The 288,358-nt window shown below is 40.4% G+C and overlaps 3 protein-coding genes across 7 annotated transcripts; 1 reads left to right on the top strand and 2 right to left on the bottom strand.

Annotated features, from left to right (window-relative positions):
* Positions 1–45,571: 45,571 nt before the first annotated feature.
* Positions 45,572–83,987, top strand: TMEM164 (transmembrane protein 164). Of its 2 annotated transcripts, XM_009955348.2 has the most exons (6): positions 45,572–46,036; positions 61,648–61,697; positions 63,403–63,469; positions 73,391–73,469; positions 83,289–83,389; positions 83,781–83,987. In XM_009955348.2, the coding sequence occupies exons 1-6, from the start codon at positions 45,572–45,574 to the stop codon at positions 83,985–83,987; spliced, it is 969 nt and encodes a 322-aa protein (XP_009953650.1). The 2 variants fall into 2 exon arrangements, with proteins under 2 accessions (XP_009953650.1, XP_086326451.1); XM_086470325.1 differs by lacking the exons at positions 61,648–61,697; positions 63,403–63,469 and having other exon boundaries at positions 45,668–46,036.
* A 10,983-nt stretch (positions 83,988–94,970) lies between these two features.
* On the bottom strand, positions 94,971–198,268 carry AMMECR1 (AMMECR nuclear protein 1). 2 transcript variants are annotated; one of them, XM_086469896.1, is made up of 7 exons: positions 198,097–198,268; positions 171,344–171,875; positions 135,261–135,371; positions 109,395–109,509; positions 101,012–101,102; positions 99,274–99,370; positions 94,971–95,616 (listed from the first exon to the last, which is right to left on the bottom strand). In XM_086469896.1, exons 1-7 carry the CDS (start codon positions 198,266–198,268, stop codon positions 95,502–95,504), a joined length of 1,233 nt encoding a protein of 410 aa, XP_086326022.1. In that variant the 3' UTR covers positions 94,971–95,501. The 2 variants fall into 2 exon arrangements, with proteins under 2 accessions (XP_086326022.1, XP_086326023.1); XM_086469897.1 differs by lacking the exons at positions 135,261–135,371; positions 198,097–198,268 and having other exon boundaries at positions 171,344–171,765.
* Positions 198,269–244,516: 46,248 nt separating this feature from the next.
* On the bottom strand, positions 244,517–282,978 carry CHRDL1 (chordin like 1). Of its 3 annotated transcripts, XM_009961285.2 has the most exons (12): positions 282,888–282,978; positions 280,837–280,949; positions 276,770–276,863; positions 258,630–258,772; positions 257,587–257,680; positions 253,710–253,777; positions 252,553–252,727; positions 249,045–249,249; positions 248,393–248,397; positions 247,141–247,305; positions 245,910–245,999; positions 244,517–244,647 (listed from the first exon to the last, which is right to left on the bottom strand). In XM_009961285.2, the coding sequence occupies exons 1-12, from the start codon at positions 282,976–282,978 to the stop codon at positions 244,517–244,519; spliced, it is 1,374 nt and encodes a 457-aa protein (XP_009959587.2). The 3 variants fall into 3 exon arrangements, with proteins under 3 accessions (XP_009959587.2, XP_086326341.1, XP_009959588.2); XM_086470215.1 differs by lacking the exon at positions 248,393–248,397 and having other exon boundaries at positions 249,055–249,249; XM_009961286.2 differs by lacking the exon at positions 248,393–248,397 and having other exon boundaries at positions 249,055–249,249; positions 258,630–258,775.
* Positions 282,979–288,358: the final 5,380 nt, after the last annotated feature.

Genomic DNA, 288,358 nt, shown 5'->3' on the forward strand with positions numbered 1-288,358 from the left:
GGATGAATCTTTTCCATACTTTTCCATCCACAAATATTTACTTTTCAGACTTTTCCCCACTATCTCTGTTTGAATAGTTCAGGGCTGGTGAGGTGAAGTCTGTCCTTCGCATCATAATATTATGCTTAAGCTACTTGAGTAATGCTGCAATTGCGTAATTATGAGAAAGGGCAACAGTTGTTTTCCCCCTAAATATTTGTACTACAGAGAAAAGATACACTAGGTTTCTTTACTGCTTTTCAGAATATTATATCAATTTCTATCCAGATTACAACGTATCTTGATACAGAGACCTCAAAAGTCTACATGCTGTAATCTAAAAACTATATAATATCCCCAAACTGCTGTGTTAACTTTGCCCCAGCAACTGAATTTTTAATCCATTCCTTTTCAACCCTGAATGTCGGACTCTTGGAAAGGGATGACACAGATTTGCTTTTCTACCTCCAACAACTACTTCAACATCTACATTTCAGAACACCAGCTACGGAAAACAGAATCCAATTTGACCAATTTAATCCAATTTAAAATAAAGCACCATTTGGCAAGATTTTTGTCTGCATGTCAGAAATCTTTCCTCATTGAGGAGAACTGGGCCTGAATAAAGACTGAAGATGAGTGGGAGAAAAACCAAAGCATCACAGCAAACCCCAGTGGCTCGCCCACTGGTCTGTAACTGGCTTGCGCTGGCACGTAAAAGATACAGGTTCTTATCTTCACCTGGCTGGCACGCGAACGCGGCAGGCAGCCCATCAGAACGCTGCATGCAGCGGGCAACAGAAAGGGCCGAGGTGCCCTACCAGCAGGGCGGTACCTGGGACACCCAGGGCCACGGGTGACATTGTCTCGTTACTGCAGAGCCCAGCCTGTCACGGGCAGAATCTGATAAACGGAACGGGTGAGCGTAGGGGAACCTCCAGGGCTCCGTCAAGAATTAAAGGACTGAGGGCACCACCTCAGAATGTACCTTTGTTAACTGATGGGGGAGGCTACAGTTAACGTTTCAGGTTAAACGAGACAACTCTAACCGTGTAACAGAAATCTATTAATAGGTTGTCAGGTTTTTTTCATTAAGAATTCCAACATCTGCAGCCGTGGTGTAGCCAATATCAACAGCATTTGATGTAATGTAAGATTAAGAGATCGGCAGATACTTAAAATAACATGATTACCATGTTACCTTTTTTAATTAAAACTACAGAATAAAATTACTATTAAGTGATAGTATAATGTACTAAACTAAGCTCAGACTTGTTCAGAAAAAAGAGTATTCTGCATATTTCTTTTTATAAGAAGTGAGTGCTACATTCTTTTCAAAACCTATATGCTTATTCTACTCTGGTTAACCTTATCGTCATCAACTGCTCAGCAAACAGTCAAACCTCAGGAGAAGAGATAATCATTTTACTTCCCTAAGCTCTAGTTCTCTAAAATGAAGGTTTACGGGTTTATATCACAAATCTTGCATGATATTTTAATTCCAGTTAATTCAGTGCCCCAAGAGCAGCCGTTGAGCTTGTATTTAAAACCAAAGCCAGCCATAGCACTGAGACTACCGTGAGAAGACCTCGGCGCACACCCACAACCCGACCCAATGCTACGTATCAAAATGAGCCCTATGGAGAACTCTCGCTGCTCTTCACTTTCCAACAAAAAACGTATGACCAGACACAACAGCTTGGCTAAAAAGGAGAGTTGTTGGACTAATGCAAACAACTTAGTATCATGAGCCAGTACTGCTTTTTTCAGCAGCAGTCCTACGGGTAAACACCTACTCACTAATAATCAAGAGCTGACTAATTTAGAAAGGGAGGAGAGGAATGGGCTCTCATTTACTTAAATTCTTTAGCCAATGGTCTGGACTGACCAGTATTATAAAAATACCTTAACTTTCCCATTCGATTTAATGTCCTGTATGTTAATTTTATAAATTATATTTAAGCTATTTAGCGGCTTGGATAACACTGAACAGCCACAACATTTCCAGAGTATTTTCTGTGTACATGTTACTACAACAAAGAACTGAAGAACATATTTTCACATACTGATTTGCTTACTACTTTCTAATTGAATCTATATTGACTAATGGTATCTCTTAACATATACTTACTGCAGTTATTTTTCCACTGCTATTTTCTACTCTTTCCTATTGCATCTGGGCAACAGTGAATTGAACTGAAGTCTCTGGGGTAAGAGCTGTCCCTTTTTTTACCATACCTAAAACGATGGGGCCCTGCTCCTCCTGTCATCTCAGCACCGATGAGATGCGAATAACACAATGAATTGCAACAGTTCTGTCATGGTTTCAACAGGTATTTCACAATATCCAATTCACAATTTATTACTAATTATCAATACTAAGTCCTTAAAATTGAACTATGTTTCCGAATGGACTGTAAGACCATGTGTGAAAAGAGGACTGCGTTTGAAAAACTACACCCTACTGATGTCAGCTAATAATCCTTTCTACATGCATGAAATGTGTGGTTTTGTATGTGAGGTGATGATCTTCAAGCTGTCTAAGCAACAAAACTCAGTTCAGTGTTGAACACTAACTTAAGAACTTTTACAGTTCTAACATGCTAAAAAAAAACCTCATCAGAAAGTTCAAGATACTGCCTGAAGTGTTGAAGATGAAGAAATGATAGAGAGATCTTCATGGGAAAGAATGTTTGTTTTGTCCTAAAACTGGCACCCTGTTCAAATCCCTTTTAACATTTCAATTTTAGGTGCATGTATAAACACACTTTGTACACTTGCAGCCAGTTATGCTAATGTTCATGGTAGCAAAAGTTATGGGTTGCATTTCTTTCATTTTGAAATTTCAGATTCGTTTGAAATACTTCAACAGGTGGTTATAAAACCAGGTAACAGCTAATTTGCACCCATCTGTGGTAATTTGAAATATTTCTATCTTGACAAAAAGTCAGTTGTAATTCTTAATAGAATTTCCACCATCAGCTGGAAAAACTTACTAAGTCCCAAAAAGGCAAACTTGGCTTTTTCCTTTGAACACATTCATATAAAAACTGACACACACACACAGAGCTATACTTACTTACAAGGTGTCTGACAGCAATGACTGTGGTTTTTTCAGTGTCGATTAGATCTATATTAAAACAGAAAAAAAAGAAAGTCTTAAAAGTTGGGAATTTTCTTGCCTTGCAGAAAGGAGGAATCTTTAGAACTTCTGCCTCAATGCTCCCGAAGAAGAGTAGCTTATGAATTTAGGTGACACACGCTACCCACACAAGAGGAGAGCAATGCTGTTACTGGAGAAGACTAAGCTTGCAAACTACAGCGTACAGATAAAGACAAGGCTACCCGAAAGGAGTTCAGTTTTTAACGGGACCCTTGTGGTTTATATCCTTCTGTTTTAGGGCAGAAGCACAAGACCTTTATCACTCTTGATGGATGAGCATCAGTAGACGCCTTAACTCCGGCCTATCCACCTATCTGTAGCATACGCTGCCCAAAAGGAACACGAGGAGGTGGGTTCGGAGGCAAGAGGAGAGTTTACAGAGCCAAAGCGCGGTTGCGTAGGCAGGGAGGCTTCGCTGGTCCCTCCACCAGTGGAAAAAAAAGATGCCTATGTGTAACTGTACAGATATGGCTTCAAAACGTCTCCTGCACAACCCTTCTCTTGGACTACTTACTTTTATAAATAGAAAGCTTTTAACTGATGTCTAACCTAGTTATCTTTATTAGCCTTCCCCACACGTCTAAGATTTCAATCAAGGCACCAGTTTTTATGGACTGAAACAGCGTTAAACGTCCCTTATGAAATTCTCCTACAAATATTGGCTCTTGAAATCTGAAGTAAAGAAGAGCCGCAGTAATGTTTTTTAGTGTTGCTGGCACTTGCATGTGGCTGTGCAAGATTCTGATCCATAACAGGACCATCCCAAACTCGTGCCAAATAAATTTTATCCTATTTTAAATATAATGCATAACAGACTGATATACTGAACTAGCAAAAGCACCTCCATACCAATTCCCTTTTTGGTTAGAAGCCAAACTTAGCTATTCAAATTACACCTTGTGCCTCAATCTTTTATTTAAGTTTAATTAGCCTTTAAGAGAAAGGATGAGATGCAATGGTCACATCGATACACCATCAAGGACACCTGCAAGGCACACCAACTACATCGTGCTCAAGTATTAACAGGTCTGTGCCCAGTAAACCTCCTCGTTCCTCACAAATAAAAGAGAATGTAGCACTCATGTGAAAAAAAATTCACGGTTTCAAAATAAATCTGTCATGTAATACCGGACTATTTAGAATATGTAGTATTTTATATTGACTTACAAAGTTCATTATTTCTCTTACTTGTGCAATGTAACAAGCCTATTCAGACGCTTATCTGTCTATTTTGGAAACAGCAGAGCTTCCAGTTCTTGATGTAGGAGATGCACGTTCCCAGCTGCAGCAATCGGTGTGCGTCAGGCATGACTACAGCCGAAGGAAAAACCAAACCAGACGTGGTTTCTCTCCTAGATACCTGTGTTATCGGTATCTCCCAAGGATCTCCCTCGGGTGAATAAGCTTCGAGTAATTTTGAAATGGCAACTCTCTACACTAGAGTTCATTTATCACTGGCAATGATGCGTTACAGCGTTCGTATTAGAAGCCTCACTCATGAGGCAGCAGTCTCCTTATTATATGCTGGTGTTTACAACAATTCTGTAGTCCAAGTTGACTATAAAAAACAAATAACCAATGCAAATGCTCATACAAGCACTGACACCGTATTTCACGGACTACCACAGAGGGAAGAGATGTTCTTTGAGTATAACCTGACTCTGATGTCCTCAATTAAAAGCTTCAGAGGCAGATAATATGCAACCCTCTATTCTTGTCCTGCAGGCAGGGCCACAGAACAAAGTCTGAAATCAGAGCACACAGGTTCTAGAACAGAAAAGACACTCCTGTCTTTGTCATTTTTCATGAATTTAACTGAAAACCTAAGAAACAACTAGCAACTTTTTTTTTTTTTAATAGAGAAAAGTAGCTTTTAAATAGTCACAAAAGCTTATGGGACTAAGTAAGAGCAAAAGCGTGTGTGGGGAATGGGGAGAAGGGTTTATGCCTCTGGAAGCAGCTATTCACAGAGGAGGAAATGCCCTAATCTTCTCTGCATTTAACTGTTCATCAGAACAGATCAAATATCCAGCATCTGCACGCACCGCTAGAATTTCTAAGTGGAACTCAAAACCTAAAGAAGCACCTGTAGCTAGAAATTTTATCCTATGCTCTTTAATTTTAATAAAGCAGGCAATTATTATCTTCACCAGGAAAGGCTTTAATTAGCCCAAAACACTCTAAAGGATTCATATTGAAAGTGTACGAATAACAGGTGTTTATTGTCCTTCCTCTTGCATTAAAAAGCTTTTCTATGTAATAGCATGTTTATTCTTTTCCTACCTACTTCTTTTTCCATCTACTTCAAACATTAATTGCAACTTTTAAAACATTTTTCCACTGTGTTAGGAAAGTCTTCTCGTAAGAAAGATGACAGTAGACCCGAAAAGGGCAGTACTCTAGCTTGTGAAGAAAACCTGGAATCTGCACCGCAAGAAGTTGTTTCATGTAAAACCACCAGGAAGTGCTGGTTCCCCTGCAACCGAGCTCTGTCAGCCTCAAATGGAGACTCAGTGCTGGCTTTAGCATATGCCCTCAGGCTTGGCTCCTTTCAGGAAGTTCTGAAATCTTCCAAAACAATCCGGTATGAGTAAGTAACAACCATTTCCGGAATTTCTCTAGCATTCAGGCATTTCCAAACATTTTGGAAATCACAGCAAGCATTCCTAATTTGTAAGCAGCCAAGTGGTTCTACTGTGAGGAAAAAAAAAGGTGAGTTGACCTGAGTAAGTGCATTAGGTGATTAGTTACAGTCGGGTTTTGGAAGGGAATTTAATCAATATCTAGGAGTCCTGAATTTGTTCCAGTACTTGAACTGAAAGAGCCTCAGATTTCAAAAAGAAATTACAGAAAGACAGAATTATCACATTGCAGGGAGATGCAGCAGGCTTAAATACAATCAACAAAGGAGTGCATGCTACCTGGCTCTCTACAAATTTTGATTTTCCAAAGTTCTACCTGTCACACACAAGAATGAGAGAACATTTCTACAGATGAGAAGACAGTGATTAAATAGCTGTAAGAGTTAAAAGAATCTTGTGGCTAATTACAAATCTTTGGGGTTAGAAAGAGTGAAAGAAAAAAAGCTAAGGGAAATGATTCAGGTTTTGCATCATGTCAGTGTTTTTATGAAAACAAACTCTGCCAATATTAATGCAAGTTACTCATGGTAGAAAAAAAAAAGTACACGAAGTCCACTTTTTGTTCCTTTCTCCCAGGCAGATTTCTACATATTTTCCTCTTACATAATTCTGTACGCCAAAGGGCAATGCAAACTCCAGAGGTAAGTTACTCAAACGCCAGCCCGTTTCAGAAGTACTTCTGTGCCCTACCAAGGCAATAGTAGCTCAAAGCCTCAGAGTTTTCGAGAGCTCTTACTACACAGTGTAAATACTAGTACCTATGTCCCAACAAATGAGGGGAAAGTCAGATCCTGATACACGTTGAGGGTCCCTGTTTAAATACATGCATTCTGTTTGAAATAGCAGAACCACAAGCAGTATTCAGAAATCTTGTTCCTTTTACTGCTGCTGAAAAAGCAGTTAATACAATGTTTTACTTAGCTACTAAACAAAGATCAGATTTAATTTTGGTTTCAACATTATTGTGGTCCTTTGTATTCACTGCTTCTGTTTTACTACTGCAGAACATACATGCACTTAATGTCAATCAGAAACAAAAATAAATCAATTTGTAAGTGTCAAGTGTCATACATCTATTGCTGCAACGACTACTGTAATGGCAACCAGAGCAGCCACCCTCACCCAGTACTTCTCAATTATCTAACAGACTGGTGTGAAACTCTCTCTCCTGATCTCCTAATCTCGTAACATAAGGGCAAGCAAATATTTGGTGACAGGGCTGTTTGTGTGCCCCCAAGGCAGGAAACATAAAAGGCCAAGGCAAGATTCCACAACTGAAAACTGACCACTGAGAACATGCTGGATTGGGAAAGTAAATACTTTCCTACCTAAACCTACCTGTTACTTTCACCTCATTAAATTCTATCCCGACTCTGCATGGTAAATACCTGAGGCTCATCCACTCCAACGCTCCCCCTCTCAATCCGTACTGGTTACGCCGTGATCTGATCAACAGCCCAGGGCACAAGGTTTCCAGTCAACCCAATTTATGCTCAGCATTGTGAATGCTGGCAGTTGCTATCACTAATAGCAAACTTGGCTGTTTCAACACATTTTTGTGGTAAAGGAAATAAGTGAGAGGCGTCCTCTTGTTTCATTGGCATTTTAGTTAATGAACATGGTAAGGACTGGTGGCTTGGACAGTATTTCAGAAAAGGATGGAAAAGGAGAAAATCTGAAAAACACTGGTATTGCCTCAAAAATCCTCCAACATCTACAAAATATACTTGGACTAAAGGGCACAAAAATTAAAGAGGAAAATGCATATGCTATACTAATAAAGAAGTAATTGCTTCAGCCTGATCCCCTCAACATATACCCTAATTTCATCAGGCATTATGGCAAATGTTACCCTCGCTCCGATGTTTCAACAGCAGAGATACGCGATTGTACTGGTTCCACCCCAAGTTTTTCAAACAAGCACATGAAAAGGCAAGCAGCGTGATCAAGGACAAGTTTTAGAGCATATGTGGCCGTGGAAGTTCTCCAGCAAAAGCTACGTAAACGGTCCAGTAAGAACTGATAATCTCTTTCTTCCCGTGTGTAGTACAAAATGGACAGAGCGACTAGTTCTGTGTTTAGCTACCCAGCCATTTGGCAGTGGATAGGTTGTGACTTGCATGGCTCTGATGATCCACCTAGTGAGGTTTATATTATCATCTTTTAATTTTCTGCTTCCTTCTCAGGAGCAAACTGCTTTGCAAAAATACAAAAGTAGTGGCCTCTCCTAAGACTGTGGAATTACACAGTCTAGAAGATCTAACCTGTTTGAGATCTACAAATATAAAACCCTGTTTGCCAGATCTTGCGTAAGGTTCTTCTCGCCTGCAAACACTGTCCTTGAGAAATGTGATACCCCAAGTCAAATAATCCCCTAATACATATAATTTATACTAAAACCAGTTTCATACATTACAAAAAAAGGTTTGTCACTTGCTCCCCCACAGGGAAATCACGCCTCCTTTGAGTACAGACTTCCTAAGTTCAAGCTTTTTGAAAACATTCGCTGATTTAGGCAGCTTCAGATAAAAATTCAAAGCCCGTTATTGCACCTATTTTCGGAGCATACCACAATGGAAGCTCTTTGCCTTCACCTGTACTGTATCAGTTCGAAAGCACAGACTGGAGATCAATTCCCCTCTTTATCTTTGTTTTATTTTTAAGCATGAAAATGAAGCAGGTAAAATAAAATACTGAACATCCAGACTATTCTGTATAGGTCTGTATCATGGACTGTTTGTGCAGCCTCTAGCAGAACATGTAACTACAAAGAAGCATTTAAATTTCATTTTTATGACCAGATTATGTTTAACATTTTCATTTTTAAGAGTGATTCTAACTTGAAAATGTGATTGAAGATACTGATGACAGGCCAAAAAAAGCCAGTTCAGCTAGAAAAGAGAGAAGTAAACCAATGCAAAAGCACAAGTGAGACACTTCATTTTTTCTGTGTGAAATACAGGCATCTGAAAACTGGCATGCCCTTCTGGGGTGGTCTACATTGAGCACTTTTACTTTGCTTTGAAAAGGACTAGTAACACTCAAACAAGTTACTCCTTTCGGGTAACTTCTTAAACTATGCCACCATTTCGTCTCCCTCAGTAGTGGATGGATAGTCCAGATTTTGTGTCTGCCTCCTAACTGGCCCACAGCTGACGCACGGCGGGAGTTGACTCGAAGCTGGGCTTCCTAACAGGAGCTGTTTTCATTAAGAACTCAGTTCTCCCTGTGCTTCCAGGGCACGATAAAAGTAAATAACTGACGTACAGCGTTCTACAGTCTTCAGCGTCAGATGGAACGTTCCTGTTTCTGTAGCGTTACTGAATGTGTGACGGGGGTACTGCAGACACACAAGTTACATTCGTGCTTTCTAACTAATGCCTCGCTTCTAATTGCTGTGCCTCCCTGGGTCTATTGAGCACTCATTTTTATCTGTTTTCAACTTACTGTCAGTATTAGGAACGCACGCATGGGCAACAGGTTGTTTAAGAATTGGGGTGCTCATCTCCCCTCTTGTGTTATTATCTTATGCTTATGATAATCATTTCAAAAACATCCTTTCACAACAGAGGAAATTAGGACACTTTGTTTTGCAAGTAAAGATAAGGAGCAGTTTTTAAAAATGTACCCAGAGACGATGTATTTATGCTTCTGCCTGTTAGATACAACCGCTTCACCGATACGGTGAAGTCAAGGTATAGGCATTGGACAAATGCTAATGATGTTTTCCTCAACAAGGCAAAAAATTCATTAATGACATTACCCCAGCTGCATAGATTCAATATTAACACTTACTTCCTGGCTTCAAATCTGCTCTGTTACCAAACATCTGTACAGCATGACCTAGGAGGAATTGTACGTACTCTGGTGATGACGCATTAGAAATACTTAAAAACTAAAATGGTATTTCCCAATATAAAATCAAATTGTAACATGAATCCACTACTACGTAAGAACAAAAGTTAGGAGAAAGTACACACCGAATCATTCTTTTTTAAATAGGACTCTCAGCTAATAGATTAGTCCGACCAAAGCTTAGCAGCAGGACCACAGGAGAGCCAGTCATTAAAAGCCACTTCCTTTATTTATAAATTTCCTGAATTGCTCTGTAATGACCTTTCTGTGAAAGGAGCAACTCAAACAGTAAAACGTTAAAGAGCAAGAAGACAAGTCCAGTCCGGCAGCCAAACACGCGATGTAATGACAGAGATCACCATAATCCCTCTTAATGCTCTACTGAGAAAGCCCAGGAACATCAGCCTCCTGCATTCCACTGAAATCCAGACACAACAACGGACTGAACAGCTTCTCCCTGTTAATGCAGTGACCCTGGCAGATTGCGAACTCCTTTTGAAATGTCTTGCCAGCAGCGGCTGCTGTGTAATTTAACAGACTAAAGTTCGACAGAGAATCCTGTATTCCTTCAGAAAACCTGCCACCAATTTTATACTTATCTTTGTTGCTTTTCAAAAACTCAACCACCTCTCATCAGTGGCACTAGGTTGCTTTCGTCTCACACATTGGTCATAATTTAGGTAGTGAAATTAATTACATACCTAAAAAAGGGGGGTGGGGTGGGGGAGAAGTAAACGCTCCTCCTTGTGTACTGTATTAGCAGTCTTTGGCCTACCAAGAAGTGTAGTGGGGGCTGGGGAGGGATTTTTCTAAAGTTCTTATGTTTTTTTTCAAAATTCTGTGGGGACAGTCAAAAACCGGAGCACCACAGTTGGGAAATACACTTTCCCTTTTCTCTTAGGAGCTGACATCCAAATGCAAATTTCTCCCTTTTTTGTGACTAAGCAAAAAGAATTAGGCTTTCTTTTCCGCAATTTGAAGAAATTCTCTCCTTGCAGATGTTCTGATACACAGATGGCTGGGTGTGCACTTAAAAAAGACAAGTTTAAGAAAACTGTTCCCACCCATGGTCACTTGAGATAGTAACCCTTGAGATTTCCAGCATGAGTCATCCTGTTTTTCATTTTCATTGTGTAACTGTTTAGCTGCAGAGGGAAATGGTCGATAAAAATTAGAAGCATATTTTAGTCTTTTGCACAATCACAGCATTTTCCAGTGAAGAAGTGATGATGTCTTTTGTATGTTTAAGGAACTGAATTTTATTGTGGTCTTAATGCAAGATTTTAGCAGTCTATTGCTTGGTTCATGGTGAATCTATCCTATCACTTTCTAGACAAACATACATAGATTTTTCTAGATATCTACCATCTCTAGATCCGTGCCTGGAATTCCCAGATAAAGATCTACCTCAGACAGGACTTCATAGTGCAACTTGTTACTCTAAACTTTTTGAGTGAACTTGCTACTTTCATGTGCTTTATGATAAAACTGAGATATCTTTAGGGTGCATTTCTTTTAATAACATTATTTGGCAACTCAAGTATTACTTTTTATAAGGAAGATCTGGAGGTATAGACTGGGGATGAGTAGTACCTGGATAATAAAATTTAATGCAGCGTATACCAGAGAAGTTGGGGATTTTACCCATCAGCAAGGGAGGCAATACCGGTGATGGCATTTTCTACCAGGGAAGGCAATCTTACTGACTTCTATGTCATAACAGTTCCTTGATTGTTATCTGCACTTGAAGAGGAAGTGAGATGACCAAGCAAACTCAAGTATGTTTTCTCCAACAAGGCAAAGTGCAGATTCAAGTTTTTAGCTTTGCAGCTCTAAACGCCAATTGGTTCAAACTTCCGAGCAGTGTCACGCCACCAAAACAGGAAGACAATGCAAAAGGAGTCCGAACATAAACGTTCATACTACGACAGGAGAACAGGTAGAAACCAGCACAATTCTTAGAGAAAAGTTTAAAAAATGCAGACTAGAAAGACCTCTGAGACAGTTTTAAACAGCCAGCTCTGGCCAAGGAGGTGCTTAACTGTATCATCACACGATTGCGCCTGTGCTAGTATGTCCTGCCCCTCAGCAACACGCGGGAGCACAGGACAGCGGTGCACTAGCACAGCCCCAGAGCTTCCTGACGGGATTTGTTCAAGCCCTGCCAGCACAGAAGACATTAAAGAAAGTGTGCGTGACTATTTGCAGGCAACCACTCAGCTGAAACTCAAGTGGCTTGATGGCGTGACTTGATATTTAGGTAATCAGATCACCTTTAATATCAATAAAGCAGGAGTCACAGTAGCAGCTGCAGAAGAAACAAACTGTACAGCACTAAACTAAACAGACAGTAAAAAGTCTAAAGTGGATTTAGACTTAAACTTGGAAGGAAGCACGAAGAGGAAGCTGACGCTGTTGACCATTCTTTCAACTTATTTTTAGGAACTTTTCTGCTCTGAAAAAGGGACAGAAAAATCCGTAGTATGGCACTATATCACAAAACAGCAATTTATGGTTAGTAATCAAAAAGAATTTAATTTGTTAACAAATGCAGTGATGCTCAAAAAGCCGGCATTGTCAAAAAAAGTTTCCATTTTCAACTTAAAAGTACACAGTCCCCAGTCCAAGTCTATCAGTATTTGGACTGGTCATTAGAGCGACGGTAGGACAAAGTTCCCTGGTGGAAGGTTTTACTAAGGGTTATTTAAGTGCCTGCTCCCTAGTTATTGTCAATCTTACTGCTCACTAGCACACAAAAAAACCCCAAGTCCATCTTTACCTTTAATGCAAGTGCCATTCGAACATTTCTAGCTAAGTAGGCTGATAAAGTCACGAAAAATCTAACAAAGAAAAACATTAAATAGTGAAACAGGCACCTCTTAGGTTATGAGCATATCTAAACTGATCATTCAGTCCAGCATTGCCCTGGTAATAGGAGCTTTGTCAGCCATTTCTTGTCAATACCACTTGTACCATTGCAAAATACAACCCGCTACTTGAAAACATGGAACAGGCTACTCATGTACTTTACTTTAGGTCAGGGGAGACCACTAGAAATTCCTTACATGATCATTCTCAATTTTCATCTAAATTCTATGTTCTGAGTGCCTTTAGATGTTTGAATGATGTAACACGCTGCCAAACACTGTGCCTGACAAAAAAGTTTTAAAATTTACTCTTGGTTAAAATCAGCATTACGACATTAGACTGCTTTTAATAGCCTCAACTGTAACATTTCAGTAACCCAGTAATCAAAGCTTACTTTTCTTAAACATAAATCTACATAATGCTATCCAAGCTATGGAAATATTTTTTCATTTTCACTTTTTTAAGGCAAACTAAAAGGTAATATGAAACTGTTTTGTCTGTCTGAGGAACACAGATGAATTACCTTAGAGAAACAGCCAACAGAAACCTTATCCACTATTTGCATCCCATGTCTGGGCACAGACCACAACTCAGAAAGTAGAAAAAACAAGTGTTGAAACAGTTGTTGTGGTCTTAAGTCTCATACTTTAGTATAAAGTAGTATTAGCATACACACAAACTATGTTTGTATCTTATTTTTCATGCATATATTCCAGCAATTATGATCTAACTGCACGTTCAGCTAACACAGAGAAGGTCTCCCCAAGGGCCTGCTCCTCCTTCCATCAACCCTTCTACCTCTGCTTGCTCATCTCTCTCCTCCCACTGCAGTTCAGACTGATTTGGTCCAGGTTAAAGAAGGATTATTTTCCAAACAATAATAACTTTTAAAGTGGGTGCAGGTTATACCTGAATAACTGCAGTATTTTTACACTGGGGAGTAGGGGGTGAAGGACTACAAGACTGGTGACCACCTGATCTTTTTCATTAGGTAACGTGATCTGGAAAGAGTCTTACGCTTATTTCTGACCGTTCTGTGTATGTGATCATCATTCATCAAACCGTCTTTGAGCATTCAAATAACCTGAACTCAGCTCAAGGGCTAGAACAAGTTTTTATCTTCAGTTACGTTAGACTAAAATTGCCAGACTGTTCAGCGTGCTCTCTTTTTCAGTCGAGTTTGATGGAACTGTCCTGTACACTGCACAGGTATTGTTATTTAAAGCCATGCAAGAAAAATACGCCTGACAGACCAAGCTTCAATGAAATACTTAAATACCTCTACAGCTTCTCTCATGAGAACTGGAACAGCAAGGGTAACGTATACTCCATGAACAAGCCCGACTGAGTATTGAAAATCCCAGGATGGCAAAAAGTAGCACTCTCATCCAAACAGAACAGAGTCTGTGGTTTTCTAAGGCATAATCTTGCCCTGACCCCTCTTCCAACTCCCACTCTCTCACCCTGCTGTTTACTGAAGAACAGCACGCTTAGTTTCACCTTCCAGTTGTTCCTCTTCCCTGTGGTAATACATTTCATAATGAAAGCACTTTTGACCAAGTTGTTCAGAGGAGCTCATGAAAATGCAAAACTATTTGCATGCTTATGAAATAAACAGAGAATCCATTTTCATAATGAAAATTAACCACATCTCTCTAACAAAGGCACAAACCCAAGGCTATTTTAAATTCAGTATTAAATTATACTGTGTAAACACAGTATGAATCAGGTGTACATACAGCTGGCTTCATGGAAAGGAATGTGCAGAATGACAAACCGATGGGACAGACAGAAACTACTCCAGCCTCACTTCCTACTTCTGCATCCGGTGCGAAAGGACCACAGGCATCACAAACCAGGATCTCTTGCTGCTTTTTCATTTTTCCTTGCTATTGCTGTATCACTTCGCTGTTACGTGACATTACCACCAGCTGCAGATTTACTCTCCCAACTCTCCCATGTAGCATTCAAAGCTATGGATAATATTATTGTAAACTACACCTTACCTATACAGTATTATTCTTTTAGTATGTATGTTTTCATTGTGCAAAAAAAAAAACCCTAAAACAAAAATGTGCCATACTAAGAAGAGAGGTTAGAGAGGTTAGTACTTAAAGCAAATTTTAAGATACAACACAACTTGAGCAAATTACTGTATTGAATTGACATAAACGTGACCTTGGTGTAATGGAGACTCTAACAGGGAAGTGAAAACAGAGCCGCACGCCTGCTGGTTCTCTGTCGGAGTCTTCAAGTTTAGTTTCATGGCATCCAAATCTGGACTGTGGTGATTACACTTTGTTCCCTTGGGCTGCAGATTTTGCAAGCAACCCACTACCCATAACCTTCAAGTCGAGCCGGCTGTCTGACGTAGCTCCCTGTTCAGCCACACAAGCGCCGGAGCAAGGGAGGAAGCGGTAACCTCGGTTCAGGCCAGCTGACACGGAATTACTTGCACCTTTACACTGCAGCTTTGCAAGAACTTTAAACAAGCATAAGAGGGAGCTACTGCTGAAAGAAGTCGCCTCCACCCATCTTTTGCTGTCCCAGTCCGTCCCCTCCCTTTTGCCAGGAGCCCAAGTGAGTGAGCGCTGGCTGCAGCTTTTGCGAGCTTAGTGTCTTCATGGAAGTGCGGCATTAGGAATAAAAAGCAACCAGAAACTGTGGTATGATAACTAATCTGTTTTATCTTTACTGAAAGCCAAAAACCCCCTCCAAACCCTGTTCCCGAACACTGACATGTCTTATTAAAATTTTATTACAGATTAAGTTGATAGATTGCAAAATACTTTAATATGCATAATTTGTTATTTATTGAAGGTCAGGAGTCAGTACAGGAAACAGCAGCTGACCGCTGAGTTGACAGTTTAAGCTGTGAAACAAGTGCCCTCGTTCATGAATTTTTGGGGGTTTGCTACAAGCCAACACTCAGCGCGCCGCAATAGGCAATTTCCACTCGGCAAACTTAACCAGCATATTTGAAGTAGTGACATTTCATGGGCTGCTCAACTCCTCTAGCTTCCAAGACAAAACATTTGATGAGAATGACTCACTGTGTATTCTACTTATCACGTGCTTTAGGTAAATGGAACATAATAAGATCTTTTCAAAAATAATTGCATGTATAACTACTAGAGAGAAAGCACCAAGGTACCTGACAGATTGCTTAGGCACAATGAAGTGTTTCAGTAAATCTGACCAGTTACATCAATTTGCTATTTTTTTTTTCAGCATACTTGCATTCTCTTAGCAAGTATCACAATACAGGCTCCTTGTAGTCTTACCACAAGCTCCACTCAACCCTACAAACTCCACAGGACACGGATGGCAGCGCTCACTTAAAGGTGGAAAGACTCATTCCGCTCTATGTGCCACCTGCCGTAAATCCGTGCAGCACTGTGAGCTGCAACGCTGGGTGAAGTTAGATCCCATGTTTTGTGGTGCCTGCTCATCGGCAGCCTAACTGGACAGGCAGTGAGTGCTCTCCGTATTTCACTGGAAAACCCAGCAGTGCGGAGCACTAGATGAATACTCATTATTTGCAGTCTAACGTTGCTCCAAACACAACTTTTTTAGTCGACTTTTTGGTTCAAGTTGTACAGGTGGTGCCTAGTGCAGAGAAACACTCATAATAAAATTTACAAAGTAGTAATTTACTTAAAGGACAAATCAGACTTGTAGCTGACGTACAAATCATCTTGGAGATCAGATGAGCAATCATTACATGAACACAAAAAGAAACTATTTTTATTTTGGGAAAGTTCTTATTTTAGCAAATACTGTTGCATATGAAGCTTGCTATTGACCCAAGTAAGCTGGATGTGGAGTGAGCAGCTCAGTTGCTCGGTTTCCAGATGCACAGCACACCTTCAGCTTGCTCTTTAAGAGCGAGAGGTTGATTTATTTCAGGCTCATCAGTACACATTATCCTCAACCAAGGAGCGTAGTTCATACGTTATAGCAGCGTGGCTAATATAAAAACACCCAAGGGCAGGAATCAACCCGTGTGTCCAGTTGATGCTGTGGAGGGTAGAGGCGTTCTTGAATGAAGAGCGGGGGCTCCCCAGTGCCTAGGCAGGCTCTTGTTGGGAGCTGCCTCCAGCCCCTCCAGCCATAGGCTGTCTGTAGCTGGGGGCCTCTGGGTCCCCCAGCGAGAAATGGGCAAGTTGGAAAATACTCACAGGAAAAGCTGTCGATGTATCAGCACAGCAGCGTTTGTGCCTGTAAAAACATTTGTGCAACCGAGGGACAGCCAGGAAAGCTCACTTGCACTAGCAGACTGCTAAGAAACCCTGTCTCCTGTGTTAAGTCTGTTCTCGCTGTCATACGTAACAAAGATTTTCTGGCAGCCATGAAGAAGAGCCTTAGGGCACACACGTGCTCTGCAGAAACCATTTATTTGTTTTGTATTTCTCTTCCAAGAATCTGAATTGGGAAATACAAAAAAAACCCCACGCTTATAACAACTGCCGACACCGAACGGAATCTCTGTGCAGTATTGCATACTTAATATTACCATTTATCCCGTTTCTCTCTAGGCTAATGTTTTTCTACTCCTATAAGCAGGATTTGTGCAAACAAGGCTCTTAAAAAGGCTTAAGAGGCAGTTACCAAGGAGGACAGTTACTCAATTATTTTATGGGCTACTCTCCATTCCTGACAACGGAGCTGAGTAGATGGGGCATAAGGGATGCAACAGTTAACAAAGGGTCTGGTGGGCAGAGGCATGGCTAAAAATACAACTGTTTGGGAATGGGAGGAAGTATGTTAAGAAATAACCAGCAGCTCTTGCATGCTTGACATTCGAGTTGCGTTGTTTAGGGGTCAAAAATTTCAGCACGGAAATGGTGTTTTGGAGCGCTCAGTCCCGGGTAACCCCAACCCCAGTAGCCCAGAGATGTTGAACTGCACATCATGTTGGCCATGCTTATACTACAACAAAAGCACAATGGGGTAAACAAAATGTGTCATTAATGGCTATTTTAAAAATAAATTATACATTTATTATAAATTCAAATAATTTTAAAAATAAACCCTCTGAACACAAGCATTTCTGTAACTGTCTTGGTATTACTCACAATCTTATTTTCCATAGTAAGGAGAGTTAAAACAGAATACCACTTCAGAGTTATTAAAACAGTAATTTAAAAGTCTCTTTAATTAGCACAGATTTTAAGAGTACAAGTACCGGAATGTAATGTGCTATTTTAAGCCTGTCCTTGTCATGTCAACTAGTTTCTAATTTCACAAGCTTTCAAGCATACCTAGGTATTTTTTAACAGATACATTACATATGTTACATACATAACAGAATACATTAATATTCTAACTGCCACTATACACCTATGCTATAAAACATTCCCGATTATCAGTGTATGGAAATATGGGCATTTTCCCTGCACACTAACAAAAGTGATGAGCAAAGATCATGAGGTGAGCTGCAGCATCATCACAGAGTTCAAAGTAAACCAGATGTGCATACAGGTATTCTGCTCTGGGTCTTGACACTTAACACCTGCTATTGACAGACCAATGAATTTATAATGAGAATTTAAAAAGAAATAGAAATCTGTTGCCTAATAGGCAAGTTACAAGTATGCTTTTAGAAAAAGATGCTCAACTAAAGAAGCAGTAACATACTCTAGGGAAATCAATAGTTACACCAATATACAGTGAAAGAAATTTTAGTTCATTAGCTTTGTCCTCACTGAGCAACAGTGGTATTCAAGTATAACAGTTTAAGAGTCTTGGATTTAAAGTGATAACCAAGGATCCACCCTGGATCACTTTAAATCCGAGACTCTTAAATCTGTGGTAATTGGTGGATCACTTTATCTCTACCTTGGAGATAAAGATATCTCACCTTGAAGCCCAGCAGACTCCCAGCTGCACAATATCCATCAATTTGGCATTAACTGTACTACAAAAAACATGGAAAATGTAAATAAGGGGCGGGGAGGGGAATTTTCTCAATATCTAGGATTCCTTACAAAACACTTTACTGAGGTGAAAAGTATTCTTTGAATTCAATGGAGAGTCCAAGTGCTTAGCTCTATCTGAAGCAAAGAAAGGGTGAAACAATTCCTCACATCCTTCACATTACACAGCTATTAATCCAAAAGCAAAGCAAATAAAATGCTGACTTGATGCGGCAGCATTAGCTCCAACCTCACTGCCATCATCAGAAACTCACATACACAAACTTTAAAAGTCACCCATTATACAAAGGGACATTCTGGCAACGTGTTGCCTGAAGGAAAACACTTCCCACCCCTTCCAGCCCCCTGCCCACAATCGCCTTCCCTTACTTGTTCTGCTCCTCCATTTCCCAAGACTGCCTGTGCTATTTATTTCCTTACTGAAAAATGGTTCAACGTGCCCTCTGAGTTTTCTACTATATTTGGGATCATCTTAAAATGTAAAATTACTCTCCAGCCAATTGTACCAACATGCCCCACACACATCCCCCCCTCCTGTCTAACCTCTGCAGGAGCTCAAGTTCAAGCCAGCACCGAGTGTAGTCCTGACTCAAGAGCTACTACGAGCTGTAGGAGCACAGGTCAAAAGCAGCGCAGCAGCCTGAATAGTAGGAAGGCTTCCTATCTAGGGCAAGAACAACAGCACAAGGAATTTCCACCCCCACCACTCATTCCTGACCTCTGTGTCATGCACTTGGTCAGGTAAATAATGTTATGCACATCTGGCACACAATTAAAGCCATATCTTGATTACAATTTCACTTCATAAGGAGCTTTGGGTAGCAGCTGATAGCCCTAAGAAAAAGTGGGGCAGGGAGAGCAGATCTGCTGTAGTTTACTTAAGTTCAGTCCAATTATTTTTGTTGATCTCGGCCGAGCAGCTCAATGCAGTTCAGCACAGGAACCCAGTGCAGAAAAGAAAACTGAAACCACATCTCCCAAACAATTCTGGCAACCGGCCCAAAGTCTTCCTCTTTGCAAGCACAAGCCTTATTCCATACAGTGCCTTTTAGTTCATGTCCGTATAAAACAAGGGAAAACTTCTCGCAGCTCCAGCATACCCAGGATCCAGGCAAGGCTCTCCCCGCCCACCCCTCGGACCACAAACAGCAACCCGTGAGAAAGGGCCTTGGTGCTGCAGGCTTGGTGTCCACCATAGATCATTACAGAAACCCATCACACCCAGCACGTGTTTTACTTTCAGTGCGATACAAGTTACTCTGTGAGCAAGTGGCCGTGGAAGAAATACCCAGGGCTGCATTCAGCTTTCGGTTTTATGTGCCTGTCTACAGGAGCTCAACACTTTGAGGAAAAGAGTTACTAAGAGTGTCAGCAGATTATGGACACTCCCAATTTCCCTGCCTCACATCCAACCAAAACCAAATAATCAACAGCAAAGTATTAATAATTCCTATCCTCTGTAAAGCACAGCTCTACTAGCAGAGAAACGCTTTCTTAAGCTTTCCCTTGGGCCCTTCCATACAGCTAGCCTATTCCACTAAGCACCTTTCCAAACGGAAAAAAGAGCAATCCCAGTTACAGGGAGAAGAGGAGGTAACTGAAATGTAGATGAACACCAAAGCAGTCACTCTCTAGCTGCAATAGAACGCGGGAAAATTAAACAGCGTGGTCAATTTTGAGATGCGCCTTCCACAAAAGGGTGGAAGACATTGCACCATCTAAATAACGACCCAATATATGAACAAATGGAACAAAAGTGTACATTCTGTTTCTCAGGAAATTGCTTCCCTCCTTCCATAAAACTTCCCTCTCTCCTGAGAAAATAAGTGTCCCGAAGCACAGTGACCACATGCTTAGTTGCGTACACAATGAAAACTCCCCTTAATAATTAACTCCAACTCTTTTTTAGCTTAAGTAATTCTTTATTCAGAGCAGTTTTCTTATAAGCAAGCCCTTATTCATTTGTCATGTTAACTACCTAACTAGTTATTAATCATTAACTTTAATAGATTTTGCATGTTTACCTGGCTCAGGCTACTGTTTAGTATTTCACTGGGGTATCAATTTCATTTAAAACAGGGTAATAGGCTGCATCTGCTTTACTAGATAAATATCTTAACCTCATTCGCAATATATTTGTACGTAATGCCTTGCCTTAGCGATTTGTTCAAGAGTGGTTTCTCTAGTTTTATAAAAGGGCTGAAGCATGATCCTCATGTTAGAAGGAAGCGTCATCCACTGAACACTGGTAATTTATCATGCTGAAAATTTATAGCTGCTGATAAATGTTATCAACCAGCAGACAATGGACAATACTGTCACCTGCTTGTACAGTACGTGTTACAGATAGCATTAAAGGTGATGCATGAGTAAAGTTTGCATGAGATGCAAATACCCAAATAATTAACACCTCATGAACCTTACCACAGTGGGGTTCTTGGGGGGAAGGTGTCTTGTCTGTTTGCAGTTTATACAATGCTGTAGTTTAAGACAACAAAAACGGGAACTGGCAAATACAAAGGAATGAAAGATAAGTTAAAAATACATTAAATTTTTCCTAAAATAACTTTTATGTGGAAATATTTAAGGCTTCTGTAGAACTGTATTAAAACACAAATTTTGTACCCATGCATGAAGAGCAGAAGAAAAGAAAATGAAACCAAGCAATCTTTCTGAAACTGTGGAAGATTGCTAATTCTGTCTCTTGTTTGGGAAAAAAGACTGGTTTGGGGATTTATTTGTTTAAAATGTAAGATTTTCACATCTTAGGAAAAAAAAAATCCATTAATCATTGCATTAGTCTGAATGACAAATCCCAAAGATTCAAAAAGTAGAACTTAATTAAAAGGAAAAAAAAAAAATCCCATGTTTCTAATCCCTATTTGTAGCTTTATTTGATAATTTTTGCACTTCAAATTGTCAAGGCCATAAATCCAAGTTTGTCTATAACAGTAAATGACAAAGCTTGTCATATCCGTATTTTCATCTTGGACTGCTGTGGCACGAAAAGAGCAACCAAGAACAGGTATTATCTTCAACCTGACAGCTTTTACAACCACCAGGACTACAGCAGTCCATTACTTCACAGGAGACAAACCTTAATTTACACCAGATCTCTCTGTAACCTCCATCCACTTCTTACAAGGGCATGTAGTGAGAGGACAAGGGGTAATGGTTTCAAACTGAAAGAGGGGAGATTTAGGTTAGAGATGAGGAAGAAATCCTTCCCTGGGAGGGTGGTGAGGCACTGGCACAGGTTGCCCAGAGCAGCTGTGGCTGCCCCCTCCCTGGCAGTGGTCAAGGCCAGGCTGGATGGGGCTTGGAGCAACCGGCTCTAGTGGGAAGTGTCCCTGCCCATGGCAGGGGGTTGGAACTAGATAATCTTTAATGTCTCTTCCAGCCATTCTAGCTATAGCTATTGAGCATCCCCATTGAAAAAAAAAAAAAAAAAGAAACAATTATCTTAGAAAAAATGGGTTATAGTATATAATAGTTCAAAAGTTGCTATAATTGTGTCATTAAAGCATTAGGTACAACAGCAGCACCAGGTAAGTGGGGGTCTGTACAGCCCACTGCGCTTGGCCTGTTAATGTCCGCACTCCCGGGGCGGGGGCCACGCTGTGTACCTACACTTGCTTTGCAAATAAGCTCCAAAAAGCCACAGAGATTTTAGAACACCACAAAGCGAAACTTATCTTCAAAGAACAGGACGACGCAACTATTCCACCAGTTTCTTGCTTTACTTTAACAGGTGCTCTTATGACATAGAACAATCAGCCCTGTGCGTACCGTTGAGCAATGAATCACACTTCCCTGGGTTCCTGCGTGTGCTACATCAGCATCAGACCATATCCTGAGCCCAACCTCCTTTTCTGCATCGAGAAGGAGGGGGCGGGGGGCTCCGAGGGAGGAGATAGCTCTGTTGATGGATCGGGCAGGCCAGCGAAACCCGGCGGGCTCCCAGGAAAGCAGGGACGGGCGCTCAGGGATGCTGCTCCTCGGGGATGCTGCTCCCGCACGGGCAGGGAGCGGAGAGAGCAGCCTCCTCCGGGATGAGGCAGCCGGGCAAGGGACGGGCAAGCGAGCTGCCGGCCGAGAGCAACAGCCCTTGGGCAGCGCCGCCTCCTCCCGCTCTTCCCCATCCTTTTCTCAGCCCCTTTTCTGAGGAAAGGATGGGAAACAACGGGAGGAGGCGGCCCTGCCCCCGACTCCGCACCTCCAGGCAGCTTTTCCAGCGCTCGCCACCTGCTCCCGGGCAGGGGCCGGGTCCGGCTCCTACCACAGGCCCTGCCGCGCTTCCCCTCCCGGCACCGGGGGGCCGAGCCCGGCCGCATCCTCCCGGCCCAGGCTCCCCCGCCCCGCCCGGGAGCCATGGCCGCAACTCTCGGGAGGCTGGAAGGGACATGACCCCACGTAACCCCCCCCCGCTCCTTCCCTCAGCTGACCCGGCTGCCTCCGCTCGGGCGGGCACCGGCCTCGGTCCCACCCCCGGCGGGGGCGGAGGAGGGTCCGGAGCGGAGCCGCCAGCCCCGCTCCCCGACCCGTGCGCAGGGCGACCCTCCAGCCCCTCACCGCCTCCCAGGTGCTGCCGAGGGGCAACGAGGGGACCTGCCCCGTCCGTCCGTCCGTCCGTCCGTCCGTCCCTCCCCTCCCGCCACCGCTCTCCCCGCGCCGTTACGTTACTCACCTCGCCGGGCCGCTTCGTTCCCGGCACTGCCGGCGGAGAAGGGGGCCGGCGGCTGTACCGGCTGCTAAAATGGCTGAGAGCACGGGGGGGGGGGGGGGGGGGGGGGAGGGCCGGCGCCGGGGGAGCGGGGCGGGGAGCAGCGAGCCCCCGCGCTGCCGGCTGCGCCGTCCAATCGTGACGCGCCGCCGCGGAGGAAGGGGCAGGGGCAGGGGCGGGGGCGGGCCCGGAGCGAGGCCGCCGCCGGTCGGGGGGTCCCCGGGTGTGAGGCGGGCCCGGGCCGGCGGCGTCCTCGCCGGTGCCCCCTGGGCCGCGAGGCTCAGCCGGGCCGGGCCGGGCCGGGCCGGGCCCACCCGTTCTGGAGGCGTCTCCTCTCGCCGCGGGGTTCGCAGCCTGATGGCGGACGGGGGGGGGGGGGGGGGGATGCCCCGGGAAACCGGGCTGCGAACGGGTTGTAGGCAGAGCCCTGTTCCCCCGCCGCCCGGTACTGCCGCGCTGGTGGTTCTGCTCGTTTTCCAGGGAGGTTTCCAAGAGCTGTGGGGCAGCCAGAGCTGCGGGCGCACGGCAAAACCCCCTTCCAGCCCCAGCCTCCCCGCTCTTGTTACCTGGAAGCACTAAGTCCGGGTCTTCCGGGCCGGAGGAGCCAGCACAGAGGTTTGTCCCCCAGTCCTGCCTCCTGACAAGCTGGAGCCCACCGAGCTGAGTCGGAGGCCCCTATGGTCTTGACTATGAACGCAAGAAACGCGTTGCAGCAGCAGCAGCAGCAGCACTGACGAGAGCAACTGGGATTACTCACAGCGCGGTTCAAAAAGCCAGAGGCCACAAATATCCTTATGATTCACGCAAAAGTTTGCCAGGTGGCTTTGCATGTTTTGGAGTCTTCTTCAGAAGAGAACTAGCACAAAATAACTAGCTTTTGACAAGACACATAGCCACTTCTCAACAACGTGTGAAGGAAGAGGAAACATTTCATGCTTCATCTATGCTGAGCAGAAGTCCAGCACAATCCTCCCCCACCCCATATGGAGTGGGACAGAGGGTGAAAAAAGCAACATTACAAAACAAGCCACAGCTATATTTGGTAACAGGAGTTGGCTCCTACAAAGACAACACCTTGCAGGAGGCTAACATTTTCTGGCAACAAGCACTTACGCAATGTGGATGTTCTATTTAATAGCTCTCAGAGAAGCAAAAAGCGCATCGCTTCCTTGGATGGAGGCTGGACCGAATCACGGTGGGTTTTGCTTTGCTCGGGCTATATGAATTTTAGGGCAGCCCGTTATCACTCTCTTTGTTCTAATTTGTTTCAAACCCCATTGCTTTGCTTAATGTCAAATCATCAGTGATGAGAGGGCGTGGATTGTGCAAGATGCCCAAAGGCATCATGCAGACTAAATATTTTTTTGATCTAACCTCCCTGGATGTAGGAAAGGTTAGGCAAACAAACTTGCTACAAATTTTTTTTTTCCAACTAAAACACTGACACATTAGCCTATTTCCTAAGTCTTTCTCATAAACAGAGAATATATTTGTAATTTGTTCCAACTATTCTATACTTCCTTTAGTCTTAAGTCCCAGAATTAACTGAGCTTGGATTTACAGACTGGGGTTTCAAAAGAAAACACAACAAAACCAACATCGTGGTAAGTCATAGACATTTGGTGCCACAACGGATTATTGATCTCTCCAAAGAAGTGCATTTCAAGGAGGAATTTCCAGTAAGGGGGAACTGAGGGATGGCCTATTGAATGAAGGGCAGGGCTGTAAGAGAAGGGGCCTACTTCCAAGTGCATGAACCGTTTTGTTCTTTGATGCTTTTTGTTCAAGCTAGTGCCATTCCCTTCCTACTCTTATACATGAAACCAGATTGGAAAATTACCTGCAAATCTGTTTATAACAGTTGCCAGAAAATAACTGATTTCTATATTTTACATAAAGAATAAAATTTATCTTTCTCATATCTGGTATCTGCAGCCAACATACTGGGCCTTTTGGGGAAGGAGCAGGGGGAAAGTAGAGACAAAGTTTGATAGGCCTTCTGAGCGATCATCTAACGTGACTTCCCATTCTGACTCATTATGTAGAAAAATGTACAGCAACATGCAAGCATTAAACATATACTTGCATTACGTAATTACATCTTTGTTTTAAGCCATGTTCCATGCACGGAACAGAAACATGTACCTGCTTGCAGACATAACATTTGTATTCTGCAAAACATCACGTTCATTACCTGCTCAGATTGGAGCGCAGTTTAGAGCTCCTTTCTTTTCCAGAGGTAACGCCTGATAGCGACCTTCTGCCTGCTTAGGCAGCAAGAGAGACAACTTGCGGTAGTACTGCCCAGACACCTATTATGCCCTGCAACACTTAAATACCAGTAGCATTTCAGAAACTCTTGATATATTCAATTAATTCATCAGACATAGGGGGCTGCACGGCACACCAATACGCACAGCCCAGCAGGACTCAAGGTGCCATCGCCACCACAGCACACATACGTGTGGGTCTGTGCTTGGATTTTGGTCCTTTCATCCAGGCGGGCGCCTAGCGATTTCATGACCTTGGGTCACACCAGCACCCCACAGACAGCACCACGGAGATGGGCAGGTTTGCACACTACAGAAAGTGAAAGCACCGCGCAGTTGCAATGCCGTCTTACTGAACAGTTTGTGACAAAAGTGGAAAGCCCCACCAGGAGCAGAGCTTTAGATGCTGAACGGGATGCTGTATGGATGTGTAACTCCTGGCTGAAGAATATACATTTTAAGGAAGGAACGCAGTATTGACAGAGCTATTTCTGATCTATACCACAATAAATCAGAATAAATCACAGTTAGCAATAGCCACAACAGGCCAGGCTTACTCTAAAGAGCCTGTTAGATTAGGATAGAGTATGGCTAAAAATACGGGTAAATAATTGTCATCTTCCAGTCTATTCCACACTCTTCTCATCAGGATCTCAAGGCTTATAATTTCCTTTACGGGAACCGTAACATTTTGAACACTATGGTGCCCTAATTTAGTATGAAACCATTCCGGGAATTCATTAGAGCAAAGACTAAAATTCAGTGAGGACCTTGTCCTCAATTGTTTTTCTGTCTACATATGCCATGGCAGAACTTTGTCTTGACAGAAACAGCAAGGCCAACCTCCTAACTGATACTTTTTTCTAAATTAAATGTTCTTATTTAGAGCCTACGTAGCAAAAAAATTTACCTGTTCACCTTAACTTTGTTCCAATTTGTCACCTGAGCTCAATTTTTATAAAAGTATGATACCCGATTAAAAAAAATAGCGCAAGCCCTAATCGAGTACGTCTGTGGGCTGGCTGCCACTTCAAGTGTATTTCTGAGGAACATGTAACAGGCAAGTACAAACAATATCCTCTGTTGTACTCCTGTACAAATCCTTCTCGCAAGGAGCAGTTTCATGTGCACGTATTCCTCCAAATTTTTAATGCAAGAAGAAGTAATGTTGGTAAGATTGGAATGACTCAACTTATTTCTTATCTGTTTGTAGTCATTGCTGTAAGTTTTGGGGGCAAATATACATCATTAGATTTGCATGAAGGAGAGACATAATCTTGTGCCCAAAACATGTTTGGTGCATGAAGGAATACTTACTCATTTTAGAATAGCTGGCTGCCTAGGTAACACCTTAACTGTTACACAAAGATTAAATCGTGTGCTGCTTTGTTTATCGATGTTTCATTTCTTGAAGCAAAAAACATAAATCAACTCATAGCCCTTAACACTGACAGAATGTGAGCTCTTTTCTATACTTATTCATGTAAAATCACAACTCGGAGAAATTTCTGAAAATTATTTGGTGATAAATTGGCAATCTGCTTACGCAAGTCTTACAAAGTCTTGTTATTGTGAACTCCTTCGTGTGATTTTTTTTAAACAAAGCGTAAATGACTTTTGGAACATCTGTTTCTATGATTACGTATCCCTGTGAGAATCCGTACAAACTGATCCTGCTTTCATCAGATATACTTTCTTTTTGTTTCAGAGAACACTGTGCCCAGAAAGTAAAATTATGGAGTCACAACACCGAACTCCAGCCGAAGGACAGAAGTATTATATATGCTTTAAAGCAAGTAGGTAGCCTTCCAGTCTTAAAATATTCTACCCATCCTGTCTAAATTACAGCAAGCTGCCAGTCTGCCCTGACATGCTCCAGCAGTTCTGCTTCAGCTTGTTCCTGAACTTGTAAGGGAGCCCTTACAAGACAGCCTTGCAGCTTCCATCCTTTCTGTCATGATTTACAGGATGGAGTACCTATAAGACTCTCATTTACCCAGCTTGTCAAAATGTCAGGATTTTGCTGGAAATCAAATTATATTATTTTCGTTCTGTCTTTGCAGCAAAACTTTCAGTCGTATCTTGTTTTTTTCTAGCACAACCTCTTTCTTCAGAGGCTGATTGATCACTGCATTGTTTCCCATCAGTCCAACAGAATCACCTCTATAGCACTGTGGACCATTGAAAAAAGACCACAAATTCCAGAAGAGCCTTTTAAAATGTCGGACAGTTTGCAGTAGTGGTACAGACCCCCTCAGCAATTTCACATACTACACTGAACAGTGTAATAAACGTGTTTTTTTTTTTTTTCTGGTTCACCTTTTTGGACTCTTTAGAAATCACCCACAAAACATTCTCTACATATACTTTCATCTGTCCCATCCACATATGTCTATACAGGCTCTTGCTTACATGGACAGATGCCAGAGTAACAAGTTCATACTTTCTTAGTAGCGTTTTTCAGTCACAAGTCAACATTTCCTTTGTAGAGTATCCTCATTGTCAAAATCTTTGGGTGTAAATTGATCTGTTCCCATTTGTGAACATTTGTGGTACACAAAATGTCTATCAGTGAAAAAAACAGAAGTGACATACAAAGATGAGAAGTACACCTTAACCCAGTGTCTTTCAAAAAGATACGTGAATTCTTACCTTAAAAATTAATTAATTCCCATGAGATTTGACTTGGCGCTCAGATCTGTAACGCAGAAGCACTTACAATGAAGAGTCCAGGTGAACTTCAGTCTTTAACACTGTGGTAAAGTTAGCAAAACTGTGACTGTTTTCAATGCATGCACTTGTGACCTTGACTTCCCTTTTGCCATTAAAACAGAAGAGAATTCTCCTTACACAAGCAGTTTGTCATATCAGTAGCTGCTACCTACTTGCACATGTTGCCCCACAGGTTGACAAGAAACATCAAATATGCAAGAAATATTAATACAATATGCTGCATTTATACCATACTTCCAATGACTATGCTTACATTTCTGTCAGTAGTTCTATTACAAGTTGATTCCTGGAGTCAAGTGTTTAATTTATTCACATGACATGAGATATGCAGGTTGTTTGAAAAAATAATTGTTACTGCTGTAGTTGTTATAGAAGAAGCAAATGCTTGTGAATGAAACCCAGTTCTGAATATTCTCAGACCCTGGAGCTGGGGTGGGAACGGATGCAGTGTGAGGTGTTCTCTGCTCCTGCTGGTCTTGTACTCAGAATACAAAACTGCCTGAAAGTAGACACCATCACAGTATCTGTAATGCTATCTGGCTCCCCAGGCCAGCTCAGATACCAGTATTACGCACAGCTGACAAATACCACGGTAACAGTTTCTTTTTGTCCAGATGAATAGTATTAGTTACAGACCTGTTTTCTTACTGGACAATGACAGTTAAGAAAGATGATGCTGGGGGAGTTTCGGCTTCAGCCCGTGTTGCCTAGATAATTTAGGTTCTTCATTAATATACATTAGAAGCATGTTCAAATAAAAGACTTGTAGCGGTTTCAGGAAATTAGAAGGTAGTGCAAAAATAGGCAGGGTAACAAAAAGTACATTATATTCACTAGACATTGCCTGAGCAATTCCATCTCTTACCAAGGTTTAGAACATCATTTTCATTACTTCTTCCAACTATATCACTGGGCCTAAAAAGAGATGTTACTCTTCACAAACTTCACCTTGCTTATCTCCTGATTATCAAGGCTATAAACAGCACTACGGCTATTTTTCCTTTAAGTGTTATTGATCACTATTTACAGTAACACTCTCCAGAAGAAAAGTCAAGAGTAGCGTTAAGTCTTAGTTTAGGACAATGGAGACCAGCAGTGGTAGCACCTTCCCTCTCTTCGCAGTTTAAATATCAGTTTGTTCTGCTGGCATAGGTTGTTCAGCAAGCTCTGAAAATCCCAAGTGCAGACCACGTGGCAGAGGACTATGTGCTAGTTCTCAGAATTTAAAGGGTTGCTTAAAACAAAGCAGACACATTTCTAACATGTGTTTTCACACTGGATTTATGCATGTTATGGCAAGCTCTGAACTCCCAAATACCAGCTACATCTCTCTTGGGCTGGTGGAGTAAATTCATTCCTTCCTCTGAGCAAATTTCTCATCTTAAATAGTAAATTCTATAATTTGGAGACTTACAAAACACATAATAGAACGTAATTTCACTCTTTCCCCTTTTTATCTCTGCTGTCTATCAAGGATTGTTTTATATCTGAACTCACTCCCTTAAAACGTCATTTACTCTGACTATTTCTTTTTCTTTATGAATCCAGCTTGCAGTCTGCTTCCATTGAACTTAACTGCAAACTTCCAGCACCATCACAGCAAATGTGCTTTGTGCCCACGTTCATTCACCAAAGCAGACCTGCTGGCTGGGAGGAGAGGGCAGGCCATCCCCTCCGACATCCCACAAGCTTTGCAACGCTTTTTGTGCAGTTGGAGGGCAAACAGTTGATTTTAAATGTCACAGAAATGTTAAAACACCTTAAGCAGAAAGCTTGTCAAGACAATTACTCAGGAAAGACGACGATTCAGTAGTCAGCTCCAGACCAGGGCTCTTCCTGTACAGGACAGAAGATGTTGCATTGTCCAATGACAGAAGAAATTACTTGTTTATACTGATGCAATTCCAGCATCCCTGGGTTGGTTGGTTTGTTTTTCAATGAACTCCAGAAAAAGCAAGCATTAGCTAGAGATCATGGCTAAAAAGGGAACAAGAAGAGCAAGTCCAGCAATATCTTTTTAGAGTAGAAACTTTCAAATATAAATAAAGGAACAGAACAGGTGTTTTAGGCTCCCGTCCTGTGAAAGCACCACTGGAAACAGGTCTGAGTCCACAGCCACACACAGCACATCCATACTGACAGGACTTGCATTTGGGCTCCTATCATTGAGTAACGGTGAATGTCAAATCACCAGAGTCTATTTTTGGATACGGTAATGGCAAGTATTTTAGCAAACAGCACCTGGAGCATCTGTAAGACACAGGCACAGTTTTTAGGTAGTGGGTATGCAGTTGGATAGACTTTGCAACCTGCATTTCATTTATCTTTCCACAGTATAAACCAATCTCTATTCACCTGGAATGCTGGCGTCACGTTTGACTCCTAAGAAACTTTCACAGTTCATTCTTTGGGACACAGAACCTTTGTGTTGGATTGACTGGCTTATGTTCAAAATTGCCTGTTAATCTAGCCAAGTGGGGGGTTATTCCCTAAAATTAAATCATGTAATTCATATTCCCCTGGAAAGCAGTATCAAAGAAATGAAAGAGCAGATTCCTGATTCAACTTCCTCTCATCACAGACTGCAGATCTAGATGGCTTTCAGATTTCGATCCCTGCTGTGTTACCCAGTAAGGGGGAGAAAAGGAATGGGGGCAGCAGCAACACCATGCTCTAAGGAACTGTGAGTGTAGTGATTGGCAGCAGTAACCTCCAAGTTCTGCCACTAAAATAAACTGCTTATTCTTTCAATTCAGGGGTACTGGTAGCTCAAAGATGGTGTGAAAATTAAGCAGCTAATGTTAATAATACCATTTAAAGATGCATAAAGTGGTTATTTCAACACGGACTGGGGAGAAGACGCGCTTTTGTGAATTTCTCACACAACTGATGAGGAACCCTTTCTCCTAAGACACTCAGGAAGACAAGTATTCAAATACCATCACACCAAATATGATGTAGAAACAAACCAGCAAAAACAATGAGATAAATTGGATTGCCAAAATCCTCACGTTGTATTTTACTTCTAATATTTTGAAGGGTAAATTTGAAATATTTTTGATGACTGACAGTGGAGTGACATTGCTGACATGGCTGAACACTAACAGAACTGCAGTAGCTATCTATTCTGTTTCCAATTAATTTTTATCATTTGGTTTGATTTTAGTTATGTGCCGTTCTAGTACCAGTGTGAATGATACTAGCATAAACTATGCCACTGAGTTTTGCTCTTCTCTTGTTCAGGCTATCCACAGTAGTACTGATGGCAGCCAAACGTTTAACTATATGTTTTCACCACAGTGCCTGCAATACCTTGTAATTCCAGGTACCATCTTTTATTGAAACGCTTCTTGGTATTAGCCCATGAATTGCAGAGAATGTAGAAATATTGAAACATCTCTGACTTTTGAACCACAATTAGGAAGTCTGAAATTTCAACTTGAGCATTTGACACAATGCTGCTGAAGAGCAGAGAATTAAAAGCTACATCCTTATTCAATGTTGCACGGACGTTCACTTCCTTTCTCAGAAATGGCTGACCGCGGGAGAGAAAGCCTATAGACTGAAATATTGCTATGCAAAATAAACAACTACCGCTATGAACAGCAGAGCGAATGAAGCCTACCTGTTTTTTAAATAGATTTGAATCCCTAGCTCTTTTTCTTCCATGGATTCCTTGTTTAGTAAGGGCTGACCTCTCATTGCACAACTTGTGCTGTTAATATAAAAGATCATTCAACGTTATTCACCATGATAAACCAGGTTACCATATGACTCTGCACATGCAAATCCTTTATATCTGCAATTTTGACCCAATATCAAATTATTTTCAAAAAAGCAAATCGATCTTAAGTTTAAAAACCCTCTCAGGCCTTTAACTAGCTGTCACATGTAGCTGTTCACACTGTTGTGCAGAAATTACCTGATGAACTTCAGCCCACACGCAGGGTTAGAAACAACAAAAAGCTTACAAGGTGGGATACCTTTTCCTCAGAGAGCTTTTATAGTGAAGTTGTGGGTCAGTCCTAGTTACCTTGTGAAAGGAGCTTTGTCCAATGCCTCAGCAGGAATTTCAGATGAAAAAAAAACTAAAGCACCAGTCTCCTTGTTCAAATTTACTCGCAAAATTGATTTTTAATCAATTCTACTGTTTCTTCTGTTTAGTAATATCAAATGTTAAACACTTTTATACTCCTCTCCGATATGCTACAACAGCACTTGAAGTGCACAGAGTACTTGCAGTATAGGGGAAGCACCACAAACAGAAATGACACTCTTAATTTCTAAACATCTCCTTTTACTTCTGCTACTCATTTAATGGTAAACCTATCACTTAATTTCTGAGACTTCTATACAATTTTCTCTTTTTTATGTAGTAAAACCAGCAAATGCTACCTCACTGCAATTCTTATTACTTGACACCCCATGCACAAAATTTAGGACCTTTCAGAATTCATCTTGCAAACAGACATAATTAAACCTGGGGAAGTTACTACACAAAGCAAAGGAGCAAGGACAGATATTTCTACAGAAACAAGACTCTGTGAGAACTGGATCAGGCACTTAATGAGCTTCTATTGACTTCAGCACCATAGGGCTCTGTCCTTACTAGGAGGCCAGCAACTTAGACTGAAATATTATCAAATATTATCAAATTAATCTCTAGTATGACCTCACTGACTTCTGTGGTGCTACCCTGGGCACAAGTCTGACCCACATGCTATAGAAAGTGTCAGCGCAAATGTGAGGGAGTTCATGGAAAAATGGTAGAGCATTTGTGATGAACAGGAAGCCTCAACAGTTTTAAACCAACCACCCGAGATTTAACTTTAGACTAGTTATTTTTCTATGGTGTAACTTAATGGCAATTCCTCTTAATACCGGATTAAAAAGTTGAAAATAAGCAATCAATACCACAGGAGGTCTACAGTAATAATACCAATTAAGCCTAATAATCTCATAAGTCTGTGGCTCTAAGACATTCCCTTGGGTGTTAGGTGATACTTCAGCCAAATACTGAAATGTGCGATTCAGGCAAGTAAACAAATAAATAGTTTTAGCAGAGCAAGATTAAAATGCCTGCCATTAACCAAAAATAATCGGAAATAAATGCTGTCAAGTTTTTATCTAATGATCAATGTACTCCCAGAAGGATTCCTGCTTTTTTCCCCACAGGCTAAGTGAGGAAAATGAATAAGGATGTGTAATATTCAATGGTAACATCAAATTTTTTAGGCCCGTCTGGAGACAGAATGGGTGAAATGCTGGAGCTGATGAGCGGACTTTCTGGGAATTCTCCTTCAAGATATTTCAAAGCAAACTACCCCGTTTGCAAGGAAGATGTGAGCCCTTTCCCTTACACACATGCCTCTTAAGGATCAGAGGAGAGAGAACTGGGAAGAAGCACCTGGGAATTAAATTTCAGAATCTGATTGAAAATTTTAAAATCCTCCATTCTACAAGGTTTAGACTACGACACTCTAGTCCTTACAGTTTAGCCAAAATATTTCAGATTATTCAGGCCATTCAGCATCCAAAAATACATTGTGGAATACATTCCCCCTCAGAAACCCCCAAACAAATCTGACTTTGTAGTACGGCAGTGACCAATGGCACATGTAATTTCCATTTCTTTGCTAAAAATCATCTGCTTCGAAGACAGGAAAGGACACTGTTTAATAGCTGTAACCACTACGAGACTGGCAGCCTGACTTTTTTGCTCAGAGGTGCAAACCAGGCTAAAATGAAGCAGGACCTGCGCTGCCACCTGCTGTGCATTTTTTCTGCAAGAGTGCACATACCGAGATGTCAAGCATTGCTCTTAATAAGCTCTATACTGAATGTACACCTTGCATTTACAGATGCAGTACCATGAAACACAGGGCATGTACTCCCTTCTTAAACCTTTTCCCCACTTATCTCCTGAGATACTATGTATATAGCACTGCCTAACCCGGAGTCTGTTTTCGGAGTCTTCTTCCAATGAAGGTTTCAAAAGCTCAAACAGGGCTACATGTTTCGGGTGGCTGATTGAAGTCACAGTGCAATTTTTGCTTCACGTTTTAATGGGAGCCAGAGCAGACCTGCCAGCTAGCAAAACGGCCCAACAAAAGATATTAAAGAATTCTGGGAAGACGTTAAGATCTCAACACAGAGATCAGTGCTTTGGTATCGACTTTGCACTGTTGTTAGAATTTACTCTGTATCAGAAGAATGCTTTGAACTTGATCTCGCACCACTCAATTTGTTTGCCTCTGTCAGGGTTTTTTTGGGAACAAAGTCAGATTCTGAGGTATAACAAAATAGTTCTCAGAGTACAAAGAATTATTTTGATAATACCAATTAGCAGGCACTGATTATGCTGCACTTTCTTCCGTATTAATATCACCTCCCTGTCAAGTAATAGCACGTAGTGTTCTCTATTCACAAGATACCCATAAAAATACCTTCACAGGTAAAAATACTGATTATATAGATGCCAAGTACATTTTAAATATACCTTGTTTCGTTTACATAATTTGAATATGCTTCATGGCATTACAGAAATAGGAGAGGACATGGATTATGGTGAAGGTTTTAAAGAATCTCTTAAGGAGAAAGCTGTACCTTATTCTACTTGTGTGACTGAACGTCTAGAGTTTTCTTTGCTTATCTAGCTGACATTTGTGCTCTTTGGATTTTATAAGCAGCAGCAAATGGATCTAAAAAACATGAATAACTTGAAATGTTTCAAGCTGGGATATAATTATTTTTGTTACTTCTTTCCCCCTTTATTGGATAAAGTTTTCAATTACATGCTTCTGGAGTCTGGCCACTCCTTTCAGCTATGCACCCAGACTGCAGTTTCTGATTATCCCTTTTTCTCTGTTTCTAGAAAGGCTTTAATGAAATAATTTGGGTTCCTCTTATCACTGTTAGTCAGAGTTTCTAAATGGAAAAATCTGTTACTGAGTCCAACATGATCACCCGGACTGAGTACCATAGCCCTGATCCCCTGTCCAGGCAGGAAAAGATTGTGTCAAGGCTGAAGTTGTGGAAAAAGTCCTCCCAGCGATCAGCCAGAGGAGAAAACAAAAAGCAACTAGCTCTGAAGCATGATGTATTCCATCAGCCAAGCTGTTAAAATGCTCACATGTTCACAAGCCATGAATCCTGATAAATTTAGAGAGCTCTGCCGTAAATATTTCTAAGAGTTATGAAAGAGACTAAAAAGGGCTGAGCTATCTGGAAATCACAGACCTGAAAAACTCTTTTGCCTCCCCTGTTCTACTGAAAACTGTTAGCAAGCATCCACTGATGTGGTATGAATAAAGGAGCCATCGTCTACAGGACTCATCTGAATACTGAGATGCGAACATAAGCAGAGATATTAAATCTGTGTAAAAGATATGAATTTTTTTGTTTCCTTCACTGTGCATTACATTGACCTACGCAAAAAACCCTCTTATATTTACACATCAACTCCTTTCCAAAAAATGCAATCCTCACACATTTCAAGAAAACTTAATTTATTTGTCACTCAATTTCAGTCCAGTGACTGCTGCAGATTAGTGCTGGTTCCTTCCTACCCCATCTCATTAGAGAACTGCGAAACCTTTTTCCCTCTTTCAGCTCTAACAGGGGAGAACACAATTGCTGCCTTCCTTTCAGCAAACACTGACAACCTTTTTCCAGCCTGTGTTCTATCATGTATGAAGTATTAAAAAATGCTTGATGTGCCTAGGCCCCTGCCAAGCCCTCAGTGACCAAATGCCCTGTCATCACGCCTTCTGCAGAAACAGGCACGTATTTGCAGGCATCTTGGTATTTAAAGCAAAATTCCCCTATAGAAGAGTATCATGCATCATGCAGGTGTGTCCTGTCATTAGAACAGAACAAGACCAGTTCTTACTGTTTAATTTCTGATGCGTAGAAAAGTAGTGATGGCAACATGCTCACAAGATAACAAAAATTGTGCAGCTACTGACAAAGAAAGGGTGGGGTTTTTTAATTGTATTAGTCCATAGAGCATTATAATGAGAATTTAAGAGGGTGAACAACCACTAGAGGGCTCATTATTCCATATAGTCTTTTTAACAACATGGTTAAATAAACCTTTCAATACCGAAGAACTTAAACGTGGCTTCTGTCTTACGTGAGGCTCCTACACTTTATGAAAAGCATAAACTTGAATAGAAAAGATTTTTCCTCAAGAACTTATTAATACAAACTCTAAAGACATGCCTCACCATGGTTTTCACCACGGGCTGCAGGGGAATCTCTGCTCCGGTGCCTGAAGCACCTCCTCCTCCTCCTTCTTCACTGACCTTGGTGTTGGCAGAGCTGTTTCTCTCACATATTCTCTCTCCTCTCTCCCAGCTGCTGTTGTGCAGCAGTTTTTTCCCCCCTTCTTAAATACGTTCTCACAGAGGCGCTGCCACCGTCGCGGACGGGCTCAGCCTTGGCCAGCGGTGGGTCCGTCTTGCAGCCAGCTGGCATTGGCTCTGTCGGACATGGGGGAAGTTTCTAGCAGCTTCTCACAGAAGCCACCCCTGCAGCCCCCCTGCTACCAGAACCTTGCCATGCAAACCCAATACACAGCTATAAAAGCAGCCTTTTGCAATTTTACAGCATCTGTTTTCATGGATTATATTAAATAGAAATGTTAAAATGTGCGACTGATACCTGTGTATGCTAATAAATGACAGGAGGATCTAACAGAACCCAAGTCTGGCTCAAAAATCTTTGTGAAAAATGTACACTGCCTGATATATCACTGTAAAAGCTGAGGTATATCATTCCCTAAATATCATAAGACATAAAATTACACAGCAATAACACAATAGTATGACATAATAAACCAAATCACATACTACTCTGTGATAGAATAGAATAGTACAAATTTCGTACAACTTAATTAACCAGAGATTACATCATGTAATAGTTCTCCTTCCAACTTTTTGTTTTGTTTCTCATACTGGAATTACATTTTTTTGACATTAAATATGATTTTTTTTCATATAAAATCAGTTCCCTGATTTTGAATACCAGATGTCACTGTGGTATTAATAATAAAGGCCACAGAGAAGTTTAGGGAAGACACAAGTGTTCAGAAGGTCTCGGGCTGAGATTCGTAAGTAGTGGTAAAGTGTCTCATAATCAGACATTAGATTTCAGTTTTTAAGACTGAATTCGGTCTTAATTAAAAGGGTTTTCAGTAAGTCTTCATGGATGTCAATGTGCCAAACAAATTATAGCAAAATAGAGCAGAAATAGAAAGCACAGATTAATCTCCCTGCGTATCTGTGTAGATTTATAGAGTCACATACCTCCTACGTATACCAGTCATAGCTAAAATTAACTCTAACAAACATAAACCAAGCTAACAATTCTTGTAAAACTAATATGGCAATCAAATTCACTACTGATTTCATTCACTTACTTCACTTATTTTTCTGAGACATCAGCCTGAAAAGTACCTTGTAGTCTACCTATAGATATTGCAGAGTCCACCTTCCATTTGGGTCTGGTTCACTGAAAGACTAGCTCAGCATTGTCAGGAAATTTATTGAATTGTGGATATAAGCATCTATAAGTGCTCATTATAATAGTATAATATTTTGACTTGGAAGGCAACAGTTCTCAAGTTAGTTTAAGAGGACATAAATAACATCTGGATGGAAACTTTAATTTTCTTAAGAACACATTATATGTTTTAGAGCAGATCCATTTTTTTCACACTCACCTTAGCAAAAATATTTTTTCCCAAGCTCCAAACAACTTCAGAGAATGCCTTTACTCATTTAACATATGAACCCTCAAAGAAACATATCACCATTTCTCAGATCATCCTCAACCTGTGTTACAGTTACTGACAGTACTGTTTGACCTTTTAAATTCAACATGGGCAGAGTAATTAACTGTTAACTATGATTTTCTTTATCCCAAAGCAAACCTCGTACATTCACAATATTTCTCTATTTCTCCCTGCTTTTACATCTAACTGTTTTTGTGTCTGTTAATACTGCAGCTTTTTATGCAAGGGAAAAAATAAGTCAAATACTGCAAACATGACAGAAATGTGATTCAACGAAAAGCTTGTTCACACAGTTGTCATCTAACAAGTTTCTGTTGGTGCCTTATATAATTATTTTCAGTCCATCAGATTAAAAGACATGAAAATGTGATCTGCTTTTTAAGCTTCTATTTTGAATGTTTCTAGCCGACATTTACTTTTTTTCAGTATTGTCTAGCATATGTTCCAGCTAAATTAGCTGACAGGGAGAGATACAATAAATGCAACTGCCTTTCATCTTTCTCTCAACAAAATTCTTTGAGAGGAAATCAGCAATTACACTACCACAAGCCTTTCTTTAAATTCATAAAAAATACATGTGAGCAACTGACTAAACAGCAGGAAGTCAGAATAACTGATGGAATAATCTCTATGAACCTAGATTTGCAGCAAGGAAAAAACCCACAAAACAAACAGCAAAACAACGACCAAAAAAGCCACCCTGTACTGAGAGGCTTACCAGGTTGAATTTTTCCAGGTGGTTGCCTTACAGGCCCTTCTGGTTGCAAATGTGGTTTTCAAAATGTGAACTGGAGATAATTCAGCATGAAAAAGCATAGTGTCTATAAGCATCTCCATTTTTTTGGGGGGGGTGGCAAATATTTAGTCTAGGGATTAATGACAATATAACCACTAGCTCTTGATTATTTCACTGGCTGATACCAGCAAGCAAGAAGACGCAACCTTACTGATTTGCTGGGAGGTTTCTTCTGCCCTAGGAGGGGGAGTGCTGATTTTTTAACCAAAATTTGAGAACAGACATTTTGTATTAGATCTAGAAGTGTATTGTATGCTAACAACGTTGATATATACCCAGCTATAGCTTAATTATGAGAAGTGTAGTAAGTTGTAGAGTGCTTGACCGCCACCTCATTATCGCACTCTACTTCCCACGTTCATGCCCAATAAAACAAAGCAAGTAATCGGCATTTACCATAGTCAGTATAGCACTGCTTGCAGTCCCACTGCTCTCACAAATGATCCTGGGTTTGATTACTTTTGAAAGGTGGATAAAAGGAGAAGAATTTTCTTAAGACTATAAAAATATTTCAGGACTTAGTAGAACTCAGCCCTGGATATCACAACCATCCTAACAACAAAAAAAAAACAAATTGAAAATAAGAGGAGAGAGGCAGCATGTCCCTGTATACACTTCTGAAGATTTAGTCAGGGTAGGAGAGCAATTTTCCTAATTTGTGAAGGGAAAGTACATTTGATTTAATTCCTGGGCTACCAGGAATGCAGCAAGAACACCAGGTGAAAAGTGGAAGGAGGTAGAATGTTAGTAGAAAGCCAAAGAGACTTCTGGTTTCTATTTTGTACAGAAACAAGCCTCCTGGTTTACAAGTCAAAGCAGCAAAAAATGTTGTTGCTTTCTGTGCACATGACTTGAATATAATTCACGGCTGCAGTCTGCAAGTGCTGCCCAGTGGCTATTCGAAGTGTCATTCTGACTGCTCAAAGCACACTTCAGATGGCAATACTGCGCCCAGTAGTGTTCTTCAGACAAGAAATGACACAAGGAGTCTCAACCCAGCTTCCATTCTAAACTTTTGAGAGTGATAAATTCGTTGCTGACTGAATCCACTTATATCTCCAAAGCTCATCAGATCAAAGATCCTGTGTGTTCTTTTATTAAAAAAACCTTGTAAATAAACAGCAGTACTTTAAGTGGCCACCTAATCCCAACTCTTCACAAAACTTGTCCCCATTGCTGCTTTTCCATTCAATCCAGGTGCCCTCTTTCCTTCCCGTCTTAGGTAGGCAATTCTCATTTCCTCCCTAGTTCCACGTCTGTATGAGTAGGAATTCAGGCAGCGCTCACTTCTCACTACCTAGACCAAGCACGTAAAACTACAGTAATGCTGACTTGCAAGCTGAGGTCTCCAACGCAGGGTCAACCTTGCAGGGTAGTGTCATTCATGGCTGACCAAGAAATGACTAATAACAGTGGGAGAAGAGGACATGCAAGAGAGGATAAAATGGAAGAGGTTACAGATATAACAACATGGGAAGGTTTTTGGGTTCAGTCCTGACTGCCGCAGACTATATGAAATTAGACAAGACACAATTGCTTTATGCTTCAGGTTTCCTTCAAGAAACAGGAATAAACCCCCTTTTCCCTACGCTTCCAAGAGACGCATTAGCTCCAAACCAAAAGACTGGTGTCAGAGGGCAGCGTGGGGAATCTGCTCAGAGACCTGACAATTATGCCTAGCTCCAACCAGTAATAGGATGACAGTTCCTCTCAGTTTATTTATCATTATTTTTTAACTCTACATTAGTACCCACAATATAGTGGATTTTTTTCCTAAAGCTGTGGTCATCTGCTTTTGCATAATACATTATGAATTATAAATAAAGGATTAATAATTCATCCTGACACTTCAAACAATCTAGTTTTGCATCAGCTAGATGACTCTAATAAAGTCCTAATGACTGGAATTTGTTTTACTACTTTTTGCATAGAAATTACAGCTTCACTGTTAAAGTAACTCTGCTGATGTCTTCAGCTATACCTGTGACTATTGTTATTTGCCAGAAACATTTCAAGACTTCGAGAATTTGTTGCTCATTTTGTTTGTGGGGTTTTTTCTTTTTTCTTGTTTAAACAGCTCCTATGCAACAAGAACACACAGTTTTTAGTAAATCTATAGGTGTAACTACGTACTGATGTGTAGAATCACATTTCTAAAGTATGGCAACACAGCCTGACAGTTGAGGAAAGGTCTCAATTTATGTAATTAAGTTCAAAGGATTTGAGGATAGGCTTAAGCTAAGGAGGTGCTTAAATGCTTTTTTGAATAAGAATTAAGGTCTTTTAGTCCCTCTGCTTTGAAGTTCAACTTCTGACACTTATTGATGATGTCTACCACATACAAGACTTCAGGCCTTGCCTTTACTTCCAGGCATACCTAAATGGAATTTTTAAGTGATGCATTAGGGAGAGACAAGAGGCAGACTTCCATTTTACAGAGGGAGCAACGTTACATCAGCTGACTTTGAATTCCATACGTGGTCAGGGAGCAGCGGGAGTGGGGCTGCTCCACCAAGGCAGGCAACCCAGGAGCCAAGGGCAACCACGCACAGATGGGGCAGCAACCTTGCCGACAAGGCTGCAATCCCACGGCATCAAGCCAGGCGAGCAGAGCAGGGCTGGGGACGGAGCCAGCTTCTGTGGAGAGTCCAGTGATCATTAGAGAAATGGAGAGGTGACAAGTCAGATCCAAGACCAGTTGGGGAAGCCCAGTCAACAAGTCAGGAACAGCAGAGTTGAGGACAGAGGTCTGCCTGCTGTACAGCTTGGGGGAGGACTGGGATCCAGGCCAGAGCCAACATGGAGCTCTTGGGCAGATGATCTGTGAGTAGGGGCTCCACACAAGGCTGCTCTGGGTGGTTAAGGACTACTGGTACACTCGGCCCTGGCATTTCTTCATGGATTAACATTAGATTTCACCATTTTTATATTTCAAGAAGCAACAGACTGAAAAATAAATCTCATGTTAGACACAAGAACAAGCCTCAGGCTCTTACGCAAACATTTTAGTTACAGGGATTTATTGCTTTTAGAGAACCATTTCTATTGACATAGGAGATATATATGTTTACAATGGATCTTAGTAAGAGCCTAAATTACTTAGTGAAAGGATGAGAAGAAATGGTTAACAACAGAAAAGAGCAATGGCTTACCATTCACTCAATAATGCTAGATTGTTATTCATAGATTTCAGAGTGCTTTTCAAAGAAGCTGAAGAAACTGAAACAGAGAGAATGAAGGAACTGTGCCTAAGCCACCCAGCAGATCAAGATCAGAGAACCAGATCTTTTGGATTTATAACGGATCACAATCTGAACATCATGTTGCAATGAAATATCAATCATACCAGGATATCCAGTTTTATACCCATTATGTTCCTTCTTTCTAATGAGTGGAAAATCACAGAAAAACAAGAAATCAGCAGGTCACCTCATCCATCACCATGACCCACCGTAGAATTAAACAGATCAGCAAAGTGCTCCAGGTTACAACTACCTCTGGAATTATACTTTTAATGTTAATGGTTTTCCTCATACAGTGAACCACATAGCCCCACAAAGGCTTATGCTGGCATAAGACAGTGTGAGAGAAAATGAGTAGCATGCAAAAGAGGAAAGGCAGTGATGGGTTATATCAGGTGGCTTATACCAGTATAATGTGCTGAACTATGATCCAACTCGATCTTACTATCTCCTTTATTTTTTTTTTAAAGCATGTTTCTGAATGGTCAAGACTATTTTAAAATTTAATTTTGTCCCCCATAGCTGTGCATCACCTGCAAAATTAGCAAGTATGTTCTCTGTTCCATTATTTATGTTGTTAAAAAGACCCAGACCGAAGACAGGCTCTAGGAACCCAGCAATATATTCTTTCCTTTTGACAGTGAACTATGGCTTGTTATCCAGTCAGTTTTGTATCGACCTTCTAATATGTTTATCCAGACCGTATTTCTCTAACTTTTTAATAAAAATGTCACGTAAGTGTCAAAAACCTAATTGAACTGACAACAGGCTCTGTCCTATCCACAAGGCCTGCTCCTTACTGGAGGAGAAAATCAAGTTATCTGGCATGATTTATTTTTGACAGATCTATGTTGACTGTTATCATTCCCTGGTTATCATCTAGGTGCTAATAATAGTTTGTGAGATTGTTTGTCCCGGGATTTTTCCAGGGATTTAAGTTAATTACACTGGTCAAGCTGTATTTCTCTGGCTCTGTCCCCACTTTGATAACAGCAATTTACAGTTGCCTCTTCTGTTTTTTCAGCATCTCATTCACCATCTTAATTCAGTCAGCTCTTTTGATCACATTCACTACACTCAAACAACTTGAAAACATTTGTTTTAATCTGAGTGCTCCTAACCTGCTCTTTACCTAATCTGGGCTGAGATAATTTTCTTCTCAGCATCACCAGCCCTTGCAGGTGATCTTTTTTGGAAGTCTGATACAACAAAGGCATCAATCACTTTAGCTTTCTTTATAATTTGTTGACAGATTTTCTTCTCTGTTGAGTAGGGGATTATTTTTTTCCCTCTGTCTTCCTCTTAGTATAAATATAGTTACAGAGCAGGTTTTATCTGATAGCTCTTAATAGTTCAATTGTTTTGCAACATACCTTTTTTAGTCTTTCTTTCTTATTCTTGGTAATCTGACCTGCCTTCCTTTTCTTCATGTGCTGAAGGTCAATAGAGACCTCATGATGTGGTCAAGCTAACCTTACTATTATCTTTATTCTACTCATAATTGCGATAAATGCACCTGTGTGCATCTGGTTTCTGCAAATTCACTTTCTGTAGCAAGTTTGTGCATAATTACATTGACAATAGATGTTTTAATGAATCAGCAATGAATGAGAAAACATAATTTTGTAGAACTCTTAACAAATTCAAATTGTGGAAAGGAGCCCTTGAAGAGCTCGAAAAAGCCTGCTGGGTCCCCCTTCTTTCCCAAAAAAGGAGTAATTTCTTTCACAGCAGAATGGCACGTACATAACTGCCTCCAGCTTTACAGACCAGGTGTTGCTGTCTCTCTGTCTATGTGGAAATCACTTTGACTCAGCCAGTAATCTGCCTGGTCTTTTCAAACTTATTTGTGGAATTGAGCTTTTATTTTCAATAAAGCAGGATCAACAGTTCAGCCAGCGACAGTGCTGTTGTAATGCTGTCCTGCAGAGAAGGGCAGCCCTGTAACGGTCAGGGTACGTGAAATAAAATGTGATAAAACGTGTAGTGCAGGCCAACTCTCGGGGTATGTTTGTTCACGGTTCTCCTCGACCACAGCCCCTTAACCCACTGCCCTACCTAGACCTCCACCTACCTTCGCCTTTCAGGTGGAAGCCGAGTTACACATTCGCAGTACAACCGCTTCACAAAGCCACAGGCGAGCTGTCTCCAGGAGCCAAACCTGGCCTCCACCGCGCAGGGCTCCCCCCTGCCCACACGGAGGTCAACCGCTTGCGCTCTCCGCGGATGGCACCGGGGCACAGCTGGCTGCCCGCGCTTACCCCGCCTTCAGACGGGGGCTGAGCCGGAGCCTCTCTCCGGTTTGGCCTTTCATGGTGCGCTGCGAAGGCGCAGGCCACTGCCGTTTCTTGGCCGGTTTCTAATCCCTGCTCCAAGGGCACTTGAGAAACTCGTTTACCAAGTTCACGCCGCTCGTGGAATCGGGTCGCCAAAGGGCACGGCGATTATGGGCGTGCACTCCAGGCACGCCAGCCCCGCGGGCCGCAGCCCCAGCCCCAGCCGCACGGAGAGCAAGGCTACCGCCGGCCCTGCACTTCCTCTCCGCCGGTAGCACCGAGGGGAGCCGGGCGGGTGGGGACGCCAGGACGAACGGCGGGCGGCTGCGTGAGGCTGGCTGAGAGGAGGAGGAGGAGGAGGCGGCGGCGGCAGGGGAGCAGCCGGGCGAGAGCAGAGGCAACAGGCAGGAGGAAGCCGAGCACGGGGAGAGGCGAGCGCAGCCCCGCCGAAGAAGCCGCAGCCGCGGAGGCGAAGGGAGGCGGTGGGGAACCAAGGCAGCCGCGGGAGGCGGGAGCAGCCGGGGCGGAGGGAGGAGCGGGCGGCCGAGCGCAGCCAATTCGGCGGGCTCGTCCATTTTTCGGTGCGAGTCGGGCACGTCGGTGCGGGGATGCTACGGCGCTGGGCAGGGACGGCGAAAGCCGGGGAGCGGCCCGCCCGCTCGGGCTCCTGCTCGTACTCTCAGCCGTGCCGGCGCCGCCGCTGAGGGGAACCCTGCTTCCTCCTTCCCCTCCCTCGCCGAGGCCGGCGCCATGGCTGGGGGCGCTGGGCCTGCCTCCTGCCAGCCGCGCCGCGCTCCCTAACGGAGCGGGTACCTGCCCCCGCCGACGGAGGTACCGGGCCCGTCGCCGTGCGGCGGGAAGGGCTGGGCGCGCGGGCTGCGGCGCGAGGGGCGGCCGTTGGGGCGCGCGGGCTGCGGGCGCGCAGGTAAAGGCGGGCTGTGGGTAGGGGGCGGTGGCCCGGCGGAGCGGGGGAGAGGCGGCCGCGGGGGTGAGGGGGTGTCAGGGCGTAGCGCTGTCCTGAGGGGAAGGGCAGCCCTGCAGCGCTCCGGGAGGGGAGAACGAGGAGCGTGGACGGGGAAGAGGAGGGATCCTGCGGTTTGGGGGGGCTTTCGCCGATGCTCACGGGCTGCATTCCCTGTGGCCCCTCCCTTCTTGCAGGCTGCTGCTTGCGGGTCTCGTCCTGGCATCGAAAGGAAAAGGCAAAAATTAGCCTTGCCCCGAGCGGAGTGGCTTGCTTCTCCTGAAGCTGGGGAAGGAAAGGGACTACAGAGGGGCCGTCCTTGCATTTCATGTTTCGTCAGCCCGACAGCATTTTGGCTTTGATTCCGTCTTGCTCTGAGCTGTTCCTGGACAGTGACGGGGAGGAGAAGGGGCACCGTCCCACCATGTCTCGTTACAGCCTCCATAATCTCCTGGACTGGATGTATGGCGGCGTGGACCCCAGTTTCGCTGGCAATGGGGGGCCAGAATGCGCGGCCTTTCTCTCTGGGCAGCAGCGCTTTCTGGAGAGTTTGGTCTTCCTCAGTGTGGGCGTCGTGGAGATCCTCCTGTCCCTGTGGAAGCTCAGGCAGCTGCATTCCAGGGAGCTGGAGGGACATCTGCTGCAGCAGCCCCAGGCTAAGCAGGAGAGCTTGGGCAAGAACGTGCTGCTGGTGGTGCTCTGTCTCGTCTTTGGGCTGGAGGTGGGGTTCAAGTTTGCCACCAGGACTGTCATTTACCTCCTGAATCCCTGTCACGTCGTCACTATGATGCAGGTAAGGCTTGGGTACAGGCACCAGGAAGTTTGTTTTAGTTTTGTACTTGCAAAGCAGTGGTTTTTCCCATCGTAGGTTTGTGGACCAAAGGCGCGTACCAAAAGAACAAATGCCAAGAATTGGTATAAACTTTTAAAAACTGCTTAGTTTTTAATCAGGTGAGTTGAAATCTGTGAAAAAAAACCAATTCAAATGAAAAGGTGAAATTGTAGCTATGACTAGTGTCCAAATCTCTGACTGAAAATGCAGCAAATTAATGCTATCTCACTACTTTTTTCACCTGATCCATGTTGTGAGAATAGAAAATGCTGTTTCCATTGACAGCAGTGGTAAAATTTGCACCAAATTTAATGGAAACAAAATTATTGCTAAAGCAGCTATGTAATTTACAGGCAACTTTTTCAAGCGAGTGACTTTTAGGGGTGTGAATTTATTTTGTGAGGGTGTTGAAGAACCCAGTTATTTTGTGCAGAGAACATTGGTTTATCTTTCAAATTTTAGAAGCTGAATAGTAAGGAAACAAGGGTGACCTGTGTCTCATGCATGGGGTGAACAAACCAATCTGGCTTAATACCTGTGGATAAATTCTGTGCTTTAATGACTTGTGGCTTGGTTGTGGATGCATAATAACGTGCTATTTGTGTATCTTCCAAAATGATGGAAACATTCATAAACAGTTACTGAACTGTGATATCTAAAGCTTACAGGCTGTATTTGTCAGTAGTCCTGTGCATGTTCTTAACTGTCAGTTTTACTGAGCTTGGTAAGGAGTGTGGGAGATGTCAACAATTATTATTATTTTTATTAATTTTGCTAATACTGTACCCTCAACACTGGACAACTTAGAAAATTTAAGCCCAAGAATTAATAGAAGAATGTCAGAAAGGTTTTCATAGACAGATGTTGTCATGGCAGCTTTTAAGACCAGTAGCAGATGAAACACAGACCAGTGCCATTTGTAGTGCCCCTTTGCAGAATGCCCAGGGATCGGGGCTGAGTCAGGTCAAGTCAGTTGTTAATTTTTCACTCCTGGAGAGCATTTCCTAACAGTAATGGAAACACCTTTTCTGGTTGTATCAGAGGTTTGAGGGAGATAAGGACTACTTCAAGAGCGGGGAAAAAAAGCTCTTACAGCAATATTCAAGACCTTTACAGCAATTAACTTACAGTTCCAGAACTTAATTAGTAGGTTGTGTGAATTCCTAAGCAATGTTGCAATGTTAGCTCAGAATTTTACACCATAGGACACTTGCTTCCCTTGAAGTGGTAACAGTTGCTGTGCAATTAGTCAGTATTGGTAATGAAGGGGAAAGTGGAAGGTATGCAAAAGCTGTAGAAATAATTAAAATAAAATAATATAGCCACATTCCGTTTCTTGGCAATACTCAATGTTTACTGGGAAATTTTCATATTAATTCTCTGTGAAGAAGGTGAGGGTATGTTACCATTATGATTTGGAAGTTTAGTTATCTTGATATGGTATTATAATACGGCATTATGATCAGTTTTTGGCAAAAGCTAATGCTTATACATAAGCGGGGGAGCTAGTATTGTTTGCCTCATTCATTAATACTCTCCCCCAGGAAGTCAGAGGCTTAACCTCTGTAGTCAGTCACTTAGTCTCTTTTTGACCAATTGTGAAGCCTTTTTAATAATGCTATGCTAATTGCTCATTGGAAGTGGTGTTCCAGCATTTGTGAAATTGAGAAGATGGGTATGTGAGAAAATTCCGAAGTCATGCCTCTTCATCCTCGAACAGGTATATTAGAAATAGACCTGGGCTTAATGTAGAGAATGAAAATAGCTGTGACCCCAACAGCTTTCAGCAGAGAAAACAGGTTAGGTACAAAGATAGCCGATGACCTCCATCGGCAGGAAAGTAGTACATAGTAGTTGGAGTCTTGCAAGCATTGTTTTTCTGGCCTGAATTTGCTGAGGGCAACAGGTTGTCAAGATGAAATATAGGAAAATATAATTTATCCTTCGCTTTTGTTCTTACAGTAGTTTGTACATAGTCCTGCTGCTATGCCTAAATGTCAGGATGAACAAAGTAGCAGGTGAAGAGATGAAACATGCTACAACAATCAAGATTGCTTCAGAGGGATGCCAACAGTAGCTGTTGGTAAAGATCTCTTCTTTCACTCAATTTTTGTTCTCCTTTTCTTCAGCTGAGACTGTTTCACCTCAGAACAGCAAAGGCTCTGGGCTCTGAGCCAAAAATATTTGCAACTGGAAATTATCCTTCAGATTTTCTCTGCATAAAAGCAAAGGTCCAGCTTTTGAAAGACCTAAGATTGAAATGAAATAATAAAATAAAATGGGAATTACATCTGTGGTGCATTTGGGCAGACAAAACTGTGTAATGTCATGGATACTGAGCTCTACAAATGAGTCTGTTTTGATCAGGTGTCTGATTTGTGCCTCTCACGCCAACCTGTGTTCAAACCAGATCTTTTCCATAAGTGGAAAGAACTAATTTAGATGTGTCACCACAAGGATGAAGTGTCGATCAAATGAACGTAGTTAAATGAACTGAACTAAACAGTTCTCATGGTTAATCAGATTCAGAGAATTGTTGCCATCCTGCCACCTAGTTGAATTACCTAGAAGCAGTACTACTCATTTCCAGCCCTAGACTTAGTTTTGGCTTCTTGCATAGCTTTTGGAGGAAGAAGGGCGATATTTTTGCTTCACTAGTGACAAAAGTGCAGCGTCATTGAGAGATAAATACTTCCATTTTTTAAAATGTATATATGTATTTTTATTATTTTTATTTATTTTTTTTTAAACCAGAGGTGAATGGAAAAACTTCTGTGGTTTCTTTGACAGCTGTCCGATGGGGATGGTTTTGTCTAGTACAATATTCAGTTAGTGTATTGTGCGGGGCGGGGAGGTCTATGACAGAGTTCATACTAAGCTCTTTCTTTACACAAAGAGTGGTCTTATTGAAAATGGTTTGAATACCTCTATTAAAACCAAAACAAAACACTCTCTTCTTAGCACTGAGGGTATGATTGCACCAATGATACTGCTGTAAACCTGGTATAAAAGGGTCCCCTAAAAGGGAAACATTAAGTCCACTAGTGTGTTGCAAACCTGTTCTCCTTTGTATGGCAGGAAAAAATTCAGCATATGTTTAGGGGACCAAGTGTTACATTTTCAAGACATTAATTCTTTTGAGTATTTTAGGACCCATAATTATGGTATTGAAATTGAAGATGTGAGGGAAACCTTTTCAGTTCCTGATTCAGCAGTGTAAGAGGGAGGATTCACCTGATAGCCAGTTACAGCACTGTTCATGTCTTTAAAAGTTTTGTAAAGGAGACTTTTAGCAGCACCCAGGGCATGGTCGTTGAGAAGCGTATACATGGTGTTGTCTCCCTGTGTATGAGCATCAGAATACTTATGAGGTGAAAGGAAAATTTCTTGCCTTGCAATGTCAAAACCAATTATATCAGAACCATTTTGTTTATCTGTTCTATATTCTTTAAAGTGTGACTAATCTAATCTTCAAATGATAGGTACAGCAAGTCCTTCTCTTGAACTGTTGTAAATTGTCAGGTTCCTTGATTTTAATACGCCAATGCCTTCTTCCAGAGTGGTGATTTAATACCAATCTGTAAAATGAGTTTTGGGATTTTTTTGGTTTGTTTTGGGAAGAGTTTTGCTAGTGTTCTTCCTACAGAATCATTTTTCAGTGCTAAATCCTCAGCTGGTAGGTTGTCATAATTCTGTTCCAATTCTACACCGAATTATTGCACTTAAGACAGTTAAGGACTGACATTTGTCTGGAATAAAGAAAATGTTTTTGTAGGAAGCACCTGTATTGCTGGATGATTACTTCAAACAGTGATCATTTTAGGCGAAGGGAAGTAAACTAAAGGGGACGTGATAGGTGGAAAAAAGGCACAGGAAAGAAGTACGGGGAGTCCAAGTTTTCATCCAGTCATAGTGATCTGATGTTTGCATAACTAAAAACAAAAGTGCATCTGCGGTTCAGTAAATACTAAATCCTGTGTTCATTATTTTCAATTTTAGCATCTTTAGGGAGCTGGATCCTTTCTGTCCTCTGCAAAAGAGGCCACTGTGTTTTTGGAAACAATGGGCTGTTTTCAGAACTTTCGTAATAAACATAGCATGACTGAATTCTGCATCATCTGGGAATATGTCCCAACATATAACTAATTAATTATCTTCCTCTCTCTCACCTCCTCCTTCCTTTTTTTTTTTCTTTTTTTGTTTAAAAAAAACCCTTGGAAAAATCTGATTATGTGGTCAAATGTGGTTTTCGAAGTGTGAATCTGGATTTAATTTGTGTATAGTGCTCCTAGGTGCTTTGTAATATTTGGAAGAATCCAGTTAAATTGTGTGTGGTTTTCTATATTCTGTCTTTTCAAAACCTTGAATTAAAATTAAAGGGATATTCATACACTGTTATTTGGGAGTGAGTATAAAGAACCTTTGATTACAGAAATTCAGTGAATTTTTATAGAAATGACACTGAATAATATTATTGAATTAGATGAGCAACAGCCTGCAAGTAAAAGTTTAATGAGTTATGCAGCTTTTAAAGGGTAGCAGTATTCTAAATTGAAGATGGCTTTCAGTAGTTTCATTCACTAATGTATTAAGATTGTTGGGCAAGATGTAGAGCAGCGAAGGCAAAATTTCCTCTGAGTATATATACATTTTTCAAAATGTAAGTCTCTAAATATAAGCTGACAAATCTCCCTTTTTGTATGTGTGCATATTTCACACAAAATTTTTATTTATAGCTCTTACATTCAAAAACCTGGTATTGCTACCTGCAGAACTTGTAATTTTTAAAGCTCCTGAGAAGACAGGACTTGGGAGACACAATAAAACTGAAGTTTAGTACAATTTGATATGTGAAGGATTGTAAAAAAGTATTTGAGAAAAGCAAGACTATGTATTTGGAGTATAGCACGATTTGTTCCCAATCAGTACATTTAGGAGGTGCGTGAGACTGTTGTAGCAAGGTCAACAACCCTTTCAGCGCTCTGAAATGCAATCTGGTAGACATAAAATTCATCACTTAAACTTTGTGCGTAATCACAGGTCATAAACATACCAGATTATGAAGTATGCAGCTCGATTTTTAGATCCGCGTAATACATACGTCCGTCTTTTTACAACTGCAAATTAACTTGTGATAATTCCTCTTAAAGTTGATTGCTAGAGAGGAAATTCATCATAGTGTGTGGTGAAGAAGGGCAGAGGAAGAACAATTAAAGCACCGAAAGCGCCAGTATTTCTTGGTGGCAAACATTATTTCTTGCAAAAGAGTGCACTTTACTGCTAGAAAGATGATAGCAGCTCAGGGGGCGTAGATATGAAGTGACAGGTCATGGGACAGATCATCCGTTCCTTTGTACTGGGTCTGGGATGCTCCAGAACTGCTAATTTGGCTTTCAAAAAAACCTGTGGCTTGTAGTATAGTTTAATCCGCCCTTAGTTCCAATAACTGTCCTTTTTTTCTTAATTGTTACAATCTATTTTTAAGCAATGATTTTGTCATGTTTAAAAAACACTGTCAACTGAAGTTTAGAGGCTTTAACTGACACCGTAATTAATGAAATAATTATTTATTGAGCTGAGGAAAAGCTTTTCTGTGTTGATTTTAGCACTGTATATAGTTTGTTTCACCACTGTGCTTATTTTTAGTAAATCCCAGCGTATAGAAGAGGACTTGAGAAATACTAGTATGAGGCAAGGCAAGGATTCTTATTCAGAAATAGTAGTGATTTTAATTTAGTATAAAAAGAATAGTGAATGTGTGAATCATATTTTTCTTTGTTTGAAGAGATTACAGTTCAGCCACCTTAATTTAGACAAGATTTGGCCGGTACATGCTTTATCTTGAGCTGAAAATCTGCATGCTTTAGTCAAGGCGATGGGGGTCACGGTGATACGTCATCCTACCAATGAATGTTCTAGTTGAGGAACTGGAGTTTAAAGCTCTAGGTTAAGCCTTTGTTTCGAAGTTGCTAGAATTTGGAAATACCTGCTGTGCTTGAGGGCAGAACGCATACTTTGGTATGGTTCTCTCCTTCATTCTGTGTATTAGGAGAAAATAATATAAAAAGTGGGGAATTGACCAGAAATAATCTTACTCTAAAAAGGAGTAGGAATTGCACTATTGGAAGTTCTAGATGAAAAAGTTTAGCTTTCTCTTGCCCTAGATATTTGCACTGAGGCTTATTATCTAAAGGCCATTAAATGAATAATTAGGTAATCAGATACTGGTTTGTTTTGATGAGGTCATCATAGATTTAAAACAAATATCTATCAAAGTGTAACATGTCGTTTGAGCAACACGTTCTTGAGAGACAGGCCTTTTTTTCCTTTTTTCCTTTTCTGTTTTGTTTGTTTGTTTGTTTGTTTTCTTTTTTGAGGATGGAGCTATTAATAATTGTTTCAGTGTAGTAGCCAGTGTTGTAATGTATCGCTGTTGGCTGTAATGTATTTTTAGGATGGCTTGTTTAACCTATTTAGCAGTTTTGCACGCCTTTCCACATAGGTTGCTAGCAGCTTAACTGATGTTTCGGGAAGAGCTGCCTGAGGCCTTTAGGAGCTTCAGTGGCGTGGTGGACTAAATCAAATAGCAGCAATAACCGTATTGGACACCTTATGAATTCCGGGGATTGGATGGCTTTCATCTAATGATTTCCAGTCTAAAAAACCCTTCTTTATTGTCGCCCTTGCACTGCTGTAAATATTTACACTCCTTGTCACACGTGATGAATTTTACTGCAGTGGTTGTTCATCAACCACGTTCACTGTAGCAATGTGAACTGCGTTGATGTTCACCGCAAACGAGCTCTGTACCATGAATGTGAAACCTGTGGAGAGTGTAATGGGACTTGTGTTTCTCGTGACACTTCCTCGGGGCTTTAGATAGATGTGGTAGGGGTTTACATTTATTTAGGTTGCCAAGTAACTGGTGTCAAGTGAATTTAATTGTTTATATTTTAATACTTTCAAGTTGGTGAAACACTAACTTAAATTACCAGGAATATGATGTTATATGGATTGTGTTGCTGTTTCTGTTTCTTTGGCAAAAATTACCTGTAATAATAAAGCTATTAGATATTTATTATTCTGCTGTTTTTAAAGATTACAAGTTTCTGTTGTAAAATCCTCCAAACTGAGGAACTGTGACAAGTAAAAGGTATTGGTGACTGGAGGCAGAGTAGAGCAGGACTTTTCTATGATGGTTTTGCAGGAAACTGATCTGAAACGTCAGGCTTGGGGGAAAAAGTAAAAGTGAATCTATATGAATATGCACATGAGAATCTTATTTTGAACTCATGCAAGCTTCCACAGTGTCATTAACAGATGTAAATGCAAGTTAATCTAAATTCAGTGCAAATTAGATTTTCTTAAGGAATTGGACTTTGGAATTTTTTTTTTTTTTTTTAATTCAGCCTTTTTTGTTCTTTTATCCCTAGATAAGTTTTTGATTGTCAAGATTTGCTAAAGTGTTAAACTAGGAATGGGCAATGAAGTAAGTGCTAGTGATGGGCTGGGGCAGATAGTGATTAGAGAAAAAGGAAGACAAATAACCTCAGTGGCACTTTTTCTCTGAAATACAAATTCCTAAGATGTGATCACTAAAGCTACGGTGCACATAGGAAGGCCTGGGTCTTACATTAATGATTAATCCTAAAATATGAGAATTCTAGAAATCTTTCACCTAAGACCATAAAAGGGAAAAAGGTGAGTACAGGTTTGTTGAGTAAACAGACTAAGGCTGTAGAAGGGGGGACTAGTCTAGAATGTCCCAGCGAACATACATGGTTTACAAGACATTCGATTGTAGAGGATGGAAATCATTCAATTTGCCACACGCTTCTTTCATCTCTGGGTAGAACTGGGAAACTGGAAGGTTGGAAGGAGGGACGGGCAGCTTCTTATGTTCCCAGAGTCTGGTTTATGTAACACAGATACTACTTTTACTGTAGTATTACTTAATGCTCTGCCATCAATGTTGCTTTGAATCATGAGTATTCTTAACGCTAGATTAACAATTCCACAAGACACTTAATTAATCCCTGAACCTGTCTGACAGCTGCAGTGAGGCAGCTGTGATTTTTATGCTAAAATATGAAATACATTCAACTTGCTGCTATTTAGCAGTGAGAATGTAACATCTTTTGATCTCTGTTCTCTTTTCAGATTTGGCAGTCTGAACTTGTCAAACCGCAGTGATGATTTTTAAAGAATTTTTTTTAAATTACCTTTTAGAAGGCAAATGGATGGCTTTGAAGTGATATGACTGTTGTGTACTGAATTAATAGTTTATACAAAACCAGTTGACATCTAACATACCTAGATGCTGGATCAAAGCTGTATGATGGAGTTGTTAAACCATTACTTTCTGATAAATGATAGGGTGATTCTTTTGAGCTTACTTAAGAAATTGATTTTAGAGTTAATTAACAAAATCTTCTACATCTTTTAAATTATCCAGCTGCTTGAATGTTCCTTAACTTAGTTTTACCATTTATGGAGGAAAGTAGATGATTTTCACATGTACAGTAAAATACACAACCTTATGCTGTATCTTAGCCTTTTAACATACCTCTTAATCTCTTCTGCTCTGGAGGGTATTTCAATAAACCTAAGAAAGGGTGAAAATTTTATTTCAGTGCAGATTGACCAAAGCCTGTTTGTGTCTCTTTCTCTTTCTTTCGTTATTTTTAATTCATTCCAGTTCTGTGTGAATCCAGTTTCCATGAATTTTTTACATTGCTCTGAATATTGCAAATAGAAATTAAAATCTAACCTCTTGAAGTTTTCATTTTGAAATAGTATAATAAAACAATCGATTTATGATCTGGTTAAGTGCTCATGACAGGAATGTTTGAAAAGAAAGATATGTTTCCAGTCTGCTGCAATGAGATACTAAATCAAACAGGCGGCTCAGGGACAGGGAAGCTGCTGTTTTGAAAGGTAAATGAAATCTGTGCTGCATATGTGAGATGCCGTGGTTTTACTTGTAGCGTGCTTGGCTATCTTCTGCCACAAACAACTCCACTTAGACATCTGTAAGTGTTCCCGTTGATCCTGTACGTGTTACTTCATGAGATATTTCATCTGGAATGTTTAGAGTTGCGTGACTTGTTCTACCCCCCACCCCCCGCTACCTTTTGAATTGTCTTCTTTTGTCTTTTTAGTGTGTTTCTGATCAAACAAGATGATCTCTGTGTTACGCATGTTTCTGTCTCAGCAGGACTAAGACTGATAGAAGAAAAAGCCTTTCATGACAAGTTTTGACTGCGCACTCTGCCTCAGTGTATTAACTGAATAATAGCGTTATTAAAATACTTCTGAAGGGAGCTCTTTGGTGTAATATTGTGTAGAGGTTTGGAATGTTTTGGAATCAAACAAACCTGGAGATCCAGCCAAGTCATAGGACCCCCCCAAAAAAACCACCAGTGAGCTCTCCCTATTTAGAGTGCTCATGGAGTGAGGCAACAACATTCAATGAACAGAACAGTAACCCAGGCTTAGATGTTGGAAGAGGTGTTTTACTTCAGTTCAGAGACAGTATTGCTGTTACACCCTTCAGTCGCATCCTTTTGGAACAACAGATTGTGCGTATCTTTTGAGAATAGCTCTTGAGATTTTTACTAGTCTTGATTTTTTAAATATTGATTACTAAAACTAGTGGTGGAATGTGGCATGCTCACATGTCAGGGAAACTAGGAAATAATGGACAAATGAGAAAATTTGCAGCTGACAGAAATTGTTTTATGGCAATGGTCTCAAAACTTTTGGAACCTATAACTTAACATAGAGATACACATCCTTGCCAGTGTCTGAGAATTTTCCTAGACACAACTCTAGCATGTACCACGGCCTCTCATTTTAGGTATTTAACAAACTGTTTTTAGGATGTCTATTTTAGGCGAGTCATGGCTCATAATGACAGGCTGGGTAAAATGCTTGCAGGCGTTCTAGTATAGTAGATTTTAGCTACTGTAGGTTGTAGCTCACTAATGTATTAGGGGCTGTATGTTGACGTTTGAGTTTCTCAATATCTGAGTATGTTTGGGTTCTAATAAGGCAGATTTTGTAAAATCTGCTCACCTCATGACCCTGTTTTTTTTTTTTCCCCAGCTCCAAAAAGTAATCTGTAACAAATGTACTGTAGAGGCACTGCTGGATTAAAACCCCACAATTACACAACAACAAAAACATTTTCCTTTCTTACCATGTTCAATCTAGCAATACAGTTAAATGGAAAATAGGAAACCAGGTATGTTTGAAAGTTCATGTTCTTTACTTTTTTCCAGCCCTTTATACTGATGCCCATTCCTGAAGTCTAGATGTGCAAACAGTAAAAGAGGTTATTTGAATAAAATTATTGCCATATGAACTTAAAAAAAATTAAATAATGGAAACCTAGTATCTCCAAGTTAAGGTGGTAATTGCAGCACATATAATGCTTGAAGTGTGAGAAGTGAAAATACTATTAGGGGTTAACACAGTGCATAGAGATTAGGAAATTGGATTGTTTTAAAGGCAGGTCAGATTAAACTTAACATAGTTCTTTTTGGTTTCGTGATGTTGAAGTCTTTTGTGGATTTTGGGGAGTTTGTTTCAATATTTGATTTTTTTTCCACAATTCTGAAATTTGGGTACCTATTCCTGTCGTATTTTGGCTTTAGGAAAACAGATGTGATCAATAAAAAACCCTAACTTGCTGCAAAATAGCAGCTTATTTTGGTTGATATTTAGCCTTTTCTCCATGCATGAGTTTGACTTTCATCTACAGACACTATTGCAATGTCATGGAGTAATTTTTTTGGTAAATTCTGACTTCTAAAAATGAATTTATGAAAAATGATCTATTTTTTCCCAGCTACCTAGTTCCTTTTTAACAGTAACATTTCCCTTGTTTGACTATGCTTTCTCTTAGTGATTAAAAAGGGAGTGAGCTTAACAAGGATTTTTGGAGGGCCAATGTAACTCTTTGTGTTATCTACCTATTGTTATCTATCAAAGAAATTTTCGAAGAAGTTTTTAAATGGAGTTATGAAGCAGGCTTAATTATATACCTTAGTAGTAATTCAGGAAAAAATTCACTATATCATAGAATCATAGAATGGTTTGGGTTGGAAGGGATCTTAAAGACACCTCGCCACCCTCACAGTGAAGAACTCATGTGATGTTACCTTCTTGTTGTCTTCAGAATAGTCCTTTTACGTACAGGCTCTTCTGCCTGCTACCCTGACACAATCAGATTTAAGGATCTCTAAAGTTTACTGAACTCAAAAGGCATTTCTTGAGAACTCCATCAAATACTGAATGACAGGGTCGTGCATGTTTCTTTTAGAAAATTTTAAAAAACGTATTACTACAGGCAGAAAAATACCATCTTTCTGCCTTCCAGTCTGTCCCAGACCTGTAGATACCATTTGGAGCTTTCTCCTTAGTGCATGGTTAGAAGAACAGCTCCTTAGTGCATGGTTAGAAGAACAGAATGTGGAAGAGACTGATTTGCAGCCCAGTGCTGGGTTAGTTCAGAGCAACCATGAGTTCAGTCTCTGTAAGATCTTCTCTCAGTGAAGGAATAGTTAAGCAGTGCAGTCCTGTACATTGCAGTCTCCAAATTATAACAGCCCTGCTGATCCATCACGTGTTGTGGTGTGACCTTTGTGTTTGGGCTTATGCAGGGGAGTGCTGGCCATGCAGTTCTTCATGCCAGAAATACTTCCCGTGGGGATGGGCAATGATATTTATGGTCTTGCAGAGCAATTATCAAGTATATTGACAGAATTTCTGGCTTCTTCTTTCATCTGGGTCCTCCAGGTGAAGTGAAGTTCAGTTTGCAGATTGACCGGTGTTATGAGTTTCTTTGCAGTTTATTGCCTGAGAACAGTTGTACAATCTTCTGGTCTGTGCTGGTGAAAAAGACTTGGATGTCCTGACTCACAATATTGTCCCCACCTAGGACTTGTTACCTGTACATTCCTCAAGGCCACTCATGATTTTGTACCTTCGCTTTCTCTCACTGTCATTAGCCTATAGCCTTTTACAGACTGAGGAGTCTTAATGTGTTAAATGTGTTAAACCAATCCATGTATGGAAGATATTCTATACTTGCTCGTTTTTCTTGACTGCTGTAACCCTTTTCTAAATCTTTTTTTGTTTTTTGAGAGAGAGAGGAGGGTTAAAGGGGAAAGGAATGATCAGGACTGTGCCCAGAATTCAGCCTATCAGACAATGTGTATTTTATGGTTTATTTTTCCCTCCTGAAATAGTTACTTTTGTACATTTTGGATTTCTGGGAATTCTTTTGTCCTCCTTTTCATTTGTAATGTGTGAAGATGGAACAGGTAACAGGTAACAGATCCGACAGAATAAGGAGGGACATTGAAGTTGTTTTTTAGTGTTTGTTCTAAATTGAAAGTTTGGCTATTCTGCCTTGAACAAGGAGAAGCCTGCTTTAGTGTGTTTGAAAATACGTGCTGCCCCTGTTTACACTAGAACTCTGCGATGTGCCAGCGAAGAGGGGCTAACATCTGTGCTAGCCTGCATAAAACCTTGAGTTCCGTCAGGAAGACGGACGCTGGGAACTCTTCACAGCCATGCCGCTAATTTAATATGACATTGTTTGGTTAAGAAAACATAGCTGTTTCCTCCTGCAAGGCAAAGGGTTTTATTTCCAGTGTGACAGTGAAATGTAATATGATTATGGGATAAGTATGTGAAGGCTCGTGTTGGAGCTTGTGAGCTTGTCTGCTGTGAACCAGGTATTTTAAGACTCCTAACTACACTGAGCTGAATGATGTCACTTTTTATAATGTTTGAATCTACTCAGTGATGCAGTTCTTTGAAAATCTGATACAAGGGCGTCTTGTAAAATATCTCTTTTAAGAAGCTGACGAGGTTTATTTATCATGGAAAGTATATACATATTTAGAGAGAAGGTGCTTGATATTAAACTGCTAAAGCTGAAACATTTGAAGATCTCTTCCATTATCCTAAAGTTTTAACATAAACATTCTAGTTATGATTTCTCTGCTGTCATAAACAATGGAAGTCAGGCTTATTTTCTGAAAGATCCCTCATAACAGAGGGACTTGCGTGCTTAAAAGTATTAAATATTTGTTTTTTCCTCATCAGTTCCTGAAACTGTGTTTCATGCAGTAGAGCTGACGTAAAAATAAGCGGTTGTGGATCTTTTTCTCTTCTTTGCCTGTCTCCATGGTAGTGTTTTGAATTGTTATGTCCATCTCAGTCTTTGTTACAATGCCATCCTTTTCGATATTAGCTATTTTTTTTATCCTCAGCGGTGAGAATCATGCAGTATACAGACTTGTATTGTGGTTTTTCCTCTGCCATGTGGTAGTTGGAGCACTCTGCAGTGTGTCAGGAAAAGAAATGCCTGGTGTGTTTAAGACTTATTTCTGGTTTGATTATTTCGTGCACACAGAGAAAGAGGTCAATCTGGTTTTTATTAAGATGTAGGAAATACTAATAATAAAAATAACTGTATTGGAAGAGCAGATTTTCTTCCATGAAGGAATGAACTATGCTTCAAAAGTAATATGTATCTTTTGTTAGATTTCTGAATTTAAGGAAATCATAAAATAATCTGAATTTAAAACTCTGGATGAACTAGTGGGACTCTCAATATCGTATCTCCTTTTGCTAACATATAACATGGAGTGTTTAAAAATTTTGATGAATGTGTGCAAGTACCATGGAAAAAAATAGTTATTATAAGAGAGCTGTAGAAGATATTTGTGTTCTCCAAAGAAGGGAAAATGTAGTCCACAATTAAAGGAAGTTTAGGTAGTAAAAACAATGTTTATTGCAAAAATATGCGATGATGGAAGAGTGAAGCCTAAGTGTTAGACACTTTTTGCAGAAGCCATATGGGTCTTATGTGCAAGGTGATATATAGACCTCTCATAAGATTTTTCTGGCATATACTTTTTTCATGTTTTTTTTTTTCTTAGTACAAAAAAGCATCCATTGGTGGGTTGTTATCATGCATCTGTTATGTTCTCTTCCTCTTTAACCTGCCCTGATGAGCTGAAATTCCTTGATTTTTAAATACAAGACTTCAGAGAAACTCAAATTGGATGTTAACAGTATTCACTAAGAAAATATCTTGAGGTACATTCAGTTACATTAATTTGCTGCCTCTTTCTTGCTGTGCCTTTGTTAGAATTCTGTATGACTTGGGAGAAACAGTTTGTCTGTGTGTGTGCATATTCTAAACCGTTACTGAGACTGATTTGAATTCAACATACAAGTAAGTGGATTAGAGAAATAAATGGCTGTGTATTAAGAACTTGCTCTAGAAATAAAATATTTGGAATTTGTACATTTATTTGTATGGTAACGGCAGCAAGTCCCCTTTATACACAAAGGCTCAGCAGTATAATCCAGGCTTTAACATTTCTACTGTTCCTGCTGCAAGTACATGATCTGGTAGTAATTAATTTGAATATACATCAGAGCCCTCTTCCCAGCCCTGCAGCACTTCAAAGAAACATGTTTGGCCAATTGTCTAATCTGACTTGTCCACAAAGCAGAGAGATTCTCGGAATGTTCTCACTTGAAGTGATTTAATGATAATTTGTTTTGTAGGTCGGCAGTGAAATAATCTTATTGTGAATTTATTTTAGCAACAGCAGTAAAACAGTGATCCATTTTTTTCTGAAATACTTACTGGACAGTAGGCCAAAGTGTCTGCTTCGTAGCAGTAGACAATATAAAAAATGGGATTTTTATCACTGAACACTTACGTAGTAATCTCTTCATATCTGACGTAAGACTTGCTGATATGAAGTTTTTAAGTTGCTGTGAGAGGTTTTGGACAGCAGTATCTAAAATTATGGTTATCCTTGAAATTTAGATTGGGCATTGTTGTAAATCAAGAATATTATGTAAAAATTTAAATCAGGTCCTATTTATGGTAGGAGTATGGCCTGTGAAGCAAAACAAACATGATGCTCCAATTGTATTCAGTTACTTTTGGTCTTGTGCAACAGCTAGCTAATAATTGGTGAAATTTTTACTATACTTGAAAAATACTTTATTGAGTGTGGCAGTGGACATATTTAGATGACTACTAAGCTTATGCATAGAGCAGATACTGTTTTAGACTTATTTTGGGAAGTATTAAGAGGCTTTCTTAGACAGCCATCTCGCATGAGATCTTCGAGAGCTGGGTCCTGCACTGCTGAATTGAAGGTAAGTATTATCATTGTAAATGCCTGGCCTTTAAGGGAGCTGCTGTAGTATCATGATTGGTAATACAGTAATCTGTTTTATGAGAGACCTTTTATAATGACAATATCAAACAGGCTAGAATTTGACTTGTTCCTTAGGCACTGGCAGAAGCTGAACCATCGATCCTGCTCATACTGCTTAAATCCTTTTATATGTAGGTAATGTGAGAACTTTTAATTTGTTGAAGATTTTTAGTCTTTTCTAGCTCTGCTGTAAAACAGTTCTTCTGGTTAGAAATTATTTGTGATATACACAACTGGGAAAGAAAGGTACAGAAAATGGAGTCTAAAAGGGATCATATCATTAATTTGAATTTGTTTCTAACATTTCAGATTTTTCTTCTTGCCTGTCCTCCATGTCGGATTGCAATGATTCTCTTCAGGTAATGCCTCTTCCTTACTATATTTCTGTCTACTTGCATAATGTATTTTAGAAGTTAATCACAGCTTAAGTCATAAAATACTAAGGTATATATCCAGTTGCAAAGGCGTACTGGTTGGATTGAAAAATGACACCTTGAAAAGGGTCAGAGCTTAAATAGTGGGTGTTGAACCACCTTGGTTCTTTTGTACTGGTGGTTTTGGCCTCGCTTAGCAACACGAACTAGCTCAGTAACAGATGAGAATGCAGGCATCTTTCTACAGATTAACATATGGGCTTGTGTAATTTATGTCATGGGCCTTGTACCTTTTTATTATCCTCACTAAAAATTAGTAACTAGGCTTCATTGAAGGCCATCCATACAGTATGGCTCTCATTTTAAAATGGTGAATATAAGTTAAATAGTGAAAGCAAATTCTTGCTGACTTGGTTATTTCTCAAATCTATGCAATCTTTTCTAAAATATTGCATATTGTTACTAACTTTAGGAACCACAAGAGTTTCTAATGTGCAGGAAGCTCTAATGGACTAGTGCAGTAGAGTCTAGTAAGCAGCTAAGGGCTGTAGCCTGTTGTATGGTGGGGAGGGTCATGGGATTTCCCTCCCAGGCAGAATGGTAATCACGGGTGGCTGTAGTTGCCACTGTGACAGTTAACTCAGCTCTTTCGTGTCTTAGTCTAGGTGGCGACTGGAAAAATGATGCTGGGGGCATGCCTCATGAATTATTTTGGAACTGCTACTGTCTGTCTGCATCTTTTTCCTGCTCTTCCTTATTTGGGCAGGGAGTAGGCTGAATACAGAGATACTGCCTTAGCGTCTCCATCTCGGAGAGTGTGAAAAGTATGTCTGGTGTCCAGGAAATCCTGGATTTACTGTGCATTTGCAAAAGACCGGTTGCAGTGCAGAGGCCACAGTATTTTTTTTGTTCTTCAGAATGAGCCTTTCTGTTTTCTAACATCCTGACAGCATATACATTACTTTTGAAAACCTGCTTTGGAATTGTAATACCTATTTCCCCCTCAAGTTACTTTTAGATTCATAAGTTTGTGACAGGCAGTGGTTGTAGGCAGTTATTCTTTGCTTTGTGTCTTATGTAAAATAGACTGAAACAGTACTGATACTATTTTTGTGTTCTTGTGATGCAATGGAGGTTCAGAAAAGGATGGCTGAAAGCTATACAAAATATAGTATTATAATACTACTTTCCTGCCTTATTCTTTTCTTAGGGCTTGCTGTTGCATTTTGACAAACATAATTCTTCTTTTATTTAGGGAACTTCTTCCAAATTCCTGAAGCTTTACTTTGAAGCTGTGTGTTTATAATAGAGTTAGACAGGAGTAAAAACCTGTATCAAACATGCTATTTTAGGCTCTGAAAGACAACTGAACAGGAAATTTCCAGCTGTTTATCAGCTTGCATCGTGAACAGGGTTATCACAGACTTTCTAGGAATCCAAAGCTCATTCTAGAAAGCAGTCCTACTTTAGGAAATTATTAAAATGTGTATTTTAAAACAGGCTTTTGTCCTGGTTGTTGCATTTAACAGTATCTAGTTTTTGCATTTAGCAGTGGCTTTATTTGAATTCAAGCCAAAAGAATTTTCTTAAATCTCTTACTACCTTTTATTGACGAGATACTACATAAAATATGTGAAAACATTGCATTTTATTTCTATCTGTGAAAATAATATCACATCTCTTTCCTAAGGTTGCAGATGCACATGCTGAATGGGGCCCTCTTGGCATTGCTGTTTCCTGTGGTTAATACACGCCTGGTGAGTGTACTGTACTTTTCCTCCTCCTTTTTCATTTATTTCTAAAACATTTTCTTTGGGAAGATGTTAGACTTCTGCTTTGTTTGGCCTTTTAAAGTTCATTTTACCAGGCTGCAGATTCCTGGTACAGGTTGCTACAATGGAGCCAAAATACCAGTCGTGGATTTTTTTGCATTTATAACTCCATGCGGAAAGGTAACACTGCTGTATTCCAAGTGTCAGTTCCATCCTAGCCTTTAAATGGAGGGAAACTTAATGCCTTTGAAAGAGGCTTTCATAGGTTAGTGTTGTAGCCGGTGATCAAAATGTAGTTTCAGGCTTTTCAGACTGTATGTGAATGTAAGATTCCTCTGGCATGGAAAATGCCAAATGTTGGTGGCTATCACCCCCTCTCCCCCAAGTTAGACACAGCAAGTTTTTATTTTCCATCTGAGTTTTCAAATCTGCTGTAAAACTCCTGTCTTCTGGATGAAAAGATTAGCCTGTTGGTGTCCCTAGTAAGATTTTAAACCTATCGAGAGAGTTAATGGTAAGAAAAGTTATCCTGAGTCTGAGCCATATGATGTATTTCTAAGGTTTATTTTCAAGAGCTGTTATGCATGTGTATGTAGGGGGTGTGTGTACATGTATACACCTGCATGCCTACATGCTTGTTCACTTTCTGTCATTTGACTAATTTGCAAAAATCTCTTATTGCAGTTATTTAAATATCTGTAAGATAAGAGTTTACTTAGATTTGTCTGCTTATGTGTTTATAGTGTCAGGATAAAATACTCGTATCTATAGCCACATAGCATGTGAATTAGTGATATTACCCAAATTGTTGTGGACTTCATACTCCATTACAAATCTTGTTGATGGCTGTTCGTTTGCAAATCTTGACTGTCTTAATAAGATGAAGTATAAAAATCTGCATCTGTATTGAACTTTATGGATGATATGCTGTTTTGATTGGCCACACTGGTAGCTAGGAGACCTGAAAACTGACGGTTTTATTGTTGGCTTGTAAATGGTTTCTTTTTCCCCCTCTTTAAAATTTTGCGACTGAGACACAGTTACTAGAGGGAGGATAATACATCTGTAGGCTAGTACATGTTAAAATTCATCTTCCATAAAGCATGACACACACATGCACAGGAGGTTGGATCCTGTTTTTCAGATTTCAGTGGATTTAGTAGTATGATAACCCTAGAGTCCTTTCAAGATTGATGTTGCCCTTCCTAATCTGGTAACTACATATCTTCTTTTCTATACTGTAACAGCTTATGTGCAGCTTGCAATTATGTTTCAATAAAACTCGATACTGCTGAAGGGGCATCAAATGAATAAAGCAAATGTTTTTTCCTGATAAAGGAGAATGGTCTTTATTTTGTATTTCAAACTATCCAGTTTTTAAGTAAATATAAATTTTAGCATAACAAAATGATTCTTCTGGGTAACCTTTTAAGGATAAAATGTTGAAATATTTAATAAACCATTAGCTTGTATTTTCTCTGCCATTATCCTAGATCTCATTCATAGTAGGGCAGTGGTGATTAAACAGGAAAAATACAGACTAATAAAATTCTGTCCTTAATTAGGGATAGAGGAGCCAAAGGATAATGTCCAAGAGCAAATATTTTTGGAATAAATACAACTTAGGATATTTTTGGCCTAACAGCAGCTTGCGGGGCTGTTCTCTTTTCAGTGTTTCTTCTGGCAGAAGATAATGTGGGTGATGTTTTATGGCACTGTTGCTTTGACCCAGATTCTCTTGTGGTAGACACACATTCTGCTCTGCAACTGTCATTGTAGTTGTTTACACTGACATTGTCCTGAAAGCAATAAATGGCTCTTCAAACTTAGTAGGAAGTTCAAAAAAATTGCACTAATTTTGTCCATGTTGTCTGCTCTGGTTCGTAGTATCTATGTGAAAACCTTTTGATTCAGTCAAGAATGGTCATCTCTATGCCTCAGCTTTTTAGTTTCAGTTTTATGATATTTTACGACGTATATTTTAGTGTGTACATGTTTCATACAAAAAATTTGTCAACTTGGTTATGTGTGCAAATAGTTGTAATATATAGTGTGTGGCACCAAAAGTATGAAAAATTTGGCATCTAACTTGGCTGTTAATTTAGAAGCGAGGAGGGAAGGAGATGTCTGGGGCAGAGAGTTCTGAGGTCAGTGGGAACCGGAAAGCAGGAGACTGTTGCCTCCTATCACTTTGAGAGACTGTACCAAAGTGATGTATTGCCGTAAGCACCGAAATGCCTTGCTGTTACCTTTCAGATGTAAAATGTCTTTTATCCTTAGGAGTTATTTGATATACAGCTGGATGTTGCCTTGTAGGTAGTTTTCGTTGTCTTCAGCTGACATTCTCCTGGATGTCTCTCTTCCTGTGGATTGCCTATAAGTTGCCTTACAGGCAGCGGATGATGACTGTTGAGCTGTAGTCTCTTTTTGGAGAAGCCTGCTAATTTAGCGAGTTTAGCAGTAAGCATGTACATGCTAGCTAGCAAATTGTGTGTCGTTATGGGGATGAAAGCAGTGAGATGCAAGAGAAAATATTAGATGTACAGTTTTATTTGTACATATCAGTAACCTGAAAGCAGCAAGAGGCAGAAGATACAGAATGAAAGATAATGATTACTTCACCTCAGTCGCTCTAAAACTGTTCTTAAATATTAGTCTGTTGCCAGTGGAAATGGAGAGTTGAGATATTCATTGAAACTACAGTAGAAAGTTTCTACCTTCTATTGTTTTAACCTTTCAGTGACACTGTACTCTTGTTGGACTGTAACGGGCACCTGGGATAGTGTTCCAAAAAAAAAAAATATAGCCTGAAAGGTGAGGTCAGTCTATTCTGTTCTTTCCAAGAGAATATTTTCCTACCTTGGCATGATGTTGAGGCGCCAACAATTAACAGTCTAGAGCAACAGATGCACCCACTTGTATTTATTTGGCAACTAAATATTCCGGTTATTTGCTACATTATTTACGATGTGCTGATGGAGTTAAATTTTGTGCATTGAAAAAGTTATTGGATAAAGATAAAACAGTTTGTTTCTTATTCAGTTAATGGTTTTGTGAGTTCTTATTACCCTTTCAGAATAAAGGGTATTTTAATTTTCTCTCATAATTTCTTTCCTTTCTCATGATGCAAGTCATTCTTGGTCAGCATTAAGAATTCACATGGAAAACAGGGTAATCTTTTATGACCCTTAAGTAGATAGAGAAGATGATGCTAAGGGAATCAGATTGTTAGGTTCCCAAGTGGGAGCCTAGAAAGGTATAAGAAGATATACAGGTGTAGACAGATTTCTTTTTACTCTGTATTTATGTTGTATGGAATATAGTGTAGGTCCTGATAACTTAGCTATGCTAGTAAATTCATTTCACTGCCACAAAGACTCCAAATGTGCAGAGAGTAACTGTTTTTGTTTGAACTTTCATATTGCATTAATCAAATTTTAAAGGAAACTCTTTCCACTGGTTTGAAAGTGGTTTTTTTTTTTTTGCAAGCTGGTGTCCTGAAAATGTTAATATAGATAAAGTAAAAAACCAGGACATGTCCAGAGGTGTTTGGCTTGCTGTCCCTGCTCACACAGCTGAGATGGTGCAGTTTTAATGTTTCCAGAAGCTGCTATATTCTATTATTAGAACTGTTTGGCTTGAGAGGTACGCATTCTAAATCTGTTTTAGGAACAGACTCATACTCTGAGCAGTACTTACAGTGCGCTCTGTGTAGTGCCTCTGATCGTTGCCTACTGTACTTCTGTTGACTGCTAAGGTAATAGTTCACTCTGCTAACGAAGTTTGCCTGAAAGGCCTGTGCCCACACAGCAAAACGGAATAGGTTATGGTAGCACGTTATGTATTGTCTAGACTGGCTTAATCTTACTGGCACAAGGGAAAATAACAGAACAGTTGCACATTGAGGGCTGTTGAGAGATTGTGCTTTGGTTGTTGTTGGATGCTAAAGCCAAGGTTTCTGCATCTTTCAGCGGTTATCTATGCTGTGTGCTTTAAAATGGTATGGGTGTGTAAGTGGAGTCTACAATCACACTTTTCTTTGGTAATGTCAACCTGCCTTCTGCTGGTAGTGATAAGTAGTCCTAATATTAACTATTTCTGAAATTGGTATTGTTTACCTCATGCAATTCCTGTTTTTAGACTTGACCTTACAAGTAACTGATTGTGTTCATTGTGTCATTAATGTGAGCTGGTTTGTATAATTAGATTAAGTGACCAGAAGACAGTGGTGTCTTTTTATGAAACACAATAAACATCAAATGAAGTGCTAGTCAAATACTCGAAACACTGATAAAAGTCAAAAGAAATGCATTCAGTCAAGAGTGCACTGAACAATGCTTTTTCCTGATTTTCTCGGTGAGCATCATCCTCTGTCGTGACAGGCCAAGTGTCGTGGTTTAACAACAGCCCACAGCTCAGCCCCGCGCAGCTGCTCGCTCAGTCCCCCGCAGTGGGATGGGGGAGAGAATCAGAAGGGTAAAAGTGAGAAAACTCGTGGGATGAGACAGAGACAGTTTAATAGGTGAAGCAAAAGCCGCGCACAAGCAAAGCCAAACAAGGGATTCATTCACCACTTCCCATCGGCAGGCGGGTGTTCAGCCATCCCTGGGACAGCAGGGCTCTGTCACACGTAACGGTGACTTGGGAAGACAAACGACATCACTTTGAATGTCCCTCCCCTTCCTTCTTCCCCCAGCTTTATAGGCTGAGCATGACGTCATACAGTATGGGATATCTCTTTGCTCAGTTGGGGTCAGCTGTCCTGTGTGTGTGTGTGTGTGTCCCCAACTTATTGTGCACCCCCAGGCCACTCGCTGGTGGGGTGAAGTGAGGAGCAGAAAAGGCCTTGGCTCCGTGTGAGCCCTGCCCAGCAATAACGAAAACATCCCTGGGTTATCAGCGCTGTTTCCGGCACAAATCCAAACCATAGCCCCACGGCAGCTACTGTGAAGGAAATGAACTGTAATCCAGCCAAAATCAGCGCACCAAGGACAAAATTCTCTTGAAACATGTCAGGATTTGGGTATGTCATGAGTTGGAATCCTGAACCCTTGCCCTGGAGTTCATATATTAGCGAAAATACAGTTGTTGTGTTTCTTGTTTTGTTGTTTCTGGTCCTCTCCACCCTTGTAGCAGGATATTATTTCTAGTCCTGTGTTCTATGGTGTCCTTGCCCTACAGACTGTCAGCACAAGAGATGCTCTTTATATAAACTGATGCGTTACATATGGCTCATGCATGCTAATAACACTCTTTTTGGTAGCAGGTGTGGATTCTGATTCTTTCCCTCTGTATATGTGTCCCACCCTAGCAGGATTAATTGAAAATGGGAACTAGATAAGATTCATCAATAGAACTGATGAGTTAATGGTACTTGAAGGGAATTATAATTCCCTGCACTGACTGGATTGCATGGAACGGCTGGCAGGGTGGATACTGGTGCCTGAGCTGTAGGTCTGCCTGAATAGTGTAACAATAACTTGAACATGGGTCAGCTTCATGGCTTGTTGATAGTTTGGGTGTATGCTGGAGAAATGAGTCCTGGGAAGACTGGAAATAGTCTGATTTCCAAATGCCACTTGTGTCTGGGTTTTGTGTTGTTTTCTTTAAAGTCTTTGTGTTCGTTTTTAGTCCATTCTTCCCAGCTTCCCTGGCAGCTCTTTCTGTCAAATAAGTAATTGGCTATCACAATCCTAAATATGCTGAGAAGTAACCAGTGCGTTACATGGACCCAGTAGCTGTTTGCCCCATGGTTTTTATATTGTATAGTTCTATATATAGGTTCCTCCACTCTGTTGTTTAATCTGTTCTGTCATCTGCTTTGCAGGTAAAAAGAAAAACCTATGTTTCTGCTTTATTTCTTTGATTCCTGATAATGTTTAGGAAACTGGTTAATGATTGTGTCTAAGAAGGTGGCTGGTACAGAATGACTTTTGATGTTTACTAGACTTTGTGCTAGATGTGCTACAGAAAAGACCATACTCTGGGAGTTGAATTCCTTCTATTCCTTTTTCTGTCATATTCTGCAGTCTTTGTAGAGGATGATGGAGGGAGAGCTCTTGCACACGACAGTGCTTGAGCTGTTGTTGCAAATATAAGGCCAAGGTATAAATAATTAATGAGAGGGAGGAGTACTGCTTTCAGAAAACGGAGCAAAGTGGTAACCTCCTAGCCCACTGAAAACCAACTGCGTGCCTAAGTGCCTTTAAACTAATTTAAACTAATGTTGTGTGCAATGTTCTTTTGGGTGAAACTCTCATCTGAATATCTGACTTTTGGGCTCACCTCTAGTACTGTCTTGAAGAGATTTTTCTACAGCTTAGTGCAGCCCGTGGAAAGACCTAGTTGCTTCCTTGGGGCAGTAGCTGGTTTGTTAGACATCGAGTACGTGCTCAGAGGACTGCTGTTGATGGCTGTGACTCTTCATGCTCAGAGGTGCAAGGGTGAGCTCTAACCCTTTTTATTTTTTTCTCCTCTTCCCCCTTCCCACAGTCTCACAAGCAGTGTAAGCAGCTGCTGGGGGTTTAGCTAGTAGAACTGTACATAACTCACCTGTTCCTGGGGTAGAGGTCTGCTGCCTGCTCACTATTCTTGGTACTTTCCAGAAGGCCTTCAGCCTGTGTCCAGGGAATGTGGTACTTCTGAATCAGCATCATACCAGGCTAATGTTGGGGCTAGAGAATCACGTGTGGCTGCTTTGAGCCAAACTCTTCCTGGAGGAACAAAACGCCATTTATTTTCTAACAAAAATGCCATTAAAAATGTAAAATGTGAGTAGTCTGAATAGTCATTTCCAGAGCACTCTGTTAGCATGTTTTGATCTTCTGTGTCAGAGGAATTGTGTATGTCAGTATTCGTTTGGTGTGGTTTGAAACCAATGTTAAAACCTGTGAATGGATGAAGCAGATTTTCTTTGCCAGAAGTAAGAATCTTTAAAGGAGAAAAAACTTACTTCCTTGAGTAACAGAGTAGCCTGTCCTCTGTATTCATTTACGCTGCTAAGGGAGCCTAGAATATGTGAGTAGAAGAAATAGGTAGTTTGTCCTTTTGTCTTGTACCATTAGTTGTTTTAAGATTCTGAGTAAGGGAAAGAAGATGAAATGCAGGAAGACTGATGCTGGCAGCTGGTAAAGGAGACGGGCGTTTCGTACCAAAACCCCAGCAAATAAATTGATAATTAATATCCAGAGTTCAGATGAGTCTATCTTGGTAACAAAAATCCAGTGATTCTCAATCTCTCTGGGGACAGGTGCGCTTGGAGAAATGTACCATGAACATCACTGATTTGTTACTCGGGAAATGTTCTTTAGAGTGGCTGTAGGTTTCCACAGTGGCATCTGACAGGAGAGGACGAGCCTCTTGGAGCCTGTGAAGAGGGTCCACTTTGGAGATTGTTGGAGTCTGGGTTTAAATACATGTGGCCTTCATGCGTGCCTATGGTCAGATATTATTGGAGGGACCAAACTCAGTGTTTTGACTGACTTTGTTCTGTAAGAGTTGCTTTGATTTTTTTAAATTATTATTTTTTTTAGTTTCTCAAACTTTACCTCTTGCTGACTTGTTTTCACAAAGAGGTTCTTTAAATGCTAGATTGATGGGTGATCCCTTCTACCTTGCCTTCATTTGCAGTTTCTCTTTGCATATAAAAGGTACCTACGTGCTATCTGTGAGTGTTTTATTGATAAAAAAAATTTATAGACAAGACCTTTAGAGCTAGGTGAGTCAGTTGCTCAGTACAACTTTATAGTTAATCTTTTGTGTTTGTTCTTTTTCTGTTTGTTGTAGCTGGGCTGTACAACTTGAGTGCTTGGTTGTACAGAAATTCTGCTTTTGCAGCTCTATACCAGGAAATGCACTTGCGCAATTAGCCAGGCTTCAGAATAAAGCAACCTTTTACAGTGGTAAAAAAGATGTTTTGTTTTATGCAAAAGAATATTGTCCATGCTGTTGCAGCAAAACAACTGATACTCTGTTCTCAGAAGTGTCCTGAGCGTAGTGTTTGTGTAACTGACCCTCACAGCTCGGCGAGTGTAGAAGCCCTTATGAAACCACAGATACTAAACAGAGAATGCTCCTTGGCAGGAGTGAGTGCCTCACGTTGTGTTGTTCATATCAGGAGCTGCTCTTTCTGAAGTGTGCCTGTTCCAACTGGGAGAGGTACAACTTTTTCTCCAGTTAGGGAAACTGCTTTAGCCTCTTTTCAACTAATTTTTGATTCCCTTGCTTTGCCCTCTGTGTATTTTTTCAAAAAAGGACAGCAGAAAAGGTTCAGGTTCAGGAAACCTCACAACTTCTGTGAAGTTCCTTGCTTTTGCATACTGTTACCTTGCTTGGTTTTATGTTTCAATACAGAACAAAATACTTGGACTAAAATAACCAACAGATTGTATGGAATATTTTTTTAGCTTAGTTTCCCAAGAGTTGGTCAAACATGTGGAGGTTGCCATCAGATAGTGTTCAGCTGGGGGATGCCAGGACTAGCAGAATCCAGCTGTTGTTTTTAGCATCTTTTACATTCAAAATAGGATATAAGAATCGTTGTTGAATTGAAAAGATCACTGTATTAATTACCAGCTGTTTATTGACTGCTATTTAGGAAGAAAACCAAACTCTGTTTCAACGTCTCTTTACTTCTGTTGATCTAGAAATTTTTGTAATGTTTCTGTTTCAACACTGCGACTTCAGTGTCTCGGAACAATAATAGACAATAATGTTTTTCTTCCCAACAGACAAGCCACGAGGTGGGACTTGGATCTGGATACACTTTAGCCTGTAGAATGATAGAATGAGTCTGCATTTGAACCAAAGCTAATGGCTTTGCGTTATTCCTGTGAGATTTCATACTTGTGTATGAAATCTAGTTTTTACTTCTGAAAAATAATGGAAAAGTATGTCTTTTCAGCTTTGTAAGTGAGCTACAGAAAGAAGTTGAATTCTGAATTTTGGATTTGAATCTTTTCTACTACTGTTCCGTTTTAAATGTGTTGCTTTAGTTTAACAGATAGATATAGGCAAAGGCATTTTCAGAGGGGAATAACTTTCAAATACGGTGCGTCACCTTTTCTAGCAGATAAAGAGCTAGATTTAGCTGGGTCTGTGTTAAGGGGCTCAAATTAAACTCAGAGTTGTGGTTCAAGTTATTTTTAGCACAGTATTATTTTGGCACAATCTGCCTGACTTCTCCTCTAAGAAGTAACATGAATTCAACAACTAAACACACAAATGACTAATTGTAGTTTCCCAGAAGTTGTCAGCAGGTGAGAAATACCTGATTTACTACTAACTGGTAACTTGTTTATATACATCCTTCTGCGGCTTCTCTTTAAAGCCAATAAAATATTGGTTATTTTATATTTTATTTTCTATTTGGTGAACCTTAGCCATTTCACACAGGCATGCAGGTTGCTATAAATCAGGTCTTTTGATTTTTGCACAGGCCTCCTTAGTAATTACTGTTATATATTTATTTGTATTCTTTTGTATAGAAAAGACCTCATTTACAGAGTTCTGTCACTCAGAAGGTAGCAATTATCTTTTCTTTTGAAATAGGCTACTGTCATATGGGGTGTGTATAGTTTTCTGGTTTGATTACTTTTGCATTGTTATTGGTAATTTATGCTAAGAAAGGGAAAAGAGCAATCTTATGTTATTCCTTCATTGTGCTTCTGGATAATTTTGGGAATTGTCTACTCGAAGTGCTGCATGCATCTGTGGCAAAGGGAACGGAATGGGTAGAGTTAGCTGCGCTTTCAAAGCACTAAGCATTGATGTCATCTCTTTGTTAATCTACATAGGTGATAAAATAACTGAACTGAAGGTATTGTCATGGGTCACAAGGAGAATAGTTACTTGTAACTCAGTTGTTAGTGATTAAAAACATTTACAAATATTTTCCTTATTCCACAGCTTCCATTTGAAATGGAAATTTATTACATCCAGCATGTGATGCTTTATGTTGTGCCCATCTATCTGCTGCAGAAAGGAGGTAGGTTGGCAATTTGCTGTACAGTATTGAATTGGTCCCATGCAATGGAAAAGCTGTGCTTAATGGTTACCACAGGTTTTACTCTTACTCTCTTTTTTTTTTTTTTTACCCATTTTCTCTGTGTTGTTACTTAATAGTTTCTGGTGTTATGTTAGATTTGTAACCTGGGTAACAAAGACTTGTGTCAGGCACTGAAATGGGAATAAAAAAATGGTCTTTTGCCCAAAGGGATATCGAGAATGTATTGGCATAATGTGCACTGTCATCCTGAGTAGCATCTCTCCCATCTTGCAACATTCTAAGTTGTTGTTGGGGTGTATTTTTAAGACTTTTGTCTTCTTGGATGTCTCTTGAGAAGTACTGCAACTTAGAACGAGCTGAAAAAAGAATTGTTTTATCCCCACATAAATATTGGTCAGCTAGTTAGATAAATTCCCCAAATTCTGAAGCTCTAATGAAATGTGATGACACGCATTAGTGAAATTACTAGCTTGCTTATTATCTCTTCTAACAAGATGACTATCTTGCATTCACTCATGAGTAAGTTCAGTAAACCTGAGAATCCCGAACTGTTCTGCTGGCCAGCGATTGTTCCAGTTGCTGCTTCTGGGAAGGGAATGCAGTACGTATTCACCTGGTGTGATGCTCTGCCCCCCTCTAGCGTTGACATGCCTCCAGCTGCATTTTCTAGCAGAGCTACAGTGTTTCACCCGGGAAATAAAAGATGATAATTTGTGGTCCAGATGTTCAGTAGCCTTTAAGGAAAATGCCGAGGATGTGCTGTGAAGCAATGGGATACAATTTAGCAGGTGCTCAGAACAAGCAGAGCCAGCTTCTTCCATTCTGGTGAATTTTTTGTGTTTTATACCGTCAGCCACTTGTAATCCTTCACACTTATTTCACTGTAGGTTTGTAACCTTTTTGTCTTTGGCTGCTGATTGACACAGAATAAAAATGTTCCAAAGGAGAAAGTGAAGTATGATACTTCAAAGGATCACTCTGTTTCTTTCTCTTACTGGAGAAATGTGCCAGCCACACTTAATTTTAATCCATCTTTGATATCTTAAAATTCTGGCAAATAGTGCTAAATAGTTGTAGAAGTCACAAACTCCTAATCATTGCAGAAGGGGGGCGGGAAATGGGGGGAGAAGGTGTAAGCAGCCATGTGGTACGCTGTAGGCAATGGCAAACCAAGCTCTTGTGACATCACCAAATCGCTTCTTTTGATGGCCTTGAAGTTCCCATATCACATCATTTTAAGACATGTATTTATTTTGTTTTGAAGTTTGGCCTTGCATGTCACTTGATGTGTTCCTTTGATTTTTTTTTGGTTTTGGCTTTTTTTTTGGTGTCTGTTTGGTTTGTTTGTTTGTCTTGGTTTGTGTTTTCTTTTGTTTATTTGACCTAAAGGTTCTCTGGGTTCTTCAGCACCTGTTTTCTGGGGCTGGTAGGACTAGCTCTGCAGTTTGAAGGGCTCTGTATTGTACCGTTGTCACCTAGGGCAGTTTTCTAAATTTTTGCCCTTTATTAATTTACAGATATTTGCTGCCATCTAATGTTGACATGATAGCAGTGACATTTCCGAAAGAACTTGGTTGGCCAGATGTATCGACTGAGACTGCTCTGGGCTGTGTAACTAATAACTGTTCAAGTTCTTAGGCAGTTGGCTGCCGATCACCTGACTGATGGCAATACCTCGTTAGCAAAACACCCATGGACTTCTGTAGCAGTTATGGCTAGTGCCACAGGAGACCTAATGTATGATTTTTGGTGGAAAAATTACTCAGCCTAAAAATATTTGTTAATATTTTGTTGTTTCGCTAGCACCTTTTTTTAAAGTACTTTCTGAGCAGATCACACCCTTTATCCTGACTACATCTTTCAAAAATTGCCTTTTCATCACTGATGATCAGCATGTAGCTTTGTTTCTGTATTTTAAATAGAAATTTCCATCAGTGAATCTATGGCCTATGATTAGGAGAAGGGTAGTCAAATTGGAAAAATGAGGAGTGGATTGTATATGGAAAAATAGACTGCTTCAGTTTTATTGGGAATCTGCCAGTTTTACTGATGGCCTTAATAGGATCTCAGTTGTAATATTAACATTTCTCGAAGGAAGGTTGAGCAGAAGGTCTGAAACAGAGTTGATCTGAGGCTCATTCTGTACAGAACTGCATGTCCAAGTTTGTTGACCTGCTAATCGAGTATCGCACCAGTCATACACACACGTTCAGTTACCTGTTGACATGTTTCCTTTTTGAAAGGAAACTGAGTGACAGTAAGTGAGGGCTGTAATAATTTATTTTCTTTCTCTCCTTGCTGTTCATTACAGTGGTGAAGACAGGTCATGTTGCACTGGCAGCATCACCTTCATGTTGTTGTCTTCCTCCAGGGCTCTACCATGCTTAAGATCAAATTGATGAGAGATGTTCAGAACTCAGGCTTCAGTGTTGTACAGTGAACTCACTGAAGCTCAAGGGTGTATTCCCTCTTGGGGATTAACACCTCTTTCTCTCCTCCTTTTCCCTCTCCCTCCCCTCTGTACCAAGTGAATATAAATTTCCACACTTCCCTTTCTAACGTATTTTCTTCCCAGGTGCACCTATGCATGCATACATGCACGTGCATGCCAGGCTGGACAAAATAAATGCTTGTGCACTGTGGCTCAGATCTTTCTGGAATGCAGTAAGAGGCTCTCATGCAAGATAGGTGTAGTGCAGGTAAAACAGGCCAGCATAGAAGGCTGCTAACTCAAGGCAGTTCTTACCTGAAGTATATCTGCAGTTGGGAACTTTTTTTCTGACTGAATCTCACCGTGTATCCCCTGTGAACCCTGCCAAAAATTGTAGTGTGCATCTGGGCAGGATGCAGCGTTCCCGAAATAGCCGTGTAGGCTAAACCAGAGCTGGAGGTCACTGTTCTCTCTTGCCCTTTGGAGGGGAAACCCTGGCTTCCCCATCAAAAAAAAAAGTATGAATGATTTTGTACCTTTGGTTTACTGTTGCATCGTCTGAGTGCTAGGGTTGGCAAAAGGGAGGTGCAGTGAATAAATGGTCAAGGTGAAAGGAAGATGACCGGAATCACAGCAGCGCAGATTTAGAACATGGATCCAACCCCTTCATTGAAAACCTCCTCAAACCACTTTCATCTACAACTAAGCTGGTCTTCTAAAGCATATGAGTATGCTCAGGTAATTGCACTTTATGCTGCTGGGATACAGATTGCTGGTAGAAGGCTTAGGGAGATGGCAGCTGAGGAAGTGCAGCATCTCCAACTGCCACAACTATTGCAACAATGCAACAGAGACCTTCAGTGGTGTTCAGGACAACTTAGTTTTTCTAACTGTGTACTCCGAACATAAGAAAAAAACATCTAGTTTGTACTGCATCAGCCCTAGAGGCTTGCAGTTCTTGACTGGGTCCTTAAGCTAGTTTGGTCAGATTTTTGCTTGGATTTGACAGGATTAGATATGCACCTTGTTTCAGAGCCTCAAATCATATTGAAATTTAATCAGAGTGGAATTGTTATTTCCAGAGTGCTGTGTGCAAACAATGTAAATCCACAACAGTTTGAAATAAGGGTTAATTTATAGAAGCTCCCTAGCAGAGTTGTTCAGGAGATAATCTTTCTTGTGTTTTGAGATTCCCAGCATTATTTAGTTGACCTAGTAACTTCAGGAAGTAGAAAAGGATGCTGATGTTGAGGTTTTTTTAGGATTTTATCACTTTAAGGAGCATTCTGGCGTATAAACAGCTGTACCTGAAGTTCCAGGATATCATGTGGGCTTCTTCAGAGGCCTTTATCTGACTGTCACTGAATGGCTGGGTGGTGCTGGCACTCCAGCCTGCAGGGGGAGATAGTCTCCAGCATCCACTCTGTCAAAATGTCTGGACAGATTCTAAATTCACAATTCAAATGCAAGTTGTCCACACTGTGGAGAGAGTAAATTGATTTGGTGGTATTTTTTTTTGGGGGGGGGGGATCTTGTCTTGGAGCCAAAACTGACAGTAACAGCCTAACAAATTCTGGACAGTCCTGTGGTCTGGCCACATATATTTTAAGAACTGATTCATTGTTGTACAGCTGTGCACAAGTGGACAGACATGTACACCCTAAATAATTAAGTAGGTGAGTTGTTTGCTGGGAGTAGAATTTTCGGCTTATAAGGCAAGTGCTGTATCTTTATAAGCAATAAAGAAACTGGCTCTCTGACTCAAGTGGTAAAGCCCTTTTTTAATCTCAGTGTCTTCAAAAGCAGCATCGGAAGAGGTGAAGTTCTATGGGATTGTCAGAAAGCCGGTAGAAGTTGATGTTTGTTTTTGGTTTTTTCATTTTTCCCTTCTCATGGAGCATGCCTCTGTCGCACTTAAGATGGACAAAAGCAGCTTTCTTAAGGACCCTGCAGTGTTTCTTACCTAATGAGATGCTGGGCCAAGTTGTAAGATGTAGAACAAAGGTACCAAGTACAGGTGAAACGATAATTTTTCCTGTGGCTGTGACTTAGGAAAGCACAATTAAAGCAATTGAGGACCTAAACTTGTGCTTTCCATTGGCTGTTAGGACTTGCTGGCAAGAGTGAGGGTTTACCATATTTAAAGACAGTAGTAGCTGTTGTACCCTTTGTCAGCCATTTCCCCACTTCGTGACACTCACTTGTATTTAAATATGTCTTTCCTTAGCTTTTAAATGGAGTTTTATTATATACCTTGGTAGTAATCCAGGAAAAAAAAATCATATATATTCAAATATAATTAAGTAGTCATAAATCTAATTTATCTCTATTATCTCCATCCTCATTGAAATACTTGGTTATGTGCGGTGCAGCTCTTTTGCTGAAACTCTTAATCACTTGGAGACCTGTCAACTCTTGTGTGTTATTCTCCTACTCTCCCGCTGGCAGCTTCCATGTTCCTATTCCAGCTTTTCTCTACCTCCTGAATCCCAGGTATGGGAGGGAAATGCCTGGTTCACTGTCCCACTGTGCTTGCACTGTGGCACCTCCCGCAGCAGGGTGGCTGTGGCACTGTTCAGCTGGAGGTGTGTGCTGTTGCTCTGGCTGCAGGCTCATGCTGCAGCCTCTCTTGTAGCTTGACCGTTTCAGGATAAGGTGTTTGATGATTTAAGAGAGCTGGAGAGGAAGAGGAGGGGACACGTCTGTGTCGTGTGACCTTCTGAGCTTTATGCACTGGGCAGTTAAGTTCCTTTGAAACTATGGTGGCCTATTATGAAACACTTAACACTAAATAAGGCTTTCTCTGAGTGGGCCCAAGGTCTGTTAAAGACTTCTCTCTCTCTAGGAGATAGAGATGTTTAGAAAGGTATGTACCAGTGTATGGAAGAACTACTACTATGAGAAGGAAGAGGAAGAACTGCTGCTGCTTCTTTATGGAATATAAAAAAGTGGTTGCTGAGAGGAGCAGGTAATGAGACACCCCTGTCTGAGCTGATTCTGATGAGAGTAGCTGGCACTGAGGGAACCAGAAATCTCCTGGCATAAGGTGGTGTTTTGAAATCTACACATAGATCCAGAACAGCTATAGGGGAAACAGTGGATTTGAGGCTCATCCTCTTGAGAACATTTTTCCTGTTATCCCCTGGAATGGAAACTTGGTATCTAGGCTAGCTCAATAGGCCACACTACTAGAATGAACCTTTTGCTCGAGGGAAATAAAAGGGAAATAAATTTGCCCTTATATTTTTAAAAGCTTGAAAGTGAAGGAATTGTAATAGTTGCTCTGAGTTTTGGATTAAGCAGGTCTACCTGTAATTGTGAGACTACTGAAGGAGAGTGTGCTGGGTTGGAAAACTCGTAAAGCTCTACCAATTGTAGTGGGAATGAAAGCAAGACATTAATTAGGAAAAAAAGATTATTTTAACAGCCTACTAAATTGAAAAAAAATGTACTATATTTAGGTTCTAATTTCAACAGAGGAGTAATTTCCTCCTGCATTGTATTTTCACAGAAATACAAAAGGAGTATTACTTTCCATTAAATTGCACCCAAATTTTTACAAGCCTGTGTTTTGAGAACTTTAAATAAAAATAATACTCCATAAGAACACTAGAACTAGGACAAGACATTGGAAGGGGGAAGCAGTATAAAAGGAATTGAGTCTGTCTGTTGATCTTTAGATTTTTTAAAGCCATGCTTGTATTGCCTAGACGGCAAAATTAACCACTTGGAATGTTCAAGGTCAACAAATTCTTGTTGCAGCAGCAGATGATGAACCCCAAGCTATTCAATCTATATTAAATCCTATGCTATAGACATGATGAATTTTGATTTAAACTGAAATATCCACTGCCATTTCAACACAAGCAAATACACAGCCTACTTGGGTGACCCTGATTTTGAACAGTCTCAACTGTCTGGGGTGTGAGCGTTTTTGAGAATGAGATTAGTGTCAGACTGGCAGTTGGATTAAATTTTTGCAAGTGCTTAATATATAAGAATTGCCTGTGATCCTTAGTGAATAGAGAGTGAAACTAACTGCTACCTATTGAAATTTATTTCCTGTGTAAGCAGCAAGTAGCTTTTGCCAAAGCCAACACAGGCCATTCAAACAACCACTCAGCTGGGTCTCAGCTTTCCTGTTTGTATCTTTCTGTTAACAGACTGTGTATTACAGAAAATAGACCACACCGCTCTGTTAAACAGTCATCTGTTGAATTAGCAGGACAGTAGAGTAAAAAAATCTATTGTTATTATTTATCTAATGAGAAATGTACAGAAAATATCCTAGGTATGAAATTTAAAATTAGTTTCCCAAAGCACACTTGGGAACCCGGAGCTCTCTGAAATGTTTTCGTGTGGAGGTCATTGTTTCCTTTTTGTCCCTTGATGTCCAAATAATGATACTGCTGAAAATCGCACTATTATTTTCAGGACTGCAAAGTCTAGCAAGGAGGGATTTTCCTGTTACAGAGAGAGATCAAAAGTCTGTAGAGGGTGAGAGTTGCTAATGTATTTTTTGAAGTTCTACAACTGAGAGAGGATGCAGCAGTGTGAAATACTTTGCTGGAGGAACGTGAACAGCTCTCCTGAGCGACTTCTGAAACATGATTCCCTGACTAGATTGAAGCGGGATGTGAGAAGCTTGGGTTCAAAGCCAAATTATGCCACTGATCTGTTTTGTCATCTTGTGCAATTTCCTTATTCTTTTAATGACTGTTTTCTCCTTCCAGTCTTGTTTCACAGCTGGGTTCTCTTGTCTGTTTTCATGTTTATATACTACCTGCACTGTAAATCCCCCAAATATCAAGGTCTCTGGATTCTAGCTTTTCTGAGTGTTTACCTCTTTAGACTACTACCATCTGTTCCCAGGCTTTGTTGAATACTTTTGAAACAACACAGGCAACTGTCAACCAAGCGAGTTCATGCGAAACCAAATTTGGTACAGCCCTACTCTGCCAGTTCCTGGGAGCTGTTTTCGTTACCTTAGTTAAATTTTATTTTCTGTTTTACGTCTAGGTTAAACATGCACCTAAAACTACAAAGACAATACAAAAAAACTTTGCAAGTCAAACGATGTTTTCTTCACTCTACAACTGAGGGGGAGCACAAAGTGTTTCTGTACAGCTTGACCAGGTCACTTAAAGTTGGTGCAGCCAAAAATAGAGCCATGGTCCCCTCAACTCTGATGCCAAGGCTAGTTGCTTCTTCTCTTGCTCTCTGTAATGAAAAACCATATTCAAGGTGGTGTCACGTATCTGATGTTTTCAGGCAGCGGAGTTTGATGGATATCATTGCTACCCAAGTCCAGTCTCCTGTACCGTTCTCTAAATAGGGTACCAGCTCTTAGGTCGTGCTTGCTTCCATTGAGGAATTAGACTGTTGTGAATTTTTTGCCCTTTACCTGTAGAGCACTTCACTTAAAGTTATTCATGTAGAGTTCACTTTTACCTTTGGACTTTGCTTATAGTTTAGACACTTCTTCTGACCTTCACCTGCCCACTGGATAAGAAATCTTAAAAGCTGTCTTACGCTTTCAAAGTAGCTTCTCTGCTCTACCATGGTTGCACCAAGTCACAGCTTGCTTATTAAAACATGGTGTGCAGTTGTAATTTGTGTAATTACACTAATATCGTTGCTCATTAAAGTCAGTGAGTGATCTATGGGCTGTGTGTGTGCTGCTGTCATTCAAGCATATGATCAGCTCCTTGCTCTCTGTTGACTAGCAACAGAGAAGCGATGTTATTTTGAGCGGACAATGAACAGATGGACAATTTTGGACAATTTTGAGGTAATTTTGAATATGTAACATTCACAAAATGGTATTTAAATTATATTATTTCAGGTAGCTGCTGCAAAATCAATCTGAACTGGCACGATGGGTACAAACTGTGGAAGAAAACTATGCGGAAAAGAATTGTAATAGGGCAACAGGGATTGAGAAAGCAGTCCTGTAGGGATTTTAAACCTGAGACAGGATGTGCCATTATATGGTGGTGTGGTAAAGCGAGCAACAGCAGTTATTTGCCTTTATCAACATACGATACCGGCTTTAGTCTGGTGAGTTCTGTCGTAGGTAGCTACACATGTGTAGTTATCTGAGTTCCCAGCAGCCTTGTACAGTGTATGCTGAAGTCTATAATTACTTCCTGGTAATTACTGAATGTGCTAGCCAGCAAAAGCTAATGAGTACTACACTCTGTGCTGTAAGCTAGCCTTTGAGTACTGGGTACATGTTCTAGTATTTAATAATGTCTAATGGATCAGAGAGCAGACAAAGGCAGATAAAAAACGCCAGTGTATTTTTATAAGAATCTGAAACTACACCTTCTTATAGCAGCTGAGCAGCATGACGTTGTGCATCTTTTTCTCTTGCATCCCTAGGTTATTAAAGTCATAAGGAAAATCATGTTATTCCCTATATCTTACACTGAAATTTTCACATCTGCTAGTAAGTCTTGAGAAGTCTGTACACTGGTTTTGTTTTTACCGTATGATGTTTGAATATTTAATTCCAAAAATAGTCTTGTATCTAAGGGTACTTTTATTAGATCTGATTTCCTTGGTACATTCTAGATCACGTGACATTTTGTTTTGTCAGTAAATTGACAAAACCTAGTTTCAGGAGGAGAGGGAAAGGTGAACCCAGGAATAATGTAATATCTGCTGCTTCATTTGAAGGGAAAAAATATTTTACAGTATCTGTGATACATACTGATATCTACCAATTATAAAATTGTTTGTAGTGTACACCTGAAAATATTTCCACAGCAGTTTTCATTTAAAAGCATAGTCCGTCATTAATGGATTAGCTACTTTATACAGCTTTTCTGTTCCTAGGCATTATTGATGCAAGTTACTTTTAACAGTTGTTAAACAACCATAAAATTAGGAAATGGCCATTAGGCTATGCTCTAATACAGTGCTGTGCAGGAACTGCCACTACCCAGGTTAGTTCTGGGTGTGCTGAAGTCATAGACCCTATAAGAAGCAGGTGTTTAAGTATAAATAACCTGATTTTTGAAGATTCTTCATATACCATTACTGTATTATAAAATCATTTAGTACTTCTGTGGTAGAAGGAAGAACAAGATAAAAATCACTGGTGTTGGTGAAAAATAGACAAGCTTAATGAGGTAACATATTGTACATTTTACTGCTGGACTAGAAGGAGGGAAGAAACCGATCTGGATGCTCCGGGTAAGAAATAAGGCTCTCGAATATTAATTACTGTAATGGTATTGAGTAGGTTATCAGCTAAAGCCAGATGCCCTAACACCGACAGAGCAGGCGAGAGAGGATTATTCATGCGAGTTTGATGGACACAGCAATTCAGCTGAATACTAATGTATTCCTTTCTTTTCAAGGTATCTACACTCCAGAACCACTCTGCAATTTCTGGTGGGCTCTTTTATCCACGGGGTTTATGTTTGTCTATCATTTTAGCATCTTGCAGATTCTGGGATTGGTAAGTAACTACAGGTTAATAAAGGGATAGTTTGCAAGTACATTCAAAGTAAAAACACTGACTAGTTTTTCAAAGCGTCCAGATAGAGAGGGATAAGACTACTTGCATGCAAAGATTTAACTGCATGTTCTAATGGGCATTTGTATCTCGTATCTCACACGTATTGGTAAAATATTTCATAAATTGGTTATGTACCTGCATCAGTCCAGCTATTAAATGTGTAACTAAATTTGGATCTGCTTTCCTTCTGAAAGCTGCCCTACTTGTGATGAACAAAGGAGTGTGACCGAAACGTTTTTATTATGGTAATTTCAAAATTACCCTTTTAGGTGTCTGAACCAGCGCAACACAAAAATATTGTTAATTTATAAATTTGTTGTCACTTTCTCAGGTTACAGAAGTGAATTTGAACAACATGTTGTGCCCAGCCGTCTCAGATCCTTTTTATGGGCCCTGGTACCGAATCTGGGCATCTGGACATCAGACTATCATGACCATGACTCATGGGAAGCTTGTAATCCTACTGTTTTACAGTGCTGTCCCCATCTTTAAATGTAGCGTGGACTTGCTTAGACTCCCAGCTAAGAAAATAGACTGAAATTTCTCCCCACGGAGTAGTAGACACAGGAAGCAGAGATACTTATACTGGAAAACAAAGAGGAGGGCTGAGAGGACAACGCGTTTATACTTCTCCCCACAGTTCATTGCCTCAAAAACACCTCTGTAATCAAGTGAGGGGTTTTTTAACTGCTGTTTCTCACTGCCTATTGCCAATGGCAAAATTAGTGGCCTTACTCTGGAAAAGGTTCGTGTTTTATACATTTTGTGTAGATTACAGTAGAATCTTGCTAAGCCACTGGTTAAAATTAGGCCAGGATCTGTCCACATTCCAGCAAAGAGAGTGGCAGTGCTACCTCGTTTTGACTTATTTTCCATTAAATATAAATACAGTTATATCACACGTTAGGAAATAAAGCTGAATTTCAACACTCCACTGATGTGAACAGAACACATGTTGAAGTGCATCATCCTGGCTTAACTTTTAGCACCTGAATGTTGCAAAACGGTATGAAACGACATACACTTAATCTCCCAGTCGTAAGTACAAGTAAGGTTCTACTGTATTTTCTTCAAGCTGGTTGAAAATGTTGGGGAACAATAAGTCATTCAAAAATGGTTTTGTTTTGTTATGGGTTTTTTTAATCAACTACTTAATTTCTAAGCTGCAGTGGATAAATATCTATGTGTCTAAGTCCCATCAGATCTTGATGCTTTGGAGATGCTTTAATTTGAGTGAGTGGAAGAACACCATAATGAAATAATTTCAAAAGACCATGTTACATATGAGCTATGATAAGGTATTTCATCCACTGTTCTCACCTGACTTTGAACAAAAATTTTCTTCCACTTAGCTTAGACTGGAGCGGGAGTGGAGATATAATGTAAACATCCGTTTTTTTCTTTTTTACTTACTAGCTTTTGAAACATTCCTCCTCTGTGTTCTACACTGATCCTCACTCAGCAGAGTGGTTAGTGAAGAAACGATGAAACTCTTCTCTTTCTACAGCTCTAATACATTCTTCATACTGTTTTAAAAATATAGATATAAAAAGGAGCATCGAATCAGTGCAGGCCTCTACTGAAAGGAAAGTGTTCCAGTTTACCAGTATGACTAAATCCTCCTGTCAGTACGTCTTTTGGAGAACAGGAGGTAGACGGGCAGGATGATAAACTGTGCGTACCTAGAGGAGAGACTGTTGGGCAGAAAGCTGGGAAACCTTGAGTGTGTTCCTCCAGATAGTTAATTGTGAGTCTGGTTTGCAGACTGTTGTTTCAGGGCTGCAGGAATTCCGTTGTACAAAGGTTTGTTGCAATTTATAGATTCATTGTGTTGTCAAAGCTGTGACTTGTAAGATAAAACAAAACCATCATACCTCCTCCAGCTGGATCACCTGAAGATAGATTCTGAAGTTAAGGTACAGTCATTTATACCTCAAGAAGGAAAAGTAAAAAAGAAAAGTGGTTGACTCTTTTCTGTAAGGAATAAATAAAAAAAAAGATTTTCATTGTGGAGGGGAAAAAATGGCTACTTCAAACATTTTCACTCCGTATGATTAAAAAAAAAGTACACCTCAATCAGAAATATATTGTCCCACATGCTAATTTACAAACTGGTTTCCAGCTTTCTTTGCCTTTCTCTGTGTGTGTATATATATATATATACAGTACATAATAAACATACTGTACTCTCACAACGTGAGAATGTGCCACATATACCTAAATTATTCATCAAGTGTGTGTAGCTAGCCTTAGTTATAGAGTATATGATATGGCTGCTTGGGTTTTTAATCAAACTTCAACTGAGAAAGCCCAGCACCTGGTAATAAGAAGAGCTGACTGTCAGTTGTTGGTCCTGCAAGTGTCCAAGCACGTAATGAATTAATTTCATTGAGGAGTCTCAGTGCTGCCTCAGTAAAGCTGGGCATTTAAGTATTTGTGGAGTGGGGCCTAAAGAACAGATGCATGGCTCTTGAAGGCCTGAATCTGTCTGTGGATAACCACTTAATTAGCTGCTGAAGGGATAGAAGTTCTGGCTGTTTCTTTCAGCAGATTCAGTATTTCATGAGGAAGTACAGGATGTTGCTGGGGGATGCTCAGATGCACAGTGCTGGATGTTAAAGCGTGCCCCCTATTAATACACTTCACCTCCTATGACTAGCTGAATGAAACATACAGTGATTCTTCCCTCCCATAGTTCAGGGTTTATGTATTTACTTAAGAATTTGGCAAAATGCCTTATGTTGGATTCAGTCCTGTTTAGAAAGAATGTTTGGTATTACAACAGAATTTATTTTAGCCAAATTTTGCAAATGTTATTTAATATTAGCATTTGCTTAACTAAAAAAAAAAAAAAGTTGCAGCCTTTTTAAAAAAAAAACAAACCCAACAACCCAAAACCTACAACATTTCCTATCTATAGTCCTTGTGCTTCAGGGCATTCTAGACAAGTATAAACCAGCTGCTGTTTGCCACCATGAACTGCCTCTGGTCAATTCAGACTGCAGAAGCATTTAACTAAGCTCAGGTGTCTCAGCGCAGGCTGTGTGCCTGGAATGCCCCATTTGTGAGCTCTTCTGACTTAAAATGCAGTAGCAGGAATGGCAATGTTTTAAATATAGCCAACACGAGGCCCATCCCTGGGGCAATTTGCATGAAAGGATTCTTCATGGAGTTGTACCACATGTGCCATTGACTTCGATAGCAAAGCCACGGCAAGAGATTGCTCCTGCCTTCCCCACGCCCCTGTCTCGCAGCTGCCCGGTTCTGTCCCCGTGCTGTGACCCGTGCTTTTCTCTGTTACGCTCATCCAGTTGTTTTGAGTCACACTAGAAATTTCAGGCGTAATATCACAGCCTAAACGATTCTACGAACGTGGAGTCTGCTGCCAGAACTGCTCGTCAAAGCCACTGGGACAGTCCTAGTCCCCTTCCCAACCTTACCTGGGCAGGTTCTGGAGCTTGTTGAACTGTTCTGTCCCAATTTAAGTTGCTAAAATGGCTAATGAACAAGGTAATTCAGCAAAAAAAAAAAAGTAGAGAGGTAAACCAACTTCGACGCTCAGTAACGATTTTAAAAGCACTTTTGTCACAGTACTAACAGTTAGGAAAACATGAGCAACTGCAGGGGGCGGACCGTGTTGCCAGACTATTCCTTGCAGCAGGAGCTTAAGCTGACTATAAAAATCTCACCCCAAAGTGGACTGATGTGCTGTCCACTAGCAAATTAGGCACAGTATCAGGAAAAAAACCACCAAACCTGTTGTGCAGTGCCGATGCCTAGACTTCACAAAGGCATTGGTATGTATTAAGGTGTCTGAACAGAGCCCTCTCCTAATTTATATACTGTAGGCACTTCAAACAAAAGAAGGCGCCGTGATGTTTATTATTCTTCCTGCCAGTGAATGACTGTCTAAATTTGCCTTTAAATGTACACATAAATGAAGCATCAATAACTACAATGAACTTGTTAACTAACTGATGGGCTTGTGCAGCCTCCAAAGCAGAAAAGCGAGCTAGTAAAATTTCTGCAGCCACCGTAACACCTGGCGCTTCGGCCTGTGAATACTGAGGTCATTGTGCCAAGGCGGTACCACCCAGGGTACCGGCAGGGCCGGTTCTCAAGGAGTCAGACGCTGTACGCAGTGTTTGAGCTGCAGCGCTTTGTTTAACGTCCTCCTGTTGAAGCACCAAAGAAGAATTTGCATCTTGTTTCTTTTGAAGGGTGAAAAATTCACAGCTCTTGACCACGCTTATATGCATCAATGAAAAGCCACAGTCTGTGAACACACCCTTATACTGGGTTTTGGTTCAGCTGCTTAGGGTTTGGCAAACACCGCTCATGAGCAAGGCCCGCTTGTGCTTAAGCAGATGCTGCCTCGCTGAGGCTGGGAGGCAGGAGGCAGCCCGCCTGCCCACCTTCTTACCGAGTACCTCGTTGTAGAGTTATCCATCTGTTCTGGCCACAATCAGGGTTTTGATATTGCTGTAGATTTGATACCATTTTGTAAAGTCCAATTGTTGTATTCTTTCAGAAATGGCTATTTGTAACTGTTAAATTCCTGTACTTTTATGTCCTAAGTCTTGCATCGAAACCACAGGCATTTGTCTTCTATGCATCGATAGCTAAAGGAAAATAGAGACGTGCTGGTTTTCTCACTGTTGGGATTTGTTTCACTAGAGGTGGATTCTTAGGAATTAAATTAGCCCTAATAGTTAACAAAGCTCTGAAAAGGCCAAAAACCAGGAAGGGGGCGTATGCGAGCCCAGTTAGGAGTCAAGAGGTTTCCAGGCAGACAAGTCAACTTTCATGTCTTCATTTTTACAGTGACAAGACTCAAAACAAATCTGTTCATTTTTGTGCTCTCGTACTCCAGGTGACATTGCTGTAGATCTGTCTTGCAGCTTTTAGTGTAACCTAGTCAAAGCCAAGCTGGTTTTTTAAATGATTTTATTTTTCTTCAGGGTCGATTTTGTACTTTTTTTAAATTATTCTGCATTTACTGAGTCATTCTCTCAATGCTGCAGAGGACGCAGCAGGCAGAACAGCGAGCGTACCCACACCGCTCTCGCCAACCAAACTGTGCGAGGGAGCTGGAGTTGCCCAGGCACTGGGCTGAAGCACAAAGCAGCCTGTGGAAACCGGCAGTTCCAGTTACCCAACCCTCTAGTCCGAGCATGGCATTATCCAGGCACAGAGTGGTATGGCAAGGATGGATGTGGAGAGGCTCAACTGCCACCGATGCTGTTAGTTCTGAAGAATTTGTAAGTGTGTTACAGATTTTGTAAACTTTTTAATGTGCTAAAACTTGGTTATGAGGTAACATTTACAGATAAGGGGCAATTTGTGTACTTGTTTTTGTATTTTGGTCTGATGGTTTTTTTCTGCTGTCGTGCCCTGAGTCCAGATCACTGGGCAAATAGTTGTTAAACCTTTGAATTAAAACAAATAAATGCATTTTAATGGATACTGTACAGTTTTGTTATCATTCTAATTGTGCCAGGCACAGAGTTTGTCTTGGGTAAGACTTTTTAAAACCAGGTAAGAAAACAAAAATCGACTTTCCACTTCAATTTGTAATATTAAACAGTTAAGAGTCACAGAGGGACTTTAATACTAGACAGCTGATCATCAAATGAGGTAAGAACATGGATTCTCCTGTCTTAAGCAGATGTAGTCTACCTTGCACACAGCAGTTTCTGCAGAACAATGATTACTGGGATTTCTGGAAGTTTTAAGCATTTAAGTATGACCCGTGCCTGTTACCTGTCAGTCAACACAAGCCAAGCCCGAGTTCACTGGCAGACTTCCCTGTAGGACATAAATCCTCTAATCGCTGTTTAAATACTCCCTGTCCATGCCTGCCAGGTAAAGAGCTCGGGAAACAGTATTACAGTATTATGATGTTTCCTCTACGCTTCTTCCACTGTACTTGCCCCAACTTTTGCTTCCTGTTCTACGTCACTTTAGTAGGAAATCGTAGAACAGGTTGATACCATTTTGTAAAGTCCAACTTCAACAGAAGTTTTTGCCTCAAGACTTTGTTCGGAAAGCTGCTGTAATGAAGGTACTCTGACAGCCTCACACCATAGGTGACGGCAAAGTGGACTGAATGCACTTCAGAAAGGTTTCTGGCTGTGATTAAAAATACATTTAAATCGACTGCAATAATGTGGTGACCCAGTACATCTCAGACAAGCAGGTATTTCATTGTGTAAGGTTCCTGGCAAATCCTGTTCCTGAAAAAAAAGAACAACTGGATATGCCAACCTGTATTATTGCTTATACACTGTACAAGTTTTACATTTTCATGCCACTGGGGAACGGAACCAATTCTCCAGCTTAATTTCTCTTGCACACTACAGCGACTGATACAACAGCTTAAGGAGAAATCGCGTGTGAAGTGCTTTATGGAAACCTGAGCTGAGCTAAGGGAGCACTTTCTCAGGCACTGCTAGTTACCCTCTGCGTCTCCCTCTAACTCTAAGTCAGCCTTTCACTGTTTAATACCAACATGTCTGTAAGAATTAGCAAGTTTCTACCTCTGAAACATCCTCAGTGCACTGAGCATTTGGCTCAGGGAACAAAGGGCTCCAAGTCAGTTTTACCTGTCCGGGTGCTTGTTTTGTCATCAGCTGGACTGTGGCTTCGTTGCTCCACAGGAACACCCCCCCCCCGTCCCTTCTCCAGTAAAACAGCTCTTGGGTCCCAGCCCAGCTATCCATACCAAGGCATATCCGTGCCTCCCCCAGTCACCCACCCCCTGGAAAACTCTGGCCCCAAGCCGGAGTTACTGCAGGGACACCGAAAAGTGGTGCTGACAGTTCAAGCTGCTCATGAACTGCAGGGCCTGGTGTGCTGTTCTCGGCGGCTCCACTCACCTGAACAATTCAAAAATGGCCCCACTGTGTTAAGAGGAAAAGCTTTTGGGGAAGAGGAAAAGCCTCTTCCCTGCCCCGCCCCCCCCCCCCCCCCCCCATAATTTGCAGGAACCCCACAAGTCAGTGCAAACACTGCACTGTGATATTTCCATAAATTTTGGTCAACATGACAGTCTACACGTTAGCTAGGGATGTACAAAGAAATCCCTCATGGCAAAGCAAGCCCAGGTATTCTTTGAAATCACACCCACTATGTAAGAGTAATAAGAAAGTGTATTGGAATTATTTTAGGTGATACTTCCGAATATTCTTGGATACACATTTTGCCACATTATTCTGTTGAATAATGTTGCTACAAGTAGTGCAGACAATGCAGTGGTTACACCAGTATAACTGGTTCTGCAACAAAGTTTGGCTTCAGAAGGTTGAAACCACTTTCCCCCTCTTGGAGAGACTAAGGAGCCCAAGCCTGGGCAAAATCCCAGTTTGAAGTTAGACGTAACAAGTACAAAACTGAACTGATAACTGATATAAATACTAATAAACTGATAGAAATAATGATAAACCTGATGTAACCGCTACCAGTGCTGATTTCACTTGGAGCATTTAGTGACTCACTTCTGAATTAGGCTGAAAGCTGCGTGCACCTGTCCACAGCCTGCTCCTGCAGTACGGAGGATGGAAAGCCAGTCCCAGGAAAGCATTCCAAACCCAGCGTTAGCCTCTAACATTACGGGTAAAAGCTTAAACAAAAGAATGGAGCGAGCCGCACAATTAAGCAGAGAAACGTAAAAAGAAATGGTGATTCTTTTTCCTTATTTTATTGGGTAAATGTTTTAAAAGGTAATAACAATAGTGTTAAAACTACTACAATATCTTTCCACAGCCATATCTCACAGACCCACAGAGAACCTTCTATTTTTTTTTTTTGCTTTTTCCTCATTTTTCTCTTTTTAAGCCGTACTTATATTAAAATGCCCATTTCAACAGTTTCTTCACACTAATAGCAATTAAATGTGGAAGGAAGGAGGATCTAGTTATAAAGGAAGGGGGTTCAGGTAATCTGTGATATTACTGTAATCAATCAAGTTACTAAGGAAGGAAGGAAAAGACGGAGGCCTTAGAAGCTACGCCAGGTAGCTCTGAGCCCGTTTGTGTGTCACCATTGCATTAAAGATAACTCAAGATGCTGGTGAACAATTTAAAGTAATTTTTTTGTAACATATAAAACACTAAAATAACTTAGAAACTAGATCCAAATATCTTGAAAAGAATCAACTTTGATATACAAAAACAGTCATAAGTTGTTACAAAAGTTTCAAACAAAAGTTTGTTTTCTCAGTGCGTTTATGTACCAGCGCAATTACTGGGTCCAGAGCAAAGAAAGAGGTTTTTATTTTTTATTTTTTCTTTAACAGTAATAAAAAACGAGGAAAACATATCTTTGTATATAAAGAATCATTGCTGGTCTTAAGAATAAATGTAACCAGAAACCCTTAAATCTGAGAGGCACACTTTGGGTTTCTCTTTTTTTTTTCTTTTTCTTTTTTTTTTTTTTTAAACATAAAAGAAAAGTCACCAGTTTATTTAAATGGAGGAGATACTCAGACTCCCCAAATAAACTTAATTCAATTAACATCACTAGCAAAAATCAGTTAGAAACTGTACAAAAATAAAAAAGTTAACACATTTAATCCTGCAGGGATTTTGTAAGGACTGGAAGGCAGGCTTTAGGAGCAGCATTTGGGCATGGCTGGAGGCTTCTTTGGTTCGATCTAACACACATAAGAGATGTAACCTACTCCAGACAACAACTTTAAAACCCGCACGGTTGAAGACAAGTAAAGAGGTCCGTATACAAACGCCAGGGTGTGCAAATGGGTTCGACTGCCTTGATTTAAGAGTGTATCTGAGGTCAGAACTCGAGTGTGCCCTCCCCCTGCTAGGATCAGCATTGGGGTCGAGATGGTGGAAAGTCAGTGCTACAGCAGTCTAGGCAGAAGGAAGGCCACTTGAAACGTGACGAAGTAATAGCTCCATGTCAAGTCTACGGTTTTGTTGTCTTAACTCAGTTTACAGAACAGGGTTTTCAGCAATGTTAAGCAAAAGAATTAAAAAAAAACCCCAACAATCTCTTTAATGAATAAGGCAAACTGAGTAGTGCTCATAAACAAAAAATTAGCATTCCAACTTAAACAGTGAAATAAGCTACTGGGATGTACCTTAACTTCTTATAAAGCACCCCAAATTAAAAAAAAAAAAAAAAAAAATCAGATTTCAAAATCTGTCTCTCACACCAGCAATATATCTAAAAGGGTACTAAACACACCTATGAGGGAATGACATTTGTGAAAGCAATCGTTGATCAGCTTTATGCAAACAGACCTATTCTGTCCCAGTGCATGTCACAGTGAACTGCACATTTTGTACAAAGAAACCCACAATGACACAGAAACAATCCATAGCGTTGTCAGCACTCGCGTGCCGAGGAGGTAGGTGCCCTAGAAACACTGTAGGTAGACTGATTCTTCCAATTGTTTCACAGAAATATCATACAATCTGATTGACCACAGACTCAGTAACAGTTTTTTAATTAGTGATACAAAACTCTGGTCCAGAAGGGTCTGGCATTAACTCATTTCAGAAGCACACCTTTACAGTTTGTATAACACCCTTTTAACTATATTTTTAAGCAACGGCTACTAAGAGATAGACAAAAATGCGTTTGTGCATTATGCTGTATACAAAAAGGAGACAAAACTATCCTTTTCTCCCCCAAGCCATGGTGGGAAGTATTGCTGACCTTGTCCTTAAAAACCTGCAGGATTGTTTATTCATCAGTATATCATTATTACACTGGTAAGAAATTCTGTATAACATCTGCATATATCGAAGATTTTTTAAAAAATCTGATATGATTTTAGATCCGCATGACCAGTCACGTGACCTGCTTGAGGTTGATTAGCACCTTTCAATACATATATATTTTTATATATAATAGATCTTTTTAAAAAACTTCTAACAATGAGCTCATACGAAGCATGAGCATGCTGTAACGAGATGACAGATAAAGATGGGGTTGGATGACATTTTTTTTTCTTTTTTTTTTTTTTTTTGCAGCAGAACGATTCAGTTTGTGCTCAGTTTCCCTATAAGGGCAAGAAAAAACCCAACACAACTCTATCAGGTAGCCGCTTGTTCACCATTTCCACTTGAAGACTAAGCCATTTAAAAGTGTTCCCCAAGCAGAAACAAGACAACAGTATCATCCAAAATAGCCTCTGTATAAACATCTATTAATTTTTGCAGCTTCTGGCTGGCATCTCTTGGCTCCTGAAATTTCAGGCCCTCTGCTTATAAATTAAGGCATCACAACTGAAAATGTTAATATTTGGACATCAAATGCTGTGGATGAAGGAATACCAAAGACCTCCTACAAGAACCTCCATAGAAATTAAGGGGCAAAGCTAACCTCACATAAGGGATGAGCATAATTTATCCATATCTGGTTTTTAAACCCTACTGAAACGTTTTTTATAATTAGCCTGATTTTTTTTTTAACAACTGAATTTTAATTGGTTTTACCTATTTGAATTTCATATGTCTATATATTTACAAACATTCATTATTCAAAATAACTGGATTTTCTGCTTACTGTGGCTTACTCACTCACATTAGGAAGGTCTTTTCTGTAACAGACGGCACGTGTTGTCCCCTGGAACATGGACTGAACGTCAACAGGTATTAGTGGGAGTTCTGCAGGCACACGAGCGAGGAGCTAGCTCCGACCATACACTGGGCTTGCAAATATACCACACATACCTTTTACTAAATCCTATTTTTACAGCAGGAAAAAGTTCCCATCAGTTTTCTTTCTTCTACCGTGTGGAGGGGTATCAGAATTATTACACAGTACTTGCAGCTCTCAAGTACTATTCCTGTAATAGATGAAACCATGTAAAATTATGGCATACTTGTCCTGTGCTCTTTCACAACAGTCTTTTTTAATTTTTTTAAACAATAGTTAACTTCTTATCTAACTATTCATGGACTTGATAAAACTCAACAAGTTCAAAAGCAGAAGAAAGAACAAAACAGGGATTTTTCTTTCCAAAATAGGTTTGCTATTAACAACAACAAAAAAATCTCACTTTAAAAAAAATCCCCCAAAGCCTGACGCCAGAGCAGACTCAATATGGTTTGCTAGAATGTCTGGCGTATTTGCTATATTTTTTTTCTATGAATTTTATATATAAGTATATAGTTATGTCATAGTCAAAGGCACTAAAATCTAAATCCATTTTCTTCCTAATATGACATCTGCTACTCACCAACCTGTTTTTAAAAACGAATGTCACTCCTAATTTGAGATCACCAGAAAGGCATCGTCTCATTACAAATGCATTATTACGACCAGTCTTGACAGGGCTGGGTTGCCCGCGATTCCCAGCACAGCACAGGAGACAGGTGTCTGGTAGCCTACTGGATGATGGGACGCCCTAGCAATTAGACCAGTGGATTCTGAAAATGCTGCCAGGTTAACATCACCTCTCGTTGTACCTGTAATTGCTTCTCTTCATCCAAAAAAGCATCTCGTAGGTCAGCCTTGCCATTCTGGCTGTACGTGCTGGATCTGAAGTCATGTATAGCGATAGCTACATGAAATCTTTACTGTGGGGTGAGATCCTGTACACACAACATTATTAAGAATGTTATGAAAATGCAATTCATTGTCTAGTAGAATACCTGAATCTGATATGTTTCAATCCCTGTCAGACCTATTAATGCAAAAGCCATGAACGCCCTTTTGCTAAGCAAAGCATCCCTAACTGTAATCCTTAAACTCTTCCTTCCATCCACAGTCACAGAAAGCCTTGATTGATATAATTCAATGTTAATGAAGTAGAAATTTAAAATTTCATAAAAAACCCAAGGGCTCTATATGCTGCAAAAAAATCTGCAGTGACTCAGTAATAAAAAAATTATGGGATCTTTGTAGTAATGCAGTTTTCCCTCCCGTTGCCATGATGCGCTTAAGCAAGAAGCCTCAGCATGGCAACGGAAACTATCATCATAAAATGGTACAGTAATAGAGATAGCTAGACCAAGAAGGGGCAGGGTCTCCTGGGAAGAGGTCTGCAGAGAGGTCCAGTGACTGGTCATGCGGCTCAGTGTCAGGAATAATGGTTGTACGGTGGAAGGGGGTGCCCAATACCATTCTGGAAGTGATGATGCTGACGATGGGCAAGGTACTCTGCGTAGCTCATCGTCATCTTCTCACTACGGTACCTAGAAAAGAGCAAGAGAAGCAAATTCAAGAACTGTCACCAGGAAGCTGTAAAGTAGCACTAAAAATACTGCGCCAGTGGTGTGTTTCATGAGGACAGCTCCGTACTTCTGACGTTAGGAGTAAGACTAACTTCAGTCGCACAAGGGCAGGGAGGGAACTGCCATGGTTGTCAGGGTCATTCTTGAATCACATGACAAATCACAACATCAATACTTATGAAACAGAACTGTTAAAAATTGTTGCCCACTATGTTGCTCAAAGTAGAGGGGGGTAGAAACTCATGATTTATCGAGAATGTCCCCTATCTTCAGCCAACTCTCTACGTAAAACCTAGGAGAAAAACTGTAAACAAGCACTACAGATTTTTGGCCTGTTTTTAAATATTCAGTATCAATTGTCCGCCAAATTCCGCTTTTAAAATAATCCCGGCTACATTGAATGGGGTTACAGTCTTTTTAGACTAGAATCATAGATGACCAATGACTGTGTTGTCTCTCAATTTCAACAGCTCCCAGAACAACCTTCCCCATAGTTCTACCAGGCACTGAAGCGAGACTGACAGGCCTGTAATTACCAGGGTCTTCCTTCTTACACCCTTCTTGAAAAATGGGACAACATTTGCCAGCTTCCAGGCAACTGGGACCTCTCCAGACTCCTAAGACCATTGAAAAATAATGGAGAGAGGTCCCACAATAACGTCAGCCAACTGTACGTAAGGAAAAGCAGAATCCAGGCCCTGACAACCAATATTTTGGACGTAATTGCATCGGTATTGTTTGACAACAAGGACCATATTGCCACATTTACACTTACGTGCAGAAGTGTAAAATCTACACAAAACCACCACTATTCCACATTTCCACAACTTTCACTTAGGAAGACCTGGCATAAGAGATCTGGTAAATGAGGTCTGGTGAATTCAGCTACAGTGAATTAAAATACTGCCACCTCTCCTTTCTATCATATTTTTCTTCTGGAGTTGCTCTGGTTGTTCTCTCCTCTTTTACCGCTGAAAACACCACAACAGGTGGCTCAACCACTTGCACGCACAACCCCACACCAACGTTTAAACTACTGTGGAGTTACCAACTGCAGCAATTAAGGGAGCAAACACGTTTGCTTCTGTTGCCTCTTTTCCAGAGGAGCGGAGCACACCGCCTTGCACTGGCAGCTTTTTGCTTCACTGGACGCGTTTCAGAGCACCGAAGGTGCCCACACGGATCGGTACGGCAGCGATTGTTCACGACGTACTGACGTAACAAACGGCCGCTGGTCCCTGCCGGGAGACGAGCTGCAGCTCTTGGACTGGTGTGAGCGGTACGTGGCACCGCACCTGGCGAGTCAGCTGCCCGGGGAACGAAATCCCCTGCCCCTGTGAAACTAAACCGTGACCTTGGCACTGACCGAGGCTGGTTTGAGTGGGTCAAGGCAGGCCAAGGGTTGCCTGACTAGATCCACATCTGCTCGTTCAAGCAGACGGAAGAGAAAACGCAGTGACTGTCCTTATGCATTCTAGACCCCTGGAATGGGAACACTTCTCTGGCTCCCTTGTTTTTTAGTTCTGTTCTTCAAAACATGGCCAGAACTGCTGGGTAGGGACTCGAAGATAGTGAGCCACAGACTAGTTTTGATCAGCTTAAAGCTTTATTCACCCACGAGACATATACGTTAATTCAGAGATCCGAAAATGAAGTTCAAAGCACTTATTCCACCCTTCCAACAGCTGTTTTACTGTACAACAAGAAGTTATTAAAACAAGGCTCTAAAAAAGGTTGCCTGATGCTGGGAAACGGTTACTATTTTAATACTGCTGTTTATAATATGTCAGCAGAAGCTGAGTTTTTAAGCAAGTAAAACAGCCACAACCAAAATTTCTTCTGAACATTAAAAATGATGCTTTGTTCATTCCACTTATCAGGCCAGTGATTTTGCTAGCAGGTTGGCTGTTGTGAACTTAAATACACTAAACGCTGGCGTTTTGTGGGGTTTCATTTTTTGGGGGGCTGGCGTGGACGGTAAGTTTTTTGGGTTTGGTTTGGTTGGTTTTATTCTGTGCTCATTTCCCATTGCTCCAAACAAAATCATGTAGCTGAAAGAAAATGCATCCTATACAGAATTTTTGTTTCTTGGAAAAATATATTCCTTATTTACTGAGGTGTACAGAAATTGTCATTTACGAACTATAGCACTGTTACTCTTGCCCTCAGCTATCTCCATATGTTCTTTTTGAACAGAAGATAACAAGGTGCACAGCTGAAATTAGGAGATTGGAGTTTTGCATTTGGAAATTTAGCTGGATTCTGTAAATCCTTCCTCCCTCATTTAACCTTCAGAATAACATGTTTTCCTTAGTCACAGCTACTCCACAGTAGTCAGGTTCCTACAAGAATCTAGAATTCTGAATAGTCACTGTGACACAAAATCTTTGTTCTTCATCCACAAGATTACTGAACAATTCCTCTAATTTTTTTTCCCTAAGACATGCTTTCCCTTCTATCTGGTCTAAACATAAACTACTGCTAAGTAATAGCAAGATTTGTAGATGAAGGTGACAAACATGGAAGCTGAGAAGAACCAAAATCTCAGGTCTTTGTCCTATAAGAGTGCATCAACAACCAGGAGAATCCAAGTATTTTCAGTTGTTTGATGTGAAAGGATTGGGTTTTAATTACGGACAAGGAAGTCAAGTCTGGCTTACGCTTGGCTGCACTAAGGAGGGAAGAATTTCCAAAGGAATCAGGACACAGAAACAAGAGTAATACATACAGCGTTTTCAGAACTAGTCTTGTGACCCTGTGAGTCCCTAGAAGTTAATAAAAGATAGGAAGGGTGACAGTTCTGGACAAAGGATTCTAACTTTGTTATTTGTATTAATAGTACGTCAAGCGTGGCCTCCCTGAAGAGGATGAACAGTCAATACTTCCTTATGACGTAAGATTTTAAAAATTCTTATTTCTCCAAGCGTGGAATAGATAACTAGAGTTTAGCAGTCACTTTATACTGCAAGTTTATAAAAATACATAGTTTTAGAGGCATTCTTATAAACGCTTACTCCTCCACCCTTCACCATATAACTACAATATTATGGGCAGAATATCTGCTGCTAATTCTAAAAAATTTCGGCTCCCACCCACTAAGAAGCCCTCAAGAACACGTTTTACTAAATTAGCAAAACCAAAATGCACCAGTGTGCGACACGGACAGAGCATGCAATGAAACATGAAGTTCCCGCCTTCGCTCCCGAGAACACCCTGCCGGAGTTTACCCAGGACACGGACTGTGGCACAGCTGCCGGGTTTCCGTACCCAGCCCCGTTAAGAGAAGGGAAGCCCACACTCCACGGGAGATAAAGACGACCCCGTGCTTGCTTGGAGGATGGAGCAAGTTACCAGCATTGAGGGGCCTCCATGACTTCAGAGAGCAGACCCACAGCGCACCATCGGCTCAAATACAAACTGACAACAGCAAGTAATCCTAGTCCCTACGCAAGGCACAGATGTTCTCAAAAGTCCGTACTGCTTTTGTCAAAAGAAAGAAATCATTAATAATATATACAGGAAAGCTTACTATTAACATCTGAAATAAGCACTTACCAGGAACGAGCACATCACATATTACAAAACCAGGACTTATCTCCAGTATCCCATGATGCATACCTGGTTAACTTTATTGTTTTCCTGAATTCATTAGTAATCGGAGCTTTGTAGCCTCCTTTCCTCAATAAGGAATCTATGGTTTGAATGTGGTCCCATCCTGTTGAATTTTACAGTAGTAAAAATTAGTGAGAAATAGAGCAATAAGAATGGATGTTGCAAAAACACAGTACAGTATGTAGTGCTATTGATAATGGAAGTGCTCTGCTGAAGTTCTGTAGAAAACACAGATCAATCTTCTCTACTTAAGAACAGTTAAAGGAAATACGATGCACAGGATCTTTACACACAGTTTGCTCTACAAACAACACACATTTTGATCTCACAGTTGCAATATTGTAAAAGTGGACCCGCTATATCCAGGTCCTAGATTGGGAGAAAGATACAAAACTAAACTTTTCTGAAACATTCAGGTATGATCATGTATCACAATCTCTTTACAAATGGCCGTGAAAGTATGAAAAATTAAATTTCTGTATAAGAATTATACGTTGAACATATGCAGAGAACTTCAGAGATTAGACTTCTTCCTAAATATCACTTAACTTCACAGTGATATGTCTAATTTCAGAACTACTACACTGTATTATAGGTGTATGGGTAATAAAAAAATGGATTAAAGATGTAGATTCATTACTGTTATCAATAAAATCTTCATGCTATTCAAAACTTCTATTTATTGATTTAAAAATCCCTAATATTTTATAATATTTTAGAAGTAGCTGTTAGACATGTTATTTCCAAAAAATGCAATTAGAATAGTCACATTAAAAAAAAAAGGAGGGGGTGGGGTGTACTTTTGTGTACATAGAGAAATACAAATGGGTAGTTTTGGGTACTTTAAAGAGTCAGATTGCAACACATTGTCTACTAAAACCCACCCCAAAAAAAAAGCTTAGAAAGCCTCTAAAGCTTTAAATGACTATTTGGAAACAGAATTATCCGTTAAAGATGCTCCTCAGTAAAGGTTTCATCCCATTCCTTAGTAGACTGATTCAAATATAAAAAGGAAAAAAAAAAAGCAGCAATACAGAATGTGAAAGATCGAGACACACCGTCAAGCTTCGCAGAAAAAACAAAACCCCACAGTAAGTCATCAAGAGTCAGCTGCTCAGTCCAAAAGATGACTAGTCATCAAAATCTACCACAGTTTTTTTAATTCACAAACTTAAGTCTATTAAAAGTGACTTTAACAGCATTGTTTTGGACTTTCATATTGAAAGTAATTCCCTGCCATCCATCAAAAAACCCAGAAAGCCAGCGTTTATAAAGAGAATTAAGTACTAGCAGAAAGTACCCAATTGGAAAAACAAAACAAAACCAAACCAAAAAACACACAACTTGCAAATCTGGGACTAAATCGGCTGTTTAGATAATTGACCAGCCATCCCATCACTTAACAGAGTTTTTGCATGTCACTGCCATCACGGCGTAACAACTATACGAGAACTGGCAGCTTTTAACAAGTGTCAAGTTGGCTGGCAGCACTGGGCCACCCCCCTGTGTTTTATTTTCCTACAGCTACACTGCACTAATGACTTGTTTAAACAGCTACAGCTTACTGAATCCCTATAAGGGGATCGATACAGGCATGTAATTGGCATTTTATATAAGAGTCTTCTTACAATTAAATATTGCTCCATCTCATCTGACATCAGTGCAAGGTCAAATAGTGCATTTTAGATTTATATGTATGTTTACAATCTTCACCAGATCATATGAAATAAAGCGCAACAATGACCTTGCTCCTTTGCAACCTCCGGTAAGTAGGTGGCGGTGCGTTTTGATCCTTTTTCATTGATGAATTCTATCCTAATGCCATGTACGCCCACCTGCAAGAAATTGGCAGCTTTATTAGTGCATTAAAAGAAAAAAAAGATACAAGAGATTTCCAACATGATAAAACCCAAAATGTAAACCTCTCGGGGGTTAGTGCCCTTTTGCACAGAGTTTCCAGAGGTGGTACTGACGTGAATGCAATCTTTGAGAGGTGTTCACCCTTGTAAGGTCAGTAGCAGCACAAAGATGCTCCTCAGCTCCCCATCACGGAGCTTCATCTGTGGTCTGAAGGAAGGCCAGCTGAGAGGCAAAAGTCCTTCTGTCCGAGTCCAGTGTCCCTCTGACATCAGCAATGTTCTTGCTGATAAAATCTCCTTGCCACCAGATAACAGTCCGCTGGCAACCAGAGAGCTGGCAAATCTAATAATGCTTCAATTAAGAGCACTAATTTTGTTCAAAGTAACAACTGAACAATGAAAGATTTGTCACGCTATGAACTTGAGCCTGGAGCCCTCGAAATTTTTGCTGATGTATAACAAGGAAAAGGAGATAATCCAAAGCATTCAGCTTCAAACTCCTACTTCCAGGCTACTAAGAACTCTAATATGACAAAATACCAGTATGGAAACCAAAATTACTAATACCAAGGAGTTAGATGTATATAAAGTTGAACTGCCAAAAAAAACCCCCAATAAAACGAGGCTGAGCCCCTTTCCAGAGCACTGTTTAAGCATCCCTGTTTTCAAGGTACAGCAATTCTGTTGAGAGCACCTGCACTTGGATCAGGCATGCCATAAATGATATTCCATTGCCAGTAAATTTTCAGTTGCTTTTGAGTTCTGTGCTTCAACACGAAGCATCAGCAGACGGACTTCTGTATTTTCATGCCCACATAACTAAGATGTTATTTCCATTTAAATCCAAAGTTCCCAACATTTCATGTAGAAACGAACAGTTTACGTTTACAAGGGCATCATGATAGTTGGTATGGCACCTCTTTCTGGACACAAAGGTAACCAAAAATGCTCTAACAGGTTTTCCAGTGAAACCTATTTTACTGTAACTGCGTGATAGTCAAAAAACAAATAAGGAATATTTACAAAGCTCTACCACTTGTTCAATTAACATATTTGCTTACATTAAGACCTTATTTTTTAATCTTTATATATGATATAAGCATGGGGAAACAGAAGGAAGGGTCTCTCTTGTGGCTGGCCACGGCCTCAACAATTTTTCCCCATGACCCTAGCATTTCTTAAATAGGAAAAAATACTTTGAGACCAACAAATTTAATTCACTGCAAACTTTAACGTGGTATTTCATTACCCAACACTCCTAAACCTAACTGTCATAACATGCATGCATAATCACAGGAGAAATCAAATCTATATACTCAGATGATGTAACGATGAACCCAAAGGACCTGAAAGTAAAATGAAACAGTGTTAGAAGCTGAACCGAGCCTAGCCAGTTTATTCCAAGAGCACAGTAAGTTTTTGCAGGTGGTGAGTCTGTAACTGTCGATATTCAATTGCTTAAGCACCACGATCAAATATTTTCACGTTTTGCACACCTTCAGATCCTGCAGAATATTAGATTCTAAATTCTACACAACTCTTTTGCATAATAGTGATCACGTAGTATTCATGAGAAACTAACCAGAAGCACAAGTGATGTATTAAGTAGGATGCAACATTCAAGCAGTAGGCAATTGCATTGCACTGGATGTTTCCCATTAACCATTTTAAGGGACTTTTTAGGCCCATGTCTGTAGAAGAAAAAGATGTAGAGCAAAATGAATAAGGCAACAAACACAACTGCACCCACAGTTCCTCAGGTTGGGAAAATTTCATAGCATTCTGTGAAGCACGGACTCCAGCTGCGTAGCTATGCAGAACTCTCCGTCCAGTACAAATGGCTTTTCATTGTTGAGCTCCAGTTAATCAAAACCAGGCCCGAGTTCAATAAATGGAAGCCACACGCAAGCGAAGCAAGAACAATCCATGCTAAAATCAGCATGGGCACAATTAGGAATTTATTCTGACTTCCTCAAGAGACCAATGTTCCTGCCTTGATGAAAACTTCCGAGCAATTTCCCAAAATATTCCTCTCTAAGGTAAGGTAAGGGGTAGGTACCCCTTTGGAAGGCATTAACTGGGCTGTAACTGGCTTGCCTACCAAGCTCAGCACAGAACTTTACTCAAAGCCTACGGCCTGCTCCTCAAACTAAAAGTACTGACACACTACAGGCCAGTTTTTGTTGAATAACAACTTCTGTGCAGTTCAGAAAAAAACAAACCAAACAATCTTCTTCTGCAGATGGAGTTTAAGTTCTGTCTCGTCTATGACCATTTATTAGGGAAATGACTTTATACAGGTATCCCTCTGAGGGATGCGAATCTGTGTAGCCTGTTGCTATTGGGAGAACAAAGCGAGATAAGTCAGAAAGTAAACAAACCAGTCCCCTCCAACAGGAATATTTCGGTAGGGTTTAGGGCATGTATACCGTGTATCCAATACTTGCGGCTGTAAACGTTTTGTCCCACTGTGTAAGTGGCCAGAGGCTACCTAAAACTAGGTCCAGTGACAATGTTAATTAAAAAACACGGACCTTTCACTAAATCTATGGATGGCATTAAACTACATAAACTACATTTTTTTAATTTTACTTCTGAAGTGACCTCAACAGAACTTCAGACTTTGTTGTGTATTTATACACATTCATATTCATTTATGCCCATTCTTTTTTTAATGACTCATTTACTTACATACACCTCAGGATGGGGGAAAAACATGCACACACCACATTTATTGTTTTGCCAAGTGCTTCTGGCACTTGCTTGATTATTGTCTGTAACACCTCTCTCTACATACCTATCTCAGTTGGGCTAAGGAAAAATTGTTCCAAAACCCACCCCGAAACCGATGTTTGAGCAACTCTCATGTTCAACTGTTCTGACCTAAAGTTCCAAACACAGTTTACAAATCTGTTCCTCTTGTACAGATTCTCCAGCCACACTGAGAGGAAGAAATAACATTATTCTCATTAGGCTATCAACATGGAATTTGGATAAGCATCTAAAACATCAGGCCTGGTTGAAATTCAGGCTTCTAGTCCACTGCGGAGTAAATCGTCATCAAGTAACCATTCTCTCCAGTTTTATCTACTGCACTGAAATCTGCAAGAGATTTGCATGCAATTATCCTGAATTAGTTTAAGATTAATTATTGTAAACATTTTTCAGAAATACATTAAAGCAGATAATGAAGAACCTGTCACAAAGGAACCATGTGCAAAGCCCCAGAGCTGGAGCAGTGCAGCACCTCCTTTGTGTTACGAACATGCATTTGCCTGTTCCTTAACGTCCCTCCCTGATTGCTCTTCTCCTCCACTCAAGGCCAGAGCCACGGCTCGATGCACAGCCCCTACTGCCAGCACACCAGTCAAACCACGACCAGCTCTGCTTGCCTGCCTCTCGGGTCTACCGGCACCAGCATTCACGTAACCGCATGACGAACCAGACCAGGCCGTTCTGGGTTACGGCTGATCCTTCCACTGACTCAACAGTTTGCCAGCCCAATCTTTGAACAGCAGCAAGTCATGAACATTTTCAAACAAAAAAGCTGGCCTGTCACTTGTACCATGTTCCTTATGACACCACATAACACAGTAAGTTTCCCCTTTATTTACCTGACTAGTACTATGGAAATTGCTGTATGCAAACTTGTCTGGAAATAGAACACTTCAGATTAAGCGACTACTGGTACTTATCAGAAGCTGACCCCACTTTTTATTAGGTGAGTTCTACAGCTTTTTAGCCCCACATTTGTAGCAAATATGCCACCTTCTTTCCAATCATCTTCAGTAGGGCTTAAAGATTACATTCTGATTCAACAATGGAGGCAAAAGACTACTCAGGAGATATGCTCTCTGCTTCCTGACAAGCATTCTTTTTTTAATGAATAATTTATTTACATATATGGCACCACTGAATATCATCTAAAGAATAAAATACTGAGATCAAGACTCTTTCTTCTCTGTTCTAATGAATGTAAGAGTTGCTGATGCTGCTGCACTTGTGGGAAGGAAAGAATTTCCACAACTCTTAAATCTACTAACTTTATCAACAATGAAAAGCCACCTTTCAGTCAACATTATTGGCTACAACTATTTAAGCTAATATTTAAACCAGAGCACACAGGCTAAAGGCCCTTTGTATCAACACAGCAAACATGTACAATTCTGCAGATTTTACTTTACTGAAGAACCGCAACTTCAAGGCAAAGATCTCTTCCAATGTATTTTAAGGAAGAGCTGCTGGTCAATTCTACTTATTTATTACCCTGTTGGAATTACAATAATGTTTTCCAAAATGTTTATTATAATCACATATAACCATAACGTTTTAAAGTGTTTTAATAAAAAACATGAGGAGGGTCTGAATTAGCAAGACAGACTTGACCTTCTAGCAAAAACCTCCACAGATTCTTAATTAAATTAATGAGAAAGTGAATTAAAGGTATTCATTTGCTGTTACATGAAATGGAGAAGGAATGAGTAAGGGCACTTTACTTTTCTCTTTTGTATTGCTAGAAAAAAAAAAAGCACATGGGGATACATTAAATCATTTGCCATTGGAACGTACCTCGCAGCCATACCCTCTCAAGGAGGCAGAGCCTGTAGCACCGAAGCTGAACTGCAAGACCTACAACCTGATCCCACCTTACATGTGCCGTTTCTGGGATCTGAATCCACTCACAGGACCTTCTGAGTGTACGTTTATTTGCCCAAATTGCAGACTCACAAACCAAACAGAAGGACCTTCTACCGGACCCAAAGCCATGATACTTCACAGCACTCTATTCAAACTCTTCTATGTTCCTTCTTTTGGGGTGCTGCTAACTACACACACAGTTCCCACTGCAACACGAGATGCAAGTGTACCTGCATTGAGAATCAAGAGCAAAATTGGAGGCAGCCTGAGACAGGAATTCAAATTTGCGCAGGAAAGAAGAGACTTGGTAGAAGGACAGATCAAACAGATGAGCTCAAGGAGAACAGAAATACGGAGAAAGCTGAGTTTATGCAGTCAAGGAATGACTGCTATCAACATCACATTATTTAGAAATAAGTGGTCTTTATGACTTGTCTCCTGAATAGGAGCAGTACTATCAAAAAAAGAAACCTATCTTAGGGCTTCTCATGTTGCCTATTTCTTTGAGCTGGAAGGGTTGTGAAACTCCGCCCCATTAGCAACTGGACCACAGCAATATTTCATGGGTTCTCTCTAGCAGAAATGACAAAACAGTTCCTACACTCCCGGTGTTCATTTCAAAGCCCTACCTGTGTTCAACTGCTAGAGTGCACTGCAATTCTTACCAAGTCACACGTAAGTAAAAACGCTAAATTGTATTTTAGGAAGCATCCTCACGAACCATGGCATTGAACTGGTCCTTTAAGGTTTGTGCTTTCTCCTAGTTACTTTTATAAAAGATGAAAATGGCAGCAATTTGAAAAATCGTAAGGGAGCTAATAGCAGCCAATTCACTCGTATCTCCTGTTTACTTGGTTGAAGTTTCTGCTGCAAAAGGATCCCACATTGCTTTTTACAACTGAAATACAAATTTATTTCGTTTGGGAAGATAATTCAGTAATCAGAGAAAAGAAGATCTATCACTCTGCTTCAGGATATAGGAGACACTCCTGAGCCATGTCTCCAAGTGATCTTGTCTCTAAGCCACCAGAGCACTGCGGCAATTTTGAAATATCGTGACCTCTGTCAGCACGTTGCTGAATTAGCTCCCACCAGATCAGCAGTAGCGTACCTCCTGAGGTAAGGTCTCCTAACCAGGCTGATGTTTTTCAGGATGATCTGGAAATTAGAATTATACGAGACGAAAGATACAGAATCTCTCTTTACGTCATACTCTAATGGCAAAAAGACATTTCAGGATGTCTAATGTTGCATAACTGCAGCTCCCTTAAAAGAAACACGGATGACATAAGCTGTCTCACTGACAGGGGCACAAACAGTGGTGAATCATTCTTTTAAGGATGAACAATTACTGATTTTATCTTTCTCATATTTATACACACACCCCCATCCCTTTTGCATGGAATGCTTGTGGATGATCAACAACTACGTATGATACAGTCACTTGAGAAGCACGTTTAACTTCTAGGAAAAAAAAAGAAAAAAAACCCACAACAAATCATGGAACCTACTTTGTGACCATTTCTTAGAATTCCTAGGAATCTGCAAGAGGTTTTAAAAGCCTGTCATTAAAAAATATTAAATGAAATAGCAGAGAGCAACTAAGCAAATGGGTAACACAAGGGCTGTTATATTTTTGACCCCTCCATTCTTCCTCCCAAGTCAGGGCTTTCCACCAAGAATAATCATGAGAATCCATAGTATCAGTCAGAACTGAGCAAGACTACAGTTCTGCATTAAGCTTGTTTACACTGTTGCTCAAGGAGTCTGCAACAAGATAAAGAAAGGGCATAGAAAGCAAAGGCCTCCTTTGTTTCGTACAAGTACTAAAGTTATGAATCAGACATCTCCCAAGGAACAAAGTTAAAACCAGTGTTTCCAAGGGAAAGTGGACTTCTGAACTGAGGCTTTGGTTTCGGCTTCTCTTTAAGGATGAATATTTTGGTCCTCGTGGAAGTTTATTATAGAGAGAATAAATAATATGTAATAATATTCATAGACTACCACATGCAAAGAGCTAAATGCTGTTTCATTATGCACTTTGCACTTTAAAGAGACATTTTCTGAATGTATTCAAAGTCTGATTTTTCATAAATTACAATAAATGAAATTAAATTGAAAACACATCACAATGGTTACTACCAGAAGTCAACCTAGCAGAGCAGAAAAATTCTACCAGTTTTCATTTTCACTTCTAGCTTGGTTTAGTATTAGAAGTCACTACAGTTTTGATTACTTGAAAAGATTGTTTAAAGTCCTCTAACAGCCCAGTGACAAGACAAACTACTTCTCTGAAAAAATCTTCTTGTTGAAAATGCGTGCACAGTTTCAGCTAAGATTTATTTTTTGGTCTGACGTTACATAAAAAATGAAAATTCTGATTATGGTGGAAACGCTGATAAACCCCAAAGGAACTTCCATTCATCTCACTGAGAATTACGTATCAGAAGGTAAGAAGCCCTTGTCATTACGAGCTGAACAGGAAATGCATTTTTATTAGATTTTCAGCTACTGTAAAATATTGAGGTTACTGCTGGATACCACCCTCCTGATACAGTAAGGCCTATTATCATCTTAACAACAAATGAACTTCCTATTCAATATAAATTTGTTATGTGTGAGTACAACAGAAAGCTGCCTCTTCTCTTAAGAAATCCTAAATATTTAGTAGGATTAAGTCATTATTAAAGGGAAATCCTGTAACTTTGGTGGTGTCCCCACCATTGTAACGTGTCTGCTATCAATACGATGATTTTTTTCATGTCCACTCAAATATAGACTCAAAAAGCAACACAACAGTCATACTGACTGAGATGAGAAGTTCATCTTAAGTTCAGTAACTTGTTTTTTTGCAAGTGTCTACTACCAAATAATTCAGGAAAAAGCAGACAAATCCAGAATAACCCTTCCCAGAAATAATTCTAAAAGCCGAAATTTGCTTCTTAATCTCTTTGATGCTGCTGTTCCAAGAGAATGCATGCAGGTTTCCTACAACCTAACGACTAAAATAGATTCATCTCCATGCATAAGCAGCAAAGAAAAACAAGAGCAATGATTTCCTTGGCCTTGTTTTATAAGGGCTCTGTGGGGTCTGTGCAGGCCACTCGCTCTGAAAGCAAAGTTTTGGGAGAGACAAATGGCTCACTCCTACAAGCTAAACAAGGCAGCTTGTTTGGGGATTGCAATTTTTTGCAGCGCTTGTTTCCAGAAGCACACATCAGACTATTAACTTTCATACTGGAACATCCTCCTTCCAGAACAAATGGACGGATCTACCATGTTCCTGCAGTTAGCTCTGCTGCAAAAGAGGTCTCAGGACACCATCGCTCAGACAACGCCTTGCTTGAAGGAGTCTTAGACATAAGTACAGCTCTGCAGACCACGCTTGCTTTGAGTGCCTAAGTGGGCAAGAATACAACTTTATTCCATTTTCATGGCTCAGACTTTTAAGGTGATGACAACAGTTCTATCAAGAAGGATCTTTTGAATCTACGCACAAAACAATGTGTGCAGAGCGCAAAACGGTGACAACTACACTAAATATATGCAGATAATTTAAACAGTGTGATTTCTGCTGTAGATGTTCATGGTATCAAAGTAATTTTCTTATAAGATATCCAGCATCCTTACCTCCCAGTCCATGTAGTCACATACATCTTCAAAGTTAGTGAGTAGAGACACTGAGCAGAAAAGCCGTGGCAGCTCATCCCTCGTCATTGGGGGGAAACGACTATCTTTAAGGGCACTGTTGAAGACAAAACAGAATTTCAAAGGATTTTTTTTTCTTTTTAAAAGTTCCAAGGATCTAATGAATCAACTGAAAAGTATAAAGGACAAAAAAAAATCCTTATGAAATGATGACCAGTTTGATAATCCAGTTGCCAGTGTTACACACTGACCAACATTCCCAACTTTTCCCTTAGACACTTGGTTCAGTTCTTGGCTGGCCAGTCAAGTGGCGTTCTGAGGGTCGCTCCTTCCCGAGCTGGTTTTGCTACTGTGACAATCTTAGTGCTGAAGCAGCAGAAAGTTTTTGGAAAACGTTATAAAAGCAATAGCTCTCCTACTTGCAATTTAGTAAATCCCTTTCAAAAACGATTAAACTACACAACATAGAGGGGGAAATTCTATAGCCTGCAATAATCAAACACGTAGTACAGTAATCAAACTGTAGAACTTAATAATTCAGTGAAAAAAACCCAACCCAAACAAGCAGAACATTCTCCAAAATCCAATAATATTCATGCTTCTGGCAAAGGTGAATACAGAAAGGTAAAAACATCCGAGGGCTCTACAGACTGTTAACCTATGGGACTTGAAGATGTTCTGCAAAGCAGAGGTGATGATTAGTAACAAGAAGCTTGCACACAGCTAAGCTAATCCTCAGGCTAACGTACCACTCTACAGACAAACACACACCTGACAGGGAAAAATTCAATACACAGAGGAGCTATCTGTGCACACTCCAGCACGCTTTGAAGGACGAAGCAGTTAACAGACAGCAAGCAGTACCAAGAGTAAGAGCATTTGTAAAAACCTACTTGGGTTAAGTGTGGTTAAGAACCAGTTAAATTGGAAAAAGGGAAGGTTAAAGTGAGCATGGCATCTCCTAACTTTTTATTCTCTTCAGATTTGAAATACGACATGCATGGATACAAACATGCTCATCTCCAACAAAAACGGTGATCTGCTAACTGAGCTTTTTGATGAGTAAAGAGAATTTAAGAGACTTACTAAAGTACTACCAAGTTCTTTACGTGTTTCATTGTTTCATCTAACAATTAGATCATTCTCATTTGTTTTTACTTGGCAAACAACCAGCGGTTGCCATTAGCTGATACAATTACAGCCATGGCCATGGTGTTTAGAATATGGCTGAAGTCTCTGCATCAGACACCACCATTTCACAAAAAGACAAGTCTAACTTTATTAAAGCAGATCAAATAAGGACGCATAAGCAAAAAAAATCGTAAAGTTTAGCTAAAGGAAATCATTGTTGGTATAACCAGAAATAGCTTCCCATCATGAATTAATACCATACGCTGAAGCATTAAAAGAGAACCTTTATTTTCTGGGGCAGAGGGAGGGCAGGCTTTTTCCCCAGATACGCTACAATTACAAAAAAGAACATAGTATTGGAATTTAGACTAGAAGCCCTTCTCCAAGCTGTGGTATTTTTACATTACAAAGTAGGTCAGAAATTTAGATTTTCATTATGAAGACAAATTCCTTATATAATTAAGTAACGGTTAGCAGGACTATGCCACCCATTACCTAGGAGTACTTCTTGGCAACCCCAGGTAAAGTTGCCATAGACAGGAGAGACGATGTTGGGATGGTGAGTAACTAGCCAAGATAAATCTTCTCACATTTACATAGGATAGACAGGCCTTTGAAGAACTGGCAACACTGAGGAGATTTAAAGCATAATGCCTGTGATATTAACTAATGACTTCCACTGAATATGTATCAAAAGATGGTATTCTCCAAGATTTTGTTGATGGGATTTGCAAAGCTACTTTTGTGACTGCTGGGAACCAGGCAAAGTTATCACCCGCTGTTGCCGGGTGTTTCAGAGCAGCATCAGAGATCAACGCATACAGCCACAGCATAATAGCAACACATGACGATATGAACAAGTAATTCAGCCCTCATATCCCTCCACGGAGGGGTGAAAAAAATATAATAAAAAATATATATGTGTAATGGGAAGACACTCTGAACACAGGGGCAGCTCAAACCAGAAGTCCACCTAGCCTACAAGTATTAAGTAGTAACAAAGAGCAGTTAGTAAAATGAATGAATATAAGAACACGGTAAATATCCAGGGGTACTTTCCTGGAATACTCTCCAGGAATCCAGCTGTTTATAGCTTAGGTATTTTGAGCCAGAGATGATATCTCTGCACTTCGAAGCTTTTCGCGGGTTTATTTAGTAAGCGCATGCATACACGCCTTTGATATTTTACCCCACCTTGTACTAAAACCCAAAAAACTATGTTCAAAACCCCCAATCCTCTTAAATTCCATTGCTACTACAAATTTGCTTAAATGCAAATTTCTCATTTCCCTGCAGTATGCTGTACCTCTAGCATATAACCAATCTATTTGAATACACTACTGAAAAGCATTCAGAGACACAGACATTGCTTCATTAACAAACAACAAATTCAGTTATCTTAGGTAACAACTGTATGCATGGATATTGCCAATACCTATTTAAACCTTTTTTTCCATAAATGATCCAACAATCTTACTATGCAAAACATTTCCCATATTGTAAGACGTTACAACCTTCAAAAACTTTTTTTTTTTTGCACAACTCGATACTAGGAGCTTATCTAACTTTCAATTCCCCTTCCTAGAGCTGCCAAAATATACTTGTGAATTCCAACTTTTTGAGGCAAAGGTTGTACTATAGGTGCAGGTTTGATCCCAGTAGCGTTAGCATGAAAAACTCTCAGGCAAACTCCCACTCACTGAAGATCTGCTGCGCTGATGTGACTAGATAAGAAACCATCCGTAATTTAACTTAAAGTTGCACAGAAACAAACATCACACAATGCACACGTAAGCCACCTCTCAGCTAGACTGCTCAAATGCTGGGACAATAATGTGAAATAAGATGGGTGAATCATGACAAAAATGGAACATCGATACAAAGTTGAGATTCGAAGCCTTCACACAAACACAGTGGGAGCAGAAAGGCACAAAAGCCTCAAAAAAATAGAGCAAAGTAGTTCAGTTTTGGTGAAAGGAGTGCAGTAAATCTTGCATGCTTATCGGCAAGCTTAGCCGGCTAATTCCATTATTCAATAATATGACACTGGCACAAACACCTCGCTTTCACATAACTACCTCAGGATAACTAAAATACTGTTTATCAAATGACAGTGCCATTTCAACTATATCTAGTTCCTTCCCAGCTGCTAGGTGCTACTTTAGCTGTACAGCCTGCTGAAAAATTGCTCCCCAACACCTCCCTGACTATATCCATCCATGCACACATCCTGTATTAGCGCTCTTGCTGCAGAAGGTGAGAGAGATATCTGGCAGAATGAGATCAGAGATTTGAGTATGTGACTGAACATTCCTGCTACTCTATTCCTCCTCCTTTCCCTGTCTCCAGGCCCCATATTACAAGTTGTCTTCAGCTTTCAAAACAGCTTTGTCTCTGTTGTTACATTAAGTAACACCAAAATTTACCTGGAGAAAACTGTGTTGACAAACAGCAATTGAAACAAACCGTACTGAAGGGAGATGCATTTATTTGTACTGGTTAGCTACGCATGACATACTCCGTCTGCTAATGCAAAATTTATGAAACTCAAATAGTCCAGCAATTATATCAGGTGCCAGCTGTAGAAGAACCAACCCAAAACTTAATAACCCTGCCCTGATGAGTTTGATCCAGCTGCGTCACATACTGCTTTAAAACTGGGAAATGTTTACCTGTTAAGTGCTGTGTATTACAGTCAAGAGTATCACTTGTCTTCTCAATTGTTACTACTACCATGGGTGAAAGTCTAAAGTTCCTGATACCTTTTGAAAACCCAAGAGCAGAGCAGATTGTCTCTTCACAGATAAATTGTTATCGTTTTTGCATTTTTTAATGCTTGGTTACCAGAGACATATGTCATTAGAGATGCTTCCCCTCAGAACTCAGCCATTACCTTTAGGCCTAAACTTTCTCTCTGCGCGTAGTGAATAAATCACCATCTCCTGACTGTTCTGATGATGTCAGTAAAACCAGTGGCTGGTATCCAGTGGAGTTCCTCTGGGCAGCTCTCCACGCTGTACAAACCTAAGCTCTCACAGTTAACAGAGTGGAATCGCCCTCAGAGATCGTTAGCCGAGCTCAACACTTGCCAAGGATGAAAAAAACCTTGCGTGAGCTTTTCAACTTTTGTTGTTCCTGCTCTGGGAAGAAAGAGTATCAGTTTCTAGAGGCAGCAGCTGGGCATTTACCACACACTTCATACTCTCCACCAAGATGCAGGTATGTAAATTCAGACTTTGGTCTCGCTTGTCACGTCAGCGTGCCTCTCAGTGACCAACTCAAAGCAAGCACAACGTACAGACCAGATACCGGAGGCCTGTTTTCTACAAAAGCTTGTTACTGGTCTGAGCTGTTCAGAATGAAAAGTCACTGTATAATTGTGCGTCGGCATTCTTGGCTAGTAGAGGAGACTTTGTTCTGTTCATTTGACGGAAGCGTTATTTCTGTAGCATTAGGATGTGATTGTACAATCTTATCCAATGCCATATTCTTCTGTTAATTCTTCCGTTAGAAAGACAAAAGGGTTCTTATGGAACGAAATGTGGCATATTAGATACCAGGTTTAAAAAAATATCACAACTCCACAATTTTTCTGTTAAATTTAGAATTAAGGCAGGGTAAGTAGAAATAATTAGTAAAATAAGTTGGAAAAATTAGGCAAGAGTTCAAAACTGCTTTTTAAGAAAAAAAACTGTTTTCAAAAGCATTTCCTGAACCATCTCTTCTTTATTCCTTAATGCCCAGAACTAATCTACATACATTGCTGCTGACTAAATGGAAGTACATGGCAGTGAAGAGTTGAAAACTAGTGCCAAGCAGGGGGAATTCTAGCTGGCCAATAAAAGGACATTAGTTTTTCCACCTGGAGTTCTGCTCTACGTTAAAGGTGAAGCAGGCAAACCTAAAATTGAATCCTGTTCAAAGAAAATTATTTTTAGACACAAAATGCATGCACACACACGCACAGCCATTTTAATTAAATATTGATGCAGTCTTGGGTGTCCTACTAAGATCAAGTAATTGCCAGTCAAGAAAAAAACCAACACAAAGTCTTACTCAGCTATCAGTTTTTCTTCAGCTGAGCCGTGCTATACAAATCTCAGCTTCTCCTCAAATGGATTTTATTTGGCCATACGCTCTCCAGAAATGTTTTTCAATAATTTCATTTTCCATATACCACTCCTCCCCATATTTGGGATACAGAAAAGCTTGCAAACGCTTTAAAGACACTGAAAATATTTAAAGTAAATTCTTTAAAGTTACCATGACAAACAGCATGAAGTTCACAAAAAAAAAAAAAAAAAAAAAGTTGTAGTCTTAAGGAATATCATCTTGTTTTTGTAAAATACCACCAGAGAAGCTCTTGGAATCCTCTGAAATAATCGTAAGAGCAGGTGAACCAAAATGTAATACATCACTGTGCTGTCCATCTGTAATTTCTGTAGGCTACAAAAATGCTTTAAAAAAAGGCAGCTTCAGTCTTTAAGAGCCTATGGCTCTTAAATGTGATGTGGCAGATGGGTAACAAACAGCAGGACACAAACTAGGGAAATAAGAAATAGTAACAGAGCAATATTGCTCAGTTTAGAAGTGCCTGAAAATCTTCATGATTTAAAGGATCCTTTGAAAAAATTTGATAGCATATAAGCATCGAAAATAGTAAAGAAAGATTTAGGTGTAGATGAATTAAGGTATTAAATTCTTAATATTTTATTGTTTGTTATTTAACGATAATTATTAACAATGAAATTTCTCACTAAACCACTGTTTTGGGGACAGTCACATCTACAGACCCAAACCAGACAGAGTTTAGGCAGAACTGGATACAATTTTGTGCATTACTGGAAATTACTTTGGAGGGTTAAACATGACACAGGGGAGGGAGATGCAAAGGAAACTGTCAAACACTGGGCATGATCTAAGTAATACTCACTTTATAGGAAGTGTAAATGAGGCAGAGACATTCAGTGACTCATGCAATTTCGGCGCTTGCACAGTGAGTCAGTGACAGAATCAAGAATAGAATCCAAGATCCCCGACGCCTAAAAAAAAAAACCCTGCTTCTTGTGACAGCCTCTCTTTCACAATCTGCTCAGCCTACCACGTAGAAACACAGCCCTCAGAGGATTAATCGAAATAGAACCAATAAATTTGATCAAATTAATCCAATTACAAAAAAATACATTTCCCGTTACTTTTTCAGTTCACTCTGTTACAGTCAATTTTCTCTTAAGCAGTTTCCGATATTGAACACAGCTAAGCCAAACCATAATATTTTGGCATCTAAACAATTCTTCAAATATCATCAATAGAGTCATGAAAAATAGGCTAAAGATCTCATTTTACAAACTATTATGCTCTTCTGATAAACAGTACATTGGCACTACCTTTAGAGAGTAGCCAAAGGACTTACATTCCATCTGCTCCGAAAACCCCTTTTCGTTTAGCTCCGTAAGTACAACCTGGAGATTCTTGATTCTTTCACTGAGCAAAACGTGCTTAGCAGAATTACCTTAGAAAATGCACTTAAAGAACTGGCAATGTCAATAAAGTGAGTCCACAGTGCCTACATATTGTTCTTCAGTTAATTCAAAACATCCTGAAATTAATGAGTGGCAAACTCACTGGATTTTAGATAACAGCAGAGATGACAGCAACAAGAGACACTTGGTGCCAGGGTTTCAGGGAAAAAAGAAAAGGTCAATATTTATTGTTTTTTCCATTGCTGGGTTACTGATCAGTGCAGTTAGTTAAGATTTTTACTTTTTCATTCAGTAGCTTCAATGGGAAGAAATTAAGGACACTTAAGCAGATCGCCGGTATTTTCCCAACAAAAATCTGCTATCATAACTCTGTTTGGCAGAGACCAGAAAAAACTGGCTGCTTCCAAGTCACGACCTGCAATTAATTTTTAAGCCAGAAATCAGGGCAGAGTGTGCTCTTCTTCAGAAAGTGAAATTATTATGAATAAAATTCTCCTAGCTTTCAGCGTAACAGATCAGACAGCCTAACACAACCCACATGACAGCCTTCTAACAACTTTTATTTATGACCAGCAGAGTTTTGCCAACTTAAATGGAGGAGTGATTTGCATGCATCATCAAATCACTTGAATGCAAGGAAAAAGAATTTATTTATATTGTCTTTTTTTTTTTTGGTCAGACTGGAAAAATTTCCAGGAAACAAAACAACTGTGAATGACGTGTTTTTCCTGAACCCTCCCTTACATTTGGGAGACAGAAAGGGAAAGAACAACATTTATACTTCCTGCACATTATGTTGCTAAGTGGCAGTCACAGGGTAAAAAAAGAAATACACACTTGACATTTCGTACAGAAATACTTCTCTGAAGTTCTCAGCCTATTTTAGTAGCACAGTGCAGCAGGTAATCGCAACAGGGTTTCAGGTGGGAGAAATAAAATATTAATTTGGCACTTTGGCGCTCTCTCTCTCAAAAAAAAAAAATTGATCGAACTCACAAAACTGAAGTATGCCAGAAAGTCTCTCCTCCAATCTCTGTCTGGATTCAGACATGTAGTTTAATGGGCAGAAGGAATATTCTGATATTCTATTCTAGAGAGTTATTTTATCTTTGAGAAGAAACCCATTCCTCTGAGAGACATCTCAGAGCATGTACATAAATTCTTTAAAAGGTTCATCAGAAAAGGCAACCTCCATTCATTGACTACATAAGACAACCAAGTCTCTGGTTTAGGCAGCCAGAGATGCCTAAAATAAGCTGCCTATGTGTCCTCCAAAATGCCTTAACTCCCTAGTAAGTGCGGAAATCGTTAACTAGTCACTATCAGCAAGGCTGCAGTTACAGGACACAATACACTAAGTAAGCAAACACATCTGGTTGGTTTGAATTTACCAAGTCTCATTCAGCTTTGCCTTTTTTTTAACAACCATGCTGGATTGAGTATTGTCAGACTTCTCGCAGATGGCATAACAATGTCATAGAAGGCATTGCTATAATATACTGATTAAAAAAATACATAACATCTATTAAGAGTAGACCCAGAAACAGAGAGAATAGAAAGTTTACAGTGTTCTATTTCAAACATTTTCTTAAAAGAACACTTAGGTTTGTTTACAACATCCTGAAGGACAAACTGATATACCAAGTTTTTATTACCAGTTTCAAATTGCTGGGTGACAAGGAAGTGAAGAACCTCTGGGCAAAAGAAGAACCATTTATGAAACCATTACTTGCTCACTTCAATAGTTTCCTAGGCTCCTCTCCCAGTCAGGTAACAGTGACAACAGGGACAGGAACAACTACATTTCAAAGCTTTTTTTGAATTCAGCTATCAAAAGATCTAAAAACTTCATCTCTGGGGAGTTTGCTGAGTCAAGACATGCTTAAAAAAAAAAAAAAAACAAACCAAAAACGGCGAGGTTCTGAATCAGTGCTGCAGCTCCCTGCAGAACAGGGCAGGGGCAATGCACGTCCTCCTCACAGACACTTCATTTCTGTATCCCAGGCAGAGATGCCCAGCTGTGGGGTGTGTCCACACCAGTGCTGTGCAAACCAGGTCAAAAGGGTTCATGGTCTGGAACAAAACAGAAGTGGCTGTTGCTGGTGATGACAGAACCCAGCAAAACCTTAACAATCCCCACTTAATGGGATGACTTTCAAGAAGAATACTGAAAAAAAAAGAAACTGTAACACAAGTAAAATTAACAAAAGCTGTATTAAAAATAGTACGTATCTATGGCTGTAAATTAGAGATTTTTGTCAACACTTCATCATCAAGCTCGAAATTCTTGAAAGAACAGTCAAATACGGGCGGTTAGAGGGGGAATAGTAATTCAGGTGTTTTGTTTGGAGTACTCCTGAAACCTGAACAATTAGGATATAATTCAAGTGTTTCCCATCATTGCTTGTTTCAGCTGTACACAAAGTTAGGTTATGTTTTCCCACCTGTTCCTTGTGCTGGATGAACTCATTGATTCTGCATTTCTGCAGAAGCAGTTCTATTAGATAGCAGGCAACACAACAGCCACTAAGGCATCACAGCACATAGGCAAAGGGTTATGGAAATCTTAAAAAATTTCTTTAATACATCCAGAGTTTTGTACAGATTGCCGTCAGAAGTGGAAAATGATTTAATGGCTTCAATTATATTCTTAACAGTATTTTTGTGGGCGGGCGGGTGTGTATTGTGCCACTCACGCAAACAATTAAAAAGCAAACCACACTGGTACTGTTGATAAGGTTCTGGGACCTTGTTGTTTTTCTCCAAACGGGTTCACCCATTGTTTAAATCAACAAAAGAGGTATTTGCAGAATATTTCTAAAGGTACTTAAAATTTCCAGCCAAATCCTTATTTTAACCTTGATTTCTTAATCTGGCTATCTTGACTCACGGTAGATGCACAGATCACGCCGCAGCACATAGGGAATGACTCACATGGTCTGGGATGCTTCTCCGTAAACCTGCAGTCAACGTGAGATCTGTTAAGACACGGAGCTAATGCGCCCCTGCACATTGACCACTGCCTGAACCTCCTGGAGGATTAAACTTCTGCTGGTTCTTCAGCTGGGTCTGTCAGTCTTATGTAAATAGCAGATGAAGATGATCAGACTCCTCACTTACTCACCACTACAAATTTCTCAAAAGAAAAGCAAGCTCATAACCATAGAAGCTGTAAAAGCTAACACTTCCATGAGCTTTTAGCAGAAAAAAGAATAAAGATGTTTTTTCTACCGCTCTGACAATTACTCAGAGAAATATTCCATCACAGTCTGGATTCTTCCAAACAAACCCAGTTCATTATTACTCCACAATAATGTTACACTGCGTGGACATAATGCCTGAAATTAACTTCTCTTTCTTACTGCTATAATATATCAAGGATACAAGAAAGGTTTGTATGGAGACATCCTGCAGAGGTCCTTAAAGTTTAAAGAGAATTTTGTGTATGTGCTGTTATGGCCTTTAAGTGGACAAGTATGATCACAGAAGTCGCAGCTCCTGCAATCTGCTCCCATCAGAAAATATAATGCAGTTAGAACTAAAAAAACCCACAAAGTAATACTGTAGTGTCCTGATTACATTAAGAAGAGTCATATTTCTATGGCTTTGACTTCCTTACTGCTTCCTGAAGCCAGAAATCTTACACTATATCACTTTTGTCGTTCTAAAGGATTTACTTTTCTCTGTGAATGTGAAGAAAGAGCGAACAAGTTAAAAACTCGGCATTTTTCTCATACTGTTTTAATCCTGCAGGGCGTGGGGAGATCATTTGGCATTACCTTATAATATGCCCTATTACACCGGGGGAAAATGATGTTAAATTAACCTAATTTTAAGATGCAGCAGAGCTTCGCTAACAGTTTAGAGGTTTGCCTGCACAAAGGTGTGCTAAATCCAAAGTCTTCACCTAAACAGGTCAGTAAGTGAGAGGTACAGCTCACAGCAAATCACGACACGAAGCGTGCAATTACTGCATGTTTGCCCAGGTGTAAGCAAAGAGCTGTAACTGCTGTGTTCCATCCACGCCACACCAGATTGGAATATCCCTGCAAAACACTTGTCTGTACTCTGAATCGCTCAGCATGGACCTTGAACGATATTTTCTGGCTACAGGGGAACACGAGGCAGAGCAGCTGTATGCAGTAGTTTCTTCGTAGGTGGCAGCTTCTTTTCTGCCTTTTCCCGTATTGTCCCTCACCCCTCCCTGTATCTATCAGCATGCTGGGATAAATGAGGACAATGGCATTCAAAAAGGCATGACAATTTTTGTGTCACGCTCGTGCAAACATTCAGGAAGCTGAAAGGTGTCAATTGCCATGGAAATGTCCTGGTTTGCTCCATAAAAAGCCAATCCACAGCACTTAAAACAATCTCACGGCATAACACAGTAAACTTGTCACAGTCATTCCAGATGCTTATTTAAAAATCGAATAACACAACTGACCAGGGTTTGGTGTGTAGGGGTTTGTTTGGTGAACACATGACAACAGACTAGTCAGAAAACACTAATTGAGCTCCAACTGGACTAAATTATAATGTCACTAAAAGGCTCTCCAGCAGATGGCAAAGTTTAGATAATTAACAAAAATGAACTGCTCAATTACATTCAGAAGTGTACAGCTTGAGCAAGGCTAACCACTCAAATCCCTAGGAGCATAAAAAGAAGTCACTGGAATACTTTACATCTCCAGCAACTCTCTCAGTATTGACCCGAGATCACCATTTTACCCAAACACTGAAGTCAAGACAAAAAATCTTTAAAGCCACTTCATTGCTGAATTCAACCCTCATTTAATCAATTCACAAAATATTAATCTCCTCTAAAGATGCATTCAAGTCATAATTTTAAAGAAGAGGTTAACATGAAATATTTTTAATTCTTTATCAACTTTAAAAAGCCTCATCTTAAGCACAAATGGAAAAATATGTTCCTAAACATCTCAGCAATGCAGTGATACATATGAATATAACTTGAACATTTACATGTTCCCGTTCCTGCAGCTTGTAAAAAGGGTTTATTTTTATTATACTGTTCAAAGTCTAGAACAAGAGTACTTTATTTTCTCAGCATTGCTTTTGTCACCAGAAATACTACATATTTTTATATAAAAATACAGTGTAGCTGAATTACCAGAAATTACCTGAAATACCAAGACCGTAAATGCCAGCAATGGAGTTTTACAGTTAAGCTCAGTTTTGATACTGTTTGTCACAAACACAGACACTATGTTTTATGATCAGGACTTTGAAACCACCATGATGGACAAATTAAGTATATATAATCAGGTTAAGAATAAGGAAAGCAAAAGACACAGTAGAATATGCAGTAACTGAATTGAGAAGGAAAAGAGTCATATCCACTTACTTAAGGTGCTGTTGCATTAAGTGTTTCATAGAAAAAGATTAAGACAATAAAATATTCTAAAGTATGAAAGTATTGATGAATATAGGCTGATAAATGAAATAAAAGGTGACAGAATCCGGTCTTGAAATTCTTGAACAAGTGCATCAGTTGAGAATAACCCAAGGTCCACAGTTGCCTCACAGCCTGGAATACGACCACTGGTAATACAAGGCACTGAATAACATCCCGGCTTGTTTCCCCGAGCTGTGTGTTTCATCAATATCACAACTCAACTTGGATTATATTTAAACCAGCAGCTATCTAAGTGCAATCTCTTACGCATCCTGCAAGTACATCTGCAAAGAGCGGCAGATCTGAGTGCTGTCAGTGTACAGGCTAGGATATGAGCTCATGGCATCTTACTCATTCTCAGTGTTTTTTATAAATACAGTAAAAAAGACAGGCACAAGATGAGTCCCCTGTGGCACATTATATGTAACAAGACCTCAGGGAAAGAAAGAGCCACTCCTTATGTCATGAGAATGTTGGTTTCTAGACACTTCTGCTATCATGAAGCCCTCCTATAATGCAGGCATGAGAACTGCCGCATCAGGACAAAACTTAATTCCTCATTTAAGACCACAAACAAGGCTACTCAACACTTTTTTTTTTCCTGTTAATTTTGTGCAGGTGTAAGTTTTTACTTCATACATGAATCTCTAACAGATTAAGCTATGATTGTTTAATACCTCCACAAATCACCAATCAAAAAAAGAGTATGTTTTAGATCTATAAACACATTCTCTACAGTTGGAAGCTTGGCTTCCTGCATTTCCTTCCCTTGATCTTCTTCCACACACACAAACAAGCTGTCCGTAAGCACCTTCTTATTTTCCTTTAGCAACTCTGCCACTTCTGTCTGTCATGAGAGCAAGTCACCCTTTCATCCCTTTATACTCATTTTCTGTCACAATTCTGTTTGCTTGGGGTGGCACATTCAGTGCGACCTGCAACTTACCCAGCTTACAGAAGTGACTGGCTGGGGCATTCACAAATCACTGTATCCAAGGTCAAGATGGCCAAGCAACAGAACCTTTGCCAGCTCAGCTGTTGCTCTGTATGTTTTCCACTCTAAACCAAGTTTTGAGTAGCAAATAAAAACAGCTGAAGTGGAATGAAAAGAAAGTTCTGACATGAAGAGGCAAAAGGTTCAGGTTAGGCTACATCTGTCCATAGCCTCAAAAACTACAACTTAAGTATTCCAGGAATGCATTTAACAGCATTACATATATTTGAGAATTCTGCTCAGCTCCAGCATAAAGATTACCACATAACATGAAAGTATAAACACAAATGTTTGTTACTATGATATTAATTGAAATGTGAAATTTGTGCTTACTAATTAAATACTTTATCTTCTAGAGAAACTGCAGGCCAAATTCCTCTCCCTTTGAAGGCAGCAAAGCCTAAACCAGCGAAGGACTCTCTGTTCTGTTCTTGAGTTAACTTAGCTCTCAACTAATGTCTTACATTGCTACATATGCTTAACTGTGGGAATTATACCCAGAGCAACTGGGTATAAACCTGATTATTCAATGTTAAATGAGGACACAACGTGGACACACACACAAAATTGGTTTATTCGTAATGATATACATTAGATAGATGTGTAGCTCTAAACAGTTAACACTCAAAGGGAAATAGGTTTCATCACCTTTCTAAAAAGCAACTCAGAAATGTTTCACCTCCTGAGAATGTCAGGAACACTGTAGTCAAACACACAATTTTGTGAAATTGTATGTAACACCTCTGGGAAACATACATTTTTTGGAAAAAAAAAAATAAAATAAAATCATGCATTGTTGACTTCCACAAACCTGAAGAGGGTTTTCTGAGCAAGAAAACAGAAAGTCACCCTTCCAGTAATTGAAAAAGCAGAACACACAAAGAGGGGGTTGCTCTGACGAATGAGGCTGCATGCAGTGCAGAGACCTCCACAGACAAAGCACAGCTGCTGCTCTTTGCAATGAGGGATTAGCAGTCTAGGTCAAAGGAAAAAAAGCCTCTCTGTAGCTAAGTGAGCAAACTGCAGAATGCATCCTCAGCACAGATGAGAAAGGGCCATCTAACCAGCTTGCAAATTGTATAGAAGCTTCTGGCAACAGAAACAAAACCAGCATCAATTTCTTGACAGAACATGTACAAATACTTCTGGTGAAAAGCAGCGATGTTCTCTTAGAGGACTGAGGCTGCAACGACCCTTCAGTTATTCTACAACTACATTTCCCCTTTCCTTTCTTTGTGTTCATACATGTTACAAGCACCTTTTCTTCACAGCAAAACCAACATGCTATCTGTGGGGCTTTAACAACAGCATCCGCAAGTAACTGGCCTAGAGATAACAGAAGCAGCTCTTTTCATTGTCTTTCATAAGAACCAAAGCTGTTAAAAATATACATATGCTCACAGAAATTTTTTTTAAATGCATTCAAATCTTTTTCAACCTTCATAGAGCTGAGTTAGATTGTATGTCGGCTTTAAACATTTTTTTGGCTTTACATTGACACTTCAGTTGAATGGGATATTAACCAATATTTGAAGCAAAAGAATTACTTAAACTTTTTATTATACACTAATTATATATTTTTATTCTAAATCATTCACTTTTGCAACTTTTCTCAGAGAAAAAAAATGAACAGTCTTCTAAACTGAGAAGTATTGTTTGACTGTACCAGTGTGAATGTATTTCTAATCTGGCTTTTGTTTGTGAATAAAACACTGAAAACGTTTTATTCATAACTGGCAATTAGGCTGGTATCTAGAGCAGTGAATTAATTGCGTGTTACAGGTAGCTTGGGACCTACTTCAGTTTGTGGTATTACAGAAGTATAAGCCATAAAAATTACTTGAACTGGAAAGTATCAGAAAGTTGTACTGTTCAAAAAACCAAGAGCTTTTCTTCTTTTCCCCTGTCAAATCACACCAAATTAAAACTAGATACAATTTACTTGACTGAAAAATTCAGTAAAAATAAAAAGACATAACATTATTCACTTCAGCAAAGTCCCATTTCCTTGTTGGTACAAGTTTGATCCAGCTGATTTTCATATATTGACTTCCACAACCATTAGCAATTGCTGTTATCACAAAGGCCCTTTTCAATGAAGCTGGGGTTGCAGCTTCTGACAGATGGGGAAGTTCCCAAGAGCTGTGCTCAGGCTCTCAGAGCGCTCCTTAACATCTGTACAAGTTCCCTAAGTTCTTGTGGGAGTTATTGCTATACTGTACTTCTCCAGCCTGAGAGACTGCTTGCCTGACTATTGACCCTTTATTACAATTAATCTGCACTAAGGAAAAAAAAAAAAGATGATACCACTGCATTGAAACAGCACACCTAAATTGAAGCATGTGAGCTGACAGACTTTGTGGCCTGCATAATATATTTAAAACACAGGCACAGGTCACCTTTCCACGCTCCCCTCAATATCCTTGCTTCAAGAATTGAGTGTCACCAGGCCAAAAAAAGAAGTATTCTCCACTATGGTCAAAAAGCTATTCTTTGTGTGTTAATTACAACTAGTTTTAGAAATGTTTTAATTAAAAGTTTTGAAAGTTCATATAACAATAGGAATCTGCAAGGTTAGAAATGCTTTTTGGATCTATGTCAAATATTTCTAACCAACTGTTTATTTACATACTTCATAGCACTAGATGTTTTGTAAACTGTATCTATATTGTCATTTACATAGCTAAAAAGAAAAATCAAAGGAGGTTCAATTTCTGTTTCTGAAGTAAAATCACCAATATACACTTGTACGGAGTGTAGGTATCACCATACACACCACACACTTCTATAGAGTACAGCTGAAAATGGCAGAATTTGAGAAGTGCCTCAACAATTCAAAGGGAAAGAAACCTGGAGTGAGCGCTTTTATCCCTAATATGGTATTTTTAGATCATGTTAAAAAAAAAAAGTTATTTGCAGGTATATACACATTCCCTCCTACAATGCATCAAACAAATAGTAAAATTTCAGTCATTTGTAAATGATGACATTCAAGACAGGTCAACTTTCCCCCATGCCGTGTCCCCCCCGTGAGATCACTGCTCACAAAAGCACACGATAGGAGCTGATACAGTACAGAGCACTGGGGCCTAGAAGACTTTTGGACTGCCTCAGAGTCTGAAGCGTGTTTAGGCTTAGATGCCTTCAGACATTCTTCAGCATTTTACATGGCTGCTGATGTCCCACCAGAGGAGGATATGCTATTTTTTCTTCCCAGAGCTTTTCTACCATCTCAGATGTTCAGCTCTGTGAAGGACACAACTTCTTTCTTCCTGGTGTCAATAGGAATGATTTCTTAGAAACAGGTATCAGTTGCTACTATTTAAAAATACCAGAAAATTCTGCTATAGCTCACGAGAGCATTTTAATTGTCATTACTCTGGTCTAGTGAAAATGGTAAATTCAATTTTGAAAGCTTCAGTCTCTTTGTGTTCAAGTGAACAGAGCTAACAAAGGCTTTCGGAGCCTGGTGCCCCACGCCCAGTTCATGCTATTTCTTCTTCCGTCTGAAAAGGAAGCATCAGAAAACACCTAAATGGAGGAGGTGCTGACAGACTGAAAACTTTAATTGAGACTCCTTTCCCACAGTGCCTCCCACACAAAGCTGCAGAGTTTAAAGACTAACAGCTTATAAGCATAAGAAACAATTCTTTTCCCTTCGACCTCGTTTTATCCCTGATAACTTGTAATAAAACAGTAGTTTTCAACAAAAATTAGCTCCTTCAGCCAAACAAAGCCTTTAGGTTTACTTCTAGTGGGCGAGGTATCTAATGTACCACTGCTGCACCTCAATTTCCACCATCTCAGGAAGTGGGGGATAAACTATGTTAACATCCTTCTCCTATTTAGAACATACAAGCACTGGCCAGTATGTGCAGCGGGAAGTTTTCTCCACCACCCTTCCCCTGCTGCCCCCCTGGCTTAGCAATAAAGTTGTGGGAAATGCCCCTTACTCTATACTAAAAATAAACATCTGCTAAGCTGAGAATAGCCAGAGAGAGAAACTTCGCAGAAGCAGGTAACTTCTATGCCAACTTCCTTCACTTTGCCCTAGCTAAGAGTTTCCAAATAAGTAAAACACAAGTGTTCTGAGACACACTTCATCTATGCCTCTCTCTGCTGTGGGAGCACACAGTCCTCCCTTGTATTCTTCAGCACAGGCCCACAACATGTCTTTGTAGGGCTTAAGAAATCAACATGTCACCAAAAGCCTACAATGAAAAGAAAATTCCATTCTAAAAGATTTTTAGGAAATGTTTTCAAGACATTCCCTTTAAGAGTATCATACAAAAAGATGAAGAAGTTGACCAAAAACCATGGAACACCATCAACTCTCTATACAAGTAATGGAAAAGTAAGAGTTATGGCAACACAGAGCTTTGCTAGGAAACCCAGGGCAGCCAGTTTCTCTGACTCCACCCTCCCTCCCAAATACTTATGTCAACTAATATTCAAAGACAAATACAAATCTGACTTTCAACCAAACTAGTGTTTCAACTCAACTAGAACTCTGTCTTTGAACTTACAGGGTGTGCACCGTTTTCTTAGCATAACAGAAGGAGGCTGTGTGGGAAGAACGTGAAATGCAAAATCATCGTGGGAAAGACTAGAGTCACAAATGACATGGCTCCTCCCTGAAACACATCTGAAGTCTGAGTAACTGCTGGATGTCCCCAGTTACTACTCACTCATATTCAATCAAACTTCAGGCATATCTGATTCATTCAAAATACCACAAATTACATCAACTAATGCCAGTTATTTTGCTTGATCATGGCTTTTTCAAATCATGCATTTTACAAGAAGCATATTTTTGATAGTCCCAATTTTTAATGCATGTTTTTTAAAATAAGATGATAAAATAAATATTTTAACTCTGGACAGTTTCCTTAGTTACAGCAAATTCTACTGCTGAGGCCTTAGATTTGTGACAGTCTCAGCAAAACCCCCTCCTTCATTGAGCCACTTTGTACAGATACAGCAATTTTGTATTCATTTTTAACTCTAAAATTCCATTTTTCCTAGATTTACAGTTACTTTTTATAAAGAGTCAATTCACAGAGTAAATTTATTCCACCAAATGCACTAAGGCATTCCCCTGTGCCAAAGAAGTCGTATTCTATAATTCAGCTTTCCCAGCAAAGCTGTAAAATGGTTACCAATACATGGTAATGCTGGATCTATTTAAAAAGCTTTGGTAGGGCATTGTTACATGCTCTTCCCTTCATAAAGATTGTAACCTAAGGACTGCCCTTCCATTTGTAGTGCTTTCCTTTGCTTTCTTTCAGGAAGTGTTGCTAAGGAAACAGACTGTCATCTACTATCAGGTCCAAGGGTCTAGCAAGGGTTTTCTCAGGAAAACTACACCAACAATTACAAAACTGGTATCCTCCCTCCCCCTCTTTTATTTAAATAAAGAAAAATAAAAATTAAGGCAGAATTACTACATCCCCAACACACACAATGTGCAAGAAACATATGTTCACTAAGGCATGCTCCTTCTCCCTCCTAAACAACATTATTTTCATTTCATAATGAAATAAGGAGAAGCATTCAACCCATCATTAAAGCAAAAGTTTGGTGGTATTTTCCACTTCTAGATCCAGTATGGCATTCAGCTTTGCCCTTTGAGAAAAGGCAGTAGACAGTTCTGTGAAGCAACAGTTCCCTAAAATAACGACCTGGCACTGTGTGCACAAAATCATTACAGACCTACTTACTGAATTGACTCACAGCGAGTAACTAAGCCTGGCTCAATAAATTCAAATTTGTACACTTCATTTAGAGTTTCTGGTATTGTGAGTTTACATCACAATCCATTTTACTACTGTCGCGGCAGCTGATTTAGGATCTTGCCAACTACACCAACTACTAAACAACTATATTTCACTGTAACAGTCTGAGGATTTGCCCAAATTAAAGTGGTGTAAAATTGATGTCTACAATAGTTCAGCAACAAGCTTTTTTCAGCTTAGACGAAATTTAGAAATACGAACAGCTCCAAGTCTCAGTGAAGCCTCATCTCTATACGGATGACATGACAAAACACATCAGTCTGCACAAAATATCCAGATGTTAAAAGAATTTTGCCTCCGTTCCATTAAAGGTAACCAGTCATCATTTAAAAACTAAGGTGTAAATACCTTAATTTTGTATCTTACCAGAAGCATTTTGGAAAACAAAAATGGGATTCTAAGATTACCTTACCTGGAGGTCAACACCACCATAAATATATACATATCTATATAGCTTCTAATTTGCAGAACAAAGTTTACTGCTGAACTGTCTTAATATACTTTGGCCCAGTTCCGACACTTCTATTAAGTCAGCTGCAATTCCTATAAAGATTATAATAAAATACTAACATTAACACAGTACACCTCATCTTCACTAACACTATAATTACACCAATGGAAAACCTGTACATCTCACATGTGAAGTTGTAACTTCAAAAGACAATCAGGAGATGCAAATTAAAGGATAAACCAAATTAAAAATAATGGTTTTTTTAAAAATCAAAACTTCAACAGGCTTCTAACTATGCTTGACAGAAATAATTTTCAATACTTCTGCCCCTATTACTGACTTTAATTGAAATGCACTCATTTGCAACAGAATTCCCCCCCTTCCTGGACTGCACTTTGTTCAGGGGGAGAAAAACAGCACATGGCCCAGATATAACAACTGTTGACGACTAAAAAACAAAACTCATCTAAGCCTGTTAGCAAAAGCAAAAGTTACAGCTGCTCTTGCAAATGACTACTACACGAAGTTACACCAGGTGGGGCACAGGCCAGCAGACAGGAATAGCAGACTTAGAATTTACAGACAAGTAAAAACACCGAATAGAAGAGGAGCATCTCAACTACCCTGTATTTTGGCAGCTTAGGCAGCTCACAAATCCTGCGGCCACACAACAAAAAACCTTAAAGATGCTGTATCCTTAGCTCTTGCACTTCATCTCTAAATCATGATAGAATGTATTTTAAAAATAAGTCTAGTAAAAATTGGTATAAATTAATCTGTTGCCTTGATAGAGCTTGTTGTTTCCATTCCCACCTCTTCTGAAACAGCTACTCCCTCCTCCCTTCAGAGCAATAATGCTACAAGGTTATAGTGCTTATGTATTTCCAAATCTCATTCAAACGTGACTTTGGTTCAGACACCTCTTCCTTTTGCTAAGGAATTTTGGTGACGGGAGATTGCTACAAAGTGATGAGAACCGCTTAAACCACTCTCTCCGCGGCTGACTACATGATGAGCAGGACCCACCTTAGACTGGTCACTGGAAGATGTCCATGTCACAGTAACATCCCCAACTAAGAATCTTTTGATGGGGCCCATGGTACAAATTAGCAGAGATGCAGTCCCACAACTTCTTCAGCATCCTTGGATCTTCCTTAGGGCCAGAAAGACCCTAATCTGGGCTGAGGGATGAACACTCAGTACACCATTTTCAGTGACAGTTTGGTACCCCACTTCCTACCTCTCCAGGAACTCCTAACTGCAGCCTCTCTAGGACAGAACCTTGTCACTCAGTGAAGGGGTAGAATGGCAGAAGTGAAAGACACGTGCTGCAACTGCCTAAGGAGCCCCAGCTGCCTGCACTCTGACTGGCTCAAAAGGCTTTGACAACATGTACGGCACTTGAATAATAAAGCTTAGTGGATTTTATAAGTTGAACCCCCATTAAAAACTTAACAGCTAACTGGGGTCATGAGGGTAAGTGGGAGCTAGGATGGCCATTGCCAGTGGCTTCTCACATGCTCAGCGGGACACACTGGTTGTCTGTCCACTCAACCAGACACACAACCATGTCACCACAGATGTCCGCAAGCACTTATTCTCACCTTGAGATCCTCCCTCTGTTGCTGTTCATCCTCTAGTAGGGGCAAAATCTGTGCCCTCTGCCTCAACAAGATGAACTTGAAAACTCAGAAGCAACCAGCAGATGCCTGCTTTTCACAGCAACATACAAATGAAAAGGAAGCAACATGATGCTTCCTGGGTTTACAGACGTTAAACATACAAGAATAGCATAACATGGGTGAGTTCAGGCTGTCAAGAGTCTACATTGCTCTATGCAGAATCCAGTTCTGAAAGTGATAGTGTAAGCTTCATCTCACAATTATCAGGCATTTTTCATTGGTGGCCACCAGATGCAGAGTAGTAATAGAATAAAAAAAAGCTGACTTTCAGCAGTGGTCTGCTATAAATCAAAGCCACGAAATAAGACAGTCTGCAAAGTATTATCAGTGGGTAAACACAGAAGCAACGATGTGCTCTGAAATACTGCACACAACGCTATTTGCGGGAATTAATTCAGACTACGACTTATCTGAACACTGAAGGTCACAACAAATGTCAAAAACATATAATTCCCCCAACTCTGCAGTTCAAAAATGGCAGTCAGATACACGAGTACGCTTTGCCCTGGATCAACGGCAATGGCTATCTACACCCACAGCAACACTGCCTAACAGTAAAGGCTCTGGGGAGTTAGCACTGAGTTGTAAGGGCTGATTACAGGGACGGCTGAACAAGCCTATGATTAGTAAAAAGAAACAGGAATTAGAGTAACCACCTCAGCTAGACACTTGCAGGAAGTTGCCCTGTCTGCACAAATACTTGCCTCTAGTCTTTAGCAAGTAAGGCCACCATCAATATTAATGTGATCTGTCATTCAATATTTTTCAATTTTACCCCTTAAATAAGTTTGCCACACTGTAGTCTTGCAGTTGGACGGTTAACTTTACTGTGTGGAACAGGAGGAAAGGGTCAACGTTCTTCACAGAGAGCAGGTAGACAATATGGCAGCAACAAGGACTAAGACTCTTGAAATTGCTGACAAATATAGAGCAGTAGTTGAAGCTATTGGTAGTCAAATTGTCACATGGAATCTACACTTGAATTCAGTTATGAGAAAGTTGGGTTGCAGGTTTCATTTCCTTCAATCTTGTGCTTCTCATCCCAAGCTTCCCTCTTTGTTTTCTTTTCTTGATCAACCACATCTAGGCTGAATGTCTGACAGCAGCCGTATTTCTCAGGTGGAGTGTTAAGTAGAACACACAACAAAAAGACTGATTACATCACACGGTCAGTAAAGACAGGCCTATGCTAGTTAAGGAGGGTGGGTTACATACTATTTTAAAATTTAAATCCAGTTTTGAGCCATTATGCTAATCCACTTAAGGCCTGGAGTCCCTCCAATTTTTCTTCACTGCCTTCTTCTATGACAGAAGGCTGTCATATAACATCACCTTTAGCAGTCTTCTCTACTATTTCCCTCCCCAGATACACATTCTATCCTTGACAGGATAAACCAACACAGTTAAAACTGAATTTATACACCTATATTTATTATATCCACTAGGCATAAATTATGACTTCAAATTACATGAAATGGGTAGAAAAAAAACTAAACTAAAATGAATACATTAAACCATTTGATTCAGTATCTTAAGTGTAACAGAGCAGGAGTTTAAAGCTTCAATGCTAAAACCTAAGTCTTACTGCTGAACAGAATACATGAAAAAGTAATTTATCAACCTGTTATGAATTTCTGTGGTAACCTGCTTCCAAGTTCAGTGTTTTTTCTTGAAGGAGCTGTAAAACACAAGGTATTTTTCATAATCTGGATTGGTTTATTTTTATGCATTCAGGTGGGACAGTCAATTAACATTCAGTCTAAAGGACTATTTTGCCCTGATAAACTTCTTACATCCTAATATGCAATATTCAATACTGTAAAACATTTTAGACAAGGTTAGATTTTTGACCAACTAACCTCCTAGTAAATTTATATAAAAATCAATAAATCTGAATCTATCTTTTCATAAAGTGCTGCAGGAGGTTTAATAATACACTTCCTCTTCCCTGTGTTTCACTGATATAACTGCAGAGAAATTTGAATTCTAACATGCAGATTTTATAGGAACACAGTACTAGCACTTTTAACTATGGTATTCTCATCCCTCCTCACGACTTAGGCAGATGCATCCAATTAATGATGAATCATTCTACATAAATTTCCTGTTTAGAACATACTGGCAACACCAGCGTAACAACCTACAGAGCTCAAAACACGGAAGAGAAACTCACTTGGTCACACATCATCACCGGTTTTGTTTATAGTCCCCAAAAAGATGTTTTTCAAGTGGGGGGGTGCAGGTGGCCCAAGAAAGAAATTGTTCACTTCAGATTCCTAGATGAACATTGTGCTATTTTGAAGAAACTACACTGTTGTATGCAGAGAGAGATGTATGCACTACACACTGTATACAATATACAACTAGAGATCACTCCTAGAATTAAGGAAAATTTTATTTATTGTAATCCTAAGAATCATTCAGCACATTTGTAATAAAATCATGTGTGAAGGAAATTGAGAATGTTTTGATCGCTAAGCACCAGGGCATTTAAGAACAATTGTTCTGTATCATTTTACTCACTGAAAGTTGGGCCACAATTCCACAGAAGGTGCTGAAAAAAGAGAAGGATGAACTAGACAAACAACCTGGTTCTGTTTATCCACGCTGTATCTTTAGAATAACTGAAGGAAAGTGCCTCCCAGTGTTAAAGTGAAATAAAGTCAGAAAAATATCTGCCTGTATCCCCAAGTGAAAATTTTGGTCAAGTTCCACTTTCTGCAGTGGAAAGTCCATTCTCATTCTACCTGCTTCGCTGATTAATTTTTGCCTGCCCTGAAGAAGGTTTTTCTTCTCTTTCGGGAATTGTCATATCTTCTGCAGGAGCCTATTGCCCACAGATGGCTGGATCAAGCTAGAATGTCCTACTTTCTGATCCCTCCTAGGGAGGCCTGTGGAGCTCCAAACTCAGAAAGTTCACAGACATTTCAAAGGTGCTTCTGTTATTCCTCAAATGCTCTCCTCTGGAAGCTCTGTAGTTGAAAATACTAACACCATGAAGGAAACCGATCACAGTCAACCCTCTCTTTCTTTTTCTAAATAATGATTGATAGAAGGGAACAACTTTTTTGTACGTTCAGATATGAACTTTACATTTCAGTGGTCATATCTGAAAGTTCAGAGTTTTTTTAAAAAACAATGGGAAACATTTTTGGTGCCACAGACATGAAAAAGATTCCCCATAAAAGGTAACAAAATCCAATATGCCACTAAATATAATATTTTATTTTAAAAACAACTGATGATCTCACAAATATTTTTGTAAAATAAGTTGGTATGTAGTTTCACTTCTCTCATCTTGAAAATTACTGAGCTATTTATCCTCTGAACAGCCTAGTATAAACTTCCACAGCATGTGGCCATTGTTTCAATACTGCACTGAAAATCCTTCTGTTCCCTTTAATTTGTGTCCCTTTTCACATATTTGACTTCAGATTTCAGAGTTAGAATGCAGTGACAGGAATTTTATAAGCATTTTTAAAGGTATGCGAGAGTACAGCCCTATTTGGTTTGTGAGAATGGAAAAATCTACAAGCAACAAAGACTATTCTTTTGGCTACCACCTTTCTTCCTAGTCTGAGGGGGTAATTCTCTGTACAAGCTCATTGTTCTCGATCAGGCACTGTGAAGTGTACACTTAAATGAAATGCTTCTCTAGTACAGGGGACAAGTTTTTTTCGTCCAGTCTAGCTCACTAATGGTTAAGATTTTAAGGCTTTTAACCTTCAACAGAGAAAGTGCTTTGAATTTTATTATAACTTTCTTCTCATTGACCATTTTGATTGCTGAGGTTTTAAAGGACACAATCAGAAACACTCCAGACCACATAATAAATAAAACCAATACAATAAAGGTAACTTGCAGAAGTTTATAAAGGACCCCAGGAGATGAGCAGTTGATTTCTTCAAGCTGAGCAGAAGCATGAAATGAACTTCAGCTTGCAACAAACTAGGAAGACACGTAAGAAAGAACATGTCCCATTTTAATATTACTTAATACTGGGGTTGACAAGGTATTTTAACAGCAAAAATGAAAAACCTGTAATGGAGGAAAGCCTCAAATGTAAAGTGATCTGGAGGCACCAATTAAGTGACAACAATTTTAGAGGTCTACACATGCCAGAATGTAGCTTCTATTTTAAAGCACTATAAACAGTCTATTGTAACTAAGTGGAATAAAATTCCATTGATTCTTTAGAAAATAAACTCAAGAAAACTCTTAGAAAAAAACAAGTAGAAAGCTTGCTACTAGCTCTAGTGATAAACTTATTAGTTTTCACTCTATGCAAAGGAAATGGAACAATATTAAGGTGAATGAATTTAGGTGTAGATCAAAAAATGAAGGATTATGCTGCCAGGGAGTGAAGGATTATCAATCACTTACCTCCCTCATCCAGAAGCTTCCCGCTCAGGGGCTGGGGTGTATCTGAAGAGTAACATGTAATGGAAATTTGTAGCATTAAATTAACTGCAGCTGATTGGAAGCACCTGATGGAGAAGAGGTGAGAATACCTGCTGTTTTAGAAGTGTGAATAGGATAATCCCCAAATCTGACTTTCTGGTCTTCTGACCTGACATTAACTATTTAGGTTAAAATTTGTCTGAACACTGGAAAAAATACTCTAATAGTCAGTTACAATAAGCTACTGGAGAGTAGTTTTCCAGACCAATAAAAAGAAAAAAGGCTCAAGTTATGGTTTTTAACTGAAACCATAGCCTCATGACAGCAGTAGTCAAATAACCAGGCAGTACACTTAGCATCGAAAGGAGATACAAGTTTTCATTGATCAGTACAGCGACACAGCCAAAAAACCCAAAACGAACCAAAGCACACCTATCATCTCCTCAGTAGACTATTTAAATATGTAAGTCAAGGCTACAGAAAACAAAATCTTACCTAGTAAGTGTGTACTCCCTGAGTCCTGAATGCAGGTTCATGGCGGAAAAAGTACCTATGCATCCACGCAATCGTTTATCTCGACCGATCTTCCATGTTACAAACAGTGGGCTGTTTTAGGGAAGAAAAAAAGACATGATCACAGAAGCAATATTGACAGATGCTGTGAAATTTCAGCGAGCGCCCTTCCTTTTCAGGCAATGCAGGGCCAAATCTCTAAAATTACTGTATCTGAGCAGGCCATAGTGTTTAGAAATGTCCTTTGCAATTCTTTTGACTGCTCTAGAAATGTTGCTCATGCGATACAACAGAAAACAAGATTACTGGAATAGTTAATGGACAGAATGAAACTGCTTGGCAACAGATATGATATGCTCAGTGGACCTCACTGTTACCCATTAGCCTTCTCCTGCAAATGGGAAAAGCTTCGCCTTAGACATCTGTACATAAGGAACTCTTTACAGATGGGAAAGATACCCCCATCACACTAGCCACCCCTCCACCTGAAGACAAATACTTTAGTCCTTAACACTGCTGGCAAAAAAAGTACCAGAAATCCTTAGAAGACAAGAAAATTTAGGAACACTCTCCAAACGTAAAGAACTGCCTGAGGAATGGATATTTTCTCCACGAATCCCAAGCTTGTATTTAAGAATCTCAAAAATGACCAGGAGTGGAGCAAAATCTCTAGGAAGCCGAACATGTCTTCAATTAGATGAGTGTGACAGTTACAAAGAAATACTTCTACTATGAAACAACTATGCACTAATCCATAGATTAAATTAACAAGAAAGAGAGAAAGAGACAAACCATATAACTTTTGGGGACCAAAGTTTTCCTTGCAGCTCTAGAGCACTGCATCAATATGTAAGCAACAGAAAACTACACAAACTTGAATTTCTCCAGGGAGTGTACCTGGAACAAGAGGATACCCAGTGCTCTCAACTCTAACAAAGATTTCTAATCCCGAGATAGACAGGGACGTATGGAGAAGAAAAGCATATAAAATTTACTCTTTTTCCAGAAAAGAGACAAATCGAACTGGATTACAAACAAGAGTGCACTTTCCCTTACTGTTAGGCCAACCAAAAAAAAAAAAAAAGAAGTCATTTCAGTTAAACAACTTGACACAGAGTATTCCTGATCACAAATAGGTTCACATTTCTGCAGAACAAGCAACCCTAACCCACACCCCCAACTGCGCAGCACCTCCCCCTTAAATCCTGAAGTAAACCTGGTGTTAATTTTTGTGGAAAGTCATAGGCCATTCAGGCATAAATATGTATCATTCTTGATACAAAGACAACAGCCACACTGCACTAAAGCTGACAGAAGCAGGTGCATCTCTGACCCTGAGAGCACCTTCGACCACCACACACACACACTTAAGGATGCACAACTGATTTCTCTCCAGAGCCATTTGAGCAGGCACTGCTCTTCAGCATGCACAAACCACCACACTGAATTCATCTTGGTTTTCTTGATAGCTGTTTCCTTCACAGTATCCTTTCTACATAGTTCATAGCCATTGCTATGAAGATTGAGAAGTCTAACATGAGGTAACCTACCTCACGCTAATAGCATCTGAGAAGCAGGAGGTTACAAAGCAAACATAATTAGCACACATGCCTTTAAAGAGGGGAGCAGATCCAGAGGCAGAGATACAGTCAAAAATTCACGAAAAGTCAAGCTGCCTGCATCAAAAAAGAAGAATCTTCTGTTACTACTACCAGCTGCAAATAATGAGCACTTACTACAGTGCACTGCAAGGTTAACAGCACTGCACTGCAAGACCTTTGATAACTATGTCTTGTCTGACTCCTCAGCTGAAGGATCAGTAAAAACATGATCTGCAAGGTTCTCTGCATTTTGTGAAGTAGAACCTCTCTTTCTAGCTATGTTGAGATTCTTAAAATATACTAAGCCTAAGAGCTTTATTATATGAGCAGATCAGTCACTGCACAACTGCATGAACCACCACAGCGTAACAGAGATGGACGTAACTTTTCTGGGGTTGTGTGTGTATATATGTATATGTGTATATATATATATATATATACACACACACACAGAGGTACATGTGTGATTTTAGACTCTCAACAACCCATATTCCTTTTCTCCTTCAATCCCATTCACCTTGTCCGGTGTGGCACAAGATACTCATCATGTGATGGCAGAAAAGGATATACCTTGCAGTCTCTACAGCACCGATGCAGCAACATCCAGTCCTCTCATAACCTTCCAAAACTTGTTGTTATAGCCTGCTGGTAGAGCAACTTCCTCCTTATTTGATTAAACTAGTCAAGTTCCCTGCTTTCAGTAACAATGAATAGAAAAGGAAGCTGAAGTCATAACTTTCTTTTGGATTTGGATTTCCTTTTATTTCTTTTACCTCCCCCATGCCTTTTTTTTTTTTCCTCCAAGTTGTTTGATAAAAACTGAAGAGTATAAAGTCAGAAGTGACTATTACCTAAGATTTAGTAGAATGTGGATTATTACACTATTCTCCATTCAGATCAACAAGTGGCATTCTACTAGCATTTTCAAGAAAGGTACCCCAGTTCCCCTGAATGGTATCAAGAAAATTACTAGATCGCAACAGCACTGAAGACACTCTCTCCCCTTGCATAGAAACAAGCCTGAATAAGATTCAAATTGGACTTTAGGATTATTCTCTTGACCTTTATCTTTGGATTATGAGATTTATTAACTGTAATACACTTAGCAGAGGGCTATAATTCAGGGAAACGTACATGCATTTACTTTCTTGCCAAAATGGAATTTCTTCTAGGATGCATCGCTACGGCTACTTTAAAAGGACAGAAGAAGAACACGTCCAGAAACCATCGCTTGAATGTCAAACAGATTACTGAAACATTTGCATACGCTTTGAAGGTCCTTGTCAATGAGTACCAACAGAAAAAGTAAAGGTTATATACATATAATTTTGTACTAGTGGTAGCAGTAGTATAAACATACCAACTAGACCAAATTTAGACCTCTACCCATTGGGTAAATGAACCACTACTGGTAACTATACATCACCAAATCTGACTAAAGATGTTTTTCCAACCTTTCAACTTCTGTATTCCCCAACACTTGCCTCCCTGTTCCCCAGGAGCCACTAAATGTATCAGCACAACTACACAGAAGATATGAGCCTACCGAACAAAATTATTTTCTTAATTACCATTACAGGTTTCTTCAAAGTCTAATATGAACCAAAGGTTCAGAGCAGTCAGCGACTCAAGAGTATTCTAACTCTGTAAGATTCGAGAAATAAGGCTGAAAGGGACCTTCAGGGCTCCTGCTACCATAAAGAATAATTACATTATGTAAGTCTGCTCATAGATGATCCACATTCTCCATTTAAAACTTACTAGAAACAATGGGAACAAAACCCCCAAAATGAAAAATTAGAAGGTCGCCTCAAAACCTCACTGAAGTTCAGAATCTCTGGAAACAGTCCAATTTCCTGCCAAAATGTTTCCCCAGTCAGCTTGGACCTGGCTATTCTTGTGCCAACATTGTCCTTTAGTTTAAATAGTTCTCTTCCCTTCCTGGTTATTATTCCTCAAATTATTTATAGAAAGAATTCATATGCCTCTTCAGACTTCACTTTGCTGAGCTAAAGGGGTTGCGTTCATTCAGTTTCCTCTCAAAGGGGATCTTCCCATTCTGACCATCACAGCTCTTCTCTACACCTTTTTCCAGTTTAAATTTGCCTCCTTGAACTTCAGTGTCCAGAACTGAATGCAGAATTACAGAGGAGGGTCTCGCACCTGCATTAATGCTTCCATCTCTGAACTAGAAACACTGACTGCTACATTTTAGGATTAATTCTCACAGCCTAATATAAAGTCCAGGTCCGCCATCGAAAGCTTTACAGAGCATTTCTAGTCTTACACTAAACGAAGACAATAGAAAACCTGCTCACAGAACCCAGACAAGCTATGCGGAGGAAAGAAACAAATTCTTTTTAGTGGTGTTCTTTTGATTTTTATCGGCATCCTTGGTTTCAGCTGCTTGCCTATTTTCTCCAAGCCTGCCATGCTTTGCTTGTGTTTTAAAGCCAATAACCCAAATAAACTTGCCATCTAACATAGTTGCAAATCTGAGACCTGGAGGTAAGTGCCAAACTTCACAGATATCAATGTCAAGAACAGCTAAGTAAATGTGTACTTTTCAACTTGAAAAAAATATAAAATCCTTATTTTCATCTGTTTCTCTCGGAATAAAAACGAGGGGGTTTTTTGAGTAACACTTTGTTTGACCTAAAATGAAAATTTGCACCTCCAAGCACTTGAAAGAAAATGTAAGAGAACAATAGAAAACAAAATCTTCAGTAAAAAGCAAAAGAGGTGGCAGACGTGATGCTAGGAATCCCTTTTATCCAGTGACGTACAGCAGGGATATGTGTCGCATGTTGGAGATCTGAGTCCTCTTCTTGCATAAACAAGTTTGAACCCACATATCCCACAAGCATGGGAGAGCATACTGGGATGCAGTGCACTCACCTTTCTGACTGGCTCCTTCTTGAGCTAGTATGAAAGCTGGGGTGGGGGGTGATGTTGTTGGTTACATCTTTTAATGTTTTTTATTATTCATTTTTTTAAAAAAAAACCACAAACATTCACCAAAACAGATGCTGCACTTCCCTGGGAGGGCTCTAACAATCAGCTTCAAGTAGTTCTCTTACTCAATTTAGGCTGAAGCACCTTATTAAAAAGCAAAACAGCTCTGAGCTTGGGAGTGTGCCCTCTTGAACCAAGAGACTCAGAAATTTACTTGTCTGATGGGTTATCCAGCTTCTCATCGCTGTGCCAGGAACTTCTGACATACCCTGCTGACAGCGTTGACAACAGCAGCGATGCAGAGCACCCCGAATACTCAGCAGCTGAAAGTTAGTGGAAGATGTTTCAAACTGTACAGAAGCAGAAGGGACCAAATCCAGACCCTTAGAAGCATCTGTAAATATCTTAATCATTCCTCTTTCATAAGGGTCTGTGTTTTGTGACTTTTTGTTTGCTTGCAAGCCAGACCCTGAAAAAATATTTTCATCTAAAACTCTTTACAGGTGCCACAGCAAATTCACAAGCGACCTGAAGGCTATAAACTTTCCACCCAGCCATTGCTCAATTTACCATTTATTGAAAAGTCTTGCCCAGCTGTAATCTAAATAGCAGGCAACTGTTTCAGCTGTTTGCTATAGACGCTGTCAGGCACAACTCCATGAAAACCAGCTGAGCATATTGTTTTTCCCTACTTTTAGTTGCACAAATGAATTAAAGAGAGGGTCACAACATAGTAAGAGTTTAAACTAGCATTACTTCCTTACATACAACTGCTGTGACCAGAAGGGGCATACATACATACATAGTCTGTCTCCTTGACAGGCTACTGAAACATATGCACGTATCCAACACCCTAAACGCTGACCTTAAAGGCTAGCCAGAAAATGTGTGGCTGAAGCGGGTCACCCAATCAGAGTTCTGCCCCATGTGTCACTTCAGCTACTATTACGCTATTTTCATTAATGAAGAAACCAGGACAGCCCTGTACTTTGCTTGAGCATTAATCTGTTACAACTTCTGGAGAACTGGAGCACTTCACATGAAGGTCACAAGGCATAAACCTATATAAACACTGAAAGTATCCAATACTCCATGCTTACCAGTGCCCTAAGCATATTTCTTATTAATGTTTTACAACAAAAATGGCCTAAACCGATTATTGACCTGCTTGCTATATGTTACTGAAAATATTTAGACTGAAAGCAGAAATGTGCAAGCTATTTTAGTAATCAGTCAGCTATCACAGTAAGAGTCAGCACGCCAGTAACTTACACTGACATCATATAGAAAGCACTGTTAAAAATATTCTCTTTTAATATAAAGCAGCACTGGATACAAGCTGCCTTTTATTTACCAGTACATTTAAAAAAGTGAAGTGATTCTTTAAGCTGGGGCGTGGGGGAGAAGGCAAGAAGTGTGAATACATTGGTCTTTTTCTGGTCCCATCAGAAGCGGTGTGAAAAGTTTCTCCTCCTTGTTATGGAGAGGGAGGAAAAGAAAGGGGAGGAAGGTGGGAAGAATAGGGGAAAGGAAGGGTAATGGATCAAGACTATTTCTGTACTTTTATAAAAGATAAGTGAGAACTTTTTTGGTTTCACTTGAAGCCTTCCAAGTAATCGAAAAACCTGCAGGACTCTGAAGTGAAAAGGATTAAACTTGACGAACTGAGAGGTAAAATGATATTTAGACAGGTATTTTAATTATAATTATTTAACCTACCATCTTGCATAACCAGAGAAGGGAAGCAAGTCTCTGTAGCCCTAATGTTACTTGACACCCAGGGCTGCAGGATCAGACCCTTTGAAAAGTCAGCACGCTCATCCCTTTGTAAGACCAGACTGCTTTCACTTCAGCTCCGAGGATTTCCAAGCTGCAACGTGCCCAGAAAGTACTCTAAACAAGCAAAGTTGCAATGGCAGCGTTTTCCTTTCTGTTTTGCACAAGTGAACAAGCCATTGTTCCTAAACTCCAGAAATTTTAACACTTACATTTTTTAACATATAGCTTACTCTATCTTATTTGGGATCATGCCCCACCTTCAAATATTGCTAAACTCTCATGTAATACTGTTTCAAACTAGAAGCATCTGGAGAAAGAGAAAATAAAGTTTATCATTAGAACAGTACGTTGCAATCCTTCACACAAGCAATGCCAGCCTTATTCTGAAATCACAGAAAGTAGCCTCTCTGCTAACTGATGCACTCTAAACTTTGTTACACTCCAGGCTGTGACATTTCCAGATGTCACAATTCAGTGAGCTAATTCACATTGCTCAATATAAGAGAATTCAGCTTAGTAATGAAGGAGGAGGGAACATGTACACTGATAGCTTTATCGAGGGCATCTGTACATATGCTCCAAGGCACAGGATGGGGGCAGATATGTTGAAAGGATCTAGTTTGTGATGAAAGGGGAAACTTGATGGATGATATTATGGAGCTGATGAACAACAACAAAATCTGGGGAGTGCCCTTCTGCAACAGTCATACAAGCACACCCCGTGGTACGAGGGCATTTTAGCTTACCAGAGATATTCTGGAAAAAATATGGGAAGACGCAAGGATGTCAAGACAAGAGTTCATGAACCTCCAAAAGGGAATAAGGGTGAATGGCAACATCCCACGCTCCCTCCCCCCCCTCCAATTTATAAAGACAGAATCTGATAAATGTACACAATTTAATATGTAAGATTTTCTGGAAGACAAAAGAAACTAGAAAAGGAAGAAAGTCAGTAGCTCCTCAAAGGAAAGGGCACAAGTGCAAAAAAGACCACCTATCACAGTAATAGAGCCACTTGGAGAAACTAGAAATAAATCAGGTTTTTGAAAAGAATGACAGAAAAACAGCAAAGCACAAGAAAAAGAAGCACAATGAAGACAAAAAATTTGCAACATGACACATGAATATTGATGAGTATAAAGGAAAACCAACTACCATTTATGAGAAGAAAGAAAAAGACAAGGAAATTGCTGGCCAGCTACTTAACTCACAAATTTAAGGGAACATCTGTTAATAGAAGAGGCTAAGAAACCCAAACTGTAAAATTTCCATTTAAAAAAATCCTAATGGTAAGAAAAATGAAATGCTGGGACTGCCTGCCTGGGAGGACCTACAGCTGCCATCATCAGCGTATCCTCAAAGGCCTCCAAAACCAGGCCACTGTCAGGAATACTGTAAATATATTTGATGCCGCCCTTTAACAACAGAAGAGACCAAATGGCCTCCTGATGTTTACTGCAGACTCCTCTTCTGATTTTGTGTGATTCAATGTAAGAGAACAAAGGGCCAATTCACACACAAAACTATCTGTTAAATTGTGGGAGAGACAATCATCATACAAACCTCCAGGATGAGAGAAAAAAAAAAAAATCTGAGAAAAACCCACGTTCATCTTCCACTTCTGTATGTTTCCTTCTATGCAGCAGTATTACAGAAGTGAATAATGAAAGAGAGGTATGTAACATTAACCATATTCCAAAGATCAAAAAACATTATGTTATTTATTGCTTCAAAGAATGGAAGACTGAGTAGCTTCAGCGAGGTTCAAAGTGCTCCTCGACATTTACTTGAGTGCATAAGCACTTTTTGAACCAAGAATAGAAGCCAGTTTCTTCAGCAACTTATCCAGAAGTTCAAAGTGGGCTCTGAAGTGAAAATTTAGAGAAGCCCATAGATTATTTTTCCTATTCTGAAAGCCAATATAAAGAGCCTTTTGCAGCTAAATGCAAACAAAAAGCTAGTTTTTCCACTACAGTACCACTTAACACATACTTTGACATGAGTTAAAAAAAGCACTACTTGCTTGACTACTTTTATACAACCAGAAAAAGAATTAGCTACTAAGTAAAGTGTCTGAAATGCATTACCCTGCCTGTGTCCAATTACACACATACACAGAAAAAAACCCAACCTAGTTGGATAACGACTTCATCTAGCAAAATTCATAAAGACTGAAGCATGTCTAAAAACCCCATAGATTTCCTTGAACAGGAGGAAATTTATTCTGTGATAACATTCTTCCTTGTGGGAAATATCCTGAGATTTTTAAAAACAGTCTATATTGTAATACTCCTTCAACACATTTAGTCAATGAAGAAGGTTCATTACTGCAAATATATGAAGGTCCGAAGACAATCACCACAATCTATTGGCTTCAGAAGCTGGAAGTGAGATCTGCAATTTTTAAATTTAAAATACTACATAATTACTGAAAAAGTTATTAAATACTTCTAAGGGCACAGCATATTCTTTCATTCTCGGTACTAAATGATTGAATGAGCAACTCTTCCAACTCCTATATTTCAGAAACAAACATTAAGAGATTTCTTTCTTTACCCGTATAACAGACTTAGTGTATTTGGCTGTTTTCCTGAAATCGTTACGTGCCCTAGAGAGATCAGCCTCACAGTCAAAACCTGAGCTGCTAGGTGTGAATTTGTTAGCAAGTTCTGCTTAGCTAAGCAGCTAATCTTAAGAAAGGTCAGAAAGCAGCTACTATTTAAAGAAAATCTAGTTTAAACAACAGCATAATCAGGGTTAAAAATAAAAGGACTGCTTACTGGTAGGTCAGTTTCTAAAGTGAACATACAACACCTTAATTAAGATTGCATTCAATATATTAAAATTCATTTTAAAAATGGACATAAATTCACAATGATGTGGCTGTTCATGCAGCTGCAGGACCACTGCTACTGGTTTTGTGTCCTTTGTGCACATTGGATGAGCTGAGGCAGTATGTGCAACATTCCAAAAAAGAGAAGGTAAAAGTAACAACTTATAAGGGGATGATAACAACTTTCAGATTAGATATGTCTAGGTTGGGCGCTCAGTCAGACACTACTCTGTATTTACAAAGTTGTTCTTTTGCACCTTCTCCCTCCAACTCTCACAAGACAATCCAACTTCATGAAACAAATCGAGTTTCTACAACATATGTTCCTAAGTTCGCTGCTCACTTTGCTAAAATAAATATTTACATCTAACAAAATCCAGAACTACTCAGAAATCACACAAGTTGGTTATGTAGGCTTACTTAGCATTGCTAAAAAAAGATCTGAATGTTTTCAGTTCCTCAAAGAAACAAAATCAACAGTAAAATGCACGTTCTACACAAGCAGAGAATCACGGCTCAGGACAAAACCGGTTTTACCCACCTCTACACTCAAGACAGTTTTTAACGTTGCCAGCCCGCAAGCGTGTTTGAAACCGAACGTAAGGGCTTGCAGCATGACATAGCTGCACTTGCAAGAAACAACCTTCAAAATCGTAACACTCCCACAGAGACACCCCTCGGGGCGGTACGGGCGGCAATGTCAGAGCACTTGGTCTGCAGCATCTCAGGTCGCAGGGCACCTGGACATTCCTCAGGATGGCACCTTCCACACAGGTCATCTAACTACTCACTTTGTTGCTCAAGGTTACTGATGCATCTCTAAGTCTATATATCTTGGTTTAGGGTGAGACACTTGAATTTTCCTTTAAAATGGAATGTTTCTTCCCCAAATTCCCATAATGACAAACTCAACTAGAAACAAATTGAGTTTGTACAAGGGACTGATTTGTTACGGTGTCTGCGTGGACACACAGCTGAGGATGCACACGCTAACCAGGAGGACACACTGGTTAATCAGCTCACACTGCTTCAAATTACAGTGTTCCAACTTCAGTTCCTGCCTACCACAAACTCCAAGATCATCAAGCTGTTTTATATCTCAATCGGCAGATATCAGGTTTATACATCTGGATAGCTGCTAAATCATTGTTAAATTAAGTCATCTAGAATTGAGTATCTTCAGAACATCAAGCCCCAGGGCTGTACCTTAGCCACTAAAGCCATTTGTATTTCCAAGACATTAAGATACAAGTTTAAGTGAGGATCCAACACAGATCCCATGCAGTTAGGCCAGAAAAGGTATAAGCATGGCTATATTTTAATTAAAACTTCCTTTTAAATTAAAAAAAAAAAAAAAATATAATCAAACCTCAAAAATATTTCAGGCCCATACAGCTGTGGAGATAGCTTTCCAAGTATGACCCAAGTATTAGCCAATGCAATATCACAAGGTTATTCCAGCACCTTGGCTGCTGATCTTAGCAACAGCAGTGTTAACACAGCTTTAATGTTTACTATTTCTTGTCAGAATCCTGCGTGCAACAGGGAAACCATTAGTCATTTCAAATTTAAAATACTCTTTGCAGTGAAGAACAGTGGCATGAAGCCGTCACCCGCACAAAAGAGGGAGGGGAGGACATGACTTGAGAGTAGACATGAGGAAGAAAAAGGCAAGGAGAAGTAAAATGGAAAATTCTTAGCTCCTCCAGAAGACTGTGGAAGTGAAGAAACAGGGGGGAAAGAGAAGAGTTCTTTCATCTTCCTCTGAATGTTGACTAGAACGAGTCTGATAGTCTTAAATTATAACAAGCTAATGACATAAAAAGGAACTACCAGAATGGGACAAGGGGTTACATCCTCTTTACAACACAGCAATTGTGATGCCAAGGCTCCTCACCAGGGCATTATCACAGTACTTTCCGTGATCATGCACACCATGATCCCCTGCTCTTCCATATTTACCTCTGACTAGTCGGTTTAACCTTCTATCTTGTAAACTTCTGCTAATCCTATCCAAGTCCTGACCAGCAAGGTAAACAGACGAACATGCTCCTCAAAACGAATCAACCAAACAAATGTTTCTATTTCAACACCAACAAAATCACTAACAACAATAAATAATCAGCTTTGCCTTTTTTAACAGGCTTATTCTTTTATGTATATTCTTTCCATTAAAGGTGCCTACAAGTCTCAGCATAGGTCTAGGGGGAGCAATGCAGCCCAAAGACAGACACCCCTCAGCTACTTCCAGGCGAGCAAGCTTATCAGAATAGCGCAGCGCCATACGTGTGAAAGCAGATAGGATGGCTCTGCCCTTAGCCAAGTTGATTTTGGCTCTTATTAAGCACTGGATCAGGAATTGCTGAACTGTACACTGTTTTGTAACAAAGCCATAACCACATAACATCCCTCTGATCAGCATCACCAGACTCACACAATTTGAGAAGTGACAAGGTATTACAGAATGGGAATAAATGACCAAAAATCACAATTTAGTCAACAAACACTACTGTTGATACTGCTTAAGGTAAAGATGATGAAAAGCAGGCGTGAGTTTGGACTCACCAGCTCCCATCTCTCACCAAGCCAGGGAGCCCTCCACCCCATGAAATTCCAGCCTTCTCCCAGCATCCAAACGGCAGGGATGGAGAAGCCAGAGAGGCCCATTTCTACACAGCTCCTTATGGGAAGTAGTAGGGCATCCAAATGGCAGGGATGGAGAAGCCAGAGAGGCCCATTTCTACACAGCTCCTTATGGGAAGTAGTAGGGCACTCATGTATCCTCAATGCCAAATATCATCGGTATATACAAATTTTAAAAAAACAATTGTTTATTTGGGAACTGACAGCTTAAGTGTGCACTCCTGCCTCCACCAGACTCTGAACTTGTTATGCTTCAGAATTCATTCTTCTGCCTATTGTGCTCATTTCTATAATTCAGGTGTTTTTATCATTTGCTTCCCTTCCCCCTCCCCTTCCATTTCTGTCCTCTCTCCATCTTTTTCATTTTTAAACGATCTCCCTTTGTGACCAGCCTTTGAAAAGGGCGGGAGAAGAAATAAAGTAATACTGCAGTTACTGCATTCCGCATGGTCATGACAAGTCAGTGAAGGTTGAGGCCTTTCTCCCTAAATGGGTCACTATTTGCTTTCAGAAATTCTGGAACCCTCATTTTGATTAAAACCCCATGAGCATTCAGCATATTCCCAAAAACTCCATAAAAAGTTACAAGGAAGTGGATTTTGAATTTTGGGATGTAAACAGGAAGACTTAACTCCTTTTATCAAAATAATGCTTAATCTTTCAAGAAGGTACACATGCTTATTAAACCACCCAGAGTAAGGACTGTACCTCCAGATAAACTTTTGCTCTAATGTCAAAACCAACCAAGAACAAGCATAAGCATATTCTAGGTTATTAAGACACCATAATTTGTAACATTTAATAAAATTATATAACAATATGTGTATTTACACTATAAAACTGTTCACATTTATGCTCTGACCTACTTAAGCAAACTGTTTTTCCCCAATTGCACAATTATGAACCAGAGCAGAAAAATCAGACTTTATGAAGTTAATAAATCAATTCAGTGTCATTACAAATCATTAACGTTATTACTTCAGAATCTGCAGTCACCTGACTATGACTTTCTATGGGGCATATTTAAAAATTTCTAAGAAATATAATTTTGTTTCCCGATACCTTTTTTATCAGTCATACATTGTATTTCTTTTAATCAACCCAAACTAACTTCAGATTATACATTGAAACTATTGCTTGTCAACAAAAACTATTCACAAAAACTATTAAAGCAAAGCTGGTATCTTCTCCCTGGCTGTTCTACCTTTCTCATAGTCCAGAAGACATTAAATGATTCTATGTTCCCTTTTGTAGCAGTAGACAGAAAAATCAGGAAAATACTGCATTTGATCCAATAAATAGTTTGCATCAAGTAACTTTGGCTACATTTGAAGTGTTTTGAACTGGACAGGTCCCAGCCAAAGTCACCTCCCCACCCAATTTTCAAAGAAAGTGAGCAACTTAAAAACACATGCTGCTCCCATATCTAAAAATGAGCTCAAAATCCATACACCCCATGTTCAAGCGTAGCAGATTAATAAACATGTTAACAAATTAACAACTGTTCAAATTAACAAGCACTTAAAAGGACTCGCACTACTTATCCTCCCCAGCAACACTATGCAGTCTCCTTTTGAGGAGGAGCAAGTAGTCCTGAATTAGAGATATCAAAGAAAAACATTTTAAAGGATGCAACACAGTCCCCCTAAAAACACGTAACTTGCAAGTCAAAGTTGAAACAATTTCAGTACGACCAAAGATCTTATGTATAGATACGGTCATTCTACTTACAAACTGGAGTTGAGGCAAAAATGTTTCCAGTGAAAGCTTTTTCCTTCAAATAGTCATTTTTTGCAATTAATGCTTTGAAAGAACCCTTTCCTAAAATTCCATGAAGTAAAATATATCCAAACCCTAATGTTTTAAGAACACCACATTCAAAATGATTTAGAAACCTCCATGAAGTCGCCAGAACTTCTACCCCATAAAAGAACAGTGAAGACAATGCTAAAGATCGGGTAAGAATAGCTCCAGCTTCTAGATTCTTTCCTTAGAAGTCACTAACAAGAATGCAGCAAACATTAGTTTTGAGGTGCTAGTATAATGTTTCCCTTTCTATCACTAGCAGAATAATTCAGGCATAAAATCAGTTTTGAAAGTAGATAGAGAAAAAGCATTCTCTAGGCATTAAAAGTCTGGAAGTTTAGTGTCACAGCACCATTTCCATTCTTCTAAGAGAGCAATTCCATGCTTGCAAGTGGTTGTTGTATATTAACTACAAACCAAAAGCCAACAAATATTGTTTTGCATAGATTTCAGACAGCAGCTTAACACACAACTCCTACCTTTAGAGTCTACACACACCACCTTAAAAGAAAGTCTGTTCTCATTGCCAACAGAGATACTGAATTTTTCCTTCCGATTACTTGACAGTTTTACCCAAACTGCCAGTGACTATTAGCAGTGGGGATGCTGGGTTTTCATATATTGGGTTTTTTGTTCTGCTGAAATATTACCTGAAGCAGTTAGTGAAGACATCAGTGAAAACCAGGAGTTGCAGTTATTAAAAGGTCACACAAAATTATGTTACAGCTATAACTGGGATTCTCCTGCTACAGACAAATCATAACTTATGTTTCAATGAATTTCAGCTGAGAGACACAGTCTTGTAAAATACTAGATGAATGAGTAGAAGCAGGCAGTAATGTGTGCCATTTGTTCTGGAAAATAACTTTGTTTAATTAAATTCACACACTTTTTACATATTTTTACATACAAGACACTAGACATACAGTCAGAAAGGCATCCACTTGGACCTTTAAAATGCTTTTTGTTAGTTGCCAAATGCACGATGCATGCTGAGACATAAGCACCTACGGGCACAACATAAACAGCTGAACGAAAAATTCATGCCAATAACTGAGAATTTGCCAAGCCTGGGAGAAATTAAAGCACAGGAGTTTTCTGCTTAAGTGGAACTTAGTTGAAAGGAACAAGAAATATTTAAAGAAACCTAAGAAAAAACTGGAACTACACAGGAGTTTTTAATAGCAGTAATATGTTATGAAACTTATATGCCAAGGTGTCAGCTGACAGGAAAAACTGCAGTTCAGCCACACATTCAAAACCATTCCTTTAAAAATCACTGATCCTTCTTCATGTCAAACTACATATTCAAAAGACCTACTGCACAACAGTAGCTTGCAAGAGACTCGAAACATCAGGACCTATACAATAACAAGACACATTAGAGTATACTTGAATATTTTTTAAATGACCAACTTTGGAAATTCAATAAACATTCGATTATTTTGGTATTGGTTTTAAGAAGCTCATGATAATATTGCAAGACAAGCTAAAAACCAAGCCTCAGCAGAATCTGAATGTGCCCTCTAATTCAGACCTCACTAACTCTACAGCTGGAATAAATTAATCTTTTGGATCACAAGAATTACTATTAAATCAATGCACTCTAGATTGCACTATTTGTATAGAACTCAGCCATGTAATTTAACCAATGAGACAACGGTTCAAAGGCAGACTAAATACAGTGCTGGAATTCGAGCCAAATGGAATTTATATTTTTGTCACAGAACAAACACACCAAAGACAGTGCTTTTAAGACTGACAAAGATGATTCAAAATCAAGGAGTTCTCACTGGCTGGAAAGTAACGTCTGAAAGTAATGTCTGCTATGGAGACTGGATGTTTTAAGTAAGACACATCTGTCAGTCAGCATAGGTATAAAATACAGAGATCTCATGCTTTCAGACGAACCAGATGATCTCTCAGTATCTTTCCACCCCTTACATCACAAATGACTGCATAGATGGTTGAGTAACAGTGAAGTTCAGAGCTGTTGCTTAAATAAAAACAGCCTCACCCAGCCTTCCCATCCCCAGATAGATAGCCTGCTTTCTTGTTCTGGAACAAACATGGGTGACTGGGGAACTGATGTGGTTAAAGTATAAGTATCTCTCTCCTTTTTGCCAGTTTAAGTTAGGCCAAGCTTGTTTCTTTGCTATATTTCACTATGCAGGAGCACATGCAGGGATGTCAGCTCAAAAAGAGACAGAGGCAAAAGGCGCAGTGAAAAAGGGCAAGGATGATGACTGCATACATCTGCACCCCACAAGAAGAAATGCATGCAGTATAGCTTAAACAAAAAGGAATAGCAGTAAGATTTTTAAAGAAAGATAATTAATTTTATTAGACCAGCCTATATTGCTGGAAAAAGCAGACACATTGCTGCTTTAGCAGATTGGGCAAAGCACAAAACAGAACAAAACTGCTCATAACGTAAACATAACCATGCCAACCTTGAACAAGAAAAGCACTTAGCATTTAGGCAACAGAGAAGCATGTTAGCGACAGGCCAGATGACCAGTCACTGGTCCCTTTGGAAGAGGGATAAACTGATAAACTGCAGTTAGTGATAGAATGATGCAGTAAGAATACATAGAGCCCGTGTATCTAAGGCCCCAATTTTTAGTATGCACCAGACATGCCTTAGTTTCTCTCAGACATCAAGATAACAGACAAAGCATCACTTTCTGAGCAAGTATACTGATTACTACATGCTGTCACAACCAATAATCACAAAGACATCAGCTCTAGTATAGGAAATTACTAGAGAATCCAGCAGCATCTTTACAGGCTTCCCCTGTTCTTGTATTCTTCCAGCAGTATCTGCCATTGGCCATCCCTGGGAGACAACATACAGGGCTAAGTGGATCCTCCTTTGGAACATGAGTTCTTTCACTGTCTCTTATCAAACGCAAGTTCACACATATAGAGATGCTGTCTACAATACAGTAATTTTGCTTCCAAAAACCTCAATTTTTATATTTGAAGACTGACAAATTTAAGGTCATGCTTTCATTACAAGGGAACAAATCTAAAAAGGTTAAAAAAAACCAACCACACAAACCACAGAACACTGCCTTATATGAACCAAACTGCAGTTTTATTACCAATAACAAGCAATGCCACTGAAAAAGGAGCTCATGTTGCCTACTTGTCTTCTGTTCCACGCTCCATCGTGTCTTTTGCCATCTCAAGCATTCATGTGGTCATAAGTTGGGTCAGAGCTAATCTCTTAGAAACAATCCACCCTCCAGTTGCTAGTATTGTGTCCTGTTGAACTAAGAATCCTCACTGTAACAAACAGACTAAGGGGCGTATCTGACAACTTTACTAGACACACAATTAACTGTGTTTGTGGCATCCGACAATCAGTTGGCACACCGCCCATCAGACGCAAAGGCAGCAACCTCACAGGGCATCTACCCTGACTACTTGGTGATTCAGCAAAGAAAACAGTAGTCCACTGGCTCTGTGCTAGTAACAGCAGTGCATGGAAACTCTGGCGAGTATGACGACTCGCATTCAGGTTTTTTGTGGTGTTATTTTCTGAAATGCTGCCAGTTCTACATGCGAGGCCTGAGAGGGAGGCTGAGATAGGAAGTCAGTGATAGAGAGGGAAAGGATTTAGGCATGATGGGAACAGGAAGAACCTGTTAGGCATGCACGTTAGTCATGGCAGAGTCAGCCAGACTGGCATGCTAATAAGAGTTTTGGAACTTACAAACACTTCTACACTACTGCTAGAAATTTCAGAAGTAACACATGGGGAGCCCAAATGCTTGGCCTCACCTAACACCCTCAAAGTAACACGCATCTCCAAGACTTGGTGGAAGGAGGACGAATCAATACAGTGTAACACCGACAGGCTACCAGCTTACTCAGCAATTCCCACAGGAACAACAAACAACAGACAGGTGGGGAACAGCACTGTATGTGAAGAACATATAAACATTTAATGGCATAAAGTATTACAAGAGAAGACAAAGCCAATCAAATTCCTATGGTAGAAGTCACATATCGAGTAATAATGATGTATCATCAACTGCACTGCCAGTTCAGAGGGATTATAATGCTGCAAGTTTAGGAAAGGTAGTAACAGTGGGCAACTGAAATCTCCTGATGTAAAGTAGACCCTATGCCTCATCAGAATGACATGTAGAGAATTATTTTTTTTTCCCCAAGTAATGACTGCTTCCTTGGAAATTAGTGCTATATGAAAAGATGCCCTTTTTGGTTTGGAGTGGTACACAAGGCCTAGTTAAAGGATATCAATATGAAAACTGCTCTGTAACTGTGCCTGCAATGCAGTTTTATTTCAACATTGCAGTTGAATACAGCAGGCCATAACAATTATTTGGCACATGGATAATGAATTTCAAGTGAAAAAATAGTGTAAAAAACTTGAAGTAATTAGTAATCCTCTCAACTCATTCCCCCTCGAAAGAACTCAGACAAAACCAAACCAACCAATAAGGAGCAATCCAAACAGCAAGAAAGTCTTCAACAGCCTGGGGGCTTTTAAAAACAAAAGCACCACCCCCATAAAAACAAGAAAAACAAAAGCAGACAAAATTCTATATTAAAACACCAGGTAAAACATTCACCACAGAAGAGAAAACAAAAGCATTCAAAAGAATACCTCTGCCCCAGTAACAAAAGCCTACACCTTGGATGACTGAATAGGGAAGTTAAGGAGGGCACCAGAGAGAGGTCAGCTTTTAAAAACAGAAAGCTTGCCTAATGAGAACAGAAGAGATCATAAAACACATGGTAGGTCAAAAGTAAACAGTAAATAAAGAACTCAAAATGCCTGGGTAGCACCTTGCAAAGTTACTTAATTACATCAAAGGCAGGAAACAACTAGAAACACCAGTGGGATCTCTTGCAGACCAAAGTGGAAAATGGATATAGGGATGATGGTATCAATGTGGAGAAGCTCACTGAATACTCTGTTCCCAGTCTTTACTGGTGAAGCAATTGCAGAGACTTTCACACCTATCTTTATAGTATACAGGTCAGAGGGACGAGGTCAATTTGAATTAAAGTACAGAGGAGGCAATTAGGCTGAATGGATAAGTTAGGCGTAGTTCATCTAGACCAGGCATTTACAGGACAGTTCCAAACCTGAAACTGTGGAACTGCTGGACAACAGCTTGCCAGTGCAACTCCAGTGCACACAAAAGACTCTAAAGCGACTGGCACTACAGAAAAGCAAATATCATTCCCATCCCTGCAAAGGAACAGCGGATTAGATCACTGACAATGATCTGTCACAACCACAGTCTCTTGGAAAGAGTACATACAGCTTCTGTAAAAGGAAACCCTACCAACACCACACCTCTTCACCCCAGCTGGTGCCAGCTTACACACCCCTCTGAATTTGGGACTGAGCTGTTGGATCCACTGAATATCTGGGTTGAATACCGGAGAGTCTTATGGAAGGGATCAGTCAGGATTATTTTGGAAAGAACTTGTAAGTGAAATCTTCAGCCACTCAAAAGGAGCTCGAGACTCTCTGTGACAGCCTGCACATTCCTCTGCTACAGATTGCAGGTTCCTGGCAAACTTTACCATCTTAAAACCATGATGCACATTTACTGTACATTGCAATGTCTGCAAGTACGTGCTTAAAAGCACCTTGATGCACCCAGATGAACTCAGCAGGGGGAAAAAAAAAAATAAAAATCCCATAACCCTGTCTAGCCTCATACTCCAGCCTGTAAGCTTTGTTCTAATGACTGGGGAATTGGAAGTAGGGCAAACAACTGGCAATACTGCTAACAGCAGATACATGAAAGGAAGCTTCTCATATGCAATTGCTTTTTCTTCCATAACTTTTGGATGTACTTCCAGGCACCAATCTACCTGCTGACAATGCCAAAAGATGGAAAAAAGTCACTGAGGTGAGTCCACAATAAAAAAAAAAAAATAAAAAAAAAAAAATCACATTAATCACGTTGAAACTCAAGTATTTCTCTCTACTGATACCTTTAGCACTGCTGGAGACAACAGCAGGCTAATGGTCTCAACCAGAACAGCAGCCCCATTCTCAGAGCAGAAAACAAAACCAGGTTAAAGCAACTTAAGCTGCAGTTCTCGGCAGCCTAAAATTAATAATGGCTGGTTGCAAAAGTCCGATTTCTTCCCAGACTGCATGGGAAGACCCAATCCCTTAAAGCCGGCTCTGGCATTTAGCATGCTGAAAGACTCAGCAAAAAAAGCCTTACTACTCAGCAAAAAAATAACCTAGCAAAAAGCAGTAGAGTATCTGCAACTGACTTATCAAGCAGAAACAGCACAGCAAGCATACGCTGATCAATACAAGTAGTACAAGGTGTGGGGCACACATATGAGGATGTTTTGTTTGCCATGGACATGCAGTCTCATCCAAAAGTTGCATTTAACTTATATTAGTTACACCCTAAACCAGCAAACTATAGTCACACTATTAATTAAACCTGACATAGATCTGGTACGTGAGTGAAGTCAGACTGTGAAACCACAGTCCAGTTCTATAGTGTCATTCAAATGGCTCAGAGGATACAAATGCACTGCATAATAGCCAGCTACTAAACTCTAATACTAAAAGAAAACAAAATTCTGGAAGACCTAGAATGAACCTCAAGCAAAGAGACTACAATGTTTCCACAACAAAGCTTAAACATTTCTTTCTAAAATTAAATATTCTCTCAAACACCACATGAGAAACAGTCTCTCATAACTATGTACAGAACACCTTCAGTAAGATCCCTTCAAATGTCAAAACTGAATTTCAGAAACCATCTCGTCAGCCTGGAAGCACTGGAAAATAACCAGGGTGCATTTTAATTTTGACGCATCAAAACCTGTGTGTTCATGTTTTGTTTTGTTTTTCTTCACTAGACACCATTTTATGAAAGCAAAAAGCTAACTACATCTTTAAATTAACTTTGAAAATTATGCAACATTTCTGAAGCTATCTTACACAAAATTAGAACTACAGTGTGCACCAGCAAAATATATATAGCCTTTCAAAAGCAGTACAGGAGTTCTCTGAAAATACTGTATGCTACAACTGTCACAAAAATATATAGTATAAAACTACTAGTTTTGTTAAAGATAGTTATTTGGTATACTACCAAAAAGCCCCTAACAACTCACCACTTGTGAGCAGATCCCACACAACCGTAATTCAATCATTATTCTGGGAATTAACTGAACTAAAACAGCTGTGGACCATATCACTGACCTAAAGGGCAATATTATTTTGTTACTAAATCTGTACATTGGTTAGTCAATGAAGTTTCTAAAGGCCAAACCACTGAAGATGTATCTTTATTCCAGAACACTAAAGATTCAACCATCATACTCCCTATTTATTTTTAAAATCAACACACTTACAATGGTAGATGGCTTTTAAAGGACAAAGAAAAAGGCCTCAAATTCCTTGAAAACAACAAAGAGGTCTAAATTGCTCCTTTTTGGATTTATCAATGCAATGCTTCAAAGTGCCGGGCCTCCTATTTTCACCTCTTCCAAGGCAAAAGAATTCAACTATCATCTCACTCATTGACCAGACTCCAGGCTGCAGTTATTCACCAAAGCTGACAGCTGGAGTTTGGCACCTATTTTTCCTTAAGTAATCTGTGACAGGTAGGTCTGCACTGTGATGGGCAAGTTCTACTGAAAAATAAAGCAGGGATTTACATACTTGATTTTGCTCAGTACAGCCACTGGTACAGCACCCCCCCCAACACTAGCACTCAGCTCTGTGCCAAACCATACACATGAACAGGAGGTGGCATGTTCCACCTCAGCAGTTTACGTCATGGTGTGAGGCCAAACTTTTCCTTTGACCATTGTTTCCAGTTTTATCTCCTTAGAGGTTGTCACTCGCTCAACTGCATCCGAGCCCAAAACACAGGCAGCAGTGGCCATCCTTCAGCTGATGGGGGAAATCTCAACTAAGATGAGGGGAAACAAAAGAACAACCATTTAAAACACTGATAAACAATAAACATATTGGAAGCAATAATCACCTACCTCACTTTGCTGGTTTGGGTTTGTTTTCTTTAAAAAAAACAACCAACCAACCCACCAAAACCCAGCGTTGCTTAAAAAGTCGTTCACACATCACAATTTCAAAACCTATCAATTTGAAGTCTTCTGACATCTCAAAGTAAAAGTGGAAATCTCGACTTCCCCAGATACCTCAGGGTGAGCCTGTCATTTCAGCTTCCCGTTAGCCCCGTTCACAGAACCTGTACTCCTAAACTGCTCCATTTCTTTGCTGTCATGAATCGCTGTGCAAATCAAAATCCATTTTGTTAGTTGGCTGAAGTCTAGTAGTAAAGTCTCCAGTAACACTAGTTCAAAAAAATTACTGCTTAACAAATGCTTTGTTTGCCATTTGAATTGTCATTTCCTTGAGTTTTATTTTAACAACTCTTCTTATTAACAGCAAAGACACTCTGTTCAGAAAAGCAGTATCGCCATTCCCTGTTCAACATGAACCATTACTGCACGATCGTTCAGGTCCAATTCAGTGAAAAATTATTTATACACATGACATTCTCCAAATTCACTACCTCCACAGAGCTGTTATTGACCAGCTTTTGTCTCTATTCATCTCCACATCAAGACAGACATAAATCTTACTCAAGCCAAAAGGGTGGAAAGAACAGTAGAAGTTTCTCTGCCAAATCAAAACAGTTTATGAGAAAACAAACCCCACTTACTAAGTCTGTAACCTTGCTAGTCCTGAACAAGTCACAGAGAACCAACTTGGGCATCTCTGAACTCACAGTGAAACAAATGATCTGCTCAAAACCAAGTTATTCCACTTTCTATCAGAAGCTTCCTACAGAGAGTCCTTAGAGATATTAAACTTCACCCATCATCACTATTTTCCACTAATAGTCTTTAAAAGAAAAAAGAAAGACATCAGCGTCACAGTTTAGAAAAGCTATCACCATATTCAGACACAGAAGGTATCAGTGACAGCACTGAACTTCTATGTCAGAAGTATTTGTGGATCATTACTACTATGGCCGTACAGGAAGACACGAACAATTTACCAACACCTACAAGTGTCAAATGAAAAAAAATAATAAAAAGGAGGGACTTTTAAGCTAGAAATAAACTGACAATAATACAATATGGAGAAGATATGCTTTGTCTCGATAGTCTGTTAACTGGAGACTTTCAGTGGCAAAATTAATATTTTAGTTCCTGAAAAGTAACTTCACCACCAGAAGATTTCTCAATCTAGGACATATTACCAAAGCAGAATCCACTAAGGCACCATGATCATTGCCATCCATCAGTCCCCTTCCAGAGAGGGATGATGAGAAGGAAAAAACCCCCCACACTGATGCCTAAAGCCCAAATCCACTCCAATGAACTCAGAGAGAATGAGGGAGCTTTTAAACTACCAAATCTATCAAGCTCACTACCAAAGGCAAGGCATCATATATTTCTTATCATAAAGTGATCAAGATTTATCTAAACTATTTGGATTGCTTGTCCCTGTTAATCCTTTTAAAGGTTACTATAAGGCCATACCGCTCCAGTAAGCGGAAATCTTACACTATAAATCTGAGACTTATCCACAGTCATTTTATATCCCTTTGTTCTTCTGGCAGTACTGGCATCTAGTTTAAACAGTTAATTTGTGTCCCTTTGTCTTTCTCTTCCTATATACACATACACACACAAACATATCTATACATACACCAGTATCTATACACATATACACACACACTGCCCTCCAATCAAATTTTGTACCTCTCAGCTATTGTTCTGATCCTCTAAAGCAGCCTAGCTCTTCTCATGTTCCTTTGCAAGATGATCTCACACTTCTTCCAGGCACTCTGGCTGCCCCGCTCTGCAAACAATGTCCTCCTCCCAAGAGCAGCTGAACCATAAAGTTTTACAAGTAAGATCTCAGCCACTCTCTTGTACAATTGTATTTAATACTTTTCTATTTTTACTGATACTTTCTCTTTAAAATAGCCACTTGCCCTTTACATATCTGTAGCATAACGAAGGCTAAGAGACAATTGACAGTCAACCGATAATACCTGGAAACCATCAAGGCGAGAAACAAACTCCTAACCTACAGAATCAGTTTTTAATTATTCCTGAAGCACATGAAGCTGCTCTATAAAATATTGATTTTCATCCCAGTTCTAACAGTAAAGCCCCTAAAGTGTTTCAATCATTTCTGTATAGCATTCTCATCTTCCTCCCAACTTTGCTTCATTAAAATTTCATTATAATCTACCCATTGCTGGGGGGTGGGGGGGTTGTCGGAGAGAATTACTGACAAAAGACATCACTTCTGGCTCAAGACATCCCAAACCGCAAGTTGCTGAAGACTAGAAAAATATTTGGGGAAGTATCATTATATAGTCACAGCTTGTACCTCCTTGCCACCCTACTTCTCTTTGTGCTCATCTCCGTTTTTCAACACTCAGTAAATCAAAGAATATTGTTTCACTACGGAACCACATGGTTTACTGGCTCTAACAGGGCAGTAAATGGGTAACCATACCCCCCTCTCTCAGTTCCAAAATGTCCATGAAAGAATGATCACACAATGAGGACAAACAGGATGTTTAGAACAGAAACAATTATGCAATATGATTTTTGGAAGGTCTTGTCTTCAACTTGTGCTAGCAGACTTAAAACTGCCTAAACTACTCTCAGAGAAAGGATGTACTGAGAAGTTGGCCTAAAAATACAAAGGAAGATACAGTGACTAAAAGTACCCAAATGGAAAAAAACTATATCAAACAGGAATTTCAGATACAATGGACAACAGTGCAAAAGAAAAAAAAAAAAAAGTGTATGCCTCCAAGTTGCCAATCTAGGCAAAAATACACTGAGCTGAGTCTGAGAGCTTCCTGGCAAGGTAATCCAGTCAAGGGAAGGAACAATCGCAGCAATAGCCAATTTCTCTCACTACTAACTTAAAGAAAAGCAGGTTGAGGTACCTTACTTTTTTCAGTAAGAACATAAGGTAGGGAGATTGAGAGTCTCATCCAGGTTTGTTCACCATTATGACATGGTCAGGAACAAAACACAAGTCTTCCAAACCTCACTGCAGTGATGCATCCTTCAAGTCACACCTGCCTCCTCTAATAACTCGCATACGGAGAGGTTGGACAGAACCTGCAAAGCCCTAGAAACACTCAGAGGTCCATCGGCCAATCAATGTTTTCATGTAAGATAATCTTTCTTTTTAGACTAATCCAATCACTTGAAAACAAATAGAGGCCTTATCTGTGAAACCATCTGAAGATTACTGATCTCTCCTCAACTGCCTCTTCCAAGAAATTTCTGACACCTCCAAAAACCTAAACTTTACTGTCAAAATGCCAGAGACCACTCTGGACTGCCCTAGTTTTCTCCTCCAGAGCAATCTCCACTAAACATTCTACATAAAACGACAACAAAGAAAGTATATTATGCTTATGTTGCCTAACTTTTGGATGTATGTCTGTGATCCACACATTTAGACGACTACTGCTCAGAAGAAGAGTAAATATCTCACACCTCCAATTTGTAGCATATGGACTTTTAAGATTAAACCATATCTAAGCATGTCTCAACGGCTTAGCACTTCTCCTTGGGAAAAACAAAAAACCAGAACTTTTTTTAAACCAAGACAAAATTCCAGTAAAAACTTCAGAAATAATTAGACCTATAGCCTCCATAATTCAATTTATGAATCCTGACAGTCTCCAAGAGGCTACAAAAATGGACAGAAACCGTACTAAGAACCATTCAGGAACAGCCCACTTATTTAGCAGGGACAAAAGTTTCTTATTTCCAACCGCTTAGCATAAAGCACATTGTAGCAGCAAAGTGCTCATCACCTTCTTCTATCCTCATCTATCCTGTCTAGAGCAACTACTTCCAGCTTATGACAAATAAGACTCATCTGCTGCTGAGCATCTCTTGACACATTTAAAGAGGAAGGAAACACACTTAAATTAGCAGAATGGCACAGGGTAGCAGGCAGTCTTTGAGTAGGTTACTCCAAGCCACTTACATTACATATGTAAAAAAACTTAACACCTTGAAATCCTCCAAAATTAAAAAGCTAGAAAAAAAAAAAAAAACAGAAGCAGCTGGCACCAAATAACCTGAAGCACAGACTTCATATTCTCACAAAAAGAGGCACTACTGGGAGCTACTTTTTGCAGTGGTTTAGATTTCTGTTAAAATATAGTCCAAGCACAGCAAACCACAATAATTCATCCTTGAGGCGAAAAGAGACCAGAACGGTAAGTATACATGGGAATACCTGTCTCACTTCAACATTTTTTTCTGTGAAATAAAGAGAAAGGTAATTTGTATTCTATTTACCTTTTTTTATAAGCCTTTATTTTTAATGCTTGGTTTTATCCAGTGCTCCTTCCAAATGAAGGGCACCAATCTTCATCTTCTTTCAACTTTTATCCCCCGTATTTTACAGGATTTCAGATATTACGGTGGCAAGTATCCCACATGAGATTTTTGCCACCTGCCTCTTCTCTATCTGTTTACTTTTCAGTTCCAGTTGAACTGAACCAGAGCCAGAATTATGCTCCGACTTCTTAAGGAAGAGTGAGTATAATCACTAGAATTTCACATTCTATCAGCATGTTAACAGGGATTAGTTTTAATACTACATTTCCATTTGGTTCTTCAGAGTTCGGATAACTGCTTGTACAACACTGTACCAAAAGAACTTGCCTTCTATCGCTTGGCTTGCAGTTTTTCTGGCCCACCTGGGTCAGTGGCTTACTGAAGTTTTGTTCCCCTCATGCCTAAGGGATACATCAGCTGCAATTACTCACCTCCCTTCAGGCACTGCAGCAGGTTTTGAAGTGGGTTTCTTTCCTCACTACAACTACACCTTTTCTGTGGGTTTTTCGATTACCTCCTCAGCCTCTGATACTCTCTCTGCAGAAAGACTACTTAAGAGAAGGCCAGTGGAACATTTTTCTGATTGGCATTCATTGCCTGCTTAATGTGGCAGTCAAATTAAAGTACTGAGGACTAGAAAAAATTTTTCTTCCTTATAAAGCTTACAAGTGACCGCTACCAAGCACACCATCTTATAAAAAACTCAATCTTTCGGCATGTTCATTTATACAGAAAAGAACTGCCTTGCAACTTGTCGTTCACTGGCAGCTGAACTTATCCTTGTGCTCACTTACTGGGTGAGGAAAATGGTGTGGCACCCATACAAGACTGTATTCTCACAGTCACCTGGAAAAGGGGCTGGAAGTGACCAGATTTACTTAGCTGGCCCACACTGTTGCCCATCAGTGGGGGATCACACACTTTTTTCCGCCTTTTCCAACGCCCCTAAAACTCACGAACAACCTTAGAGCTTCATCTACACGATTCTTATCTCTGTGCAAAATGCCACATGGAAAACAAGGAAAGCCATTTAACTCTCTGGAAAGGATGAAGCAGAAGTAATTCTGATGCTGATTAGAAGAGAATTATGACAAGGATCCTTCCCTCCTTTCTCTTCCATTTCAAACACGGACTCCAGGTACCACCCAGAAAAGCAAGCAGCGTCGCAGATGCTGGAACCCATCACGTGCCAGCGAAGCCTAGAGAGGAGACATCTTTGCTGGCAGAGGGGCAAAGGACAAGTGACAGGAGTATGTCTAGGGCTCACATGCTACAAACATCACAGGCCTAGGCAGGACCTTGCCAAAAACGCCACAGAGTTCAAGCTAATGGCAAGAAGGCATAAAATGAGACTTTCTATCACATTAAAGATCATGAGAACTCAATCCCTGTAACACGGAATGGCATGAGTGATCTGGAAAGACATACACATCTCTATATGGCTGCTGTCCCAGTGACCTTGTCGCAACTCAGCGGAGCTGTTCTGCATTCCATAAGATGTCATTCTCATGAAATTAGCACTTTAATAACCCTGGCTGCAAGTACTCAGTGTGGCAAAGCAATATTCACGTACTCACAACAAGAGCTCCTTCCGGGAAGCTATCAAAGCCCAGTCAGATCACAAAAATGTAAGGTATATCCTATAAGGCATAGAGACATACCTGCAGTCCATTAGGTGGACAGCAGGAGTGAAGAGATGTGACAAGTGCAACAAATATCTCACCAAATAAATGTTTATGGCCAATGGAGGAGGGGGTATCCCACTTAACAAATGAAGCCCTTTACAGAAATCCCTTCTGCCAAGACCCCACTTATGAAAATTAATGGCTTTTTAAAAGGTCATACAAGTAGCCTAGGCAAGATACCTACTGTTTAACACCACAGCTTTTGGTCAGTCAGCACATACTACAGCACTAACAAACAGTAAGGAAATCTAGATAATGTACCAATCCAAGTTCAAATTATTAACCACGTGCTATCTGAATGCAGCACTAGGACCAACTTAACAGCTACATTTCATTTTTTAACTACGGCACCCCCTAACAGACTTTGCTATTAAGGACATGGTTTTGAGAATCTGCGAATTAACTGCAGTAGAGCTGCCCCATCTTGTTATTCAAATGCAAACTCTGCAGTGCTCAACCGAGTACCCATATAAAGCTTCACTCCGTAGGAGCATAAACATCATAAAAAATGGTCAAGCATGTTCTTAATGCTTTGCTAATGAGGGTCAGGGCCTGACTGGACTTGTTTTGGCCTCCAGCCTAGCAACGGTTTCTTTATCAGCCAAACTCCGATGAAGTCTGCTATTATTTTTAAATAATTTGCATCTTTCCTGCCTTCCGTAGAGACTCTTACCCCAGAAACCACCAGTATACAGCTCAAACAACTTCTGTGTTAGCATACTAGCACTTCTACTTTTGAGGATGATAATTTCATGCTATGGAGAACCTGCAGTTAACCGTAGACAAGTACTTAATGTAAAAATAGACAGCTTGGCATACTGAGCTTGCTCCACTCATTATGGCATGAGTCTTGTCAGAACTAGATGGACTAGACAAATACATTTCATTCATTGACTGGTCACAGCCTACATCTGTAAATTAAGCAAACAGAGCTAGCCTGGCTTCCAACCTTTTATTTCCTGGTTCTCTCTTAGTTGTCAAGAACAGCAACTACTCCCTAACTACCTGGAGCTGAGCAGTTAAAAGGAATTTTAGGGCTTGGTAACGGAACTGTCCATACACTTAGACGATATCTACTTGTTTCTTAACAGATATGCCAAAAAACCTGCCAATGTTAGATTTCTTTTGTTTTAGTATTCAATGCTAGGTAACATTACGATTATAAAGATGTCATAAGAAACAACATGTTTAACTCACAACTGAAGAGCAGGCAGAGCTTTGCACTCTTTTAGTAACTCCAAATAAAATATTTGCATTCTTACATCATTAACTTCTCAGCAATTTCTAGCAAAGAATGTTAGAGTTAGATGTACGCATGAAGTTAAGTCAAATTCAGATCCAAACCATAGTTTTCTCACAGGCAGGCAGGTTAAATAGGAATAATGTCAAACAGAACGTCAAAATTTGAATTCACAAAATCCATGGAAATCGTTATCAGGAAGTTATCTTCAATACAAGATACAGTAAAAGAAAACATGACAAAAGATGTGAACGTAACTAAAACAAAGGAGGCAATAAAAATGAATGACCAGACTGACAGCACAAGGAGAAGTGGCTGCTGACTCCTCCTCACCCTACAAGGTGGATGAGAACAACTAACTTCTGCAAAACTAGTATTGCAGTGAATCAGAGCATTTATTACAAATTTGTGGTGACTGCTTTTAGCTGAAGAAACAAAACCAGGGTCCATCCTTAAGACTGTCTATGATGTGATCTCCTGTAATAATAGAAGCTACCTCATTTGGACCCAAGAACAGCTCACTGAAATGAAGTTACGAAGCAAAGAGCCTTCAAATTACAGTTAACCTAATTTGGGGTTCATCATAGCAGTATTTTATCCATTCACTAATCATATCAGAAGATGAACCTACTGGCAAAGGTAAGTTCTTTCTGAAGCCATGCAGCTTTATCCCTTTTCCTCCTCTGCTGTACCAAGATGCATTCACCAGTCCTGCTTTCAAATATGCTGGGAATTCCCTGCTGAGCACTGCCAACACTAGCCAAAATACACATTTTCTACTGCACTGTATTTCAAAACCGTCTACCACAGAATGCCACTCTGAAAGAACCACCACTTCAAATTCCAACATTTAATATTCAACAGTAAAGACTGTGTTAAGTCATAAGAAAAGACTGAAGCTTATATAAAACCACATGAATACACAGGAAAAACAGAATGAAGTCAGACAGACACACAGACATGCGACAACACTTCCCTGTCTGCCTGTTTCCTTGCTGTGTTTTTTGTTTTGTGACTGGTGTTGATCTTTAGTCATGACCAAGCAATCATTATAGCTGTTGTGTAATGTTACCAAGTGTGACAATAAACACAAGTTATTGCATAGAGTCTGCCACACAAGTAAGTCTCCACTGCCATACCACTAAGTCCTGAAGAGAAACAATATAGTTTCGAACATCTGACATCAAAAACAGTAACGTCAACCGGTACAGCTGAACTCTGAGTAGGGATAACGGAGGAAGAACATTGGGGTTTTTTAAGACAATATGAAATTCATACTTTGGTAAGCTTCCAAGCAAAGTTTCACAAAAATGCTTGCAAAGAAACCTATACAAAGGAAAGTAAGGAGTCGAGCACAAGGGTCCAACTCAAAACATTATGATAAGTTGTGAAGACTAAAACAGGAAGTCAAGCTGCAGCCAAGAAACAAGAAATTGAGAAAAGCATGTAATCCTATGAATTTGCAAGCCATAACATTTTTATTTACATGTATGTGTAAGTATACATACACACCTACTGACACGCTTGATCTTTCTTCAGTGCCTTAAAAGAAAGCATCAGACAGTAATTTAACATTTTGGAAAAAATCAGCTTTGGGACTGTACAGGAAGATTTAAAACTATTTCAATCTAAATCACCAGGAAATCACCACCACTAGTGCCAACATAGGATCAAGACACAGTAACTAAGGCAAAAAAAACAGAGGGCCAGTAACAAACCCCAGAACCATTTCTTCACTACAGGGTCAAGTTACACTCACTTTCAGCAGAATCACAACTTTCTTTGAGAAAACTAATGGGCACAAGGTTAGCCAACTCCATACTTTTAAACTGCATCGAATTTAAATGTCTCCAAACTTAACTAATGAAGAACTAAGGTGATGCAGTACTGCCACCCCATACCCTTCTGGAATACATATATAAACCGACAGATCTTAGACCTGAACATACAATGGAATACAAAGGTCTGGCACCAGACAGGGTATTTGAATCTCTGTCCTGTAGCCAAATGGAACAGTTGCTGCAAAATACTGCAAGTCATCAATGAAGAAAGGAACTGACGGATTTCCAAGCTAAGTCTTCAGGTCAAGATGGAATATCACCTAGAAAATATTTTAACCCAGAGGCCTTCAATCACAGAAGATGGTAAAGCCATACAGATTATTCCTGTGGCAGAGAACACGTTTGCCAGCAACACTTCTGTCTTCTGGAGCCTCTGTGCGTGCGCAGGGCTGGCAGCCTGTGCAGGCACAGCAGCTCTGATGCCTCCCTAAAGCACCAGAGGAATCACCAGCACGCAGATCAGCTATACGCACCATTTAATGCCTCTGACACAGTCCTCCCCTGCCAGATGAGGAGGATATGAGCAAGCCATCATCCAGGCATTTGATGCAAGATGCTCGGGGTAAGCATCTTTCCCAAGAGCTCCTCGGCCAGGTCAGAAGCAGGGCATGGGCCACATTAGCCATTCCAGCTGCAAAATCTTGTTCTTGGTTACCAGGTACCAGATGACAGGGGTAGAACAAACGATTCCCCTTACAAACTGTGTCAAGTACGGGTGGTCGCCACTAAAATAATCCTGTTTGCTAAAACGTGACCTTCAGCAAGGGACTGTAAGAAGCGAACAACTGGCAAATGCGTTAACCATACGATGTCTTCCCCAAAAAGCTGTCGAAATAAAAATTAAGTAGGCAAGCTGAAGACCTTGAGGCAGACACTGTGCAGGATCAAAACTCAGAAGGGTGATTTCTGTGTGCCAAGGGGAATCTTTATAGTGAGCAGAGATGTGAGAATCTTTAAGAAAAGAAGTCCTCTTCATTCCTCACAGCGCAGCTTCAACTGAACTCCTCTTCGCACACTTACCCTTCCCATCCTGTCACAACCTTCTTGCACACGCTTGCAGTTCTGCTCACTTTCCTACTAGAAGAAAAATAGTAGTGAGTAGCGTGAACCTTGAGCCCTTTCACACTGGTGGGCAACCCTTTTCCACTTCCACCATAGAAGGCAGGACATGGTATTGTTTCCACCGATCATGGAGGTGCTGAGTGTGTTGCACAAGACCAAACCAGAAAGGAAACAAAGGGGCACGAGTTATTTGTAAGAAAGGTAAGAAACACAGGAAAAAAGGCTACTCAGTTTACTTTCTCCCTACGTGAGTGAAGCAAAATGTTTTTACAACTCTTCCTGCATCCCCTTAAAATTTATTTCTACAGCCACTTCTAAAAAGCCTGCTTTTAATCAATTGCAGTGTTCCATAACTTTACTCATCCATCTGAGTTTCAAGAATGGTGTCAAAATAACACTTTCTATAAGTGAAAATTTTTGTCTGGAGTAGCAATTTTCAAACTTTGTATCAGCTTCCACACCTCCAGGATAATCTTTACATTCCTGCCGCACCTGTAGTTTGAGAGCCACCACCTTGCTAGAAGCAAGGTGACAGGGCATGCTCTGCAGAACATACCCCATGAAGAAGGGAAGGGGTGGCTTAGAGAGCAACTCAGTGTGAAGTGAAATTATAGGTAGAAGAAAGCTCTTCAATTAAGACAGCAATAGAATAAAACGTTTGCAGATCAATGGAAGCCTACAAGAGAAGAGGAAGCCTGTGGCTGGAAGGATTTGCTGAGCTTATTCTCTCCAAGACACTGCTGGAGACAGATTCAGTATCTTCCAGCTATCTTCTTTTGACACCATGAGTCACTCTCTCCAATCCAACAGCTCCCTAGTGATACCCTTGACCAACACCCCACGGCCTTTGCAGAGATATCACTCTATGAAAATGCCAACTATTTAATCCATGTATGGGCTGTGCTAGAGTCCAAAACATCCACCCTTTCAAAACAGGCATTCCATCTCATTCCTACTAACTGCTCCAAAGTTCCTTCCCTTCGAGCCCTGCTGTGGTCCTCATCTTGGCATCAAAAAGTTACAAAAATCCGGAGGTGTCACACGCAGGTTTTGTTCAAAAGATGACACACCAGAACCCCTTGTCCAAGTGATTCAGCCACCTGCTTTTCTTTGATCGTACCCAGTTTCACTGTTCAAAGACCTGCAAGGAATATGAGTCATGCTTGTGTGAGGATACCTCCTTATAAATCTTTCATCCTCCCTGTAATTAATGTAATTAAAAAAAATATATATTTCTAGAATTCACACACAAACTCTTATTTTAGACTACTACTCTGAGAACAGATATTTTGTCTATGGACAAAATCTCCAAAAGGATTCTGGGCAGAAAGCTGCAACATACACTCACTGAAAAATGCCAGTTCCCATTCACGTTTTTTTTGCTGTACAGGATGAAGCTCAGCTTCAAAGACAACCTCATATCTTCGTGAGCTACCCAGTTATCGATAAGACTGCCTGCAAACCTTCTGAATGCTAGAAGACATGCCACCTCTAAACACTTAGCAGGAGCAATTTATTCACCGACCTAGAATTTTGCATGTAATACTGAACAACTTTTTCAAAGTTGCTTCCCCAACTGCACAAACATAATCAGATCACAAGGCTGCTGAAAGCAGCAGTTCTGCCATCTGTCTGCTTATTCCCACCTCACACTTGTGCAGGCACAAGTGTTTGTGAAGCCATGCAACGATCTAGAGGGAACCAATCTCTGTGAAAACTAACCAGGGAAAAAATAAAATTATGATTAGATCATTTGTCAATCTGTACAACCGTGCATGCTGGCACAAACATGGGAATAAGTAGAAATCATAGCGCTAATTTTAATGGCAGTGCCACTTTCCCAAGTCCATTGACACAGCAACTTTTCACCAGGTCTTGCCACTAAATCTGAAGAACACTTAAGCACACATATGAATTTTAGAAAAATACAAATCATTTCACTTAATTTGCTGTCGTGATCTTCTTAAAGTAAGAAGTGTGAGAAGAAAGGTGAAGCAATCTACCGGTTACTAAGAGGAATCAAAGTGCTTACTGGAAAACATTTCAGAGGCAAGGTCTTCACCCCTGCCTCAGTTTCCATCACCAATAAAACAGAGACAATAGCACTAATTCATTCAACAGAACATTCTCCAACACATTTAAAAAACACAATAACAACAAGGTAATATTGTTACGGAGAGACACAGATGGAATTCAACTCTCTTACAGCAATGAAAGAGTGAAACAGCACAAAGCTGATGCTGTAACCTACAGAGGTCTGGGATGGAGAACAGACACAGGACAACGCCAAGCAAAACGGCTACTTTGAGCAGCAGTTCCTAAACAGTTGGTATCTACAAAAGGACAGACATGGATTTACAAAAGACCTGGGTAAAGAAACTCACAGTGGAGTCTCCCTGCCCTCCTTTCATTATTGGTACTCTGATGTAATCACACAGGAGTTATGAAGAGCATATAGGGAAGACTTGCTGGGGTGGCAGGTTAAGTAGGAATCCACAGAGCTGGGTTGTCATGACAGCAGCTGAAAGTATGCAAGAGATGTATAGATCCTGGGTGTTAGAACAGCAAGGACTCCAAATAAGATCATTAATAGATTACACTTTAAACACGGAGAAGCATACACTACACCTCATTAATGAAACACAGACTGCATGATGACCGCTTGCATTGGTGAGGGTGCACGAGGGTCTAGGACAAACATAAAAAATTTGTATTCATTAAGTACTGATAAAGTACAGGTTCTCACAGATTTGATAGTCATGCTATACATACAAAGACACAAGTGACATGCACGCTGGTGGACCAACGCTCTTGAGTCTCAGCTGAAGCTTGGAAACTCACCACATAAGCTCCATCCCATTTAAAAGCAAAGTTGAACAGCGAAAACTTAATTTCAACAACCCCTTACATTAATTTTGCTTTCAAACAGACTTGGAGCATGCAGCGACTCAGTAACACATCCCAGCTGAGAGGAAGTAACTTCCTGTCAGAGAGAAGTTACTCCCCGAAGTGTCTGAACTCTTATCTGCACCAGCACGCCCGGTTCCCCGGCGCAGGCAGGCTGCAGGTGCTGACATGCTGGGCCACACCGCCATCCTGGCGGGTCACTTCCGAAGGCCAGAGGGCATGGGGTTCAAGACAAACACTGAACAAGAGCGGCCAGGGACAAAACAAAGCAGGCCCTTGGTGGACGCTCTTGCAAGGAGGCTTGGGAGGCAGAGGAGGATGGGAGTAACAGGTGTTTATGTGATCTGTTCAAAACTCTGGGAATTTTATGTGGTGGATTACTCATGGATGTCTAACACTGGGTGATCTTCAGGGGTCGTTACAGCGCAAAGACTCCGCACAGTTTGAGACCAAAGTAGCATTACGAGTGCCTGGCACAGGGAACATACTGGTACACCAGTGCTCACAAATCCGGGACTCACACGACAGGTCTCTCACACTGGGTACTCACCATCCAACACTGGTGAAGCAGAGGCCCGTACTCATGCAGAACACATGGACAGCGAGAGGCTGCCTAGTGAAGGGGTCCCAGTAAGGACTACTGGTGAAATGAGCACGGAGCGGTCTACTCGGGCGCTACCGAACACAGACCAGGAGCAGGGAGAGGGCACTGACCACGGGGCGCGGCGTGAAGCGCCTGCAGCCGGAGGTCGCCGCGAAGCCAGGACCCCGCGGAGCCCGGATGGGGGCACGGAGCCCGGCACGACGCGACAAAGGCGGGCTGCTCGGAGCAGGGCGCTGCCGGGGCTGGCATGGCACGGCCTGGCCGGAGGTGTCAGGGAACAGGGGGGAGATGCCGCTAGCCAGTCCCACGCACGACGGGCCAAGAGGGCCGCGGCAAGGGTTAACAGTGCGACCGGCCAACGGGGACACGCCGCCGGGGAGCGGGCAGCCGCCGGGCAGCGCGGAGCGGGGCGCTTCCTGAGGCGAGCCGGGCGCCGGAGGGCAGCGCGGCTCCCAGGGCACGCCGGCTCCCCCGGCCGGTGCCCGCACGGCCGCGGGGCGGGGGCGCCCGCGGGCCAGGCCCCGGGACAGGCGGGCCGCGCGGGGCCAGGCGAGGACAGGGGCCGGGCGGCGGCGGCGGGGAAGGTGCCGGGCGAGGGGGCGGGTGCCGGCAGGGCGCCCGGCCGGGGGAGCCGGGCGGGACGGGCGCGCACGAGGCGCCCACGAGGGCGGGTTTGGGGCGGCGGGCCGGGGCACGGCGGCGGCGATACTCACTAGGGGTCGTTGGTGAAACGGGGGCTCCGCGGGGGCTGGTAGCCGTACAGGTGACAGTAGAGCACATCGAAGCAGAAGCAGCACATCTCAGCCGACACCACCATCTTCCTGCAGCCGGGCCCGCCGGAGCCGGCGCCGGGGGAGGAGAGCAGCGAGGCGGCCGGCGGGGAGAGGCCGGCGGGGCCCCCGCCGCAGCTGGGCGGCAGCGGCGGGGAGAGGGCGCAGCCGGCGGCGCCCCCCGCCAGCCCCCCAAGGCCGTTGAGGCGGGGGCCCCCTGGCGGGGGCAGCGCCCCCGGCTCGCCCCCTGCCGCCGCCGCCCCGCCGCAGCGGGAGCCGCTGCCGCCGCCTCCCGGGCCGGCCGAGCCCGAGGGAGGGGAACTGGAGAGTTTCTGCTTCTTCACCCCGCAGCAACCCGCCGCCATCTTGGAGCCGTCTCCCCCCACGCAGCGCTTCCGACCCATGGCGGGGGGGCCGGCCGACCGGCCGGGGGACGTGCGGCGGCCCGCTCCGCCTCCTGCCGGGCCCGCTCCGCCTGCAACGGGGAGGGGGCGGGAAAGAGGCGGCGGGAAAGGGGGAAGAATGAATGAGGAGCAGGAGGGAGAGGAAGATGGAGGGTGGGGGGAGAGACAGAGAGAGCTGCGTTAGAGCGACCCGGTGAGTGGCCCCGGCTGACAGGGCCGGGGCTGAGGGGGCAGCGCGGCCCGCAGGTGTGGCGGCCGCGGCGGGGCCTGCCGGCCTTTCCCCTCCCCTCCACACGGTGAGCCACCCCTCTTGCCTTCCCCCCGTGCTTTTTCTCCTCCTTCTGCCAGGGAAGTGGAGCAACTCCACCCCGCGTGCTAAAAAAAAAAAAAAAAAATAAATAAAAATAAACCCACAAACCCGAGCTCCGCAGGAGCCGCGCGGCAGGAGCAAAGCTCTTGAGATGGTTAAAAACACCTCGCTAAATAATTCAAGTGACCTGAGATGCCTTTCCCTTGGGAAGAGAAGCGAGGGGGGGAAAAGTGTTGGAGTCGGCAGGCTAGGAGCCTGCAGAGAGTGCTTGGATAGAGCTATTAAACATGTAGTTGCGATGGCTAAAAGCCACTGACTTTATATATTTTTTTATTTTTTCTTTAATTACAGCTTTGGCAATTACTTCAGTAAGTAGCGGCTCAGAGTGTAGGCCTTCAGCTACAGGGCAAGCAGCCCTGACCCTGTGAGACCACGGCCCTCGGTGGCTGCAGTCCAGGCTTCCTCATGGCAAGACCTCTAGGGAAGGGAAGTCCAGAGGGAGAAGCATGTGAGTTCCTGCAGTGCTCCAGACATCTAAAATTAAGCTTACCAAGCTACCGGAGTGGGAGAGGAAATGGGTTTTATATGAGCCTCACATATAGTTATATCTGAATTTATGGAGAGACTTGCCAACGGCCATAAAGCACTTCAAAAGCTGTGTGTATGTATATTTAGAAAATAACAGCTCACACGTCAGTGTTATGCAGCCATCTCTGGCATGGGATGTAACAGCTGTTTAACATAGAATAGCAACACTACAATATCATGGAAGACAAGGGAATGAGGACTGCCACACAGAGTTAAAATAATATTACAAGTTCAGAGAGACAGTCATTATCCCAGCTAAAATGCAGTCTACAGAAAGTTTTCACAGTTGCAATCTACTTACAGAGACTAAGGCTTACATTTCTTGTTGGAAATGGTTTATCCAGCATCCTCATGGTCTTAGTTTTGTCTGGATCTTGAATTATTGTGGGTTTGAAGAGAAAATCCCGGTTACTAGAGTACTAATACTAACAGGTTAAAAAGCCCTTTGAGGGTTTCTGTCCAAATACTGGCCTAAACTTCTCTTTCTTTGACTGTGAATCATAGCCTGAGGTGAAACAGCTGCAGGGAGTAATAGCAAACAGAAAGGAGAATTAGATGTTGTAAAGCAGTCTTTTCCATTTTTAAGTGTAATGTTTGTGTTTGGAGCTGGAGAATACTTGAGAAGGGAACCCAGTTTCCCTCTCTCAAACAACTTTCAAGTTTCTTTCAAAACAAAGGCAGTGTTTTCCACTTAGGGGATTCATTTGTTTAAAATCAGTTAGCAGTGACACCTTCTGTTGCTTTTGGGAAAATAGTTTCTCCAGGTATTGAATTACCTTTTTTTCTAATTTTTTTTACCATCCTACATTATTTAACGCCAACAACTTATAAAATATCAAGTAATTGCAGAAGCTTATGATACAGACACAAATATAAATTGTTCACTCCCCTGGGACAGATTATTTGTAAGGTTCAGTGTAAGTCTCAGAGCTAGGACTGATACCCTTACACAGTATCAAGACTACTGATAGTGCATGGCAATCACTTTTAGATTAAAAACTATAATGCGATGGTCCCTGAATGAAAGGTTAAATTAAATATTTTACTTATTCATTAAAAACACCTTACTTTTTCCACCTCTGCAGATGTTATTTGCTGTATTTGCATAGAGTTTTGCTCCTATTTTACCTCAGTGCAATGCAAGGTATACCCAATCTCTCTTCCATAGAGGTAACAGCAAATACACAAAACAACTGTGGAAATTGATTAGTGGAATCAGGAAGACACAACTGTATTATCAAATATTTTTGTCAGTGTCTTGAATTTATCTTTGAAGAATAGTTTATTCTTTGGATAAGGCAGCTTCAGTTACCATCTGTTTCATTGGCCCTTTGCTTCAGTTAAGTCTCGAGGACCTTTACGTTTCTTATTACAAGGAACCCTGAATGTGTTTGGTTCCTTCATGTACACAGTACTTCTGTATTTTGCTAACTTTAGCAGATTTTCTCCTGTTGGTTGATGGCTATGCTGTGCCCCATGCAGTTAAATGTACTGAGTGAACTCAGTACAAAAACTCTTTTAGCAGTACAAATGGAGCCAGTATGGTAGTGCAATTAGATCAGCGTAATTTAGGTGTGATGTAGCTCTGCTTTATGATTCCAGCTGTTTAGCACTATTGCTCACTTCATGTTCTAAAGCCCCAGTGATTTTAGAATTGTCACTTGTTACAAGTGAGAGATTGAAATTAATTTTTTAATTAAAAATCACAAGCCGTGATTCTTGAAAAGAGCTGTTAGAGAAATGATAATAAGAAAAACAGATTATTTGCAGAAAGATATTTCTTTGTGATCCCAAGCTGCTCTGAAGGATTGCCCTTCTTAAACAAAAATTCAGAATGGCTAGTATCTGGGGGGAAATGGTATCCTGACACACATGATCCAATTCCTTTTGAATCTGAGGTAAAATTTGTACTGACTGTAGTAGAAGTCAGATTGTTCTCAAGTAGGCCAAAAGATGATCTATGTTCTCAGTATCTTACAATCTAATTACAAGACAAGAACAGCCAGAACAAGGAAACAGTGAGCCAAAACTGGGCTGCATTGGTAAGCAGGAATGATATAATCCTTGCCTTATTATCAATTCTTTTAATAGGCACTGTGACAGGTGAGGGATTTAAAAGGGTGCTTAAAATAGCACGTTTAGGCTGTGGTTCCGTGTGCATTTCTGCAGTAGTAGTAATGTTGGTTTAAGCAGCTCTACCTCAGCTAATTGTTCTCTTTCCTGTCCCACCCATTCTGTTGTGTTCATGCAGCTGTTTGTGCAGATGTGAGGGAGAAGATCAAGCTGAAAAACAATTATTCTTTTCCCTCGATTATTTCTCAGCCAAATCAGTTCTCCAGTCTGGTTTGTCAGAGGGCTGCACAAAAATTTGTGTTGGCCTCTTGGACTGGCTATAGAACACTGAGAATTAATAGCCTTGGGCACCTTAAACAGTACTGGTGAGAAGATGCAGCCTAAAGTGCACGTATTTATGATGAAACTGTCAGAAATCACAGGAGTGTTTGAATTTTAAATAATAGGTGAAGAAAGGCAGTTGAGGAAAGATACGAAAGATAAGTGGTGGATAAAGGCCCTTGAAAGTGAAGTAGTTTGTGCTTGAGGCTGTAGAAAAGTCAGAGCTAGGGAATGAAAGGGAAACAGAAAGCCCTCTTTTCAAAAGATATCATTTTCCACTTTCTTAGAACTAAAGGAAACACTATACCACAGTTAATTCTGTAAAAACCAAACTCCAAAAATTGAACAGTGTAAACAGCTAGCATCTCTATGAAGTTGTTAGTTATTATTCCAGTTAGTTGTTATTCTAGAGAAGAGTCTGTACTTACATCTCCCAAAATTCAAAGGTTAAATTGTATTTTCCCATCATAATGATCTTTTTTGGATGGGCCTGCCATGAAAGATTTACATGCTGAGAATTCTTTTGGTCTGAGGAGTTTCCACCCGTTCTGGAGACTGTCTAGGCAACTCTTCCATTGCCCTGCAGTCTACAAGGCGTTATGGGTGTAGCTGGGAAGAAAGTGGGTTTGCCTGTATTACTTTCTTATGTTCTTCCCAAACTGGTCTGTCACACTGTTCAGGCTCATGTGGGTTTTCCTCAGTATATCCTGGGAATAGTTACTATTCTTCAGTATGCTCTCTGTCTCAGCTGTCCCCAGGAGAAATTAGATGTAGCTCTGAATCTAGGCCAGAAGGTGTGCACAAAATCCAATAAAATTAATGAAAGTTAACTTGCACATGTCCGAGAACGGTTATTGTTCCTATCAGTTAGAGGCCATATCCTGCTATTGTTCCATGTATCAAGCCTCTATTGAAGCCTCTTCTAAAAAATCTTGTATAAAAAGTCATCTCAGGATGTGATACCAGCCAGCAGACAAAAGGTCCTCACATGTTGTGTTACTGGAATCCTGGCCCTGTTTCGTATTTTGAGCTATGTTGTAATTTCACCATACTGTGACTCCAATCTGTGTTATTTTAAAATGAACATTGTTTTACAGACATTTTTTGCTCTTACACAAATTTAGGGTTTGGTCCTATTAAACCATCTGTGCATGGAGCTTGCACTGCAAAACTGGGCATTGGTTTGGTAAAAAAACCCAACCCAACAAAACACCCAAAACAAACAAAAAAAGCCCCCACCAAGCAAACCCCCCAAAACAAACCAAGAAGAAAATCAAAAACCCATCATGTGTTTTAAAATGTAATTTGTCCAACTAAATATCTAAGACTGGACAGTTTTCTGACTAGAGATAAAAACATTAACTATGTCAATGGAGTCAGAAAAGTTATTTAATTAAAAACCTAAGGATCAAAGCACTTGCAATAAATGAAAGGTGAGACTAGTAGTAGCTTTTTAATGGAATTCTTTTCACTTAATTCTGTGAGCTGGAATGTTCCTCAAATATTATGCTAATGGAATATCCTGTCCTTTTTGAAAGTATTTTTCCATTGTACGGTGATAAAAGAAGATGTAGCTTACATAGCTATATTCTCAGTATAAATTCACCATGGTTTCATTGAGGTCAGTGGAGCTACAGTGATTTATGCTAGCTGATACATTAATAATAAGCCTTAGGACATATTTTTTGACATGGCTGTTTGTAGTTCGTCTCCTTCACAAAATATTTTCCACTACTGTACAGCAACCATATGTATTAATAGCATTTCTCATTTCTGAACAGCCTAAAGTGCTAGCTTGAAGACTTTTAAGTTAATAAATTTAGAACAATATATAGGTGTCTGTTTATCCAGTGCAGTCATACAGACACCCCTAATGAAACCTAGCAACAATCTAATAGGACACAACATTTAAGGTGTATTGGGGAAAAAAAGTCATCATTAATTTTCAAAGGAATGGGTGAATTAGGAGGATAGAATGCAACTGCTGAGAGTTAAAATCTGATCAGGACACCATGATTACATGCCTGTTTATTTCTAAGAATTGCCCTAGATCTTTAACCATCTCAGGTGGTCAGCACTCGATTTTATATCTCATCTGAAAACACCAAAATTAAACTTTCATGTAAATTTAGTTAGTGCAAGGAGCAGAAATTTCAGAAAAGAGGGGAATGTTAGCCATGTTAATTGATTGTTAACAACGTTAATTGATTAGGTTGACAGAAATGCTCCCATGTAAGGAAGCTAACAGGCATAAATTTTGATCTTCCTTTTGATGTAAGACTGTGTTGAGCTTCCTTTTTCAGATGTTATTTAATTTTCTTGTGAAATGATTTAATTTATTTTGGCTGCTGCTTTTGCTATCTTTTTGTACATGTTATCTAGCTTTTGATGTGAAGGAATTCTACCTCCGTTCCTTTAATGGACAGTTCTTAGCTTAGGTTCATGCTCCCTTGCTCTGGTATTTAACTCAGATAGCATTGAAGCTGTCATCTCTCTATTCCTTTCAGAGAAATGAGGTACACCGTTCTTCTCTCCAACAGCTGAAGAACTTTTTTCTCTAATCTTTGTGAGCAGCAAAAAATCAGTGAATCCTTCTGCTTGCCCTTTACCATTCTCACTTCTATAAAAGAACCTGTTAATCTTAAGATGGCCAAGAACCACTTCTGCTGTTCCAGGTGGGAACATCTAACCACTTTATATTGGATGTTTTCAGTCACGCCTCATGAAATATTTTGGCTATTGTTTTGGAAGAATGTTCATTAGCTACAGTAGACTATTGCAGCTTATAAAAATATAGATGTCAGTCATAAGTATTTCTCCTTCTTCAGTATTGTAACATTATTATTTATTGGATGTATTCTTTTCCCTTTTTCCTAGAAGCGTTAACATTCTTTATCCTCAATGCCTAAATTACTTAACCTCCTATCTTCCAGTGCTTCTGATCTGTACATAACCCTGAATGTCATATTGATCCTCCTTTCTGTGACTAGTTTTATAAAATCACCATTTACGTCACTTTGGTGCACTTATCCTTCTCTTTTTCTGCGCAAAGAAAAAACTGACAAATGGCGATGTTTTGCCAAAAAGGTGCTGGTGCTCCAGCGCTATCAACCTGTAACTGCTAAAAGCACTAAATACATTGTCTTAAGAGCCTAGAGATATAAATAGAAAGTTAATTAATAGCAGATGTTACCCTTTGTGGCAAAAAGCCAGCAGGGCTCCAGCAAAACCTTCTTCATTGCAGTTCTTACTTTCATCACTGGCAATTTGTGAGTGCAGCCCCAGTAAGGCCGATCCTCATGGCACTTTGGAGTCACCTCTCATCCTCACCCCTGCCTGCTTTCACATCTTCAGTCCTGCAGATTCTTCTTTTTTTTTTTTTTTTTTCTTTTGGGTGTGGTAGCAAAAGCCAGACAGCTCACGTGCGCTGCATCCATAACTCTTTCTTGTGTCCTTAAGGCTTTAGAGACTAACAAGGCTGAACCCCAACTGCTGCAAGCTTCTGAATAAAATTGAATCTGTGGGAATTGGTAGCATTTGGTACCTTACTTATTCATAGTTACTTATTAGTGTTATTGCTTCCTTTCTGTAGAATTCATGTTCCGCAGCATTATATTTTCTAATGTACTTTCTGTTGCCAAAGTCAATTCTCCTTTCAGACATGTGTAAATCAAATTACTCCAATGAAGTCAATAGAATTTCACTGTTACAGAATGATGAGTTCAAAATCAGGCCTTTTAAACCTGTAGGTTTCCTTGTAAATTGGTGAATGATTTGTCTGTTCCTAGTCTCCTGAGCTATCCTCTGCTTTCAAGGAAAGTGGTATTTATATAGATATGTGTCCATGCACACCAAATTCCATTGAACAAGACTGTATGTCTTCTCATTCTTATCTCCCACATTTGTATTCTTACTCTAGGGAAGGGCCTTCAGGCTGCCTGCTGGTGGTGATAGTTTTTGTCACAGTTATTTAATGTGTAAAATAAATACATTACATTCATTTTGAATAAAAAGCAGCTGATAAACATGCAAGTGTCAACAAAGTTTCACCCAATTCTTGGCATAGTAGCGTAGCCCTCTTGTGCACTCTTCCTTTCATTCACTATTTCTCATATTCCTATATTCACATTATCTATATAATTCAAGTCTCTTCTGTCTGATGTTACAGCAATTGAAGGCAGACCTTTTGTTTTTAACACGATCATTATTTAGATAAAGTAAAAAGTCTTTTAAAGGAGTAAAGTAAATAGTATTTCTTCAACTATGAAAAAGTCATAGCATTCAGGAAGCACTGTTGCTTATGATTTTCTGCCAGTGGTTATAAAATGTGAAGTTACAATCTTTAACATATAGATATATCTGTGATCGTCAAGACTCACGTCTGAACTTTAGCTTGCATGCTTTCCCAGTGGTTTCTTCATGGTTAAAATTCTAATAACCTACTGACTGCCAGAGACTGCATAGGGGTAACATACGTTGATTTAAACACTGCACATTTTGTTTGAAGAAATGACCATTTCCATGCAGAAAAAAGTAGTTGAGATAATTGTTAACACTAAAAACATATTCTTCTGTTACTTAACCTGAAATAAAGAACTCCTTTGCTTGTGTATTTTAAAGTAAAACTATAAATATATTAATTTAGAGGTTCCAACTACAAATGGGATTCTGGATTCGTTACCATCTCCCTTAAAAATGCATCTTTATAGTCATTCATTTTGGTTAGGATTTCTAAAGAGCATTTCAAGATTGGAAGAGTCACTGTGACATACTTGAGGAGAAGCCTAGCACAGCATGTCAGATCTAAGGAACTGTTGCTGCAATATTTCGGGGCTATCATTTCATGGGATAAGTCCATACAGGTGACATTCAGTTTAGATTAGGGTTTTAGAAGAAATTTTATAGTAATTCCATAAAACATCCCAAGCATTTAACTCTCTGGAAAAAAACCCAAATCAAAGTCTGAATTCTCTGTTTTTCTATTGCTTAGTTTGTGTTTGTTTTCACAGGTCAAAGTCCCACTGTCCAGTGTCATCATATCCAAATCCTGCGGTGACCTGTAAGTATCTCACCTCTAAATTTTCTATTGCGATAGAACAGCTGCACAAAAACTGTTGTGATCGTCTCATGAATACTGAAAATGTGTCAGGCATTATATGTTGGGGTACAGTTTGTCTTGTTATGTTAGATGCATGTAGTTCAAGCATGTACGCTTATAGTCTAATACATCTACATTTTAAAATACTAGCTCATGATAATCTCATTCATTGCATTTTAAACGGAAGACTCACAGCTTATCAAATCTGCCTTGGTTTCTAAAGGTACCCTTACTTTTAACCTAGTTCTTTACCTGGTTAAATCAGAACTGAAAGTTGTCAAAGAGAAATATTACATTTGCCCTTTGATGAACAATTACCAAGCGTTACATGTTCGGAGTAAAAAATGATAGCATTTTATTTTATGAGTCCACTAACTAATAGAGAATTAGAATAAAACTCCTGTGGGAACACATTTGACATTCACATGAATAACAGATGAGTTCATTATGATCCCCTGCTTATAAAAAGAATGGCAAATGAATTCATAATTATTAAGCATTTAAAAATAACACATTCCCCCAAAAGATACAATTCTGCATTAAATACTCGGCTGTAGTTCAGCTGCAGGGCTTTGGAGAACCTGAAATGAAATGGTAGCATAGCGTATAGCTGAAACTGAATGGCAGACTGATGATTTGGTCATTTGCCACGTTCTTTAACTGCTTGGTAGCCAAAGTAATTAAGATTCCTATTCTATTTAATGCATTTGAATTAATTCTGAAATTTTTAGATTAATCTTGCTTCCAAAGCAGAGGATACAGATTAGATATATGGTGCATGAAAGGATTATGCTGGGTATATGTATAAAGGGGAGGATTACAGTGCGTACGGCCTGTGGGCATCTCATTGGAAATATATATTAGACTTGAATTTTGTAGGGCTTTTTTGTTGATGGATATGTAGTTGTATATATGACAAATGCCATTCAGGACGGTTGTTTTGCTAGAAGTGACATTCTCAAATACGTGCCAAGCTGTCACATTAGCATACTGCTCGCAGCCTGGCAGGAGACAGCTCTTCTATGAATCCTAACCTCTGCCCTGCAGTGACACTAAGAGCACAAGGGTCCCAAAGGTTGCCTTGTCTGCCAGGCAGAGAGGGAAGTAACAGATGCTGAGAACAAAGTTCAGAGAACAGCACTGAGCACGTGCAGAGGAGAAGAAGGGGAATAAGGACAATCTGTTCTTTTAACTAATTGCACCAAGGACGTAAACAGAAAAAGGATCAGATGTAGATCAAATTAAGATTGTTCTAAGTGCTGTCAGCACCTGAAGAGATGCGGAATTCTTGTCTCCCCAAATCTTACATGTGATCTTGATAGCCTTTGTGGAGGTGGAGAGAAGAAGATTGGGATTTTCTGTATGAATTCTGACCCCATGGGTAGCCCTCCTTGGTTGTCCAAGGAACAGAGAAATAATGCCATATGTGACTTCTGTATTCCTCTTCCCAGTACAGAGGGAAGGAGACGTGTGAACAACCTTGTGTGTATATAGATTTTAAAGTGACATTGCTGCCATGTTTTCCCAAGTTCCCTTCTCCTTAGCAGCAGTCCAGGTTCTAATACAACTATGTTTCCATCAACTGTGTCGTCATGCTGATATCAGGAGGAAAAGAAGCCATGTCAGATGGGATCATATTTGTATTTTGCTCAGAGGTCTGAAGCTGCAGTCCGTCATGAGGTGGCCTCCATGACTGACCTAGGCTGTGTGCTTGAGAAATAGGGCTGTAAAACCAAAAAATGCAGAGTAGGGAGGAAGTAGAGAGGGAAGGGTCTCAGGATTGTGGAGGGGGAGGGCCATACTGTACAGCCGTGAAAAGCGTCACAAAGACTAGAAATACATTAACCGAAACAGAATTCTGTAACATAATATTATACTTTTCTAGTCCTACTTATATAGTTGTCACTATTAGGGAAAAATAAATCAAAATGTCAGAAAAGCTGTTTGTGCTGTACAAAGTTTGTGGAATTCTTTGAGAAACTGTTAAATGAAGATAAAATTATTTCTTTATACTTTGGAACAAGAATCACCAGATGGGTTTTAGAAGTTGCATAACTGCCAGTGGAAGAATACGATTTATACACTGCTGAATTACATTGCTTTTAGTTTTAAAAGTCTGTTAGCACTATGTGGTTTAACTTCTGCCTTGATCTGGGTGGGTAGAGTTTGGATGTGCGTCCAGACAATTAGGGCTGAGCTGATGCTTCAGGGGGAGGTGAAAAATACACAAACCTAAATCCAGTAGATAAAAACTAATTGCATATCAGGGAAACTAATTGTGCATCAGGGAAACTAACTCCTTCCTGACTCCTGTGGATTGCTGGCTGAAGTATGTGGTTTGATTGCAATTATTGCCTTAATGCAGAGTTTCAGTTCTCATGGGCCCCACGAGGACAATGCAGGAAACCTGTTCTGTCTGCAATGTACGAAGTGAGTGGTGTGAACGTTGTATTCGTACATTCACAGATTCCAAGACCAAGGAGATAATAGTAGCCCTTCGTGGTAACTATCCTCCATACGCCTCTTTTCCCTGAAAGATAAATTAAAAGTTTCGAGGTTTGTTTGCGGGTTTTTTTGCAAAGCTGATACACTATGAATGCATTTCATATGAAACTTCTAAGTTTCTATTTTAAAACATTTAACATGTGTAGGAAAGGGAGCTGCTTGTTTATACAGCATTTAATATTACTATTTATGATTATCAATATTTGATGTCATTGTTATTATTAACAAGTGCACAAGACGAGAAATGTGATAGCTCTTCAGCTGATGACAGTGGAAAATATCTGTACTTTTTACTTCTGAAAATCTGATGGCATTATCTTACTATAACCACTTAGACGTTAGGACATCGAAAGACAGTCTGCTTTAAAAAAGTTGAGTAAGTCACTAAAGTCAATGTCACATCATCTCTGGTCATCAGTGTCCAAACCATATGCTCCCTCAGCAGGGCCACTGCTGGTGATGATCCAACATCACTGTGCCAAGAATTATTATGAGAAATGTTATCAGGTAGTTTTCTTTTCACTACCAACATGTTAGATTGCAAGTTAGTTATTCCAAAGTTTGCTTTTAATTTGCTGGGTGAAACAGGGTGGCCTGTTGGTCACCCTTCTGTGGAAAAACGGAATCCACACCACAAAGCTTGTAGGAAGCCGTAAATTAGTTACTTTTGACAAAATCGGACAACTGTGGTCACTAAGATTCCTTTTGGAAAATTAGGAAAGAAAAAGTGGTAGAAAGGAATTAATACTTGGAATGGGTGAGTCCTGAGAGACTCACCTAAGAGAGTCAGAGGAGCAGCCGTCTCTGAGAAGGAAGGACAAAATTCATACAAGATTTACTTTATTTTTTAAAGGAAAGAGGTACAGTTGTGAGGAGATTTAAATAATTTATATTAGGGTTAAAGCCTTGGCTTCAGAACGTGCTTACAGTAAGACAAGTCTCAATCTGAATCACCTTAATTTGTAATATGTTGTCTTGCAGCAGATAGCAAAACATGTTTGTTCTAGATCTTATGAAACAATAATTATAGTAAGTAAAGGCAATTGACAGTGATTGAAATACTAATAATACACTGCATTTCAAACATTTGTTTAAAGTGACCTCAGCCTGTTATTTTACTGCTAGAGAACAAACCTCTCTCCAGTTGCATTTGTCTACCACTGAAATGCTCTGATAGTGTGCACTGCCCAAATTAAGGCTAATTGCTAATAATTTATTCACCAGAAGGTTTGCTATTATCAGCTTTGTTTACGTGAAATGGAGATTAAATGCGGTTCTTTTTCTTGCAAACTGCTGTGCAAATTTCATCTGCTCTTATTATGTCATATTATGAGATGTGTTGTTATCTCATAGGAATGATAGGAGGTTCCTCTCATAACAGGAAAAAGATAACCAAATATAATATAGGACTCAACTTTTTTTTTTTATTTTAGTTGACAGAGCATTATTTATATGTGAAAGATTGTAATGCATGTTATAATCTTTCTGTTCTACTTCCACGTAATGTTGCCATAAAAATTTATGCCAAGAAAAGCATAAAGCTTGTGACTGTAAGATGTATATACCACGTATGTAGTGGAAAACATGTACAGATTTTTTTTCTTTTAAAAACTTTTTATTTTTGCATTACCCCATCTTACGTGCCACTGTTTTTTACTGCTCAGATTCAAAATGTCAAGAACTCAAGAGATAGGTTCGTTAGGAAAACATATATATCCCCTGCATCTCTACACTTCTATTAAATAATGTAAAATCACATCTTAGCTCTTGTGAAGATGTACTCACTGAAATTTTAAAGAGATTAAAGGATGTGTGTTGCTCTAGGAACTATTCCTTTTAACTACTGTTTTGATAATTATCTTTTTCTTTATAATATATCTCACTGATTCTCAATTGTATTTTTTTCCAAGAGGCGGGGGGGGTGGGGTGGGGGGGGGTGTCTGCGTGTCTCTTAAAATAAGTGGTATTTTTACTTAGAAAATTTAAAAGAAGGAGAAAAAAGATTAAAATCTCCTCATCATAAAGTTCAAGCTACTTGATGGCCTCTGGATGTAACTCCCTCCTTTTCCAGAGTGTTATCCTTCCTCAGTTCTAGGGAATGTACATTATGCTACTCATAGCCAACAGATTATGGGGGATTCCAAGGGGAATCCAATAAGTTCCTTACCCTCTGCAACTTAGGAACTATATTTATTACATGGTTAAAATTCAGCTATATACATCGTTACATTTATTAACAGACAAATGCATTTAAATTTCTTATTTATGAGCTTGCACATCATTGCTTGTTCGCCAGTGTACGGGAAAATGTAGTTTTATGTTAGTTTATAGTGAATTTGTTCTTGCTTGCAAGCACTGGAAATGTGGTGCCACGTTTGTGTTTTGAACACTGCAAGATACTTCTAAAATCCAAGTAATTTATTTATTTTAGTAGGCTGCTTGGAAACATTTGCTCTGTTTTTTTTTTTTTTTTTTTTTATTCTAGCAGCTTTCTACTGATTTTCCTGCTCTACCCATGAAAATTAAATGCAGAGATTTAATGTTTTAGATCATGTTCTTTCAGACAACTGAATATATGCCTCTACATGTTAAAAACATGGTAAAAACTGAGTAAATACACTGCCTCTTTTCAAAGAAAAGAGTCTTGAGGAAATAGCTGTTCCTCTTCCAGAGTTAATTTCACACTTGTGGGGTTTTGGTTTTGTTTTCCTGTTGTGTTCTGCAGAGAGGATTGGCTAGGATTTTTGAAATCAACAGAAAGGTCATGGGCTTTGGGTTGAGGTCTTAGGGGTGGAAGAATATATTCTTTCCTGTGTCAGAGCCAGCCGAAACAGGAGGGAGAAAGATGCCAGGTGTTCATGGTTCAACTATCCTGATCTCAGCAGGGATTAGAGAAGTTTAGTGGCAGCGTGCGAGTGATTCTGCCGTAACCATCCCATTTTTCTGTTATCGTTACGCCAGGACAAGTGTGGCATGGCAGCTGCAGGTGCCAAACTCAACAGTCTCCTTCCTCTGGCAATCTGCAAGCGAAGTCTGTCTTGTACTGCCTGAGCCGTGCAAACTGGGGAGCTCTGGTGCCTACCTGAGCGGCGAGGGAGCTCCCGGGTGGTGGGGCCTGGGGAAACCCTTCCACTGTGTGAAGGGCTGCAGAAGGGCAGAACTCCGCCTGCTGAGAAGTTTTCTTTATTTTCAAACACTGTCAGAGTCTGGTACAAAACAGTGCTGCATGTCTGTGCCTATGCAGACTTTGCTGCATAACTTCTAGTTGACTGGAGAGATAAAAATAATCCCTGACATAAATCAACTCCATTTCTGCCTCAGGACATGATTTAAATACCTTCTCCTGGGTGTTCTTCCCTCTTTATAAAAGCAGCAAGTTTGCTTTCTAGCCTTCACACTCTAATTCTAGAAAATGTTTAATGAGGGACTCTGCCCTGGTGAGGGTAGCTACCACTGCCCAAGGGTACAGGCAATATCAACTAGGGGCAGAGTGGCAGGAAACAGCAAAGTATTTTAGAAAGGCTCTTGAATATTTCCTTTCCCAAGATTGTAGGACCAAAATGTTGCTTGTATTTATGAATAGAGCTGGACAGAAACTTTGAATGATCGTTAAATTCCTAGAATAACAGAGATTTGAAAGAACTGGGGCCATTTTTGAGATTACGTTGAACTAGACAAATAGTTTCACATGAAAGAATAGGAAAAATATGAAAACATTTTCTCAGTTTTTAAAGGAAATATTTTAACATGCTTAAAATGATATTTTCCATATTTTGAAACTAGAATACGATCTTCCACTTCAAAATTAGTCTAAATAAAAAAAAAAGTAAGATATATTGTTTTAAGAAATGGCATGAAACATTTAATTTTTAATTAAATGTGATGTTTCAGGTTTACCTCAAATTAAAATTACCAGTTTTTTATTTGGTAAGAAAAAAAATATTCTGTGTGAGCTCTATGTGAACTGAAGTTTCTGCTTGCTTCTTTCTGACTGTTTGGTTATTGAACTGGAGAAAACTTCACTTGCTCAGCTCTATTTATGAAATCTTCATGAGACACTGTCCTGATAATTTTCAGGTGACTTGTGAAAAGACATGTGCTTCCACCTCTGTTAGTGTGTAAGGATAATGGTTCCTCCCTCGTGCTGTACCAGTGTTAGACCGTCAGCCTTGCTGCATACTCTGCCTGTGCTGTACTCTTGTTCTTTGGGATGGAAATGTAGTGTGCAAAGGATTTGTGGTTTCAGCAGGCTACACATGAAAAGAAAGGTCTCTTAGTTCTGATGTGATTGTGGGATACCTTCCTACTGTATCATTAGCTCGGTATACACTGAGTAAAGAGACCTTATTGGTCACAGATCTTTCCCTTACACTTTGTGTTCCTATTCTTCTCTTTCATGTTCCTTGTTCTCTTGTCAGCCACCAGTTCATTTCACATAAATATGACATTTAAAATTTTCATGTAAAGTTACAGAGCAGGTGATGGGAACTCCAGGTGCCCAGACAGACTCTCTTTTTCTCAGGCTAATCTGGGCAGCTCATAGGCTAAATCTTCCTATCTGGGGTTCTTCTCCCGTTATTTGTATTGACCCTATGTGGCTGACTTGGAAGGATCCTTAAGGATTTCAGAAGGTGTTTTGCTCAGTCATCATTGTCTCTACAACTGTGGACTTTTGGAAGCTCAGAAAGCTGATACAGTTTCCAAGAAAGGCTTAGCAGACCCTTCCTATATCTACTTTTGTAGATAATAAAATCAAGTGCTATATGTCTCCAATCAGAACACCACTTGAGCATTTACGTGACTACAGATTTGTGTGTAGGATTCCTGTCTCTCATATGGTAGTTGTTTGGGTGTTGTTTTTTTTTGGTTTTTTTTTTTTTTTTAAATGTATTTTAAAGAAAAGTTGATAGAGTTGGTCTAGTAGCTAAAATCTTTAGCAAGAAGGTGACACAATGGACGATGAAAAACTATTACTTCAGCTAGCCTCTGTAATGAAAACAGCTAACAAGAGTTTGAAGTCTGAAAAGACAGAAATGAGCAAAAAGAGAGAGGAACGGAGCTCTGCAAGTGCAGTTTTACAGATGAAGAAGAGGCCGAACCTTGATTCAGTAAAGTACGGAGGCAGAACCTGATTTTTAGCATTTCCAAATGTGTACATTTCAACATATTCTGTTTGATACTGGCAATGATGTATGCCTACGCGTTTCTAATTTTAACTGTTCTGATTTTTTTTTTACTATCAAAGAGAGGGGCTTTTATAGTTTCTCTTCAGATTGATTTCTTAAATACAGCAAAGCATCTCCATTCTCAGCACAACAGCAGATTTTCAGTTTTTGCATAGGTATGTGGGTTGTTTTTTTTTTTCTCAAATTTTACTGCAACTGTTCAACTGCACATATCCATCAGGGAGGGACAGATTTACATACATTGACTGGATGTGCTGACTTTTCCGTACAAAATAACAGGGTTATTGTATTGCATCAAAGTAAGAGTCTTAGCCTGGAAGGGATATTTCATTGACATTGAGCTGAAAACATAGGCACAGTGTAATGGATCTTAACGTTGGCTGGACTGTTTCTGGATGCCTGTGGTGTTCAGTGTCTGTATGAAAATCCCTGTGTCCAGCATAAGCAGAGTAATGAGATAAGACCTTTTCTCGTAGTGTAACCTTTAAGACAAGTTCTAGTAGTCAAGCAGGAAATCAGAGAAATGGCACATTCAAGCTGCTTGTCTTTGTCCAGTGCTGTGGTAGTAGTTTGAATTTGAGGATAGAGTACGAAGAGGTTTAGTCCTCACATATGCCTTGACACACTCTAGTGGCAGAAACTTGCAGTGCCATTTAGGCAATGGAGCCCAGTCGATTTCTTTCTGATGCGAAGCAATAGTTACAGCGGATGAAAATTTAGGTGACCATTATTGAAACTAACCTAGCAGTTCAGAAACTATTTAAGTCCTGTGCTTTTATAAAACTTGTATTTCTTTTTATGTTTCAATATATAAAATACTGATTCAGGGATTTCACTTCCTCAACATTTGTAAAGAGTTTTGAGCAACGCACCCTGACCTGAGTCATTGATGTATGGCCACAGTATTTATGCAATATATCAAAGACAATGAACAGCACCCATCCACAAGTCCTAGGCACTTATCCTTTAATGGTAGTGGATACAGATCTTGGGTAACCTCGTCTTTTAACCAACCATCACTAAATAGTAAATCAATAACCATATTTTGAAATGTATTTATAGCTAAGGTCTGAAACTAGTAGTTTTGCTTATTGAACTAATCATAAATGATTCACTGTTTAGTCTTCTGAGAAGACATAATGGACCACTTGGCTGCCTCAGTTCTCTCTTAATTTTTGCCTTCATAGAGCTACTCTGTGGCAAAATCCCTCAGATAATAAAGTATCTAAATATATTCTTTATCATCCCAGCAGTTATAAAGATAGCCCGACTTGTGGTGAAGTGTTTTCTCCAGGATCAAGAACTTTCTGTTCTTGGTTTGGCTGTTGGCTACTCCAGATCCTTTAGCCTCATTGCTGTTACAGTTCAGGTTGTGCGTGGAGTATCTTTTTGTGTTTTATTGCAATTCAGACACTAACATGACTGAAGTAATTTGCATAGCACAACTCAAAATTTCCCTTCCTCAGGAAATTTTCCTGTTTTGAAACTCTCATATGGTTGCATCACAATGAAAACAAAATTCTGTTTCCCACAAAACAAAAAAGTAGAAACATTTAATTCAATTTCATGTTTGAATTTATTATTGTTGCTTACACAACCCAGGCAGATTACATGTACTTAAGGCTCTGCCTGTTCTTTCTTCCTCGTTATTCTCTATTCAGGGAATATTCTTTCCTCAGCTTAACATAACCGCGGGTTTCCTCTGCTGTAAACCTGTCTGCTAGTCAGGATCATGGTGGGGTGCTCTATGTACCCAAATTTCCCATTATCCGTCATGCTCTTTTTGCTAAGGATTTGTGCCTTTTTCGTCTAACATTCAGAGCCATTACCATGAAATTGTGTGTTAAACTTTATTTTACTCAACCATTAAGGAACTTTTGAGTCTTGCTTTCTGGTTATCTGGATATAAAAGAGTCACGTAAGTATTTTAGACTGGCTCTGGCTGCTCTGCCTATGAGGTTTTTTATTTTTAAAGAACTTTTCTCTTTATGTGGGTAAGTTACTCCAATAACAGTAAATCTAAATGTTCTGTCTAAATGCAGATAGTTACATGAAAAAATGCCTTTCCCCCAACTCCCTGGAGATGCTTGCTTTGGATTCAAGAGTGAGTAGTTTTTATGCTGGTGCAACTCAATCTTAAATATTGGAAGGACGCTGTCCCAAAATTACAACTGGGGTGAACAAGTAAATCTCTCCTTGAAATCAACGGGGATACTGCCAGTTTACACTGGGAATGAATTAGACTTTGGGTTTTTGCATCCTCGTTTGAACTGTTATCCTAAAATAGCACTGTCAGCCTAGATATATCATAAATTCATGGTTATGTCATAATAGTTATGTCGTTATTAGTGATTAGATCAGCTTTAGAGGGTTTTTTTCTTGTCCTGTTACCAGGTTCAATAAGGACACAAGCTGTGAGTTTGACTGGAGCTCTGAATTCTTTTTTCTTGTGGAGTGGATGAGGTACTTCCAACACCAGGCATCTGTTATGCATTCGTGCATATCTACATGCAGCCCTGTTTGGGTAATACGTTCTTTTTTTCTTACTGTTCTGTAGTGATACAATTAGAAATGGAACGGCATTTACCATTCTCTGGGAGCTGTGCTATCTGGAGATCCATGCTCCTGGTTAGCATAGCTGAGAGGGGCTAACTTTGGGGAACAACTCACTGCTCAGTGTTAAGGCAACACTGTTCAACATGTATCCCAGGATTATAAATATTCCTTTACATTACTGTCTGTTCATTTTTGATCTAGACCTTAATCCTGGCAAAGAATAAATCAACTCATAAGAAAAAATAGGAAAATGATGGATGAGTGGGCATCCAAAAAATACCACCTTGAAAGATTCAGACACTTGTATCAAATGAGGCACCAGTTGTTACCCTATGTCTGGACTTTGTAAAGCTGCAGCATGGAGATTGTCTCCTGGCATATGATGCAATAATCAGTGTTGAACTATTCACCTTTTGATAATTAATGTGCTTGCTTTGTCCATCTTTGCATTTTGAACTAAGTCAGATGACTCTATAATTTATTTTTGCCTCTACTTTAGACTCCCATTATAAATAAATGAACATTTGAGTATTGCATGTCAATGTCTTAAAAGTCCCCTCAGGGGCTTCCTTGACAGGACGGGGTCTTTCTGTCTTTAAGACTGAAAGGGTCAGACACAGAGCAGAGAACTTACAATCTTGAGAAGGCTAGAAAATTTGAATAGTTTCAATGAACAACAGGAAAAAGATTAGCTAAGCATGTAACTATCTCAATTACCTCTGGGCAAGTCATCTCAGCTACAGTGCGGATTTATGGCCTCTGGTGCAGTCAAATGAATACGACTGTCTTGCACTCAGAGCCAGTTTGGATTCCAAAATAATACAGCTCTTTTCACTGCCAGTTTAATAGTGGAGATTGGTTGATAGATTCTTCCATCTGACCATACTTTGCAGTGCAGATTTTACTAATCACATTATCTGTTATTTCTTTACACGGTGAGAGATTAATCTTTCTTCTTTCTTGCCCTTCCCCTGGACAGTGAAGAGCTTTTTTAAAAACCTGATCAAATAAAGATATTTTGGGCAGTGAGACTACAAGCTTTGTTATGTGGCTGTAGTTCCATTCTTTTACTTCAAGGTACTAATCCTAGGAGGCTTAATTTGGAAGTTTTAAATAGTTCTTCCTTCTGTTTAAATAGTTTGGTTGCCTTCATGAAAAAGGCAAGTTGATGTTAAAGTTCAGGAAATATATTATAAAAGGGCACAGGGATGATAAGGGAAGCCAATGTGTTGCAGTTTAAAAGTTCTGTGAAGTGGCTCATTTATTTGCCCCATGACTCTGTGAAGTCACTAGATAGACAAACACATTATGCAGATAGAGAACTGGAGACAGAGGTTATGTGATGCCCAAGGCCATTCAGTGAGTCAAAGCTGAGCCAGGGTGAAGTTCCCATTTTAGTGTGCCTATTAATAACACCAGCACAGACAAACTAGACGAAAGAACTAAATTTGGGGGCTGTGTGATGTCAGCATGCTCTGCAAGGCTGAAATATCATTTGTTTCTGTCTAAAATGGTGAAATTATTAGACATAAATATGACTAGATCAGTGTCTTATCTGAAGACCTTCTCATACTTAGTGGTAAAATCTCTTTTCTCTTTCCCAGCTGAGGCCTTTTGTTTTCCCTTTGCAAACAGAAAAATGATTCATTTCAACCCTTTTATACCTTCAGGTTTTGAGGATTGACAGCTGAATACTGTGTCTGGCATCATCAAGACAGACATAGTCACAGCATAAATGATTTAGGGATAAATGTGAGATAGTGTCAACGAGAGATGAATTTTGCTTGCAGTTGTTATCCTTGTTAAAAGTAGTATTTACATTTAATAGACCATTGCTGCATTGATATATTATATTCTTTGAGTTTGTATGCTTTGTCTGGCTTTAGATAGAGTCGGTGATATACTTTGTCTAGCTTTAGATAAAGTTAGTGAATTTAGTTACTAATTTAGTTAGGATGTGGCAGAGGAAATGATAGTGCATAATGAGGAAAAGTCAGAGTCTGCTGTATGTCAGCAGATATTAGTATCTGTCAGTGACTTCCCTCAGTGACTTGGGCTTGGACTTTCAAGAACGAATGTAATTTTTAGATGCCTTTGCTAATTGTTTTCCTTCTTACGATTACTGGCCTGATCATCATAGGTAGTAAAGTGAATCAAAAATCAGCAAGATTAGAGAAATATCCACTGGAGCTGTTAAGGAAAGATTGACTGATTTGATGGGGAAGGTTAAGGAGTCTGTTGAAACTGTGTTTAACTGGAGCCAATGTCTAGAATGCCAAAAGAGGGTATCAGGGATTATATCTATCTCTCAGACTACAAAGCAAGATACAAGTTATCACTGAAACTCATGAAATGAGTTTGACGATGATTTGTTTTCTCAACTAGTTTTAAGGAAAATTATTAAGTGATTCAACTAAGTCAGTCTTTATATAGGTAACATTTTAAAGTATCCAGCTTACCTGTTTCAGAAATTTTACTTGTTTTTTTTGGCAACAAATTAGATATCTTAAATGCCAGAAATCTAGTCTTTTCATCCAATGGATTTATTGCTTTTCATTGCAGTTAAGGTAAAATTACCCAGTGACTGCAGTTGAACTGTTTCTTGCAGCCGCTGTTTTATGTAGCCTCAGACATGTCATCTTTAAATGGGTGTCTCTGATATATTGTCCTGTTGCCTCTGTGAGAGCTCACTGCCTTACAAGCTTAAGATAATTTAAATACTTGAATATTACGGAATTTGCAGTGACTGGTTCCAGTTTTAGGAATTAATATCTTTCAAAAGTTAATTTGAAAAGAACAGCCATCCGTTTCTAAAGATTAATTGCAATGGAAATGGTGATTTCTGTTGAAGGCTACTTAGAGCCTTCTCTTTATTGATACTGCAGCCCGTGAAAAGACCTCTGAAGTATACAAGTCAAACATACTGTAATCTATATGGCAGTTGTAGAATCTACACAGAAACTGAGTTATGATACTCTGACATGGTTTTGACAAAAATGTTAGCCTTGGTGCTTGAGGTCTGTTGGTTTGGTGTCGAACAGACAAGTCAGTCAAGATCTATACTATAGTTTCTGTCTCTTGTCTGTGTGGCAATCAATTTAATTTTCTTTTGGGACAAAAGGAAGTAAGGGTCTCATACTCTCAGTCTTCCCCTCCCTCTACAGTGAGGGCAGCCTTACACTTAAAATACATTCAACATACTCTAATCTGTGCAGCCTTAGAACAGATTTCCTAGATTCTTCAGAATATCAACAAGAGCCAAGTTTGCTCCATTCGTTCTTCTCTAAGTCAAAGTTCACTTGTGTGTCTTAAAGAGGCTGATATTATCACATCAATGTTATCTTAGTCTTTATACAGAGACACAAGTGATGTCAAAAGAAGCAACATCTGCTAATTTATAGCAGCTCTACATTCATCCATGCATTACATCCAGGAACTGATTCTTATCTCACTTATATTAACATGTATGACAGTGACCTAGAAAACAGCCCTGGAGCATTTATAGTGTTGCAAAAACATATAATGCTTCTGGTAATTGATCATGCTCCATCTTAAAAAAAAGGCAGTTAGGATTCTTGCTCCTGTCTCGCTGCTTCAGTGTATTCTTGTAATTCTATTTGCTCTGCTGGATTTATATCTGTTTGTTCTTGGGCCAACATTGTCATACATCTTAAATAATTAATTTCCCTGATGATGTCTTTACCAATAGTATTCATATTCCTGGCTCATTGTTATGATGCGTATTGATCTTTCTGTATTGTGACAAGAACTATATAATATTCCAAACAGGGTCTCAGTGCTATACTTTCTCTAGTGTCTTTGTGTTTAGTGGCATACTGTAAAATGGATTTTTCTTTTTCTCAGCTGTATCACATTGGGAAGTGGTGGGTGGAAGCAGCTGCATTTTGCTGTCTACCTGTCTCTTCCCCCACTCCCCACAGGATGTCCTGTTACATCTTCATTCCTGTGTCATCCCCACCCAGCTGTCCAGGCCCTGTAGCCCCTCTTTCATCCTTCCCAGGTAGCCCTTACTACCTCCCTGTGCTTCTCTAGCTGTTATCAGAGGCAGAGGCTGAGGTTGAGGTGAGAGCCAGAAGCAAGCCAAGGCCTACTCCTGCTGTGGGATGATTTGGGAAGAAATGGAGACAGGAGGATCGGAGAGAAATGGGCTGCAGAGCATCTTCATGCTTCTGCTGCCACCTGAGAGAAGGCTGGGGAGTGCTGGTGCTGCCAGAGGTCAGCACCTACGGAGAAGACAAAGCTGAGCTACTCAGACTAGCCAAGATAGCGCCTACCTCCTCACACACAAGTCTGCAGCTTGCTGCTCTAGCTGTTCCCTCATTTGCTTATTCCTGCCTCCGATGAGCCTTAAATTTCTGCTACATTTCCTCTCATTTCTGTTACTCTGATATTCCTTCTCTAAGTTGATGCTGCCTCCCAACATATCACCAGCAAAATTTGTCAGGTTTCTGTTGCAGAGCCCTGCTCTATGAGACTATTAAAATTCAGACCTAGTCCTTGAGGAATTCTTGTACTATTCACATTTTGTTGATGATTCCTCTTTCAACCCAGTCCCTCAACTGGATTTAATAGAATTAGTCTGGTGCAAAGTGACAGCCAGGAAAAATAAAACTGTTCCTTCAATTTTAATGAAGGGCTCAGCCATCTGATCAGGTTGTTGCAATGTAGTAAGTTACTGCATGTCAATGGAGCCATTGAGACTATAGATGCTTTTAGTCTAGCCATTTACAGAGCAGTGCAGGACCAATTAAACCTTTTTTTAACTGAATTTTAAACTAAAATTGAGAAGAGTAAACTTAAAAAAACAAGTGAGGCGAAGAGAATATAACTGGCCAATTACCATGGCTGTGCTCATGGACAATAATTTATTGTACCCTTAGTGTGTGTCTGAGGATGTAATGAAAATTGGAGGGACCGACTTGTATGATTGTTCAAGTGAAGGAATAATTGTGGTTTTGACTCATGTTCTGACTCTAGAACAAGTTCTACTCTATGTCAGCATGGATTCCACTTTAAGCCATTGCCCTTATTGATATCCATTAGCCCTTTATATACACTTGTCTCTAGGCAAGGACCATCAAGTATGAGTTATGGAGTGCCTGGCATCGTAGCTGCTGCTGAATTACAAATTAGTACATTCGCAGAGTCAGTTAATCTTTAGTATCTTGTGTGTGGCTGATTTAATGTATATGCACAACCCCCCGCCCTGTGTATTAACATAGCACAAGTGTATCCTCAGCTGGGAATGTCTGGGGAGCTGCTAATCCCCACGGTCTACATTCCTCTGCTAACATAGATGGGGTTTTCAACTTCCAGAGAGCTCCTGTGAAACAGTTTCTTTTAAAAATAAAAAGTTAATATATACTAGATGGCATCTGCTTTTTCATTATTCAGATTATTTCCTTTCTGCACATAATTGTGAAATAACATGCATTGTCTTTCTAATAATAATTTTTATCAATGGCACGATTTAGTATGACATTTTCTAAAATGAGCTCAAACAAGCACCACTTGAATGGTTATCCGTACAGGTGTATCACTGTATTGAGTTTTATCTCACTGAATTCCTGAAACAGTCAGTTCTGCACAGACCTATCCTGTCTGTAAAACTTCCTTCAATCAACTTCTGTATGGACTGAGAGTAACTTTTTTTTTAGAGACAGAAATATGCAATCTAGATTTACATGCATGCCTTGTAACTTGTCTAATGACATATCAGTTCCTCTGTTAACAGTAAGCAATCAAATGCTTTGCTAACTTCTAGCAAAACACATCCAGCTCTAATAATTTCTTTCTTCCTGTGGTCTCCGGGAAATGTGTCGAGACTTAAGATTTCTGGCAAGCTGAGAGCTAACATTTGGGATTGAGTATAAAATGGGACTAAGGACTGAAGGATTGATTTTTATTTCTCATTAAGTTAATTTAGTATCAGTGACTTCAGTGAAACTGAGATAGAGATTTGTCAGTGAGAGGAGAGATCCAGGCTCAGAGATCAGTGTTATGTTCAGAAGCAACGTAGACAGTATCATAGAAATTGTCTCAAAATTGATGAGAGGCTTTCGGAAGCAAAAATACCACTTTCAGAGCCTGATCCTAAATCTATTGATACCAGCTGAAGTTTTCACTTTTTGCTTCTAGTGCTCTGAGCTGTAAGTCATTATATCCTGCATGGCTTCCCCCCCCCCCCCCCCCCCCCCCTTAATTCTTTGCATATCAACATCATAACTTTTCCCATACTGAAAATGAATCCTTAAAGACCTTCAGTCCACTCATGTGCATATATAGCATTTCTCCTATCCCTCCAACCGGTTTTAGGAATCACTCAAGAAAGATTTGCAAGCTAGGAAAAGGACAAAAAATTCTCCCATATTGAAAAGGTGAAAGGTGAAGTCTGAATAAGTTCCTCAAATACTGTTTCAAAGGCCGTGCTAACTTTTGTTTCTGCTGCAGACTGTAGTGTCTAAGCATTTTGATAGGAAATATTATGGGGTTACAGTTATACAGCATGCTCTCGTCTGTTCTGGCAGCAGACACAGGTAGCTTTTGATTGCTTATTCTATCTGAAGGCCTCCCTACCTCTAGTGCAAAGTCAGGCTTTCTAAAGCCTCTCTTAATAGGACAACAAACGCTGAGTTGCAGTCAAATACTTGGATGATGTACATTAAGCCCCCAGGGAATTCTCTGTAATCATCATATTACTGATCACGACAGGATAAAGCATAAAGCAATTCCAATTTTTCTAAAAAGCCTGAAGTACCGGAAAGGACCAAAAGAAAACCTTTTCCAGTTTCTTCAGCATGTGGTTTTATTTTAACATCACCAGAGATTCCCAGAATTTGGTTTATTCATTCATTACTCATGAACGGTGTTCATCTTCCTTCAGTAGTATGTGTAAGTAAAATGTCCCTGAGGATGTTAAACTATTTTTACAAGTATTTCAATAACATAGTGTGTCCTATAAAATTGGAATCTCAACGTTCTTGAAGAGCTTACTTGGTGCGTTTCTGTGAGCATATCAAAAAAACCCCCTGCATGATAAAACCTATTCATTCTTAGTACAGCTTGGTCTCCTGCATTGGTTTATGCTTTATATGTCTTTGTAGTGTTAGCGCACTGCTATGTGGCAGCTTAAAGGTATTATAGCAGAGCCGGTAGACAAGACAAGAAAGCTATGTATATAACTGTAAATCAGCGGTAGCAGGTCTTTTTTATAATGTTTCCATCTACCGTACATAAACCCATTCCCTGATTTGAATAATTTGCTGAGCTAAATAATAAGACTAACAATATACTTAAAATAGGGAAGATCAGGCAATAGAAATATCCACACTTTCAATCAGGATTACAAATTACAGATCTCCAAAAGATGCTAAAATGTAAGGAAAAAAACCCGACCCCTGGAACTGATCAAAATTAGTGTCAGTCATTGATTTCCAGAACACACAAAGAGACGGTCAGTATAAATGTGTTACTTACAAGTGCTGAGGATTTTAGGGAATGAAAATGGAGACCAGGAGCTGGAGACTGCCTGCCATGCCAGCAGTGTTGATTTGGAAGCGATGGACACAAATAAACGTTCAGCAAAGCTTAAAAAGCTGCAATGCAAGGCTAGCCAAAAGTGTCCATGTCCTTACCGTGCTGTGGCTGGCAGGCAATCCGTGTCTGGGAGCCTTCAGTCCCTCTAATCAGGCTCCGGGGATTTTGTTTGCAAGAGAGATTGTCCTTTAAGTGATCAGTGCAGGAAAACAGAGAAATAAAGAGAAATGAGCAAATTGTACAAGGCAAATAGCTGCAGGTCTTTAGCATGCTCCCTGCGTTTTCCTGAGCTGCATCTGCAGTAGAGAAAATATCCCAAAAATAGCTCAGGCTGCCAATGACTTGCTGAAACCTGAGAAAGAATTGCTGAATTTAAAGATCTGGGTTGCTGTGGGTGTATGATTAAAGTGAGAAATTGCTGGCAGGAAGAACCTAGGATGAAACCACATGCTTAAGGAGTAACTTGTGAGTTCACTGGTATCAGAACATGAGCTGACCTCTGATTTCCCCCTCCTCCACCCAATGCCGGTTAACCCTTAAGAGTTCAGCATGGAACAAAGTTCTGCAATAGCAGGTGGAAGAGGAAATAGGACCAAAAAAAGTTCTTTTCAACTGTAATATCTGTGATGTAGTGACAATATTTTATAGCAGTGCCTTATTTGCTAAATTTCAAAGCAGTTCAGGCAAGCTGGTGTTTTGCAGTGGTCTTGGAAACTGCAATGTTCTAACTTCTGGAAAGCTCAGTCTTGTGTAGGGTATGTGCTAAATACCTCCTTTAAGCTGTTTGTGGTTCCACAGAGTAAGAGGGAGGGAGGGAAGGAGGGAAGGAAGGAAAGAGGGAGGGAAGGAGGGAGGAAGGGAGGGAGGGAGGGAGGGAGGGAGGAAGGAAGGAAGAAAGGAAGGAAGGAAGGAAGGAAGACGTAACGTAACACAACATAGCATAGCGTAACATAACATAACGTAACACTTTAGGAAATTTTCTGCAAACACTGACTCATGGACAAAATATCAAGAATTGCCAGAGTATTTGGCAGAGACTTGAAGGAGGCGCTGATTACTCTATACTGTGCCCAGAACACATTAGCTTAAGGACTACTCCAGGTTGCTCTGGTCTGTAAGTGTCTCCTATGGATTCCTTGTGCTTACATGGATCACTAGAGCGTAGCATACTTTAGCCCCAGTCCTCAGCTTGCTGCCTGGCACTTTTTAATGTTACTTCCCTGATTTAGAAGAGAACAAGAAGCAGTTGGCACAAAACTGGGTACATTGGCTTGACATCAGTTAAGTTTCCCAAGTGGTGCCAAAAGTAATCCTCAGTAACCTATTTAGGACAGTATTAAAGCTGCCAGAGCATGGACTAGGAGCTAGTCCCCAGTTTTCTTTGTACTGACACTGAAAAGGGAAAAAGCTTCAATACTATAACTGGGTTCGATTCAAGCCACATGGGACTGGATTATGAGAAGCTGCTGCTTGGGAAAGCAATTGTGCATCTGAGGAAAGAGCTGAATATTGCGCTTACTTCAGAATTTGTTCTTATTTTAAAATCAGTTTTTTAAGATGTGCCAAACAGTAATGTCATCCTAGGGAGAACAAAATATGTGCTTCAACCATAGTGGTGTGTGATCACTTAATCATTCTGATAGGGCTGTCGACTTTACACGATGAAGCTATACTTCTTTAAGAGTATCTGGGCATTTTATCTTGAAGATGCTGTGCGTATGTGAGTGTATTTAATATATACTGGTTGCTGTAGTTTCACACTCACGGTGATGTTCTGTGGGGCTAAGGAGTTAAGCGTTTGTCCTATGAAAATAAATAGGCATTTAAGTTGCACATGTACAAGGGCAGCTGAGAATGCCTAGCTATGACCTTCCCTTTTGTAGGTACTTTGGAGAAAATTGTTCTGTTCATAAGTGTTGTTCTAGGAGCTACAAGAGTAGATAATCCCTGAAGTCAGCTGGTCATTTTATTTGTATTTATACCCCAGCAAATAGGGGTATAAATTGTTGACCAAAAAGGAAACGTAGAATATTAGAAATTATGGCCTAAATAATTATGACTCATTTTGCACCATTCACTCTCAGACAAAACGCAGTAAGTACTTATGCATATATAGTGTTGGTATATATTATCTCATAAATTTCATGGTGAGCTCGAGGATTCTGATTACTAATCTCCTAAAAACTCCTAATGCAAACCTCTGTTCCTGTCTTTGAAGCAGCAAGTGATATTACAAAAGACTTTGTAGGCACCTTTTTTATAAGTTAATAAAACCTGATGCCGGTAATAATGATGGCTAGTGGGTAATTCATCACGTATGGTACACTGCTAGTGATACATCTGCGTAAGACTATCATTAGAGGCTAGTGTCTCTGTGTTAGCAGATGAGCTATGCATTAAAAAATGAGATTTTTTTCCCTACAAATGAGGTCATTAATTCAAATGCTCTTTCTGTCTCTCGTTGTTATGAAGAGGTTGCTAATGCAACACAATAAAGCAGTGCTTCATCTCAAACAATTGGAAACTTAGTATTCTGAACCATTCTTTCTTTGTTCCATTCTCTCTTTGTTGAATTTCATTAGTACTGAGAGTCTAGGTCATAAATTATATATATGAGATAATGCATACTTTTGTATTTTTTAACTTAAATATAACATAGGGCAAAAGTGAAAAGAGCATGACAGAATTCTGAGCAGAGAACAGATGGGTGATTTGGCATGGAAACAAAGATGTTAGCATACATTCGTCGTTCTTATAGCGAAACACTAGTGCTTATGGTGCCTATCAAATAGATGTATGGAGAAAGTACATCTTCCAGTAAGCATGATGCTTTATATCAGGATACCTCTAAATTATCTAACATGCTCTTGAGAGCTAAATGTTTGAATGCTCTTGTTCTTCTTTTCTTCAATTCAGTAATTTCTTTAAAATCATATGACTTGAGTTTTGCCTGAGCACCCAGTTTAAGCTAAGTACTGGCTTTCATAGGCTCATAGAATGGTTTGGCTGGAAGGCACCTTAAAGACCATCCAGCTCCAAACCCCTGCCATGGGCAGGGACACTTTCCACTAGAGCCGGTTGCTCCAAGCCCCATCCAGCCTGGCCTTGACCACTGCCAGGGAGGGGGCAGCCACAGCTGCTCTGGGCAACCTGTGCCAGTGCCTCACCACCCTCCCAGGGAAGGATTTCTTCCTCATCTCTAACCTAAATCTCCCCTCTTTCAGTTTGGAACCGTTACCCCTCGTCCTGTCACTACCCTCCCTGACAAGGAGTCCCTCCCCTCCTTTCCTGCAGCCCCCCTTTAAGCACTGGAAGGGCACTAGGAGGTCTCCCCGGAGCCTCCTCTTCTCCAGGCTGAACAAGCCCAACTCTCTCAGCCTGTCCTCGCAGGGGAGGTGCTCCAGCCCTCTGATCATCTTTGTGCCCTTCTCTGGACCTGCTCACACAGGTCCGTGTCTTCCTTGTGCTGGGGGCCCCAGAGCTGGATGCAGCACTGCAGGCGGGGTCTCAGAAGAGCAGAGTAGAGGTAGAGGATCACCTCCCTCAACCTGCTGGCCACGCTGCTTTTGAAGCAGCCCAGGATATGGTTGGCTTTCTGGGCTGTGAGTGTGCATTGTTGGGTCATGCTGAATTCCTCATTTTTAATTTCCCTGGAAAGAAGGGAAGAATTACCCAAAACTAGTGCTATCCCACGAGGATTGATTTAGCTGGGACCCTACCATATAGTCCAGTGTGATCAATAGAACGTCTGCCATTGTGTCTGTATGCACATCAGGATTTGGATTTTAGCATCCAGTGATGTTTGATGTCCTTGCCTGTAGATGTTGGTTGATCTGGAGAAACAAAGTCCTGTTTCTACTAGGGCAATGGAGTCACCAGACTAGTGTAGCTGTAAATGGGAGCTCCATTACAGAAACCTGTTGAGCAAAATGAACCAGGAAATGCAGGTGAATTTTTTACACAGTTTGCTGTGTCAGGATGTCACAAATTGTTTTTCCTATTAGACAGTCACTTGTTCAGGGAGCTCTTTGGAGCATGAACTTCAAAATTATATCTGGCACATGTAAATCACTGAAGTAGGAAAATTTCCAGTGGATTGACAGATAATTATCTTTTTATGACAATGCTAGAGTTGGTACAAAAATGACACTTTGCATTATCGAGAACAGTGACCATGATTTGAAAAAAAAGCCTCAAATGCCAGCCCTGGTAAGATCACTGGGAAAAGAAAGAGCACAGTACCTTCACTGCAGTTTGAAAAGTTTAAGGATGAATTTACTTGAAGTAACTTGAAATCAAAAAAACCCCACCAAAACTCGTATGAAGGCTTTCTGAAGTCAAAATAAGCTAATCATTAAGCTAATATAATACCTTGGTTAGTAGGTTGGAGAAAATCCTCGGTTTAATAACATGAGGGAGCATTGACCAAATACTGGTCCCATTGAAACCAATAGGAAAACTCCTTTTGGTTCAAGATGCTAGATGAAGTCCTAATGAAAGTAGTAAACTTGGAGAAGATCCGCTGAAACTGTCTGTTAATGGTGAAATAATTAATGGACTTGAGAATAAAATAGTATATTATGCTTTCATGAAATGCTAGAAATCTAATGCTCAGCTCAAACACCTATGCAGTACCCATGAAGGCAGCTATCTTCCACTCATCAGTATCTTGTGAAATCTTAGTAGTTTTGCTGAATACATACAGTTTCTGTAAATCCTTTGTTAAAGCAGCTAAAGTAGTGAGTAGAGCTTAACCATAAATTATTGTTTGAAACAGTTATAGGCATAATCCCAATTCTTCACTGACAAGGTGGATTTAACTGTCTAATATGTGACGTATTTCTTCTTCTTATGAAATAATGTGGTAAGTTGCATGATAGGAATAAACAAGCAAAATGAATAAATCTTGAGATTTTATTTGCTGAAATTTTTTTTAGTCTTTTTCCTAACATAGAATTGAAAAATATCAGCATTCATAGCAATTCTCATGGTCTTTACTATGTTATCACCAAATAAACACAAAAATATTTTTACCAAAGTTTAACAATGACGTGTTAAACTGGATCTATTGAATCAAAACAATTGAGAGTTCCTTTGGGTGTTTAAAAGGTTTTCCACATTTCATTTAAGGTATCAGATCAACCTTCTTGTGTGATGTCTTTCATGTAATACATTCCTAGATGCTTTGTTGGATATTATGCGACAATTCAAATGTAGTAGTTGGGAAAATGCCAATCTAAAACAGTAAACACAATGTCCACTGGATCTTGGAATAATCTGTTGCTTAGTATTATATACTAAATAAACTTCTGGGTGGAATTCCAGTGATTCTCTGAGTGTGCATTATTTTTAATATAGGTATTTTTTGCTTTCTGTTATGTTCTCAAAGGCACCACTAGTGTCCCAGGGCATATCGTAAGAGTAAGTGTTAGTGCCTTGAATGTGTGTGGCTGAATTCTTTCAACAGTAAGGGTCTGGGTTTGATAGGATTGGCCAACCTGAGGTTAATGGCCTTGGCTGCAACTGTCTTGTTCCTTATTTCAGTACAGCGATCCGTAGCTAGGACAGTTTATCTAGGCAGTGTGGAAAAATGTGCAAAATACTACATTTTATGACAGGAACCTGAAGAGTAAGGCCCCTTCCTGTACCTGACAACTGGTTCACAGGGGCTTGCTGCAATATATTTCTCCCATTCTAGCTAAGGCTAATCAGGCATAGACACTTGCTTTTATTTACCAGAACCTCTTTGCTAATTTTTTCCTCTTCTCTCTATTTTTTGCCTTTCTGCCCTGCTATCTGGGACTTTCTCCTTTGTCTTTAAAACCCACTTTTAACCCCCATCTCCCTTTCCAAGTGTATTCTGATTGTGGCTCATCCCATCCCAGAAACTGTAAAATTGATTTTCTTCTCTACAGAGGACTGCCTGGAAGATTTTGTGAGATCCCTGTAAAGATTCTGTAACAATCAGTGAAAAAGAAAATAAAAGAAATGAAACCAGAGGAAAGCCACAATGCTGCCCTTCCTCTAGGCAGTCAGTTTCTCATCAGTTGTCATTGCAAATTTCCACAACTGCTTTTGGCACCATTTCAAAAATTCTAACTCTATGCTATGCTTTGTTTGATTAATGACTAGTTCCAGAGATTTTCTCTGGTGATCTTCACATGAGACATAAATAATTATCAATTGCCTCAGCAATGTCTGGGAGCAGAGTATGTCAAGGATATAGTTTGCTTCCCTGAGTTTATAATGAGACATCTTATTGTATTCCTTGCCCTAAGGTATTAATTTGATACATTCTGCAACTGTTTGGCCCGAGCATTGCAGGTTTGGCTTAGCAAAGTGAGAGAATATAGTAAGAAATTAACAACCACCAAACCCACAATTATTCCCATGCTATGAAGCATTCAATTTGGCCTTACTATACTTGTTCAGTTTTATATATACAATAGTGTAAACCAGAAAACTCCAAAGCAACTGACTCCTGGATACTAACAACTCCATTACCAAAAGTTTTATTCTGAATGGTAGGGAAATTAGTGAGCAAAATGGCCCTGGTTCTGCCCCGCTGTACAGCTGTAAATCCAAATAATACTTTCTAAACTTACACGTTTCGGATTAGTGTAGAAGTTGAGTTAGATAACTGGTATATCCTTTCTTGAGACGAGCTTCACAGTGATGAGAAGGAAAGATACTTTATCTCATAGTTGTGATTAGCCCAGTTTCTAAATGCATGGACTTCTGTGGAAAGAGTTAGGGCTTTATTGTTGGACTTGATTCTACTCTGAAGTGTACAAATCAGGAAAGGTTCCATTAAGAGTCAGCTGCAGCCTGAAGCCCGTCAGTGTCATTCTGTCGGATATGTTGACTGTGGGGAAAATGTGCTATTGCGGTGGCTGCATTGCCTTTCCCTTCCCCTGTCACCATTATCTGTCTCCAGTGGAGTGATTCTGTTCTAAGATGGCTTAGAGGTTCCTCTTCTTTAAACATGCTTTTTATATCTCTGCTGCCTGCAGTCAGGCTATCTAAATATCCTGGGAAAGCAGGCATAGCAAAATAGTATCACAGTAGTCCTTTGAGGTAGGGTAGTGATTTTATAACAAAGAAGAAATGGAATAGAGAAGTTAAATGACCTGTCAAGAGCTGTACAGGATGAATATGTTGGGATCCAGACTGGTGCCCAAGCATGTGCTTTTTTTCAATCTATAGCTGATTTGTGGTACATTTTGAAACTGGGGGAAATTTGGAAGTGTCCAAAACCAGTTAAAAAAAAACAACAAAGAAGAATAAAGAGGAATAAAATGCAACATCAGTAAGGCTTGATGGTGTGTACCACCATTCCAGAATTTCTCTTTGCCTCAGAGACTTGTTGCTACCTTTTCTGTCCCTCGGAATGCTCTGTATCTGGTTTCTCCATGGCAGTGGTATTTTTATCAGCTTATGGTGTTTTTCTCGTGGATGAAGATGTCAAACATCTTCTGTGGCTACATGTACTCTTGAACTTTTGTATTTCTGGGTTTAGATAGTACTCTCTATAGGAAACATTGTGTTCATTAGTACCTTGAATCAGGAAAGCACTGAAGCACATATCTGAAGATAGGTTTGCATTGCAGTAGGACTATATTTAGGACTATACTAGGACTATATTTAAGCATTCTTTTGATGAAGTGTAATTTTCATATCTGAGGTACTTCAGTACTATTCTGAGGTTTCTTCAGTACTAGGGCTTTCTCGTCTGCCCGTACATATGCAAACTTTTGATTTCCAGAGACAAGATTTTGCAGTAGTTGAATCAGAGATCTAACTGGGTAAGATAGTTCTTCCATTCCTGTCCAAATAGCCTGCCAGTTCCAGCACCAGCACCAGCTGATCTGGTATGTAAACTGGCCAGCAGGGCTTCATAAAATTATTCTTTTCCTTCAACAGCTTAATCCCTTGGTCTTTTCTCAAGAAAAATTCTCATGACTACAGTAGGAATTTTGCCTGAGGCCTGTAGAATCCTACCCAAGATTTAACTGTGCTATTTGACAATTACTGGTTGTAACACACTGAAAAATTATCCAGTGTGAATCCCTAGTGGATCTAATTCTGACCTTTTAGCGAATTGGGTGTGGATAAGAAGCTGAACATTTCAAAAGTGTTGTTATTAGTATTAAGCAAGGGAAATAATGTGATGGTATTTTAAGAATGTCCCATTGGTTAGTTAAAAAGGGAAACTCAAAAGTAATACTTAAAAGCACATAATCAACCTCAAAAACTGTGGTACAGGATTCCTGTGTTATGGTTAATGGAAAAGAGTATTTGTTTGGACAAATAGAGGTGGAGGTTTTAATCTACTGGCTTGTTCCATGGAACACATTTTTCCACTACCGCACCATGCTTTTCAGTAGCGTCACTTATAAAACCCTCCCAAGGTTTAAAATTTATGGGGAAAAGGTTAGTTGTAATGCTTTGAGTTTAATATGAAGTTCTCAGCAGATGCAAAGTAGCAGTTTACTGTAAAATGACATTTCAGTACCCTGCTGTCCCTAAGGCACATACATTACCATGCCTTCACCCCTCTTATGTTTATTTAATGTTTGATATTTAATGATCAAATTTGCGGCTGTGTTTGGGCCATAACAAAGCCTCCTCAAATACACAGCTGATTTTCTAGTGCAAATGTGCTATTACCGGTAGTCATACCCCCTGCACTTGGATTGTCTACAAGAGACGTTGAAAAGGAAGAAAGGAAGAAGGACACATAGGTCACTATGGCCATCTTGAATGGCCCAGCCTATGGGTGCTGTAGCCTGTGGCAGTCTAATTCAGCTCGGGGGAATGGCAGGGGGAGAAGCAGGGAGTCAAATGCAGCTTACTGATGTCTTCTTCTCAATGCTCCCTCAGCTCAACTGAGTTCACATGACAGCAGTGATCTTTTGCTAGGTCCTTAGGGAGTATACTCTGTAAAATACAAATTTCTTTGCCTTTTGAAGTATGTGCTATTGATGCCTGACCTTTACCTTTCTATGACTTTCCAATTCTGCATCATTTCAAAGAACAGTTTGGTCTTAGAGGTAGCTGAAGAGCCTCCCTTAGCCCAGTGGCTGGCAGCTCACCTTCATTGTTTTGTCAGCGTTTCTGGTGCTTTCCCTGAGATGGCTTTTTTTTTTTTTTCTTTTTTTAAACAGAAAACTTGTGTTTATTTATTTTTTGTAATCATGGAAGCCATTTAATCAGAATGTTTAATTATGTTTCTCTCCAGTTTAGGTCTGGAGCCTGTTTGGGTTTGTTTTAATTTGAACAAGGTTTTCTGAATGAAGCCCTTTTTCAGTGGCTTTCAACTCAATTAGAGATCAGAATCTTAACTTCTGTTTAGGGCAGGCATTCAGAAAAGTCTCTCAGTCTGTCTCTAACTCTACTGACTTCAGTGATACTTTTCAGGGACCTTAGAGATGAGTGTGTGCTACAGTGCCTTGCTGGCCTAGGCCTGAATATCCACACAGGCTTGGGAATTTTAATGTGTTTTACCAGGCCAAAGAAGAAACGAAATTGTAACTATTTGTTTTATAACTGTCCTTAAAAATTATTGATTTGATTTTAAATTTCAATGAATATGTGTGTATTGGCATCTTAATTCCCAGGTGGATTGAGTTAGCATCAGAGAGTGATCCCAAGTTATGGGGGGAATGTGTGGGAGATGCAGAATGGGTTAGGATGTGTCAGACCCCATGAGTGTGGTCTAGTGTGAGCGGGTTTTATAGTTCCACCCTTGAACCAGAGTGTGCCCTGTGTATGTAGTGCTAGAAAAAGTGACAAACTATTACCTAGGTCTTCGGAAGCATGTAGAGCCACTGCTTGAGTTCACTGGTACCAGGCTATTTTTCTTAGAGTGCAGTTTGCACTAAATAAGTAAAGGATTGGAGCCAGATTCCCTGATAACACAATGGGAGCATGACATCTTAAGGTCTGTAAGCATCTAATCGCGCTGAGTTTAAATGAGGTCCTTCTCAAGGATATCAGTGGTTTGTCTGTTTTATGATCAGGTTCAATTAAAAAAGCTTTTTCTACTTTGATTGCTGTCTCAGTGATGTTATCATTCATGTACCTACATTTCCCCTGTTTCTTTTTGGCTCGTCATAAATGCTTAAGAGACACTTGCCTTGATCACTTTTCTTCCTGCAACATCTAACACAAGTAAAGAAATTATGAAATTTTTGGGATAGTTTCCCAACTATCCCAAACTATGTGTTCCCAACTATTCCCCTGATAACACATCAGGGAATCAGGTGGTCTAATGGAGCAAAGATTAGTCGGGTGATATATCTCTCTTTATAAAGCAGCAGCTCTCTTCAAATATGTTTCACTTTCACCGTTGCAAGTAAGCAGCCAATTTTGTTGTTTCTCTTTAGCCAGGACAAACGCAATTAGTGTAGAAAACTTACCGAATAAGAGCTTTAAAATGCAGTTTAAAGCACAGATGTGGCAAACAACAAATGCTTTTTGAAAGGAAAAGGCAACCTGTGTTCTGAGAAAAACCTTCATGAATCCTGTGCACCGCTTTTCAGTTGCTAGAGGGCAGCATTGTATAAATAATGCGAGTATGACATCTTAAGCAGAGTTTAAATGAGGTCCTTCTCAAGGATATCAGTGGTTTGTCTGTTTTATGATCAGGTTCAATTAAAAAAGCTTTTTCTACTTTGATTGCTGTCTCAGTGATGTTAACATTCATGTACCTACATTTCCCCTGTTTCTTTTTGGCTCATCATAAATGCTTAAGAGACACTTGCCTTGATCACTTTTCTTCCTGCAACATCTAACACAAGTAAAGAAATTATGAAATTTTTGGGATAGTTTCCCAATTTATTTTATTTACTACATGAAAATTGTGTACAATTAATTAATTTTCCTGCTTCCCCAGTAGATGGCATGCGCAAAATATTTATGTATTGGCCCCTGAAACAGAGAACAGTAAGGTATAAAATTTGTGACGAATTATGTATTTCTTCCTTATGGGTGTTGCTTTGCATACTGTCTCAGAAGGGTGTGCCTCTGCTTTAAGTTGTTCGTCTTTGGCTATTCCTTATTTTGTTAATGCAATGCTTGCTGTACGTGCATTTTAAAACTGAGTATAAAATCAGTTCACAGTGCTCATAAACAACCAAGCACTACAACAATACTTACAATAAATTTTCATTTCAGATACTTGTACAACCCAGTGTTCAATTATAAACAATTATAAAATGTAAAGGTCTGAAATTCTTGCAGTTTCAGTAAAATTATTGAGCTTTTTATGGCTAGATAGAGCTTTTTGTGGCATAAAAGTCAGTATAAGAAAATCAGTCTTTAAAATGTGGCAACTGATTTGGGGAACCTGGGTGGGACATTGTTATAAGGCATCTAAAAAGTAAGAACATCTCCAAATCAGGAGCTACTTCTGAGTATTTGACTATAGTTGCTCTGGGTACTGCTGCTGCTGTGGAGATTGATTTTGATTGTTGTTCATTTAACACATTTCATAGAAATAGGCAAAAGCATCTACAAGGCTGCCCTAAACGTTCCTCAGCTAGGCTCGCTCTCAGGCATGCTCCCTTTCTCTGGGAAGGGCTGGACTTCACATTCCAGCCCCGACCCTGACCGTGCACTTTGCACTGAAAAGCTGTCGGCGTGCTCAATGTGGAACTGGATGTGGTTGCTCATGCAGAGTTTATCTTCCTAGACAAACCACATTTCATAGGAGAATCCACAATATCTTTTTAGGGAAACTTTATGTACTTGTAAACTAGTGTGGATCTAAGGGAAGATACCAAAAGTAACATCAGTCACAAAGTTTCTTCTCTATTGTGCCAGATGCTGTTGCTGTGACATTTAAGCTCTGCTGATGCCCTTCAAGATCCGTGAGGCCAGGGTTATTTTTTTTAATTGCTTGGCTGCTTAATGGCTTACAGGATGATTCCCCTAGTTTCCCTTAGAGCCTCATGTTCAAGTAGCATTTCTTTCCTGCAGAGTCAAAGATGGTCCCTCATCCTACCTGGTCGCTCTCATACCTGCTGGACCTGCTTCTCACTCCTGACTGCAGAAAGGAGAAATCTATCAGAGAAGAGCTGAGACAAAAGATCCTCTCTGAATGTGAGGACTGTCATTACTTTACTTAGGCATAGTAGGTATTGAATGAATGTCATCACTTAGGCATAGTAGATATTGATGCTGATGCAAATTTCTTTCACTCAGATAAAAAAGAAGTATTTAACCATTTAAAATTAAGTTACAAAAACAAGGTCAGCTTCTAAAGAAGTGCAAAATAGCATAGTACTGTTGAAACCAGTGGGGTGATCTGGCTTACACCAGCAACAAATATGCTCCTACTGGCCTCCCATGTTTTGCCAGTAACGTCTGCTAATAAAAATACAGCCTGTAATTTGAAAAATCTTTGTTTTAAAAAAGCTAAATTAAGGAATTAATCTGTATTTAATGAAATGATGGGATGGATAGAAAGTCAGAAAAAGTTCAGCTTTATTGCTTGAGCTACTAAGTCGAAAGACCTACTTCTGGGTATGGTCACCATTTCCCAATACGGTGAGGGCAGTCTGCCTAAATCACTGGCGTCTAACTCTGCAAGAACCTCTGGGTAGTTAAACCCTTACAACCAGGGAGAGCCACTCTTCAGACTCGGTGCCAGGCTCTGGTCTCTCAGGATGGCGTTCCTAGTGACTGAGCACATGAAACCTCATTGAACACCAGTGTAAAATAAGTAGGGCTTTAGCTCAGGCTTTCCTTTGCTGGCCTTTTGCAACCAACAAACCCCACCGGAATTAAAATCTGTCACCCACTATGGACAGTCTCAGTGAAGCAGCCATGGGGACTGGTACTGTCAGTCCTGCTGCTTGGGCATGAGGTGCTGTGGTGCTGAGACAACCATCTCAGCCTCTCCTGTGACCTGCGGCAGCTTCTTTTACACCAACAGCAGTCTTTCCGTTTCCTATAGTGGGAGCTGAAACAGGTTTTTGGTACCTTCCAGTTCTTGCAAACTAGAATAAACCATCCAAGGGAAAGTCACCCCATCACTGTCAGTTGTGTGGTTTCTTCCTCTGCTCCCCTGTACCTGCCATAAACCAACTCACGCTGGCAAGAGCGTTCTGGAGAGGGTGCTGCACAGTTCTAATCTCCAACACATTTCTGCTGGGGTGAGCAGCAGGCTTCAGTCTCTACAGGCTGGCAATCTGCTTCCTTTCACCAGCGCTACAATCAGTTCATTTTTTAACTCTATGCCTTTATTTGTAGGCTCTCGGTATGAAATTTCTTTTGGTTGTTTGTCTAGTTTTTAGTTTCACAACTAAAGAACAAAAAACACTTTTAGACCTTCTTTTAAAAACCTTTTTTTTTTTAATTTCTGGGAAGGAAAAACCAGCCAAAGACACAGTACTGAATAAGTCCAATTATACTGCATTCTTGTGGTTGAGTAAGACACAGAGCAACTAAAACAAACTAACATAAACAGGGAAAGCCAAATTAAATACTTAGATTTGTATAGTGCAAGAGGATCCTGGGCTCAGGAATGTAATTTAATCTTTATTTATTTTTTAAGTAGGCAGTGCATAAAATAGTTGGGGATCTTTGCAATGCAACTTTAAGGTAATGGAATACTTTTTGACTAAAGAGTCAGCTAATACAGTATTGTAAGGGGACTAAGTGCTTGCTCAGCGTGCAAGAGAGCTTTGTCAAATCTAAAGAAAGGATCACTGAGTCAGTCATGGCTCTTCATAATGCAAAAGCAAATTATCAAATGGATACCTGACACCTAATGGGGAGAGAGAATTTGGGTGTCTCATTGACACATACACAATCTGCTTAGCATTGGAAGTGTGAAGTTCTACTTGAAGCAAAAATGATTGTGGTATGTAAGGAATGCAGATGTTTATCTATATATCATTGCCACTGGGCCTTCTCACAGTCCTCCTAATAACTGTGCTGCAGAAAGAGCTTTTGGACTTTTCTAAAACAAATCTGACCTTCTCATCACTCCCCACTTCAATGTGCTTTGTACAAAAGGAGATACATGAAAAAGTAGCTGCAGCATAATATGGATGTTAGGAAATGGCTGCAGAACACTATTTTATAGCCGAAGATTGGGGTAGACAGATTTCATTTGGAGGTAGTGCAATTCACTCACAAGTATTCACTCTATACCAGTAATTCCTGCACTGCTGCTGAGGTCTCCCAGCGTTGTATCAGGTGCTGGCAATTGATCCCTGAAGCACTGACACACAAAATGGCCATTTCCAGCTGTTAGGTTGAATTGAAGAAGCTGCAATACTTTCCTAGTTACTGTTCTGTGCTCACAAGGGCCGGCAGCCATTACTGGGATATTTGGAGAATGAAGGAAAAGTGGTACATATTCACAAATGAAGGTGAATCATAACCTTCATTAAGCAGTGGTCCAGTTAAGGACTCTGTAGGTGATCAGCATGTCCAGATTCATCTGCCTTTATGAAGGGTTCATTTCTGCTCAGCCTGAAGGTTGATTTCTGCTCAATGTTAATCTCAGTAATAATAATCATCAGGAATTCCAAATCCATGAAATCCACACCCATACTCCAGATTTACTCTGTTATTGTGTATAGAGTTTGCCTTAAAGGCTGTGATAAAACCATAGATCCACAATGCTTCCATGGCATAATGTAAACATTGGGGGCGGGCAGGGGGAGCCTCTCATTCTCTTCCTCTGCCAAACTGTCACTCCAATCATTGTAAAGAATCTTTTGTAAATGTTTTTTATTTCTTTAAATCAGTCACTAAAGGAAGATGTCAGAGAGTGGAACCATCTGATGTCCTGTCCTGGGGTTTACACCTTACAGCCTTCTGGGGGAAATAATCCCCATAATTCTGGCACTTTGCCATGTGTCAGTTATAAGGACAAGGGACAAAATTCTCAAACTAGCAGGCCCAAGTGTTCGTCACAGATTTAAAAATGTTGTCATCCTGAATTATTTCAGCCTATCAAAGGAATGTTTAACCTCCTGTTTTCTTCTGCTTCCTCCTCCCCAACTGGCTGCAGCAAAGAAAATCTGTCAGGGTTTTCTGGAGTTTTTCTCCTTTAATATTCAGTCTGCAGTCTCCACATAAAGGTTACCAGCCTCGGCTTTCACTTATACAATTAATACTGGCTTTGTGTTGTAATCCCACTTCAGTTTGCTGATCAGCCTTGCACCATCCCCAGCTGTTATGATGTGTAAACCAGAATATCAAGATGTCATTACTAAGGACGGTGCCCTAGCTTTAGCTATTCAAATGCATGTTTAGTCCTTTGTAAGAGGCTACGTTTTTATATAGCAGTTCCCACAGAAACTGCTGGAGACTCAATGGTTGTGGAAATCAGGCCCCGCATTAGTGTGCCTACATATAGACTCAGGCACTTTATTAGAGCTGATTTTTTTTTTTTTTTTAAAAAAGCTAATATTAGAGTTATTACTAGTTATTACTAGTTATTTCCCCTCTTGCCCCTCTGGTTCATACTCATGTTGTTGCTTTGGCATCTATGTTACTCTACCAGCTACAGTGCCTGGGTGGCTTCCACAGAAGCGATCTGTCCTTTGGCAGTGAATTACTGGTGGCCTTTAAACAGAATCCAAGGCTCTGGACTGCCCTCACCTCTCACCTGAAGATCATGCCGTCTCTGTGTAGGTACACCAGGGTTACTCAATTGATGGACTCCAATAGAGATTTAGAAATAAGGCAGTTTGACCCAGATATTGTGTAGATCCCACACAAGATTTCTCCCTACATCTTTTTTTTGACTGATTGTCCTTGTGCACATTCACCCTGTGCACATCCATACACTCAACCATGGAAATCTGTGGAAGACCAGGGATTTTTCAGCTCTGCTAGCGTCTTGTCCTGTTAGTGTTGAATTCCTACCATGATTTTTCAATGGGGAAAAAGTGATGAGCTTTGTCACAGCTGCCTATTCCTGTGGGACAATTCTGTTTGGCTCCACTGTTGTATTGTGTTTGCGTGGCAAGGGTTTGGTAGCAGAAGGGCTGCAGGGCCCGCGTGACTGTCAGTGTTGTGGGATGCAGCTTCAAACCTGTAGCTGTCTAGTGACAGAATGGTTCATTTCCACCTTTAGGGTGCTGAAAAGGCCTGTGGTGGGTTGACCTTGGCTGGATGCCGGGTGTCCACCAAGCCACTCTATCACTCCCCTCCTCAGCTCGACAGGGGAGAAAAATACAATGAAAGGCTTGTGGATCAAGATAAGGAGAGGGAGATCACTCAGCAATTACCATCATGGGCAAAACAGACTCAACTTGGGGAAATTAATTTATTACTAATCAAATCAGAGTAGGATAATGAGAAATAAAACGCAAATCTTAAAACACCTTCCCTCCACCCCTCCCTTCACTCCTGTTTTCTCTACCTCCTCCCCCTGAGCAGCACAGTGGGATGGCGAATGGGAGTTGCAGTCCAGTTCATCACACGGTGTCTCTGCTGCTCCTTCTTCCTCACCCTCACCCTGTGCTCCAGCGTGGAGTCCCTCCCACAGGAGACAGTCCTCCACAAACTGCTTCATTGTGGGTTCTACTCACAGGCTGCGGCTCTTCACAAACTGCTCCAGCGTGGGTCCCCCATGGGGTCACAAGTCCTGCCAGCAAACCTGCTCCAGCCTGGGCTCTCCGTAGCGTCACAGCCTCCTTCAGGTGCATCCACCTGCTCTGATGTGGGGTCCTCCACGGGCTGCAGGTGGTATCTGCTCCACCATCAACCTGCATGGGCTGCAGGGGATAGCCTGTCTCACCATAGTCTTCACCATGGGGTGCAGGGGAAACTCTGCTCCAGCGCCTGGAGCACCTCCTCCCCCTCCTTCTTCACTGACCTTGGTGTTGGCAGAGCTGTTTCTCTCACCTATTCTCACTCCTCTCTCCCAGCTGCTGTTGTGCAGCAGTTTTTTCCCCCCTTCTTCAATATGTTCTCACAGAGGCGCTGCCACCATCACTGGTAGGCTCAGCCTTGGCCAGTGGTGGGTCCATCTTGGAGCTGGCTGGTATTGGCTCTGTTGGACATGGGGAAAGCTTCTGGCATCTTCTCACAGAAGCCACCCCTGTAGACACCCTGCTGCCAGAACCTTCCAACACAAACTCAAGACACCTTTAGAGACATCTGTGCCTTTTGCCACTATAAGAAGAATGCTTTGCCTGGGCATCAGGTATGTCAGAGATGTTATGGGGTGCTAGGGAGAGCCAACTTCTCGCATCTTGTTCATGAGGCATGCAATTTGCAGAGCCACCACATGGTTCTCTATTTACGGTAAACAATGTGCTATTACAGAAGCTTCTGGGGCTGCTGTAATTCTTGATAGGATTGTCCTCTTCTGTCTCTCTATTTCTTTTTGAGGGCCACAGGCTTCTCGTTCAAGTAGTCTGCACCGGTGGAGTGGGAAAGTTAGTGGACAGTAAGCATCCCAACGGTGTAAGACTGCATATGGACGATCACTCAAGGCAGAAAGGGAGATGGTTTACTGGAGTATATCTTGAGATATATAAATTTCCAGCTTATCTACCCTCTTTTCTACCTTCAAATCCCATTAAAGATACAGAGCTTTAGAGCTGAGCAGAGCTGACAACATAAAGTGCATTGCACCCATTTACACTGCATGTGCAGCCCATATGATGAGGCAGGACGTGAACACTCCTCTGCAGATACTGGGAAGTACCAAAAAATTGATCTTTCTGGAGGCATATACTTATTCATAGGATGAACAAGCCTGTAGACTTAAGACTTAATGGCCTTCCTGGGCCTAAGTAAGTAACATCCTTTTTATACTGTTGTCAGGGAGCAGCTTGCAGGGTTTTGCTGCTGCCTGTGGACGTGAAGGGAGTATGTAGCGCCTGGCTTATCTGGCAGCACTGCTTCCTGTGCACTCATCTGCTTCCCCACAAGGGAACCTTCCACATTCTACCCAGCGGACCATGGTAAGAACTAACAAAGTAAAGTTGATGTTCATGATTTCCTCCTCTGCACTATTTCTAGCAAATTTGGTACCTTAATTCCTAAAGGGCTGGGATATTCTAGATATAATTGCCAGTTTTGGGGGGCTCACAGGATGTCCAGCATAATCAATGCCCAAAGGAAAGCCAACAGAACAGCTGGAGCCTTCCTCAGAGTGGGAGAGCTCTATTCTGTGAAAGGTAATGGAAAACTTTACTGTTCTGTTTTGGTGCTGAGTAACTTGATCTATGTGGTTATTTTTATTCTTTTCTGTTTACATTCTTAGTGCCCTTTTCTGATTTTTAGACATATATGTACTTTTTCCTTCTATCTCTTATGAGCTCCTATGTGGAATTCTGCTTCCCCCTGAAACCCCTTCCATCTACAAACACAGACAAATGCAGATTATGTGCTTTTGCGAGAGGTCTGTATTCACACTGTCACACTCTGGATTAAGATTGCTGTGGTTTATGTATGTGCAGCTGCTTTCTAATTAAAGCCCACATCTGCCCTGGCTTTAACACCAGTCAACTGTAGTGGAGCTATTAACCCTCTCTGTTACTTCTGCCCTTTGTCCTGTGGGCACATGAAAGGATAAGTGGATTGAGGAATGAAAAACCGAAAGCACAGTTCTCAGCCTTGCTGGGTTTATGCTCAGTACATCTGAAGAGGGAAGGACATGGAAGCCAGATCTGTTTCTGTTCCCTCAATCTTAATAAGAATCTGGCCTTTTAGTCTAATTTAGCGCACATTCAAGGCTGGGCTGCAGTCCTTCATTCTGCTGCTCGAAGACTTTTTACATTATTGTGTCTGCTCCCAATCCACTTAGTTGCTTATAACCCCTGAGAAGCCCCTTCTGGGAAGGACATGCATTTGTTGTGTAAAGCAGGTCACCCTGTCATCCACCCACCCAAAGGATCTCCTGTGTCAAGGGAAGGAATCCTTAGTAATTTCTTGCTTGCTTTTTTGTTACTTCAGCTGTATAAAAGGAGTAGGAGAGCCCTGCAGTCTGGCTCTGGAGACTGTGTTCTTTGCTCACGTAAGGCAGAGCCTGATGTCCAGCTTGTAGAATTTAGGAGGCCATGTCATCCAGAAGGGATTTTTGTATGATTCCTCTAAATGACAGATGAGATAAATGAGTACAGATGAAAGCTTTGTCTCATTTCCTTGGGACTGAGCAATAAAATAGGGAATCCATAATATGAATTTAAAAAACCACCAAAAACAAAAACCGAGGAAAATTTGACCTCTTTGACTCTTTGAGCACTGTTTAGACTTTCAAAACTGAATCAGCCCAAGTTTGTGGCTTATTATGCAGGCTACTCTTGATAACTTCTGAAACTTCATCCAAATGAACTCTTCAGATCCTGGGTGGAGTAACACTAATGGTGATGTAACAGACCTGAGGTCAATGCATCTCCTCCCAGTGTGTGGTCTGTGAATAATATGTGGGCCTGTGGGTCCCAGAAGCAGTGATCTCTTTGTGAAAGAATTTGAAAAAAAGGGTAGCTGTATCGCAGTTAATACTCCCATTTCCTCAAAGAATCCATTCACTGCAAAGGAGGAAGGAACGTGCCTTTTCAACATTTGTCTTTTAAAGAGCACTCACAAGTGAAGGCGCTCTGCCTGACTGAAGTTGGGCACACCTGAAGAAAGTCTCGATTTGAAATATGTGCTGGCAGCGTAAACTGAAGTCAATGTATGATGCAGGTGGCTGACAGTTTCTAAAGTCAGAACATTTTTGTTTTGATGCCTGCAAATGGATTTAATTGTAATGTGTGAGCTGTGATATTCACAGAATAGGAGAGGGTATTGAACAATCTCTTTTCTCTAAACATGACTTTAAGAGCATTGCTTTAGCTGTTGCAAATTTCAGAATATTAGCCCTGGTGGCTTTTCCCCTCGCTTGACAGATGTCCTGTGTAGAAATGAATGGCTACATGACAGTTTTAAGGGGAAACTAGTGGGATTTTTTTTTAACCAAATTAAAATTTAACCTTCCTGTGTATGTTCTGTTCAGGTTTGAAATGTTAAGTACCAAAGTTTAATGGAGAAGTTCTAAATCTCTCTCTGTAATACTGTCTCTTCCTATGTACAGCAGAATGATTGGTATAATTATTTTATCCTGTGGTTTTGTTTCTATCCTGTCTTTTTCAGGTTGTGAACTTAATACTGTAAAAATTATTCTTGACTTGTGGCTGAGGTAAAGCTTGTGGATTGATTCAAGATAACAGTGGGCCTGATGGATGGATGGATGTCTCTGTGGATTTTTAGATGGACATTTTTCAAATGTCTTAAATGGGGAAGGTTTTTATTTGCATCAACATAATTCCCCATGCTTATGCCATGGCCCATGGAGAAGTTCAGACAGGAACCAGGGCACCACCTTGACAAAACTTTATGAAAGAAAGAATCTAGTCTGCAGCACACTTCAAAGCTTCAGAGTACCTGCTTCCCATATACTTCATGATGGCAAATGTATGTTGCATGCAACATTTAAGATAAATGCCATCGTATAAATTCTTATTTGTTAGTAGGTCTCCTGTGAGCCGTCAGCCAAGTTTTGCAACCACACACCAACTTACTGAGGTGTAACAGCGTCTAAGGTCTACAGCCATTGGCAGACAGATTAGTTGTTTTGGATTGGTATTATGTTCCTGTTTTCTTAGCAGAAAGATACCTTTACCAGAGTATATTTCTATTTGCTTTTACCTCAACTATATCCCTCATGTGTGCCTTTGTGTGCATCTGTGTATATGTTTGCTTGTGCCTAGAATCCACTATATTTATTCAAGAATGGTATCCAGTTCTTCAAATATGTATAGGAATTGAGCATTACCCCACCTTGCTGCTTAGAAGATAAGACATATGTCTGTTTGCTGGGTTAGAATTTATAAAAAGAGAGATTAGTTCACTAAAAGTGTCTTTAGGGACATTCTAGGCTATTCTCTCTAAGAAGAGATTGATAGAGGTGATATCGTCGAGAGAAAAGTAGGCTTTACTGGAGAATGATTCAGAAGAGGATTCTCATGTGCTTTTTGATTGTCTTTTCTATGCTCAGTCTGAAAATTCCTGGTTTTTCACCAGTTGCTATTGGAATATTAAATAGCACAAGCAGAGTGGATTTCAACTAGAAGTCTGGAGGAAAAGAGAAAATAAATAGCCTTTCAACTACCCACTGGGGCCTGGACAAGGAAACTCAGGATTTCGAAGGCAAAAAAGAGGCCTTGAGATGTTCTTGCTGTGGGTGTAAACTGGCGACGTTGTGCCTGATAGTTCTCATGAGTAATCGGTTTTCCTCACATGATCTAGTAATTTTTTGATTTATTCAATTGACATTATCTGTTATCAGTTTTGACTTGGAACTGAATTGGATAAGCATGTTTTCAGAGATAAAGAGCATACATTTTCATATATTCTCCCTGGTCTGGTGATAAATATGATGCACTTTAGAGTATAATAATGAAAAACTCATAATCAAATGCAGTTTTTTCTTTTGGTTTTAATAATTCATAATATGGCCTCTGACTTAGGAATTTATACACATAAGATGACCTTGGCAAGCCAGGTCTCTGAGGAGATAATATGTCTCAATAAGCATGGCTTATATAACATAAAAATTTAAGCAACTGTTCTATATATTGGTATTTCACAGGGAATGAACTGGAAGCAAGAGTTCGTATAATTTTTAGAGGTATGGATGGATTAGTCTGACTTGTCTTATTAAAATTATACAGTAATGCTTGGTCAGGCCTTAGATGCAGTTAGTGGAATAAAGGTAGATTATGCCCTAGAGGCAAGAATCACCTTTATTCCATTGGTGCCTGTGCAGTTAAAACCACATTGGAGGGATCATATTGCTTTAATTCATTGGTATAATCTTAGGACAAGGCCTTTCTCTAAGTTAATGAACAAGCAGGCCCTTAACTCCTGATGGCCAAGATTCTGTACCATTTTACTGTGGTAACTAAAACATACCTCTTTCAATTGTATTCATTTCTTGAGTCTTAGTCTGTTCAGTAACTACATTTCCAGCCATTGTTACTTGCGAAACTGAACAAGAGAAAACATTCTTCCTTTTCTCCAAGTAGAATGCAACTCCAAACCAGCAATTTTTACTGATGCATATTTGAATTAGAGTAAAAACAAATTTTGAGGAAGAGCCCCCAAAACACAGCTGTCACCTCAGTGAAGGATGCCAGTCTGGAAAGGACTTACTTGTGGGTAAATCCACAGGTCTTAGGAGAACAGTCTCTTCTGTCCCACGGACAGGGAATCCTGCATGACCAGGCTTTGTGAAATTTTGTTTGTATAGCAGGCTTTGAGAGTTTGCTGGTATCAGACTGAAAACGCGGAGCAGCCTCTCCCCTAGGTCCAAACACTTAGAGGAATGTGAGTCAGTGATGATTAAGGAGATGAATAAAAAGTACAGCAGCAATCAATTTCCTTTTTTTATTTTAGGTAACAGCACCTATAACATATAGTCACTCTATATTTGCACGAAGGTCTTTTTCATTAAACAAGGAGTGAGTATAACTGGCAGTTTGGAAGACTTCTGAGCTGCTACAGCAATAACAAAAGTCTGTGTGAAAGTGAGAATCTGTCCCTTACCTCTTCCCGGTGAATTTTTTAATATTGAATACATTGTTGGTTTTGAGACCGTGTATCTTTTTTTGGGTTGGTATTTGTTTTGGGGAAGAAAGTTCCCAGAAATTGCTGATGCTTTAAATAACTAAATTAAGTGCAAATGTTGCTAGTATTGATTTTTTTTTTGATTGTTGAAAGTAATTTTGAAGACTTTCTCCAAGTCATGTTTTCAACTTTCAAGAGCTTATTGTTGCTCCTGCTTCAAGTCTTGCCTCTTTATTGCAGATTATCAAATTGTGTATGGAATCTCCTGTCCAGTGTTTATTCACAGACTGGCTTTGGACCAAAAATGACCCCTTTATTTGCTCACGACACACCTTACTTATGCAAGAATAGTGTATTATTTTCCTAATGAACAGCTGCATATTAATTGCACGTTCTGGGAATAACCATCAACTGATGAAATACAGTGTGCTCAGCCTGGATGAATGTGATCACCACTCTTTTGTCACAGAAAACCAAATTTTCTTGTATCATCTCTTTCGTCTGGAAAGGTTGCAGCAGCATTCCTCAAAAGAACGTTTCTGAAAGGAGAAATGGCTGGTCTCTGAACCAGCTAACCCAACAGCAATCACCTTCTTATTCTTATCCATTATGAAAATAACCTGGGCAAAGCTGAATTAGCATGGCCCTGTAGTCAGGGCATTTCACAAAATGAAACCTGCAAAAGTATGAAATACACAAAACTGAGTGATAAGCATTATAAAAAGAAGTTCCATATTACAGAAAACAGATTTTCTTTTCTCTGGCCTTGAACTGGCGTGGAAGGTGATTCTAAATCTGTAGGACATACAGAAATAGCTAATAATGTTTTAATGAGTTTTAGTATTTTTTTCCTAAAGCCTCAGCTGCTACAATAATTTGATTCTGCAGGCATCTTAGGTTTCAAAATAAGTACTCGAGCCCTTTGTTGTGAGAGAAGCTTGGAAACACAAACCTCAAAGACTTAAAGCCTATTAAAAAAAAGCTCAAGGTTGATTAAAAAGGGTATTTTGATTTGACTCACTCTTGAGGGAAGAAGAGGTCGATTTATTTTTTAAATGCTTGAGATGGACAGTCCTTAATATCTCTCACACTTCATTGCTGCTGAATTATGTTCCTTCTGAAATGGTACGAGACACTCAAACTGTAGCAGACCGTAATCAGTTCCTACCAAAACCTGTTGGCTCCACTAAAAATCTCTTCATATATTGCCACCAGTAGTTGCTTTACCAGAACAGGGCTGACTCACAGAGCTGAGACACCTTCTTGCAGCTGCTGAATGCAAAAGTATATATATCCCCATGACACTGCTACTTCTTACAGGATTCTTCCAGTGCACTTAGTGCCAAGAGCAAAATAAGAGCTCTTTCCTTGTAGCCTTTAATTTAGCTAAGCTCTCTTTGATTTAAGAGTTAGTTTTGCCTGAGCAATGAGTGCAGAACTAGGCCATACAAATAGTTTCAGTATAGATCAAAAGATTATTGTATGTAGATGTTAACAACTAACACTATTGATATTAATGAAGAGACACACTGTGCTTACCATCTGCAGATGTTGGAGTGGGTGGATAAGATTTTGGTTTTCGGGAATTGGAAACAACATGATTTTTTTTTCCATTTGGTTAATTATTAAATGATTCTTAAAACAGATAACAGTGACTAATTTGGCCAATGAATTTAATGGGATGAAAGGCAAGTACAGAAACAAAGCAAACAAAGAAAAGAGAGAAAAAAAACAACACAGGAATTTTAGCTTATATTTAATGATGTGTAATTGCTGTTGATACCAGAAGGAAACTTTTTTCCATAACTTGTAAGCCATTTTTCAGTTTTAGATGTTAAATTTCAATCAGCATTTGAACACATGATAAATATCACTGGCAGAAATCGTTGGGTTTGACTTGTACAGGGTTTAGAATACGTATGTATCCTGTGTCAGCCAATAAATCTATGGTTCAAAGGAGGAAATGTATGTATGGGTGTTGTTATATAACTAATTATTTAATATTTTCTGTTCATAGGCTGTTACATTTTAGGTTTTTAATACAGAAAACAAATATTCATCTTGTGTTTTGTTTGGAGAGTTGCATAGTTTTTGCTAGTGTTTCTTTCTGCCTGCTGCTGTGAGAAAAACCTTCAGTATATTTTTTGTGTGCTGTGGCAGTGTTGCTTTCCTGACATTTTGCTTGCTTCAAAGAACGAAAGAGTCCCCAACCCAAGGAGCACGTCTGTCAGCCTTGACTGCTGCTAGAGCAAGAGTCTGCTTCTAAAGGGAGAGCTGGCTGAATTTTCTTGGTGTTATAGATCATGTACCATCAAACTTAGATGATAGCAGATTTGTTTAAACACAGATTAAAGAAGAATCATAGCTAATTTGTGGCAGTTTCTGGCACACAGGGCCAATTCATCCTTACGGTCCTTTAAGAGAGATTTTTTGTGAACACAGTCCACTCGTCTTCTTTCTCTATTATTCCTCTTCCATCAGCAATCTCTCATCTTCTCTGGACATCTTCTTTTAATCTTTTTTGTCTTTTCTTAGGTTAGTTATCTGTTGCTTCCTTTTTCCTCCTTCCTAGACCTCATTGTGACCATGCATCCTTGGGTAGGAAGGATGCCGCTTGTTGAATCCAAGTATTGTCTTGCTGCATTCAGCAGGGAACCTCTGAGTTGTAGGAAAGAACCAATGCTGTGGTAACAGGGTGGCATGTCGTGTCATGGTTCTGCAAGAAACCCTTCATCTTCCAGAAATGCCAGTACAACGTAGTTCAGTTCAACTTTAGCTAGGTTTTTCATGTTCAATGAAACATGTGGGACACTTGGGTGTATGTGAGACACCTGTGTTCACCTCTTAAGCCTCACGTTGTATCCAGGGCTTTTCTCTCCTTGTGTACAAAGGTGAATTACCACAGTACATGCCGTTGTCCAAGTATACAGCTTGGTTTGTTCAGGAGTGGGCACTAACTGAACAGGCTTTACAGAGGGACAGGCCTAGACAGAAGAGCAAACACAGCACAGGCAATGCTGTAACTACTGCTAACAGTTGTGACTCCAAGGAAAAAGCCGCTCTGTTCATGTTCTGAGACAGCTGAGAGACCTAGGCTAAGAGCACGGGTCTAACCAGCCCCACACCAGCAGGAAGACACAAGGGCTCTTTCCTTCTCAGTCTGCGCAGCACAAAGGAGGTGTCACAAAGATGAAGTGATTTGCTTGAGGCTCCACAGAGAATCAGTGGCATCATTCAGCACTGAATCTCCTGAGGCGAATGAGTGCTTATACTTCGAACCACGGTGCTGCTCCATAGGCCTTCTATCAGCTCATTGCATAATGTTAGTCTTATTAACGATGACCATTTTTATCTAACCAGAGCCAATGAACCTTAGACTGCTTGGGGGGGGAGGGATGCATTACATGATAATTACAGGATGCTAGAGCTGTCCAAGAACATTTTAAGTTGAATGTATTTGATATTATGCAGATATAAAAAGACTGCAGGTGGCTGCTCTCTCAGCTTCACCTCTTGACTTCTGGACTGTGCCTCTGCAGAGGATTTTCAAACACTTCTATGCTGGGACAACAGAGAATGGAAGGCTGCCCAGATACAACTTGTGTCCTACTGGGAGGAGAAGAAATGACCATCTTCATGTTCAGCTTCTCTGTGCATGAGTATTTCATTTTGGCCAACAGACATAGAAAAGAAATAAACAAAAGAACTGTAGTTTCAGTAAAAGCTCTCACTTAAATAGCTTGTTAGAACAAAGGGCTTCAAGCAATCTCGGTGATATGCAATAAGCTACTGATTGACTGGAGAAAAATAATTTTAAATGATGGAAATATCTTACTGTATATAGAAGGAATTATAGTTGACCTACCTAAAAAGGAACGTAGTGTCCATTAGGTTTTATTTTCTTTTAGTACTGCTAGAGGGGTGGGACTGATAATAACTGTTTTGCATTGCCTTTTATTAAGTGATGAATCTCATCAATTGTGTATGCTTTTATCATATTTCATTGTAGGGATAATTTAAAGTTTTAACTTCTCGTATTAGACTAATCCAGTCTAGACTTTGATTTCAGTCGGCATTGTAACTTTCTTAAGTATTTTCCAGAAAGGTTTCTTTCATTGCTAGTAAACTTGGACAGCAGACAAATGAAATGGATGAAAATTATGTATTTAGATCATGGCGTGTAAGAAAGGGATCTCGGTGCAATAGGCTGTCGCTGGGATATTTGCTTTTGAAGTAGTTACTTTTTTAGAAAATCCTGAGCTTGCTGTTAAATGTATTACTAGTGAGAAGCTTCAAAGCAAACTATTCTTCCCTCCCACTTTTGGTTATTTGATAAAGGATTCTTAACATAATCATATGGTTAAACTAATGATGTAAAATAGCACTTTAGCTATTAATATTTGAGTGAAAGCCTGCTCTAAAGTGAAACCATAATGGATCTTTGTAACGCTATCAGATTTTAAAAAGAGGCTGTTTAGCTAAGCTTTTTCTGTACAAACAAAACAATAAAAAACAAGTGGGAAAAACTCATCGTTTTAGGATTTTTCTGCAGTGGAATATGCTGATATTGGGGCAGATTTCTCAATAATTCCAAATCTTTTATCTTGGAATTTTTTAACATAATCAGTGTTTTTTCACTGTGATCATAAGGTTCCATTAATTTTTTTAAAGCTGTTAAAAGAGAGAGTGGTACTTTGGCGTGGATTCGCAACAAGCTTTGATGAGTTCCAGAAAAGTGACTGTTATACAAATACAAGGAATGAAAAGAACTTGTTATCTTTAACAAGAGCTTGATTGGATGTAATAAAAGTTCCTTGTTAATTTACTGAAGTTAGCAGCTATGCTGGTAATGAATTTATAATCAACAACATTTGATCTTCTGCGGAAGTTTTTGCCCCTTTCTCCCCCCAAAAATGTTTCTGGAGAGAGTCCAGATAATTTCCTTTAATAGGGATTAAAACTTTAAAGGAGTGTTGCTTTATAGTGACCCTTTTTGGCAGTTTATCAGAACACTTATGCAGCTGGTAAATGTAACTACAAAATTCTGTGGAGGGATGACTATTTTTCCTTAAACAATCTCTCCTCTCCCCTCCCTGCCATGGGCAGCACATTGTTTACAGCAACACTGACAAAATAAAGAATCACAAAAATGAGTTACGTGAACAGGAAAGCTTTGATTCTGTGGGAATAGTTCCAGAAATGTCTTTTGTGTAATACGTGTTAAATGAAGTCATTATCCTAGAACTTTGAAATAATTCTACCCAAATAGACGTAACTTGTTTTTTTTTTAGTAATTATGTTACACTTAGAGTTCTGAGAAATTGTCTGTGTTTTTAACGTGAATTAGGACTGACATTCCCATGCGTACTCACACAAAGGCTGTTGAAGTGCTGTGCTGCATTTGTAGTGTTTCCCTGTTGACTCACTTTGATTTTACAGTCCTTTTTACAAACTGGTATTGTTGGAATTCAGTGTTTTAGTGGGGAGGAGGTTGTACGTCTGTTGTTGTGCTGTTAATTTTTTAAAAGTCTCTCAATCACTTCTATATTCCCTTAAGTTCCAACCCTTGGCAAGTACTGTCCTGGTCTACGGGGGTGAACACCAATAGCATAGCGACAGATGGACAGGGTAGACAGACGGCCCATATAATCCGTCCTATGCTGGTTTTATAAGTCTATAAAAACGCAATAAAGAAAAGGGTCTCATTAGGTAGAGGCAGGGGGCTGATTGATTTGCAGGCCACACTCAGTTTATAGCTGCCTTCTGTGTGAAAGTCCACCTTACAGTGTGAGTTTACCCTGTTTGCCATGGCTTGTTTAGTTAGACTTAATTTACTCCTGGTAATGTGGAGCATTATTCATGCTTTTGTGGTGACTTTTACCCCAATTTGGCACCTAAGTATGGACTCGCTCTGTAGAAATAAAACCCTTAAGCCAGAGGTCAGGAGGAAAGCTGAGTGAAATGCTCTTACCAAGCGTGGGTTGTCTGAGAAGACAGGAGCTGTTTAATTGAAAGGGAAACTTAACACTGTCAAAGCTCTTATTCCAACTCATGTGTATTTTTCTGCATTGCAACAAACACCACCTCCAAATATTGAAAGAGGCTAAAGGAAAAATAATTTGTGCATAATCAGTCTCACTGATTCTCAAAACAATCCTTTTTATCTTTTGTCGTGGGAGTCTTTCTAGGGAAGAGCTTTTTCCTTGTAAAAGAAAGAAGAACATGTGATTTTAAAATTACAAAAAAGGCGGTAGGACTGAGAGAGCAGGCTGCATCAGTGAGGTGGCTTTCTTCAAAATGTTGCCAAATGCTGCTGCAGGTGGATTCAGGGAGAAAGGCCCCTGCACCACAGAGCACAGGAGAGGCACGTTAGCACCGAGCAGTGGGTAACATCTGTTCTAGTACCTAGTCATGGACGTGGAGCAGACAGTTCCTGACGTGGGGAGCAAGGGCCAGTTATTGACTCTGCTGCTGACCTGGGGCAAACTGCATTATCTCCCTGAGCCTCAGTTTCCCAATCTGCAAAATGGGACCAAAGACACTTGTCATCAAGAGGTTAAAAGTATCTCTGTTTCAAATAAGTATGAAAGAAATTTTTATCTTAGATAGGACTGGGAAAACAGAATATGTTTTCTTGGGGAATCCCACCTAAATAAATGATGACAAATTCCTAAAGATGAGCTGTTGATTCAGTCTTATGGAACTGTGACTGTTTTTATTCAGGTACTCATTTAGTATTTCAATTAATCCAGTTAAGCTTTTCCTCCACTATCTCCTGTGTCTATGAGTTCTAACAATTCTTGTTCTGCATTAAATATTTTCCTTTTATCTTTCTTACGTTGTTGCCTCTAAGTTTTACGGGATATTACGAATTCTTAATAAGAGCAGCTGTTCATAAACATTGGTAATAATTTAAGGAAAGGACCAGTCTTAAATTAAAAATGCTTTTTAAGTCCAGTTGGTAGAAATTGTTTCAAAGTGTTCAGGATTATTCATGTTCCTCCAAAGAATTTCAACCTTAAGAGGGCTGTCATTTGGATAGTTGAAAATTTTGATCATTTACATTAATGACAGAAGGTAGATTCAGGTTAGAGATGAGGAAGAAATCCTTCCCTGGGAGGGTGGTGAGGCACTGGCACAGGTTGCCCAGAGCAGCTGTGGCTGCCCCCTCCCTGGCAGTGGTCAAGGCCAGGCTGGATGGGGCTTGGAGCAACCTGCTCTAGTGGAAGGTGTCCCTGCCCAGGGCAGGGGGTTGGAGCTGGATGGTCTTTAAGGTCCCTTCCAACCCAAACCCTTCCGTACGTCTACGATTCTATGGCATTTTAATTAATATTTGTCTTTCTTACTGGATATCTAAAATCTCCTCTTTAACCTTAAGAGAATAAAATGAGAAAATTGGCAAACTTAAAAATAAGTAACTCTGTTCCAGCTAAATTGTATCACCATGCCAGGACAGATCTGAGTCTTCAGTCGGAGAATTCCAGTTACCATTATAAAACCTTCCACAGTGTTTAAAGTGTTTAAAGCCCATTGGGAAAAATCTGCCTAGGTAATTAGCTCAATCTATTATTATTATCATCATCATCATCATCATCAGTCTCTATTCTTATTGCTGTTGTTGTCTTCCTCCCCTCCACTTCCTTTTTATTCGAAGACACAAACAAACAAAAGAACAACTCCCATGTGATGCAGTTAACCATACAACTCATCCCTGCCCTTTGATACTATGTATTACCCCCACGGAGTTGATTCTTCAAAGCCATTGACTGGGTTTGAGGAGCCAGTTTCTGTTAATTTTAATGGGGATTAGACATCCATCCCCTAAGGCAGCTTTGAAAAATCTCTGCCAGATTCTTTATGGCTCTTCTTGGAGGCAACAAAATGTTTACCCAGTTATTTAGCTGAATTCCCAAAACACTGCTAATGTAAAGTCAGAGATCATCTTACTTCCTCAAGTTTAAAAAGCCGCATTTTTTTGTTCAGCCAAATTTTCTATTTAATTTCCATCAAGTCCCCTGCATGACACAGTTTCAAAGGAGAATGACAGTTTTGGAAAAGAACTAGTAGGTCATCCTTTTTTGCATGCAAGGAAAATGATACCTTGTTTTTTGACATGTACCCTGTAACAATCGGTTTATGTCCTGTTCTCCTTTTCTGGATGTTATATTGACAGCCTTCTTCAGAAAACTGGTTTCTTTCCATCCTGCTCTGAATGATGTATTTCAAATGTGCTTCACCTTAAAAATGCAGGCTTTCAAAACAAAATTACTGAACCAGACAAGGGGGAGGAAAGAGGAGAATTGCCTGTTCCAACAGAACTAAAAAGCAGCAAACCCAAGTATATTTTCCATTCATTGACACACATACCCCAGCAGAGTCTGGATTCCCTTTCTCATGCATTGTTACCCTTCCATCTGAATAGGCTCTAGGAAATAATAAGAGCAAACCTCAACTCTTATGTTAGGCCAGCTTCCTTAGAGGTATCTGTTCTGCAAACATTTCCTTTGAAAAATAAGAAGTTTGCCATGTGTATAAACAGAAGTATCCTTAGTTATAGCAACACGGACGGCTGCTAAATTGCATTTAAATTGGCCTTGTTTAATGTATGTTCTGTGCTGTCTTCCTTGTATATATCCCTTAGTTATGTTTTTGTCAGTTGTGTTTCTTTAAGTGTATTATAAATCTGTATTTCCCTCATAAACCAGTCTGGAAAAGGGCATCTGTACTGGAAACTGGTTTTAGTGACTTGACACTTTGGCTCTTTTATGTTGTGAAACGAGTTTTAATTTTCTTAACATAGGCCAGGCATGGTACATAAACCTCTTCCCCCCCAGGGAGGCTTTTATGTTTGATTCCTTTAGTGGCAAAGCTTTTGAATTTCTCCCCTTGATTGACTTGATTATGATCTTCCCAGTATATATCCTTCATGTTGATGAATTCCTGGTAGGGATCCTCAAAGGAGTTTACAAGCCTCAATGCTAGATGAAACAGAAGAATTAAATTATCCCTGCAAAAGCTGCTACTAGTGAAAATAGGAAGTTGAATATTAGTGCTGCAGATTTATTTATTCTTTGGGTGTCTAATTTGAGGTACTGGGGAAAGATTCATTTTTAGAGAAAAGGTGCTCGGAGGTTTCTGCCAGGTGACTCTAAATCTGTGCAAACTGAGAACCCAGTTTGGAAATGTAAGTCAAAATCCCTGTAAACATTGTCCTGGCTTACTCTGCTCTTGTGCTTTGTTAACACTGGGACACAGTGAATATAACTGTCCTTGATGAAGGAGAAAATTGTAGGTAGAATCTCACTGCTGTGGCAAGCAGCTAATCCAACAGTCCATAAGAGAACTAAGAAGCATGTAGCCACCATGGGGACATCTTAGAGCCCTGAATACCCGTTTTCATAGACTCATAGAATGGTTTGGGTTGGAAGGAACCTTAAAGACCATCCAGCTCCACCCCCCTGCCATGGGCAGGGACACCTTCCACTAGAGCAGGTTGCTCCAAGCCCCATCCAGCCTGGCCTTGACCATTGCCAGGGAGGGGGCAGCCACAGCTGCTCTGGGCAACCTGTGCCAGTGCCTCACCACCCTCCCAGGGAAGAATTTCTTCCTCATCTCTAACCTAAATCTCCCCTCTTTCAGTTTGGAACCGTTATCCCTCGTCCTCTCACTACCCTCCCTGACAAAGAGTCCCTCCCCACCTTTCCTGCAGGCCCCCTTTAAGTACTGGAAGGGCACTAGGAGGTCTCCCCGGAGCCTTCTCTTCTCCAGGCTGAACAAGCCCAACTCCCTCACCCTGTCCTCACAGGGAAGGTGCTCCAGCCCCCTGAGCATCTTCATGGCCCTCCTCTGGACCCGCTTGAGCAGGTCCGTGTCTTCCTTGTGCTGGGAGCTCCAGAGATGGATGCAGCACTGTAGGTGGGGTCTCACGACAGCAGAGTAGAGGGGCAGAATCACCTCCCCTGACCTGCTGGCCATGCTGCTTTTGATGCAGCCCAAGACACAATTGGCTTTCTGGGCTGCGAGCGCACTTTGCTGGCTCATATGCAGTTTTTCACCCACCAGCACCCCCAAGTCCTTCTCCCTGGGGCTGCTCTTGATCCACTCCTCGCCCAGCCTGTGTTAGTGCTTGGGATTGCCCCGACCCAGGTGCAGGACCTTGCACTTGGCCTTGTTGAACTTCATGAGGTTTGCACTGGCCCTCCTCTCAAGCCTTTCAAGGCCCCCCTGGATGGCCTTCCTTCCCTCCAGCGTGTCAACCATGCCACACAGCTTGGTGTCATTTTGCTAGAAGGGATGCTGCTTGGAGTATGTACATGGCAGGCAATGCTTCTGTCTTCTGATACTCAACATGTTGCATTGAAAAGCCTGTATTTTGCACTAGAAAATATGGTCAAATCTTCAGAATATGGTTGGCTTCCTTAATAATTGGCTCTTGTGGGTCGTGGCTGCCCAGCTTCCGTTTGGCTGTAAGCCCTACACACAAGAAGGCAGCTCAAGTCATTTTGGACCTCGCTTTCTTCACTGATGTGGACTCAGCCACAGCATCAACACATCTGTCCTGCTCAGAGTGTTTTTTAGGTGAAAGACAGATTACCTGGGGATGGAAAATGCTGTTAGAGCTGACCAGGATGACATTAGGGCAATAAATGACATGCAGTGACTATGTACCATATCTATCCATTGACTTACATGTTTGTTCATGATAGGTGTGGCCAGGGGTACTCTGAGATGCTGTTCCTAGAGCTGAGACAACCACAGCGAACTCAACAACTCGAATACACGTGCCAAGAAATGCAACCAGGGCAAGATATTTTGACCCTAATATAGTTTTCCTTGTTGGATTTCTAGTGCAAATAAAGATTCACAATTTTTTGTATTCAGGGAACAGAATCTTTATTGACTATGTCTAACAGTTACTAAGCCATCCTGATTAAAAATGAGTAATTTTTGGTGCTCAGCTTTGCAGTCTGTATGGATAGATAACTTTTTGAAAATTAGCACTTTTGTAACTGATTCAAGTTGGATGCCACAAATAATCTAGCAGGGACTTAAAAAAATTTGGCAGATAGGTAGTAATAAATCTGGGTGCTGCATCTTTAGCTGTAAGATGCCAGCTTTGCACAGGAAGGGACTGAGAAGTGTTTCCAGGAGGAGACTGGAGACAGACAGACCTGCTTCTTCCCCTTAGGTGCTTTCACACCCATTCTTTGTTTTTTCTTCATGTAAAATGAATAGAGAGCTGGGAGAATGGGGGAGAGAGTTGGAAAAGTAAAAGTGAGAAAACTTGTGGGTTGAGATAAAAATAGTTTAATTAATAATAATAACAACAACAATAAATAATTGTAAGGAAAAGGAAAAAAATAACAGAGAGAAAAATAAACCCCAAGAAAGACAAGTGATGCAAATGAAAACAACTGCTCACCACCAACTCACCAATGCCCAGCCAGTCCCTGAGCAGCAGCCCTTCCTGCCAACCTCCCTCCCAGTTTTGTTGCTGAGCTTGATGCCATACGGTATGGAATGTCCCTTTGATCAGTTGGGGTCAGCTGTCCTGGCTGTGTCCCCTCTCAAGTCCTTGTGCACCCCCAGGCCACTCGCTGGTGGGGTGGAGTGAGGAGCAGAAAAGGCCTTGGCTCCGTGTGAGCCCTGCCCAGCAATAACGAAAACATCCCTGGGTTATCAACAGTGTTTCCAGCTCAAATCCAAACCATAGCCCCACGGCAGCTACTGTGAAGGAAATTAACTCTACCCCAGCCAAAACCAGCATATTGAGAAAAAGAAACTGAGTGGAGAAAGGCGGGCTGAATGTAAGATTTTTCATAAACTTTTTTTTTTTGTATCAGAAAACTGTAGTTGAGGCTTTTTCACAAGTTAACTCAGATGGACCGGAGTTAGTAAGAAAGAACTGGAAGGGCAGGCAGGAGACACAGAGGTATAACTTGCCTGAAAACAGGCATAAATTTAGGCCTGGACATCTACATGTATAAATTCTTTTCTAAACACATAAAATGGAAATAATACAGAAATGAAAAGAGGAAAGCATGAATCCCTCACAGTGCAGAGCTCTCCCTCCCTCCTACACTGGCTTTAAGTCTCTCAGCTGTCGTTTGTCATTGTTGTTAGAGCTGGCTGAAAATTGTCCAAATTTCATGAAAACTGTCATGACCTTTTTTCCTGACTTGACAAATAAAAGGATGTTTTTTCAGGGTGGGGAGGAGTGTTATTATCTCTAGTGAAAGCAAGTTTATTTTTTTAAAACTGTTGTAATGGTTGTTGTTTCTATTTTGGTAGATCTGCGTGTATGGAAAATGATGCCAGAATGCTAACACTGCATACTGCCAGAAATCAGTCCTGATTTGCTTCTTCCTTGCTGTCCCACTACAAAAGTGAAATGATTAGGGTTTTCACTATTGATTATCTTATTCACGTACGTTTCTAATCTATTTTTAACACTCTGGACTCCTGTGTGCAGTCTCCTGCAGTAGTTTTCAAAGACTTCTGGCAGAAAAGTTTTTTTTTTACCAGTTTTGAATTTGCTGCTATTCACTAGATCAACGAAGGAGAAAAGCAAGGATTTGTTAAGATCTTGGGGTGTAGTTAGTTCCTGACGGTAACTTATTGACCTTAACATAGTGGGACACTTATACCACATCCATACCTGTTCTGGGGAACCTCTTGCTAACTTTTGCTGTGTATTGAGGCAAGTCCATGCTACAGAGAATTGGGATTGTTTTTCACCAAAATCGAAAGTTCTTACTTCTAGAAATTATTTCAAAGGAAGATCAGAACATATTTAATACAGAGAGATATTTTCAGATGGCAGGATTAATAAATGAATGTGAATTGCATAAAAATAATTTCAATGAGAAAACTATTGAGTTAGCCACGGTTGTTGGAATTTGAAGACCAGAGAAATGTACAGTATGAGAAAATATTTCTCCGTGCAGTTTCTGGTGAGGTTTCCAGAGCTTTGTAGATATTTTCAGACCCCAAAAATGAAATCTGGTAATCCAGATAAATTCTGGGATTTGCATTTTTGGACTGAGACCACAATGAAGTTTGAGATGTCTTGTTTGTTTCAGCATGTGCTGGGGATGATCTGCTCAATGACAGCGAAACTTGAGCTGTAAAAGGGGGTTTGGCCCAGTATAGCTCTTTTGGGTAGGACTGGTAGATACCTGCTATCTGCCCTCATCCCCACAGGCATCACGCTGTTACTATGCCATATATATTGACATTTGTGAACAATTTAAGGGAATTATTTTTGTGCTGTGACCAGGCGTGTGGCTGCAAATATTTCATAGTCCACTCTAATGGTTGTGGTGGGGAAGTATGTCTGGAAATAAGGTTCACCCTACAGAGGAAGTATGCCAAACATGGGAGCCAAGACCACAGCAGCAGGGTTGCATGCAAACAAACAATGAGTGCTGCACAGGAATCTGCTCAAGAATTTGCAAAGTCAATCAACCGTAGTTGTTCAGCAAGACACAAGACAAGACTGGTGTGGTGGTTTCTTCACCCTTTCTTTTCCGTTATAGATTCTTTCCTCATGTTTGCCGTCTGCACAACTGTAAAAGTTCCTTTTCCCCTTTTCTTCCTCCCTTTTTACCATCTCCTATCAGGGATCAATGTCTGCCTCTGAAGGATAGATTTGAGGAAAGCAGAATATAACCACTCACAAACGTCCAGCTCTAAAACCACAGGTGCATTGCAGGAGTTTCAGTCATTGTTTTGCCTCATTTTATTTCTCCTTTTATTCTTCAGGCTAACTTTTCAACAGCAACCCTTGCCGATAAGATGACGGAAAAAATCCCACTCTTCTCCAGTAGCCTTTAGCATTTTTGACTTAGTGGCCAAAACTAATTGAATTCATGGAAAGAGAAAATAATGAGGAAAAATGCAGATGAGGTAAGGGAAAACCTTCAGGGACCAGACTGGAATGTAGATGAGGGAAGTAAGATCCTGGGAATAGTCAGTTCTAGGATGGCTTTGACTTTATTAACGAATGTGAATTGAAAAATACATATTTATTATTGCCTTCTTTAATGATGTAGTGTCTTAACAATTTAACTGTCACCTAGAGGCACTTTCCTGAATAGCAGGATAGGCTAATGGGACTAGTGCTTCCCCACTGTACAGCGTGACACTGCCCTTTCTCCCTTCAGCTATGCTCTTTCTTTTTGGCCCAAGTTTATTCAAAACGATCATCTGTCACCGCTGCCTTTTCACTGATATGATCAACTGCATAAACAAGATGTTTGAAAAGGAATGTGCTTTGCAGTCTGAGGGGCAGAGGAACTGCAAGGCAAGGAGGGCTGACAAGCCTAAGGGAAATGATAAGGTCTGCTAGCAGGGGTGATAGGAGAGGGGAAGAGAATTAGGGTGAGTGGTACAGGGCTGAGCCAGCTGGGCAGAGCAAAAAGCAGAAGGCTGAGTGCAAAACAAGAGTGCAGCTTCAGGAGTAAAGACTGGACTGAACAGGAGGGATATCACATTGATCTGCACTGGATGGGAGATTGAATTAGCTGTGGTGGTGACATGGGTATTATCTACTGCTGCAGCTTCTGCTCAGTCATGTGGATGAAACACACTCCACTGGGCTGCCTGCAAGTGCAGCAGACCTCTCTGCTCCCCCACCCCCAGTAAATCTGCCTCTCATATAATAAGTTAACAGGTTTTTAGAACTTCCTGAATTCTTTCTTGCTGGGTTTATGACCAACATGCTGGCATATTTTGTTAAGGAAGAAGTTAGGAAGTTTCCGTTTTCATCGAGTAAATGAATATTTGAGACACAACCCAACATAGAAATTATGTAAATGCCCACCATGGTACTGGATGACTCCTGTAATTCTCTTCCCCCCATCCCTATTCTCCTCGTTGGGTCAGGTGAGCTGTATCTCTCAAGATGCAGCATGGACAGGTGCTTCTGTGGTGTGTGCCATCTCTGTGAGAGTAGGTGCGTGATGGGAAATGTGATCTGACGAGGGAGAAGTGGGATCATAAAGTACTTGGACTTAAATCTTACAGGGTACCAGAGAGTCCCTCCCTTGTTGTAATACATTGGTTTTCTTCCCAAGCTTCCAGATTTTACATGGAAAGCTTTTACAGTGACAGAATGTTTAGCTTTCTAATAAAGACACACATTCTGCAAAACTTTCTAGCATTCTTGGACTCTCTTCTACCGTATACGTGGGTAGGTTTGGAGTGTTTACATGGCTACTACTGATCTGATTCCTAGCGCCCACTAAAATGGAGTGTATTTCAAAACACTTGGCTTCTGTGGGGCAAAGGAGAAATGAATGGTAAATACCTCCAAAATGTGAAGGCTTTAACCCTTTGGTCCTTTAAAACCCAGTTCCCATCGGTGCTAGCTTCCCTTTCATTGCCAGATAATGAACCTTCACTTCTGTTATGTGTCCTCACCTTCAGCGTGGGTTCTCTGCATAGCTCCCGTCGTGGTCAATTATCTGGCAGGAGAGGCCCACAACCGCAGAGACTATTGCTTAATTGTTACTGTGGGATCCTTCTGCAATGTGCAGTTGCTGGGGCTCATTTACAATTCTAACACATCCAGTGCGCCCTGCATCAGGAGTTCTGTGAACTGGACAAAAGTTAGAAAGTGGCAGCGCTGTTCCTGGCCAAAAGCTCATTAAGATAGACATCTCCTGCTAGTGAACATCACACAGATGACACAGACAGCCCACTCCAAACGAGGAATGTTCTTTTGTTCTGCCTTACTAGGGCTTTCAGATAAAAAGAATTTGAGGCTACTCAAAGGGCCAGCTGTGATATGAAGGGAACAGGTTTAAAATAGCTCTCAGGGGCAGTAAATGCTTAATGATCAGATCTTTCATTGCTCTTGGAACATTTGAGGAAACTCAGCCAGCTAAAATTTTTGTTGATTACTTTAACAGAGGCCCTTTGTTCATATTATCATGCAGAATAATTAAGCCAATGCAAGCAAGTCTGCTTAGCTATATACATAATTAAAATGTTAGGCTGTGATTTAACAGACTGTATTGGCACAGAGAGCACCTATTCACTTCATAAAAGAGTTCCATCACTGCCTTAAGCTTGTTTTCACCCTCTTTTATTTGCTATTATTTTGGAAAAATGAGTTTTATACCAGATAGGTAGTGGAAGACGATGTGTTTCCAGTGAGGAGTTAATCAGATTTTATAACGGAGAAAAGAGATATAAAGCATAGCCAAAGCAGTTAGCTTATAGGGCAAAATTTAAGATGTAGAAAACAGCACATCAGTCTATTTTAACTTACTTAAAAGTCCATTTTGAAGGGTTTATGTCAAATTTTCTCATTTCCTTCCTTATTTTGGCATCTCCCATGCAGTAGTCAAACCTTCAAATTGAAAAGTTCATGATTATGTGGCACCTGAAGCTTTGTCAGAAAGGAAAACCCTTTGATCTAGAAAATATTTTAATTAAATGCACTTTCAGCTTGTTGGACTGCCTGTTTTAAGTCAAAAGCTTATTGTCAAACATTACATCATTCTGAGGTCTCCCAAGCCTAATCACCAACTTTCTTTTGGGATTCTCTCTCAGTTGGCAATTAGTAAAAATAACAGTTGTGCGGTTGGCAGGGGCAGACTGGCTTTTCACAAGTTTTTGCAGAAGTGGGACACAATCTTTTTTTGATTTCCAGGGCAGCAGAGCTGGCATTTTATGTAGTTTCTCCTAACTAGGGCACCAAGAGTTCTTAGGAAGCAGATTTTGGCTCTCCTGCTTTTTTTGGTCACAAAATCTTGTTTTACCATAATTTTTTCAGAGCAGAATAGGTACAAGAAGAAGGTGTCCTTAGCTCTAGGTCTGGAAGAATGCTCATAGAGAGCAGACACTTGATAGAAATCAGGTTATTCTGATAAAAGGGAGAAGTCTGTATTTTTTGACTCTTTTTTTGTTAATATACATTAGGTATCATACTATAGACCAGTAGCAGTGGCTTTAAGATACATTGGCTGACTGAGGCAGCTCAAATTGGTGCTTGGTGGAGAGGCCAGGAAAAACAGCTCCACTTTTTAACATTTAGTATACAACTGCAGTTTTGCAGTTGTGAAGAGTTTCTCTGCTCCTCAATTTGTCCAGGGTTTGCTTAACTTCTTGCTTGAAAAATTAGTGTAGTAAATTAGTGACTACATTTCCTTAGGCACTCTATGTATTAAGATGAGCCGTGATCATCACGAGCATGGTAGTTATGATAGCTTTGTCTTAATAAGAGTGATCTCATCATGGACATCATTTAGATGGGGAAAATAATTCCCAACACATGCTGACTATAAAGAGATCGGGAGCTTGTTATAAGCTGATGTCATGGGAAGAGCCCAGTCTCTTCATCAGGGACTCATCAGTGCAAAGGTCTAAAAAATGTCCGACTTCTTTGAATTAAGAAGAAAAATCAGGGTGGGAAGAGCTGTTGTAAATTCTTAAGTCTCTGTAGGCTTTGACCATTATTATCAATTGAATCTTTCAGTTATTTGTGATTGCAAAATAAAAGAGACTCTAGGATGAATGTTCTTTGATTTCATTAAAAAATCTGCAGTTTTTCCCCCTCACTTGTGAAAACAATCCATAATTTATAAACTTAAGTCTTTCAAACAAAATAGCAGCAGGGGCTTTATTTCCAGAAATTTAGCACATTTGCTGAAGCTCAAAATAACTTTTTTTTTTTTTTTTAAATTTAGACTTGGTTATAGTAATTTAAATAGTGTGAAGTGAGTGAGAAGGGCTACTGGTAGGGTTTGGTTGCATGATTTTACAACTGGTTTGCATTAATATAAACGGCGAAGTTAAACTTAGTGGATAATCAGTTCTGATTGTAAACATCCTCTAATGTATTTTAATGCTGTCATTGGACCATTTTTGAAAAGATGCCACTGCCTGGCTAGATCTAAAAAAAAAAAGATTTTGTGAGACTTAGCTTATGTGAATACATAATAAGGAATTCAAAGCATGGAAATATTTTCTGCAAGGACCGAATTGAAAACCTGATCTCAGATACCAAAACAGCTTTCTGGAGCATATCATCGCTTGGAGCTGTACGTGTGTCTCTAAGGATAATTTTTTGTTAATTAGATAACCGTATTTACAATCAAATCTTCCTTTTTCTAGGAAGAACTTTGTGAAGATTGGTTAGTTGGTGACTGTTGTCTATTAGTTTATGAGATAGTTATGCAGCCATAACTATAACTACTTCTATGTAATGTCTTTTCATTTCACTAATGAAAACACTGGCCCGAGAGCTCACTTTTCTTGTTCAATGCTTCTACAGCATTTCCCATTCCACCCTGAGTACACTACAAAAAGTTTATATAAGAACTGTTTCAGTCTCTATTGAACTGCAGCTACCTCAAATGGCACATTGAGCAGCATACAACCTGGCCATGCTGCACAACACTTCAGTACGGGAAATAAAAATAAATACCATATTCACCTCAAGCTAGATGCTTTAATGGGAAAGTCTGAATCTTCCCATTTAGGGATGTGGAACAAAGATACCCCAGTACATAAACCTTAAGCATCACTTGGCTCCTATTTATGCCTCTAAAATTAGGACTCAGATTCATTGTCCCGTCCTAGCTGTTGGCAGAGGAGAGAACTGAGCTGGGGAAGAACAGGCTAGAGTAACAGTGCTGCCTCAGGAACATTAAGCGACTGGGAATCTGTCTGTGAAAAGTATAAAATGTACCTTTAGTACACACTAAATACTAGAGAACACTAAAATGTGTTTAATGCCAGTACAGTATGTATCAGTATGAGTTCTTCAGGGACCTTTTCTTAAAGGGATTGGGAGTTTTGCTATGTACTTCAGTGGGAATAGAATGCAGTTTTAATTTATCATGGCCTTAACACACCTGACTTTGTGGTGGTGTGATCCTGAAACAAACAAATAAAGAAGAGAGAAACAGAAGTAAATCTCTGTCTTGATCTCTGTCTCTTGAGCTGAGGTCATTTGAGGACAGATTGGGAGTTTTCTTTTTGAGTGGTAGTGAAATCAGGCTCACTGCCTTTTCTGAACATGCTGAACTGTCATCCAGTGTGTCTACATTAAACACAGTTTTGCCAGGTTAAAATCAATTATTTGTTTTTGCTTTGGATGCTTTGCATTCTTGCTCACAGTTGGGTTGGTGTTATGTGAGAAGGGCAGGGTTGTGGGTTCATACTCATATACTCGTGTAGTTGCAGACATACTTTACCCAAGAAGTAAAACAGTCCAAAACCTCAGATCAGAAGATGAAGACATTTTTCAAACCCCAAACAAAAGCAATAAATGGAAATAAGGATTAACTTTGTCAATTTTCACCCCTCCCACAATAAATCACCAAAATCTTGGCTTTTATCTTAGATGGATAACACAATAGGCACCAGAGCACACCAATATTACGCAAATACTTCATATGCTATCAATTATTTTGGAAATATTCATCATCTGAATTGTGAAATGGTTTGACCTTTTTTTTTAATGGAGAGTGTATGAAGATGAGAGTGTTAGGCTGACACATTTTTTCTCTTGTACTTGTGAAGGTATATTTAAAAGCAATTTCAGAAGAACATAGCAGTGAATAGGGCTCTCCTTTCGGTCCCCAGCCCCCCTGGTCTGTGGAGTCAGAGATGACCTATGCTACATGACAGGGGAACAGGAGCAAAGTAAGAAATAAGGTTTAGTGTGCTGCTAAAATTGTTTGGATATTATGAAATCAAGAGAATACATTCAGTGGGGATGCAGCTGTGCCACCCTGACTGTTAGTGACTCTCAGTCTGCAGCTACTAGGAAGGCTAATGCCCCTCAGATCTGCTTGGAGAAGGGGGCAGGTACAGGAGGAGATCAGAGCAGAGCAGGTATGCATGCCTAGGGCGTGTCCTCATGGAAAAGATTCTTGTTAACAGATGCCTTGCTAAAATCGAAAGGTGGCTAAGATGAATATGCAGGTTGTGATGAATTAACAGAAATTAATTTCATGAAGAATTTCCAGAGACATCTTGAATTTCAGATTTGATGTACTTAGTGATTCAGAGAGATTTGCTGTGGAACCACTTTGAACAATCATCTTTCCCAAGGCTGATGCTTTCCATTTTAGTTACACTGCTAGCCATGTGTGAGTTAATGTTTTACACTTTTTTCTTATGTTTCTCAAGACTATCCCTTTTCAGTCATTAGCACAGATTGATTCCATCAACATTTTCCCAATTATTTTGAGCTTCAGAATATGTGTTGCCCAGAAAGCAGTATGTCCTGTACTGTTCTCTCAGTTGTCAATGCTTGATTTCTTCTTTAGATTGTTTCCATATACAAATGTCAATGCTTTGATTTTCAAAATCAATCATGCTGGGTAGGTGAAAGTTGAATTAAGTTGCATATTTCCCAGAGGTCAAACATACCTCTGAGCAGAAAATCTATAAATTGCAGGTCCTATGCTGTGTCCCTGGCATACTATTGTTGCCCTGCTAACAAGTCCTGAAAACAGTCATGGCTCTTGAAATTAAACAATTTAAGTAAGCTGATATTTTGCGCATCTTGATGATCCTTCTAATTTGTCCGTCTGCGTTACCCTGGTTGTGATAATTTCTATAGCTTTTCAGTTTAGCTCAGATGAGTGCTACTGCAAGCTGTATTGCAGAATCCTGCAGAGGACATTCCTGGGAGAAAACCCAAAAGAAGGAACTATCGCAGCGCTGGGGACACAGCTGTCCTGCTGCAAGATTTACGCCTAGTTTTCAGACATAGGGAGCAGCCAGGGCTCAGTGTCGACCCCGTGGACGGTAGCCTACAGCAAGCTTTTACTGCCTTGGTCTGAAAGTGACTGAAATGGGAGCAACATCACCACTCCTATGGATTAAACACTGCAGTTAATTAATTCATTAACACAACAGTTAAGTAACTGAAGCGAACTTGTCTGTGGAGGGCCACACAATCCTGCTGAGTTCACTGGGACCCCCATGAGCTTCTCAGGCCTGGTTGTGACAGTAAGTCAGAACTGCTCATAACCTACGACTATCTCTTAGCTTTTTGATAAACTGATGTCTTAGGTGCACTGCTGAAGTCTGCATGGTTTGAGCTCACACTTGAACTGTTGAGGATGTGGGTGCATGCTGAAGCCTTACTTTGCACCCTGTCGAGCTGTCTAAGTCCCGAATCTGACTCGTCCATAGCTCAGTACCTGATTCCACGCACTGCACCCAGCCGGGTGTGCAAGTTCAGGCTTTCTCTGAGGTGGCAGCAGCAGGACTGCGAACAGGGACTGAAACAACATCTTGCCCAAACAGCATCATACACAAAGCGTCTTGCTTTATTATCAACTTCAGAGTTTATTAATTTATCAAACCAGGTCAAAGTGATACAACAAGTACATAAATAAGTACCGTAACAGACATACATCCCATGAAGAAAATGAAAAACATGACACTGTGTATTTTGTTGTCTTAAGTGACCAGAAACTGGAAAAATGCAAGTCTGCATTTTATTAAATGATGCTTATGGGTTTTTTTCCGCTTTTCTTAAAAAGTGTTTATTATAAAATAAATACACAATCTGGATTCCACCTGTTCTGTCACAAATACAAAAAGCAAGTTGCCTTCTTCTTTTTCTTCTTAAAAAAAAAATTACAAACACTGTACACTTTCCACTTAGTCTTTTTCCACCAGCTACTGCTACAAACAGACGATGCCCGTGAGGTGAGAAATCAACCGCGGGTCTTCCCACCAGATAGCTACAGTTCCTCAGAACCTCTTCTTTACAATCTCTTCACCAAAGGAACAATAAGGTTAATTCATGACTTATTAGAAGATTTATAATAAAATTTTGCACTTCTGCAGCACATTTCAGCCCAGTAGACGCCATGTGCAGTGGGTACTGCTGATGCCAAACTGCTTCCTCTACAGTTACACTGCAGTAACCTCTGGTGCAGCGAGGTCTTAGGACCTCAGTTAGGGTACGCTACACCCCTTTCAAACACCAGGGCAGGATTTCTGGAGGCAGAGGCTCCAGTCCCATGGAAAGGTGGGGGGACAGTTCACTTTTAGTTCTCCTTTCAATGAACAGTGATACAGGACTTCTAATGGCCAGGTGCTCGTTAAGGCTGTGCGCTAGAGCACGGTATCAGTGCTACCTACCAGGTGTCCGTGCCCAGGCACTGGCAGGGGGTGCGGGACCCTCTGGGAAGAGCCCAGGGGCTGCCCCGGCCCGGACACGGCCGGTGCCAGCGGCCCCAGCGCGGGGCACAGCGGAGCCCCTCAGCGAGGCCGGCGGCCCCTCGGGGAAGGCGTCGGCAGGAAAGGGCGGGAAAACGCTGCCGGGCCGTGAGGGCTGAGGGACAAGGGGCGGGAAACAGCCCCGCTGCTCTCTGTTGAGAAGTCCCGCATTACGCTGCAGGCAGCACAGGCAGGACCCGGGCGGCAGGAAGAAGCAGGGAGGCTGCCAGGGTTTGCTGCTCGAGAGAAGGATCCCCTCAGGACGGTGAGGCTCTGCCTGACACGGGCTTCTGGCATTCAGCGCTGAGCTCTCCCACACCTTCTTCCCTTTAGAAATGGGTACACCCTGGAGTGCTGTCACTGGCAGAATGACAAACCTCAAAATCCTTGCTGTCACTGTTGATTTCACTCCCTGGGAAGACCCAGCCCCTGGCTCAGACCATTTCCATAAAGCTTTGTTTCCTAGCTCGTGTTTGAACAGCAGTATTCCTGTCTGCTTGTGGAGTAGAAAATGGGAGCGAAGGCAGGCAGAGTCACTCGCTTCTCGGGATTCATTCCAGTATCGCAGCCATGAGGCAGTGCAGTATTTTAGTGACTCTTCAGAGAAAACACTTTTTATACTTACACTTCTTCTACAGATGAGAGCCACCTTTCTGAAACACACTGTAGACATGCTATACTAAATGGAACAGAATCTCTCAGATTTGTTTTTCACAAAGATAACCGTTTTCACAGAGCTGCTGTGAAAAGGCCTGCTGTAGCTGTTTGGTGTTTGTCATGGGAGAGAGCTGTCCTTGAAGCGTCACCCTCCAAAAAATGCAGAAGATTAGGTTTGTAACAAATCAGAACAAATACATTAAGCACTGTTGCAACTCTTAAGGAGTTACCAATTGGGAGGTTTAACTCTCTAGGTGTTTTGAAAATACTGCAAGTACTTCACCACCTTCTGCCACATCATTTTAGAAGGCACTTTATCAGCCATGTGTTAATAGGGCCCAGAAGAATGAAGTTATTAGAGCTGTGATAGGGAGCTAAGACTTCACATTTTTTAGAGAAGTGGGTGGAGGAAACAGTAAAAACCACTTAAAAGTGAGCATTTGCTCAAATTGCTACAAAAATACAGTGATTGCCACTAACACCTGCTGTTCAGTTTATGGACTCAGTTTGCTCAACTACAAGACATCATCCCAAAGGCAGGCTGCTTAGGAGTTTGTTAGTTTAAATCCGGTTTTTATGTCTCTAACACAAGTATCGTATCATTTGTATTTTTCCTCCACTACTAAAAAAAAGATCCATGAGTCATATCAACACTAGAAATGGTGTAAATTCAGCACAGGAAATAATACTTTCCATAGCTCCTGCATATTTATTAGGTGTCCTTCTTTTCGTTAGTTTGAATAACTTGCCAAATAATAATAATAATAAAAATGTTCTGTTTTCTCTTTTTAAGTTGTAAAGAAATGCAACTCTGGGAAAGTACAGTCTCTCTTTCTCCTTCCCCCTCCAGTAATACAGAGCCTCCTAGTCTTTTGGAGGAGATATTTGAATGGTTGACACAGACCACTACACATAAAGCAGCAAATTTGCTGTGCATGATGTGAATAATTACTGCATTATAGTTTTGGTTTTTAGGGCAACTGTTGACTTAAGCAAAATAAGCCTGCAGTCCAGCTGCAGATCCAAGTTTTCATAGGTTTTCTTGTGTTTCTCCCTCCAGTGCTGTCTCCCTTAACAGTGACCCTTTTCAGACTTTTCAAGGTACAAAACCTTTACCAAATCCTCGAGCTCAGTCCTGCACACTCTGCTTTCACACATTTGGCTGATCTGAGCTTCTCCCTCGCTAAATATTTTCCACTGGCCTGAAAACAAAAATACAAAGGAGACAGACGCTGACTTAGAAAAGGGCATAGGGAACTTTGAAGACATTTACAAGCACTCTCCAGACCAACTGATTCACAATGGTCAAACAGAGAATGCCCAATCCTCCCATGGAAAATATTCAAAGTATCTTACAATCACGTAACATATTCCATGCAAAAGAACTTTGTTAAAAATAATAAACAAGGACCAGAATATTATTCCTTTCTTTAATTAAGTAGTACTGTAAGTTGACCCGGTTTATTCAGCCATTTATGATGTTGGATACTCTGCTTTATGACAGTGTGATGTGAAAATTTAACTCTGATGGTAAACCAAAGGATTTAAAAGTTGGGAAGCAACAAGTCTAAGTGTTTAATGCACTATGGACTCTGCCTACCTGTGTGTAGTACAAACAGTGTTTGCTGGGTATTAACACTTCTATACATTTTTGATAATGTTAATAGAAATGCCCGCTGTCCTGGTAACTAGAAAACTATATTACAGATAACAATGATAAGCATATGGAAGGTTGACAGCAAAAAATTAGGAAACTTTTTATATAAAAAGGTGTCTGCTATTCACTAAACCTGTATTATCAAGAATATATTATTCCTGGGAAAAATATTTCCTTGCCTAGAGACCTCAGAAAAAATGACAACTTGTAATGCAAAAGAACCAGGAACTAAAAATGTCTATTCCTTAATTCAACTATCAAATTAAGTGTATCCCAAGCTGGATGCAATACAAAACAGAAATTGAATCAAGAGTGATAGAAGAATTATATGTCCTTTCAAAAGACAGATTTTAATAATGAAGATACTGTTAAGAACATAGAAAAGGCTTTTTTCAAATATAACATGTATGTAGGAGAACTACTTTAGTAATCTCTGAATTTTTTCCCTTCTACATGACTTTATAAAAAATTGGGGAAACTTGATCTGTTACTTCGATATATCCAAACTGTGCTGTTCTGCTGACATCAGTCATATTTCAGACTTATGCCAGTATGGGCAGAAAACAGCTTATCTTGTATTTTATCAAAATACAGGAGACTACGACAGCATGGACGGGAACTACTGTTGTATGTATACATATTTTAAATTGCTGTATTTTGATTATTTAAATGTAAACTTATAAAATATTGGAGCCATGTACTGGAGAAAAAATTAGTGCATCTGTTTGTGTTGTGTAGAAGAGAATGTTTTTCAAGGCTATGATTATACGGGGAATAGAAACCTGAAGAGGTCAGAATTTTACTTACTAGGGGTTGTCCTTGTTATCTGCTTGAAGTAAGGAAGTTCTTCAAATTCTCTCTTGGACACTTTTTCAACATAGAAGTGACGCAGAATCCCTTCAGCAAAGAAATGACAAGTGCATGTTACTGGAAATGCGCCTGTTGTTCTAAACCTGGGTCGCTGTCCTGCCTTTGTGTAGAATCACTGCCATGTCGAGTCACCTGGGGAGACAACCCTTACCAATTATGTGGATTGTCAGCCTGTTCTTTTTTATTGTTTGCCACCCCCCTGGTTTTTTGTAAATCCTTCTGTGGATTTATGATTGTGGAGAGTTTGTGAGGGGCGTGAGCTAATTCTTTTCCAACATAGCTGAACCATTCCTTAGTATGAGTAAATGTAAGGTTACGACAGAAGCCAAAATCCCAGTGTCTTGGAGAAGAACAGTATCATTTTGCAGTCAGATACCACTTTGCCTGTCATGAGCTAGCAGGCAACATCACTATCAAATCATCAACAAGGCTTCTGTGGCTTCTTGAACACACACGGTAGTTATTAACTGTCCGATCCTCTGTGACTTCTTTTCTGCTCACACTTTGTGCTTGGCTTTGTGCTTTAAAGTGCATTCTAGAGATGTAACATATCCAGGTAAAGGGCTGCACTATATGAGGGTTTCCTGCGAGGATCACATGCTTTTTGCTTAAAGAAGGTTAAGTAGATAGGATTTTTAGGAGGCTGGAGATAATTTTTATTATAGTAAAAGTTCAGTATTTGCAGAAGTGCTTGGGCTTCTGAATACTTTTCTGTTTGTTTTTTTTTTTTCTAATTCTACCAGTTAGTCTAGTAAAAGATATTGTTTCCATCCTTAACACATTTTTTGCCCATATTCTAGACCATCGTGGGTGTAGCATCACTACGGCAGACAGAGCAGACTGATTTCAATGGAAAGCTTTTTGGTCAGTCCTAAATAAGAACCTCCAGGCACTTGGTTCAAACTCTTTTCTCCGCAATAAATTACACAGGGTATTACATTGCATTTTGCTGTTGCTCACAACGAAGGGTAGGAGTTTGCAGAACTAGAACTTTGTGTGTCCTTAACGGTTTTTGTACAGCAAAACTGGAGTATGTTGGAAGTGGCTGTAATAGCGATAGCCTAAATAGCCAGAACAGGAGTCTCAAGATGCTTGGATTTGTAAATTGTCCTGGGATTTTAACGGAAGATGATATACACTGTTTAAAGAAAGAACTTGCTCAACTCACCTTTTCTAATTGTCCACACATGTATTTCTATTTGAGGTGGCTTTTCAGTCTCTACTGCAATTTTTCTGATGGTTTCTCCTTCCTCTGTGAAAACTGATTCATAGACGGGAAATGTCTCTTTCCCACAGAAGTAATCTTTGTTGTCAAAGGTTTGACTTGGCACTTCTGTTTAAAAAAAAAACACAACAAGACACATACTGCAGCTGTAATCAAGTCCCCCAGAACTTACTTGGCACCTATAGCCAAGCAGGTTTAATTTAAAAGTAGAACTTTCAATTGTATGGCCACTCAAATCCATCTCCAGCCAAGCCCCAGACATTAATAGTGTTCTATTCTGCTAGGTTCTGATGGCCTGCCTGTGGTGGCAAGACAGTATTCATGTTTATGATCCAGTTTCGTAAGGAAATAAGCTGCGTAAAACCATGTGGTCTGTGAGACTCCTCACAATTATTGAACCTGTCGTCCACTTTTCAAGCATATTTGAAATAATGGTAGAAGTCTCAGAGGTAATAAAATAACTACATGAAAACTGGTGGTTGGAAAGAGTGAAGAGAGACAAATTAATGCTTTGCTGAGGAAAAGGACTGGTAGAACCTACAAGGTTTGCATTTTGCTCGGCAGCAGCCAGCTAGCCAGTGCAAGCCTGGACTAGCCACAGTGCACATTATCTCTTGCCCACCTGGTAAAGTCGTAGAGCATATAAGTAGAAATTGTAATTATTCTGTTGGCAATTGGAAGCTGGACAAGAATGTAAGAGAGATGATGCAACTCAGAAACTCAGACTGCTGTTTGTGGAAAAAACCTAATAATTAATACAACTGCACACGTACAAGACAGGCTGCAGGAAGAGGGTCAGCTTGCTTAAAAATTGGCACACAGAATCTCAAATAAAAAGACAGTAACTTTCTTTTTGCTGTTAAATTTTCTATTGAAGCCTGTTAGCCAGGTTTTGCTGACTGTTTTCATCTCAAATGAGCTCAATAAAAGCTGTGGGTCTCTGATTCACAAGTATCCAAAGGGATCTAGGTGCACACCTCCTGCCTGCCTACGGCCACTGCATTGTGCTCTTTCCCATTAAGCAAGGCTAGCAAGAGAAATGGCAAGTGTGCCTTCTATGAAGGATTTCTATATACAACTGAACAACTCATTTCCTCAGAGCATTTCCACCCAATGCATCACCAAACATAGAAATGGGCCACCCAGATTAGAACAGCAGTTTAAAGGCACAGAAGGGAACTGGAAACTCCTTCACCCTTTCTATCCTATGCAACTTGGCTCGTCATTTGGCAGACCATCAGTTGATTCATATTAGCAGATTTTTCACTAGTTGTAGATATTTATTTTAGTAAGTAACTTTTACGTAAGTTTAATCAGTAGTGCAGCATAGAAACAATGTTAAAATTATGGTAAATTAGTATTTATTTTAAGTTACATAACTGACACCAATCAATTTTTAATTGGGGTTTTGAATCCTTCTGGTACATCTTAAAAAGCAGAAATGCTATTATCTCCATGCAAATTTCACAAACTAGAAAATTATTTGAAGGTTCTGTGGGCACTGCAGTGGGGGAAGGATGGGAGAGTCTTTTGACAGTAAAGAACTTTCTATGTACATTTCTGTAATATTCTCTTTGGAAATGAGTGTCAGGAAGTCATGCTAACAGTAGAGAGAAAGGCAATGACTGATCAGGGCGATGTGCCCCAGGCAGCAAATCCCCTCATTTGCAGAACAGCGATGAACAGCAGGGCTGGGGAGGCAGCTCGGCCTGTTTCATGTTGAGACCTCTGCACACACGTTAAAACAATGGGCACAGCTACTGCTCTTTTGATCAGATCTTATTGTGACCAGAAGGCTTGAGCCAAGCCCCTCAACATGCACAGCGAAAAGGTGGTCTGTGATCAACTTTGTTTTACCTGGACAGACTTTACAGCATTTTCCTTCTACTTTCTGAGGGTATTTGCAGGGATATTGTTCTGGACAATGAATTTTCTTACATTCTTGTTTGGTGATGTTGCAGGTGCACAACACACACTCTACGATTCCAAAGGCCCGGAGATTAGGATGCCAAGATTCACCGTGTGAGTACGTTTTGCCATTTGAAACACAAACTGCGAAAGAAGAGAAAAGAAAGAAAAAGTACAACTGGAAAACGTATGTTCACTGGCTACCTCTCTATGAATATTCAGTTGATTCATGCACATTTGTTTAAAGCAGTGTCTCTATATGTAATTTGTTAGTGTCTCTGGCCCATTTCTCTGCTTGTTAACTTTAACTTGGAGTTTTACTACGTAAAATGAGTCTGATCACCCTTTTCTGAGCAGTTTTGCCTTGAACCCAACTCTGCTGACACTGGTGTCCGTCACTCTTTTGAGGAGAACAGTGAAGGTGGCTGAGTCAAGTATTTGACAAGCGCCTCTCGAGTGCACGCATTTCAGTTGTGTACCATTAACCAGCCTATAAAACTACTCCTTCCCCTCCTAATCTCAGTCTACACACAGGGCACAGCCTGCTCTGGCTTCTGGAATTGAATCTGCAGATGACAGGATCATGACATTTGCTTCTGAGTCATCTGCACAACTTTTCTTACTGTTAGCTGAGCACGGCTTTCGCAGCGAGAGCCACGCTATCAGCAGGATGGATTAGTGCCACCTGGGCCTTTTATTGCTTTTTCATGAGAGTTCCTGCTACACAACACACAGAACAAAGCAAGGGAATGTTGCAAAACGAAGTTTAATGTCCTTTGTGGAAATAAATATGTATGTAGGTATATAGAGACATTTGGCTTTTGGAATCACAAGAAAACATTAACGTGAAAGGATGCATTATGGGACTGAAATTTCACTCCAATAGCATCTAAGCACCTCAGAATATTTATTCATTAGTGCCCTTGGGAGACAGAGAAGTACAGCTGACACAAGAAGAGTGGAAAAATCCATGCCTGGTGGAAGCCAGTTTGGGTCACCCAGCAGTTAATGGGAATTATATCACTTTACACTATGTTTGCATTTGTCCTATAAACCTTACTTCTTTCTTTTTAAATATTTTATAAACACAAAGAAAAATGCAAACTAATCCTAACAAGGTGAAAGAAAGGGCACTGCCTGATTTCTAAAAGCAGCTAAGTGAAGCTGGGATATGTTGTAAATATTTCCAATTCCTCTAATATGCCATCATTTTTATTAATGTTTTTATTTGTAAAATATGTTCCTATTTTGCCTGTAACTTTCAAAAGCAATTTAATTTTTATCTGTAATCTGAAATTTACATCTAACTGGTAACAGATGTGACCAACTGGCTTATGCTTTACTGAGTTACTGAGATTTATGGGGAGTGTTTTTTGCAATGTATTGTCTTTCATGGGGTTATGCTATCATTTGGTTTATAATTTGCTACTTTTTAACTCTTTCTTAAGATACGTTTTTATTTTAGAGGTAGGAAACAGTTTTGTTTCTCAAATAAAAGCAAATAAAATGTCATCTGTATACTAAGAACAGGGGGGAAAAATAGTAAATGAGAAAACTGGTAAGTACTCAGCTGCTCAGCAGGCTTCTTACATGCTTAAATACTATATTATTAGTTACATTCATGCTTATATGGATTTTTTTTTTTTCCAGATAGAGTTCTCCCGCTCCTTTATGGACATAAATATTTCATTATTTCTCCCTGACAGGTGAAGGGAGATGCATATTCTCTCTGTTTTAAGGGTTTGTTTAGCACAGAACAGTTCAATAATTACTCCAAGGTAGCGGACAAAGTCCCTAGTAGAAGCCAAAATATGGCAAATAACTTCTGGTTCCCTGATGCCCTGTTTATAGTGTTCTTCATCTTTAGAATGATAAATCTGTATCCATGCAACTGCACAGTTATTTGCACATCAGGAGAGTTGTGGGTTTATTTTTTAACCTGTTGAAATGCATCTCAAGGGGCATTTGCATTAATTAATAAAACACCTGTTAATTGCACAAGAACAAAAGAAAATACATGGTCAGCATTCCTGTTTCCATCATGGGGATCTCTCAGACGCTCTCCAGGCAGTGAGTGTCTGAAGTTGCGGCAGTTACTATATACTGCTTCCAGAAATTTGCTATTCGTCCGTACGCTCTTTATTTGCTGAAACAAATCAGTTAGAAATTGCTTTGATGATGTCTTCATGTGTGAATTACATGTCAAAGATATTGCACTGCATGGAGATTCCTGCTCCTATTTTCAGCATAAAACACTGGCATGATCTGAATGTTTTTTCATGCTTGTTCAGGTGGATAATAAAGATCCTATGGCCAACATTCCTTCTGTTAGTTAATACCTTAAAAGATTAGTTGGCCCTAATACAAGGGCTTTTAACTCTTTGTGGGTAGTTTCTAAGTGCATACGGACTGGTATTTGTGGATAGATGCTCTTCTGAACATGCATTTTTACAGCTATTTCTTTTATGGCTTCTTAGGCCTGTTGCTGCAGACCTTTGTTCACTGAGGTACACCCACTGTGGGAACTGAGCATCCCACCCTTTTTATTGTACAAAACCTGCTGTCCCGCTACCTGGAGAACTGGTATTTCCCCTCTCTTTTTGTCCTTCCTGTAATGCAACAGGAATACGGCTTAATCATGTCTGGATAAGGTTTGCCATATGGGCTCAAAGTTCTGCTGTCCCCATAACATAGTAAGTCCTACATTATAGTACCAGAAGGCACTAAAGGATTCTTAGAGTGAGATCCATTACCCTGGTTAACTTTGCTTCTTTATAGCTCAGGCATCCAGCACAGGCTAATGCCTGCTCTGCCTCTGGTATTAGTCATGGAGGAAGAAAAGCACCCTTGCATCCCACTGTCTCAGACAACTAGCTTAAGGAGGGGGAAGTCATGATACTATCTTTCTTGAGACTAAGTTGCTAAGCCGTGGAGGCAGAAAACCTCTTGATACTATGGCAAAGCTTTATTGTCTGAGATTTGTGGGGCAGTTTAAACATACACTGTTTTCAGCTAGTAAAGTTACAAAATAGGAGACAGTGTAAAGAAAATAATCACAAACAATTTCCTACTCTGCTGGACAAGTCACTGTATGAACAAGTTAGCAAATCTAAAGGCATCATCGTGTCCTTTGTGGCACAAAGCGCTCTCTTCCCTGGTAACTGCTGCAGAATTACGTAGCACAATCCCACCAAGTAATTCAGAGAGCAACACGAGAGTGTGACCTTTGCAGAGTGAAATGCGCTTTTGTATGCGTAGGCACAACTGATCTCAGTCAAGAGCTAATTCCATATCCTTAATAGCTTATTGCTTTTTGCCTCCCTGATTTGCACTGGGTCTCTTGACACCAGTGTGAATCTCCAAGCTTCTGCTGTATATTCTGAGAAGTCTTTTTGAGCTATAGGTGATTGATGCCTGACCCAGAGTAATGCTATAAGAAGTCTTTACCTCGTCCGTGCTTATGCTTGTTGTTGATGACGATTTGTACTATCGTTCCTGAAGCCTGCTGGGGATCTGGTAGGACTCCACGGTTGCTCCTGGCATTGGGAAATCGTGGAATGTTGACTACCTGCCTCGCAGAGCTGGGAGACAGGTCGTAGTGGGAGCGATGGTATGAATGTCTCTGTTTGGAGGCAGGAAGAGAGCAGGAAAGGACATGTCTCATTCCAATGAACGTGGGGAAAGAGGCAGTACTAGAAGCTTAACACAGGCAACAAGAGTGTTGCCACTATCATGAAACTTCATTAAATGTAATGAATGGCACCATACTAAATAAAGGCCATTCAGGTTTTGCAGATAGTTAACTGGTAATGAAGTCATCTCCACATACACCGTTGTAACTCATCTCACCAGGCTGTCTATGTCAGTGTAGGTGTCTTTATCTAAGTTGGTCATCTGAAGTCAATGGACAGAGAGGCAATTACAGAACCTGACCTGTTGTGGATCTCTACATCATGAGATGAATCACAACCCAGAAGTCCCTATTTTGCTCCATGTATTAAAGATGGTGTTCAGAGCTAGATATCTGCTTTACTGATGTCTACTCTACTTTAAGATTAGATGAGAAGGATTGTAAGCCTGTCTAGTTTTCCTCATCAAAACTGCTTTTTACAGGGCTCCAGTGGGAGAGCACATCCAGAATGACTGTGCAGCTTCTTGTCTGCTTGCAGCTTCAAACTTTCATGCAAGGCCAGGGTTAGCCTCCCACAGACTGAGACGGACCTTACTAGAATACCCTTAAGCCCAGAGGCAGCGAAGCCCCTAAAATAAATATATACATGTGTATACATCAACTGGGAAGTAAGTGGTTGCAGTTATGATTTACAGCTGATGCTTGCATGGCACATAAAACACTGTAGAATTTTATTCTTATAGAGCATAATGAAGACCAAATCCAGAGCCCGCAGGAGCTCGCAGGAGTTTATAATTCAGCATTATTCGTGAATTCAGGTTGAGTTTATTAAGGGGTTTGCAGAAGTGGAAGAAACCTATTTTGGGCTAGATTCACAGAACCCAGGATGAAGCCTTTTCTTTTTTTCCCCCCAGCGTACTGGCATCCACAGCACAGCAGGAAATTATGTCTTTAAATTGTAGGTCACACTTACGGCTTCCCTGTTGGCTGGCTGCCGGAAGATATCTCCGTCAGAATGTTCCCATGATAATTCTCCATCTCCTGTACAAGCAGCAGAGCAGTATCAGTTAGGGGAGTAATTGTGCAACCCCTTGGGAGATACTTAGGGGAGAAGTCTCATCCAGCTTTACAGCTGAATTTAGGGTGGAGGTTGCATCAGTGTGTAGAAGTGTCAGTCTGTAGTCTGACTTTATTGTACTAGATTCTGTACAGACCGAAAGGAAGATTGCTTCCCAAACATTACGCAAACTCAGATGAAGAGATACTACCAGACTTATATGGCTTAACAATATACTACGGGCAAGGTAATTTCCAGCATCCAATGTGATCTCAGGCAAAAGTGAGGAGACATGACTTAGCTTAGCTCACCGAGAAAGGCTTAATTGTGTGACCTTCCATCGACTGTGGGCTGAGGGAACCCACAAGCACAATTACTGTTGCTCAACTGACGTGTAACTCGACAGAGAATTGAATCCTGAATTACATTTTTGTAGTCAGCTCTGAAGTGCAGCCAATAATAAATAACATCACATTATACGTATCAAGAAAAAGTAAGCCATATTTTATCCTGCAAATTTCCTGTCCCCATATCTATATGGTTGGTTTTCCCCTCTTATTTATGCTTCATTTAATAAAAATTGCTAAGTCACGATTCACCCCCAGGTATGATTATGAACCAAGGAGGTGCTTTTATCTGTTTGTCGAAGATAGACTGTTGCACAAATAGAAGTGATGGCCATGCCCAGTGCCTGACTCACTAGACACAAACCAGCAACTCTTCCAGGAAGCCAGGCACATGCAATGAGTTATGGCAGGATGTGCAAGTTGGCCCACTAAGACTGGATCCCATCTAAGCTCGTAAGATCCTATACTTGCATGTAGACAGTATGACATGTTCAGCACTGTGTTTTTGAATCAGGCCAGTAAAAGTACTACAGAATAAGGCTCATAGCCCTAAGGACACTCATAACAAAGCAAGGACATTCTGACTTGTCTTTTAAAAGTGAAAAGGTTTTGCTAGAGCACTTGGCGATTTGTGCATGTGATGCACAAGTCATGAATGCTTTTGAGAATCAATGTGAGGGACTTGCGGAGCCAGGCTCTGGTTCCTCAGAGCCAAACATGTGATTCATAGAAAGGAAAGTTGGAAAGAGGAAGAAACCCTCGGTTTCTATTCAGGAGTAGTGTCCAGCTGTTTTCTTTGTAAAGACAACTTCATAAATACAAACATACCTAAGCATAAGCTATGGTCAAAATTATAGCAGGGAAAAATCAGTTCAGGCTAGAGAGAGAAAGTGGCTTTAAGAAGATTTTAGAGACGTATTTAGAGGTGTTCCTTGATAAGACAAGCCATGGAACTTGAACTGATATCTGATTCTTGGAAAACTTGTACAAGAACAGGAGAAATCATTTAGTGTAGAGCTGAGCTTGGAATTTATCCCAGCCTTGGAATTCAGATACAGGTACAGATAAGACTGCTTTGCTAATGGCTCAAAGCCTAGCTCTAGATGTGCCAAGGATTGCACTGGAATGCAGAGCAGCACCACCACACGAGGAGCCTTAATGTGTTTGTGTGTGCCTTAATTAATGGCACAGATTATGGGCTGGGATCCTCGAAGCAGGATAGCTGCTGCAGCAGGAGTAGCGTGTGATAGTGGCTTCAGAGAGCCATGGTGCCAACGCAGGTATGCCTCCAGTCCTGGCGCTAACTCACCCAGATTTAACTCAATCAGATCCATCCATCCACTACCTTAGTGCAAACCATGTATTAGCATTTTATCCTCTATGCAGCTTATGAGAACTTTCCCCTTACTTATGGGGAAGTTGGATCCTGACATAAATCAGCATCTGAATCATAGTGCTTGGAGCCCTCTCTATTCAGCAGCAGAGGAGTGAACAGGAAAATCAGCAAATTTTAATATATTATGTTAATATATTTGGCCATGCAGGGAGCAGAAACTGACTCACAGTTTCTTCCCCATGAGCTGTGCTAGATCTTGATGCAAACATTTTGTTTAGGTTTGCATTTCATAAGAATCACAGAGCGGAGATAAAACAGCTTATGCCATACTGAAATGGGCAAAGTTGATTACGAGATAAATGATCATTTTAACACTTTAAAATAAGAGTAATAGACAGTGGATTACATTAAAAAGCCTGCATCAGTGGAGATGCTGGGTTGTCTCTGCTGCATAATCCAGTTTAATCTCACCTCTCATATGGAAATTCTAATGAAGTTTCTCATTAGTGACTCTCTCTGGCTGAAGTGACTGGTTTCTCCAGCATAAGGCTAGTTTACAGCATAGCTATGTCTGATACTTTGTACTTTGAAAGTCAGTTTGATTTTTGTAACTGGAAAAGGTTGGTTTCAGATAACTATGAGGGAACAGATACCAGGAATCAAATGATTAGCAAGGATTTACTTTAATTAACTGTCAATGTATTACATTTAAAACCGTGTATCAATAAATTTCATGCTGGGAAGCCAGGACTATCACCTTGCCTGCTTGAGGACAGAAAGCTTTATACGCAGTTTGCCTGGCAAAATGTTTCTAGATTTGTAAAGATACTGTGGAGTAACATGGCAAAGCAGCAAAGACTGAGGAACAATCAATCTCCAAGCAAAGGAGTACTGCATAGAGATCCTCATCCTTGCTCTGACTGTGCTGATGTATTTATGCAGCACACAGCATCGCCCTGCCAACAGATCAGTTCCAGTCCTACCTGGTGCCACACTTAAGTTAATGGCCACTGCATCTCCACAGATTAAGTGGCTTGGACGGCTCGCTGCACAGACATGACCACACAGCTTCTATCCAGCAACTTGTTCCTTCAAAGCATGCTGTACTCTCTCTGCGTCATGCTGCATTATTAAGCACTTTTTGGCTCAGCCTCTTCACCGCTCAGAGCTTTTGGTCCAGCATGTGTACTCAGTAAACTCCATAGGACAGGGTCTGTGGGACTATGCTAGTTTGTGTTTCACAACTCTAGCACCATAGGCAAAACTATACAATCAACAATATAACAGCTCTGATTTTTACCATATAATAGTACTGAGTTCAAACAAGCAGAATCCCAAAAGGATATAGCTGCACAAAGGTGCAAGCAGGAGAGTTCTTCAAAGCAGCCTGGCATCACTGGTATCAACAGAGTGGCACTTCTGAAAACCACAAGTACCTTTAGGTGCTTGTCTGCATCTTTGAGAACTGGCCATAGGTGATTAGATACCCTAGAAATGGTGATTCAGATGCCACAATGCTAACAGTGAGATAAAATACATTTAGAAATTCTCAGACTTTTAGATGGGCTTTTGACAGACATTTAGGTTTAGACGTTCAGAAAGGCTGGGAAGGCCCCTAGAATCAAATTCCCTCTGTGTGCAAGATCTAAAATGCAATTGCTAGTACAATAGAACTCACCTGAGTATAGACTGACACCTAATTTAAACTGGAGTAATTTGCCTTACCCTCTGAACTGAAATTCTTATGTCTTGCATAACTTGAGCAGGTCTGGTAACCTGTCAGATAGAAGCTCCTCTTTTATTGCAAAGCTTTTCTACCCAGAGCAATGGCAGCTATTTCAATGCATCATTTGAAGCCTTGATTTACCTCATTATGGGGATGCAACTTTATCATGAGAGCATTCTCTCCTTGTTTCAGTTTAGGAAAACAAAGGTAGCAATGTTACCCTGCTGGAATTTGAGGTTTAATTTCCCAACATGCACTGGACTGTAAGTACATGGGAAACTTGCAGATAGTGTCCTGAGTGACAGTGCTGGTGCACAGACAGGGCTCTGACAAGGGAAAGAGTAAATTCCAAGCCTGTCCTTCTGCGGGTGTACTTGGACTTACCTCTGCAAACTGGACAGCAGGACTCTGGAACAGAAACTGGGAACGAGCAAGTTAATTTGGGACAAGTCTTCAACCCACAGTACACATTTCCTTCCTGCCAGTAAAACACAAGGAGAATTTAGAAGGAGTCATCGATTCTTCTGGTACCGTATATGCATTTTTTATGGGCATGCTTAAATCTAATATGTGTGTTTACATAAATGCCACCCTAGTATGCAAAGGCAGAATGTTAGACCAATGAAAAGTCTGAATAGCTTTTTAAAAATTTGTTGTTGAGCAGACAAGGAAAAAGGGGAGAGGTAAAAGTGTGTGGGGAGAAGAACTGCAATTATTGTAGGCTGAAAAATGTACCTGACGTTGTTGGTACTAAAATGATCCAGTGTAAATTCTCCCTCTGCTCTCCCTCTATTGTGTCTTACTATTGAACGGGAGGAACAGCATAGCAGTAACCAGTCATAAAGTCTGTTCAGTCCTTGGCCTGTTAAATTTGTAGTTAATGTAGAATATGATGAGGATTTCATCAGAGGAGGTCCAGAGTTGGCAATATTGATACTGAGGAGCTGGCTGGATTGAGAGGGATGTTTTGGTTCAGACACTGGCTCTGAAAGTCACTGGATGACTGCTCAAATATACTGGATTTGAACTGGTGACATCTCAGGAATGGCTCTGTGGCCCAGTGCCAGCTTACAGAGCTGTCCACTTCAGGCCTGTGCGGCGCTTTACTTATCAGCTCTGTCCAAATGAATTCAGTTTCAGTCAGTGGCTTAGTGCTGTATTTTCCAGTCAGGTTGAAGCGAAATATTCTATATAAGCCAAGTAGCAATATTTTACCTGCTGCCTCTGCACTGTAAGCTCACATACAGCAGATGCTTGACAGGGTAAGCTTTGTCCACTGTGTTTGAGTAAGAGGCAGCCTGGCATTTACCAAGTGCTGCAGACTGGCTCTGAGCACTCTTGTATTGCTTATACTTCAGTGTCATGTCTTGTAGAAAGGAGAAATGAAGCACAGGCAGAGCAGGGCTTTGTCAAATCATGGTACTTACTGAGCAGCTGCACTGGGCACATTGGTTTGCTTGCCTGTTTTGGAAAAGCCCCTCTGCCACAAACATTTCGCCATGATGGTAGGTGGTGCCATTGTATTCACAGGATTTCCCGGTGATTTTGCTGCTTACTGAGAAAAGGGAGTCTTCTGGAAGCAATGGGAAAGGAACACTTCATGCAAATGTTCTTGACGACTTGCAATATCACAAACACAAGGGAGGAAAAGCTTTCCTTCTCCCTCATTTCTCTTTATCATAAAAGGATAAGTTTTGTCAGGTTACAAAGTATAAGTGATATTTTCATGCTCCTATTTTGCTGAACTTTAAGAATTCATACTTCGAATTGACTGTCCCAGTCAATCTTAGGATGTGATCTGCAATGCCAGCACTGAGGGCCACGCCTCATGCTGCTGTGTTTTCTCTTCCTCTGTCTGCCGCAGCATTTAGTGTAAGGATCAATAGGTGCAGTTATGTGCCCACTTGTTATATTTACATGGCTTTTCATGCTTTAATGTAGAAGGCATTAGGTCCCATATACACACAGAAGCTCACTATCAATAGCACTGTTTTAGCATGGTTTCCCCCTTCTTAGTACTGGTGTCATTGTATTAATGATTTGTAGCCCACAGAAGACTTAAGTTGCAGGTTAGCAGGTTGTGCCATAGGGCACGTGTGTTTTCCACGCCATCCACAGGCACAAACCTTCCAGTAGAGGAGCAGCGATACTGCTGATGGAAGGAACTGTGTCGAGAGAAAACTACTATGCAAGTGTTTGTTCCTAGTGGCTTTCACAATTCATTGCTGCTGTTGTTTTCAAAAGGGGCAAAACTTGTCAAAGGCAGACTTCAAAAGCCATCCAAAAGCTGATTTTTCTCTGACATGCATTTTATTGTCAGTTGTGCAAATGAGTGAATTTTGTTTGCAGAACTCAGTGCATATGACAAAGTGCACAAGATGGTAGTGTCAATTCAACCCTGAAACCTCCTGTTTCAACTCAGTATCATATCAAGTTCTAGACCACATGGGTTAAATTTTCTTCTACCCATACCTTATGTTAAAACATCCCCTAGCTTGTTTAACTATCAGCAGTTGGCAAACTGTGCAAAGGGATTATACTTTACCTATGAAAGGTACGTCACTTGATACCTGTTGGGCAGTGACCTGGCACTATACATTTACATTCACATGAATTTAGCATCTCAGCATGGGAAGAGGCATTTCAAACAAGAGCTCTATGGAAGTAACAGTGGAGTGTTTGTTCTCTGGAGCCTGAATCACTGCATATTTCTAGGAATGCAGCTGAAATTTCATTCAGTGGGTTTGGGCTTTCATGTAAAAGAAACCTGACCTGAAAATTGAGGTTTTGCTGTACCCCCTTTCATTATCTATCAGATAAACCTGGGGAGATATTTTTGTGAAACTGTGCCACCACAGAATGCACGTTTTTCATCTGGGAGCTCAAGTGAAAGAGCAGTTTTCTGCTGGCATGCACGGGCATTAAACACTGACATTTAGCATATACACTGACATAAAAGCATATATTTAGTTACACTGGTCCATCAAATATTAATAATATTTTGAATGGTAAATGTCAAATCTGTCTGTGGAACATACACATATTTGAGAGTCTAGCAGGTCAGCAAAGAACATTCTGCAGGAGAACGGCAGGAGAAGTTAGCCATTTAGGGTTCCTTGCCTGCCATTTTATTTCTCTTCAAGAGACAGACATGGTATTTGCACTTCCTCCTCTGAAGCACCAAATACATCATTATTTCAGTGCAATCAAGGGTGTCTAATGATACCTTTCCAAAATCTTATAAGTAGTACAGGGCTTTGACAACACCTGTGCTTGGCATAGAAATTCAGTGCTTTTGGCACTTTCTGTATGGTTTGCTGGTAATACACATTCTGGAATGGCAAGATACATGCTCTAATTAACAACATCCCTTGGAAGTCATCAGCAGAAGATTCAAGTGACAAAGTCAGCTACTGTCACATCAGGCACAAATATTGGAAAACATGAATAAAGAGGCACTTCTCAGGACTGTGCTACCTCCTGAAACTTATGTCAACCATAGTTGCTCGAGCTTTCCAAGAGCCATCTCCTGGAAAGTGAGAAGAGAGATTGCCCAACCCATAGTTATCCCCTTGCCCTTCGGCAACTGGAAGAGCAGTAGAACTGGAAATAAATGAAAATGAAAGGAGAATACAGATGGTTCTTGTCTGGATATGAGGCCCTGTTCATGCAGCCTCTGCTTCCACTCTGCCCATGTGGGATGCCTGTCCAAAACCAGTGTTTGGCTTGTGGTCTGACATTTGCAAAGACCAATACTTGAATGACTCACCATGACTCTTCAGAGTATTGCATGAAGAGAGTAAATTTTACTGCAGATTTACCTTGCTCAGACATTGCTCATATCACTATGAAATCACCAAATGCTTTTTAACTGTGGCTTCTAAATAAGGGAAGGAAGATGGTGAAATTTTTGTTGCTTGGAAAATAACAGTGGAGAGTTGCAGTAGGTAATTGTTTTCATCTGTATTTCTTTTAAGTTGATCATAGAAGTTAGGCCTGTAACAGCTAAATCATAACATGCAGCTCAAAACACATGTACATCTGACTATCTTTGGAATATGGGATGAAATTCTACTGCTATTTTGAAGTCTTATGTAATGAAATAATTATAAGAAAAGTCAGTTTCAATTACAGGGAATAAGATCATGGTTTAGGTCCTATACTGCACATACCTGTACATATGATTATCTTTTAGCACATTAAGCAAATGGGGCTATTTGGTTGCATAAAGTAAGGCTTAGAAGAAGTTTTCAGATCAAGACCACACTACTGTTTTTGCAAAAAAAATATATACAGTTCTATATCAGAGACAGCATATTGGAGAGCACAACTGATCCTCTCCAAACACAGCGTCTGTCTAAAACTGCAAGGAAGCTTTGTTTATATTGCATGTCTAAATATAACTTGTCTGGTGCAGTTTCTCTCTGTCTTTGCTAGTGTGTGACTGACTTTGTACAACTAGGACTTACCTTGGTTTCTTTTCTAGTGCTCTTTAAATCATGGCTAATTAGAGGAGTTCAGGCTCCCTCATGATACCATATTCTCCCATAGAATGTGAAATTAGAATCATTGTGGATTGTTTTAATAAGTGCCAGGTTTGAACTTTGAAAAATCTTGGCATTAATATTGATATCAGCATGCATTATTCTGTGCCTTAGTTAAGATATGTTAGAATTAGGTTAATTAACTACAAATATACTGCATTGCTCAAAGCTCCATTTGTAAACCTTGCTTCCTAATCAAGATTGTTCCCGAAGCTTTATCTGGCATTTTAATGGTGCTGACGAACGTTGCTTTAATTAGCTGCCTCTGTAAAGTCCCAGGCAAACCATCTGTGTGAATCCTTTTAATTAACTGGGTTCAATCTGAGCTTTTCTTTCTGGCGTTCACAGCATGTCAGTGGAAGCAATATAAACATACAGGGTAAAGATGTTATAGCATCAATCGAAAAGGAAGTATCTTTGTTTCTGCGGTTGGCATTTATTCTCTAAGGGCTCAGAATTCAGTATAGAAGTTGACAGGCCATGCTTACCTTTGCCTGCCATTTTAGTGCAATCAAGGTAAAACCATGAGTTAGCAGTATGGATAGCACTGATTTATCACCATGAGCATAGGTAATGGCAGGGGGCTGAGATGTGCAACCTGGGCTTCACGTGACTTGACAGGGATTTGAACTTATCCTGTAAGTAGCTTTAAAGGTTGAACCTGGCTGAAGAAATCTTTCAGGTTTTACAAACAGACAACAGAATACAACTGTATCAAAAATGGATTGACTTCGAAACAATTCTTTTTTTCAGAACAATTGACCATGGTAGCTATGCTTGAATCCTTATATCCAAGTATTCCTCTCTTCCAAACATGGGATTCTGTCCAGCTTCTGCTGTCTACCTAGGCTGGTTTTCACTGGCATACCATACACACAAGGTAAATCCTGGCCTCAGTGAAACCAATAGAAAGGTTTCCTTCAGGATTCAGCCTCGGTGCTTGCTTGAATGCTGCTTTTTATGGTTATGTTTCCGTCAGATGCTTGTACTAGGAGGAACTGTTGATCTATGCAAACAAGATTTGTATCAATTCAGATCTGTAGTACAGCCTGATGTAAAAATTCACTATGAATTAGAACTACATATAGTTATAGTTCAGGGAGTGTGAAGAAACAGATGGCAAAAAGTTTGCCATGAAGGGATGGTAACTTGGTGTAAAGTGCAGCACTAAAGCTTTCCTGATAGTCTGACGAATCAGAGTTAGATATTAATTTCATAAACCACAGACATTCTATGGAAATTGTCTGGTTCAGTGAAAGCTACTCCAATCACAGATTTGTCATGGAAACCTGTCTGGGTTCCCTATGGTCTGCCCATGACTTGAGGTTTCCAAGGGACAAGGTTTGAGGGCAGCCATTCCGTGTACACAGACCAGGGCCTTCTGGCTTCTGGAGCTTTCCAGTCTCCCGGGAGAAACAGATGCTGTGTCACATGGATCACAGTTAGTTTTGGAAACACCATCTTCTAGCTTTTTCTGTTTACAACTATTCCTTCCTGGATTGTTACAAAAGCTTGGTCCTGAGATGCTTTACCCTTACTTGGATATGGAGCTGAAGAGCATCAGTTATCTGTAACTCATCCCTTGAATAGCTTAGACAAATTCCACAGGTGGTTCCTGGTGTTTGAAACAGTGGTAACTTTGGTAGAAGTGTTTATGTGCAGAGAGTGAAAAGGAGTAACTGGCTATGAACAAACTAGCCTTTGGGGAAATGTAACTGTAGGTGATCTACTTGAGGAAGGGCTTTAGGATCCAGGCCTTACTACAGTCAATTAAGTTTTCAACTTGGATCCTTCTGGATAAAGTCAGGAGGTACAGGCACAATTGCTAACAAACAATTTTAGGACAACAAACAAACTGGCAGCTCAGAATCAGTGCAGTCATGGCATAATAATCTGTAAAGTATTTATGAGGTGACATTTGACCTTCAAGACAAGAAAATCAGTTGCTTTTGGGTGGTCTTTGCCATTGCGGACAATAAGACCAAACATCTTGGCTTTCTGAAAGTCGTTGTGCCAGGTTCTACTCATCTGCAACCAGTGATAGGTTGAGGTGGTAACTGAGCGTGCTCCCAAAATAGAGGTTGTACAGATTAGGCAAGGAAGGTGTGTAGGCAAAGCTCAAGCTGCTGCATACCTCTCTGCAGGGTCTGTTAGGACCCTGCACAGCACCTCAGTAAGGGTCTGTGGGTTTTTATTGCATCTCTATGAGGTACTTTCTTGTACAATATTCTGGCCATTCTTGTTAGTACTGTACTTAACACTCTCACTATTGCTTATTTTAGTATCAGAACATCTGGCAAAGATCATTTTTTTAAAATCCTACAGACTCTTGGCTTGCTGACTTAGAAACTATTTTTAAACTGCAACATTCAGAATCACCTAGTGTCATTTACTGAAAAAGATAGGGTTTTAACATCAAGCAGAAACGCTAGGCGCTCAGGCTGGCTTGGTTTTTGCAGTTTGTCTGTTTTATTAACCACCCTTATAAAAACAATCAAGTGCTAAACAATATGAAATTAATCATGAGGTCTAATGCCTTAAGAAACCTTACTGGGAACTGTTCTGCTGATAGTCTCTCTGGTCTTTCGTAAGTAGACAGATGATAGATTATGAATTTGAATCCAGAGAGGATTTTATGAAACATGTTTTCTGAATCAACACGGAGCATAAGCATGTACAGACCAAGAGACTGAGGATTTGTGTTGGAACCCTATTCACTAGACAAGCAATTGAATTCTGTTATAACTCTGGGACAACTGTGTGCATTGACATCCCTCCTGCATATTCACTTGTATTCCTGGTGAGTTTTGCTACTTACTGAACATAATTGGGAGAGTCAGTTTAGTTGCAACAGGTACTTCAAAGCTCTCTAGGCTGTATCCTGGTGCAGGAAGCGGTCTTTGGACACCGGCTAACTGGTCACCTCACATGCCGCTTCTGTACAGAAATCAGGTCACCCCAAGTTGTAACATAACATCATGTGAGGCCATACCACTTGCCTTGACATTTAAGATTGGCATGAGAATTGCAGGTTAACTATTCAGAAGCAACACATAAAGAGCAATTATGAAGGTCAAAATAAAATGCAATTCTTGGAAACATGGAGACCATGAGCATTTCTAATGCCAAAGGGGAACGTGACTAGACTATCAGAGTACTCCTCCCTGTTTTGCTTATTGAAAATTTTATGAAACCTGAATCAGCTTAGGTATGCACACTGTCCAACACAAGTGGGCAGCACTTTCATGAGCTGACATCTGTTTTTGGAAAACTGTTTGCTTAGGTAGGAGTTGCACATACCCCTAGGTCTCCTTGTTAAAAAAATATTGTTAATTCTCCACCTTCGTGGAGACCAGGTCTTTTCCCTACAAGCAAAATCATTCTCTAGGGTAACATACACATAAGTCAGTAGACAGATACAGGGATAATTCTTGCTTATTGAGTCTTTTTACTGGTGTTTTTCATAGCAATGTTAAAGGCTAACACAACAGGCTTAAGGTTCCACTGTAAAGGATTAATTCTAGGAGACCCCAAAATACTAACTGAAGTAGTCTGGAATAACAGTAATGGGAGAACTTACTAATGTGCAGAAAATTACGTTTCTGGATAAAAACCTGCAGGTGGAGTTGCAATTTATAAAGTAGGTTGAAAAAAAATTCAGGCGGCAATGTAGAACAAAATGCTAACTTGCACTGACTGCAGTTCATGCGAGGAGCTGGAAGCATGAAATGCTGAGAGGAGAGAGTTGCAGATAAGATGTTGTAAGCTTTCTTTACGTTATGCACCTTTTTACCTCTCTAGCTTTCTTCAACTGCTCCCAGAATGCAGGTTGCAGTTGCCAAAGGCAAACCACAATGTAAAAAATGCTGTGTTTCCCTCCACCACTGAAATGCAGCTTCAACATGGAACAGGCTGTCACCCACAGGAGTTGTGCATCTGTCTTAGAATGGAATTCACTTTGTGTTTGTGTATAGGATGAGACTTCCCCAAATTAGCTAGCCTGACTACTATCATTCATAACAATAGCTCTATCCCGAGCCAGACACATGCAGAGTAGGAACTGTGCCTCCCACTCCAACTTTCAGCTTTTATCTGAAAGCAGAGCTGGGACTGGCAGCAGTAAAAACAGTTCTTGTCGTTTTTTTGCCAAACACCCATGACAATGGGCTGGCTTGTGGATCTTTTTTTTTTTTTTTTTTTAATTCCTAGTGCAGAATCTTCAAAACTTCAAGAGTAACAATATACGCTAAGGTCCCACCTTGCATGTGGTGAAGAGCATCTTTTACACCACAGTATAGATTAGTCCATTTCTTTCAAGTGGGTCCCCGCGAGGCCAGGGAATGACTTCTACTGAAGTACTCCTCCGTGAGTAACCCTGGAGACTAGGACTCTTAAGTAAACAAGGTGTAACATTTTAATTTAAATTTTGGGGCAGCAATATTGAAGATTAATTCAAAGCACATGAGCTGTGCTTTGGTTCAAAACATTTCCCTTCAGCATGTAATGCTTTTGCACCTCGTGCAGGAGAAACTAAACTAAAAGGAAGGTCCTGACAAATGGTGTGTTTTGATCTCGACGGTGTAGGCTAGTAACACTTTGTGCCACTGGTATATGGGGAAAGCAACAGCAAGTGATATATATTAGTATCCCATTGGATGGCAGTGGGTTTGGACTCTCCTTTGTAGTTGAGCATGGGGTTTTTTGCCTACTAACTCGTATTATTTATCTTTCTGTGTCCTCAAGGACATGTGTACAACACTTGCGAATCTGAAGCTCCTTTGCAGCTCGTACTGGCTGCAAGGTACAGACTTCAGTTCGGCATCTTACTGAAGCAGGCCCAGAGTGAGCGACTGCAATTTACTCTTATAGTTGCTTTTGACTGCACAGCCAGTTGGAACACGTTTGAATCCTCTGTCACCCTGATGTACAGGAGAGAAACACAACGCGAGTAAATCTAATCACTTTGAAGTTTGCTTTGCAAGGGGACCTGGGCTAAACTCCTCCCTCCAGCTTTAAAATGTTATGTGCCTCTTCCTGTGGCTGGAACAGCCATTTTGACAGCTAGATAAGCATGTATAGATGTGAGCAGCCATGGAGCTGCTCTGATGAACAATATCTGAACCAGCCTCCTTTCACCTCAGGAATCAGAGCTCTGGAAACATGGTAATGAGTCCTTTGACCCCTGCTGCCAAAGCTCTTTCCAGTCCTAGGAAAATCTAAGTGCTAGTAACATTCAAAGTAAAAGATAAAGAAGCCTGCCTTCAGGCAGAAATCCTCTATGTTAGGCTCTTCCCCCTACTACATATAAGCCAATGGAATATGGTTATTATATATAAGAAACAGCTATTCAGTATGAGACACGTATTTGGAATGGAGGAATAAATACGTGTTGATAATCTGATCCTTAAAAATTCAAAACAGAGCAGCCTAAGACTTAAAGAGGTGAGGGAAGCATCCTGCAGAAAGAGATTATGCAGCTTGCTAGGAGGGTGACAGTCAGCAAGATTTTGATCGCCGTTACGTTGAATAAATCTGGAACAACTCTGTTGACTGAACTAACCCTGATGCTGTGTGTTCAAACTAACCTGTATTTTTTGAAATATTCCTTTAAAAAAAATCCTCATGTTTATATGGGAAAAAGATCACATAAATAATATTCTTCTGTGTTTATGCAGTGCACTTCATGCACAAATGGCAGCGGTTTTATATAACACAGAGCACTTGCCTATTTTCCTGCAGTTCCAGTGAAACTGAGGCACAGTGACAGCAGTAGGTTTGCTTTGTACCCAGAGATCCAATTAACGCTTATCTTCTGATCCATTTGCACCAGAAGGGCCAGTGCAAAGAAGCATATATGTAGCTGGGAATCTGGATTGCCTCATTCTGCCACTGTGGTTCACTTCCCCAAAAAGGCCTTCAGTGCAGGAGATGTTCTGTGATCATATTTTGGCCACCTTGGCATGAGTGTGCTAGGCTGGGGCTACTTGGTGAGAGGGGCCAAATGCAGAGGGAATGAAGAAAAAAAAGATGACAGGGAATCTCTGTATTATAGGCAGCAAGGGGCACTGTGGAACACAAGTGTCATGCTGACCTGGGATAACACATGCTCTGTATTTTCCAGAAATTTACCAAACTTTTCTCAGTATCCATGGAGGTGTCTTGCAGACATTTCCCTCAGAAAGGCAGGAAACCTGTCAGCGCCATCGACTCAGTTACTACATATTCCTAACCTGCTCTGAGCGCAGCTTCAGGGCTGGACAACTAAACTGAGCCCTGAGGGCCAGCAGCAGGTGGTGGGACAAACTGCTATTGCAAACTGGCTGTTTCAAGGTCAAAACCACCAGCTGCTGAAAGGGTAAATGTTTTTACCACTATCACATTAGGAAGGGTAAACCACATATATCCTAGAGCTACTTCATCACCAGAACTAAATCCTGAGTCATCATCTCATGAGAATACAGGAACCTCCAATAAAGAAAACCTATTACCCTGTTTCAGTGCAAGGTTATCTTCCAGGGATCACCTAGTATTCTTTTAAATAACCTTTGTGGCAGGAGGTCCTTGGGGGATTATAGCACAGCATAAGAAAGCAAATGAATTTCTTTCCTATTAAAAATTCCTTTGCTTAATTTCTTCCCTCAACTTTTGTTTCCACTCTACATGAATGTGTCACCTCAAGGTCTGATCTGAAGTCCATTGAACTAAATAGATTTGGAACCTGGCCCAAACACCTACTCTGTGTGGTACAGCGTAAAGGCAGTTTCCTCTTTCATCTTCTGTCTCATATTTCTACCATACTCCTCAGCATTTCTAGAGAGGGGACTATATCACAGTCAATAACTGCATCTGTTTTTATAGAAGGCTGAGTCCAAAAACTATCAAAGCTAATAGAAATCTGTTGATTGACTACAGTAGACTGTAGATCAACCCTCAGTCCATCTGCATTTAGCCTTTTCCCTCAGTCATGCATCACAATCCAACTTACTACAAATCTATGATTTAAAGAAACATAGATGATGTGCGAAGGTCCTTTTAAAAAACAACAAAAACAGTGCAACACTCTTGTTTTTAAAGCAGTGGCTGAGGCTGACAATAAATTTGGATTGAAAAGTTGTGCACTATCCAAAAACTGCAAACACAAGCTCTAAACAAAATCCATATGTGCCTCTCAGAGGTGCAGGTGTCAAAGGTATTAAGCCACAAAATGCTTTACATTAAAATAACTTCAAGGACCAGGTTAAGCTCTGAAAACTCCAAGGTAATTCAGAGTTAATCACAACAGCTAGTCTTTAATCAGATGGTAGAAAGTGTATGAAACTCACTGCTTGAAGGAACTAGTAGCACCTTATCTAGACAGTATGAACTTTCATACAGATTCAAGGCAAAGATGTAGTTCCAGTTTAAACATTGAAAAGGCTGTTGGTTGCTTTTTAGCTTTCTAGGGCTAAAGTCAAGTTCTTCACATTATTTTAATATATTTTCTGCAGCTTAATTTCCTGTGTTTTCTTTTATAGTGGCATAAAAAATTGCTCAGCAAAACTCTAAAGGAGTCATAAAACACTTTCTAGGTTGCTCCATTTTAATTCCTGCTCTAAGGTTGAAGTATTATATGAATTTACCAATTACTCTCCCAGCCAAGGAAACAAATTGAGTGAAGCTTTGGTGCATGTTGAATCCTCTCTGAAGCATCTCTGAAGCTTGGAAGTTACCTTGGAAAAATTCTGAGCAGCCTAGCCTAGCCTGTCAGTCCACAGAATGGAAGTTCTAATTCTGTCATCCATGTGGGAAGATACGTATTTTTTCAATGCATTTTGGATACTGATTTAAAGATAGATTATTTGAATTTTTTTGGTCAAAAAAGCAGAATGGAAACAAGTAATAACCCCTATCTGGCTGTGATAGCAAACATTCCTTACGAAGCTAGTAACAAAGGCAAATCATAAACCAAACTGAATTATCTGAGCGCACATCAATAGGAAAAAATTAGACATCTCCCAAGAATGCCTATATCATTATATTTCCAAAACAGATTTACTTCCAAATAAACAATTTATTTGAACTATCTGACAGCTACCCATTGTTGGGACTATACAAAAGCCAGAGCATCTCACTAATCTCTGGTGCTGTGTAACATTCTGTGAGTCTTTCATATTCCAGATATGAATATCCACCTCGTTTGTTTATGTGGAGTAACGGTAAAAAAGCATGGCTCTGTAATTCTGTGGTACCTCCACAGGAACAAAATGCAGACTGGAAAAATCTGAAGTTTGCTCTTATCAATAGATAATAGTAAGTAGTTCTCCAGTTATTACTATCAGCTGCTGTGTATGTTGGTATACCTATTCCGCAGTCTCCTGTACTGTGACTGCTGAGAGCTTGGGTCACAGGTTATTTTTAATTTCTTTTTAATCATCTGAAAAGTGCAGAGGTGGGCAGTGAAGGCATAGCTACTGGGCCTGCAGGCAGTGCAAGAGCATGGACTAAAGGTCTCAAGAGATTCAGATACTGAGGTAAAGTAACAAGGGAAGGCAGAGGTAAGCAATGAAAGGGAGCAGAGTATGCAGAATTTCTTCCAAGAACCGAGGCTCAGGTCAGACATGTGACAAAGTGGGCAGGATGCTGAGAATGTGGCCAGTTTTTCTAAAATCTGAGATGTGCCTATAGCTCCAAACTCCTATTCCCGTCAATGGACTGTCATTTAAGTGTCAGCTGTCTGTTCCTTGGTGTCAGGAAGATGATCCTTGTAGGACTCATTTCTAAGGTGGTTATGAACTTGTTATATACCAGGCATCAGTTACAGAATATATAGATTTTATTCTTTGGATGAATACTTCATACGAGCATGATAATGGTTTCAAAAGGCCATATTTTCAGGAGCCTAGCTTTTTATATTATCTCTCAGACAATTCAGATGCTTCCAGAAACGTCGATAATGTTGTATAAGCAAAGAATAAAACCAGGAGGATTTTCAAGCTTTGCAGTTCATTTGTTAATGTTGATTATTCCTGAAGTTTCCCCACTCTTGTATTCTAAAAGTAATTGTACAAAAATCTCTTTCTGCATACTGACTTTTCTTTTTCCTCATTTTTTAGTACTGTGTTTTGTATGGAGATACTTCCAGAGACTTTCAGTTGTACATGTGGTACATGTGCTGTCATTGATAGATTAGACTTTGTAGGTGGCATGTAGGTTAGATGTTTTAACTGCTCCAGTGCTAATTGTTGATGGCTACAAAAGAGGTGTGTGAAGGGAACTCCAGATATTATAATGTTTAACTTTCAATACCTAACTTTCCTAATGCATGTGCTGCGTCAGATTTTTTTTTCATCTGAACATTTCTGCCAAGATTTTACCATTCTCAATCAGTGACTTACACAGAGATTGTCCTCTACCATTCCTTAATCCCTGCTAGCCAGAGTGCCCTTCATGTGTCAGGCACAGTGCTCCCATCAGCTGTGCACAGGGGATGAAGAATTCAGTATCAAAATCACTTACAGGCTGTTGCTGTTTTCCACAAGTGATGGATTCTATGAGATTTCGCCATAATTTATCAAGTCTTTCATAAAATGACAGCTGTTATTGCTCTGTTGTTTTCATCTCACAGACCACATCCAGGCCTTTAGGAGGCACCTTTGTAAGATGCCTTTTTTTTTTATTATTGTCTCAAAATACCGCATGTATCAACTTTCAGTACCTATAATACCTGCTGCTGTCAAATTTAAATTTCAGAAGAAGAATCATGAAAGAAAGAAATGCTATCTGCATATCATCGTTCTCATGAGAATCTCCCTGTGGCCTTCTTAATCCTTCCACCATTATATAAGACAAAGGAAATCACAAGCTCAGAGATTGTTTATACTACTGCATGACCGACAGTCTCAAATCTTTTTATGAGGTAAGATGGAAAGTGGGTGTTTTGGCAGCACAGTTCATGAAGAAATTCTGCTGCCTGGGAACTTAGGCAATAGAGGGACATGTTAACATATGGAAAGGAACAGGGTTTCTGTGTCTGCAACTTGTCAGTGTTGAGAACCTTGAAGATCTTTTATGGCAGAGCAGAGATCTAATCTTTTGGACAGTGGAGAGTTCTAAAGTTTCACAAGTCATATGTGAAATCTGGATCCATCTCCAAATTCTCATGAAATACTTAGGTGTTTGAACCATGCGTATTGGTTCAAGCATAACTTTTAGAAGGATGATATGCCCTTTGCCAGGTCACTCATAAAAATTCTTGATCTGGAGTATTGCTGTAATTGTCTGTTTTCAGCCTGGAATTCAGGATATGAAGTGTTTCTGACCTTAAGTTCAGAGGTGTAGCATCAGTCAACAAAGATACCTTTTATATGGGAGGTTACTAACCGCATGGAAAACAGTATCTGCTCAGTAAGAGACCACCTGAACATCTTTTAATATTACCATATTCCTATGTTCTTTTCTCTTTCCTACTCAGGCCTGACAGCTGTTTAGGGCAATTAAAATTCCTTGTAACTTCAGTGAGATCTGGGACACGAGCTTCTCACTCAGTGATAGGAGACACGTAGCTGGTAGCAACAAAAATTGTATAGAGAATGGAAGAGTTGAGCACAATATGCCTTCCTCCATCCCACAAATATTTGTGAAACAGACTGGGTTTTTCTGAATGGAAGGGCGAGAAGACTGGAACTGTGAGCCCGGGAGCTCTGGTGCATGAGCTGGGGAGAACCCAACACCTCTTCACCAAATGGTTTATCGTATGTTCATTCTGCAGTGGAAAGTCGTTCCACCAGAGCATTCCAGCCGCCCAGGCTGAAGATTTTCGTTGTAATGCAGTGCAAGATGCATGGTATTACACACATGCTTCTATGTTTACATACATACATTACACACCTGGGTACAGGTCAACAGGTGGTGTATGTACTCAGCACCTTGCAAGGCTGAGTCTTTAAGAATATCCACACCACAGAGTGCAATCTGTTACCTGGACTCGCTCAGTTACTGGAAGGAATTGAGAGAAGGAGCACTGAGCTCATTGCAGGCACATTTTTCCTGCTTCTTAAGCATGTTTTGCAGCACAGTGAGTCCTGCACTGTCCTAACTAGGCTGCTTCCAGCATCTAAAATAGCTAGTTCAAAGATACAGGAATTACTAAGTCATGCTGCATCTACTGTGCAGACATAGCCTCATTTATTTTTAGGTGATGTTCTCGACCACTGTTGTGGATACCTGGTCTGGTCCATCTTTGTATTTAGTCCAGCTATGTATACAGGTACCACCTGACATTTTGCTGCTATTTCAATATCTAAACAAAAAGTACGTCAGAAAAATGGTTTGAATTCAATACAGAAAAATCATAGTACCAAAGGAGCTTAAACTTAAATGTGTTACTAATCATAAACGTTCTTAGAAGTCAGTGTGTTTAGTCGGGACAGCAAGCTTAAAAAATACTAGAGCCAGATGGGCTGATTCATACATCAGTGTGCAGCCTTATCTGCTGAGAAATCAAACGAGCAAGTGGAATATGGAAACCCTTTCTAAATCCTGCAGTTGTGCATTTTTGCTTCTGATGTAAGCTTCCCCCATCTTAGAATTACATATTCCAGAGTGTACTTAAAAATTTTACTCTTTAACTAAATGCTTCGATTTGCAATCATTCCATGTAGCAATGATACAATCTGCAATAGATGTTCCATATCTATAAAGGCACTGTCCATAGTAGTGCCATAAGAGACAGCTGCAGCTAAATGCATGAAGAACTTGTACATGAAGTTTATTTTCATGACAGGAGGCAGTAGGTCTGAAGTCCACTCTAGCTCAAGAGCCGATCCAGCTTCAAGAACGATGGTGAATTCTCTCCCTGACTCTGTAAATCACCTCTCCTCTGACAATGCCTGGAGCATCCTGAGGTGGAAGGAAGGAGTTCAAGCTCAGAAGCCTGTTATGTCCTTTTGGGTCTCACTAATGTGTAAAGAGTCCCAATGAATGTGAACCTAGTAGTTTTGGTTACATATGTGAGATGATAAGAACCTAATTCAGATAGTAAAATACCCTTCAGAGCTGCAAAAGAGAGGTATATCTAGGTCTGTATAAGACACAAGGTCTGGATTTCACCAATGCTAGGCAGAATAGGTTTCAAAAGAATAAAATTTAGCAGTGGATCTGTGGTAGGAGGTGGTAGGATTGAACCACTGGTGAAAAGTAGAAGATGCTTCACGACATATGTCTGACAACTACTTAAGATTCATGGTAGCTGGTGCCAGGGAGACAGGATACAAACACTGCATCTCTTTGTGTCAGCAAGTCCAGTGTCACTATGGATGCAGGAGACATTAATTCCAAGGGGAGAGCAGAGCCAACTTTTCTCAAAGGAATCCCTTCAGCAGCTCCTCCACTTAGGTAGTTATGAAGTTCAGTTTCCAATGAAAGTTGCTGCCTCCTGGCATCACCTCTGCTTCATTAAATAAGGAGACAGTTATTTGGGCAGTTACACTCTACAAGGCCTGCAGAAAGGCAGGAGGAAGAGCCCAAAGTCACTGTGACTAGTGCTACTCCTTTCTGAAATCTAGCTTGAGAAACTGAGGGGAAACATACGTGACAGACTATAATGAGCATTTATGAGAGTAACTTGAATGGATGGCTAATGGCCAGAGCTCTGGCACGTTCCATTAAAAAATAACCAGGGAAACCAGAGAAGTGAATTTCCTGCATATCATGGGATGCTGCACAAAAGACATTGTATGCCAGACACGTAGGAATGAAAAGCTGGCATAAGATGTGCAAGAATGCTCAAGAGTCCTATTCAGATCAGGGAGGCATGAACATTACCACTGAAGACAGAGCACCAACTATGATATGCATAATCACTGCAGAAAGCAGAATGCAAACAACCCCTGAAATCACAGGAGATTCCTGGTCCATTTTTGCCTAACATTGGTGCAGATCTATCTGAATTATGGATTCAATTAGGGAAAAAATAAACCTTAGTGGGACTCTCATTTTTAATGAGATGATGCCTAGCTAGCAATTTAATGGCCCACCATATGTAGCAGATAAGACTATAGATGGACTCTAGGAGCAGTTAAGAGAAGATAATGGATCACAATCCAGGAAAGGCTCATTCTCATAATTTTCTGGATTTATCAGTTTAAACACAGTACAAAATCCTAGCTGAAGACTGTGAATAGCAAGAATTTAATTTGCTAAGAAGGACTTGAGAATTTAAAGGGGCCCTTACCCTTCCTTACTATGTCATTGTAGAATGTTTTAAAATGTTGGTAGGTTTCACAACTGTTACAGCCTTATGAACAGAAAAAACCCAAAAAGTTCACTGCCAAAGAGCACTTGAAGCAAAACCAGTCAATCCAGCAGTATTTATGTTTCTACACTAAATACTGTCCTGAGATATTAAAAAAAAAAGTTCCGGACTCCAAATGCCAATTACGTAGTGAGAGTGGGATTTCTGTGATTTAGCTTAAGCTGTCAAAAAAGTAAGCATCTAGCGTAAGCTATTTGCCTGTGCTCCCTCAATAATCAGTGGAGAGAGACAGGCATCTCCAGGGAAAAATTCTTCTCATTCTGGCTAACAGGATGAATCACCCTCTGGGGACAGCATGTTTCCAACAGCTATAAAGGGTATCTAGATGATTCCCTTGCCAACTGAAGTTTAGATTAGCTAGAAAAACAGACCAGACTTTGGGCACACTGGCACACCAGTCCTTCTTTTGATCCTACCGCTTAATCTAACAGTACTAGTTGGACAAATAAAGCATACTACCTTACAAACTTTATTTCCCATGTATTAGACCATCATAGATAAAACTCTACCATCAACTAGGTGCAAAGTGTTAGATCTGAAGTTGAACGGGATGAATCTCATCCCAGGACACAAGAAGAGTGGCATCATGGCATGAGTTATGCTCTTAAAATGCTTCTTTCTCATTACTGAATAAAAAAGGATCTAGACACTGAGATCTGATACTCATATACACATCTGATAGGCATATGTATATAATTGTCAGGACAGATGAACCCTACCAAAAATTGATGGGTGGGTTCCATTTTTTCTCCAGTAAAGTGCAATGAACGCCCTCTAATCCCAGCTGAACAGCAAAGTGACTTGTGCACTCATGTCCCCCCACCGTTGCGTACTGCCTCCTGCTCACAGGTTTTGGTCAGGGAACAGCTGTTTTCTTCAGACAATGAAACTCTCTGGAGAAAGTCAAATAAAACCCCTTTCTATGATGCTGCATGAATACTCTTTTATAAGTGGAAATGAGGGGTGCCACTAAGACAGACATTTAGGGAAAAGCTCCAGTCAAATCTACCAGCCATTAGGCCATGTCGGGAATGCTGTAACAGCCTCGTGAAAGATCCTGCTTAGTCTCTTTCATACAGTGGCTCTTAATAATGAGCATATAATAAATGTACAGTCTGGAGGAATTTATTATACAGTATCCAATTGGATTATATAGTCATAAACTTCTACAGCACTGCTTCTATGATTTACAACAGTCTCTACTAATTATGAAGCTATGCCTGGATTTGAGATGTAAGAGGCAAATGCTAGCAGGCTGGTTGTACAGTGATACTATACAAATGCACATTTGCCACAGCAGTTTTGAATTCTTGTTAATAGAGAGCCATTGCAAATAACCATCTATTTTAGCCTGCTCTTATGAAAAGCACCAAAAGCCGAAACCTAGGAAGTTTGTGGGATGGGGTTTTAATGTGATGGAGTTTAGAGATAAGGGAAGGAGTGGGGAGTGGATAGTCCATGGACCCCATCAATGAAACTTCTGCTACCTTCTGCCTGGACTGTAGGGGAGGGGACTGCACTTGGTAGCTTACCTGATCCCTTCCCGTATACTTCCCACTTCCTAAAAAGAAACCACCATAGGAAATACTGTAACTAGGCTCTCATGACCTAAACGGATATAGAAGGATGTTTGCTTCACGGAAGTTTTCCAGCACAGATGCTTAATTTCGCTATTACTCAGCATATTAAATAACTATTTCAGAAAGGACCATATGTCATTAATAGGAATTACCTGGGCATCGTGGGCAGCACAGCTGTGGTACATGCACAGGAGAAGGACAGTGTAGACTTGGGCATCTTATTCTGCTGCATAGAACATTTCCATTCTGCAGGTGGAACATAATACAATACTTTAATGAAATGGACTGTCTTACCAATTTCTGTTCTCTATTCTGCATCTAAATATTTTAAAAACAAATGCCTTCTTACAACATTCTGATTTCACTCACACCAGGGTAAGCCCAGACTATTTTAACTCCCCCTGAATTTATGCTTAAGGTCAGAATGTAGCACAAATCCATGCAAACCTTAAAATCAGAGGAAGTGACTACGAATGGATTGCAACAATCTTAATTTGTGTTTTTCTTTTGAGGAGATTATGCTTAGGAATTGCATTTCCAAAACTAAGACACAGATGATGAATGGTAGGTCTCTGAGATAACCCCTATTGAGGGTTAGTTCAAGACCGCAAGAGACAATAGCGTCTGTAATTGTTCCTGAAAACTGTGGAGAGTCTTTTGTTTTCATTTTATGGGTTCCCCAGTAGACAAAAAACACGATTTGGTTAGTAGCCATTTTTCTAAGAAACACGAGCAAGTCTTGGGATTAGTGTTCATTATTAATGTCATTAACATAATATTCTATTTGGCCACATCTAAGTTTGATTTATAATTAAAACACAGGGAATTTTCATTCTCCAGTGTCTGTAACCAGAAAAGACTATCCATTTCAAATTCCCATTCCCCATCTATAATTCATCCTCCTAATTTAGCTCTGAGTTGCTCATGTTTATAGCAAGAAAGATCTTTCAGCATGAACACTGATACTATGCTATGACTGTAGTTTTAGGCGGTGTCAGGAACAAACCCACTTCATTTTCATAAGCCTTCTGGAGCACTGAAATGTTTCCAGCGGAGGTGCAGACTTCCTTAGATAGCATATGTATAGGCTTTTCTAGCCATCTCTTTCAAAATAATCCACTGACTCCTCAATATCTGCAGACCACACACTGGAATCATACTGGTAGGTCATTACTACCCACAAACTACATTTGTGCATCTGCTTTGGGAAAAGACCCTAAAAATGGTATCGCCATCTGATTCCAACGACGACTGAAATTAAATACACTGATTTTATAGAGGGGGAACAAATTCTAGGCTGTAGACTCTTTGCCGGGTGAGGGGCTATCACAGGTCTGCACAGCTCCTTGCCCAGCAGACCATCATCTGAGGGCCTGTAAAGCACTACTGTAGGAGAGAGGCTGGCACTGCCTGCTGGCCTGGCGCCACGCTGCTTACTTGACCTGTTCCATGGCCTCACTCCCTTTTTAATTATTAGTCCTGTGAAATCTCCCAAGGTCAATGTTTACTTTCTGTGCATGATCAGCCGTGATAAAAATTCTGCAGGCCTGCTTCGCTTCTCAGTGCTGCCTGCAGTACTCCACTGTTTGCAGCAGGACAGAACTATTTTAACTGATCTTGTGCTTGGCAAGCCTGATCTTATGCTTAGATGCTTAGATTATTCTTAGTGATACTTAGGAGGCCAAGCCCTACTGACTAGAGTTGGACTTAAGCTCTTGTAGGCCTTTGTGAGTCAGGGCCACGGTTAGCATTTCTGCATCAGACACCCTAAAGAGTAAGAACGCGTCTCTCTCCCTGAGCTGTGAGATCTGTGCTAAGCCTGGAGAGCATTCATTTTAGCCCCTGAAGTCTGCAGACCTGTCTATGAACACAAGCAAAAAGCTGCTGTATTTTAGTGTGAAATAATGACCTGACAAACTGTGAGTGCTCCAATTTACCTGACAGTAACAGTCAACAGTCTCCACTGTGTATTGGGGAGGGGAGGAGGGGTTGTAAAAGAAAGGCGGAACGGGGTGAGAACACTGGATGATGTTTAGTTTTATTCTGGTTGAAGTATGTAAATTATAACTTGTAAAAATACAATACTACATACACACAAAAACAAGGAGGCTTTTTTTTTTTTTTAATCCCAGGCTGAATAATTTGGCCTCTGTTTAAGTTAGTTAATTTGTCTCACCCTTTCCTTAAACATCAGAAGTGTGTGTGTTGGGGGGATGGACAGACAGACTGTTATGTAGAGATGGAGCAGAGATGTCTATCTGTTGCATGGCTACTACGTTTTGTTCTGTGCAGAGATCACACGGATCATGATGTTTGAGGCCAGCAAAGAAATCTTGGTCATACTGGTGATGAAGACCCCTGGGGATTTCTTTGCTTTTCTCTGCAGTGTGAGGGAGCAGGTTGCTGCTTCAGACTCTGTACATATCCTTCGCCTAACAGAGTTACTGCCAGGGAATCACAGGCAGGTTACACTTAGTTCTCTCTTATTCGCTGTCTGCGGCACACTTCAATTTCAATTTTTATGCTGTAGTACCTGGTTTAAGGTCTGTGCTTTTGCTATGTCATGGCATGTTTTCTACTGCTTTATCTAGCTTTAATTTTGTTAAAATGATAAATTATTGAGAGTTTCCTGATGATCTGGAGCTTTTACTGTAGGTCAGTGTTCTGAGATCATCTGTTTTGGCCAGGACAAAGCTCCAATGAATGTCTGGATGCTGTAGTTGTTATTTGGAGTCTTCCTTCCAGAAGGAACAAGAGTCACATCCTAGAGATCCCTCAGCATCCTCACTGCTGGAATAACCCTAAGTTACATTTTGCGCTCTCGTGGTACAACAAAGGTAAAACAGAGCAAACAAGGAAGTAGAGACCAGAACCACTTCTGAGCTGCACGTACTGATAATTACCACAAGCAGTTTCCTTCTCTACCAACCTTGTTGCCCTGAACTGTCACTCTGGTGTTCCATGCCCATGTGCAAAGGAATGAAATAAAACACACTCGTTTGTTGGAGCCTCACAGTGAGTGGATATGCCTGGATTACAGCAGCGCTGTTCTCTAGAGGAGCATTCCATGCACTTTCCCATCCCTCCAGACTGTCTAGCATCTTCCTAAAAATCATTGAGCAACGATTGGTATCCAGATCTCTAGGGTTTCCAGTGAATTTCATCCCCACCCAAGACAGCCTTCCAGCAATTTAATGAGTATTTTACCAGACAGCGATTCTGAAGGAGTTTTCAATTTTGCATATAGATTGGCAAAAGTGAGTGGAAACTCCTTTTTGCTGTGATCATGGACTTTTCTCCCTACTACATCACTTTTTCTCTTACAGAGGCATTCTGCTGCACAGATCTGAGCTAAAGCCAAGCTTGTGGGACTACTGTTTGTGCATCTCTGCACTAAATTGTAGTAGCAGATCCCTCAGAGCAAATGCTGCACAGGGGCCCAATATTTTATAGTTGCAGGGGGTGGAAAATAGCCAAGAAAACTTTATTCTGCATTAAATACAGCAGAAAAAGGCAGCATCTGGAGTGCTTCATGTGTTAGTGATTGAGAACCCTTATTGTTTAGGTATTTTCAAGTACTCCAAGGGACATATTCTGCCCTCATTTTCCTGCCCCCACCCCCCCCCAAGCCATATATGACATACTTAAGGGATCTATGACTGCTATGTCTTCATATCAGGCATCAACTGATGGTAGCCAAGGATCTGTCTTTTCACGTCCTACCCAATTCTCTCTGCTCCCCATACCCTTTTCTCATTTTTCATCATCTCTTCTTTCATAGATTTTTACAAATGGTGGTATCCAAGCCTGTTCCTTCAGCACTTAGGGCAGCAGATGCTTTGACTGTGGAAATGCCTCTGAAGATGTGGGCACTGTACGTAGATCAAAATCCTGCCAAATTCAGGTTCACCATAATCCTCCATGTTGATGGAACCGCAAGGTAGTGGGGTCCAGTTATTCGAGATGCAGTGCTCAGCACTGACAAAGCTTCTGGCTAGTTAAGGAGCTGTTTTGCTTATCCCATGCAAGTATTTTTTGCTAGTATTGGCCTTCTCTGTTAAGGTTTTCCCCTTGCTAGGATCACCTCAGTTTCCTGCAGCATGATCAGGACCCACTAGTGAAAACAGGTTTGAGCTTCATTAAATTGTAGATACCACAGAACGGATTCTAGTCAATTAAGCAAGTAGAAGTTGCAGGATCAATAACGCAGCAGTCCTACCTCTGAGCAAAGACAATTAACGCAGTAAACAAGGCCATAGGGTTCTAGATAAGGATGCCATCTTTCTCCTACACGATACTTCTTATCTTGAAACACACAGTATGTATCTGAATCTGTAAAACAGTAAAGAATTGAAAGAGCTATGAATCAATGTTCCCATTCCATACTTACAAAGTGGGTTTAGGTGTGCAGTGTTTTCTGTAAACTATGTTTGTGGATAGGGCATAAAATTTTGTAAAGAATTACTATTTTTTCTTTCCCTGGAGAATCGCACCACAGAAATGCCCTTAATTTCATGTGCTGTTGTTTCTAACCTCCCAAACCAAAATAAATGACATGGCTTCCCATCTTTCCAAAATCGCAGCTCCTGAAATAGCTGACAAAATGGCTTTCATACAGGGTGAGTTTATCCTTTCACGTGCGAAAGCACAGGCTAAGATCCTGTTTAGGTAACAAAATTAAAGTGCTTGATTGCTCAGACAGGTTTATAGGAAACAAAACCTTTTCACTGCAAAACCAAAGCAATTGGCTCGATTCAGGAAAATCCCAGGTTGTACAGCAGAGAGATTTTGAACAAGGAGACTGCAGAAGGAAGATAAATGCACTGTATTTACACTGCACGTTCAGTTATCTCCGTATTTTAACAACCTCACAAAAAAGTAGTTTGTCCTACTATTTCAGAACAACTTGTGCTGAGTTACATATGCATCAGCATTCAAAATATTTTAAGATATTTCTGTTCATTAAGCACCTCTAATCTTGCAGGTGCAGTTTTGCAGACATCCATCTACCTATCAGACATCACTGCCCTGTCTCTCCCTGTCACATTATGATTTCACATTGAAAACTCAAATCTCTCCAATAAAAGGGCGTTTCTCATGCATTTCCACGAGAGAGTTCCTTCCTGTTGTCTTAACGATGTTCAAATTCAGCTGAATTCATTACCCCCAGTGTAGGACGATACTCCACGGTCTCAATCAAAATACCTGTCTTCCAATGGATAATCCAAGTAAGGGACATTCTTCACATTTACCGGGCTAAAAGAAGGTAGCAAGAGGTAGGGATGATTAGTAGCGACTGTGAAGAGATCTACTTTCACTTCACAGGAAAGCACGACAAACAAAATGCAGGATCTGAAAAGGCAAATGATAATTTGTCACACCGTGCCTTCTTTGAACAGGGATACCTGCACATTATTTTCTCGTGAGTGAGTTCAGTGGAGAGGGTGGCCTTTTTGGAACTCACTCTCTGTTTTTTCTTTTTTTCTTTTTTGCATCAGAAGCAGAAGCTGCTGATACTGAGGCTGAAAATTTTAACTACTCCTCAAGGGCAAACAATGTCTTTTGTAAGAAGAAGGCCAAACCCCAGCCTGTGCAGGTGGAGAAAGCATTCCAGAGAGCTAGTAATGAGGCTGCAGCAGTCAGTAACTCCTAGACTTATTGGGTAGTTATTCCTCCTTGCCATGCTTTCTGAAATGTGTTAACATCTCCCACAGATGACAGGCTTTGTACAAATATTCCCTTTGTTTTCTTTGTATTCTTTTCAATTCTTCTCATCAAGTTTTTGTCAGTGCTTATGATCTTAATTTTCTCAAAGGATGTATCTAATCCAGTTCATATGAGGTTGTTTTTGGAACACAACAGAACAGTCTTGGACGAGCTTTGCACTAGCTGAAGACTTCAACACAATAGTCTTACACATGGGACGAAATCCAGATAATCTGTCAGATGTTTACAGAGGTCACTAAAATGGAATTAAGCACTCTCTTGATGCAGGATATTTGAAATAAAACAGATTCTCCAATTGATGTCTTATGTTCTTTATGATGCAATGAAACCTGTACAGCTTTAGGAAAATGTGCCCCGAACGTGGGTATGACCTGCTTCTACTAAATACGGGATTAGAAGGAGGAAGAATGTTAGAAGGTTTTGAACACAGTTCCACAGTTTACGACATTCTTGTTTGAAGATCTTTTCTGAACCACATCTGTCAAATAGAAGGAAAATGTCAAATTTGGGTGAATGGGACAGCTTTGTTTGAAGTCTACTTACGTTTTACTTGCTCTAGTTTACTTCCATCTATGAAAAGGAGACAGAGCACAGCAAAAAAGATAAAATCTTTCAATATCCACTTTTTTCTCATCTTTATCGCCAAAAGGAAAAGAAAGAGCCTCCAAAGAAGAGAATGTTGAGCTGTTGGGAAGAAAAGATTAAATGAATTAAACTAAAATCCTGTAAGATACTTAAATTCTCTGACATGATTTCATCCAGCAAACAAAAATCCTAAACTGCCAGAATCAAAAACTCTGTCTATATCATGGATCTTCATTTCATGGAAACAGCTTTGGCTTCAGGTCATTTCATTTTTGGAAAAGGGGCCACATTCCCATTCATGAAAGCTGAAAACTTTATTACTCCTAATAAAGTCCTTGTTTTATTCCAAAGCAGAGAAATCTGGCAAGCAAGCAATCTAAATTCTTAAAGTTCTCTTTCACAAGAAGCTCGTTTGTGAGATTTTCTTGTAGAGCAGCTCTGTTGGATGTAACTTAGGAAATACAGGTGTCAGTTGTAGCTTGTTTGCTTCATCGTAAAATTAATCTCGGGTGTACCTGGGGTATTGGCCCTCCACTAGGGAAAGCCCCACTCAGGGGGAAATGCTGGCCATGCTGGAGTCAGGGGGAGTTTTCCTCACTGCTTCTAATAGGCTTCCACCACTATTCAATTCACCCCTCCTCCCCTCTCCCAACTACTATTGTTCTGGGATTGTGTATAATTAATTTTTCTAGAGTTAACCCTTCCGTTGCCCTGATATCTGAAAGTAGAGTGGGGGAATGACACGTCATCTTCATTCTTGTAGATCTTTAACGTCAAAATCTCGTACATGGAGCAAAGCTCAATGTATCCGTCTCTGTGTGGGGCAGAGATGGTATCGTACTTGCTGCATGCGCCATCCTGTTTATCTTTTTCTGACTTTTAAAAGGTGAATTATTTTATAATGAAAAAAAAAGGGAGAAAATAATTAACTAAAGTAGAATGTATTTATTTTTGATGGCCAACCTAAGATTGTAAACTGATAAATATGTTGTAAACTGATAAATATGTTGACGCGTTACTGTTTATCAGAATTCATTGCAAAAGTATTATCTTCCCAAAGTACACTTGTCTGTAATTTATGATGTTGGAAAGATTTGGGTTTGATTTCAAGAGCCTTGATGTGGATTCACAACTAGTTTTACAAAAGTTTAAAAAAAAAATAAATTCACTATTGGAAAACTAAACAATCTACTTTGTAAACTAATTTGACCTCTTCAGATTTCATGTAAATAATAGAACTGTACATGAATGTTTCAGCTCACAGATAACCAAAGCAGAACTTTGGGTCTGTATACTCAAAATTAAGTGGTGGATAACTTAGAGAACTTAACTAAAGAGTAAGTTAACAAGCACTTAAAAAGCAAATCTTCCTATGGAAACTGTTGAGATCTAGGATACTGCAACAAAGGGCGAGTGATCTGATTTCATCAGTGTTTTTATTGCCTTTTACTGTTTAAGGGTTCTCTACTCTACATTCCCAAGCTACAACCAAAATGGACATCTTCCTTAACTAATCAAATCTATGCAACTACTCTGTCTATACTCAGTAAACTTATTCAAAATAATGCAAATTGCATCTGAAAACGTTTTTAAAAACATCGCTATTTTAAAAGCAAACTCCCTATGCAGTAACAAAATAAAACTTTCCATTTACTTTGGAAGCTGAGAATAATATTCCCATTTCAGAAGAAAAGTTTAAGTCATTTTTTCCTTTCAATGTGTTCAAATCACACAGGACATTTTTAAGCCAAATAACCTTTTAAAAACTTGTTTAAAATTAAAGCCTCGTAATTTAGTCACAGGACATCATGCATGCATTGAGAACAACAGTAGCACATCACTGGGACTATCAGAAATGTGAATGTTTAAATATTTTGGCCTTCTTGGGGGTTGCTTAAGCAAACAATATTTATAAATGGAGCACAATTATCCTTTGTGCAGCACTTTACCTGTTTGCTAGATCGGTTGGTTCGAATAGAAAGGCTCAGCAACCCGTGCATTTTAAATGTCAGGTCTTCAAAAGGAAGAAGGTTTTAAAACTTGGACTGCTTAAGCTCAGAAATGCTGCACGGTAATGTGAAATGGAGGAGTTAATAACAGAAATGGGATGGAGACTTTTGATGTCTTTCTTAATTCTCTTTAATTTCTGTATTGTTGTTACTCCAAATATAAACACATACTTTTCACTATTAGCACACTCCCTTCATTTCCCCAAAGGGCAATGTCCTAAAAATATTCCTGGATTTAAATAATCTCAGTTAGGATTAACCTGTTAATTATTGGTGTGTTTTCTGCTTAGGAGAAGCAATGAAAGTGATCCACGTCTTACACGAGTTACTCACTGGAATAAGGCGTACGGGGCTGCTTTGAACTCGCCCTCCAAGGAGCCCGGTTTAGGAACTATAAGTGCCAGGGTCCGGCCTCGCCACGTTTTACGATTAATGCAAAACCCACCCCCAAACCAAAAGAGGCCTGAGACGAGCTGGAAGGCGCTGTGCCAGGCGCGGTGCTGCCAGCCGCAGCGGGCTATCAAACGGCGGGGACCGGCGTTCCGCCGGCGGCGCCAGCGGCGGCCGCGGCCGCTCAGCGCAGACGGGCGGGCATCCCCCCGCCGTGGCGCGGAGCAGGGGACGCATCTCCCTCCGCTCTGCCCGGGGGCATCCCGGGGGGGGGACACGGCTCTGCTGGCATCCCCGCAAGCCCCGTTTGCCGTCGAGGGGGTGTTTACAGCAGGCGCGGCTCCCGGCTCCTCCGCGTTACCACAGCGGTCGCCCCCGGGGCGCCGAGCCCGGGGAGCGCCCCGCAGCCCCGCCCGCGGTCGGGAGGGAGGGAGGCGGAGGTCGAGGGCTGCCGTCGGGGGAGTCCCGACCCGAGTCGCGACGCCTGCCCGGGGTCCCGGCGGCGGAGCAGGGGCCCAGCCAGGTGCCGGCGGTGGCACCGGCAGGACGTCGGCCGGCCCCCACCATCGGCAGGGCGAAAAAAGCCGGACTGAAAGCACCGGGAGGCGTCGGTACCCCCGCAGGGCTGCCCGTGCCGCGACCCCGGCCCCCGGGGCAGCGCCCGCACCCACGGGCGCAGCTCCGGCAGCGGGACTGCGCCTTCCCCAGGGTCTCGCCTAGGAAAGAAAAGCTCACAAACCTGGGGCAGGGCTGGAGGCCGCTCCGCTCAGCCGCGGGCCCTGGAGACCGTCTGCGAACAGCGGCTGCGGGAGCCGCGCGGCTCCGCTCTCTCCGCTCCGCCGGGGTACGGGAGGGCTCCGGCCAGGCGGCTCCGCTCCACGCTCACGTCGCCATAATCGTTCTCCCGCGGGCTTTTAGGTCTCCCCTTCGCTCCCGCAGTGGCGGTGGTGAGGGGGCAAGCGGGGGACCGACGGGTCCTGTAGCCGCCGCCACCAGCAGCCCCCGACTGATGGACGGGAGCGAGGGGGGAGGAATCCGCTCAGCCCGAGCTCCGGGGACGCTGCGAGGCGGGCGCTCCGGAAGGTCCCGGGTCTGCCCGGTCCTGGGACACCTGCCACCGCCTCCTGCCCCAGCGGGGAGCGCAGCGAGGCCCCGCGGCCGGAGGATGCTCGGCGGCGGGTCCTGCCCCGCAGCCCCGCCGGCACTGGAGCGGCGGCGGGAGGAGGAGTGGAGGAGCCCGCGTCCCGGCGGTCCGCCTCCCGCCCCGGCCCCCTCCTCTCCCGTGCCCCGCTCCTGCCGCCCTGCACACCAGCGTGACTGACACGGCCTGGGGTGGAGTTTGCTCCGCTACGGGGGGCCGGGGGGGGAAGGCGGCGGGGGCCGGGGTGAGAGGAGCGCTCGCCGGGGCAGGGGGCTCGGCGCCCGCCCTCCTGACTCCCCTCCCGCCGTGCGGGAACCACCTGCGGGGCCGGCAGGACCCGCACCCGGGCGGGAGGGACCGTGCTGCGATGCTTTCGAACGGAGCTGCGGGCTGGGCGAACGCAAACCGCTCCGGCCATAGGTCCCTCTCCTCGGTAACCGCGACCCACGGGCGGTTTTCTTAAAGAGAGAGGATTCTACACCGAGATGGCTCTTTAATGGGCTTTTCACACGCCGGGTGCCCTCCGGAGCAGACCCGATGGAGTTAGCGTCCAGTGGGATTTGTCAGACACCCTCCGCTGATACCCTCTGGTCTGATTTATTGTGTTAGAAGGTTTCAAGGTCACATTGAGATTCTGGTGGAACTAAATTAAAGCCATGACTCATGACATTATATGCTTGGTCAAACATTCTTTTTCTGTCTTCTTGTAGCCCCTGTAACTAATAAGAAGAGATCAGTGAACCCTTGACAAATGATCTGAGAAAAGGGTGAGGTATGAAAAGACATCATGTGGAGAAACAAATTACAACCTATTTCCCCTAGTTTGGGACCAGGGTGTTTGGGGAGCACTGCTAGGAGGTCATACACCTCCCAGGCTTGGTAGGTATTTTCAGAAGGCTGAAAATCGAGCAGAACTTTCATTTCTTCCATTGTATCTCAGCTGGATGAAATACTGAAAATACAGTGTACGGTGAAACCTTATAGTAGCATGAGGAAAGAATAGTTGACTTACTAAGGGTTTTTTAGTGTGACTTCATGAGTAACCACGGCTGTGTGTTAGTAAAATGTGACTTTATATCTCTTGGCATTAAAAAAGGAAAAGAGAAAGAAACTGCATCCTGGAGCTAAGCGTTTTGAAAACACTGCACCATGCCTCCTTCTGTGCCACTCTGCCACTCTTTGCCTTGCTATGCACAGGCAGTAATCCATGTTTCTGAGGAAAAATCATCACTTTGAGCTCTTAGTCCTGAATGTGGTGGCTGCTGCCACAGGCTGATAGTTTTGGAAGAGCCACTGAATGAAATAGGGACGGGTGAATGGAAAAACAAACGAATCAGAGATATGATAGTAATTTGCAGTTGAGGGCAGAGGATCTGAGCTGTGCAAGCTCCGGTCCTGCAGAGGTATATCCACACTCATGGAGAGAAAAGTTAAGTGAGTACACACATGCTGCTAAATTGTGGGGCATAGTAATGTTGTTCCTTTAGATGTTGTGCTGAGTTAGATTGTGCAGGCTCAGCCTGCCAGATAAATTGCATGTGAATAGCGTATGCCCTCGTATCTACGACTGAACCGACCCTGTTGCATTCTGCAAAGAGCCAGACCCAAAGCCAGTTAGAGTCTTCCCACTGACATCAACATAGGGTGGAGGGGTTTTCCTAGGAGCTGCCTTTGGCTATCTGGGAGCCCACTGGGTGTGGGAGTAGCAGTAAATCTCACCCTAGTACCACTTCACCAGTGCCACTGATCTTGTCTCAGAAACTGAGTTCAGACACCATGAGGAAATGTAGAAGGGAAGGATGTAACACCAAAGGTAAATGAAGTCAAATGAAATAAAGATCATACTGTGAAAGGAAAGGAGTTTGTTACTGGAACAGTCCAGCAAGATG

The sequence above is a fragment of the Leptosomus discolor genome, chromosome 9 (genome assembly GCF_034619465.1).
Source record: "Leptosomus discolor isolate bLepDis1 chromosome 9, bLepDis1.hap2, whole genome shotgun sequence".
NCBI lineage: Eukaryota > Metazoa > Chordata > Aves > Leptosomiformes > Leptosomidae > Leptosomus > Leptosomus discolor.

Bases quoted from the DNA above. Each gene is read 5' to 3' on its own strand.
- CHRDL1 (XM_009961285.2), bottom strand. From the start codon at position 282,978: ATGAGAAAAAAGTGGATATTGAAAGATTTTATCTTTTTTGCTGTGCTC. The intron at 253,778-257,586 runs GTAAGTCCAAGT...CTGCTTGTACAG, and splicing joins CTGCTGTCCAGTTTGCAGAG to GAGATGGAGAATTATCATGG. The intron at 252,728-253,709 runs GTAAGTGTGACC...GCCTCCAAACAG, and splicing joins AGCCAGCCAACAGGGAAGCC to AGACATTCATACCATCGCTC.
- AMMECR1 (XM_086469896.1), bottom strand. From the start codon at position 198,268: ATGCTAAAGACCTGCAGCTATTTGCCTTGTACAATTTGCTCATTTCTC. The intron at 109,510-135,260 runs GTAAGATTTTGT...TGTCTTCAACAG, and splicing joins AGGGAGTACACACTTACTAG to TGCCCTTAAAGATAGTCGTT. The intron at 101,103-109,394 runs GTAAGGATGCTG...AATTTCTTGCAG, and splicing joins GTGACTACATGGACTGGGAG to GTGGGCGTACATGGCATTAG.
- TMEM164 (XM_009955348.2), top strand. From the start codon at position 45,572: ATGTTTCGTCAGCCCGACAGCATTTTGGCTTTGATTCCGTCTTGCTCT. The intron at 46,037-61,647 runs GTAAGGCTTGGG...CTAACATTTCAG, and splicing joins ACGTCGTCACTATGATGCAG to ATTTTTCTTCTTGCCTGTCC. The intron at 63,470-73,390 runs GTGAGTGTACTG...CTTATTCCACAG, and splicing joins CTGTGGTTAATACACGCCTG to CTTCCATTTGAAATGGAAAT.